At 43.7% G+C, this 203,994-nt stretch overlaps 2 protein-coding genes, 1 long non-coding RNA gene and 1 pseudogene across 15 annotated transcripts; 2 read left to right on the top strand and 2 right to left on the bottom strand.

The window, feature by feature from the left end:
* The first annotated feature begins 5,129 nt into the window (after positions 1-5,129).
* Positions 5,130-7,639, top strand: LOC149127754 (uncharacterized). Of its 3 annotated transcripts, none has more exons than XR_016229592.1 (3): positions 5,130-5,267; positions 6,169-6,483; positions 7,207-7,639. It is a non-coding gene; the product is annotated as an uncharacterized LOC149127754 (long non-coding RNA). The 3 variants fall into 3 exon arrangements; XR_016229590.1 differs by having other exon boundaries at positions 7,149-7,639; XR_016229591.1 differs by lacking the exon at positions 5,130-5,267 and adding an exon at positions 5,285-5,390 and having other exon boundaries at positions 7,149-7,639.
* A 17,710-nt stretch (positions 7,640-25,349) lies between these two features.
* NUGGC (nuclear GTPase, germinal center associated) lies at positions 25,350-76,218 on the bottom strand. Of its 4 annotated transcripts, none has more exons than XM_051831786.3 (19): positions 76,062-76,218; positions 69,623-69,711; positions 66,478-66,579; positions 65,769-65,877; positions 64,821-65,043; positions 64,376-64,609; positions 60,655-60,864; positions 55,571-55,746; positions 53,882-53,900; positions 53,616-53,705; positions 50,211-50,316; positions 48,867-49,000; positions 44,243-44,407; positions 36,946-37,103; positions 34,910-35,048; positions 34,068-34,176; positions 33,160-33,296; positions 30,044-30,134; positions 25,487-25,845 (listed from the first exon to the last, which is right to left on the bottom strand). In XM_051831786.3, the coding sequence occupies exons 2-19, from the start codon at positions 69,663-69,665 to the stop codon at positions 25,706-25,708; spliced, it is 2,385 nt and encodes a 794-aa protein (XP_051687746.2). In that variant the 5' UTR covers positions 69,666-69,711; positions 76,062-76,218; the 3' UTR covers positions 25,487-25,705. The 4 variants fall into 4 exon arrangements, with proteins under 4 accessions (XP_089181582.1, XP_051687746.2, XP_051687743.2 ...); XM_051831783.3 differs by having other exon boundaries at positions 66,478-66,582; positions 76,062-76,217; XM_089325455.1 differs by lacking the exons at positions 25,487-25,845; positions 30,044-30,134; positions 33,160-33,296; ... (2 more) ...; positions 36,946-37,103; positions 48,867-49,000 and having other exon boundaries at positions 44,312-44,407; positions 66,478-66,582; positions 76,062-76,217.
* A 4,469-nt stretch (positions 76,219-80,687) lies between these two features.
* ELP3 (elongator acetyltransferase complex subunit 3) lies at positions 80,688-200,117 on the top strand. 7 transcript variants are annotated; one of them, XM_017337875.4, is made up of 16 exons: positions 80,688-81,245; positions 82,629-82,728; positions 87,267-87,405; positions 93,207-93,277; positions 94,351-94,414; positions 99,915-99,983; positions 102,091-102,245; positions 116,396-116,557; positions 119,089-119,215; positions 128,966-129,159; positions 151,225-151,315; positions 154,677-154,742; positions 157,217-157,444; positions 158,690-158,771; positions 179,845-179,920; positions 198,902-200,117. In XM_017337875.4, the coding sequence occupies exons 1-16, from the start codon at positions 81,227-81,229 to the stop codon at positions 199,212-199,214; spliced, it is 1,956 nt and encodes a 651-aa protein (XP_017193364.3). In that variant the 5' UTR covers positions 80,688-81,226; the 3' UTR covers positions 199,215-200,117. The 7 variants fall into 7 exon arrangements, with proteins under 7 accessions (XP_017193364.3, XP_089181574.1, XP_002709495.1 ...); XM_089325446.1 differs by lacking the exon at positions 80,688-81,245 and adding an exon at positions 81,272-81,514; XM_089325448.1 differs by lacking the exon at positions 87,267-87,405.
* On the bottom strand, positions 129,166-134,319 carry LOC149127753 (large ribosomal subunit protein uL13 pseudogene; annotated as a pseudogene). The gene has a single exon (XR_016228896.1). The product of XR_016228896.1 is annotated as a large ribosomal subunit protein uL13 pseudogene (transcript).
* Positions 200,118-203,994: the final 3,877 nt, after the last annotated feature.

Below are 203,994 nucleotides of genomic sequence, written 5' to 3'. Positions count from 1 at the left end.
CTCAACACGACTCAGCAACAAAAACCAGTGCTGATAAAGGAGTAACTGTGCACAGAGGCCAGGGAATACAGCCCCAGGGGAGCCACGCTGGCTCCCTCTGGGGGGGCTGCAATCCAGCATAGGAGGTGGACTCAAAGAACTGAAATCTGAGCGTGGTCAATTATGGTTTTTTTAAAGATTTTATTTATTTGAAAGTCAAAGTTACAGAGAGAGGTAGAGAGAGAGTGATCTTCCATTTGCTGGTTCATTCCCCAAATGGCCTCAATGGCTAGAGCTGAGCTGGTCCGAAGCCAGGAGCCAGGAGCTTCTTCCAGGTCTCCCACATGGGTGCAGGGGCCCAAGGACTTGGGTCATCCTCTACTGCTTTCCCAGGCCACAGCAGAGAGCTGGATAGGAAGTGGAACAGCTGGGACTAGAACCAGCACCCATATGGGATGCTGGCGCTTCAGGCCAGGGCTTTAACCCGCTGTGCCACAGTGCCGGCCCCTCAATTATGTTTTAAAAGGAGATCCGGGGCCTGGCCTAGCAGTTAAGATTCCCACTCAGGGGCTTGCATCCCTTCTCAGAGTGCCTGGGTTTGATCCCATTCCTGTTCCGATTCCAGCTTTCTGCTACTGCACACCTCGGGAGAGAGAGGGTGATGGTTCAAGCAGTGGGGTCCCTACTAGCCCTGTGGGAGACATGGGGTGAATTCCCATGTCCCAGCTTCAGCCTGGCCCAGCCCCAGGCACTGCAGGCATCTGGGGAGTGAACCAGCCGATGAGCTCCCCTTCACATTATGTCTGATTGTGTGTACCTGTGCGTGTGTCTCTCTCACTCTCGCTCTTGCTCTCTCCTCATCTCAAATAAATAAATAGTCATAACTGTATAAAAAGAAAGGAAGACCTAACCAAATGTTAAGGGAACTGTTCAATTCAGACTGGGTGGTGAGGGGGGAAGCCCCAGAGCCCGCCACGGAGGCCTAGCCAGTGCACACGGATGGCCCTGGAGGCCGCACTCTGAACACTAGGCCCATAAGTATGCTCCCACTTGTTGGTTGAGGGCTTTGGGGTCAGACTCCGTGCATGAGAAGGGCTTGCCAAGGCTCAGCTTTCCCCACGGTGCAGCTGCCAACCCGCAGCTGAGTCAGAAATGACTTAGTCACTTTCAACCACTGCCCCTGCTCAGTGGCCCAGGACACAGCCCCAGCACGAAGCTTCATTTACAGAGAGAAAAAATATCCAGCAATTATATAATGTGGGGAGCAATCCGGACTAGACTAAGTTACTGGAATTAAGACTTATTCTATGCATCTGCTCTCCTACAATATGGCGCTGGGAGAGGAGGAAACAGCTTCTACCCAGCTGCCTCCAGTTCAACCAATAAACTGTAGGACTTGCTCCTGATTGGAGAGCAGCGTACTCGGCGTGTGGGCAGCCGAGTTGGGATTGGCGGAGGAGGACTATAAAGGAGGAGAGAGACGGCATGCACCGGGAACATCTAAGAGGAACATCTGAAGGAACACCTGAGCAGCCCCCGAGAGAGCCGGCCGGCGGTGTGCCGCTCCCCCGCGGAAGTGGGGAAAAGTGGCAGGGGGAACCGCCCTTCCACAGAGGTGGAAGGGACGGTAGCCAACCCGGGAAGAACCAGCAGCAAACCCGGGGAGGGCCGAGCAGACAGAAAGAACAGCGCAGGGTCCTGTGTCGTTCCTCCACGAAGACGGGGAGCGACATATAATTATAATAATAATAACAAGAGGGAAAGAAGGATTGTGCCAGGTAGTCCTAAGGGCTTTCCATAAATGGTCACTGACCCCATAAAGTCATCCTCAGTCCCAGTCCCAGATGATGGGTACCACCATCTGTGATACTGAAGTCTCTGATACCAAAGGGCAGAGTATTTGCATAAAACCCACGCACATCTCCCTGTGCTTTAAATCATGTCTCAACTACTAACAAGACCCAACACAGTGCAAATGCTATATAAATAGTTGCCATCCTCTACTGTTTAGGAATAATGGCAAGAAAGAAAAGTACAGTGGCAAGCGTTTTGGGCCTTGCCACATGGTACCCACTCTGTGGGTGGTGGGATCCTCAGACCCTGAACCCGTGGATAGACAAGGCTGACCTGGGAGGCCGGGACTGCTACCAGGCCCACATCACAAATGCAGATTAAATAATTCATCCAAGGTCACACAGCCTATAAGCGGCAGAGCTGCAAATCAAACCTGGGCTGCTGGCCTCAGAGCCTGTGCCCTTGACCACTGCTTTATAGTAGCTGTCATGAGAAAGAACGTTCCTGTCACCAACCAATTCATCAACATCCCTGGGAATGTGAACAGTCATAGGGGCCAGCATTGTGGCGTGGCGGGGTAAGCCACTGCCTGCAGCGCTGGTATCCCATATGGGCACCCGTTCATGACCAGGCTGCACCACTTCCAATCCAGCTCCCTGCCAGTGGCCTGGGAAAGCAGCAGGAGATGGCCCAAGTAGATGGGTCCCTCCCCCCATGTGGGAGACCTAGATGAAGCTCCTGGCTCCTGACTTGCCTGACCCAGCTGTTGCAGCCATGTGGGGAGTGAACCAGCACATGGAAGATCTCTCTCTCTCTCTCTCTCTCTCCCTCTTTCCCTCCCTCCCCTTTTTTTCCTTTTTTTTTTTTTTTTTTTTTGAGACACAAAACTTAATAGAAATTTTGTTTGAAGTTCTTACATTCGTAGTGTGAGCCGAGCTGGAACCCACTGCCCCCACCCAGCAAGTGGCCCGGTCCTGGGGGACAAGGGGGCGGGAGCCCACTTCCTCCTCAGTGCAGGCTGAAGGGGGTGGCCGGAGGCGTCCCCCTCTTTCTCCTGCCATCTCCCCCCACCCCCACCCCTCCCCGGGAGGCTCCAGCCTGGGGGGGCTTCATCTCCACACCGTTCCCCCTTCCTGGGGGTTACAGAGGGTAGCCTAACACATCTGAGGGAAACAGCAGGGAGCCCAGGGAGGAAGATGCTGATTGAGAGAGACGGGGAGGGGGCTTTACGGGGGAGAATCAAAGATCAAACGCCAGTAAAAAAAAATGGGGGGGAGGGGGGACAAAACCAAAATAACCCACCCTGAATCTGAACCTGCCTGGGAGAAGTGGGGGAGAAAGTTTGAGTCTCTGCCTTTCAAATAAAATAATCTTCAAAAAAACAAAAGTCAGGTGCTCAAAATTTGATGTTGAGAGATCTTCCTTGCAGAGATGTGTGTAGGAGCAAGAAACCGGGTGTGCCCGTGCCATGGTTTGGATGTCTCCCCAGCACAACAGTGTTGGCAGCTGGGGCCTGTGGGAGTGGGTCCTCTGCCCTCCCCCTCGCACCCCGTGAGGACGAGCAAGAGCCCCTCTCCAGACGCCAAGGCGTTGATCTTGGACTTCCCAGCCTGCAAAACTGTGGCTGAGCCAGGCCTTCCCAGTGGATAACTGAGGCACAGACATGGAGGGCATTGGGTTTTCTGCACGAGACCCACAAATGGGCCTAGAACCATTCAACCTAAAAACCGCAAGGCCTGAAGCGCTGGCATCCCATTTGGGCGCTGGTTCAAGGCCCACTGCTCCACTTCCGATCCAGCTCTCTGCTGTGGCCTGGGAAGCAGTGGAGGATGGCCCAAGTCCTTGGGCCCCTGCTCCCACGTGGGAGACCTGGAAGAAGCTCCTGGCTCCTGGCTTCAGATCGGTGCAGCTGCGACCGTTGCTGCCATTTGGGGACTAAACCAGCGGATGGAAGACCTCTCTCTCTGCCTCTCCTCTGTGTAACTCTGACTTTCAAATAAATAAATAAATCTTTAAAGAAAAAAAAAACGCAAGAGGAACAAAGTTTATCAATTTAAGCCCAACTGCTCCAGGCAAGGGGACTTTTTTTTCTGCTCTTTTTTTTTTTCTGGTTTATTTCACTCCTCATCAGGTTAAGATTTGGTCATCTTGTTGCACGTAGCAGTAGTTTGTTCTTTGTTGTTTTTATTTTTGTTTGCTGAGCAGTATTCTATGTATGCTTATTAGTTCATCTTTCACCACAGTTACAGGATACCCGAGGCAGGCTAACTTCACAAGCACAACAGGTTTAGGTAGCTCATGTTTTTGGAAGTTCAAAGGCATGGCGCTGGCGGGGCGCGGCTCAGCTTGGTGGGCTCCCCTTGGCTGCGTGACCCCATGGCTGACGGCGGCAATAGCAGAATACCTGTCGGGGGAGAAGCTCACGTCTCAAAACAGGAAGCCAGAGAGGGACTCCAGGTCAGGCCCACTCCTAGAACGACTCCCTCCTGCAAGAGCTGAGGGTTGGGGGCCGGCGGCATCCGCTATCAGAGCACCGGCTCACAGCTGTGACACTGCCAATCCAGCCCCTGCTAAGGTGCCTGGGAAGGCAGCAGGTGGCGGCTCATGTACTTCCACCCCGGCTACTCACTCGGAGAGACCCGGATGGAGTTCTGGGCTTCTGGCTTCCACCAGCCCGGCCATTGTGACCATTTGTGGAGTGAACCAGCAGATGAAAGATCTCTTTCTCTCTCTCTTTCTGCCTCTCCTGCCCATCCTCCCCCCTTTCAAATACGTAAATAAATCTTCAAGAAAAACAAAAAGAAAAAAACATTCCTGAAAGAGCTTCCTTAATCCCTTCCCTGGGCAGCTCCTCAATGACCTAAGGACCGCCCCCTCCCCAGCCCTTAAAGGCGCCACTGCCTTTTAACATGACCAACCTTGGGCCCAAGGCCCCAGCACGAGCCCCTGGGAGACCCAAGCAAATCCTATCCAACCCACAGCAAAATGGCTCGGCCACAGCTCATTTCTGCATTTTCCTGTTGATGGGCATTTGTGTTTCCAGCATTTGTCTGTTCTGAATAAAGCTACCCAAACAGGCAAGAGCATATTTGCCAGTGAAGTGCAGGAGCCACCCGCAAGGCAGGTTTTCTGCTGGGTGAGTCCCTCATGCGGCTCCCAGATGGCCCCCTCTTGCCACCTAACATCAGAATGGCCCCCGACATGGGTGGCTGCCACCCAAACGCAGAAGGCGCTCCCCTCACCCCCAAAGGTATCAGGCAGGAAAATGCAGCTGCTTTGTGGAGGGCTGAACGGGCTTCTACAGTAGCTGCACCTGTGAAAATCACGCTACTGCTCTCCGCATAGTTAACGCAGAGGGGTCGAGGTTCCGGACAGCAGGTTCTGCCATCCTGTGGGATCCAGAAGCAGAACGGGCGCCTCAGAACAGAACAAGTTTGCAAGTGCTTCCCACCTGCTCTGAAGTGCCTCGTTGATGGGCTCAACAGCTCTCACAGGTGAGAGGCGCAGGGCTGTTACCATGGTCTTCAGTCTCCTCCAGGAGAAACCGAGCAAAGCCTGGCTCCCTCGGCTGGTCTTGTGCTCAGCAACAGACACCGCCCGGGAACTTTCCAAAGCAGGTGCAGTCGCTTATGCTCTGCCTCCAGCAGTGGGCAAATGTTGGGCTTGTCCCACCGCCTCGCCAACATTAGCAATGTGGATCTTTGCCATTTTAGCCGCTCTGCTGGACAGGCTGAGTGAGGCATTATGCTGTGGTTTTCAATTTTTTTTTTTAAGATTTATTTATTTTACTTGAAAGTCAGAGTTAGAAGGAGAGGCACAGAGAGAGAGAGAGAAAGGTCTTCCATCTGCTGGTTCACTCCCCAAATGGCAGCAAGGGTTGGAGTTGTACCGATGCGAAGCCAGGAGCAGGAGCTTCCTCCAGGTCTCCCACGTGGGTACAGGGCCCAAGGGCTTGGGCCATCCTCCACTGCTTTCCCAGGCCGCAGCAGAGAGCTGGATTGGCAGTGGAGCAGCTGGGATTGGAACTGGTGCCCATATGGGATGCCGGCACTGCAGGTGGCATCTTCACTCAATACGCCACAGCACTGTCCCCTGTTGCGGTTTTAATTTGCATTTCCCTGGTGACAAATGAACTTGAGCACCTTTAAATATGTCCATTAGGCCCAACTGCTGACTTGAGGTACCCCTGCCTGATGGCCTCTGGTGGCCTGTTCTGCCTGCCTGAAACAGCTCCCCATGATATGTGCAGAACAAACTCCTTTACACCCTCCAATTTTTTTTAATCAAATGTCACCTCAATTCAGCTCACCCTTGTCATCCTATTTTAGATGAATACCTATCCCCCCTTCTCATCCTGCTTACCTTGCTCAACTTACCCTTTTTTTCACTGCCCAGATCAATGTAGCACCACTTGCCTGGGCGGGGCCACATTCATGAACATGTTGTCTGCGAGCTGCCATGACAGCGGCTCCGTGAGGCAGCTCCCGCACACATCCCTGATGCCAGACCACTGCCTGGTACGCAGTGAGCACCCAGAAAACATCTGCCAGTGGAAAGGCCTGCGGAGTCACAGGATCAAAGAGCTCAGCGTGGAAACCAACTGGCCACGCCGGCGTTGCAGGTGGAAGCCAGAGCCCAGAGGACGGCGCACCCAGAGTGGAAGTAGTGGGGGAGGGCCTGGATTTTATTCTCAGCACCGGGGAGGCCAAGGTATCATTCTTCCTGTGTGTCTCCTCTCCTCCCGGGGTGCACAGAGATCCTGCACTGCATAGTTTATATATATATATATGTGTGTGTGTGTGTGTGTGTGTGTGTGTATGTTTTATATATATCCTGCTATATATTATATTATATATATATATACCGCATAGTTTTATATATATATATCCCGCACAGGTGTCAGGGGCCCAAGCACTTGGGCCATCTTCCGCTGCTTTCCCAGGCCCTTAGCAGGGAGCTGGATGAGAAGTGGAGCAGCTGGGATGTGAACATTTGCCTGTATGGTGTGTTTGTGTCACAGGCGGTGGCTTACCCCGCTACCCCACAATGCCATCCCTCATGCTGTACTCGTGTGTCTAGCACAGGGATAGGCCCAGAGCGAGCGCTAAATCAATGCTCGCTAGTTGGTTGCCAGGCTGGTGGACCTTGGGTGTCCTAGGTGCAGCCTGGATTCCAAGCCAGGAAGCCCCGTCTTGCTCTCCAGCTCCACCCTTCCCAGCTTTGTGAATGACAGCAAGAACCAAAACCCCTTCAAATCTGTGTTTCCAGGTCCATAAAACCAAAGCCTTCCCAGCTCAAGGCTGATCAGGACAGGAGAAGCGCTTGGAAAACGCTAAAGCACTTCCCATGTATCAGCCATTGTTATTCATTTCCAGAGTTGACAGCCCTGACAACCAGGACACTAATCGCTATGTGGGTCTCTCCCGTGTCCAGCTGCTGACAGCTGGTGCTGAGTCCAAGACAGTGGAAGTTCCCTGCTCATCATCCATCGTGGAATCCGCCCAACCATCTGCTTCGCCTCCATGTGCTCGCCTCATTTTAATTCCTTTCCCAGAAGGTGTGGGGATGATGGATTCCACGAGACAGCCCAAGCTTTCGGCATTGGCCCAGGGTTATAGGTATTGAAATAGAGGGGCTCCTCCCTGTCACAGGCACAGCCCAGAGCCCCTCGAGTTGTCAGGTTCTGTGACCCAGGGTACCCTCCAAGGGGATCTTTCTTGGAAGTGAGATGATGTAAATGTTGTATGGGAATTAGATGATGAAATAATTTTAATGTGCGCAATTTGTAATTGGTGACCAAATATGCTCATCCAAGTGACTCATAAGAAACTCCTCAAAACAGCGTGAGACCTTGGGCCAGAATTCTTAAGAGAATTAGTGGATTAAATATAAACCCATACCAATATTAGAAACATGTATTTTCTTACATACAAGATATGAGATAGCAGGCTCCCCAGGGACACATAAGAGAAGAAAAATCTCGTGTTTTAGGTGACTTTGACAGGATGTAAATCAGCAAGAGTTGAGGAAACAACGGTTTTAAAACCCAGGTTGCCATTATAGAAGCATAATCAGCAGAAAAATGGAAGTCAATGAGCCTCTGAACTCAACACTAATAGAAAATAATAATAATGAATGCGACAATAATCCTACTTAGTATGGTACATTCAGCTCTGTGTGTCTATGAATGAAAGATTTTGTTACAACTCAGGGGTACTCATCAGGGAGACTAGGGTGGTGATGAACCCAGAAATCAGCAGGAAACCCAATGTTTTGCCTGGAAAAGTAATGACTCAAAGGTGTGTGATTTGGGCTTTCTGCTATATAATGAGCTGACTGGGGAGCAGTATTGGGTCTACCAAAGCTCTCCTAGGGCGAGGGACAGAATTCCACCCACTCACAGGAACTCTAGTTAACCACGGAGCTCCCTGGATCCAGGAGTCTGGGCTGCTGGCTGCAAAGCCCCCAGCACTGCCGCTGTGGGCTCAGCGCCTGGGTCACTGCACCAGACCCAAGTGTCACAGAGGGACCTCCTGCGTCAGGTGACTGGCTGCACGCGCCCAGCGACCTTCCATAGCTTGCCCAAGTCCAAGGGGCCTGCACACGAAACTTTCTTTCTAACAAAGCCCTTACAAGTGATATCACTCCTTGGTTTGTTTTGGTTGGGGAGAGATGGAACATTCCATACATGCTTTGAATAATAAGAACTAAAAACAAGAAATATCAAATTCACTAAACATAATAAGCAAGATATTTCATCTGTATATCGTCCCAGAAACAGAGAAAAAAAGACAAAATAGGAAGAGCAACTGAGGAGATCATGATGGAGACAAACATCAGGAAAATCAGGCAACCAAGCAGAAAAGAGGACGAGGAGGTGGAGGAAGAGTGAGGATGCAGACGCAAAGTGCTAGCATTGCTTTCTTTCTGTTCCTTCTTAACACATGACACACAGCATGGCTAGTCCAAAAGGAAGCTTTTCTTTTTCTAATTGAAATGTTATATATTTTTTAAAAGATTTATTTTATTTATTTGAAAGACAGAGTTGCAGAGAGAGGTAGAGACAGAGAGAGAGGTCTTCCATCCGATGGTTCACTCCCTAGATGGCCATGACGGCCAGAACTGCGCTGATCCAAAGCCAGGAGCCAGGAGTTTCTTCCAGGTCTCTCACGTGGGTGCAGGGGCCCAAGGACTTGGGCCATCTTCCACGGCTATCCCAAGCCATAGCAGAGAGCTGGATTGGAAGAGGAGCAGCTGAGACTAGAACCTGCGCCCATATGGGATGCTTGCGCTTCAGGCCAGGGCTTTAACCCTGCTGTGCCACAGTGCCAGCCCCAAAATGTTACATTTTTAATTATTTTTCTTTTTAAAAGTATTCTTTTATTTATTTATTTTAATAAACCCATCTGCAGTTCACTCTCCAAACACTGGGCAAGGGCTGGAGCCAGGAGCTGGGATCTAATTCCAGGTTTCCCACCTGCTGGCAAGAACCCAACCACACGGACTGCACGGGATTTAGTCTTTCTTCTGCTTTCAGTCTGGCTTCCTGCTAATGTGGGTAGCAGGCAGCAGATGATGGCCCAAGTACTTGGGTTCCTGCCACCAGGGAGGCCTGGATGGAGTTCCTGGGTCCTGGCATGGGCCTGGTCCAGCCCCAGTTGTTGTTGTAGGCATTTGTGGAGTAAACCAAAAGATAAAAGATATCTCTCTCTCTTTCTCTCTCTGTATGTGTGTGTGCTTCTCTTTCTGTCACTCTGCCTTTCAAATAAAAAAAAATTTGTTGCTTTTTCACTTTAGTCATTCTCTTTAATTAGGTTTGTGCCTTAACAAAAATCTTTCGCTATTGTTTTAGCGGGAGCGGAAAGAGGATATAGCTGTGCATGCAGGCTTCCCACTGAATCAAAAAACCCACATATTTCTTTCATTTAAAAATACATTGCACATATAATTTTACACTAATTTATTGGTATGACTATATCATCCATGATTCTTATTTTCCTTTTTAAAACTATCATTGTGCATATGGCTGTGACTACACTGGTCATAGTTACAACTTCACTAAGCTGGTCACTATCCTCTGGACACTCCACACTTCCTCACAATCACCTGTTAACATGGACTACCAGGGGGCTAGCATTGTGGCTTAGCAGGTTAAACTGCCACAACAGCTGGAGCTGAGCTGATCCGGAGCCAGGAGCCAGGAGCTTCTTCTGGACCTCCCACGTGGGTGCAGGAGCCCAAGCACTTGGGCCATCTGCTGCTACTTTCCCAGGCACATTAGAAGGGAGATGGATCGGAAGTGAAGCATCCAGGACTTGAACCAGCACCCTTTGGGATACTGGTGCTGCAGGTGGCACCTTTACCTGCTTCGCCACAGTGCCAACCCCTCTGAGTAGGATGCTTCATAATTATCCCCAGTTGTAGTTCATCTTGTTAGCTTCAATTCATGACTCCAACCTATTGAGGTCTTTCGCATTCTAATTCTGCTTTGATAGCATTAGCTACTCTGTGTCATTTACAAATCTAATCAGCCTGCTTTCTGCTCCAACAAAACTATTGACAGCAGGCTGAAAAGCTCAGGAGTGAGCTCCAGTGACTGCCCTAGCTCTCTCCCCATGATGATGCTTATCTCAGGGCAACTATGCCGGGCTGTTCTTAATCCAACCCGTGTCTACTTGGTATTCAGCTCATATTTTACCAGCATGACCACAAAAATGGCATGAGTCTTTTTTTGCTTCTTTATGGCTATGGAAACTGTCTTAAAATATAAACTATCAAATTTGAAGTAAGGTAAGACCAAAAGGTCAGGAGACAACAGCCACTGAAAATAGTTTGTTCCTCACAGTTCCCAAGATGAGGCGGGGAAGGGACCACGCTGCAGGGCCCCACATAGGGCAGCAACAGAGTTGGTCAGGAAGCAAAGAGGGGGTGGGGGGAATTATTCACAAGAGCTTGAACGAACAGGGGAGGGAGATTGAGTGGGTTTGGGATTGGCTGGTGAGCCGTTTCAGTAGGCTCTGGGGAGAGGGTTGTGCCCGTTTGGCGCCTGGCTCTGGGGTGATAGGCGGGTGAATGGTAGCCCGGTGTAGGAGAGCTCTATAAAGGAAGTGGCTGGGAGTATGCACTCCAGCTTTTGTTGATTAGCATTTGCAAAGCGTTCTTAGCTTCAGAGATAGTTGCTTCCTAGCATTTGCTAGGTCATCCCCAGGAGGGGCCATCCCTCCGGGGTCAGCCAGGCGCCAGATGTCAGAGCATCAGAATGCATACACTGCTAATACACAGACAGGGCCTGCTTAGCCTAGCGTCGCGGGCACTTCCTGTCTCGGTGTCCGTCACCCTGTCAGTCTGGTCTGATCTCTCTCTCACCCCAAAGGAGCAAAGACGCGAGTGTCGGGAGAGCCTGGCCACTGTTGCCATGGACTCTGCTCGGAGCTCTTGGGGCTCTGCTGAGGAGGCAGCAGAGGTTCTGGGTGCCGGGGGTGGCCAGCACTGAGATGTGGCTTGCCTGCATCGCTCACTGTGTTCCCTGGAAAGCATGTGCGTGCGTGCGTGCGTGCGTCCTGCTTGTGAAAGAGCCATCCCCAGGAAATAGCGTCCCCAACTCCCAACTTCCTATTGCAATGTGTTACTCATGGTAAGAATTAAGTCTTCACTGTCTGTTTCCCAAAACCCACCGAAAGAGACCCAAAAGGACTGTCGCAGGGGTGAGTGAGCACTCCATGCTGAAGGCCACATTTCCCCACCTCTGCAGTGGGTGCCTGTGGCTCCCTCCCTGGCATGCCCTAGCCCCCTGCCACTCGCCTGCCAACATGAACCAGGAGTCAGCACCACATCTACCAGGACTGGGCACACCCGTGAGTCTCGTTGTCTCCCTCTGGAAACTTCCAGTCCCTTGAACAAGGGCAACTGTGGAGTGTCCAGACTAAAAGCAGACAACCAGACCTGAGCTGGCGGCAGGGGCTGAGCCAGGACATCTGCTCCTACCCGACATCAACCCTAGGGGTCTCCACGTCCTCACGTGTCACCAGGAGAAGCCAGCACTGCAGCAGGTGCCACGCCCCCCCCCCGGGGGGGGGGGGGTTGGCTCTCCTGCTGGTCACAGTCATTGGATCGCTGAAAACAAAAGGTCCTTCCTGCCTCATCCCCCTCCACATGTCCTGGGTCAGACAGACTCATAGGCAGGCACCTGTGGTCCCTTCCAACTCCAGGGTCCTCTGACGGTGAATTGTGGACGGAAAGATCCCTCCTTTAGAAACCACCCCTCCTGGGAGCAAGGCCTGTTTTCCTGCTGTCATCTGGGAGGGGAGAGCTCCCTGGCCCCACCTCCTCTGGTTGGGCACACGCAGCGCCCACCCCACTGCATGAGTGCTCTTCAGGCTGGAGCTAGAACTGCAGGAGGCCCAGGCACGTTGCTGGGGGCCAAAGCCCAAGCACCAGGTGCTGGCGTGCCAAGCCCACACTGCTGGCCTCTCAGCCCCACACTCCCCCGTGCTCATCCAAGCATGTGGTCTCACATCACTAGGATGGCGTGGCCCAGACAAAGAGGCTGTGCGGTGGCTCGCAAGCCTCCCCTCCCCAGCACCAGGCCCTCCATACGCCCAATCCTTTCTGACGGAGAGGGGAGGGCACTTCCTGGGGCCTCAGGGGACACATCCTAGTGAGATGTTGGAGGAACACCAAATCCTTCAAATACACAGCCGTTTCTGTAAGAATTGCCACTTTATCCTACATGGAAAAAAACTTCTGCGGGCACTCAAGAGTGAAAGGAATGAACAGGCAGAAGTGTTTGCCTGGTGACCCCAAGGCTACTCCACTGCACAAACCCAGGGGATGTCACCTGCACGGTATTTGCTGAGATTGTCCCCACCCCCAGGGCTGCACAGCACTGCTACCTGATCTATCCACCCAGCCCCTCTCCTGCAGACACAAGCTCTACGCCTTCAACAAACCTCAAGCCAGAGTCAGTGACATCGGTTCCCTCTCTCAGGAGTTGGGGGGTGGGGTGGCTGAATGGGTAACCAGTGCAGGCATCGGGGTAGAAGCAGCACCTGGACCTGGCGCTCCTGGCTTCCTCTCCCCCTTTGCTATCCCAAGTATGGACCACACCTGTGAGCCTGTCGGAAATGTGGCATCCCCAGCTCCGACCTCAGACCCGCCCCCTACCCCGCCCCTTCCACGATTCCTATTAAAGTTGCAGGCACTCATCCTCACCACACCAGAGAACTAACAGAGATCTCTGAATGGCTCTTGTCTCCAAAATCCTCACACTCTCAAAAGAAAATGTCTTAAGATGTAGCCTGGGGAGAGGGACTATAATGCGATTGCTTTCAGCAACTGCTTACCTGGAGAAAGTACCTGTGCAGGTGAATGGCTTGGCTGGGATGCCCAGGGGCACTGTTGGTGAGCGCCCGGGGAAGTGTGACTTTCTCACATCCTGTCTCATTCACTCCCTTGGGCAGAGACTTTGGAAGAGTGAGAGGCCTTGAACTTGAACCCTCCAGAGCCTTGGCCTGGGTTCAGCTTCTTGTCTCCCAGAGCATCCCTCTGAAGAGACAGGCTGCAGCTCCCGGGGCCCTAGCTCCCTGCCCCCTCTGTAGCTCCCTCCAGTCTCTGTATCTCCCTTTAGGCTTGCTGTTGGCGGACAGACGTCACCCCTCGCACCTGCTGGAGTGCAGGTTCTCCGGAGGAGAGACTGCAGTTTCCACCCCCAGCACCCCCAACCAGACCTCGGGGATGTGTTCCTGGAGAATGAGTGAAGAGTGGTGGCAGCCGCCCTCCCAGGGCCTTGTCCACATCTGCCCTTGGTTCTGGGAAGACTGGGTTGTTGTCGGGCTTCAGCTGGGTCCCCGCAAACTCCGTCTGTTGAACGTGGAACCCCCTATCCCTTGGGGTGTGAGCGGATTTGGAGTCGGAATGGTTGAAGATGTAACGAAGGCTAATCAGGCTGCTGGTGTGGGACTGGTGTCCCTGAAAGATGAAGACCTGGGGAGGAGAAGGCACCTGCAGGACAAGGGGAGGGGCCTTGGGAGAAAGCGACCCTGCTGACCCATTGTCTCGTAACCTCCAAACTTGCGAAGAAAGAGACTCCTGTTGGTTAAGCCATGCGGTCTCTAGTACTTTGTTAAGGAGAGTAGCTGGCCAGGACGCCTGTGCACGTGCACCACAAACCAGATTCTGACTCAGCAGCAGATCGCCCTGGGAGGCACCTGTTACTTCCGTTTCTGTGGAGAACAGCAATTTCTAGGGTCCAGATGGAAAGGCCTCTCTTTACCCTCTTCATTAACACTAATACAGGGGGTCGGCGCTGTGGCGCAGCAGGTTAACGCCCTGGCCTGAAGCGCCGGCATCTCATGTGGGCGCCAGTTTGAGACCCAGCTGCTCCACTTCCCATCCAGCTCTCTGGTATGACCTGGGATAGCAGTGGAGGATAGACCAAGTCCCTGGGCCCTTGCACCCGCATGGGTGACCTGGAAGAAGCTCTTGGCTTCTGGCTTCAGAGCGGCGCAGCTCCAGCCATTGCGGCCCATTGGGGAGTGAACCAGCGGATGGAAGACCTCTCTTTCTCTCCTCTCTCTGTGTAACTCTTACTTTCAAATAAACAAACAAATCTTAAAAAAAAAAAAAAAAAAAAAAAAAACACAGTGTATGGGATAGAGTGTGACACGGCGATACCTGGATTAAACGTGTGCTTCTTCAGCTTTGACTTTGTTACCACCGGAAGGAAGTAGAGGTTTGTGGACAACACGGAAACAGCTTTCTCCCCTTTCGAAAAGAAGCTGCAGTGGATCCGGGAGGCTTCGGCTGGAGGTCTTTAAGAACATGTTTTACAAGGAGTGTATGTGCTCCTTTTTCCAGGCATAATTAGATTTCCTCTGCAGCTGGAGAACCTACAGTGCAGGGCCTGGTTCGGTCTGTTGTGTGTCAGCCCACTGCCAATATGGCTAAAACCCTGTGCCCAGGGGAACAGTACTTTGGACACACACAAGGCAGTTAAAGTGCATGCAATCTCTTACATGCATGCCTGCGGTCCAACTAGGTGGGGAAGGTTTTTATCCCCAAGTTCCTGACTCTCTCTCATCGCTTTGTGTGCCTTTCCTTAGTTTTCCTTGCCCGATAATGATCTATGTCTTGGTCCCCTTTTCTGTTGCTTATAGCACAGTACCACAGAGTTAGCAAGAGGAGAGGTTCATTTTGGCTCACTGTGGTGTTCCAGCATCGAAGGGCTGCCCTTGGGGACCGCCTTCTTGCTGGCAGAGTGCTGAGGCGGGGCAGGCATCACACGGGGACAGACAGGGAGCGTGCACGTGCGTCTCCTCTGGCCTCTCCCCCTCCTCCTCTGAAGACACCAGCACTCAATCACCCGGGCCCCATGGAAGCCCTTCTCTAATTCGAATCACTTCCCAGAGGTTCCAGCCCAAAGCTGCACAGTCATGTTAGTTTCCAGCCTCCAAATGACCTCCAGGAGAGACTAAAAGCTAAGGTGAGTTTTCAGAGGGTGCAACCCCATCACACCTCAGCAGTCTGTGGGAGTCAAAGAAGAGGCCCAAGTCCATGCTGCAGGCCACTGCTCCTGCATGGATGCAGCTGTGGGCAGGCGTGCTCCTGGCCTCCCTTAGCCATCTCGCTTAGAGACCAAGTGTGATTCTGACACCATGGGGGCACCTCTAGTTTCTTTGCAGCCCTGAGATGCTAAGTGCCCCTAAATGGGGCAGACTCGGATACTCGGGGACGTGAGCCTTGTGCTCATAGTGGGGGAAGGACTTGCAGCCCTAACCCTGACACTGAGAGCAGCAGCAACCTCTGAACGCAGATCAGAGGGTCTGCCCATCCAGCCCTGGGGACGGCCCGCACTCAGCACCCTTCTCTCCTGTGCTGCACCTCACCTGCCCCCGGGTCCCTCACAATCAGCGGGCATTCCCCAGGAGCCATGAACCACACCAGAGAAAGGCTACCTAAGGCCTTCCCTCTCCAGCCCCTACTGGAAACAGCTCTGGGATTAAACGTGGAGGACAGGTTTTGAGCCAGCAGAACACGTGTGCTGGATTAAAGAAGCCTGAAAGGGGCAGTCTTTCTGGACATTTCTATGTCGTCAGCATCTTCCTTCCTCCTGCCTTTCTGTTCTCTCTGCGCTTGCTCCCATGCCTCTCCCTAAGGCACTGTCTTCTCGTGAGGACTGAAAGGCGGCCACCAGGGACGGAGATGCTCGCATTGCACTGTTCTCAGAGACTGTTAGAAACCTAAGTGCCCATTCTAGACGTAGGCATGCGTCCTGCTGATTACAGGAGCGCTACCACGTGTTTTACAATGTTCAATTACAGGGTCTCCACAGCATAGGTCTCATGGGGTTCTAGAACACTGGTTTGCCTTCCCATAAAGGATTGATTAAAATAATTTTCACATCCCAGCTCTGCTCTCAATTCCAGCTTCCTGTTGAAGGCATTTGAGGGATGAACCAGGAGCTGGAAGATCGATCTCTCTCTCAAATAAATTGTTCTAAATTAAAATCATGATTAAAAACAAAAAGCATTTGATGCTTGAGTCGATCTCTCCACCGCTGTGTGGTGAGATACCTGCCTGGACATTGTCTGGGCTCCAAACAGCTTCCCAGATGAGTCAAAGGTGCAGCCAAGGTTAGGAGGGACGCCCTCATGTGCATGGTTAGGTACAACTATGGTATATGGCATACACGAATGGTGTATGGTGTGGTTTAAATCGATTCCATTGTCAAACAATAACAAGTCCACTGCCCTGATAAGCTGTAAAGAAATGAGTGGCTCAATAGAAGCCTTCATCGCCATCAAGTGTGACTTTGGGATGTTGGCAATGCCTAATCTGGGCTGGAGTAGGACTATTCAGCTCACCGGGAACCCTTTCTAGGCCACTTGGCTGTGCAAGAGTTTCAGCAGTTCTACCAGGTTTTCATGAACTTCTTTGTTCTACCCCAGGTTTTGATTTGAGAGAGAGAGGGAGAGGGCAGGGGAGTGGGAGGGGGAGAGAGAGAGAAGCAAACACCCTGGGCTCTGTCCCCAGCCGCTGCTTCCCCCCTGCCAGCTAACTGCAGCCTCTGCTTGTTCTCTAGCTCGAGGCAGAGTCCACCACCTCCTCGCAGCGATGCCATAAAGAAAACCATGGGGACATGACTGGTCTCCTTTCCAACAAAAACAGCCCCCACGTCTCTGCCAGGGGAAAACTAAATGGAAGAACTGTTATAGAGATTTTAAAATAGAGATTGAACATGGCTTTTATCACAGAGCATATCTGGACCACAGTCTTACCCAGATTTCATGGATCATTATCCACTTTCTCTTTGTCCCTAATCAGATTAAACTGTGCGGCTGGGGGTGGGGGTGTATTGGGTTATGGCCTGCGATTTCAACAGAAGAAAATAAGCAGACACAAATCCATACTATCCTGGGAAAATCAATTGAGATGGGAAGAAATGCAAAAGAAACAAAAGAACCAAAGGTCAGTTGGTACTATTTGTGCACAATGCTTTCAGCGCAAACGAAATGAAGGCTCCCTTACAGTTGTCTGCTTGGCATAGCACTGCTGATGTTATTGTATTTCAATAATGTAACACCACCACCTCACTTATCTGGCTTGCTCCACAAACAGCACATTCCTGGTGTCACTTAGCTTGGAAAAGTTCTTTTATTATTACAACTTGGATGGTGTGCATTTTAAAATGATCATTTTCTTATGTTCTTAGGCAGAGCATATTGGTTATAACTTAACATTGTGAATGAATCAGAGTCGCTATTTACAACTATTGTCACTGTGATAAGACAGAAGCAGCATCTCCCAAGGGAGAGACCCAGGAGTCAGAGAGGAGATGTATGAAGCTGGCTCCACCCAGTCCAGATGGGTAACACAGAGCCTGCTCTGGTTCCACTGGGGGCTTTTGTGAGCTCAACCTGGAAGAGGGTGGAAGAGAGGCTCCCTAGCACAACATGTGAAACACAAGTCCAAGAGGAAGCTCTGCTTACACGGGACAAGATGGTGCCATGTTCTGAATAATACTGATTTCATAGACTAATAATAACATTTGCTTTGGAGAGAGGCACTTGCTTACAGAGCATTTGTGAGGCTGCCATTCTTGCGATGATAAGGCTGAGGTTGTAGAGTTAGGAGCCATCCCTCCTCCCCGCCAGAGTTGGCAAACCCACAGAGGAGGGTTGCCGCCAACATCTAACCAAAGTTGGAGCTCTTGAGTTTTCCACTGAGAGGTGGGAAAGGGCAGGGCTCCCAAAAGAGCGAGCATGGGGCTCCTGGGCACAATACTTGAACAGAAACTCTTAGGAGGAGAAAGGGTGTGAGATGAGGAGAGAAGAAGTGTATGAAGGCCTCAACTGGCAGAGGGCTTGAAGAGAGCCACCCACCCTTGTGTAGTCCTGCCAGGCTAGAAAGCTGGAGACGCTCCAGACAGGGAGGTATTTGCCACGGCTAAAGTGGAGTCAAGAGACAACTGCCTCCTTGCCCTTTTTCTACGCACATTGTTACAATATATTTGACAGGGCAGCCATTTGGCCTGGCGGTTACAACAACCATGTCCCATATCAAATGCCTGGGTTCAAGTCCCAGCTCCACTCCTGACTCTAGTTTCCTGCTAATGCACACCCTGCTATGCAGCTGGTCATGGCTCCAATGGTTGTGTGCCTTCCATCCATATGAGAACCTGGATTTCATTCTGCATTCCTGACTTCAGCCTGGCCCAGGCCCAAGCCCAGCTGTTGTGGACGTTTGGGTAGTAAACCAGCAGATGGAAACTCGCTCATTCTCAAATAAAAAATAATAAGTTTTAAACATTTAAAAGTGCTAATAAAAACTCTTCGGCAGGGCCATCCCTGGACTCTGGCAGCCATGGCCAGGTGATATTTCAGCCCTAAAGGCCTCCTTTCTGCCCTACACACCAAGTCTGTAGGCACAGAGAGGAAGGGGAGGGGAGGGAGGGCAGGGGAGGGAAGGGAAGGGGAGGGGAAGGGAAGATCTTTCGTCTGTTGATTCATTTCCCAAATGGCTGCAATGGCCAGGGCTGGGCCTGGTCGAAGTCAGGAGCCTGGAACTCCATCTGGGTCTCTCACATGGGGGCACGGGCCCAGGTATTCAGGGCACCTTCTGCTGCTTTCCCAGGTGCATCAGCAGTGAGCTGGATCCGAAGTCTAGCAGCCGGGACTTGAATCGGCACATATATGAGATGCCGGCACATCAGGCAGCAGCTTAACCCACTGTGCCACAGTGCTGGTCCCTGGGTCTGTTTCCATTGATTTTCCTCATTGTTATAGAACACATTTTCCTGCTTCTTTGCATATCTGGCGATTTTTTTGTCTCAATGCCATACACTGCTAATTTTCCATTGTGGAGTCCTGGAACTTTTTATTCCTTTACGTGTTTTCAGGTTTCCTTCCGGGATGCAGTAGGATCCTTCTGAGGCTTGCTTGTACACTTTGTTAAGTGGGTGCACGACAGTCTCTTGTCTGGGACTATTTGGGCCCCACAACTAAGGCAACACCCTCCTGAGGCATCTACTCGATGTGCCGGCTATGGGAAGGTCTTTCCGCTCTGGATGCGCCTCAGCAGAACTGAGCTTTAGGGACTCTTCTGCGTGCACCTTCCCCGGGGGTCCTTCCCCGTCCCTGGTAGTTCGCTCCCACGCACAACTAAGCAAGCTGAGTTCAGCTTAAAGCTCCGGGGCTCTCTGTTCAGCTTTCTCCTCCACCGTACTTTTCCTGTGAGTTCTGATCACGTTGGATTCTCCCGGACTCTGGACTCCCTTCCTGCACGCAGGGAGAAAGGACATCCAGCTCTTCGTGGGTTCTCACGTGCTGTGCTATGGTCCGAAAACTCCATCCAGGGAGTTACGTGCGGCAACTGTAGGGTTCATCTTGCTAATCTCCCTTCTTCCCGGGATCACTGCCCTGAACTGACTGTCCTTCCAGGCCTGCAAACAGTTGTTTCGTAAATTTTGCTCTGTTTTTGAAGCACTTAAGGCTAAACGATGTAGCCCTGTTTCTCTATCATGCCTGAAAGGAGACACCCTCTATACCCCTCACTGGAAATATGAAACGTGAGCCATGGAGACTGCAACAGAACTCTGTGTGTTTAGAAGCTTGAAGTGAAAAGGGCTACTTAGACCTACTTACATGACTGACTCCTTTAAGTCCTTTTTTTTTTTTTTAATCTTGCTTAGGCAAAAGATACCACAACAAAAAAGGAAGATTTAACATCCTAGGATTTCAAAGAAACAATCTTATTTTTTTAATCATCTAACTTATCTCCTTCCTATTATGTCTGAGGAAATGAATTCTTGGAGACAGTAAGGATTAGTCAGTGGTCATATCAGGATCAGGCAGAGTTGGGATCAGAATCCAAGTGTTCTACCTGATAAGCCACTACCCCACATTATTTCTGCTCTAGTCTCCTGTTCTGTTCTATTCTAAGTGCAGTATGTCAGGACTTTGTGAGCATTATTTTAAACTTCCTGACAACCTAATAGCATCAGGGTAGGTAGTGTGAGCGTCATTATTTTACAGACAAATAACCTGACATTCAGGGAGTTTAAATGATTTGTCTAGAGCAGCAGTTCTCAAAGTGTGGTCCCTAAATCATTCTAGAAGTTCTTCTGGGTGATATTTCTGATGTTAAGTTAGTGTGTGCCTTTTTTACAGTGCTGATATTTTCACTAAAGGTGCAAAAGCAAAGGTGGGTAAAACCACCTGCACCTTCGCAGCAACACTTACACAAGGCTCACAACTATGGGATTGTTCACCATCATGCATTTGCAACTTAAAAATAAAAATCCAATTTTGGCCGGCGCCACGGCTCACTAGGCTAATCCTCCACCTAGCGGCACCGGCACACCGGGTTCTAGTCCCAGTCGGGGTGCCGGATTCTGTCCCGGTTGCCCCTCTTCCAAGCCAGCTCGCTGCTGTGGCCCGGGAAGGCAGTGGAGGATGGCCCAGGTCCTTGGGCCCTGCACCCCATGGGAGACCAGGAGAAGCACCTGGCTCCTGCCTTCGGATCAGCGCAGTGCACCGGCGGCAGCACGCCAGCAGTGGCGGCCATTGGAGGGTGAACCAATGACAAAAAGGAAGACCTTTCTCTCTGTCTCTCTCTCTCTCACTATCCACTCTGCCTGTCAAAAAAAAAAAAAAAATCCAATTTCACTCAAAATGGCCTTAATGAAACCGTATAACTTATTAATTCTATTCATTACTGGCCCACATTTAGATGCCATTTTATTATTCTGTGTGATAAAATGGGAAGTACATTTAAAGCACTTCTGCTACCTCAAGGAAAAGTGCTCTGTGATTGAGCTGTGAGCTGAACTTGGCACATTTTTCACAGGACATCGTTTTTACTTGAAATTACAAGCTACGACTAAGCATATGTGGTTACATGGTGAATAGTTTCTGAAAAAAAGGACCCTGTCAGGGGCAGGTGTTTGAAATCGAGGTTAAGATGGCAGTTAAATCCCGGCCTCCCAGATCAGCGGCCTGGGTTCGAGTCTTGCTGTGTTCCTGATTCCAGCTCCCTGCTGCACAATGCAGACCCTGAGAGGCAACAGGTAATGGATCCAGTCGTCTGGCCGCTCTCCCTCCCCCTCCCCCTCCCTTTTCCTCTCCTTCTCCCTCTCTCTGTGTGTCTCTGTTTCTGAGCCTAGCACCTCAGGGGGAAGAAAAAAAAACTAACAGTAATTATTGCTAATAATGTCTCTTCAGGAAAAATCTGGAATTTTGTAAAACCTGTTTCCTCTACTATGAATGTTTCCCAATACTTGAAGGCTTTCTTGATCAGACTGATAGAGATAGTAACAAATATAATTTTGTGGTATCACACAATGAAACCAACATTTGGGATATCAACTTCACTAAGTGATCAAATGCTTCCCAAATGTCCAGTGTCTCATGCCTCAAAATCATGCATTTGTACAAAATCCATTCAAAGTACAAGAGAAACCATGGACTTTAATAAAATAGGATAGGAAAAGAACATTACCAGTATGGATGCAGATTCTCACTAAACTTTAAGAAGCTACTGGAGCAGAAACACAGCCTAGTGGTTAAGATGCCTGCATCCCACAACAGAGTGCCCGGCTGTGATGCTCAGCTCTGGCCCTCACTCCAGCTTCTTGAAAATGCAGACCCTGGAGGCAATGGTGATGGTCCAAGTAACTGGGTTCCTGCCAAAAATGTGGGCGGCCTGCATTGGGTTCTTGGCTCCTGGCTTTTGCTTGGCCCATCCCCAGCTATTGTATGCATTTGGGGAGTGTGCCAGCAGATGGGAGCACTCTGTCTCTCTCATATATGTATTTCTATGTCTCTATCAAATTTTTAAAAATTGTAGTATAAAATGTATCAGTATGTAGTAGAAAAGAAAAATATCCAGGAATTATCTGAAAAAGCTATGAAAATACTTCTCTGTATTCCAACTATATATCTGTGTGACACTGATTTTTTTCATTTACATCATCCAATAAAGACTGCCTGCAGAAACAGATAGGATATTCTGTCAATCTGGGGAATGAACCAGCGGATGGAAGACCTCTCTCTTTCTCTGCCTCTCCTTCTCTCTGTGTGTAACTCTGACTTTCAAATAAATAAATAAATCTTTAACAACAACAACAAAAAAGAGTTATACAGAGGGGGAGAGAGAGAGAGAGAGAGAGAGAAATAGAGATTTTCCATCTGCTGGTTCAGTCCTCAAATGACCACTTTCTTTTTTTTTTTTTTTTTTTTTTTGCACAGGCAGAGTGGACAGTGAGAGAGAGACAGAGAGAGAAAGGTCTTCCTTTTGCCGTTGGTTCACCCTCCAATGGCCGCCGCTGCAGCCGGCGCACCGCGCTGATCCGATGGCAGGAGCCAGGATCCAGGTGCTTTTCCTGGTCTCCCATGGGGTGCAGGGCCCAAGCACCTGGGCCATCCTCCACTGCACTCCCGGGCCACAGCAGAGGGCTGGCCTGGAAGAGGGGCAACCGGGACAGAATCCAGCGCCCCGACCGGGACTAGAACCCGGTGTGCCGGCGCCGCTAGGCGGAGGATTAGCCTAGTGAGCCGCGGCGCCGGCCCACATTTTGAGATTTGATTACTGTTTCTAGCCCCTGTCTATACTCCCAAGAATATCCTATCTTAAGACATAGAATAAAGAGATTTGCCAAAGTATGAAACAATGTCATTTTTCTCACTACATTTTTTTTGCAAAATAATTCTTTTTATAAAAAATGTTATGGTTAACATAGTGGTTATTACTTCTAAAATAATTGGTAAATAATTATTTAAATTTTTTGTTTTAATTTTGAATACAATGAATATCAATAGCTATAACACAGCTAAACAAAATTTTTTCAGGGTCCTCAATAATTTTTTAAACTTTTATTTAATAAATATAAATTTCAAAAGTACAACTTTTGGATTATAGTGGTTTTCCCCCTATAACCTTCCTCCCACCCACAACCATCCCATCTCCCACTCTCTCTCCCATCCCATTCACATCAAAATTCATTTTCAATTATCTTTATATACAGAAGATCAACTTGGTATATACTAAGTAAAGATTTCAACAGTTTCACCCACACAGATACACAAAGTATAAAGTACTATTTGAGTACTAGTTTTACCATTAATTCGCATAGTTCTACACATTAAGGACAGAGATCCTACATGGGGAGCAAGAGTACAGTGACTCCCGTTGTTGATTTAACAATTGAAGCTCTTGTTTATGGCGTCAGTAATCACCCGAGGCTCTTGTCATGAGCTGCCAAGGCTATGGAAGCCTCTTGAGTTCACAAACTCCGACCTTATTTAACAAGGCCGTAATCAAAGTGGAAGTTCTCTCCTCCCTTCAGAGAAAGGTACCTCATTTTTTGATGGCCCGTTTTTTTCCGCTGGGATCTCACTCACAGAGATCTTTCATTTAGGTTATTTTATTTTATTTTATTTTATTGCCACAATGTCTTGGCTTTCCATACCTGAGAAACTTTCATGGGCTTTTTAGCTGGATCTGAATGCCTTAAGGGCTGTTCTGAGGTCCTCAATAATTTTTAAGAGTGTTGAGTATGGGGCCAGCACTGTGGCATAGTGGGTTAAAGCTGCTGCCTGTGGTGCTGGCATCCCATACAGGCGCCAGTTCAAGTCCTGGCTGCTCCACTTTCAATCCAGCTTCCTGCTAATGCACCTGGGAAAGCAGCTGAAGATGGCTCAAGTGCTTGGGTACTTAGACTCATGTGAGAGACCTGGAAGTAGCTCCTGGCTTCCAGCTTTGGCCTGGCCCAACCCCAGCCATTGTGGTCATTTGGGGAGTGAACCAGCAGATGGAAGATCTCTATTTCTCTCTCTCTCCCCCTCTCTATAACTCTTCTTGTTGTTGTTGTTAAAGATTTATTTATTTATTTGACAGAGTTACACACAGAGAGAAGGAGAAGCAGAGAAAGAGAGAGAGAGAGAGAGAGAGATATTTTCCATCTGCTGGTTCATTCCCCAGATTGCCACATGGCCAGAGCTGCACCAGTCTGAAGCCAGGAGCCAGGAGCAGGGCCCTAAGGACTTGGGCCATCTTCCACTGCTTTCCCAGGCCATTGCAGAGAGCTGGATTGGAAGTGGAGCAGCCAGGACTCAAACCAGAGCACACATGGGATACCAGCACTGCAGGCAGCAGCTTTACCCACTACACCACAGCACCGACCCCTCTGACTTTCAAATACATAAATAAATATTTTTTTAAAAAAGGTGTTGAGTACAAAAAATGTATTGTATATGAATGAAATTGACATTTTGAGATTTGATTACTGTTTCTAGCCCCTGTCTATACTCCCAAGGAACAGCGGTTTTTCTACTATTTGTTGAATTTTTAATTTTTTAAAAATATTTTTATCTTTACTTATTTCAAAATAAAAGGCAGAATTAGAGAGAGAGGAGTAGAGACAGAGAAAGGAAAAGAGAGAGAGAGAGAGAGAGAGAGAGAGAGAGAGGTCTTCTATTGGCTGCTCCACTCCCCAAATGGCCACAACGGCCAGAGCTGGACCAATCCAAAGCCAGGAGCCAGGAATTTCATCTGGGTCTCCTACATGGGTGCAGGGGCCCAAACACTTGGGCCATCCTCTGCTGCTTTCCCAGGCACATTAGCAAGGGACTGGATCAGAAGAGGAGCAGCCGGGTCTCAAACCATCACCCATATGGGCTGCTGGTGTCACAGGCGGAGGATTAACAAGCTATGCCACAGCGCCAGCCAGGCGTTCTTTATTTGGTGGAGAGTTAAGCTTGTGATTATAAAGTAAATAGAAAGTATGTCATCTCAAAACTTAAAAGAAAAATAAGAAAGGGAGGAGGAGGGAGGGAGAGAGAGAAGTATCACTATGCTCTTAAAACAGTATATATCAAATACATGAAATATTTTTCCTTTATATAAATTTTAAAAATTTTCCTTGCAGAAAAAAAGACTGTAAAAGCACGGATGTTAGCTAATGCCCCTGAGAAGTAGTGAGGTGGGGTCCCATGTCCGCGTGGCTTTCTGTTTGTGTGGCACAACCTTGCCCCCTTCCCCAAAGCATTGTTTCTGTACAAATACAGCTGGGTCTCTTTGAATTTTTTTGCACTTTTTCGTTCTCATGTTCATGTGTTGTGGCATTTATAAATAGTTTTCTTTGGGAAAGCACAAGGTGCTTGCCCCTGAAGCTTTACATTTCCATTAAGGAGTCTCGATGTCTGTTTGTTTTTTTGTTTTTTTTTTTTTTTGTTTGTTTTTTGGTTTTTTTTTTTTTTTTTTTTTTTTTTTTGCTATAAAATTATTACACCAGAAGTAACAATGTGTTGAGTTTTACCTCACACAGAAGCTCAACTTGCTGGGAAATGCTCTTGATTCCACATCAACAAAGTAATTCTGATTCCTGGGCTCCAGGTTTCCTTTCTATCCCTTGGTCACCGGGCTCCAGGAATGTAAGTTACGCTTTGTGGGGGCTGGCTTTGCAGGGGGACAGCTGCAGGAGGAAACTCTGCATGCCCCTCCTCAGCACCGCGTTCTCGGCCGCCTCCCTCAGGCTCCTGTGCAGCTTTTCCATCTCCTTGTATTCACTCTTGACATCTGCGGGAAGCAGAGAGCATGCACCGCGAGTTAGTCCAATCTCAGCGTGGGCGTCATCCTCAAAAAAGCACAAACCTGTCCGTTAAAAGCAAACACCTGGAAACGGGCATGTAGTGCAGGGGTTAAAGATTGATTTATTCAGGGGATGGCACTGTGGCATAGAGGGTAAAGCCACCGCCTGCAGTGCTGGCATTCCCTATGGGTGCCGGTTTGAGTCCTGGCTGCTCCACTTCTGATCCAGCTCTCTGCTATGGCCTGGGAAAGCAGTAGAAGATGGCCCAGACACTTGGGTCCCTGAACCTACTTGGGAGGCCCAGAAGCTCCTGGCTCCTGGCTTTGAATCAGCCTAGCTCTGACCATTGCGGCCATCTGGGGAATGAACCAGCCGATGGAAGACCTCTCTCCCTCTCTCGCTCTCTCTCTCTCTCTGCCTCTGGCTCTCTCTAACTCTGCCTTTCAAATAAATAAATAATCTTTAAAAAGAGATTTATTTATTCGTTTGAAAGAGTTACACACACACACACACACACACACAAAACAGAGGCAGAGACAGAGACAGAGATAGAGATCTTCCATCAACTAGTTCACTCCCCGAGTGGCTACAATGGCCAGTGCTGAGCCAGACAGAAGCCAGGAACCAGGAGCTTCATCCAAGTCTCCCATGGGGATGGAGGGGCCCCAGTACTTGGGCCATCTTCTGCTATGCAGTGGTGAAGGCGTCCCTTGGGTGCCTGCATCCCATATTGGAGTGCCTGGGTTCAAGTCCCAGCTCCACATTTGCTTCCAGCTTCCTGGTAAGGCACATCTGGTAAGGCAGCTTGTAATGACTCAAGTCTTTGGGTCCCTGTCACCCATGTGAAAGCCAAGATTGAGTTCCAGGCTCCTGGCTTCAGCCTGGTCCAGCATTTGGGGAGTGAACTTCCATCTACTGAGATGGAAGAACACTGATTTATCTATCTATTTATTTACTTCTCTCTCTGTCTCTCTCTCTGTCTCTCTCTCTCTCCTCCCCCTTTCAAACAAAAGGAAAACAAATCAAATAAAAGTTAACTTAAAAAAAAAATCCCTGGGAAATCTCTGGGTCTTTCCGAAGGCCTCCTAGGAGCTCCATAAAGGGGAAACAAAGCACATCACATAACCACTGTACCGCCCAGGTCCTCTGCAGGCAGCTCACCATGCACCCAGTCCTTCCTCCCCAGCCTCTACTCAAATGCACCTGCTCCCTTTTGCCAACTCAGGTTTCCAACCCATGACCTGCAGTGAATTTTGCATGGTATTTGGTCTCGTGTTCTTCCAGATGTTTCTGTGAGAGTGTTTTGGATGCTATTTAAACTGAAATTGGTGGACCCCAATAAAGTAGGTAGCTCTCCCTACTGTGGGTGGGCCTTACTCCATCAGCTGAAGGCTTGAATAGAACAAAAGGCTGAGCCCCCGCACCTGGCAGGGAGAGGCCCTCCAGCAGGCCACCTTTGGACTAAAACTGCAACTCTTCCTGGGGTCTCCAGCCTGCTGGGTGTTTTCTGCTGGATTTCAGGCTCACCAAGCCTCCGTCAATCTCTTCTTCTGACCAAAACAGTCCTCTTAGGAGGGACATTTTAGAAGGATCTTGGGGCTGGACTTGGAATGGCTCCTGCATGCCTTCCCAGTCCTACTTGGGCCTCAAACAGGCTTGGGATAGGGCTCATGGCCGAGCTGTGGTTAGAACCCTGTCTGTTTTTTTTTCTTTGTTTTTAAGATTTATTTGACTTATTTGAAAGAGTTACAGAGAGAGGTAAAGAGAGAGAGAGAGAGAGAGAGAGAGAGAGTCTTCCATCCCTGGTTCACTCCCCAAATAGCTGCAATGGCTAGAGGTAAGGTGCTGGGATGCCAGCACTGTAGACCTGCACCATAGTGCCAGCCCCTACTTGAAAGGCAAAATTACATTGAGAGAAACAAAAAGAGAGGGGGAGACAGAGATCTTCCATTTGCTCATTCACTCCCCACTGGTCCCCAATGGCTGGGGCTGGGCTATATCAAATCCAAGAGCCCAGAACTTTGTCTGGGTCTCCCATGTGAATCCCAGAGGTTCAAGTACTTGGGCCATTTTCTGTTGCCTTCCTAGGCATATTGGCAGGGAGCTAGATTGGAAGTGGAGCTGCCAGAACTCAAACCAACACTCTGATATGGAATGCAGGCGTCCGTGACAGCTTACCCTGCGAGGCCACAGCGCTGGCCTCAGCCTTTCTGTCTAGCTCCGTATCTGAAAGGTCTCCCTCCTCCTCACTGCATTTTGAACCCCGCCTGTCTTTCAAGGCTACCCTCTAAGATCTGGCTTCCAGGAGGTTTCCCCAGTATCCCAGCCCCACTTAACCACTACTTTTTATTCTGTTGGAATACTGTTGCCATTGATGTCCAAATGGGACCCCTCCCTCAGGCCTTTGCTTGAGTGTTACATTCCCAATGAGCTCTTTTGTGGCCATCCTGTCCCATACCCCAGCATCCCTATTCCCCTTGCCAGATTTCAGATTCCCACCACATATTTTACTTATTTAGTGGCTTATTGTGTGTGTCTTCCCAGGGTGCTGGGAGCTCCAGGAAGGTACGGATTTTGTCTGCATCAGTCACTGCTATATCCTCCGCACCTAAAACACCACTGGGCCCTGCAGAAGGAACTGGACTCACGCTCCAGCCGGGCATTCACGTTCACACCAACCAGCCAAGACCCCGAGAGCAACCTGGCCCAGTACCTGTACATGATCTATGTCGGATTTCTGATAGTGAAGAAAAGGAAGCAGACTACAATCATGGCAGGGGGATCTACATCAAACTTAGGGGAACTTTTTTATGTCTGCAAGGCAGGGGTAGTAGGAAGATCTTTGGCAAGCAGGACTTCTTTAAAGATGCCATAACTGGATGACTATAATCCTAAAACTGGTGCCTGTGAAGGTTTCGGCAGAAGGTCATAAGCAAGCCCAATAAATTAGAGCATGAGGGTGTGTATCTCCTTCTCTGGAGACCATTAAGAGCAGGCCCGAGTCCATCCAACCGGGGGCTAATGATCTGCAAGGAGATAGGGATGTGCAGAGCAGACATGTAGAAGCAGCCATCCCAACTTTATTTTGGCACCCTTGAATGCTTGAGAGCCTCAGATCTATTTTTCTTTTTTTTTTTTTCCTACTGGGCAACTGTGCACATGGTTCAAAATTTAAAAGGCACAAAATAAACAGAGTGCAGAGTAAGTCTCCCACTCTCCCTTGTCCGCCACCCCTCTTTGGAGGCAACCAGAGTTACCAGTGTCTTGTGTTCCCCACAGAGATTTTGATGCATAGACAAACATATCCACGTGGATTTCCATTTCTTCCTCTCGCAAACAGTAACGGATCACACATATTTTTTCACTCTGCTTTGTTTTTCACTTTCATAATATATTTCAGAGATCGTTTCATGCTGCTTTATACAAAGCTGCTTTGTTCTTTTTAAATAAAAGTTGCACAGTCCTCTACAAGCGGTTTATCTCATTGACTTTAACCAGTGAATTACTGGTAGCTATTTAAGTTGTCCTGACTATGCCACTTTGAGCAACCTTATCCAAATGCCCACATAGGAAGATGTCAATAGGGCAAATTCCTAGAAGTAGCATTGTTGAGTCAAAGGGTAAGTGCCTTTTTAATTTTGCTAGAAACTTCCCCGCTACTTTTCACACCAGTTTATTACACCCTCCAGTTTAGACCAGGGGGCCTGGTGGAGTTCCTGGTGTGAAGGAGAGGTGGTTGCCTGTAGCTGGTGTTTCATTCCCAGGTTCTCTGGGGGGACTAAGAGAAAACTTTTTCCACCACCAGAAAAATGAAGTTTTCTATACGGAACTATCAAATCGAAAGAAGGCTTTAGGGCGACAGCCAGGTGCAGTTGTGGATTTGAATTTGCCACTTGCCAGCAATGGGACCTTCGGTAGATTACCTAATCTGAGTTTGTCTCTGCATCTGCGGGAACATCTGTCTCTGAGAAGCTGAGAATTCGACATCACATTGGGCACAGCCTCAGTGTAATGCCTGCTTTTACACGGCGCTCAACAAAGGGTGGGTAGCCATGCCACCAACACCATGCACATTCCCAGTCCTAGAAACCCCTCCCACCTCAGCTTCTCCAAACACAATCAGGGAAGAGCAGCACTAGGCGTGCCTGCACAACCATCCCATACACAGAAGTTTTACAGGCTTACCTGCCAGCTCCTTGTAGAGCCCGTGTCCCTGAGATGAAGCAAGGGTGAGCACGGTGGCGACGCTGCCCTTCACCTTCTCCATGATCCCATTCTACACAATGAGGACATGCTACGTGTTAGATCAGTGCCACCCAAGAAGAAGGGGATATCACAAAACAGGCCCTGCCCAATGCCCCTGCTGGAGAGGATACAGACACAGGTTGCCAAAGGCAAAGTCAAGTCCAAGGGTGAGGGGTGTTGGAGCCCATCAGACAGCCCTGGAATCACCACAGTAGCACTCCTGTGGGTTCCACTTCTCCTTTCCTCCCCGTCAAGGTGTGGGGGAATTGCTCCTCTGGTGCAGACCAGACGACTTGAGCCAGTGAGGATGCGTGGCAGCCTGGGGACGACGACAGCAACCACAGAGAAGCTGGTCATCATCCCACTGCCCTCTCCTACATTTACGCCCAGCATAAATGCTAACTAGAAGCTCTGGGGAACACGCCTTCCTTGACAAATCCAGTTCTTTCCAATTGCCTGGGAATACTTTGCTTCTCTTGGGCCCTTCATCAGCCACAGCATTTTCTTCCCTCTGCTTTCTTTCGCCTACCTTTGGGAAACACCAGATTCCTTCCTCTAGCCTGGCCTCTAGGGTCTACTTTTCGACCTGGATTTTCAGACTCCAACTCTTATGCTGTTTCTTCAACACGACAGACCAAGAGCTCTAACCTTGAGCTCCAGCATAGGCCCCTAAGGCCTCAGCTCCCTTGTCTTGAAGACCAGGGGATGGGAGAGCCACAGCTCGTAAAATCAGAAGCAGTCATTCCATTGCCTTGGGAAAACAAATCAGCAAGCTACATAACTGATTAATTACAGACTGGTGAGTATATGCTACAAAGTATTATTCTTCAGCTTATAAGAACATTGTGATGAGATAATTTTTTAAAAAGCAGTAAATCATCAAACATTAAATATATATAAAACCCAATTCTATTCATCACATAGAACTAAAATATTTTAGACAATTAGAAGTTAACTGCTATTCTTCAAAAAAATAAAAAAGATCAAGGAATGGTTACACTTTATGGTCTTGCCCAGTTTTAATTGCCTACATTTCTGTGATTTATGAACTATCTGCACATGGGTAATACGCTAATCATTCTTCTAGTGGAACTATTCCCTTGGTAACTCAAGATGCAACTTCTGTACACTCATGGGGACGGGCGCTGCAGAGTCTGGCGACTTTCCTGCATGTGTCTGTAGACTGTGATGAGCTGTTACACGACTGAAAGTGCAATGGTAAGACTGACTTCTCATCCTACTCCAAGGACAGTGACAGTCACACATCCCTTAGCATCAGGGACACATGCTGAGAATGTATGCTTGGCGATTTCATCATGAGGCAAGCAACCACGAGCAAGCTACACAAATGAAGGTGGTGCCTGCATCACCAGGGGATAAGAATTTTTCAACTTCATTATGATCCTATGGGGTCACTATCATACCTGGTGTCCATCACTGATCAAACGTTATGTGGGACATGCCTGTACATCCACTATGTTACACAGAAAGGCATTTTTCAAGACCACAGTGGTGCAGAGAGGGGAAGAGAGTGGACAGAGGCAGCTGGAGATGGTTCTGGAAGGCTTGTCCAGGGCACTATGGGACAGCCACTAACTTCCCCCTCAGGTGGTTGGGAGAGAGGCTCCACTAAGCCTGACCCAGCCAGAAGAACTGGGGCTCAGCCTTAGATCTATGCTAGGTTTGTAACTGACCTAGAGTCGTGCACTGGCATTTATTTATTGATAATTTATATAGATATTTCTCTCTTTTTAAAAAAATCTGCCTTAAGAGTAGGCTTTTGTTGGAGGCACTAGAACCAAGTGACCTGGTCGCAGATCCTTACTGCGTGGCCTGGTGATACCTGTCTCTACCTGAGTTTTCTTCCTCAGAAACTGCGTCAAGCACAGCCATGCCTCATTTCATTGTACTTCACTTTACTGCTCCCCAGACACTGTGCTTTTTACGAACTGAAGGCTTGTGGCAAGCCTGTACTGAGCAAGCCTGTTGCTATCAGTTTTCAAACAGCTCAGATGACTGTTAGCGTTTTTTAGCAATCAAGTGTTTTTTAATTAAGGTACATACATTGTTTTATACAAAATGCTATTGTATACTCAAGAAACTATAGTATCATGCAAACATAACTTTTATATGCATTGGGAAATAAAAAATTCCATGCGAGTTGCTTTTCTGTGATACTTGCTGTACTACAGTGTTCTGGAACCAAATCCACCATATCCCAGAGGTACTCCTGCACCTCCCCTGTGGGGAGCAACCGAGACTAGACTAAATTACTGGAACTGCTAAGACTAATTCTATGCATCTGATCTCCCACCATATGGCCCTGAGAGACAGCAAACAACTTCTACACAGCTGCCTCACCAATTCGACCAACAAGCTGCAGGAGCTGATCCTGCCCCTGATTGGAGGAGAGCAGCGTGCTCGGCGTGTGGGCAGCAGAGTTGGGATTGGTGGAAGAGGACTATAAAGGAGGAGAGACACACCATGCACCAGGAACATCTGAACACCCCCTGAGAGAGCCTGCCGGCAGTGTGCCGCTCTGCGGAAGCAGGGAAAGCGGCGGGGGTGCCACCCCTCCGCGGAGGCGGGGGTGGGGGGTGGGGGGACCGGCAGTTAACCCGGGATGGCGTCGTTCCTCAGCGAGTGAAAGACATGCAGCAAACTCGGGAAGGGCTGGGCAAAAAAGAACAATGCAGGGTCCGGTGTCGTTCCTCTGCGAGTGGGGGAGCGACACTCCCCCTCAGACCTGCTGGGGATTAAATGAGCCAACGCACATCAAGAGCTTCTAGTGATGACTTATTAAAGAGGAAGGACACAGGAGAAAGCTGGGGGACTGCATTTGTGTTGTCTCGGCCCCAGGCGGGAGCCAAGGCCAGCACGCAGTGGCAAGGAAGACAGAATGCCAAGTTCCATGGTTTTCTCTCCTGGCACCATGGGCTTGGCCTGTTTCCACTTTGGGTCCAAATGCCTACTACTTCCTCCACCTTCTGCAGCAGCTCCCTTTGCCCCCCCGGGCCCTCCCTGGGGCTGAGAGTCAGAAGGTGGGTACAGGATACCTTCAGTTGCTGGAATTGGTGCTGCATTCTTTCTTGAGCCCTTTCAAACATGCCCTCAGCCACCTGCCGGTCCACACCCCTTCTGATGACATCCTTCATTCTCTCGCACGCTTTTTTGCCGGTGATGTGAGCTGCCTCTGGCAAAAATAATAGACACAGTCACCCTACAGCAAGGACTGGCTCAGAAATCCTTGGCATTAGAGAGAAAAGCATGCAGGTGAGCAAACAAACAAAATCTATATGCATACACACGTATGCACACATATGTACACACACTTATATAAAATTATTTAATACACTCGACACTCAGATAATAGCGCTCACTCAGAAAATTAATTACCCCGTTCAGTGAATTAAGCAGAAGCTTACAAGATCACACAATCTCCCCCCTCCCCCAGTAACGGGGCCACCAAAACAAGAAGGAGCCTGACACTGAGTTCATTGGCAACTTAAAGCGAGAATGGGAACTGGATGCTGGAGCTTGTAGTTTAACCAGCTGAGAAGCAGTGTGGAGAGGAGAGGCAGGCATGCAAACAAAGGGTGGGCAGAAAGAATTGGAAAACACAGATACAAAGGGTTCCCTAATGACCTCTCCCCACACCCTAGCAATTACAGTCATGTGCCACATAAGGATATACAGGCCAATGATGGATGATAATGGTGACCTCATAAAATGGTGCCACCCAGCAACATCATGGCCATCCTGGCCTGTGTGAGTGCACTCCATGATGTGTGCGCCACAACCCAGAGAGCAGAACACGGCCACATCGTTAAGTGAACCATGACTGTACTTGGTTTCAACTTGCAGTCTAAGAGTGTTCCGAGGGCTTGGGGTGCAGCAGAAGTGGATGCTGACGGTGCTGGCAGAAAGACCCCGGAGGCGTGGAAATGCTACCCCTGGGCCCCACCTTCATAACAGGGCTTCAGGTCGTTCTGAACAGAGGTGGTGAGAGACTCATAGAGCTTCCTTTTCCTTCTGAAGATGTGGCCCTCCAGGCCGCCCAGCATGGCACTGATCTGAGAAGCCGTGTGAACAGAAGGCCGTCAGTGACAATCTTCCAACAGAAGCAGTCACGCATCCCCGTGTGTGGTCACCATGTCCCCTGCCTTATATCATGGTTGGCTACTAATACGTCATCAAAACACCCAGGCCGTGAGCTTCTCACGGGCATCTTAAGCAATTGTATACCCCAAGAGCTTCCGCGGGACCTGGCATCTCCCCACTGCCCAACAAATATGTGCTGAGTTGAACTCGGGCGTAGGGGAGGGTGTGGAATGAGCCACGTCAGGGGCCAGGAGCAGGCATGAACTATTTCTCTAGTCTTGCCTTGTGCTTCGGGCTGGCCCTGGAAGACAGAGACTCACAGATAAGAACCTGAAAGCAACCTGCTTCTCTAAGCTTCATGGCTCACCAGACTACTTCACACAATTGGCAAAGTGACAGCAAGATTGGTGAGAAGGTGTCGAGCGATGCACGTTCTCCTACATCTAAGGAGACTTTGAAGACTTGCTGGGGACTGAGATGACTGCGGCTGCTGCCTCACAGAGCTGGCCTGGGGGTCCTCCGTCCCCTGGCAGTCTGCACCCGCGTCCTGTGATGGAGCGTTTTCCACCGCACCTCCTATGGGGAACATGCAGACCCCGGACGCTCCGGGGGCACAAGCAGGGAGGGACAGGCAGCCTCCAAACCTGCCTGGGAAGGAAGCCACTACCCAACCCCACTGCCTTCCTTCCTTTAAAAGAAACCGACCTCCTGGATCAGGAAACTGTTTTTGCAGCGATCATATTTCCAGCCGTTTCTTATGCTGATTTCCATCATTTTCTGCTGCAGGGAGCACTTAAAAGCATCGATGTGAGGCAGCAGAGCCGAGCCGCTGGGCGTCCCAGCTCTACGGAAGAAAGCAACGCAAAAGGTTGAGAGATAATGGTGGCTACTACAGGGCTAAAATGGACATAAAACTAGCCAGTGTCTTTGCATTCATTTATAAGAGAAGGAGAATAACATCTTAGAGTCATCAAATTCCTATAATACACCACGCATTTGCTGTGCCAGGCCCTGGACATAAAAGCTTAGGAAGTCAGTGTGTTGATGATGCCCTTTTTACAGATGGAAAACTTGAGGTCGGAGAAGATTGCTGATGTGGTCAAGGTCGTGCAGCCAGTATGTGAGAAAGCCAGGCTTTGAAGAAAGTTTTAACCTCAGAATCCATAGTCTTTCCACTGCCAAAGTGTTTCTACTTGAAAGGGTAGGACTTGAACTAGACCCGAGAAGACGAGAAAGGGTTGGGGATGTGAAGGATGGAGGGATTATTCCCCATGCAGTGACACTGTGAATGAAGTTGCAGAAGACCCCAGGAGCAAGCAGCAGCAGGCTATAGAGCCAAGATTTAAAGGCCATGGATTTTAAGCCCTAGCACAGTACTCATGGGTGGGGTTACCCTGAGAAAGTCACACAGCTCTCAGTCTCCATTTGTTCATCTGTAAAAAGACAGGTGCCACTTGGTAGGGCTATTGGGACCACTTGATGAGATCATGCAAGCAAATGCCTATCCCAGAACCCGAGACATCTCGGTTGCTTTTTACTCCCTGCCACCTTGGCTACTGCCACAGGCTGAAACCAGGCAACAGTGCAGGAAATGTTGGAAGGCAAGTTGGAGGCAGGTGGAATGTTATGTACACCATTCTAGGAAACTTGGAGTTTATTTTACAGACTCATAAACAGAGGTGGGTGAATAGAGATGGAATGGCATGATCTAAGAAGCACTTAAACAAAGGGGGTGGTGAGTTAGCATTTGGCCAAGCTGTTAGGTCACTGCTTAGGATGCCTGCATCCCATATCCGAGTGCCTAGGTTTGCACCCTCACCCTGCTCCTGATTCCACCTTCCTGCTAATGTCCACCCCGGGGCAGCAGTGATGGCTCAAGTACCTGGGCCCCTGCCACCCATCTGAGAGACTCAGATGGAATTCTAGATTCCTGGCTTCACCTTGGCCAGCCCTGGCTGTTGTCAGTATTTGGGGAGTGAACCAGTAGATAGAAGAAAGACCGCTCTCTGTCTCCCTCTCCCTCTCAAAGAAATTTTAAAATAAAAATAAATTAATTAAATTAGGGGAAGCAAAGGGGGCCGCTGAGGGTACTTAATAAAGGCAATAAAGGTGGGAGAATGGCTGCAGCAGAAACGAAGGAGCAGGGGAGGAGGAGGGAGACCGGGACCAAGCAGATGCGTGTGGGGACAGGGAGATTTGGTTTCTGTTGATGGAGGGAAGAACTGAAGGTCAGGGAAGGAGGGAGGGAAGGGGTACCAAGACGGGTGCCTGCTTCTCCATGCCCCGCCCCCCACCATAGCCCAATGCCGTGGTTGTGAGGATGCTGTATGTCAGAAACAGTCCTAGGGCCATTTTTGCTTTCTGCATTCAGGGGAAAGTTCTAAAGGCCATGGCCATGTTTGCTTAATCCCACACTCTCCAATCAAAATACCCTGTCCTGGGCACAGATCTCTAAGAAAATTTATCCTCTGCTGTGTATAGGAGACATTTGAAAAATAACGGGAATCATAATATCAGTCTGAAAGTAACATCTCAATGTGTACTCCAGGTCACCACGGGAAATTTTTAAGGAAACCAAACCAAAAAAAGGCTTTTGTGTTTTGCCAGGGTCTCGGCCTCCCCGCTCAGGTTACAGCTACTCTTTACACTTCCAGATCCAAAGCATAAATTCTTACAGCGGAGACTCTGGCTCAGCGCACCAGATGTGCATTTACAAAGCATCGAGATGCAAGACCCTTTACCTGAAAATGCCTCCAAACACAGGGTCGATCTGGTCATAGAGAGGCTGCGTGATGGCTTCGTTCAGGTCAATCCTTGGCAGGGTCCGCGAGGCATAGATGCCATTCTTCAAGCAAACGGCTTTCAGAGTCTGGTGAAAACCTTGGTTTCCTTTACTCCTCTAGATAAGCAAACAGTAAATTAGCAGAGTTAGCAGGCATTAACTAGAAGGTCATAGGATCAGAATTACATTGTCTTTGGCCAAAGGCCACTACCAAGAATCACAGGAAAGAGAAGAGACAAAATGATCTTTAAATACATGAGTAAGCCGGAGAGGGAAGCCTGGAGTCATGCCTATAGGCAGGCTGGGTGCCCTTTGCCCTGGGTTTCCAGAGTACCCCGGGCCCACGCAGATCACAACCCTTCTCATACCATTTTGTATTTGTTCATGGGTCAGCTGCTGACACAAGACCACCAGCTCATTGAGATCAGGTACAACAGCACTTCCATTTTTATGCTCTCAACATCTGGCAGACTTATGTAATCCATCATAGATATTTGCTAAATGAGAAGTTACGAAATGAATGAATGAGTAGTATCTGCTATAGCCCTACAATATGTAAATGTCTTAAGTTCTCTAAGGATAGTTCAAATTTCACATTTTTGCTATTATTTTAAGATTTATTTTATTTATGTGAAATGCAGAGTTATAGAGACAGAGGGTGAGAGAGAATGAGAGCAAGAGAGAGAGAGAGAGATCTTCCAACTGCTGGTTCACTCCCCAAATGGTTGCAACAGCCAGGGCTGGGCCAGGCCAAAGCCAGGAACTTCATCCAGGTCTCCCATGCGGTTAACAGGGGCCCAAGCACTTGGGTCATCCTCTGCAGTTTTCCCAGGTGCATTAGTAGGGAGCTGGATCGGAAGTGGAGCAGCTAGGACCCAAACCAGCACCCATATGAGATGCCTAATCTGCTACGCCACAATACTGGTCCCTTTTTTGCTAAAAATTGAATGGAATGCATTTTGGTTTTTATATCTTGGTGATAGTTTTTCCTAGGGACATAAATTCAAAATCAGAGGAAAACATAAAGGGAGAGGTATAAGAGACAATCAACTTTAGCTAAGTGGTTATCTTAGTGAAGAGAATAAAATTACATTGACACTGGCCAGCGCCACGGCTCAATAGGCTAATCCTCCACCTAGTGGCGCCGGCACCCCGGGTTCTAGTCCCGGTCAGGGCGCCGGATTCTGTCCCAGTTGCCCCTCTTCCAGGCCAGCTCTCTGCTATGGCCCGGGAGTGCAGTGGAGGATGGCCCAAGTGCTTGGGCCCTGCACCCCATGGGAGACCAGGAGAAGCACCTGGCTCCTGCCTTCGGATCAGCGCGGTGCGCCAGCCGGCCGCAGCGTGCCGGCCACGGCGGCCATTGGAGGGTGAACCAACGGCAAAAGGAAGACCTTTCTCTCTGTCTCTCTCTCTCACTGTCCACTCTGCCTGTCAAATATATATATATATATATATATATATATATATATATATAGACACTGACCAGAATTTCAGTAGCAGATTTCATGATCTATAGCCAATGGCATGTTCTAAGGGAATATGTTTTAATTTAATGCCTATATATCATGATATAATGGGCATAATACTAAATGAATATATTCTGCCTTTTTCACTTAATATTACACCATGAGAGTATCCCCAAATCACTCTAAATACATTCTAAAAATCATTTTAAACATAATACAACATCACTTGGATTCTGAATAATTCATCTTTCTATTCTTTTGGTTTTTTTTTAAAGATTTATTTATTTATTTATTTGAAAGGCAGAGTTAGAAAGAAAGGGAGAGACACAAGAGAGATCTTGCATCCACTGGTTTACTCTCCCAAATGGCTGCAACAGCAGGGGCTAGGCCAGGCCAAAGTCAGGAGCCAGGAACTTCATCCAGGTCTCTCCTGTAGGTGGCAGGGGCCCAAGTACTTGGGTCATCTTCAACTGCCTTCCCAGGCACTTTAGCAGGGAGCTGGAGCTGAAGTGGAGCAGCTTGGAGTTGACCCAATGCTCATACAGGATGCTGGAATTACAGGTGGTAATTTAACCTACTACACCACAATGCCAGCTTCTTTTTTTTTATATACATTTTACTATGTTACATAATGTTGTGATTCAATGTTTGATCCAATTTCTGATCACAAAGGAATCTTGTGGGGGCTGATGCTGTGGCATAGCAGGTCAAGCTGCCACTTGGGACAGTGATATACCATGTGAGTCCTGGTTCAAGCCCTGATTGCTCTGCTTCAGATCCAGCTCCCTGTTAATGTACCTGGCAAAGCAATGGAAGATAGCCCAAGTATTTGTGCTCTTGGCACCCATGTGGGGAGACCAAGATGGAGTTTCTGGCCTGGTCTTCAGCTTGGCTCAGACCTGGTTATTTTGGCCAGTTGGGAAGTGAATCAGCAGATGGAAGATCAATCTCCATGTATGTATGTATGTATGTACCTGTCTATCTCTGTCTGCTTCTTTGTTGTTTTTTTTAAGTAAAGAAACAAAACTTAAAAAAAAACTAAAGGAGCATTACTTTGTGGATAGGAACGCCTTGCACATTTGTAGTTACGGGGAAGCAAGTCATTACAGGGTGAATGAAGTCTTGAAGATGGTTCACATGGGACTGGCAATGTGGTACAGTGTGTTAAGCCTATGCCTGCGGTGCTGGCATCCTGTATGGGTGCCAGTTCGTATGCCAGCTGTTCCACTTCCAATCCAGCTCTCTGCTATGGCCTGGAAAGGCAGCAGAAGATGGCCCAAGTGCCCAGGGTACTGCACCCACATGAGAGGCCTGGAAGAAGCTCCTGGCTTCTGGCTTCAGTCTGGTCCAGCCCTAGCCATTGCAGCCATGTGGAGAGTGAACCACCAGATAAAAAAACATACTCTCTCTTCCTCTCTCTGTCTCTCTGTAAGTCTGCCTTTTAAATAAATAAATAAATAAATCTTTAAAAAAAGATAGCTTCTGTGGTTCCTTCTGTTCCCTAGCAGCCTGGCTCAGAGGAGTGGTTTGTGTTTTCATCCTTTCATACCACTCATTCACCTTTTGTGACCTGGGTTCTCCAGCGTCATAGAGAAATAGTTCTCTCCAGAGTCACTTAGTTGTCCATTGCTATGAAACAGATTTCCCCAATCATACAAGTAGAGAGGCTTAAAGCAAGCAGTGATTCTCTTTCTCTAATTCCTCTCTCTCTCTCTCTGTGTGTGTATGTGTGTGTGTGTGTGTGTGTGTGTGTGTGTGTATGCCTTTCTCTCCTCTTCATCCCCTCCCTAGTCCCTCTGTGATCAGGACTTGGGGATGGTGTGGCCAGGCACTCTGGCTCAGGGCTTCTGACCAGGTTCAGCTGGGCATGGCTGAGTTACAGTCATCTGAATGCGGCTAGAGGATTTGCTTCCAAAAACACAGCTGGCAAGTTGATACTGGCTACTGGCCCCAGGATGGGGGAGTGGGGTGGAGTAGGGGGCAGGCCTTTGCTCCTCTCCATATGGGCTTCTCCACACAGTTTCTATTTTTTTAAAAGGTTTGTTTATTTATTTAAGAAGTAGAGTTACAGCAGAGAGAGGGAGTGACAGAGAGAGAGAGAGATCCTCTATCTGCTGGTTCACTCCCCAAATTGCCCCAACAGCCAGAGCTGGACCGATCCAAAACCAGGAGCCAGGAGCTTCTTCCAGGTACCCCACATGGGTGCAGGGGCCCAAGGACTTAGGCCATCTTCTACTGATTTCCCAGGCCAACAGCAGAGTTGGGTTGAAAGAGGAATAGCCGGGACATGAACCGGTACCCGTATGGGATGCCCGTGCCACAGGCAGAGGCTTAGCCCACTATGACACAGCACCGGCCTCCACAGTGTCTTGATTCCCACACACACAAGCTGACCTCCCCCTGAGTTAGTGGTCCAAGTGCCACCACGGAGGCCTCAGGGGCCCTTGATGCCACAGATGCCACATCTTTCACCCCTGCAGCCTTCTCCTGGTCACAGAGCTCAGCCCGAGCCCGTGAGGGAGGGAACTCCACCAGGAGAGAACACCGTGGGTGAGGATGCTCAAGGACCACCTGGGAGGCTGCTGACCACAGTCACCCATGAACACTCTCAGCGGTCGGACCCAGTGGCCTTTCCCTCATCATAATTTCTTCTCACACTCTCAGGATCACCCGATTATTTCCTCATTAACAAACTTTCCTGGCTTGGTTTTCTTACTGAGAAATAAAAAAAATTCAAGTGACAGTTGGAAAAGTTCATGCATGAGCTCCCAGATGTGTTTTACCCTTCCTTACTCAGAACGCTTAGCCTTCCCCTCCACTCCTCAGCACATGGAAGCACCTCTGATCTTCCGAGGATGGGCTCCAGGATCACCCTCTCTAGAGGATTGTCCCCCAACATTCCCTGGCATTCCTTTGTGTCATCCATTTTCCCTCCTGCTAGTAGTTTCAGCTGTCCCCCACCTACCCCTGTTCTACAGGGAATCAACTCGATCCCAGACACTGGGATGGGGTATGTAACACAGACCTAAGCTATTCGGCAGGGATGGTTTAGAAATAGGCAAGTGACCCAGTCGGAGCCAACAAAACAGAAGAATGTCTATGAAGAAGTGTTTTCACTCTTACGGGAAAGAGTCAAGGATGACCCTCCCTCTCCCCCCATTCCAGACCAGTGGTTCTCGGCTTGGAGCGATTCTCTGTCTGCGGAAGAGTGGAGGAGACCATCAGGATCTAGACAGTAAAAGTCAGGGAATATTGAAAATCCTACATCTCACAGCACAGCCCCTCACGACAAAGAAAGATCCAGTCCAAAATGTCAGTAATGCTGAGCTTGACAAATGTTGCTCCAGAGCTTATGGTGTACAGATGTGAATCCCACAACAGCACTGGCCCTTTTGCCATCACGGCAACAAGGCCCACACATGGAGAAGAACAAGGGACAGCAGAGGAGCAGAGCCCAGGCCCCCAGCTTCGGTTTCCCTCACCCCGGCCCCCTCTTCCTCTGGTTCTTCGGTCATATGGGCTGACACGCTTCCTTATGGTTTTGGCTGACTTGAGTTAGAGACTTTGACTTGCAGCCAAAAGATTCCAACTTGCCACCACCCCACCAGAGCAGCCTCGCTCCTCTGCACAGTTGGAGAACTTCATGGCTCTCCGGTGGTCTCCGACAACATCCTACCTTTTATTACAGTTCTCTGCGTGGTTCTGCAACTCCTCTGTGCAGAGACTCTATTTGGATCATCTCTCAGTTCCCCAGCCTAAGAGTAGTAACAGTTGACTTATTGAACACTCTCTTTCCACTGACAGCTCCACTCACACCCACGAGAGCGGCCTTACACGCATTACTTTAACAACTCTATACCAGCGTACGATGGTCCTCACTTTGCAGAGGAGGGAAGGGAGGCACAGAGAGGTTAGATGACTTGTCCACAGTCACAGAACAGGCAGATGGGGACCCGTGTGGGTCCACACCACCTCTTAGCACCCATGCCTTCTATTCAGGAGTCCTTGTTACATGGAGGAATGCACCAAAATTTACTTCCCTGGGGACGTACAAATGTCAACCAGACAACTTGAGGGCAATTACAAGTAGCTGTGATAGTGTGCAGAGCACAGTGTAGGAGACACAGCAGACAAGTCTAGGAGTTGGATGTTTCAGGTTCTAAGGTAAAAGATAGGTCCAAGTTAGAGGTGGAGTCCATGTGTCACTGTGTAAAAGTTATGCCACCTCTCTAAGGCTCTCTAAGGCTGACATTTTTCCCATAAAATAAGAGTGCTTTCCACAAAGAATTATTGTGAGTATTGGCTAAGACACTATAAAATATCTGGTACTCGCGTAAGTATGTCACACGTGTTTGTTGAACACAGGCATGCAAGCCTGCAAACTACACACATGGATATTCAGCCATCTGCCCCACCATGTGGGATCACCGTAGCTCCCATTCATCTGTGCCCCAGCATCAACAGCCTGCCCCAGTGGTCCCAGCATCATACTGGCTTATTCACACTTTCAGCTTCCAGTTCTCCACGCTTTATACCAGAGGTATCTCCCACTTCCCTGTCACCCTAACTGCCACATGCATATCTGTGAATCTAGATACTTTTACAACAAACACAACAATAACATCTAGAAGAGGCTGCGTACTTAAAAAAAAAAAACATGGGTTGGAAATGCCTACAGAAATCTAAGAATTCGTTTACACCTAACCTTGTCACACATTTTCCTCTGCTGCGTCCAGCTTTGCAACTCATATTAAAAACAGCCACATAAAAAAACAACCACAACAGCACACTATCTGCATGGCATTCCCAGCACTAGGGCCTGAGCCTCGGCACACACGCAGTTTGTCTATCATCCCTTACTCATACTGGGCACTATGGACTGAATTGTCCCCACCCCCACCCCCACCCCACCAAAAGCCCTACCTTCCACTGTGATTGAATTTGAGCAGGTTTTTACGGAGGTAATTAAGGTTAAATAAGGACATAGAGTGGGGTCCTAATCCAACAATACTGATGTCCCTATGGGTGAAGCGAGATACCAGGAGTATACTTGCTCAGAGCAAAGACCATGAGGGCAGAGTAAGAAGTTGGCCACCTGCAAGTCAAGCAGGGCAGTCTCAGAATGAAGTAGTTGCTGACACCTCGATCTTGGACTTGGACTTCCAACCTCCAGAACAATGAGAAAATAACTTCAGTTGTGTAAGCCACACGGTCTCTGGCGTTTTGTTGTGGCAATCCAAGCAAATGAATACAACGGGCTGCTCTTCCTATCCCTTGATCTTTGATAAATACTGCTTTGCATTTATAATTTCATCCCTCAGAACCTCCACTCAACTCATTAAGAAATTGCGTGCCAAGTGTGTGGTTACAAGATGTTTTCTTATTCTGCAGTCCACTCAATACTGCCGAGAATGTCACAAGATAGGGAGGGCAAGCACTGAGCATCCTCGTTTTACAGAAGGGATCGTCAGGAGTGTTTGAGGAGAGTCTAGGGCCTTCCATGGGTTGGGACTCTCCTCCAGGGCTCTGCAAGTGGATGTCTGGCAGAGCTGGCTCTCAAAGCCAAGGCCCTCCGATCCTAAATTCCAACTCCGCGTCAGCTGAACTACCTACTTTCCTTGGTCCCTGCAACACACAGGTGAACAGTACCCTACCTGTGCTTTTCTACATGAACTCTTCCTTCTTTCCTACTCTCTATTTCTTGTAAGAGCAATGGAGAATGAAAAGGGAGCTTGTGGATCAAGTGGATCTCGAGGGATAGCACAAGGGTTCTCCGGAGAGGTCACTCACCACGAGGAAGGCCCCCAGGATGTGCCGGCACGAAGCCCTGGCTATCCTGACGCCTTCTCGCAGAGGCTGCTCCATGTGGGCAAAGCACTGCTCGATGGCCTTCTCCAGCAACTCCATCTTCTCTTCCACAAATCTCCGCAGGCCACTCATGTGCAAGTGTTCATTCTAGGGACAGAATGAGGACACGGGGAGCGTGAGGTCACCCCCCCCCCCGCTTCTTTTGTCACCAGTAGAAGGTTGAGCTTGAGCTTAACACCCAGAGTTGACTCCCCCTTACTGTCCCCATAAGGAAGGCATCCCTCAGTGCCCAGACCCCTTGAGGCTTCGTGGGACTGGCCAACAGAACACATATCTGTCATCTGCAACTTATTTCCGGTGTAAAATCCATAAAGCTGTTTGGGGGAAGTAACCATCCACATAAAAATGCAGTCGTTACTAAAACAGATTTTTCTAATAACAGCCAATGTGACAAATATTTAATGAGCTTCAATTTTGCAGAAAGCAATTTTGGAGAATGGTGTTTCTCAAATGTTAATGCACATACAAATCACCGGGAGACCTTGTTAAAACCTGAGAGCTTGGGATTCTGCATCTCTGTCCAGCCCCCAGGTGATGCCCCCAGGGCCTCTTGGGCCCTGAACAACACTTTAAACAGCAAGGCTCACGAACACAAAAATAAAGCAGTGGTCACTTTTTCCAAGAAAAATACAGTCATGCTTCACATAACAATGTTTCCATCAATGACAGATCGCATACGTGACAGTTTTCCCATAAGATTGTAATACAGCCTAAGTGTTTAGTAGGCTATACCATCTGGGCTTATGTAAGCACACTCTATGATGTTCACACAACAACTAAATGGGCTGCAGCACATTTCTCAGAACGCATCCCTGGCATTTGTGATGCATGATTGTATTCAAGTAATACATGAGAGTGGCCATCAGGACACACTTGACCTCTAGGTTGGAAACTTGGAACTAACTCCTAGTGTTATTCTGTGTGGGAACGTTGGCAGCCTCCACAGCGCCTGCAGCAGATGGAGACCATACTTCCTCGCCTGCCACTTGCGGCCCTTCATGGCCAAGACTCACCGACCTCTCTAGCACCCCTGTCTCTGTTTGACACACCCTGCTAGATAACTGCTCCTGAACTCGCCACCATTTCCTAAATGTGATGTCCCATCTGTGACCTCTGTGCCTTCGCACATGCTGTTCCCTCCCACCTTCTCACCCTTCAAGACAAAGCTCAAAACTCACTTCCCATATGACGTTTTCCCTGACTCCCTGGGCACAGTTCGGGCTCTCTGCTGGGCTCCTATCCCACTTTGTGCACTTCTGTGTTACTGCATTCCTCCTGCTATGTGATGGCTCTCTCACTCCGTATGTTTCCTCTCCTGGCCCAGGAGCGTGCTAAAGGGACAGACTGTTACTCATGTTTGTTTATGCCAGGATGTGGCCCAATGGAGTGAATGAGTGGCACAGAGAAACTGCTAGATGATACAGGTTTATAACTTCCCATCCAAACTGAGAGAACTAGGTCTTCAAACAATGTGTGACCTCACACAGGTGGCTTAACTTCTCCGGTTCTCAACTGCACCACCTTTCAAAGCAAGTAAATTGTGCTGGCCAATCTCAAAAACAACCTCAAACCCTAAAGCACCACGGCTCTTAGAGTTGATGGGTTTTTGAGTTTGGGGAGACTCCTTAACTTCACAGGCCATGCGGGGCATTTTCCTAGTTTTCATCACTGAGTGTTTTCCCCCAGAGTGCTCTTGAGATTCTTTTGAATGCATGGTGACATGGAGGGTGGGCAAAATGAAATTAGAAAAAGAAGTCATGGCAAGAAAACCTACAGGCGAGATTCTCACAATGCCCCACTCCCATGAACCCTGGCTGAAGAAACACAAGAATAAGAAGAAAGGGAAGAACCAGGAACAAAAGCCCAATACAGAAGGGAGAAGCTGAAGCACAGTATGAATAAATGCAGGACACACTCGACATGGAGCTGTCATAATCCACTTCCTATTGATTCTTGAAAATAACAAGAGCTCATTCAAAACCACTAACTTCTCCAATTGGGAACTGTGGGCTTCAGTTACAGTCTTTAAAAAATGATCAATCACATGCAGCGTTCGGTTTGATTTTTCAGAATTCCAAGGGACTGATGACAAAACGCTTGCCTTCCAATTTTTCATCAAAGAACTAAGACCAATAGCTCAGGCCAAAGGATTTTGGGGAAAGCTGTGGGCAGCCCCTTTAGAAGGCAATCTCAGAAATGTCAACCAACACTCCCACACACCCCCTCCCCTGTCTTCTAAGGCCCAGTCTGGCTAAAAATGAAAGTGAGCCCTTACTCAGGTTGCCTCTGTGCTGGGAAAGAAGTGCACATGGGGCAGGCACTTCCGACCTCCATTGCATAATGCCTGGTCCTTGTGTTTGTAAAATAAACCAACCACACAGAGCATCGCATCTGATTGGTTTTCCATCAGCACTTCCAAAAGCAATCTCGCACTGGGCAGAGAGGCAAACTTCGCCCTGAAGAACTTTTTCAGGAAGTTAAAAGGTCAAACCTTTCCCCAGCTATTTCAGAGGTAAGAGCTGATTTAGAAAACTCTGATTCCAGGGGTTTTGTTTGTTTTCAGCACATATAACTAGATCAAAGCAGCGTATTAGAAATAGGATGAAAAAGAGTGAATTTTTTTCTATGTGTCACTTTTATACATAGGTATTTGGCCCAAACCGTAAAGTTTTCCCAGGTGGCATTTCTTGCTTTGACATGGAAGTCCAGTCTGCAGCGGCTGTCTCTCCTTGCTGTCACCCAGGCTCACCCCTCATTCTAGAAACAGTCCCTTGAACTCTCACGGAGGCTACTGCTGACATTTCTCTAGCCTTTCCTGTTATGGCATAGTTAGAAATCAGGTAATTTGCATAAATCTGATGAGTGATGACGAGTGAGGAAACAATCAGAATGCACCAAGTGAGAAAAGCTCAGGGTATTTATCCAGAGCTTGCTTGAATTGGGCAGAAAGTCAAAAGGCAAGCAGAAGAGTGGCAAAGCTTTAGAGGGCAGAAAAGGGGAGGCTTCAAGTGGGCCCTGATTGGAAACTGTTGGCACGGGGCGCTGAAGGCAGGTGAACTGTAAGCAGGGTATCCCATATGACTGGCTAGGGGAACATATTTGGCTCTCTCTGGCTAGTTGGAAGCATAGACAAGAGTTAGGGAAGTTAGTAATTGTTATAGAATTGTTGGAAGCAGACAAGAGTTACGGAAGTTATTGATTGTTACAGAATTATTCTTAAGCTTCCTGGAGTGTTGCTAGGCACAGCAATCCAGTCTCCAACAAGAGTTGGCATATTGGGCTGTTGATCACAGATAAGGGCTTGGTTTCCTGGGTTGCTTGCTGGGCTGTGGACATAATTCTATTTGTATATAGGGTCTGATCACATCTGTTTGTATCTTTTGTGTCTTAAAAATAAAACTGAGCGGGAGGCAATTGGCGGCAGCTTCAGATTTTCCTTCTAAGCCCCCAGACCTCTGATCTAGCAGTTTACATTTCTTATATAAAGGTTAAAAAGTCATCCTCAAAGAGATATTTGTTCATTGCTCTGAGAAAAGTGATTTTTCACTGTGATCTAAACAGTGTAAAGATCTAAGCTCCCAGTTCCCTTCTTCCATGATTTTACTATGCTGCTGCTCTGAGTTTGAGATTCTGACAGCACCAGGTCATCAAGGAAATCTAGAGACAGATAAAATTTTTTTGTAGGTGTCAAAATCCCTCTTCAAGGTAAGCAAGAATTGTCTGAGTTCTATTAAAAAGGAAACCCAATCACTCCTTTAGACACATTCAATGTTGTTTGAGTCTCAGCAGAGAGGGAAGTGGTTATTATATATTTTCCTTACAGATCATCCATCCAGGTAAAATAGTATTCCTTTCTCTTGAACCCAAATGTTATGACTTTAACCTTTTTAATACCTTTTTGGTCCTCTTGGACTGTCTCAGCTTTGTACTGTTCTTTGATATAAAAAGAAAAAAAATCTCAGAAGTCAATTTTTTAACTTCATATAAGAAAATATTCTGTCCAGGAGGAAGGGAGAGAACCCACGTCCAGGGTCCCCCAGTGAGGCACAGGGAGAGAACCCACATCCAGGGTCCCCCAGCGGGGCACAGGGAGAGAACCCACATCCAGGGCCCCCAGCAGTGCACAGGGAGAGAACCCACATCCAGGGCCCCCAGCAGTGCACAGGGAGAGAACCCACATCCAGGGTCCCCCAGCAGGGCACAGGGAGAGAACCCACATCCAGGGTCCCCCAGCGAGGCACAGGGAGAGAACCCACATCCAGGGCCCCCAGCAGGGCACAGGGAGAGAACACACATCCAGGGCCCCCAGCAGTGCACAGGGAGAGAACCCACATCCAGGGTCCCCCAGCGAGGCACAGGGAGAGAACCCACATCCAGGGTCCCCCAGCAGGGCACAGGGAGAGAACCCACATCCAGGGTCCCCCAGCGAGGCACAGGGAGAGAACCCACATCCAGGGTCCCCCAGTGGGGCACAGGGAGAGAACCCACATCCAGGGTCCCCCAGTGGGGCACAGGGAGAGAACCCACATCCAGGAGTCCTCCCTACCAGCAGGCGTTCTGTGGAGCTGAGGCTGTCTATGAGGAGCAACAGGCCAAAGGCTTCAGTAACGTACTTGGTCACCAGCCTCCTCTTCTTGTCCAGGAGCCTTTTCCGGATGTATTCTCTTAACTTGGGGATTTCTGGAATTCACAGGCCGCACGGACAATGTTAAGAGGCCAGGAGTTCATAGTCAACAGAATTCATAAAAGTTGAATGATCAATGAACAGTGCAGTCGAGGTCCCACGAGGGCCGGTTGCCCCCTAAACCAACCTCTCTAGAAGAATTATTTTTCATGCCTGGATCAGCAATAATGACCAGCAGATCAACAATGCTGAGTATGAATTTTATTTAGTTGTATAAAACAAACTACATAGCAAAGGCCAGCATGGTTTTTAAAAATGGACACTTTGTTTTGGACCCAGGGTGCTCCCATTCCTACAGTCTTAGCTCCTTGGTCTTGCTGGATTTCTCTGTCTGTATTAAATACATGTTAACATCAGTCTAGTCCATGTTTGCTGTAGAAAGGAACAAGCACCTCCTACATGCGGGAGTCTAGATCAGAAACGTGCCCTCATCCTAACCCATTGTCAGTCAGAGGATAACAGATGCCATCCTACTTTCCCCTCATTCCTGTGCACGACAATTTTTCTACAGCGTTCTCTTCATGTGCCATGCTGCATTTGTCTTTTATACCCTTGTTCGAGCTACTCCCTCATTTTCTTCAAATGTATCAGGCCTTCTGCTCCTTAACTTTCAGTGGAATAAGTATGTGTCTAGTAAAACGCATGCATCTCTTGGTTATTTTAAATTCAGAATAAAGACTGGCTCTGATCCTTCCTGCTCACCTAGCTTTCACAGAGCCCTCAAGTCCACCCACCTCTAAATGTTCTGACCTCTTGGACTCTCAGTCAGCACCATTTAACTAACCTTTCTTTTTGCTTTAATTTTTGCACTTGGCATTACCACAGGCTAAGTTCTCTGAAGAAAGGGACCATGCCTTCTACTTTATCACTCTTACACACAAGCCATACAATAGACTCTCAGAAAATATTTCTGATAATAGCTGCTGGATGCATGAGGAATCTCAAGCCAAATATCAAGAAAAAAACAATTTGGAGCCCTTGATCTTTACCAACCCATGCTAAGATCTGGAGGGGTACAATTGTGGTTTCAGGTAGCACAGCAATGCAGAGAGAGAAGTAGGTATAAAACCTGGGTAAGATTTGGGGAACAGTGAAATCGTGGCCCCACAATTTGTATGCCACAAGAAAGTTCTAGAGCCTGGAATTCAGACAGCCAAGGTCAATGTTGAGAGCTTTAGTGATCAGGATTAAAAATGTACAAATTACCAGTTTCTTCCTCGGTGAGGAAAGCCCCTTGCCAGTACTCCTGCGCGCTGACCGTGTACACCAGATCTGAGGCTTGAAGAACCCTGGAGTCTGCTGGCAGTTTTCTCTGAAGTGAGAAAGGCATGCAGGGATCAGAATAACTCAGTCACAGCAGAAGAGGCCATGCACAGGGGCCAGTGCTGTTGAGCAGCAGGTTCACACCAGCATCGAGCGTCAGTCCGAGTCCTGGCTGCTCTGCTTCTCATCCCCTGCTAATGCCTGTGGGAGGCGGCAGAAGATGGCCCAAGTGCCCGTGGGAGACCCGGATGCAGTTCCAGGCGCCTGGCTTTGGCCGGGCCCAACCCACAGCCATTGAAGCCATTCTGGGACTGAACCAGTGGATGGAAGGTCTCTTTCTTTCTCTCTGTATCTCTACCATTCGAGTCAATAAATTTATAGAAGTGACACACAGGCCTCAGAGGAACCTCTGGCAAATTTCAGCTCACTTACTTTCAGCTCTGCCAGAACCCGGTGAGGATCAGACAACGTTCCAAGTGTCAGGTCCTGCCATCTGTTCACTCTGAACAGGGTGAGGGAGCCGCTGCCAGAAGCTGTCCTCTTGGGAGTTAAAACACTCACTCATTCCAGAAGGACGTGGATAAAGAAAATCGTTCAAGCATGTATTTAAATGCTCAGAGGAAAGAATTCCCGGATCCCTTGTGGAAAAAGAAGCGCTTCTGTGGCAAAGGCTGTGGTCTATGGAACCAACTTGGAGCAGCTCCCTAGAGCTCCCAACTCTGGCTTCAGGAAAGTCACCATGTGGGTAGCTTGAAATCGGTGATGGTGGTAGGATTTATACCACAGGACTTGGCAAAGGGTACAAATCAGAGCTGGAGAGGTGTGATTGCTCCTTTGTCTTTTAAGACAGAAGAGCTGGTTGTTAAATATTTACAAACCCAACCACAACACTGGGGTAAGGTCCTATGGAGGTAACTTTCTTAACTATGTGGTTAATGAGTACTCAGACCTGTTTCAATGTAAAGAAACATTTCAGCAAATGGTAGTTTCAAAGCTCAAGGAGTTAGGGATTATGTGAGGAAACCTTTTATTATGATTAGCAAAAGATCATCAGTGAGAGGTCACACAAGAATTATACATAAATATTGTTCTATAATCTTTCCTTGTTCTCACTAAAAGGAAAGAAAAATCAGAGTGTGCATGTGTGAGCATGGCTAGTTGGGGGAAGTGGATGGATCTCTTCCCAGGACAATGATGGGAAAGAGTGGACTGCGGAGAGGCCGGCCGTCCGCTGGGACTGGGGAGAAGCTGTATCTGGCAAGTCGCAAGCACATGTTGATCAGACTGCAATAGAGACGCCTGTGTAGGCTGCCAGGAGCCCCAAACACTAGAGTCGGGATGAAGTTGTCCATTCCAGCCCAGGACTCCCAAGTCTACCTATAGCCAGCCTTTTGGCTGTAGTTCCTACCCACAAAGCCAAGTAAACACAGGACATCTGCCAAGCCCTCAAACCCAATACGCTCCGCTCCTGCATTTCCATCTTCACCTCCCAAAGGCCCTGCTCGGCTCTTAAACTCTATTTTTCTGAATGTCATAACCACTCCCTGAGTGGTCCCAAGCCAGAAATCTAGCAGTCATCTCAAGTCACCAAAAGCTGAGGACTTGAACTCTCTAAGGCGGCTTGAACACATCCCCTCTTATCTATTCTCATCATGCACAGTTCTACCTCTTGGAAAAATCTAGCCGGTCTCTGTACATTGCCTTCACTCTCCCCTTTTCCCACCAACCATGCACCATTCCGCTAGGAGAACAATCTTTGCAAAATGCACAGTGCTTCTACACTGAGAGCTACACTCTCAGGGGTCTGTAATTATTCTTATAATATTTTTTCCAAATTTTCATTTTTATAATTTAGAAAAATATAGACTTACGGCTATATGAACAACTACCTTATAATCTTCTGTCTCCTATGTGCCAGGATTAAAATTAGATCTGCTCCAAATAAAGTCACGTGCCACCAGTGAAAGTTTCACAATGATTCAAACTGAAACAAAGTGGTTGGAGAATGAGGGCCTCACCTGGCCATTGGAGCTGAGTGTGGTTTGAAGACCTCAGAAGGGCTTGGGCCACAGCAGTAACTTGGGACTTCAGTAACCTTGTAAGCTGCTGCTTTGTTGCTACCCAGACCCTATCTCATGCAAGTCAACTGGCTGTTTATTAGCAAGAAACCCAGTTGTGAATTGTGGACTGAAGCAGCATATGTCTCCAGTTCCAGAAAAAAACATGATTAGGTCCTCATAAAATGCATATTTCTTTAATGCCAACAGAACAATTCAAGAGAACAGACCAGCTTTACTGGGTTATTGCCTCATTAAAACCAGCATTCAAGAACTGCTGGGTGGAAGACTTCAGCTTCAGTATGAAGCTTGATTACCCCATGTTAGAAATAAAAATTTGATTTGTTCGATTCTATGTTGTACAACAGACAATTTCCACATCAACATTACTGAAGTCAAAATGCAGAAAGTTATTGAATATACAACTGGACAAAGGCCAAACATTTCTACTATTTATACCAGGACTGAAGATTTAGTGTCAACAAACCCATATCATCTCTCATAGTATACTTACCCTCATATATCACTCATACTGTTTTGCTTAAATTTTGTTTTAAAATTGGTTTCAGCTTCATGGCTGTATAAGACTATTTTAGTAAGGACTTCATTAACTATTTTAGCTACAAAATAGTAAAAATATAATGGAAGAAAACACCAAAATTGCCACAGAGTGATCACTCAAGCTTGGAAAAGGTACCTCAGGCCTTATCCCCAGTTTGCCCAGCATTCAAAACTACCTGTGTTTGGTTGGTCAGGCATAGAAGCTTATCTCCATCCTGGTATTGCCTCTGCCTCTCATGCCCCCTGCCTTATTTCTTCCCCTAATAAAAGGCTATTGGCTCTTTAAAATGAATTGAAGCATACCTCACACCATATCATGATCTCTGCTTTACCTGGACATATGAGGGGCTTGAAAAAGTTGACAGAAAGTGCATGTTACGGAAAAAAAAAAAAAAAAAACTGCACGGATTTCAATCTTCTTTTGCAACACAATAGACTTATCTTTTCATTCCATTTCCCACAAACTTTCAAGTATTCTGCATTTCTCAGGAAAGCACATGCTCTTTCAATCCTTCAGATAATCGCAGATGCCATTCTACTATGCCCTCATTTTAAGTGGAGGATTAGAGAGATCATGAATGCTGCCTAAATTCACAAAGTCATTAAACAGTAGACTGAGGTAGTCCAAATTAGCCACCTGCTACTACTACACAAGACCGAATATGCATTTGTTTCTCAAAGTCTGGCAGCGTAGAAGCAGAAAAGTACATAGTGAAATTTATTAACTCACTTTCAGTTTTTCTTTGAGAATTCGATTCCTTTGTAGTTTTATCATTTCATTTCTTTCTAGAACAGCCTCTCGCTGACTTGGAATAGTTTGCTAGATTATGAAAAGAAATAACAGCATGTAAAGAATCTGGGTGTATCAACTGGGATGAATTAGATGCACATTTTGGGCAGATTTTCATTTGGCCCATACATTCGAATACACATGCTTTAGGATTATATATTATTGATCATAAAAGTATCATTTAAAAATTACTATTCCATACTTACATTTCCCATCTTTCTTTCCCTGAAATGAAATTAGAAAAATGTCACAATTACTGAACTTCTGTCATGTGTCACAGCAGTCTTTTCAACTTCCCCGTAAGCAGCATACCCTGCCAAGCCTCTGTGCCTTGGCATAAGTTCTTTCTTTGGCTCAATGCTTTCTTTTCTGATCCATCTCCAATGTCCATTCAAAAAAGTGTTTACTTATTTCAAACACAGAGTGAAAGGGTGGAGAGATACAGAGAGAGACAGACAGACAGAGAGACACATCAAGAGATCCTCTATCCACTACTACACTCCTCCACATGGCTTCAATGGCTGGGGCTGAGCCAGGCCAAAGCCAGGAGCTTGGAACTCGACCTAGGTCTCCCATGTGAGCGCAGGGGCCCAAATTCTTGAGCCATTATCCACTGCTTTCCCAGGTACATTAGTAGGATTGGAAAAGGAGCAATTGGGACTTGAACTAGCATACCAATGTGGGATGCCAGGGTTGTAAGCAGTGGCTTAACTTGCAGCAGTATGCCAGCCCCTTCAAAAAAATTGGCTTTAATTCTCCATGTTAAGCCAGTGTTTTCTCATCTGTGCAACTGGGACTTTTCTCCCTGCTCCAGGTAAAATGTGTTGGGGAAACAGAGAAAACTTCTGGGGGTCCTGGTGGGAGAAATTCCAACCTAGACCAGGAGAGCAAGAGAATGCCTGGGGACGACAGTGGGACTTACATCCCAACAGATATAGGGAAAACACTGGAGGGAACAGGTAAAGAAAAGCTTCTATTAGCACAGAGGCATTGACAGACAAGGTTACATGCCATCAGTGCATGCCCTCTGCACTCAGTACAGCCCATTTGATACCCATGGATTCTTCATCAGGACTAATAACACCCTTTTTTCTCTTAAATGTGTCCCAATATTGAAAATAAAATACAGCCTTCTGGGGCTGTCGCTGTGGTGTAGCAGGTAAAGCAGCCACCTGAAATGCTGGCATCCCATATGGGCGCCATATGAGTCCCAGCTGCTCCACTTCCAATCCAGCTCTCTGCTATGGCCTGGGAAAGCAGTAGAAGATGGCCCAAGTGCTTGGGCCCCTTCACTCATGGGAGACCCAGAAAAAGCTCCTGGCTCCTGGCTTTGGAACGGCCCAGCTCCAGGTGTGGTGGCCATTTGGAGAGTGACCCAGTGGGTGGAAGACTCTTTCTCTCTGCCTCTCTGTAACTCTGCCTTGCACATCAGTAAGCTCTATGTGCTTCCACTGGGTTTTCATAGGTCAGAATGTGACTCTTAAAGAGAATGTTTTTACTTTTGGCCAAAGTTCAAAACCTTTGAGGATGTCTTCAAAAGAATTTAAAATCTCAGGAGTAGACAAATCTGAAGTAGAACCTGGTACTTCAAAAGCTGTGCCATTATAGCTAGTGCCACAGAATGTGACTCCCAGGTGTGGCGGCCACAGGGACCATCACACATCATAATCCAACAGGTGCGGTCTACATCTTGTGTGCGTGCTCCCCTGGAAGGAGGGCCACATAATTCAGAGTCCACAAGACAACTCTCTCAAGTGTCTTCGTGTCCCAGGAATCACCAGACCTCTCTTTCATCCCCACCCAATGCAGCAGATGCAAACTCTATCATTTCTGAAGTCAGGACCCTGGAAGAAGGCTTCCAGCTGGCCTGCATCCCTGCCAGCCCAGAACCATACCTCAGATATTCTGGCAGGTGGAGTTTGTCAGTCTTGGTGATCACCAGGGCAACGTCTGTACAGAAGCCCCGCTGGCAGGCTCTGATGCTCTCATTCAGAAGGTCTTCGTGGGCTCTGCCCCCAGAAACTCTTTCTATGTCGCTGATCACCCAGATCACGGAGCATTTATCGATGGTCTACAAGACATGCCCACGAGGGGTATAAGAATGTGAGTGACGTCTGGGTTCCAGAGGCCATGATTTCCTAGTGGATCAGTACACCCTGCCTCTCTCTCCTGTCCCATGGCTCACTGCCTCGCACCATGCTCTCTCTGCACCAGTCAGCCTGAGCTACTTGGAATTTCATAAGCATGCCTTGCTCTTTTAACTCTCCAGGTCTTGGCACTTGCCACAGCCTTTGCTTAGCCTGTTTGCCCCTCGAGACTCTGCTGAGGATGATTCTCTGATGGGCTGGTTGCCCCCTCCTCTGCATCTCATAACACCTGGACTTACTGCCCATCGCAACTCTCAGAGTTACTGGCTATGGTTGGCCCTCTACTCCCCTGATGGGAAGGGGCTGTCTGTACCTTTCACCTGGAACCCACATTACCCCAACACAGTGTGTAGCCCACAGGAGGGGCTTCCTAGGTGTCTGTGGCCTTTTTGAAGGACAGAATTGGCAAAAGCTATCCCCCAGTCTCACATGCATCCCTGGCTTCTTTTACCTCAGTTGTCTTCTAGGGAAAATGACTGCTCTTCCAGAACTAGCTGTAGCCAGGCACCTACTCCAAAGCTATCTCCTTGTGACATCATTTGGATATTTGTATGCCATGATCAGCACACTGCCATGAAGTGGTGGCAGGAAGCCAGGCATCTATGGATTCAAGTTACAAAAGGCCAATGAACGTAAAATTACTATTTATTTATGGCACAAGTATTGCTTTGTTGAATATGAGTTCCATGGAACAAGTAATCGTGTGTTGCCCTGTGGCATGCTCTTACTGGTTCATTTCACTTGTCTTATCTCCATAATGCAAAGCTGTTCCAACTCAGGGATTGAGTTCCCTGATGGTTCCGCAGAACAGTGCTTTGCACATAGAGGACAGGCACGTTTGCGATTTGATAATTCAGTCACTACTTTGCTTCATTTCACTGAGTTTAATTAACTGCACTCAGGAAGATATTTGCTAATATTAAAATGTCGTTACAGCCCGTTTGCCCAAGACAGCCTCCCCACTCCCACAACAAAGAATTATCTGACCCCAAATGTGAAAGAGCTGAGAGAACTTGACCTAGAGCAGCAGGTTACAAATGTGTTTTTGGCAGTGGAGCCTTTTTCAAGTGAGCTCTTAGGAAGAATTCCAAGCTGTAAACTTGCTTTTTGTAAAAATAGAACTGCCCTGGTTGAACTGGGAGTGAAGGATTTGCACTGCTCAGGACAAGCACCCTCTTTTCACAAAACTTTTGGCTCTGCACATCATTGCTTTAGAAGCACCACTTTCTTGGGTTAAAGACAAACCCCTTGGATTTTGTGAGAAGCAAACGAGCCAGGAGGGGTAAAGGAACTGGCAAAGGGTCGCACAGCTGTGGTTCCTAACTCTCCTCTATGTGTGGATGGACTTACATTTACCTGGGAGAATAAACATGGCCACTGCCCTCCCACTTCCCAAGTTATATTCAACTGAGGGATAGACTGGGCTCTATGATGGCAACAGTGGGCAGCTGCTGTCCATCCAGCCACAGAAGGTTCTAATGATCCCAGGTGGGGATCCCAGGGCCAGAATAGCTTCTTCCACCTTTGTATTTCCCACGGTCCTGACCAACTACAGGTGCTTAACAAATGACTATCAGTCAACAGGAACAAAGGACATCGATCACAAACGCTCTGGTAGTTAAATTTCAGGCCCCACCCAAAGGCCCTGATGCCTAGGATTTGGTAGTTACAGTCATGGAGGACACAAAGAAGCATATCTACGAAGCAAGAAGGACTTGACTGGATGGAACGGCATCATGCCCCCACTCTCCCATGATGAGAAAGGGCCTCCTAGGAAGGCTTGGGTGACACATCTAAAGGTCTGTGGTTTCTAACTGATAGACCTGGAGATGTCTGAATTCCTAAGAGTTTGAGCTAAGGGAAGGCAAAGCTGGCAGGCGGAGATTTGTTGAGAAGGCCACTGTGCTCAGCTCTCTCTGGGAAAAGGGCAGCCTTCAGCAAGGTCTTGTAAGAGAATACCACAAAACCACAGGCATGCAGGGGAGTCGAGGCCAAGCAGAACATCTCCACACTCCAGTCTGACCTCCTCCTAGGCTGTGCTTTGAGCCAGTATGCTGGCTTTGATAAGCTGCCCAATGTATCTGAACCAGCTACAACCATGCTCCATCTAGTAGGAGGGCCTGTTTGCCTTCTTGAGCTGCTGATGGTTCAGTCTGGTCTGGAGCTAGCTGAGGTGCACGGCTCCACTCCAAGGTCTGAAACCCTGGGGAAACTAAGACTCACCTGGTCAGGCCTGAGGTCAACCATGAGGAAGGATGCTAGGCTTGCCTTTGTCTTAAGGGCAGTAGATAAAAGGGATATCCAGAGGGTCAGAGTGGTAGATAGAGCCTTGGTGGAGAAATTAGGAAATCTGCTCTCCATTTCAAATCCTGCTGCTCACTAGTTGTGTGGTCTTGAGCAATCACTCCTCTCTGAGTCTCCATTTCTTCATCTATAAAATATGGAAGTCATCCTGTTCTAAATGGTGGTAGGAAACCACGGTCACAGAGCTCCCCTTGCCCATAGGCACTCAGAATGCTTTGGCAGCTGCTGGGCTGCTCATCAGACTCATGATAGTGGCCATCCCTCCCCATCCTCTTCCAGCTCAGGTACTGTGCTCCTGGGTCCCCATCTGTGCCCCAGAGCCCCTTCTACCTCCACATTTTTTCCTCTGTCACTTGCCCTAGTCCTTATTGTCCTTCAGGTTTCCCCCAGAAAAATAAATCAAAAGCCCATCGCCAAGTTTTCCAGACTTCTGTTGCTCCCCTCCTTTATACACCCAAAGCCCCTCCCTCCAGGTACTCAGGAAGAGGCGCTTTTCCCAGCATGCAGCTTCCACAGCCCTCTAGTCTTTGGTTACATGGCTCTCTGGCCTAGAATGGTGCTCAGTGGCTCCACACCCAATCCCTTCTTTGCTTGTTGGAAGTGGAGCTTCCTCCCTGAGGCCCCAGCTCCCTCCAGATGGGAAGCCAATCATTTTGTGCTCTCCTTGTCAAGTGGCATGATTTGTTCATCAGTGTGGACTAGGAGACTCCCCAAGGACAAGGACTTTGGCCATCCAGAGCCCATTATAAAATTGAGTGGGGGCTCTAGGGTTGGTTGTTGAAGGAATGGATATCTTGTTGGAGATAATTTCTACTTCCAGGTGCTCATAGCATTTTGTATCTCTTCTACATCACTTTCTGTTATTTATTTAGCCATCTGTACATTTCAATTCTCCAATTAGACTCTAAGCCCCTTGTAGAAGACATTACTTCTCATTCAACATTGTTCTATTTTTCCACATGAGAGTTGTAAAAGTTGTTTGTGCAAAATAAACAAGACAGACATGTATATAGTAGAGTGATGGTAAATTCAGAAACTGGTGTGCATAGTTGGTGTGTGTCCTTCCAGGAGACAAAGACTTCTTTTGGCTGTGTATTCACAAACATTATACACACACTCACACTCATACACACACACATACAGTTGGCTCTCCTCATTGTCAGGTTCAGTGTTCATGGACCCAACCTTTTTAAAATAACTGTTCTCTACTGAACATATGGATACACAGTCATTATTCCCCAAACAATGTAGTATAACAAGTGTTTACACACTTTTAAGTAGTATAATAATGTAGAGAAGATTTAAAGTATGTGGGTGGGTGCGTGTGGGTTATATGCAAATACTATGCCATTTTATATAAGTTACTTGAGATCCTGTAGATTCTGGCATCCTGTGTGTATCCTGAAACCAACCCCCATGGATACTGAGGGATGACTATACATTCTTCTTAACATAAAAATCATACTCTGCAACTTTTCATTCATTTCCCATTGCATTGTGTTTTATCATGTAGGCTAAAGTAGTAAAAGTTAGGAGAAGACAACTCCCAGTGTTACTGAGAAAAGTAACCAGCACAAAGCAAATGGTCAGCGAATGTCACTATTATTAGCTATAAGCTTTTCATCCTCAGTGCTTAGTACATCGTATATGTTTGATAAAGGAAAAATCAGTGAACAAAGAGATTACATTCTTAAAAACTCCAACCTCTAATTACAGGTAAGAGCAAACTCCCCTAATGCTTAACACTGTGATGGCACACACATCCAGGAGGCACCTAGTCATTCCATTCACTGGGACTGAACCCCTAGCCAAGGCTTTGGCTGAAGGGATGGACCTTCATCCAAACCACCACCTTCAGCCACCATTAGTTGCACTAGGATAGACACCTAATCCCTAGACCTAAGTCATTAGCTTGTCATGAATCCATTAAATTTTGCCTCTTGGGAATTTGAGTTAAAATATAAAGATCATTTATGAATCCATTTAGAGACAAGGCTAGGCATTCATTTTTGACAATATTTATCTTAATGGCCAAGTCAAGAAAGTTGAGAGGGAAGCAGGATTTGACGCACAAGGAGAAGCAGAGTCACAGGAAATGAGGTAGCAAATGAGAGAACAGGAGATCCAATCCTAACAGGTGGTCCTAAGGTCTGGTTGCATCTTACAAGCTCCTTTGATGTCCTGTTAGTAAACCCCTCTTAAGTTGGGATTATTTTATGTTTCCATTCCTGCTAGCTAATGGCCCCCTATAACGCTTAATTACTTACTTAATTACTCACCTTGCTCCTTGACCACACTACAACTGGCCTTTCTCTTATATCATATACTCTTGTTCCAGCTACAAAGACTACCCTGTGATTCCTCCTTCCTTGGTGCCTCTGGCCAGCCATTTCCTGCCATTGCCCTTAGGCTTAGAACATACAAAATAGAAGAATTCAATGCTAACAAACTCATAAAATTCCTTAAGCTGAAAGCATACAACATTCTTCGTTGATTTGGAAAGGGTGAAGCCTATGAAAGAGAACCACCTTTTTCCATATCTCGTCCCTCTTGCTGTTGAAGTCGCCTGTGCCTGGAATATCCACCAATACGACACCTTCTGGAATCAGCTCAGATTTAGGAAGAGTCACTTCCACATGTTTGATCAAGGGCCAGATTTGTGTCTCAGGTAGTTCTCCATCCCAGCCTCTCCGCTGAGTCCGAATGAAAGGGTCCAATTTGACAGACAGCTCTCCCGCCTGAGGAAGAAGGATGGTGTCACATATACTAGCCATTCCCCTAGCTCTCTTACCTGGGCCGGCTGGGATTCAAGTTCATCAAAGGCATGTGGAGTGCGGGTAACAAGAGCACTGGACAATGGGAAAGGAGACCTAGGATTCAGTCTAGAAGGGCCCATCTTTGAGAGTCAGGAAGGACTTGGAAACCAAGAAATTCAAGCTTTGTAACTTATGGATGAAGAAACCAAAGTCAGATAAGTTACATCACTGAATAATAAAACTTATTTCATTGATGCCACAAATTCTAAAATTAATGTAACTTATATGCAATTTTATAAACTTTGGAAAGAGAAGATTCTTCCCACATGGCTAATATAAACATTTTAATTATTAAGAAACCTAGCAATGACTATAAAAAAATCAATAGTGGTATTGTGATGCTATTTTTCTAAATCAAAAACTGATCTGAAAATTTAACTCTTAAAAGGTTTTTAGGGGCTGCACTGTGGCTTCTGCCTGTGGCACCAGCATCTCATCTGGGCACCGGTTCATGTCCCAGTTGCTTCTCTTCTGATCCAGCTCTCTGCGATGGCCTGGGAAAGTAGTAGAGGATGGCCCCAACTCCTTGGGCCCCTGAACCTGTGTGGGAGACTCAGAAGAAGCTCCTGGCCCCTGCCTTCGAATCCGCACAGCTTTGGCAGTTGCAACCATTTGGGGAATGAACCAGCGGATGGAAGATCTCTGTCTCTATCTCTAACTCTGTCTCTCAGATAAATAAGTGTCCTAAAAAAAAAAGAAAGAAAGAAAAGAAAGGTTTTTAAAATTTATCTTCTGTGGGCCCGCGCCACGGCTCAATAGGCTAATCCTCCGCCTTGTGGTGCCGGCACACCGGGTTCTAGTTCCGGTCGGGGTGCCGGATTCTGTCCCGGTTGCCCCTCTTCCAGGCCAGCTCTCTGCTATGGCCCGGGAGTGCAGTGGAGGATGGCCCAAGTGCTTGGGCCCTGCACCCCATGGGAGACCAGGAGAAGCACCTGGCTCCTGGCTTCGGATCAGCGCGGTGTGCCGGCCGTGGCGGCCAGGCCATTAGAGGGTGAACCAACAGCAAAAAGAAGACCTTTCTCTCTGTCTTTCTCTCTCTCTCACTGTCCATTCTGCCTGTCAAAAAAAATTTATCTTCTGTGTACAAAAAAGAAACCTGATGTATAGCTGGACCAAAATATTTTAATGAGAGTGGATAAGACATGGAATAGAGCTTGGCCTATGTTCCTGCTTAAATGCATCCTGGGACAACACGTTTATGACAGCAACCATAGCAGTGAATCTCAACTGGGGTACTTCAGGAGACAGAAAATGTGGAATGTATAGTGGTCATTGTTAATAAATATATATAGACTGACCCTGAAAGAAAGAGAAGGTTACAAATTCAGAATTTAGATTAAATCAGTGGATTTGTTGCAGTCTGAGTATGGAGTAACAGATTTCTTTAGTCCTAATCAAGGGACAAATTACGAAAAAGAAAATAGTAACATACATTTAAGATATTTTCATTTAAAACTTGAGCAGATATGTTAAAGGGGAAGAACACGAAAAGGAATAGGCTCGAAGAGCCCCTTTCATTAAGAGGACTCACCCAGTAAATTATGGTTCAGGGCCACGCATTATGGATGAAAGCTAAGATTCCTCATCTCAGCCCAGAATTCCTGATGGAAACCTGAATTAGTAACTTCAACCATTTAAATGGTAATTCTGTTCCCCTTGTTTCAATGGGTAAATTTGTAATGCTGGGAAGGAGTATTTAATACTGAAGTGGGGAAGAAATAAACATTATATCGATACCTTTGGGTAAGTTATATGTATTCAACCCAGATTTGTAATCAATGTGTTTCTCTTTATATGGTCAGTCTATATTTTAGATAAAAGAATATAATCATCTTAATAGTGTTACTCATTTAAATATAAGAAAAGATACTGTGTGTGTGTGTGTGTGTGTGTGTGTGTGTGTTTTAGGTATACAAGAGATGGCTAAGTGTTTTGAAAAGGTTTCATTCATTTATTTCTAAACGTGGCTGGTCAAGTATTTAAAACAATTTGAGAGGAATGGGGCAGCATTTGCTCTAGCAGTTGGGACACCATATCCATGATTGGAGTGCCTGGTTCAAGTATCAGCTCTGCTTCCTACTCCATCCTCCTGCTCATGCACATCCTGGGAAGAAGCAGGTGATAGACCAAGTAGTCCCAGGCACCTACGTGGGAGGTCTGGATTGACTTCCTGGCTCTAGGCCTTGGCTTGATCCGGTATTGGCCTTTGTGGGCATTCTGGGGTGAACCAATGGCTGGAAGTTCTCTCTCTCTCTCTCTCTCTCCCCTTGCACCTCTTTCTTCTTTCTCTATCTCCCTCTCCATCCCTTCTTCTGTATCTAAGACTAATAAACAATATTTTAATAAACAATATTTTGAGAGACTATATTAAACTTTACTGTAAAATTTCTGAGAAAATTTGATTAATTATGTAAGTAACATTCAATAACTAAGGATGATTTGTCTTACAATCAGGAGATAACTGATCATTACATTCTGAGACAGGTGTTCTTATTTTGTTCTTCTTTTATACAAAAATAGCCCTATTTATAAAAAGAATAGCAACATTTTAAAGACGACTTTTACTACACAAGGAAAGCTAGGTTTAATTTTAAATGTACTTCAGTAAATTGAATGTTGGCGCCATAAATAATTTGTTTTAATTTATAAATTAAATCTTAATAAAATGAATAATGATTATAAAGGCAAAAATACTGCTCTACCAGTTGTCTATCCAATATACATCCTCATTTCTGTCTATGCCAGCAGAATCTTGATTTTTTTGTGTGTCTGCTTCTTTGGGGAAGCAGTGGAATGAGATAGGTCTAAGCAAATAATGACAAGTCTTTTTCTTTCTCTAGACTTCCTTTCAGCTACAAAGGGCCATGAACAATGAAGAAATGTGTCATTAGTGTTTCTGGGAAAGCTTTTACTTCCTGATTTAAGAGGCTATGTGGTTGGTTCTACCTTTTATCTACTTTTTCTTTTCATGAGGCTAGCTGTGATGTCTAGTAATTCAGCAGAAATGTTATTATTATGAGTATGATAGAAGGTCAAGGGAATCCAAAAGGTGTTAATCTTGCATTGCTGAGCCACTAAACCAATATAAGACCCCAAATGTCTCCAGACATCTTATATGAGAAAATGAATAAACTCCTATTTATTTGAGTCATTATAAGACTTTTAAAAATCATTTGCAGCCAAAGCATTGCAAATTACTCTTCAAGTAACTGCTAATGGTCTTTTCTGTGCACAAAAATCCTCCCATTAAGACACCAAGATTCTTATTTGACAACCATAAATGGTGAGAGATAATTTGAGTCATGGGAATTCTGATTTGGGTGTCAACTTATTTCTCCCAGAAACACTATACTTTGAGCAACTGCCCTAAACACACTGAATTGTTATGCTTTAGACCCACCATGAAATAAAGAAAAAACAATGTTGAAACTACCTCTTCTGCCTTGAGGGTGATGATTCTGGAGGTGGGAATCTTCGCTTTGGGCTTTGCCCTCAGTAACTCCTTGTAACTCTTATTTTCTGCCCCCATTCCATACACCACTTGTAGCTTACACATGGCTTCCTCCATGGCTTCATCATCCTTGTCCCATGCATCTGCCTCTTCTCCACTCAGGTCCTCTGTCCTGTGCAGGAGTTTAGTCAAGTTTTTAAGCTCCTCCTTCCACTCCTGCCAAGACAGAGTAGGGACAAGCCTTCATGACACAGACACAGAAAACAATGACACTGCGCCCTGTGGAAGACGGTGTGACAGTACATTCATCTTATCCAGCAAGTCCATCTTATCCAAGTTTTGTCAATGAGGAAACAGGCCAAATAAGCAGTGATTGAAAAGCAGGGGGGGGGGGGGGGGGAGGGGCGGGGAAGGAGTAAGCACTTACCTGGTCAGAAAGAAGGTGGATTTTAGCCTCATACTGCTCACAGTAGCCTGAGCTCACTTGCACAATACACGAAGTACATGTACTCTCTCCAGACACTGGTAGAAACATGGCTTGCTGGATGATGGCATTGATTAGGGAGCTCTTCCCAGCCCCTGTGCTCCCAAATAATCCAACGTAGATTGGGTCCAGTGAAGGCTTTTCAATCAAGGCAAGAAGCCTATTTCTGGATCAATGTTTAAATGCACATGATCATGATCAAAGTGTACTGGGAAGAACATTGGGACAGAATGCAAAGGAACTGAGATCTGTCCTTTGGCAAGGAACTACATCCTTCTGAGTCTCTGATGTCTGCAAAAACTATTTGGTAAAATAGCTCTATGCAATTCCTGTAATGTCTATATAGCTGTGAGGCATCTTTATTTATGTTCTACAGAAACTGCATATTCCTGATCCTAGAAATAACATTTGTGTAGGGGTAACATAGTGTTAGGAGCAACCCACAGTTTTCCTGAGAAGGAGACATAGGCTCAAGTCGTCAAGTCAGCTCAGCATAAATCATTGGGTCTTGGGCTTAAAGTCATGTGACCTGGGTGGGATTTGGGGCCCTTTCACTTAGCAACAATGCGACTTTGCTCAATGCCTTAGCCTCTCTGAGCCTCAATTTCAGTAAAATGGGGAGTATGATAATGGCTTCTACTTGACAGGGGTATTGGGAGGATTAAATGAAGTTTGATTTACATGTAAAGTAGTCGGCCAGTGACAATAGTGACGGTCAGTGAATGGCAACGATCAGTAATAAGAATTATTATTATGGGCCAAGCTGCAGAAATGTTTAGCCTTTGCTTGGTTTCTGATTGATAACTCCCCCTTGTTTTTGGGAAACATACCCATGAGCACTGAAGGTGTTACACTAAAGCAAGGTTTAAAGGTAGTGGGTTTCAGACTCACATGAGATACTTGACTCCACTAGGAATGCTGTCATCCAAGAAGACAGACTGAATAAGTTTCTGATAAGTGTTGCTCAAAACCCGTCTGGTCCTGGACTCCAATCTTTCATCTGGAATCAACAGGGACACATTACCTTAACATACCTGGCAGGGACCAAGTACCAGATCTCCAAAGAAGGAGACTGTAGAATATTGTAGAGCAGGGAGAAAAGAAATGAAATGAAAAGCCAGCTATACAAGATAATAAGTTTTCTGACACTAGAGATAGTAGTTCATTGGAGATAACAACCATGGATTCTATAAAGCTCCATATAGCCAGTCTGCTCTGAAACTCCAGATGTCATCGTAGGCTTCGCCATGGCTGTTAGCCTTTTATGATTGCTTTTTTCCTGAGGGCACACAAAAAGCCAAATGCAAGCACACCAAATAAACACCCCTGAAAGGAACCAACTGTGCATTTTCACAGTCTTTGCTCTAACTGGGAAGCAGTTATTTCGATAAGAGCCCTCCCACCCAGACACCTGGAGACAAATGAAGAGCTGCAGTGAAGAGCTGCAGGTCCTTTGAGATCTCTCTTTCTGGAACAGGTTCGTTTGAAGATGTGTCATCCAGCTCCCAGATGTAGCCTTCTCTTCCTTTGAGCCTTTTACACAGCTGGAAGAACCCAGAACCACATTAAGCCAAGCCACACCACAGCTCATGACACTCACACTCCTTAAAGGCACTTTGCTCCAGCGAGGGAAACGCTCGGAACCGCCGGTCTCGATCCAGTCGCCGCCTTTTTTTCATTGGCTCTCTAATTAAGTCATCATCTACTAGAGATAAAGAAAAGTTTTATGAAACTACAGGTCCAGGGGCACGGTATCTTCGCCTCACTTCTATCAGTGTCCAGACCCCAAGGTTCTAAGAGGACCTCTGCCAGCTTCGCCTGCCAGGTAGCTCACTGGGAAAAGATCATTGCTGAGTCATTCCACCTTGGTGCCTACTTCTCAGAGTCATGGGACTTTTTGCATTTAGCTCCAAAATGTAGAGTTCTACAGATCTCTGCAGGTTCCTTAGAAGTTCCTCTCTGCAGTCCCTTAGAAGTTAAAGTGGTAGACATTTTGAGCCAAATGTCAAGAGCTAGGAAATCAACCAACTGTGCAGAGAAAAGGCCTAGATAGGACTAAGTCTAGGATGAAGAAAGGTTTCTGGGAGTTCTTTTCAGACTGGGTAAGAAATTGATGAAAAGCAGAATGCAGAGCAGGAATTTGGTGAAATGGTGAAGACTCCATTTGGGATGCCCTCATTCCATACCAGAGTGCCAGAGTCCTGGCTCTGTTCCAATTCCAGCCACCTGCTAATGTGTACCCTAGGAGGCAGCAGGTGATAACTCAAGTATTTGGGTACCTGTCCCCGACAGGGGAGACCCTAGATTGAGTTCCTGGCTCCTGGCTTCAGCCTGGTCCAGACCCAGCAACTATTTTTTCAAAGAGCAGAACGTGGAAGAAAGAAGGGGGCCATATGTCCAGTGCAAACGACTTCTCCTTGAACCTCAGTTCCTTCATCTGTAAAATGAGAGAACTGACGACACCACTATAAGAATTTGAGATGGGAGATGTGTTTTATAAGATGATCTCCCTTGGAGATTAAATTTGGGGAAGATTTTTACCTTTCCACAAGGAAAGATGTTAGCAGCAGCTTCCTTAGAAATGCAAGAATAGAAATCAGAAGCAGATTTGTGTAGTTCTGCAGAGATTCACTCACATAGTCTCCTTTGATTATAAAGTGGGCTATGTGGGACCCAAAAACCCAAGGAAGGGGTTTAACCCAAATGTTATGTTCTAGATGGGTTTAAGCAAACACCTCTTGGTAATGTTCACCAGGTGAGAAAGGGGTGACAGGCAGGTGCTTGGGATGGAGGTGGTTGGGAAGGGTCCCAGCCCAGTGAGTGGCCCTGGGGCTAGCTTGTGCCTTAGGAAATGGCTGAGAGGTGAACTGGAAGAGTGGATTCCCAAGAGTCCTATCACTCTAAGTTCACAGACATGAGGAGGTCCTCATCCCTGAAGAATGGCAGAGAAGGAGCTTCCCTTGGGGACCCAGGATGACTGTCTGAGCAGAAGGCCCCGCCTCTGCCACTGGGCTCCAGATGTGGGTCTCCCAGACAGCTCAGGCAGCCTCCCTGCTCCGCTCAGCATTGCATGTGCCAGCACAAATCCTGCTGCCTTCCCGAGCCAGCTCACACCTCATAGGATATTTTAGCACAGAGCCATGCTGTTTTCTGAGGTCTGAATCTTTGCCACCTCATGCTCAGGCAGCGACAGGGAGTTGAAAGAATTTGTACTTCACACCCTCCTCTCTTAGACATGCTAACTTATGACTGAGTGCAACTGGAAGAATTCACCCTGGCTCAGCTGAAAGACTGCATTAAACTAAATACCAAGTGGTTGCTGGGCCGGGGAAGAAAAGAGTATGCTACTCAGGCATCTCAGCCAGCTACAGGCTGAAGAACACTTCAGTCTGGGATCCAAAAGGCATCGCAGAATTCCAGGATGTTTCCACAACCTGTCTGTGGAAAGAACATAAAAGGATGTGGACTCTGCGACTCATGAACTCTTGTGTAAATAGTGTTTGCATGGTCTGTTAGCCATGTTATGAAACAAAGGACAGTCCATATCTCAGGGGCCCCTTAATTCAACCTTCTAAGGACTGCTAACTAATCTGATAAAAGATTAGAAAGATTGAAACTTACTTCTCAACCAAAGCAAAAGCTAAAAAGTCCAATTTTAAAAAAAATAACAGAGTTTTAAACTCTTCTTTCATTATCTAAAATGAAAAACCACATGGAAAGGAGACAGTATTCCCCTCTGGATTTCAGTCATGAACGGCAGTATTTTTACATTAAGCAGTAATTGGAATGAAGTGGCCTGAACCTGGATCAAAGCTCTTATTCTTATCTTTCATTGCTGGGTTCCGCCTTGTCCTTTCCAGCATTCTATGCTGAATCTAGCAAAGAGCAGTAGGGGTGGATGGAGGCAGTCCCCCCAAATGCTCAGGCTACTACTGCTTTTGCTTCATGCGGCCACTAGGTGTCACTTTTGAAAACTGATCTGGACAAAGATGCAAGTTCACGGTTCACTCAAACCTTCCGCAGATCCCTTGCATCTTCCAAGAGAAGTACCCCACGTCTCAGGGCTAACTGCAGCCAAGGGGAGCCCCAAGGTTCGTTCTCCCAGTTTTCGTGGCCAGCCGTGCTTCAGAGGCTGCTCACTACCCACCGAGCAGGAAACACAGCCTCCTTCTCCCTAAGGGGTTCATCTCCTGGGAGTGAGCACACTCTCTCCTCAGTTCTCAAAACACAAGTCATGATACATTCCTGCTTTCTGCATGAGGGGGTTACTTTCTTGACATCATCCTTGGGAAAGTTCCCTGATTAGCTCCAGGGGCCCCATGATAGCTTCTGAGGGAGAGCGGCCACCTGCCCTGACTCCAGTGGGCTTCACCATTTAAGGACAGGCTCTACCATGCACACCTTTCCTCTGCAAGGAAAGCCACCTGACACCGTGCTAGGGCCTTGCCTTGTCCCCCTGAAACAGGCTATCTCTAGAATGTCCAAGGTGATTTTCCAGATCAGTCTCTTTTTTTTAAGAAAATAAAAGCCCACAAGTTTAATAGCTGGTCAGACAATTCCCTTTGTTATGAATAGCTATTATAGTTATTGTAGGCATTCACTATTGAAACTTATGAGAAAGTAGTTTCTGAATAAAGAGTAAGGAATAACAGCTACAGTTAAATATGGTCTCACCCACTTGGCTTTGGTCAGATAACAGCACTAAGTTCCTATTTATTCACTAGGGGATGCTCCAGGGATGTTACCTGGGTGTGGCTCCTGATCCACCAAATCCCCAATTTCTGCCATCTCTTCTTAGGCGAACTCTTCCTCCTGTCCACTTAGGAGAACTGGCCTGAAAATACAAAATACAAAGAGGGGTTGGGGTAGAAGAAATTGAAGATGCAAAAACAAAATCTAAGAATGTGTAAATCTGCTTGTGCATTGGTTATGATCATTTTAACTTTTCTTGGACTCTCTCCAGGTGCCACGTATACTACTTGTTGGCTTAAACAGGACAACAATCAATGTGTGACTATTGGTTCTCTGGAGCACTTGTGTCTGCAAAAGTTTAAACTTTGCTATCTGACATATTGAAGACGGCTCACGCTGGAGTGAGAATAAACCTCTGGTGACCCAAGCCGTGAGGGTGAATTCACGTAGCTTTGCTTCTTGGAGTGACATCTGTGCTCTAGTCAGGTTAAGTCTCAGGGCGTTATGCAAGTGCTAGTTAGTGCCAATGAATCTCAGCAAAAATCTGGGAGGTGGCTGGAACCTTTGATCTTCGTAGGGTTACAGCTGTGATCACAGGCTCAGCTCAGGTCCTGTTATGTCAATAACAGGTGTAGTGGGGGCTCTCCCGGCCCATGGAGACGAGCATGGACTGAGCCCTCGACGTGCTCTGGAGTCAAGTGAGTGTGCGTGGGATAAGGATGACACTGGGCTATTGGGATGGATCTAGAAGTTCAGCATGTACCCTAAGTGGTTGGATGGCTCCTGGGTAAAGATTTGGCATGAGATCCTGAAAGCTACACATTTCAGAACAAACTGTTTCTGTCTGAATCTAACTGAATCTAGAAAGCCCCGCAGATTAATTCTCAGTCACCCTGGGCTGGTAACACCGGGTAAGGGACAAGTATCCAAGAAATGTTTGCTTCTTGGCGGAGATCCTAATGTAGGTGCTTGGCGTCTAGCTAACAGATGGGGCAGGACCCAGCACTAAGGTCCCTGGTCAGAACTTTCCTTGCCAGTGTCTCTGCATACCAGCCTGTCCTCTCTAACCCCTAAAACCTGCCCCAGGTTCCAGAGGGGGAGACAGATTTGAGCTTTGCCTCGTGTTTCCTTTCCAGTTGACTGTGTGATAATGTCTTTCTTTTCTCAGAAGCTAGCGCCATATTCTCAGCTTCCATTCACCCCAGGCCACAAGCCTTTGCAGGTGTCAGAGTTACACTGGGGGCTTGGGAGTGGCGAGATGTGAAACCAGTTCCCTGGACCTGCCAGACCACCTCATCCCCATTTCCACTAGAAGGACACCCCTGCTAGGGCCTAAAACACCCCTGAAACATGGAGCATCTGAGGAGGGAGAGAAAAAGAGGCACAGCCAAAAGTAGTGTCAGAGCCAGCCTGGGTCCAGCCCCCCAGAAAATGGGCCATGGTGGGTAGGGAGACCTGGAGACCCACGGATGCACCTAACAGAGGGCACTGTGTGAAGTGTTTGGGAACATGTTATCCTGGAGCTATTTTGTCTTCATCCACAGAAGAGAATCTGGGGGAGACATGGGTAGCACTCAAAGTGCTTCCTCTCCATAGCTAATGTTTCTGTTGGGATCACTCAGCTGTGAATTTCATAAGCAGAATCACCAGCCCCTTCTGAAATATGCAAAACCCCCTGATCTGTCCACTCCCATGAGATCCATAGGTATTAGCGAGACTGCTTCATTTACACATTACCCACAAGTGAAAGCCACAACAAGTCAGCCAAGAGACAGTTCTTAGTTGGGCTTGTAGACACTAACCACTGTGCCTGGCTAAGAAGTGCTGCGAACCCCAGTGACATGCAAGATCTCAGCTCTCTACTTCTCAGCGCCTTCTCTTGTGGCCCTCCCTCAAGCCATCCCATACTCCTTATTGTTCCACAAACCAGAGTATCCACTGCACTTCCATGATCATTAGCCTTTAGTGGGTGCCTTTCCCCTGTTCTTCCAAGTTGTATTTTTTTTTCCTTCAGGATCCTGTTTTAGCGTTTTCTCTGTGAAATGGTGCTGGATTCCCAGTCATTCCTCTCTTTTGTCCCCACTGTGCCACTCACCCTTCTGTTGACTGTGCTTTGTTTTATCCCTTCCTCCTTATTGAAACATGAGCTCTTCCAGGTCAAGGGACTGCATTTTTTCAACATTACATTTCTACTAAGAAGAGCAATGACTGACAATAAATATTTGCTGAATGGATCTCCCTAGCCATTATTTGTACAAAAAATGTACAGAAAGATGTATACAAAAGCCAAATTCATTTCATTATATGATTAGAGCCCCAGCTTAAAGGATAAAGCAAAGAGTAGGAACAGACAGACAAGCATGGCATTGGAACAGCATTAATAATGAGGATTTCTCCAGAAGCCTGGGAACCACCTTCCTTATAGAAACGAAGACACAGGCAAAGGCAGAAGCAGGGGAAGGAATTGCACAGTGGTCTTCAAACCTATGGCCTTGGAGCTACATACAGAAGAGAGGTGGTATGTATCTTCTCTGGTTCCAAGACGGTAGAACCATATCCACTAGATGGCAGGTATAAGAAAGTGTTTGGGATTACCAGTCTTGAGTAGTCAGAATCATACCAATGGGATGAGCTCCATTAGAAAGTAATGAATTTCCTGCCACTGGAGGTAGCTGAGCCCACCTCAGCCACCTAATGGTGGCATGGGACTAGCTAGATGATTTAGAGGGCTTCTTCAAATCCCAAGATTCCATGTTTTTATTGTGAAATGCTCACTGGAAATGCTGATAGTGGAACTTCTGTTTGAGATTACTTAATTTCATGAGAAACACAATCAGTCCCTAGTTGGAAATTAGTTGAAAATGCAAAGGCACATCAAAACCTAAGTGAATTAGGACAAGAAAGTGAGTTGATGAGCTATTCCATGGGTAAGTACACAGGAATGTCTGTCAACAACTGTCATCAACACAGTCCTTCCTCAAATGACGCCACGATCCACTTGTCCCAAAGGGATGGAGCAATTGGTGGCATATGCTGTAAAAGTCTGGTTTCCAGCCAGTGCCACAGCTCAATAGGCTAATCCTCCGCCTGCGGCGCTGGCACACCGGGTTCTAGTCCCGGTCGGGGTGCCAGATTCTGTCCCGGTTGCTCCTCTTCCAGTTCAGCTCTCTGCTGTGGCCTGGGAGTGCAGTGGAGGATGGCCCAGGTCCTTGGGACCTGCACCCCATGGGAGATCAGGAGAAGCACCTGGCTCCTGGCTTCAGATCAGTGCGGTGCACCGGCCGCAGCGGCCATTGGAGGGTGAACCAATGGTAAAGGAAGACCTTTCTCTCTGTCTCTCTCTCACTGTCCACTCTGCCTGTCAAAAAAAAAATTAAAAAGTCTGGTTTCTGTGGAGAAGCAGTTGAAAATAGTTCAAAGCTGCTCAGTCAGGCCAGGTTCTGTGTGAGTGGTTTCTTTCACTTGTAAACATATTCCAACTCTGTGGTTAGCAGTTTTGCTTGTGATACTTATTTACATTCATGTGCCCTGGGCTTAAGAATAGCATCTTTTAAACAAGACTCTGCACATTTAGCTAAACACAGGAAGGCTGCACAGAACTGGTTTCCTGTTAAATGACTGTGACTTTTAACAGTTATTCTTGCTCCTCTCACTCTCTCTTTCTTCTGTTTGTGTTTACTTACTGTCTTTTTTTCTTGTAGAAAAATAACAGAGGCAAACACAAATTCATCAGCATATGGTAGAATTAAATAAAGAATATTGGAACTCTTATTAATTTGGACACTGAGATTCAGAGAAGGGAAGAAAATTGTCCAAGGTCACATTAGTAAGGGAATGGCTATGAGGACTTGAACCCAGGTCTCCTGGCTCCAAGTTCATTGCTCTTTGCATTACACTAAGAAGCATCAATGGGCACGATTTAAACAAATGTAGGAAAGTGGCAGGAGTAGTGCCCACAAAGGAGGGTTATCTCAAGTACCCACCAAAGGCGTTTTTGGAGAGTGAAAGCTGTTGAATAGGAGGGAGAGCAACAACTTGATAAAAGTGCACATAGGGATTCAAGCTAAAGCTACTGCCTATAAACCCTAAAATGCCCCCAGAAGTAAAATGCACCAGAGAGAGAGCATTAGAGGAGTCCATTGCCACCATAACTGTTCTACGTCTACTGCAGAAGTGAGTGTGTTTATTGTGAATTAGAAAGGTCCTGATCCTTCCCCTACTTCTCTCATCAGAATCTCATCTCACCCTACCTTGCTTCACTTCATTGACCCCTCTTGAGAGGATTTTTGGTTCTTTCATTCCCACCTCTGCCCCCAAAACATCACTACTAGATAAAAATTTAAGTGCTTAAATGAACACATTTCTTTAAGGGACATTTTAACATCGATTTAGTCCCATTTGCAAAACAAATCCTTGGTGCACAGTAAGCAGTGAGCAAATATTTGTTGGATGAAGTGTACCTTTTGAATCTATCTTAGATGGTAAGCTTAATAATGATAGTGATTGTATTTATTTTACTCATTCATTCAACAAATTTCTGTTGAGCATTTATGTGAGTTAGGCACTGTTCTAGACTCTGGGAATTTAAAAGAGAACAAAAGGGCAAGGTGCCTGCACACAGGACTTGCCTTCCAAACTGTAAATGGTAAGGACGAAATTAATCAGGATTTGGAGTCAGGATGCCTGAGTTTTTGTATCCTGCTCCTACATATCCATGTGACACTGGACAAATCACTTGATGTCTTTGAGCCCCAGTTTCCGAAATATAGAGTAGGAACACCTCTATATAGATTAAATGTGATAATTCTTATGAAATTGCTTTATAAGCACTTAAGTATCTGTACAAATATTGGTTTTGAATATTGTGAAGCTAAGCAAACTAGAAATCAGTGCCAGGATTCATGTGGACCAGGTCTATTTTGTTTGGGGGCAACAGATGCCACCTTAGCTGATGGACCGACTTCTATTCTTGAGCGAGGGTCTGTCACACTGAGGATGCTATACCATCCTCCTTGATGGATTTGATCAAGGGTCATCCTCCCATGAGGAGGTAGGACGAAGTATGGGATAGGGATGAAGAGATTCTCATAAAATGATGGAATGTTGATGACATTTAGGATCTATTTCCCTTCTTTTTAAGTTTTAGGTTCAGGTTCAAGTACCTTTGGCACTGGCAACATTTCCTCCCATCTTAATGGACATTGTACTGTTCTTGCAAACAATGTATTTCCCAAAGGAACAATTTAAACACAACAGCTTAGAAACCAAAGGTAAAACAAGGGTCTTCAAGTCCTCAAAGGAAAAGAGATCCATTTTCCACATTAACACATCAGCAAATGTGCATGACACTGTAGCCTCAGGAGGCAGTTGCAATAGAAAGGGCTTTGGTAGGATCTGTTTTTTTTTTTTTTTTTCCATCCTTATCCCCAGGTGAACAGGTAAATAAAATAAGCAGAAATTTTCATAACGTACTTTATCAGATTCTAACGAAATGAATTTGAATCTTCTCGTATTGCTCTCCCAAGCTTGTCAAAGCTAATGAGGCATAAGACAACATTTCCCCTCTTATCAGGAAGTAGTGCTGCTGCCAACAATGCCTGCAATCGTTCTTTTGGGAGCAATGATAAATGACTTGCCTAAGATCACACTTAGGCAAAATTCAAACTAAAAGCAGATTCTCTCCAGTTATAGTTCATTGGCTTTTGCCTTAAGATCCACTTCTACAAAAAACAAAACAAAACAAAACAAAAAACTACTTTAAGACAATCAGGCAAGAGGGAATAGTTAGAATACAGATGAATTCCAAATGATTCAGGCAGATTATCCATCCACCTTCCAGGAGAGGAGCATGACTCCCAGCTCCTTAGTTGTGAGCTTGGCACACAGACTTCCTTCCAAAGTGTCCAGTATGGAAATCAGGGGGCAAAGAGTAACCTGACAAACACTGCCTCAGCCAACAAATCCTGCAGACAGTGTGTGCCCTTGACATGACGTGAGGAACGCTGCATGAGCTCTGTGATCTTCCTCCCCAAACCCCTAACTCCAGTGTAATCATAAGAAAACTTCAGACACATGCTTGCAGAGACGAATCCTACAAAACACCTGTCCCATACTCTGCAAAATTATCAAACTCATCAAAAACCAGGAAAGTCTGAGAAGCTGTGACAGCCAAGAGGAGCCGAAGGAGACGTAACTAAAGACAATGTCATGTCCTGGAGGGGGCCCGAGAATGGAAAAGAATGTTAGAAATAAACTACAAATCTGAATGAAGTGTAGACTTTGGTTAAGAATAATATACCAATACTGGCTCATTAATTGTAAAATATTTGATACTCAGATCATAGGGGAAATTGGACATCAAATATATTGATGTACTCTGAACTAGACTCTTCATTTTTTCTGTAAATATAAACCTGCTCTAAAACATGTAGTTTATAACAAACAACAACAACCGCAGGTTACAGTATAAATAACATAAGAGAAACAACTTACCAGGTGTCACTAGATAGGCAAAAGAAACGTTTTAGGCTTCAGTTCCAGGAGTCCACAAAGGAGATGGCTTCTCTGTCTTGGCACAGATGTTTGGAACCAGCTGGGTCTACAGCCCTTCTGGACACAGTGGTAAAGCCACACGTACACAGTGGAACTGAAACTAACTTGCCAACAGGGCCTATTTGCACAATCTCTTCCCTCAGACATCAATGCCTGTCACGTGCGCTTAGTTCTCCCTCTACTGGTGATTTCTGTGCCTCAGCAGTTAACTGTACTCAAGTTCTTAAGCAGAAGTGCTACTAAATTATTTAATAACTAACATTATTTTTGAGCAATTTTAAAACTTCCTGGGTTCTTTATGATAGCCCTTGGCACCTGCTATGGAACACCTGAATACTAGGACTGTTAGACTTTTGATCATTCTATCAGGCTGAATTTTCATTGAACTGTTTGAAAACATGGAAGCAATTGAAAGAGAAATTTCATAGAGCCCCACCATCACACCAAACACCTATCACACTCTCTGCCTTGCAGTCTGTTAATAGATCAACTAGCCACATGCCCATCAAAGGCTAATCATTGGGGGCAGGTGCTTGGGGAAGCTGTTGGGACACTGCTTGGAATGTCCTCATCCTAGATCAGCCTGTCTAGGATTGAGTTTCAGCTCCAAAACCAATCCCAGGTTCTTGTTGATGTGCATGCTAGGAGAGAAATGATGGCTCAAGTTGTGGGGTCTCTGCCACTCATATGGGAGACCTGAATTGAAGTTCTGGGCTCTGCCTTTAGCCTGGTTCAGGCCTGGCTATTGCAGGCATTTGGGGAGTGGACAAGTAGATAGATGCTCTCCCTGCCTGTCTGTCTCTTTATAGGTCTCTGCTTTTTCAAATAAAATAAAAATAAATTAAAACATTTGTGTTTTTTTTTTAAAGCTAATCCCTTCTCTTGTGCATCAGATTCTACTCCCTCTCTCCAACTGAATAAGCAGACCACTTCCTCCCCTTAGTTCATCAAACTTTGATTCACCACTGGATTATTCCTATCATCACACAAACTTGTCGTTCACTTCCATTTTATTAAGAAGGGAGAGAGAAAAAGAGAGAGGTCTCGAGAGAAAAGAGGAAGAGAGAGGGAGAGGGTACTAGCTCCTATCCACTGATTCTCTCCTCAAATATCAACAATGGGCAGGACTAGCTGGGGGCCAAAGCTGGGAGCTGGAAACTCAGTCCAGGTCTCCCATGTGGGTGTCAGGAACCCAATTTCCTGAGCTAGCATTGCTGCCTCCACAGTCTGCATTGTCAGGAAGAGACCATCGGGAGCTGGAGCCAGGCAGTGAACCCAGGGACTCTGGGCATCCTAACTGGTGTCTTTTTTGTTTTGTTTTGTTTTGTTTGACAGGCAGAGCGGACAGTGAGAGAGACAGAGAGAAAGGTCTTCCTTTTGCCGTTGGCTCACCCTCCAATGGCCGCTGCGGCCGGCACACTGCGCTGATCCAAAGCCAGGAGCCAGGTGCTTCTCCTGGGCTCCCATGGGGTGCAGGACCCAAGCACTTGGGCCATCCTCCACTGCACTCCCGGGCAACAGCAGAGAGCTGGCCTGGATGAGGGGCAACCGGGAAAGAATCCAGCGCCCCGACTGGGACTAGAACCCAGTGTGCCAGTGCCACAGGTGGAAGACTAGCCCACTGAGCCACGGCGCCGGCCTGGTGTCTTAACCATCATAACAAATGCCAATCCCCCTGAACTTCTTTAGGAAAAAACTCCTCAAGAGGGTTGTCTAAATTCATTGGATCAAAATTGTTCCCTTCTCACTACTATCATAAGTAGACTCTAGTCAAGCCTTCGCCCTTAGCATTCTACCAGAACTGCTCTTGCCAAAGTCCCCCAGGATCCTGGTCACTTCAACTCTCATCTTGCTTGGCCATCAGATTTGACTCAGCTTAGCATTCCTTTCTCCTTGACACACATTCTCTCAGGCTCCAGGTAATCACACGCTCTCCCTGGAGGCCATCTCCCTGGAGGCACCTCCTCCCTCTCCTTTGCTGCTTGTTTATTCCTCCTCCCCAACTTGTTAGTAGAATTCTCCAAGGTTCAGTCCTTGGTCTTGTCTCTTTCCGCACTCCTCCTGTCTCATAGCTTTAACTTTTCCCGTATGCCTATAACTCTTGACTGTTATTTCCAGTCTTATCTGCTTCATAGCTTTTGCTTACCAGGCACCCCAAATTCAGATACAAAACAGACCACCCTGGAATCCCCTCAAAACCCCATTCCACCTACAGTCTTCTGCACTTTAGCTCCTGGCAACTATATCATTCCATTCCCTTGGTTATGGGGAAACTTTTTTCTACCAAGGGCTATTTGGATATTTAGAATACCATTTGCAGGCCATACAAAATCATCAACTTAAAAATTAACCTGCTGTAGATTTATCGAATTTCGAGTCCTGCCTGCTATTGCCTTGGCAGGACCAAATGAATTCATGGGCCTTTATAAGGCCCAGGGGCTTGATGTCCCCCGCCCTTGGTGTGGTGTTATCTTTAACATTGATATCTGCCTTTATCCTATATCCTACATCTCTTCTGGTGGAAAATATTGTTAAAATCTTCTAAACATATTCAGAATCTGAACACTTTTCACCACAGACACAGCTTACTACCATGATTTGAGTTACAACAACCTCTGGCCTTGTTCAGTGGTTCCCAAACTTTGCTGCACATGGGAAGCACTCAAGAATCTTCTAAACAGACCAACGTCTGGCTCCCGCCCCTGACATTTTGATTTAATAGGATGAGATATGACTTGGGCACAAGGACAGTTTGCCACTCTCCAGATGATTCTAACGTGCATTGAAGTCTGGGAGTCACTGGCAAAGTGATCCCCACTACCTATTCTCAACACAGCAAATGGACATACTGTTAAGGTAAAATCAGGTCATTGAATTTCTCTGCTAAAAACACCAGTGGCTCTCCATCTCACTGAAGATTAAAAGCCAAAGGCTTTTTGAGGGCCTGTAAGATGTTCATGTGAGCTTCACTACCCTCCTCTCCCACCCAACGGCTTCCGTGACCTCTACTGCACTTTGCCTCACTCACTACTCCACTGATGCTCACCTCTTTCCTTGACTAGGGTAGGCATCGTCTCATCCTGGGACCTTTGCACTAACTGTTCCATCAGCCTGGAACTCTCTTCCCCCAGATACATGCATATCAAGTATTAGCTCAAATATCACATTCTCAAAAGGGTCTATCCTAACCCCTGTTTAAAATGAAAAATTGTGCGACCTCTGTCTGTTTCTCTGAGATAAAAGAGCAAAAAGGGAGATGATGGTGGAGCGTGGAAAGAGCAGACTTGGAGTAAAAATAAAGTTCTGTTCTTGTTCAATTTGAGATGTCTATTACACACTCATGTCTAATAACAGATCAAATAGAGAAGCTGGCATTGGACTATAAGCCTGGGAGCAGAGAGATGGTGTCTAAAGCAATGATACTCTGAAAATTGCCTTGAAGAGATAGAGCTGAGTGATCCCTATGGAATACCACTATTCAGAGGTGAATCAGTCCAACAAATACATGACTTAATAAAAGTGACTGAGAAAAAAACAAAACAAAAGAAAAACCAAGAGATTGGAGGATGCTACCATAAAGGATTTTTGAGGAAGGTAACAGTCATTGGTAGTAGCACAATAATAAGCTATAATAATAAGATATAATAAGATAATAAGAACAAGATGGCAAGATGGGAGTCACAAAGCTTTAGTAAGACAGTTTCGTTGTCCGAGTGGGGTCAAAGATGAAGTTACTTGAATTCCAGTGGGGAGGAAGTGGAGACAGCACAGATTTCTGTTTTTAACGAGAGGGTTCTTAATCTCTAGCTGATAGACAAAGGGGTTCATGGATGAGTTTCAGGAAAAGTTACCATAAATCCTGCCTCCAAACTACAAAATTTGTGTACGTATGTGTCAGACTAAATAACAAAAACCAGAGAGGGATTCTCCAAAGAATGATGATAGAGCATTGCAAATGGAACTCATATGCCACAGTAAGTTATAGGTGGACTCAACGATGGTGAGCGTAGAAAATGCTTTTAAGGGCAAAATGGGGAGTACATCAAATATTGTGAAAAATAATCTACAGCCGCAAAGATTCATAACCAGAATGGCATGAGTTGGTTAAGCAGACAGATGCTGGGCCAGAGTCCTTGAAGCGTTTTGTATCGAATTATTGGCAATCTCTGCGTAATACTGCAGTTCTGGCAGTCTTTTGCTATCATTTCTATCAGAAATGCGTAAGAACCTTCTTTCATAACCTCGCTTTGTTTTTGTCAAAATCATACTGCTTTCACGTTTGTTTTTCTGGAAAGACATGAGTAACTTTCACGACGATTAACAATGGCAAGTGTCATTCATCTGAGACTGAAGTGACCCGGCGCCACGCCTAAACGGCAGATTGCCACCGATTCCTGCCAGGCTCTACGATTGATTTCCACCATCACTACAGGGTTCACGCTCCCGCAGCTTCCCCGGATGTGACGCACCTGAGCCCCTATACCCCATTAGAGACCACCCACCAAACTCAGGATTCCTGGCACAGCCACTTTTGCCCCATCTATGTACCCTGAAGTCAAGCTTTTTTTTTTTTTTTTTTTTTTTGACAGGCAGAGTGGACAGTGAGAGAGACAGAGAGAAAGGTCTTCCTTTGGTTCACCCTCCAATGGCCGCCGCGGCCGGCGCACCGCACTGATCCGATGGCAGGAGCCAGGTACTTATCCTGGTCTCCCATGGGGTGCAGGGCCCAAGCACTTGGGCCATCCTCCACTGCACTCCCGGGCCACAGCAGAGAGCTGGCCTGGAAGAGGGGCAACTGGAACCCGGTGTGCCGGCACCGCAAGGCGGAGGATTAGTCTAGTGAGCCGAGGCGCCGGCGTCAAGCTTTCTAATCCCCAAGCAGATCTCCGATTTACACGCTACCACCCCTTGCCCTAAACTGCCCAGCAAGCAGTCCCCAGAGACGTGAGGCGGGACTTTGCGCTCGCCGGCCTCTGCAGAGAGCTTTACGACCAGTGGCCGTCTTTTTTACGACAGGCCAAGGGTGCTTTGCGGCTGTCAACTTTCCCCGTGGTTTGAGTTCGTAGCGACTCGTGTCGGGTGGCACTTGCGACGGCGGCGGAGAAATGAAGCAAAAGCGGAAAGGTACGGAAAGGGAGGGTGGAGGGAGAAGGGGGGTGGTCGGCCAGCGGCTGACGCTGCGACGGTTAGGTGCTGAACCCAGTTTTTCTGGCAGGAGTCTGCTGCCCGATATAGTCGCCCCGCCCCCTGTGGTCAGTGTGCCTGTTGATTGCAGCCCCCTGTTCGCTCGTTTCGCCGATTGTGATTTTTAAGCCAACCTGCCCTTACTCTCTATATTGTTAACAGTCGCTTGGTGCCTTTTGCATAAATGTTAGGGAACGCTTTGTTCCAAGGTAAGTCATCTAAAGAGTTGATTTAGCGCGCTCTAGGACTCTTTAATTAAATATTTGTTTAGAAATTTAATCTATTTGTATCAGGCAAATCTCCTTTTACTCTCCAAATAAGTTCTTATGCAGAACCGCAGTAAGTAAACAGATAAAATCAGAGCAGCTGGGGGTGGAAAGGAGCCATCGACCCCCTCTCCCTCCTGCCACCACCACCAGCAGGCTGGCCTGTGTGACATGGCCTCTGAATACCTTTGTAGAACTCTGAAGTGCTGGGTTACATGATTTTGGAAGTACTTGTCCTTTTATTATAAATGGACTTTTCTCTCAAACTGTTTTATGAGTATTATTTTTGCCTCACTAGAGGCAGCGTGGTACAGTGAAGAAAGCCTGGAAGTTTCAGTGAAAGGACCTGGAGTTGAGTCTTAATTATGCCATTTACAGTGATGTTTTAACTTGCCTTAACCTCGTTACTTACCTCTGTGAAGTGGGACAGCAGTATATCTGCCTTATAGTATTATTGTAAGGTTTCTATCTTTGTTTTGTTTTGTTTTTTAAGATTTATTTATTTATTTATTTGAAAGGCAGAGTTAGAGAAAGAGAGAGAGAAGGATCTTCTATCCACTGTTTCACTCCCCAAATGGCCAACAGCTGGGACTGGCCCAGACGGACACCAGGAGCCAGGAGCTTCTTCCAAGTCTCCCATGTGGGTGCCGGGGCCTGAGTACTTGGGCCATCTTCTACTGCTTTCCCAGGTGCATGAGCAGAGAGCCAGATTGGAGGTGGAGCAGTCAGGACTCAAACTGTTGCCCACCTGGGAGGCCAACATCGCAGGCAGCAACTTTACCTGCTGCACCGCAACGCTGGCCTTGTATCTGTCTGTCATATTCTCACAGTATATGTGCTTCTTCTGGGACCCTTTGCCATGTATCGGGAAAGCCAGGAATGTTTTAAGTTGAAATACAAAGGAGATCAAATTGTAAACATAGAGGTGTGTCTTAGGAACTTCCGTTACTCATTTGGTATATTAGGAGTGATTTTGGAAAGAAAACTGCTGCTAAAGATTTTCAAAGCTTTATGGAATAATATGATTTTGAACTGCTGTTGAATATTATTTTTCCAGGAGATCTCAGCCCTGCTGAGCTGATGATGCTGACTATAGGAGATGTTATTAAACAACTGATTGAAGCCCATGAGCAGGGGAAAGACATTGATCTGAATAAGTAAGTGGATCTGTTAAAAGAAGACGGTCTTGTAAATCCTGTTTATGAAGTTATCTAATACTACTTGTTTTCTAGCTCATGTTTTCTGGTAGAGAATTGTAACTTTCTGTTTTGCCCTATTATTTCTCTATCGCAAAATTGTTTCATTGCCTCATAGAACTAACAGCTTCTACCTTTTATTGGACACTCACTATATTTCAGGCACTGGTATGAGTGCATTGTATGTATTAGCTCAGTTAATCCTCTCATGCTATATGAAGTTGGTAATGCTGTCACTGCCATTGGGTAGATAGATGGGTAATCTGAGCCATAGAGAGGTAAACTAATTTGTCCAGGGGTAAATAACTAGCAGTTGGCAGAGCTGGGGTCTGAAGTTAGGTCGTGTGTCTTGGGAGTCCTTGTTAACATCACCTCATCCTCTTCGCTTCCCTACTGTCTTAGCAGAAGTGACAGCTGAGTGCCAAGACAACCTAATCCAGCCCTTTCTTACCCAAGAGCCTCTTTGATGTGTTCTTCCACTTCTCTACATAATCACTTTCAGCTTCCACTTCACTGCACCGTTTTCATCCCTCATCTAGTTTGTTTTTTTTTGTTTGTTTGTTTACAGGCAGAGTGGACAGTGAGAGAGAGAGAGAGAGAGAGAGAAAGGTCTTCCTTTGCTGTTGGTTCACCCTCCAATGGCCTGTGCGCTACGGCCGGCGCACCGCGCTGATCCGAAGGCAGGAGCCAGGTGCTTATTCTGGTCTCCTATGGGGTGCAGGGCCCAAGCACTTGGGCCATCCTCCACTGCACTCCCGGGCCATAGCAGAGAGCTGGCCTGGAAGAGGGGCAACCGGGACAGAATCCGGCGCCCCGACCGGGACTAGAACCCAGTGTGCTGGCGCCGCTAGGCGGAGGATTAGCCTAGTGAGTCGTGGCGCCGGCTCATCCCTCATCTAGTTTTTAAAACTCTTTCCTGCAGAGGCCTGTCCTAATGAAAAGCTCTCATCACCACATGTGTGACATTTCCGACTCCGTTCTGTATGCCTTGAGGTGCTGCTGTCTTTTACCCTCTCCTGGAAGCATCACACTTCGTGAACATTTGCTAAAGAAGTAATTAATTATTATTGTTTTTGACTATTGAGACATTATATTTACTCATTTTCCTGCCATGTTTTTAGCAGTTTTTCTTTGTTTTTATTAGTTGCACCCTTAATTATGTAAATCTTTAATGTCTAGTGAGCATTCCTCCTTGCGTGCTTTTACTACTCTAATTTAGCCCATTTAAAGCGAAAGCTGCCCACTTCCTAATACTAATCCCTCCTCAGATGTCCCCAGTCTGTTACATGAGGCTTCTCAGGCTGCCTTTACGCTTCTCTTCCAACTTGTTTTCTTTTAAAGATTTATTTATTTACTTGAAAGAGTTACACAGAGAGAGAAAGAGAGGCAAAGAAAGAGAAAGGTCTTCCATCCGCTGGTTCACTCCCCAGATGGCCACAATGGCCGGAGCTGTGCCGTTCTAGAGCCAGCAGCCTCCTCTGGGTGTCCCACATGGGTGCAGGGGCCCAAGGACTTGGGCCATCTTCTACTGCTTTCCCAGGCCATAGCAGAGTGCAGGATCAGAGTGGAGCAGCTGGGACATGAACTGGCTCCCATATGGGATGCTGGCACTGCAGGCGTGGCTCCACCTGCCATGCCACAGTGCTGGCCTCTCTTCTTCCAACTTTCTAAGCTTCTCTGCCTTCCCAACTTTCTATCAAGTTGGTCTACCCATGTTTCTTTTTGAAAGAGTTACACAGAGAGACAAGGAGAGGCAGAGAGAGAGAAAGGTCTTCCAGATTTGTTTGTTTATTTGAAAGTCAGGGTTACACAGAGAGAGAAAGAGAGGTCTTCCATCCACTGATTCACTCCCCAGATGACTGCCATGGCCAAAGCTGGGCCGATCTGAAGCCAGGAGTCAGGAACTTCCTCCAGGTCTCCCACACAGGTGCAGGGACCCAAGGACTTGGGCCATCTTCGACTGCTTTTCCAGGCCACAGCAGAGAGCTGGATTGGAAGTGGAGCAGCCAGGTCTTGACTCGGTGCCCATATTACCCGTGTTTCTATAAACGTGTGCATTCCTGGTTCTGCATCTTCCTGTGCGCCAGCCTCTTCTCTCAGCATCATCTGTGGCTTCACTGCCTGTCTGAGGCCTGTTCTTTCTTGTGTGCCTGTTTTCCGTGAATGTCTTCCCAGCACACACCAAATTCCTCTCTGAACTCTGAAAGCACTCTGCTTTGTTTGTGTGTATTTTTATCACACATGGCTGTATCACATTTTTATGCCTTTCTGCAAACACAGTAAACGAAGACTTTGCCTTGTGCCTTGTGACATAGCATATACTTGGGTAGTCACTTGTACTTGTTAGGTACTCAGGTAGCATTTGTTGAATGTGATGTAAGCACCCCAAAGGTTTTTGTAGATGGATTTAAGTTAGTAAACAGAATGACTATTAGGATTTGACCAGCGGGCACAAAGAAAAGGAAAACTGGAAAAATTGTAGAGAAATGCAAAGGATTTAGTAGTCAGGATAAAGGTTACTTTTTGAGAGTTAGAGATTGGATTATGCCCCAGAAGGGGCACAAAGTGATTGGTTTATAATTGCTAAAATAGGAGTGTTTTATTTAAATTTTATTAAAATTTTGTATTTAGAAGAGCTTTTTAAAACTTTGGGAAATATAAACTTTATTTCCTGTTTGGTTCTGCATAAACATTCCTTCTTTGTAAGACTGGTTTCTCCTCAGTGGACATTTGGCAGTGTCTAGAGACATTTTTGGCTGTTAGAACGAGAAGAATGATGTCAGTAGGTAGAGGCTGAGGGTGCTGCTAACTATCCTAAAGTGCACGCGACAACCCCCAACAACACAAGTTAGCTGCTCCCAAATGTCAGTACTGCTGAGGTTGAGAACAAGTACAGTCAGGATAGTCCTGGAGCACTGATTTTTTTTTTTTTAATTAATTGATATTTTTTTTAAGATTTTTTTTTTTTGACATGGTTACAGAGAAAGGTAGAAACAGAGGGAGAGGGAGGGAAGGAGGAAAAAGAGGTCTTCCATGCACTGGTTTACTCCCCAAATGGCTGCAGTGGCTGGAACTGCACTGATCCGAAGCCAGGAGCTTCTTCTGGGTCTCCCATGTGGGTGTAAGGGTCCAAGGACTTGGGCCATCTTCTACTGCTTTCCAGGCCATAGCAGAGAGCTGGATCAGAAGTGGAGTAGCCAGGACTCAATCTGGCATCCATATGGGATGCTGACACTGCAGGAGGCAGCTTTAACCCGCTGCGCCACAGTGTTGGCCTCAAGTAATTGATTTTTATTTGAAAGCCCACGAGAGAGATTTTCCAACTACTGGTCCCCCAAAATGGCAAGGCTGAAGTCAGGAGCTTGGAACCCAATCTAGGTCTCATATGCATGTGGCAGGGACCCAGCTACTTGAGTTATCATCTGCTGCTTCCCAAGGTGTGCATTAGTAGGAGGCAGGGATTGGAAGTGTGGAGGGGCACTCAAATACAGGCACTCTGTTTAGAATGTGGGAGCCCCCCGTGGCATCTTTTCTTTTTTTCTTTTTTCTTTCCTTTCCCTTTCCTTTCTTTTCCTTTTCGATTTATTTATTTGAAAGAATTACAGAGAGAGGTAGAGCCAGAAAGAGAGAGAGAGGTCTTCCATCTGCTGGTTCACTCCCTAAATGACTGCAGTGGCCAGACCTGAGCTGATCCGAAGCCAGGAACCAGGAGCTTCTTCTGGGTCTCCCACACAGGTACAGGGGCCCAGGGACTTGGGCCATCTTCTACTGCTTTCCCAGGCCATAGCAGAGAGCTGGATCGGAAGTGGAGCAGCTGGGTCTCGAACCGGCACCCATATGGGATGCCAGCACTGCAGGCCGAGGCTTTAATTCGCTGTGCCACAGCACCGGCCCCCCGCCCCCCCCCCTTTTTTGTTTATTTACTTATTTGAAAGAGAGAGGAGAGGCAGAAAGAGAGGTCTTCTATCCACTGGTTCACTCCCCAACTGGCCTCAATGGTTAGAACTGCACCAATCCAAAGCCAGGAGCCATTAGTTTGCTCTGGGTCTTCCACTTCGGTGCAGGGACCCAAGCACTTCCACTGCTTTCCTAGGCCATAGCAGAGAGCTAGATTGGAAGTGGAGCAGCCGGGACTTGAACCAGCGCCCATGTGGGATGCCAGCACTACAGGTGGCAGCTTTACTCGTTATACCACAGCTCTGCCCCCCCCCCCCAGTGGCATCTTAACAGCTGCACCAAATACCTGCCCCCTAAGAGCACTATTTTGAACCAGACCCCCTCCTTGGTAGTCCTCTGCTTTCCTATCTGGTGCTTGAAGGTGAGAAGTTTTCTGTTCATGAATTTTCTTTTATTTCTCTGATATTTTCAGGTATTAAAGCCACTATTGCCACCTGGTAAAGGGATAGGGGAGTCACAGGGTCAGTATTATTTATAGTTCCTTTTGGGAGCTTGTGCCAGACATGTTGTGATCTTGATAATGCTAGCTGCTTTCCTTGCAGGGTGAAAACCAAGACAGCTGCCAAATACGGCCTTTCAGCACAGCCCCGCCTGGTAGACATCATTGCTGCAGTCCCTCCTCAGTACCGAAAAATCTTAGTCCCCAAATTGAAGGCAAAACCCATCAGGACTGCCAGTGGGGTGAGTGACTCAACTCATGGAATAATAACACACTGTGTATCTGTTGTGCCGGAAATCCCTGCCCGTGTGTAACACCCAGGAAGTGAGGTGGAAGTGGCGGATTCAGACTCGTAAAGTCCATCTGTGACAACACAGCACTGGAGTGGAGACGTGGACAAAGCCAGGAGGGCAGCATGGAAAATGGTGTGCTTAAAGAAGTGGGTGGTGTTGGGAAGTCTTTAAAAGTGCAGGTTGAAGGTTGGTGACTGTCACTAGATGGTGAATGTCGGTAGCCACGCTAAGCTGATAGCTCTCAATATGAGCGATAAAAAGGCATGTAGTAATACAAGTTAGTTGTATTTGCAGCAGTTGTGAAATGAATGACGCAATAGGAGCACTATGGGAGTCCAGAGGACAGAGATGACCCTGCAGATGAAGGGGTCATGCAACACACAGTAGAAAGCATGGTGCTTGCTTGGCCTACAAGTTGTGTGTACAGTCTTGAATAGTCACGGGAGTCAGGGCACAGAGAACTAAGGTGCAGAGTTAGAGAAGATGCAGAAGGTGTGGTGTGTGAAGAGTGGGTACCTCAGTCTGACACATTGGTAGTTCATTTGGAGAGCAGCAGGACATGAGGTTGAAGAGTGAATTTGGGAGAAGCTTGTAAAAGAACATAAAAGTTGAGACTATGTGGTCCTGTGTCGCTCCCCCTCTTCGTGGAGGAACGACACAGGACCCTGCGCTGTTCTTTCGTCTGCTCGGCCCTCCCCGGGTTTGCTGCTGGTTCTTCCCGGGTTGGCTACTGTCCCTTCCACCTCCGTGGAAGGGCAGTTCCCCCTGGCCACATTCCCCACTTCCGCAGGGGAGCGGCACACCGCCGGCCGGATCTCTGGGGGGCTGCACAGGTGTTCCCCTTAGATGTTCCCCTTAGATGTTCCTCGTGCATGCCGTCTCTCTCCTCCTTTATAGTCCTCCTCCGCCAATCCCAACTCGGCTGCCCACACGCCGAGCACGCTGCTCTCCTCCAATCAGGAGCAAGTCCTACAGTTTATTGGTTGAACTGGAGGCAGCTGTGTAGAAGCCTCTTTCTTCTCTCCCAGCGCCATATTGTGGGAGAGCAGATGCATAGAATAAGTCTTAATTCCAGTAACAATATAGTCCGAGTTGCTCCCCACAGTGGGAGAGCAGATGCATAGAATAAGTCTTAATTCCAGTAACTTAGTCTAGTCCGAATTGCTCCCCACAGTCCTGGACCTGCTGTCTTTGTAAATCTCATCGTGTGATGCTTTTGTGTGTTGCCATAAGTTGATTCCCCACTCTGACCTTTTCCCAGCCTTCAGACTCAAGTTGCCTGTTATACATCTGTCCCTCTACTTCCTTCGAATCTCAAGTGCAGTGTAACCAAAACTGACCTCAAATTTGCTCATTCATCTTTCCCATCCATCTTAGTGCAGGGTGCCACCATCCACTCAGTTTTCAGAAACTGTGAAGTATATTGTCTTTCTCTCACCAGTGGTAGGAATGTTTTCCTTCTATTGTTTCTGGTTTAGACTATTTCAGTCATTTCCTACCTGGTTTATTTTTCTTAACTAAACCAAATCTGTCTTCAATAATGGCACCAGCGTGTTCTGTCAAAAATATCAAACATGCAGATGATTCTCACCTCCAATCTGGTACTTTTTTCGCCTCCATGCTTTTATTCTTGCTGTTCAGGAAAAGTGAGCAGAAAATGCACAGCTATATACCTCTCCCTCATTCCTCCAGTTTTCCCATTATTAAAATCTGGCATTGCTTTGGTACATTTGTTATAACTTATAAACCAATTGCTACTTTATTATTAACTGATGTTGTAGTTTGTATTGGGGTTCATTCTTGTCGTATAGTTTCTATGGGTTTTGCCAAGTGGGTAATGTCATATAGCAGTCTTTATCCTGTCATACTAATTTCACTGTCCTAAACCTGTTATTCTCTCTTCTCCCATTGCTCTAAACCTAACTTGTAACCACTGATGTATTTAGTCTCTATAGTTTTGCCTTTTCCAGAATGCAATGTATTTGGAATCATAAGGTATGTAACCTTTTTAGATTGGCTTCTTTCACTGAACAACATGCATTTAAGGTTCCTCCATGCCGTCTCATGTCTCGATAGCTCATTGCTATTTTTTTTCCCCTGAGATGTATTATTTGTTTATCCATTCGTTGAAAGACTATCTTGGTTGTTTACAATATTTGGTAGTTACAAACAGCTTTTACCTATATTCACGTGAAGATTTTTGCATACACCTGTATAGACATTCAGTTCGCTTGGGTAAATATTCAAAGAGCACATTTAGTGGAGCTTATAATAAGACTGTGTTTAGCTTTGTAAGAAACTGCTGTGCCACTTGGTATTCCCACCAGCAGTGAATGAGAGTGCTTGCTTCACATGCTTGCCAGCATTCTGTGTGTTGTCCGTGTTTTAGATTTCAGCAATTTCAATGGTTATACAGTGGTATGTCCTTGTTTTAATTTGCAATTCCCTAATGACATGCAGTATTGGTATTTTTTATATACTTATTTTGGTATCCATATTCATATCTTCTTTGGTGTTCAGACCTTCTGCCCTATTCTAAATAGGATGTTTATTTTCTTATTAGGTGTTAAGGGTTCTTTGTATATTGTAGATATAACTCTTTTATCAGATACGTATTTTCTGGTTATTTTCTCCCAGTATTTGGCTTGTCTTTTCTTTCTCTTAACAATGTCTTTCCCAAAGCACAACTTGAAGTTTTAATGAAATCCAGCTTACCAAGTTTTTCTTGCATGGGTAATGCATTTGTATTATATCTAGAAACTCATTATAAAGTCCAAGATCATGTATTTTCTCCTAAGTTATCTTCTGAAAGTTTTATATTTTTCATTTCACAGTTAGGAGTGTGATCTATTTTGAGATTATATTTGAGTTTTTGTCTGCTTGTTTTGTTTGGAACACCATGATTATTATTTTTACTGTCACTGTAGATAACAACCGTAATAGCTACCGTGTGTGACCACCCATTATACACCAGCTAGTATACTGGACACTTCGGATATGTTTTCTGATTTTTACAAAATAGGAAAATATGCAGTAAGGGAGAGAGGAAAGATTCTAACTCGGGTCTCCCTTGTTGACTCCGGCGTCATCGCCTTTAAAATACAGTGTTCCTAGGAAGTTTTGTAGATGCGAAAGAGTGAAGAAACCGTGGGAGCAGATCCCCTTTCTCTTCCCAGGCCAGTTGCTTTTGCTGCTTTTATATATTAAAATTCTAAGTCAAATGTGCCTTGAAAGGAGAGCTCTATTGCTTAAAAAGAACTACACGTTGCTGCCCTGTCCCTCTTCCCCTGCTTTCATATCTGAGTTCACTTCTCTCAAGCCTGGGTGGTAGCTCCTTGGAAGGCTTGCCCGACTCTCCTGGCCAGGGCTGTGGATTTCCTTGGGGATAGTCCTAATATTTTCTGTAAATTTCTTGCCATTTCGTTTTGGGAAAAAAAAAAATCATGTCTTTCTCCTCTGCTAGGCAGTATGATTTCAGAGCCCAGTGGCAGGCCATTATCATTGTGTAGACTCTTGGCCCTCCAAGTTCTGAGTGGCACAGAACCTGGCCTGTATGGTAGACATTCACCAAAAGATTGTTGGATTGAATTGACCTCATCAGTGGTGTGTGTAGTTGTGTTTCATTTTAAATAAAAGCATTTGTTTCAAAACCCAAGTTTTAAATTTATATTTTGAAAGTGAGATTTGCAAAACTATTATTTTGGAGTCTCTATAAATTATTGCTTATGATATAAACTCAATTTTAATAATTTTATTATATAATCACAAATTTACAGAAAATTTTAAAGTACAATATGAAGAAGTTTTGAACTAATTGAGAATAAATTACAAAACAGGATGCCTTTAAATGTGTTAGTATATTTCCTACAAAAGAGCCTTTTCTTCCATCACTACAATATAGCCGTCACAACCAGAACAGTGATATGTTACTGTCATCTTATCCTTAGACTTTACTCGAGTTTCACCAGCTCTTTCAATAGTGTCCATCAGGGCCTAGTTCAGAATCACATGTTGCTTTTAGTTGTGTCTCTGGCTTGGTCTTTCCTTGACTTCATCTTCTTGACACTTGAAGATTTTGGGCTGGATCTTTTCTACCATGTACCAAATGTTTCCTCATGTTGGGATTCAGATATTCATCCTTAGCAAGGGCATTACAAAAGTGATACCGTGGGCCAGCGCCGCGGCTCACTAGGCTAATCCTCCGCCTGCAGCGCCCGCACACCGGGTTCTAGTCCTGGTCGGGGCGCCAGATTCTGTCCCGGTTGCTCCTCTTCCAGTCCAGCTCTCTGCTGAGGCCCAGGAAGGCAGTGGAGGATGGCCCAAGTGCTTGGGCCCTGCACCCGCATGGGAGACCAGGAAGGAAGCACCTGGCTCCTGGCTTTGGATTGGTGCAGTGCACTGGCCATAGCGGCCATTTGCGGGGTGAACCAACAGAAGGAAGACCTTTCTCTCTGTCTCTCTCTCTCATTGTCTAACTCTGCCTGTCCAAAAAAAAAAAAAAAAAAGTGATACCGGTTACCTCTGTACAAACATACACACACTTACATCCATAATGCATACCCATCTGTGTTTCTATGTGGGAAACTCTGAGTTCACAGTACCTTCACTTTCTTCAGCCTACAGAGTCCCTCCTAGTTCCTTCTGTATTTGTAAATTCCTTCTCTGCCAGTAAGAAACCCAGCTTGCCCAACTGCCTCAGATAACACCAATCTTTTATCTCTTTCACCACCTACTTTCTGAAGCAGATAATTTTTCTCACCCAATTGTAGCTTGCAAATTCCTCTGAGAATGTTTGAACTCAGGCTCTGAAACAATATAGCCCCTGCTCTAAATACTGGGGTATCATATGTCTATGAAGAGCTAGAATGGCAACGGTTAGGTTTATATATATGATTTTTTAGAATTATAGAGTAATTTTTTTCTGAAAGGTTATTTTAATAGAATAAAACAGAATAACTGTGTCTTTAAAAGCTAACTTCTCTAAGGTACCTTTCTCTAAATGGAGGAGAGAACTTTCACTTTGATTATGGCCTTGACTAAATAACTTCAGAGTTTGTGAACTCAGGAGGCTTCCATAGCCTTCGCAGCTCATGACAAGAACCTCGGGTGATCACTGACATCATAAATAAAGAGTTGTCAATTGTTAACAACAGGAGTCACTGTGCACTTGCTCCCTATATGGGACCTCTGTCCTTAATGAGTTGTACTATGAGAGTTAACGGTAAAACTAGTCTTCAAACAGTATTTTATACTTTGTGTGCCTGTGTGGGTGCAAACTGTTGAAATCTTTGCTTAGTGTAGAGTTGATCTTCTGTATATAAAGATAATTGAAAATGAATCTTAATGGAGAATGGAATGGGAGAGGGAGTAGGAGGTAGGATGGTTTGGGGGAGGGAGGGTGGGTATGGGGAGAAGAACTGCTATAATCCAAAAGTTGTACTTATGTAATTTATATTTATTAAATAAAAGCTTTCTATAAAAAGAAGCTAATTTCTCATTTTGCAGTTAATTTACTATAAAAATATAAACTCATGTGGACAATTCCTGTGTATATTTTAAAGATGGTTGATATTAAAATATGCTCACTCTTGTACCTAGCTTAAGAAATGCAGCATTACCAATGCCTTTTAAACCCCTTTTGTATCATTCTATTTGTATTTCTCTCCCTTCTTCTTATGGATAACCGCAATCCAGAATTTTGTGTTAATTTTTTTTGCAATAAGATTTTTATTCATCTTTCTTTTTAATAGATTGCTGTTGTGGCTGTGATGTGTAAACCCCACCGATGCCCACATATCAGTTTTACAGGAAATATATGTGTGTGAGTATGACAACTTTAGTAAGTTGTGTGTGTATATTTTAATTGAACCTAGTAATAGTAACTCCTCTAGATCCATTGATTAGTACAGGCTGGTAGTATTTAAAATTTTGATTTAATAGTTTTATGATTTAGTTCTCTGAAACAAGTAACCACTGATAGTATATGTCAGTATTTTAAAAATTGAACACATATAGAAAAAAAGATTGATTTATTTGAAAGGCAGAGCTATAGAAAAACAGGGAGAGAGAGAGAGAGAGAGAGAGAGAGATATTCCATCTGCTGATTGACTCCCCAAATGACTGCAACAGCCAGGGCTGGGCCAGGCTGAAGCCAAGAACTTCATCTGGGGCTCCTGCATGGGTATGGGGGACCAAGCACTTGCCATCTTCCATTGCTTTTCCTATGCCATTAGCAGGGAGCTGGCTCAGAAGTAGATCAGCTGGGTCACAAACCAGTGCCCATATAGGATGCCAGTGTTGCAGGTAGTAACTTTCCCTGCTGTGCCGCAAGAACAGCTGACATATAAAGATTTTAATTTTTGCATAAGCAATGAAAAATGCATAGATAACTTGATATATGAAGCATGGAAACATGAGTTGCCAAAATTCCAAATGTCAAAAATTTACCATGAATTCAGATCAGAAAAGAACAAAAAATTATCCTTATAAGTAGCTGTTAGATTTTTAAAATTTAGATATTTAGAAGAATTACCAGAAGAGTATGCATGGCCTTAGGTAGGAAAATTGAGCAAGGGAAAGAGTTTGCTGAGTATGGTTACCAAGAGAGCACTGGGAGTGTGGCTCCAAACTTAGAAAAGCTTAGGTCCTGCTCTTTGCTCTTACCAGCTTGAACTTCCAAAATAACAGTGACTGCGGTTTTTGGAAAATGAATACAATTGTGTTTCTTTAGTATTTATCTCATTTACTTTTCTGTAGAAATAGTATTACTTACAGATAGAATTTGAAAGTGAAGCTTCTTTGATATCAGGGTTTAATGGAGACTGCGGATACTTGAACTAGATTGTTGAACTAGGTTTTGTATCTGACCTCCTTGTTCTTTTGCTGTATTTGCAGATATTGCCCTGGTGGACCTGATTCAGATTTTGAGTATTCAACCCAGTCTTACACTGGATATGAGGTAAAGTAATTTGAGATTGTCCTGATGAGCTGTGACATCATATTTACTCATCGTGTGGTTTCACAAGTACTGGCTTTCTTAACATTTAAACATTATTTTTCTTGATTATAATTTGTTTATTCAGTGGGTGTGTACTCACTGTCTACTGGTACCAATCATTGGAGAAATACTTAGGCAAACATTTACTATTTCAGTATCCCAAACACTTTTCTAAGTGCTTTACAATTTTAAACCTTACAGCAATGTTTTGAAGATGAACACTGTTGTTATCCTAGCTTACAGCTGACGAAAGCGAAGCATAAAAGGCTTAGACAACAACAGGCACAAAAAAAAACCCACATCGCTAGAAAGCAATAGACCCAGTGTTGTTATTTTTTTTTAATATTTTATATTTTATTGAGATAACATATTTTAAATTTACGTTATAGTCAAAGGTGTATTGGCTCCATTAAATAAAGAGTTCAATATATGAAAAGTAAACAGATCATAGTCCAATAGGAAAATAGGCAAGGGATATATATGGTAATCAAAGGAAAAGATTTTTAACTTCACTAATATAGTAAATTTTTAAATAGTCACAAAATCATTAAAACTGTAATAGCATATAGTTCCTCTCATTTTGTTTGACAACATTTAAAACAGAGTTTGACAAAACAGTATGTTTGCAACAAAACTGATGTGAACTCAGGCATTTCTTCATTTCTTTCTTTCTTTGAAATTTTAGCTCACACATCTAAGGGAGAATATGTGGCATTTGTCTTTCTGTGTCTGGCTTATTTCACTTAACACGATGTTCTACAGTTCCATTTTGTTGCAAATGATAGAATTTCATTCTTTTTTATCTATTTATCTGATGATAGACACCTTGGTTCATTCCATTTTTGGCTTTTATGAACAGTATGCTATAAACATGGAGGAGCAGGTATCTCTTGGATACAGTGAGTTCCTGTTCTTTGGGTAAAAACCCAGTGGTAGGATTGCTGTGTCATATAGGAAGTCTATTTCTAGTGGGTTTTTGTTTGATTGGTTGGTTGTTGTGTTTTTTTTTTTTTTTTTTTTCCAGATTTATTTATTTGAAAGAGAGGGAGACACAGAGATGAGATCCTCTATCTGCTGGTTCACTCCCCAGATGGCCGCAACTGCCATGCTGGGCTAGGCGGAAGCCAATAGCCAGGAGCTTCTTCCAGGTCTCCCACATGGGTGGCAGGGGCCCAAATGCTTGGGCCAACTTCTGCTGCTTTTCCCAGGCCATTAGCAGGGAGCTGAATCAGAAGTAGGGCAGCCAGGACCTGAACCTGTACCCATATTGGACAGTGGGGCACCAGCATTGCAGGGACGCCAGCATCGCAGGCTGTGGCTTTCCCCACTACTCCACAATGCTGGCCTATATTTCTAGTTTTTAAGGAATCTCCATACTATTTTTCACAGTGGTTGCTCTAATTTACATTTCTACCAACAGTGTAAGAGTTCCTGTTTTTTACATCCTTACTTGCTTGTTACATCCTTGTTGCTCTCTGTCTTTTGGAATTAGCCATTCTTATGGGGTGAGGGAATATCTCACGGTGGTTTTGATTTGCATTTCCCTGATGGCTAGTGATAGGGAGCATTTTTTCATATATTTGATGGTCATTTGTAGTCCTTCTTTTGAAACTATTCAGGTCCTTTGTCCATTTCTTAACTAGATAGGTTAGTTTTTGTTGAGTTTTTTGAGTGGCTGATATATTCTGGATGTTAATCATTCGTCAGATATAGACCCAGGTTTTGAACTCTGTGCTCCTCATCACTGCATCGTTCTGCCCTTTTAGCAGTGAGAAGACTGACAAGATTGCTTGTCTTAGTAGCACTTATATTCTGATATTGAAGATGGACCATGAAGAAGCAAACAAAAAATAGGAGATACTAATAGATATTAAGCAACTAAGTAAAATGGTGATAATCTAACTCCATTTTTTTTAAACTTTATCTAATAAATATAAATTTCCAAAGTACAGCTTTTGGATTACAGTGGCTTTTCCCCCCCATAACTTCCCTCCCACCCACAACCCTCCTGTCTCCCGCTCCCTCTCCCATCCCATTTATATCAAGGTTCATTTTCAATTATCTTTATATACAGGAGATCAACTTAGTATATATTAAGTAAAGATTTGAATAGTTCGTACCTACACAGAAACACAAAGTGTAAAGTACTGTTTGAGTACTAGTTATACCATTAATTCACATAGTACAACACATTAAGGACAGAGATCCTACACGGGGAGTAAGTGCACAGTGACTCCTGTTGTTGATCTAACAATTGACGCTCTTGTTGATGGCGTCAGTAATCACCCTAGGCTCTTGTCATGAGTTGCCAAGGCTATGGAAGCCTTTTGAGTTTGCCAGCTCCAGTCTTATTTAGACAAGGTCATAGTCAAAGTGGAAGTTCTCTCCTCCCTTCACAGAAAGGTACCTCCTTTTTTGATGGCCCGTTCTTTCTGCTGGGATCTTGGGATCTCACTCAAAGAGATCTTTCATTTAGGTTTGTTTTTTTTTTTTTTTTTTTTTGCCAGAGTGTCTTGGCTTTCCATGTCTGAAATACTCTCATGGGCTTTTTAGCCGGATCCGAATGCCTTAAGGGCTGACTCTGAGGCCAGAGTGCTGTTTAGGACATCTGCCATTCTATGAGTCTGCTGTGTATCCTACTTCCCATGTCGGATTATTCTCTTCTTTTTAATTCTGTCAGTTAGTATTAGCAAACACTAGTCTTGTTTATGTGATCCCTTTGACTCATAATCCCATCATTATGATCAATTATGAACTGAAACTGATCACTTTGACTAGTGAGAAGGCATTGGTACATGCAACCTTCATGGGATTAAATTGGAATCCCCTGGCACGGTTCTAACTCTACCATTTGGGGTAAGTCCGATTGAGTGTGTGCCAATCTGTACCTCTCCTCCCTCTCTTATTCCCACTCTTATATTTAACAAGGATCACTTTTCAGTTAAATGTAAACACTTAAGAATAATTATGTGTTAATTAAAGAGTTCAACCAATAGTATTAAGTAGAAAGAAAAAATACTAAAAGGGATAAAGTATTAAGTTGTTCCTTGACAGTCAGGACAAGGGCTGATCAAGTCATTGTTTCTCATAGTGTCCATTTCGCTTCTACTGGTTTTCTTTTTGGTGCTCAGTTAGTTGTCACCAATCAGGGAGAATATACGATATTTGTCCCTTTGGGACTGGCTTATTTCATTCAGCGTGATGTTTTCCAGATTCCTCCATTTTCTTGCAGATGACCGGATTTCATTGTTTTTGACTACTGTATAGTATTCTATAGAGTACATGTCCCATAATTTCTTTATTCAGTCTACTGTTGATGGGCATTTAGGTTGATTCCAGGTCTTAGCTATTGTGAATTGAGCTGCAATAAACTTTAAGGTGCAGACAGCTCTTTTATTTGCCAATTTAATTTCCTTTGGGTAAATTCCAAGGAGTGGGATGGCTGGGTTATATGGTAGGGTTATATTCAGGTTTCTGAGCAATCTCCAAACTGACTTCCTTAGTGGCTTAACCAGTTTGCATTCCCACCAACAGTGGGTTAGTGTCCCTTTTTCCCCACATCCTTGCCAGCATCTGTTGTTGGTAGATTTCTGTATGTGAGCCATTCTAACCGGGGTGAGGTGAAACCTCATTGTGGTTTTGATGTGCATTTCCCTGATTGCTGGTGATCCTGACTCTAGTGGTTGAGAAGGAATTCTCTGAGGAAGAGATGTGTAAGTTGCATCCTGAATGATAAAATATCGGGAAAGAGCACTTGAGTGTATCAGTGTGATTTTGTTACATTAAAGTACCTGAGAAGAGCAACAGAAGACAGAGTTTAGAGGCTGGTGGTCCAAGATTGGGCAGCCCTATTGGTTTAGACAATTAGTGAGGCTAGAGGGTGGCAGAGGGATGATTGCCTGGCAAGCGAGGAAGCAGAGAGAGACACAGGAAGCATACTCAGCTTAAACAAGCAGCCATCCCTTCCTCCAGAACTGCCTCCCCAGGGCAAACCCTTGATGACCTAAAGACCTCCTACTAGCCCAACTCCCAGATGTCACATTTAGATCAGGTCTCCACCCTTGATCTGTCCTTCACATAGAATTTGGGATTTGAACAGCTGCATTCTTTCAGGGAGCCAAATTCTTTTCAGTCCACAACACCTGGCAGAGAGAGTAGCTAGAGCAAAGGACCTGAGGTGTTCTGGAGCATGGTGACAAAGGGGAAACAGGAGGTTGGAGAGACAGGTGAAGTAGTGGTTTGTAAGCCAGAGTGAGGAATCGGCATTTTATTGTAGGCACCATGAATAGCTGTTGGGGCTCAAAACAGGGGAGTGGTACAATGTGACTTAAGTTTTTAGAAGGTCATTTTGGTAGCTATGGAAGAAAGGATTAGGGTGGGACAAGAGTGCAAGCAGGCGACCAGTGAGCAGCCTTTAAAGGGGTCGTCTCTTCAGAAGAGATGAGGAGTCAGCAAATCAAGTGGTTTTTCTTCTCCTTACATCTTTTTCCTGTTTTCATGGTTAAATTTTTAAAAATACGGAAGGAATATTCTGTGGAAGGAGGTTCCTCTTATTCCTATACCATAGCCACTCTTTCCTGTCCTCCCTCAATAGATGATCAGTTTTACCTGTTTCCTCTACAGTCTTCAAATGTTTTTTTTTTTTCTTTTTTTTTGACAGGCAGAGTTAGAGAGAGAGACAGAAAGGTTTTCCTTCCGTTGGTTCACCCCCCAAATGACCACTATGGCTGGCACACTGCGCCTATCCTAAGCCAGGAACCAGGTGCTTCCTCCTGGTCTTCCATGCGGGTGCAGGGCCCAAGCACTTGGGCCATCCTCCACTGCCTTCCTGGGCCACAGCAGAGAGCTGGACTGGAAGAGGGGCAACTGGGACAGAATCCGGCGCCCCGACCGGGACTAGAACCCAGGGTGCTGGAGCTGCAGGCGGAAGATTAACCTGTTGAGCCGCTGCGCCAGCCCAAATGTATTTTATGGGTATGCAAGCACACACATATTCTTCATCCTACTTTTTTACATTTAAGGTTACGTATCAAAACACTCTTTTATACATTAGTATTTTCATTTAGCAACCTATCTTAGGGAACAGTTTATTTCAATGGATTGTTTCATGGTTGTAGAGCATTCCATTGTATGACAACAGCATCAGACCTGTTGATACGTCATTACAAACTGTGTTGTATTTGAGAAGCTCTGTGTCTAGCTGGTGACCCTAGGATTCCACAAACATTTACAGAAAAGACACATCTGATTCACCAAGATCCCTTGCTGTGGAGATACTTATGACCAGAGGTGGAGACTAGCCAGATGCTTTTTGAACCTTGTCAAGACTAAAGGGAAGATAGGACTGTGCAGGCAGGTTTTTTAGTGTTCAGAAGTACAGAGTTTTATTTTTACTAAAACCCTTTTGGAACAATTTTTTCAGTCTGACTTGGGAATAACAATATTTTTCTTTCTTTTGTAGCCAACCTCCATGCGAGCTATCCGTGCTAGATATGACCCTTATCTCCAGACAAGACACCGAATAGAGCAGGTAAATTCTTGAAAAAACATTATTGCAAATCAGATTTTCATCTTGAGAACTTGTTGCTTGGTTTGAATTAAACCTGAAATAAGAACTAAAATAGCTTTCCCTTTGTAAGTTTTTGATATTCATCAGAAAAGGAGACTATTTTGCAGACTATTTAACAAAGTCAGAAAGGCTATGTTCTTTAGAGAATGTATATTATTTTTATAAGAGTTTTATATTCCCTGCATTTTTTTCAATTTGTAGAAAGTCATTATATATGAAGTGCATGGAATAAAAATGTGCGAACATTCTGAGACAATAGGTGGATGAGTTGAATTTTGGATTCTAATAGCCAGATCAAGGATTTAACTGGTTTGCTTGAGTAAGGGTAGGGAATTAATTATAAAGGGGTTCAAGGAACTTTTGGGGGTTATAGAGTTATTCTGTGTTATGATTGTGGTGATGGCTCAAGTACATGGATCCCTGCCACCCATATGGGAGTCACAAACTGAGTTATAGGCTCCTGTCTTTGACCTAACCCAGCCTCAGCTCTTGCTTGCATTTGGGGAGTGACTTAGCAGATGGAAGATCTCTATCTCTGTCTCTCTGTCTCTCAAATAAAAATGAAAATAAATCGAAAAATTTTAAGACTCTGATTCTATTAAAAAGGAAGCAAAAATCACATACTATGTAAATGACCTTGCATTGTTCAAGAAATATGAACATTAATACAAATTTCATAGTTTACAAGTTTAGTTTGAACTTGCCCAAATTTAAAAATGTAAGCATACCCGTAGTTGTTGCAATTATAATAGGGCAAATAGGAAATCTAAAATAAAAAGTAACGTGTACCCTACAGTGAGTGGCTTCTGAGTTTATTTAACTGTTTTTTAGTGAATGCCGTCCAACTGTAATTTTCACTTTTCTGTGGTCCAAGTGTGCATGAAGCAAACTGGATTGTCTGTAGTAAGAGAAGACCTCAGAAAGCATGCAGAGTTTGGAAAAGCATGTTCTAAACTAACCTTTGCTTTAATTTCTGTTTAACCGTGGTATTTAACTGGTTTAATATTTAAAACTATGTTTCAATAAAGTGTGAAATGTTGATGTTTACCAAAAAGGGTGTTGAAAGATACAGGGTGATGATTCTTTTCTTAGCTGTAAATGCTCCAGAATCACCTGAGTAATTTTGCCAAAATATGTACAAAGTCTTCACCTGAGCAAGTTCTGATTATGTCTGGTTTAGGGCCCTGTCAAGATATTTTGAAAAAGCTCCAAGGTGATTTTGATGTGTGTATCCTTTGTCAGCAACCATAGATACAGAAATAAGAGTGGTCTTTTTGTGTTGATATGTATGTGCACATATACATATATGTATTTTATATGAATTATTATTTTCCATTTGCAGAAATAAATATAAATAGGGGCCATTTGTCCATAGCAAGTGAGACATCTTTATATAATACACTAATTCCAGTACATGATTTGGTACTTTCCCTGTTTCCTCAGGAATAAGATATGACAAAAATTTAAATGCCTTTTTTAAAGAATTCATCCTTGGCTTTCTGTAGTTGATGAGAGATTTGTACCAGTCCATCACCTAATAGAGGAGGTATAACATTTCATTTTTATCAGCCGGACTTTCACTTTGTTCTCTTCCAAGAAGCAGGCTTGAGATGCCGCCTGCACTTTCTTGATTTGTCTTTCTAATCTAGTGTTCTTTTTTCCCCCTTTGCATCAAGTCCTGATTATGTTGCACAATCTTAGATGCAGACAAGTATATCTTTCTTGTCCCCAGGACTTACCACAGAGTTTAGCGTAAAGCTGTGACCAGTATTATATTGAGTATTGTATTATTTTAGTTTATCTTTACTGCTTTCTTTTGTAATCTTTGTGTTTTAAGTCAAGCTTCTTGTTTATTATTTTAAATTCTCACTCACCTTATTTAAACTGTTAATATTTTTCCTTCCGACTTGAATATTTTTATACATAAAATTAGCTAAATATGTTTGATTGCTTCTCGTTTTTGAATTACACTAATGAAAACACTGCAAAGTAAAACTAGAAATTTACAGTGCCTTCTTAGGTACCTGCTTGTATCTTTCTAATGCTGACGAATTTGTATGTCTTTCAGTTGAAACAACTTGGGCACAGTGTGGATAAAGTGGAGTTTATTGTGATGGGTGGAACATTTATGGCCCTCCCAGAAGAATACAGAGATTATTTTATTCGAAATTTACATGATGCCTTATCAGGACATACCTCCAACAATATTTACGAGGCAGTCAAGTAAGAAATCCTTTTTTTTATTTTTTATTTTAATGTTAATTGTTTTTTAACAGATTCAGTATGATTTGTAGATATAAGTCTAAGAACATAATGATATTCTCCTTGTTGTATCATATTCTTCAAAGTGGTTGTCAGTTTGTCCTCCTGGCAGCCACCTATGGGAATTCCTTCTGTCATATATCTACATTCTTATTTCCTGTATTCTGTCCTGTTTTGTGGGAAGGATTCTTTTCATTGAAGTATTTTTTTTAAAAAGTGAGTGGCCCATTTGACATAGTAGAGAGATTCACAAAATATGATCTGTGATGAGCTTTTCAGTGTTGCGCTGGTTGAACCTGCAGGAGTGGTTTTGATTGGACCAGTTGAATTTTTTGCACACCCAAGAAGAGTTCTCATTCTCTGAAATATTTACCTGCTATAAAAGCAACGAAACAAGTGTTACTATTTAAAAGCTTAATTTGTTATGTTATAATTACTAATAACTATTACGTAATTTCTGTTTATGAGTGGCATCTTAGTCTATTTTATGCTCCTGTAACAAAATTCCTGAAACTGGTTAATTTATAATGAATGTAAGTTGATTGGCTCACAGTTCTGAGGTGCCAGGATCTGGTAAGGACATTTTTACACCATCACTGGGAGACTCACTTGTCCTTTATACATGTGAATCCCACCTTTGGAATTATAGAGACCTCATGGCCCACTCACCTCTCAGTTCTCCCCTCTTAACACTGTTAAAATGGCAGTTAAATCTCAACATGCGGTTTGGAGGGACCAAATATTCAAACCGTAACACAATCATTGCCTCATTCTGAATTTTAGTTGATAAAAGAGAATTTTTCATTCTTTGATACCTCATTTTTTGAATTTTAGCAGGAAGAATATTAAGATTTCATGTATAGTCTAATGACTAAAGAGGGAAAAGTCTTATAATAGTATTTGTTTTTAGACATTTCAGGGACAGCTGGATAGTTACTTCTATACTGTTTCTCTTAGTTTCCAAATGTTTCTTGAGGGCCCACTAGGTACTTTCCCTGTTTGAGGCATTGGAAACAGCATGGTGAACAACATAGCTATTGTCCTTGCTCTCATGGTGCTTACATTCTGATAGTTGAACAGATTATGTAGACTAAGTGCTGTGATGGAAATGGGGTGCTGTGGTAGAGAATAAGCAGGGTTCCTATTATTGATAGAAAGCCAAGACCTCAAGTAGAAGGAGGAGCAGTTAGGCTAAGAGCAGAAAGGATAAGATAAAGGCGCTGAAATGATAAAATCTTTGGCATCTTAGGGACAGAGAGGAGGCCAGCATGGCTACAGCCCAGTGAACAAGGGGGAGAACATCTTGAAATGAGGTTGAAGTGTTAGATAATGGCCAGATTTTATATGCTGTTGAGAAATTGAAATTTTATTTGTCACGCAGTACAAAATAGATGAATGGTTTTAAGCAGAGGAGTGACATGTTCTAGTAAATTGGTGAGATTTTTCTGGTCATCGTCTATTATGTGGATTAAAGGTGTACAGGAGAGAAAGGGGGAAGCCAGGTGGGAGACCATCTGACTATATCCACCCTGGCTTGCCTGAGGGTGGCAGTGTGATGGAAAAGAGATTTTGTTGAGGGTAATGACAGAGGAACGAATTGAGCATGACACCCAAGTTTCGGCTTGGATATTGCTGTCATAAACTGAGGGATGGGGAGAAAAGGAGGTTTGTGGGAGAAAATGGGTATGTTAAGTTTGAAATGCCTATGATAGATACAAGTAGAGATGCCAGGTAGACTATAAAGAGGAGTTTGGGCTAGCAATACAAATTGGGGATTAGAATCTCATAGATGATATTTATAACCATGTAAATGGATGAGATCATCCATGGAGGAGTTTTAGATCTTCAAGGAATTCTAAGTGAAAAAGCAGTTTTTATAGCAATTCTTACAGAATAATGCCAGCATTTATGTGTGTGTGTGTGTGTGTGTGTGTGTGTGTATCATTAGAGCTTGAAAATAATGTAGGAAATACAGTTTTTTTGTTTTGCTTAATCCCTCTCTCCAACCATTATCAGGCTTTTCTTTGGCTTCCATTTACATCATAGGAGGGGGAAGATGTATAACTGATTATAGGGTTGTTGAAATCATGCCCCATGTTAGTTTTTTCTGTGGTCATAAGCAGGATCAGAATTTGAATGCACCTAGGGTGTTTTTCATTACCCTGCTGTTAAAGCAATTCTTGGCACATAGTAGGCAGAACTACATGTGCGAATGAATTTTGAGTGAGTGATCAAAGTGTTACTGACAGCTAAAGGCCTAGGTGGCACTACCTCTTGCAGTTGGAGATGAGGCATCTTTGTGTCTGTGCCCTCCTACTTTCCCTGTCCCTATAACTTGCTTTTCTATAATTTGAGTTTGTAAAAATGAAAAGAATAGAGGTGACTTTTCACAAATAAACATTTAGATAGCTCAAGGAGGCTGTGTAAAGGATTCAGCAACCGGCAGAGAATGAATGTGGAGAGTAATTTGCTTTTATTTGATTGCCCTTAGGGAATGTGACAGGTGAATTCTGTGTTCGTGAATCCAGACTTTGAGCAGTGTGATCACTTCCTCCCTCAGGAGCTTTAATAGCAGGATGAGATAGTGACTATATTTTTACTGTTTACTCAAGACTTTGATCATTCGTGAATATGAGTCATGCTTTGTAAAACGCAGCAGTCTTCAAAGTTTAGGGAAAATGATGGAAGTCAACTTGTTCCTCTTCATAATACTGAAAAATCAAATCGTAGCTTACACAGAATATGATTTGAGGAGAAAACTCTAATTAGTTCAAAACCCCAAGACATCAGAAAGATAGCAGTACCTCAGAAGGTTACTGGAAATTCAACTCTGAAAATTCTCTATCAGGATTATCTATGGAGGCCTTTAGACTCTTCTACCCCAGCTTATATGCTTACATACTCCGTTCTCAGTGCAACTCTTCCCATGTTGAAGATCATGCATATTAAGTAGAATTGAATTATGAATATCTTGGACTTACACCTCTTTCCCATAAAAGTTTGCCACAAAGCTTGTCATCGTACAGTATGGGTTTCCTGCATTATATGAAGCAGGCCAACCAATACCAGCATTATGAATTTTTAGGAGGCATGCAGCTTATTTGACATTTTTATCACTTGAAAAGAGAAATTTTGCTTTGTTCTTCATGTGAAGTTCCACCTTTATTTTTTTAGAAATGTCCCAGTGCCTGGTGGAGTCTGAGTGTAAGTTGTCTGCTGTGTAGATGGAGATGGGGCTTTGTGTTAAAACTAGCTGACTTCAGATCGAATTATGATATGTTTCTAGAAAAAGCCCTTTGGAGAAGAAAGGCTCTTTCAGTAATGGACTAGGGAAACTCAGTTGTTTTGTTTCTGTTCTTGAATTTACCTCAAGAGGGCAACAAACACTCTACTTTTAGATAAAAATTCATACATGATTTGTATCTTCATTGCAATACACTCATGAATGGCTTTTGGGAGGTAATAGAAGTATGATCTGGGAGCTATAAAACCATCCATAAATGTCTCTCTGGATCCTGTCAACCCACACTTGACATGTTTTGCTCTGTTTTCCTGGTTTCTATATTGTTATGAGATAATCTGAAAAAATTCTAATTGTGGCATCTTGTTTGCTTTGTTGAAGTAAATTTTTACTACAAACTCCCTGTAATAAAGTTGATATTTGTAGGGAAGTGTTGTATTATTTGAAGATAGAGTAGTCTGTTTATACTAGAGAACTAAAGACAGCAAATTATTTTCAAATGTTAGCACCATTGTGAAATAAAGAGTAGCCTGGGGAAAACATGCTTTTGATATTGTGTATTCTCTTAAAAACTTTTGGACTTTACCTGTTATATATCCCTGCAGAGCCCACTTCTCTCAGATGTAAAGTGATAAACTTGGTTTATTTTACTGCTAGTTGAATTAGTTGTTTTTGCTTAATAACTACATAGATGTGGCACTGACTTCTATTAGTTTAGGTTTTTTTTTTTTTTAAGATTAGTTTTAAATTAGGTTAAAAGCATATTTTGACAGATGAGTCAACAGTGTTTCTGGTTAAAGTCAAGTTTTATTACTGGCTGAGGTGTCTCTGCTTTCTTTTCTTATGTTTGACCTGATTAAAAGTGCTGTTTCTTGAGCCGGCACCGTGGTTCACTAGGCTAATCCTCCGCCTTGCAGCGCCGGCACACCGGATTCTAGTCTCGGTTGGGGCGCCGGATTCTGTCCTGGTTGCCCCTCTTCCAGGCCAGCTCTCTGCTGTGGCCAGGGAGTGCAGTGGAGGATGGCCCAAGTCCTTGGGCCCTGCACCCGCATGGGAGACCAGGAGGAAGCACCTGGCTCCTGGCTTCGGATCAGCGTGATGTGCTGGCTGCAGCACACCGGCCGCGGCGGCCATTGGAGGGTGAACCAACGGCAAAAGGAAGACCTTTCTCTCTGTCTCTCTCTCTCACTGTCCACTCTGCCTGTCAAAAAAAAAAAAAAAAAAAAAAATGCTGCTTCTTAACAAATTAGGGGCTGTAGTTTAAGAAAAAGCCCCAACAAAGTGAGCCTCGTTATTATTTATGGCAACTTGGTCACAATCAGTTTTATCCTTGTGGATGGAAAATTGGAAAGCTGAATGAACAGAGTTAAGGACAAAGCAGGTGTGGTTCTGTGAAGGCTCATTAAATCAAGCAAAGAGATAATCACTCATTACTATCAGCTAGACTGAGACGTGTCAGTAGTCTCTAGAGAGCAACAATTACTGGTGGCTGTCTCCTATAAAAATCACAGCTCTGCAGATGAAAAGGACCGGCAGTGAGATCTGAGTCACCCATTCACCAGAAGGCAAATGTTGCCAAATAACTCAGAACAACCTTTTAAAGTAGTTTTATTCCTTTTTAATCAGCTTTGCCCAGAAGCAGTTTTACATTCAATCTTTAATGCTCCTTGGCTGTTTTCACAAGATGCAATTTGAAAGGGTAGTTACCCATCAAGAAATGGGTGAGTCATACTTCCCCCTGTGGAATTGTTAATTCATTTCCGTTTCTTCCTCTTTTTTTCCGCAAATCAATGACTTTAAATCCTCCAGCTATGTCCTTATATGTCTTAGAAAAGCTAGATGATGCTGGGTACTGGGCCCAGAAGACAGTTCCATAGACTTGGAGAGCAATGAAGGAAGCAAAGGCCTGAAGCCTGTGGCCTGGCTGCCCTGGGCCTGCGTTTCTGGGCCCTGGCTCTGACACTCCCTACCCCTCACTTTCTGTTGACCACTCTGTTTCCAGCCTTTGTCACCCAGATTTCCATTAATGGGGACCAGGATCCTTCACACTGCCTGGCCAACCTAGGATACATGTTGGTCATCTTCAAATAAATGATGTTAGTTGTTTCTCTTGTGACATTTTATTTGAGACAAGCAAATGCTAAAAGAATTCCCCATTGAGCACCCACATACTTATCATTAGAGTCTAGAATATTTGCTTCATCACATTCCTATCAGTTCATCATCTCTCTCTCCCTCCCTTTTTGATACATTTGAAAGTTGCGTGCTTCAGTATACTCTCTAGATAATTGATCACTCGTCTCATTAATGTTCACTATTTATGGTTTTTTCTTTGCAATAAATTGATGCAAAAGGAAATGCACAAATCTTATGTATACTAGGAGGAGTTTTGTCAAATGCATGTAGCTGTGTAACAAAACCCTGTTTAGCCGGCGCCGTGGCTCAATAGGCTAATCCTCCACCTTGCGGCGCCGGCACACCGGGTTCTAGTCCCGGTTGGGGCGCCGGATTCTGTCCCGGTTGCCCCTCTTCCAGGCCAGCTCTCTGCTGTGGTCAGGGAGTGCAGTGGAGGATGGCCCAGGTGCTTGGGCCCTGCACCCCATGGGAGACCAGGAAAAGCACCTGGCTCCTGGCTCCTGCCAGGATCAGCGCGGTGCGCCGGCTGCAGCGGCGGCCATTGGAGGGTGAACCAACGGCAAAGGAAGACCTTTCTCTCTCTGTCTCTCTCTCTCACTGTCCACTCTGCCTGTCAAAAAAAAAAAAAAAAAAACCCTGTTTAGACACCGAACACTGGGGACGGTGCTGTGGCGTAGTGGGTAAAGCTGCCACCTCCAGTGCCGGCTTCCCATATGGGTGCCAGTTCGAGTCCTGGCTGCTCCTCTCCGATCCAGCTCTCTGCTATGGCCTGGGAAGGCAGTAGAGGATGGCCAAGTCCTTAGGCCCCTGCACCCACATAGGAGTCCCGGAAGAAGCTTCTTGCTTCCGGCTTCAGATCAGCTCCGCTCCGGCCATTGCAGCTATCTGAGGAATGAACCAGCAGATGAAAGAGCTCTCTGTCTCTCTGTCTCTCTGCCTCTCCTTCTCTCTCTGTGTAACTCTTGACTTTCAAATAAATAGATAAATCTTTTTTTTTTTTTAAATACCAAACATTGCTGGCACCCAGAAATTTGCCTTATTCCCCTTCCCAGTAAATCCTTAACTTGCATCTCTTAGGTACAGTCATTCTTCTGTTTGTTTATTTTTTTCTCCCACCATGGTCTAGTTCTGCCTATTCTAGAACTTCATATAAATGACAACACATAGCATATACTCGTGTGTGTAAGTCATGTTTCACTGAGTGCTGCTTCTTTGAGGTTCATCAGTGTTGTTGGGTGTTTTGGTAGCTGTTGGGTGCTGAATGATGCTGATAGTATTATGTTGTTTACATAGACCACAGTTAGTTCATGCTTATTGATGGGCACAGCTGTTTGTGGCCATTATGAATAAAACTTCAATGAACATTCTCGGACAAGTGTTTTTGTGGAGATGTATAAGCACTGCTGGCTGTGTTTTTTCCTTTTGGATCTGTGTGCTTTCCTCTCCCTTGTTCTATTGCTATGGCTATGACATTCAGTACAGCATCAAGTAGAAGTGGTGAGTAGGCCTTTGTGTCTTATTCCACATTTATAGGAAATATTTACCATTTCAATATTAAGTGCAGTGTTGCTTGTGGGTGTTTTGTAGATACGTTTATTAGATGCAAGAAGTTTCTTGAGAAGTTTTATCATTAACTCATTTGCCTAATGCTTTCTCAGTGCCCATTTAAATGATCACGTGGTTCTCCTGTATTGTGACAAAATGAGCTATTCTGAGTGATTTTTATATGTTAAATAATCCTGCATTTCTAGAAGGAACCTGTTTGGTCCTAATGTGTTGTCCTTGTTATATTTTACTATATTCACCCTGCTAATATTTCATAGGGAGTTTTTTATGTCTGTTTATAATTGATGGTGGTCTGTAATTTCTTTTTTTGTAACTTCTTGATCAGATTTTGGTATTAGTGTTATGCTGGGCTCACAAAATAAGTAAAGAAGTGCATTTCTCCTGTGTTCTGAAAGAGTTCATGTAAGATAAATGTTACTACTTTATGTTTGTTAGAACTCGCCAGTGAAACAGTCCAGGGCTAGAATTTTCTTTTGGGAGAGGGTTTTAGATAATTAATTCAATTGTTTTATTAGATACAAAGCTTTTTTTTTTATCTTTATCCCTTTTGTAGGAATTTTTCAAGGAATTTGTCTATTTCATTCAAATTGTCAAACTTTTAGGTAATAAGTTGTTCATAATATTCCTTTACGCTGTTAGGGTTTTTTTTTTTTTTAATATTTATATATTTACTTGAAAGTCAGAATTAGAGAAGTTTTTCTTGGGCTGGTTCACTCCCCAGATGGCACCAATGGCTGGAGCTGGGCCAATCCAAAGCCAGGAGCCAGGAGCTTCGGTGTCTCCCACGTGGTTGCAGAGGCCCAAGCACTTAGGTCATCCTCCCCTGCTCTCCCAGGCACATTAGTAGGGAGCTGGATTGGAAGTGGACCAGCCAGAACTTGAACCTGTGCCCATATGAGATACCAGCGCCACAGACAGTAGCTTCACCTACTACACCTCAGTGCTGACCCCTATGCTGTTAATTTCTAAAGAATCTAAGTGATTACCCCTTCTTTCTTAAAACAATGAATAGAAAGAGGCAACATGTTAAAATCTATGAGGGGGCCAGTGCCGTGGCTCACTTGATTAATTCTCCGCCTTTGGTGCCGGCATCCCATATGGGCGCCGAGTTCTAGTCCCGGTTGCTCCTCTTCAACTCTAGCTCTCTGCTGTGGCCCAGGAGGGCAGTGTAGGATGGCCTGAGTGCTTGGGCCCCTGTACCCGCATGGGAGACTGGGAGGAAGCACCTGGCTCCTGGCTTCAGATCAGCACAGCGCCAGCCGTAGTGGCCATTTGGGGAGTGAACCAACAGAAGGAAGACCTTTCTGTCTCTCTCTCACTGTCTATAACTCTACCTGTCAAATAAAAAAAAAAATCTGTGAGACATAGAGAAATAAGAGAAGTATTAAGAGAAGTTTATAGCAATAAATACATATATCAAAAGAAAATAGAGTTCTCAGATACACCTTGAGGACTTAGAAAAGCAGAGAACAAACCAAATCCAAAATTTACAGAAGGAAAGAAATAACAAAGATCAAAACAGAAATAAATGAAATCAATACTAAAAAGAAAAATGCAGAAGGTCAGTTTCCTTCTAATTCCTTCAGTGATCCATTGTTATTTAAGAGCGTGTTGTTCCATTTCAGTGTATTTGTACAGTTTCCATTATTCTTGTTGTTGATTTCTAGTTTAATACTGTATCTATGAAAGATGATATGATTTCAATTTTTAAAATTTATTGACTTCTGGCAGTTTGACTGTAATATGTCTTGGAGAAGGTTGCTTGGAGAGAATCACTAGCTGGTTTCCGGAAGACAGTTAAGAGACATTAAAATCAGTGTGTTGTCCTTCCACTGGTGTCTGCCTGGCTGGGGCCCTTGTGCAAAGAGATAGTACTTTTGTAGGTCACTTTCTTCTTTCCAAAAATAGGGATGTGATTCCCAAGGAATCATCTATACCCTTTTATATTTCTGCGGCCTCTAGCTTTTTGTTCTCTAGTGGTTCTTGTTGTCTGCTGTATGTCATGTCCCTAAAGCTAGATTGTTAAGTGATTCTGGGACATCCACTATTTTATTTTTACTTTCTACAGAATACCTGGCCTATCCCTAGAAATCTGCTAGGGTTGGCTGTTTGCCAGAGGAAAGATAACCAATAGAATCATCCAGAGGCTGCTGGGAGTGGTGAGAGACCTGCTATATTCCCAGTTATTCTAATTCGTTTGTTCATTCTTCAGATTTGAACTTTTTTAATTGGAGAGTTTTTAATGCTGAAGCCCTTAAACAATTAACCTAAATGTTCTCAAGCTTACTGTCCTCCAGGATCTTCCTGTCTAGATGGGCAGACATATCTATAAATAACAAGGCCAGTTATTCATGGTATGGGCAAGGTGCTTTGGAAGCGAGAGCAGACTTCTAACCGAGGGGCTCAGGGATGATGTCACTGAAGGGGAAATGTCTGTGACCTGTCTTTTGAAGGCTTTGGGTTTTGTTTGCTTTTAAATTCCCAGATTCTTTTTTTGTTTGTTTGTTTTTTAAAAGATTTATTTATTTTTTACTTGAAAGTCACAGTTACACACAGAGAGAAGGAGAGTCAGAGAGAGGGAGAGTGAGAGGTCCTCCATCTGCTGGTTCACTCCCCAGATGGCCTCAACAGCTGGAGCTGCACCAATCCAGAGCCAGGAGCCTCCTCCAGGTCTCCCATGCGGGTGCAGGGGCCCAAGGACTTGGCCATCTTCTACTGCTTTACAGGCCACTGCAGAGAGCTGAATTGGAAGTGGAGAAGCTGGGTCTTGAACCAGTGCCCATATGGAATGCTGGCACTTCAGGTGGCAGTTTCACCCGCTACGCCATAGTGCCAGCCCCAATTCCCAGATTTTTGTCCCATTTCTCCCCACTGCTGCTTCTCACCCCTAATTGCACAAAATTCTGTCAATATAAGTTATTGGCTTAGTTTATGCTTGCCAAAGAATATTTGTATCATTTACAGTTGGCCTCTCCTTATAGCATGTAGAAAAGCATAGTATATAGCATAGCCCCACATTGGTTGGCTGTATAGGTTTAATGAAGATGACTATATAACCTCACAAATAGAGCAGTGGAGTTGGAATCCACAGTCCACATGTAAGTCCTGGCTTTGTCCCTTAGAAGTTGATACAGTTGCTGTATACAGAAATGCCTGTGGCCCCTAGAAGCTGTGGGAGTTGAAGAAGAAAGTAAGGGAGGACCATCCTATTGGGAAGCTGTGGAAATGCTGTGGGTCCTCAGATGTCACCTTAGATTAGTTGAAAGCCTGTGTGCACGTATTTGCATATTAAAGCATAGTCATATTGATATCTTTACATTCTGATCAATGAAGAAGCACATTTAGTGAGCTGTAGGATTACATATATACATTAACAAAATTTAATAAAAACATACAGCGAACTTATGGGAAAACAACATTATACTCTGTTCTTTAGGAAACATTCCATTGTTTTTGTTCAAAGTTGATAAGAATTTTTTCTTAATTACTTTTTAGATGAAGATACAAATCTGGCAAAAATATAAAATATTGACTTTTAAAATTTGACTTTTCCTCCATTGCTGCTTCCTGTAGAAAGTAATGACTTTTTCCCCCAGAGAAGATACATTTTTGAAATGGAGTTAAATTCTTATTAGAGAATAAGGTTTGCTTCCATGTCCTATACTATATTCTGATTACCTTTGAAAAGACCCATCGTCCTTGTAGCGGCTTTCTCTGTCTTATCCTGGGTTGAGCCTCTGATGATCTGTGTGACAGAAAGATCAGCTAGGAAATTTTTTCTTTTTCCTCTAGACAAGTTCCCATTTGTGAAATTGCCTTTTCTGTTTTTTTCCCAGTGATGGAAATTTCCATTGTGCCACCAGGCTTCCCTACTTAGTGGCATCACATTTAAGAAATACTTGGGTTTTTAAAACATATGAGTTAATAGGAGTGTTATGATGCAGTTTTAGAATGCCTGGTTCTAGTATGTTCTCATTTACATTTTATGATCTACTCACTGAGAGCATTCTACCTTGCTTCGTTATCAGTCTTCATATTGATGGTTTGCTTTGGCTGTAATATGAGTATTTATTTCTTATTTTTAATATATGAGTGTTTATTTGTTTTTTATTTATTTGAGAGGCAGAGAGAAGGCAAGCACGTGTGAGCAAGCACTTCCATCCAATGGTTCATTCCTCAAATGCCCACAATGGCCAGGGTTGGCCAGGCCAAATCCAGAACGTGTAAACTCAATCCACATTTCCCATGTGAAGCCCAAGTTCCCAACTTCTTGGGTCATCTGCTGCCTCCCAGAGTGCACTTTTGCAGGAAGATGATTCAGGAGTGGAGTTGGGACTTGATTTTAGGTACTCTGATATGGGATGTGACTGTCCCAACCAGCATCTTAAGTGCTAGGCCAAATTCCCACCCCTGAGTATTTATTTTAAAGATAAAATAGAATAAAATGCCTGGCCAGTGTTGTGGCACAGTAGGTTAAGCTGCCACCTGCGATGCTGATATCCCATATGAGCACTGGTTCAAGTCCTGACTGTTCCATTTCCAACCCAGCTCCCAGCTAATACCCTGGGAAGGCAGCAGAAGATGGCCCTAGTGCTTGGGTCCCTGCCACCCAAGAGGGAGACTAGTATGGAGTTCTAGTCTCCTGGTTTCAGCTTGACCCAGCCGTATCCATTGTGGCCATTTGGAAAGTGAGCCAACAAATGGAATCTCTGTCTCTCCCTCTCTGTCCATAACTCTGCCTTTCAAATAAATAAATAAATCTTTAAAAAAAAAAAACAACACTCTTTTCCCTCAAACCTGCAGTTGCTGTGGGAAGAAGGTGAGTTATATATCTTATGGGACTGTGAACATCTGTTACTAATGCCTTGTGCCTAACTATCTGAGAGGCGTGAAGCTTTCTGATTCTGTTGTTTCAGAGAAGAGAAATGAGTTAGTAGCATCCTATCTGGCAAGATAGGAGCTCTTTCTCTCTCTCTCTCTCTCTCTCTCTCTTTTTTTTTTTTTTTTTCCCGGTCTTATAACTCATTTGTTAGTAAATTTGAACTGGTTGTTTACCTTTTAGTCTGATTGCATCTGCTTGCTAATCCTACATAAAGCCCCATAGAAGACAGAAATAAATAGTACAAAAGAGTTTCAGTGTCTAAAATGAAAGGCTTTGGAACTAATGCTCCTCTAGTTCTGTGAGTCTTAGCTTTGTTAATTATTACTAACGTTAAATATGTCAGTTCTTAGTGACATTTAATAATGAAGCAATGAACCTAATGGAGTAGTTACAAAATTACGGGATTTTTATGATTTTTTTTCCTTTTCAAGAAAGAACTACAAACACCTTTGGAAAGAAGAAAATTAGATGGCAAAAAAGATTTCCCTCACCTTTCTCACAGAAAGTAGAAAACTGGGGAAGTGTGTGCTGAAGAGCATGATGGGGCTCTCAGAATCTAGAAGTGTTGAAAAGGGGAGACCTGTTGTCCCATGCTGAGCGGTCCAATCAATGTAGGAAATGAAATACAGAGCTAGGATTTTAGTCAGGTGGGCCCAGCTTTAAATCTGGAGTTGGATTTTTATTATTCTGTACCCCTAGACAAGTTGTTTACTCCATTTGAACCCCAGTGTATTGTTCCGTCAGAGGAAGATGGGAAGACACACTGCATGGAGCTGCTGGGAAGGGTCCATATCGATAGAGTGTAACGCACAGGGCTCGGCCAGCAGTGGCCCCTGTCCATTTGAATTCCCTGCCCCCTCTCTCACTAGCCCCCTAAGCATTTGAATTTTACTTCTGTGGACCTTTGGCCAACAATAAGGTCATTAACTCAGATAGCTTGGATCTAAAGTGGTACTTTTACTGCCTTAGTATCTGGTTTTAGTGAGAGACAAAAATGTTTCTTAATTTTGTAAATTACTGCCAAAAGGAATAGCTTGGCAGAAAGACTTTGGTGATGTAGAAGACATTTCATCTGAATTATTCCTATGCTCGTTACACCTAGCCTCCCCTTTTGCTTTTTCCTTTTATTTAAAATGACTCTATGGAGTAGCAAATAAATAACACAGATGGTTTTCACTTATGTGAAAAATGGTTGCTAGGAATTGAAAAATTGGTCTTCACAGTTGAAATTACCGTTTTTAGGGTGATTATGGTTGCAGCATATTGCAGAAGAAGAATAATGATAATAACATTACAGTGTGCTAGTTCACTCACATCAGTCCTATGAGGTGTAGGGACTGTTATTTCTCTCATTTTGCAAATAAAGACTGTCTAGTACAGAGAGGTGAATAGCATGGCAGTTTACATAGAACAAGGATTTGGTTTCTTTTTTTTAATTCCTTAATAGCTCTGTTGCCTTTTTTAAAAAAATATTTATTTATTTATTTATTTAAAAGGCAGAGATAGAAGGTGAGGGTGGAGGGAGAGAGAGAGAGAGGTTTATCTTCCATCTGCTGGTTCACTCCCCAGCTGGCTTCAACGGCGGGGACTGGGCCAGGCTGAATCCAGGAGCCAACAGCTTCTTTTGGGTCTCCCACATGGGTACAGAGGCACAAGCACTTGGGCCATCTTCTGCTTTCCCAGGCTCATTAGCAGGGAGCTGGGTTGGAAGTGGAGCAGCCAGAACTCGAACAAGTGCCCATATGGGATGCCCGCAGTGCAGGCTGAGGCTTCTATACCACAGAGCAAGGATTTGAACTTAGGCAGTCTGGCTCCAGCGTCCACCCTCTTAAACACTATTTCATACCAGGAGGATTAAGACAAAGCAGTCTGGGGCCAGCGCTGTGGCGCAGCAGGTTAATGCCCTGGCCTGAAGCGCCGGCCTCCCATATGGGTGCTGGTTCAAGTCCCGGCTGCTCCACTTCTGATCCAGCTCTCTGCTGTGGCCTGAGAGGGCAGTGGGAGATGGCCCAAGTGCTTGGGCCCCTGCACTCGCATGGGAGACCCGGAAGAAGTTCCTGGCTCCTGGCTTTGGATCAGCACAGCTCCGGCCATTTGCAGCCAATTGGGGAGTGAACCATCGGATAAGACCTCTCCCTCTCTCTCTGCCTCTTCTCTCTCTGTGTAACTCTGACTTTCAAATAAATCTTTAAAAAAAAAAAAAAAAAAAACACAAAACAGACCTTTGAGTGGGAATAAATACCCTAAAACTGTGGCAGGTTTGTTATTTTTAGATTTGTTCTGCAGGTATTCTGAGAGAAGCCTCACAAAGTGTATTGGAATTACTATTGAGACCAGACCAGATTATTGCATGAAGCGACACTTAAGTGACATGTTGACCTATGGCTGCACGAGGCTGGAGATTGGGGTACAGAGTGTCTATGAAGATGTGGCTAGAGACACCAACAGGTAAGACAGCAGCAAATGATCTTGCTCGTGCCTGCCTGTATCCCCGCCAATTTTCTCTGCACTTGTACTCATCCTTTCTTCCTTCTTACCAGTCTTAGAGAAATGGGCGTTTATAAGTATTTCTCCTTTTCAGAGTCCTTTTATCCATGCTCCTAATTCATCCCCTCTTTCCTTCCTTTCCAGTCTTTCTTTATGAGCTCTTTTCCAGCGGCCTATAGACATGCTCCTGTCTCTCCCTGTTCTCATTTTATAAGGCCTCCTCCAGAGCAAGCAAGAGACAGGACCCCAAGTCAGTAGTGTAAGGCAAGAGAAAGGCCAAGGAGAATGGAACAAAGAAAAGAGTCTGAATAAGAAGGAAGACAGGATGAAGTTTAAGAGGTTAATTTTTTGTGGAGCAGGCTTTACTTGGCAGGGACCTGTGAGAATTTGGTGAGACAGTGGAAATGAACTTTGAAAAATGTGTCAGTGTAAAGAAGGAGGAAATAAGGGTTAGTGGAGCCATATGAAGTTCTGTTTCCTCTATAAATATTAAGTTAAATCAGGAACTTTATAGTTTATTTCTGAGTTAGTGGGGAACTAGGACCAAAGGAGTTCATTAGACAACAGAGATCACTGACTTAGAATGGTCAAGGCAGGTTTCATGAGGAAGTTATGCATTGAAAATCCCATTTTCATAGGATTTGGGTCGATAAAATTGAGGGTTGTGCTAGAAGGAAGTAAGGATATTGACACTGGTAAACGTCTTAGAAACAACCAGGAAGAATGCCAGGCTCGAAAAGGTGGAATTTTTCCTGTAGGTAATAGAGATGTGTTGAGAGTTTTTAGCTCTCAGAAGAATTTAATGGATATCATGCTTGAGAAAGAGTAACTTGAATAGAATGCACTTGCACTTATGTAGGGAAAGACTTAAAGCCAGAAAACTGGTTCTAGCACTGTAGTAATCTAGGCCTATGCTGGAGAGGAACCTGTGGAATGGACAGGGTTTCTTGAAGGTCAGGGAAGCTGTGTGCAGAAAATGAATCGCAGCTAAAAGTTAGAGTAAGAGTAGGAGTTAGTAAAGTGCAAAACAGGAATATAGCTTCAGATAGGAAAATAAGAGCAAACCTCTACATCGGAGCACACAGCACATTTCTGAGCTCAAAGTGGTTGAGTTCGGTTAGAGTGATAAGAGTTGAGGCTGGAAAGCAAGCAGAGGAGCCAGTTTACAAGGCGTCTCGGAGGTCTGCTCAGAGCGACTGGGCTTTGAGGACTGTAGCAAGCCACTGGCCATCTGAGAGCTGAGTTGTGATGGGAGCATGTGCATTTTAGAAAGATCACTTTAGTTCCAGTATGGGGTTTGGATTAGAGAAGAGCAAGCTGAAAGGCAGGCCAGTTAAAAGGCTGTTACAGTGATTTAAGCAAGAAAGACTGACGTCCTGGACAGGAAATGATTGGTAGTTTTTTTGTGACTGGTTGGAAATGAAGATAGGAAATAATGCGAAGTCAGGAAAGCTTGGAAGAAAGATGAGTTTCATTTTGGACATACTAAACTTTAGATATTTATGGAACAAATGAGAAAGATTTGCCTTAACACAGGGCCAACAAATAGAGTACCTTACATTGATCAAAATTCTCTATACTTGCACAATTCAATACAACAGTGCAATTGAAAAACTTAGTTTTTTCATTTTAAGTAAAGGAAATATAAATTTGAATAACCTGATGTGCCTACTGGCTACCATATGTGTAGTACAACTTTGAAGTATTAGGTATTTGGGTATAGAATTCAGGAACAAGGCCTAGCCTCGTCATTAGAAATTTGGAAGTTACTAGCAAAAAGAGATTAGATAGAGATTGAAACTAGGAAAATGGATAGGGACATCCACAGAGAGTTTGATGGAATCTGTAGCTTCTAGTGTCTTTCTGTGGTGAAAGGGATTAACACTAGGATTCAGTCTTTAGGAGACTTGTTCCCTACTTGGATATGGCAATAGAAAGGCCAAGTTAAGATGATTTATTCATGTGGCCTTAAGTGATTCTGCTTTCTCACAAAATAATTTTCTCTTTCCATTTTTTAAATGACTCTCCAAATCTAATAGTGAAATCTGTTTTGAATCATAGACTTCATTTTTCCTTTCTTCCTGCAGATAATTTCACAAGATCTTTGAGGGAAAGAGCATAGCAAACTGCAGTTTCTGAATGGTTTTCAGCTCATTGTTCTTGTTTCTGACAGATATTTACATTAGTAAGCTTATTTTTACTGATGATGCTATACCAAATAATTTTAGTATATATTAACGCTTACTACCCTAGTCATTTACTTTCAAGACTTTGAGAAACTACATAAGGGGATTTCTGAGAAATACCTCAGAAGTAAAACGATTTTCTCCCAGGCCTCCTCAGAAGGCAGTGAAGAGAAGAATGACTTCTGGAGTTCTTTTCTCCCGCAGGCTTGACTCACGATTGTGGAACTTCTGTTATGTGTGTCTGAGACTGTTTTCCCTTTGCAACCCATTTATTTGTGTAACAGATAGTCACTTTTCTTTCTTCAGGGGGCACACTGTGAAGGCAGTATGTGAGTCATTTCACCTGGCCAAGGATTCTGGTTTCAAAGTTGTGGCTCATATGATGCCCGATCTGCCAAATGTGGGACTAGAAAGAGACATTGAACAGTTTACAGTAAGTGCTAACTTAAACCAGGCTAATTTAAACTGCATTTGCATGTTTCCTATAACTTCTCTGCTCTTGTTTTTTGTTTTACTATTGACCTTTTTAAAAAAAATCATTGCTAAAGCAATACATCTATTTAGAAATGCAGTAGAATAAGGGAAGTCATGCACAGCTCCGGCATCAGACAAAACTAACATCTTAATATATTCTTTCCAAGATTTTTTTATGCTTAGTGTTTTGGGGGGTTTTAATAGCAACGTTTTAACTCAACATTTTTTTTTTTTAGGATTTATTTATTTATTTGAGAGGCATAGTTATAGACAGGGAGCGAGAGACAGTGAGGTCTTCCATCTACTAGTTCACCCTTCAAACGGCCACAATAGCTGAAGCTGGGCTGACCCGAAGCCAGAATCCAAGAGCTTTTTCTGGGTCTTCCATGAGGGTGCAGGGGCCATCTTCCACTGCTTTCCCAGACCATTAGCAGGGAACTGGATCCTAAGTGGAGCAGGGGGGACTCAAACCAGCGGCCATATGGGATGCCAGTGCCACAGGTGGAGGCTTAACCTGTTACCCCTTCACTTAACATTCTAAGCAGCATCTATCCATGTTGTGTAGCCTGATCTCTCTTACCATGTTTTTTTTGTTTTGTTTTGTTTTGTTGTTTTGTTTTGTTTTTCTTGGGACAGGCAGAGTTAGACAGAGAGACAGAGACAGAGGTCTTCCTTTTCTGTTAGTTCACCCCACAAATGGCCACTGCGGCCAGCGAGCTGTGCTGATCCGAAGCCAGGAGCCAGGTGCTTCCTCCCGGTCTCCCATGCGGGTGGAGGGCCCAAGCACTTGGGCCATCCTCCACTGCCTTCCCGGGTCACAGCAGAGTGCTGGACTGGAAGAGGAGCGAGCAACCGGGACAGAATCCGGCGCCCCAATCAGGACTAGAACTGGGGTGCTGGCGCCGGCCCTCTCTTAACATATTTAAATGTTTCAATTAATACGTCAGACATTGTTAACCACTTTCAAAGTTTAGGATATTACCAATTTTGGATTTGCCAAATAGCTCTGCAGGTAAATAACTTATTTATGTTTATAAATTTTATAGTATTTAGGTTTGTTTACAATAAATGCAGTGGAGTAGAATTATCAGGTAAAGGCATAAACTTTTTAAGAACATCACTGTGTTAACCAAGTGCTTTTCAGAGGGTTGTTAACAATTTATATTCATTTCAGCAGTGTTATCCTTCTCAAATAATTCTTTTCTGATTTTGTATTTTCTATATACATTTATATATACTGTGTATATGTGTATTTTAATTTTTGCTAATTTGGCAGATAAAAGTGTCATTTTAACATGCATCTTGGAATTGTAGTAACATACTTTTCAAATTTGTATTTAGTTATATTTCTTTTATCTTCTAGAAACTGTGTGTTTTTGTTCTAATCAGTTGCTCTATGGCGATGTTAATCCTTTTGATACTAAATTTACATGAACTTTTATGTAAGGCCTTTTAGACTCAATGTTTATTATGTTTGTTGCAAATATTTTCCCCAACCTATTTTAACCTTTTACTTTTTCTTCTTGAGATACTTCTAAGCTTAGAAATCTGTTTCTGTTTTCTTCTAGCCTTTCTCTTTCAATGCCTAATTGGAATTCTAGATTTGTTTTTGCTTTGTGTACTCTACCACAGTTTCTTGATCCATATTAGATTTTTCTAGGGAAATGAGAGTGGTCAGGTCGTCTGTTTTTCTTCAGATTCTCAGGAAGGGGATGTGTGCTTCTTTTTCTTCTTTTGGAGACAAGAGTATTTATCAAATTATTTCCTCTGTTTAGAAAAATGGAGTTCAGTATGCCTAATTTGTGTGAAATTAGTAATTTTCTCCTTACTTTTAGAAAGTTTATTTTTATTATTATTTAAGCTTTAATAAACTGCAGTTGAAGGCCTGTTTACAAGCAAGCATTAATTCACAGATGTCCATATTAGTAACTGCCCGTACTGGTTGTGTGGTAGATTTTGAGTCTGGTATCTTCCCCTGACTAAACAGCCAGATACTCAGACACCGAGCCTCAGAGTCACCAGAAACACACTTTGCTTTGCCGCAGCTCCTCAGTGGACCAGAAAGGAGGATAACCAGGTTTCAAAATTTTAAGTGCTCTTGAAAAATGTGATATTTTAGTACCATAGCAAGTAATAGCAGCTCAGTCTCACTATTCATTTTTCCTTCTTTAAAATTAGGGATAGTTCATTAATTGCAGAGACAACCCTTCATGTAAACAAGTAGATGTTTATCTACTTGTTTGTAATCATTTCAAAAGAACCCACAGAGCAAACTGTATTTCTTGCTAGCTGCATCCCCAAAAAGGACTGACAAAATGAAGCTAACATGAAAATCTGAATTCTTTCTTGAAAAAAAAAATTAGCTGCAAGTTAATTTATAACTTGCCTGCAAATCAATAAGAAAAAGGCAAAGCCAAGTAGGAAAATGGGGAAAAACTTGAATAGGCATTTTACAAAACAGGTATTTGTTAGCCGATAAATCTGTCCACATCTCAGGGTACTTAGTTTTTGTAGAGATAAAATTTTAAGACTTCAATGCATTGCTATTATAAATGCACTAAAATGGGTAAGAATGGCAAAATTTAAAAAGGTAATGTCAAGTTCTGGTAAGAATATGGAGTATCTGGAACTCTCATTTACTGCTGGCAGGAAGATAAATTGGTCCATCCATGCTGGAAAACTGTATGGCGGTATCTGTTAAAGCTGAGCATATATATATCCTATGACCCAGCAATTCTAGTCACAATGTACTGCGCAGCCTAAGTACATACATATATTTACCAAAAGACATGTTCACATTGCTGTTGATAATATCAAAACGGAAATAACCCAAGTGCCTAATTACAGTAGAACACACAAATAGGGGCTGGTGTTGTGGCTCAGGCAGCCTGTAGCCCTAGCATCCCGTATGAGTGGTGGTTCCAGTCCCAGCTGTTTCACTTCTGATCAAGTTCCCTGCTAATGTGCCTGAGAAAGCAGAAGATGGCCCAAGTCCTTAGGCCCTTGTACCCACATAGGAGACCTGGAAGAAGCTCCTGGCTTCAGCCTGGCCTGGCCCTGGTCAGTGTAGCCAGTTGGGGAGTGAAGCAGTAGATGAAAGATCTCTCTGTCCCTCCTCTCTCTCTAACTCTGCCTCTCAAATAAATAAATAAATCTTTAAAATACAAAAAAGAAAAAAGAACTCATATAGTGTACTGTAATCATGTGGTAAAGTGCTATAAATCAAGAATGAACTAAATACAACTTAATGCAACAACATGACTGATTCTATTCAATGTAATACTGAGCACAGGAAGCCAGATCCAACCGACTACCTAATATTCAATTCTATTAATATGAAGTTCAAAAAACTTTGGAAGGAATTATGACTAGAGACGGGTATACTTCTGAGTTTCTGAAAATGTTCTTTTTCTTGATTTCAATGGGTTCTGGTTACATGTGTTTTTTTTTAAAAAAAAAACTGTCAGGATACACAATTATGATTCGTTGCTTTTCAGTATCTAAGATATTTCATTAAAATGTTTGCATAAAAATTTCAAAACCATAGTTTTTGTTAAAGTCTCATTTAGGCCTACTGTAAATTCACAACCTTTCTTGGCTTAGTAGGTAATAGTTTTATACTTTAAAGACTTCTTTTTCTCCTGCTTTATTTTGTTATCACATCTGCCCAGAATTCCTTAATAATAACTACAGATATATTTCCCTTAATGTGTTCTCTTGCATAGGAGGGGTTGTGAAGTCATGATTCTGTTTGTATAATTGCGAAAGTCCACAAAAATTTTACTCTGCAGAGAGAACAGGATTGCCTGCCTGGCATGGACCCATAAAGTCACAACCGAGCCCACTAAGATCTTATAGCCATGTTAGCTATAAATGGCTTAGAACTCACGCTTTGTTATATAGGTCAGTTCTTTGTCACTAAGTGTGTAATCCTGTTCATTTACATATGTTTCTTATAAAGTCACATTCTTAGACGGTGGTAAATGCAGAGCTTGTAGCTATGTATGACAAATAGTATTACTTAAATTATCCATAAACACAAATATATTTTTAAAAAGAAGTTTAATTATAGAGCTGAAAGCTTATCCTTGTTACAACAAGGAGATTAATGGAGATTAATATCTTAAAAAATTTATCCTGCAGGCATTAACTTCACCATTTCTACCTATCCTCAGATAGGACTTAGTTGCTCAAAATAGCTTTCAGCTGTTTGAATATTTTATTCTTCTAAAACTTAGACTGTTCCTGGATATCTGATCTCAGATTACTGAAAATACTTGATGAATGTCTATTTCCCTCAAGGAAAAATGTGTCTCTAGTAATCTCCCATCAGTAATTACAAATCTTTCAGTCTGTTAATGTTTGTTCTGCCCTTTTGACCTTTTGAAATTCTTTTTTTCCATTGAACTGCTTTCCCCAAAAACCAGTGAGATTGAAGTTGAGGTTTGGTGGGGGGTGAGTAGAGGTGTTTGTTTCATTTTTAACATAAAGGCTCTTTACTTAAAGTGATGTCATGGAGTACAGGTAAGTGCAGAATTATATAAGAAAAGAACACCAAGTGTAGCCTCATCAGACCAGGGAACCAGGTGTGATGAGGGTGAGATAGTAGTCAGAAGTGAATCTCAAGTAGAGCCCACTCTCAATCAAGTACCCTTTCCATGATACTTTTGTCAGGCAGAGGGAACTGTGTTTTGGTGTGAGTGATTGTGCATGACCTAAATGATATGGAAATCCAGAGAACTCTTAGCAGAAAATGGTCAAGTTGGATTTTTTTTTTTTAAGATTTATTTATTTGAAAGGCAGAATTACAGAGAGAGGAGGAGAGACAGAGAGCAAGTGATCTTCTGCCTGCTGGTTTACTCCCCAAATGTCTGCAACAGCCAGGGCTGGGCCATACTGAAGTCAGAAGCCAGGAGCTTCATTCGGGTCTTCCATGTGGGTGCAAGGGCCAAGTACTTAGGCCATCTTCCTCTGCTTTCCCAGGTACATTAGCAGGGAACTGGTTGGGAAGTGGAGCAGTACTTGAACCAGCACCTGTATGGGATGCTGGCGCTGCAGCTGGTGGCTTAACCCACTATGCCACAGTGCCGGCCTCTCAAGTTGAATCTTAGAGATTTACACAGACAAAAGTTCACTTTTTATAGTTTCAAAACTTTACATCAGAGTAATATATTCATAAGTATATTTATATAATATTATAAAGTATATGATTTATATAATATGATTATAAAAGTCAAAATATACTATAAGTACTGTAACAGAAATCAGTATGCTTTAGATGGCGCTTCTCTGCTCTCCTGGCTTGGATCCTTTCTTTTCTGGACCTTAGGTTATCCTCTTTATTCATTACTCCATTTTGTTGAAACATATTTTCTGGCAGCTTCCTATAAACAGATTCATGGGGTAGGTATTTGGTGTAGCGCCTAAGCCACTGCTTGTGATACCTGCATCCTGTGTTGGAGTGCCTGGATGACTCCCTTCCTAATTCCAGCTTCCTGCTAATGTGCATCCCTGCGAGGCAGCAGGTGATGGTTCAAGTGTTTGGGGCCCTGAATCGAGGCTTGCCCAGCCCTAGCTGATTTATGCATTTGGATGTATGGAAGATAATTGTCTCTCTGTCTCTGCCTCACATACTCTGTTGCTCTAGCTCTTAAAAAAAAAAAAAAATGTTCATTTTTAAAAAGACTCATCATGGGAAGTAAGTTCTTTACATGTTTAAAAGTGTTTATTCTACCTTACACTAGGCTAAAATTATTTTCCCTTGGGTTTCTCCCATTTATTTATTTTTGACATTACGCTATTGTCTTATAGTTTTTAGCACTGCTCTTAAATAACCCAATAGTGTTCTGATTCCTAATTACATATTTGTTAATTCTACGTGTATATATAACCTTGGTTTTTTTTTTAACCCCCTCTGGTATTTTGGAAAGTTCTCTTTATCCCGTAGGTTGTAAAATCTCAGTGTTGTATCTTAGTAAGAAATTTTTAGTTAATTGTGCTAGACATTGAAGTACCCTATCACCTGGGAAGTTTTCTTTCACTATTTAATTTCTCTTCCCATATTCTGTGTTCCTTCTGTTAAGCAAACATTGGATCTCCTAGACTGATGATCTAACACTCCTTTCTGTTTTCTATTGCTTTAGCATTTCTAGTCTGCTTTCTTTTGCTTAACTTTATCTTTCAATCTTTGTATTAAATATTTTTGTTTCTGTTGTGGTTTTAATTTGCAACATTTTTTCCTTTTATTCTAGTTCAGTTTTCTACAACATCCTGTTCTTGTTTTATGAATGCAGTATCTTTTTCTTGTCTTTCTGAAGGAATTAATTATAGGTTGTTTTTTGTTTTCCTTTCCCTCTAGAGTGCCTCTATTTCCTTCAGGTGCCTTTTCTCTTGTTACTTTGGTCTGCCTGTCACATTCTAGGCTTTCTCCAAGTTCCAGGTGATGCTTAGCCAAATGATGATGCTGTACGAGTTGGGGACTGGAAGGCCAGATGGCCTGTGGTAGCTGGTTGCTGCTATGTTTCCCTGAAGGATGCGCATGTCAGGCACTCCTCTCCTTTCTCAGGGTGTTTCTAAATAACAGTATTGAACTCTTTTATACTAATTGAAGATGAACTCTCCAGCAGCCTGCTTGAGGGTGGGTGGCAGGAGTAAATTACAGGAAATTGACTTCTGGCCCCAAGGGGGCAGGCCAGTCCACCAGTCAGCTTGCTTGCTTTCGATTCTCATCCAGCCCTTCCTTTGTGCCTGGAATCTTTGAAGTCCAGAAACTCTGCAGTTTCTCTAGGGATAAAACTTCTCATCTGCCTGTACAGGGGAGGTACAAAAAAATAAGAGATAAATCTCCGAGTACAGACTGATGCAGTTACCTAGTGTTTATTTCCATCTCTTTTCCATCCTGCCAATACTTCTGTTAGCCTTTCTGGGACTCTCTGGTATGACTGAGCTGGGCTTTCACTAAAATCTCCTTTTTGCGATACTTTGCAGTTTTCTTCACTTGCAAAGTCACCTACCAGTCTTCTAACCATTTTCTTCCAAGAATTTGTTGGAAGACTTGTCCCCCTTGTCTGTTATTCTCTGTGTTCTTCTAGGTTTCAACTTCTTAAAGTTTTTTTTTTCCTGTTATTTTAGTGTAGTTTTGGAGGGAAACATATTTTAATTCTCCATGTTTAGCCAAAGTCCAGCGAAATCCAAGCTATCTTTATTCTGACAAAAGGCGAATATAAGCCCATATGTCTCCTAAACTTAAACAAATACCGGAAGTACTTTTGTGAAATCTTGCATTCAAATGTGACTTCTGATGAGGTGGAAATGACTCACGTAATACTCTCTGTGGATGGCTACAAAATATTTATATCAAATACCTGATTAATCTTTAAAATGTTTATGTTACAGAAAAAAAACAATTATAGAGGAATATCTCTTAAGATCAAATGATGTGTAAAGAATATAGCATTTAAGAATGTCAGAAATCAATGAGAGAGATCGAAAAGTCTATAATTACATTTCTTTGAAAAGCAAGTTAAACAATGGAAAGTTTTGTAAGAATAATGTAGCAGGAGGTATTCCTTTTTACATTGTGTAAGGTATGGTACTATTGGCTGGGTAGATACTAATGACACAGTAGGAGAGGGAACTGTGTGAATCTTCCTTCATTCCTTCAATACATACCGTGAAAAATCAGGATTAGAGCCAATTATCAGCGCAAAGTCATGCAAAGAAGAGTGCCTGGTGTCTCCTTGCTGCATCTCAGAAAAAATAAGGCAGCCAGCTGGGATGAGACAATACAAGAAGTAACTGTGCCAAAAGTCGATGCGTTGGAGGTATTGCTGAGTGTCCAGATAACAAATGAACAGTGTGTAGCCCAGGTTAGGGATGGTGCCAGTTGGTCTGAGGACACAGTACTCACATCCAGGTATCAGTAAACCTTCTCTGTAAGGGGCCATGTAGTGGACATTTTAGGTCTTGAAAGGCAAATGATCTCTGTCACAACTTTTTGTTTGTTTCTGTCACTATTTTTTTGTCAAGATTTGTTTACTTTCTTATTTGAAGGGCAGAGTTACAGAGAGAGAGAGAGAGAGAGAGATCTTCTCTCTGCTGGTTCACTGCACAGATGGCTGCAACAGCCAGGGCTGGCCCAAGCCAAAGCCAGGAGCCTGGCACTCCATCTGGGTCTCCCACATGGGTAGCAGGGGCCCAGACACTTGGGCCATCTTCTGTTGCTTTCCCAGGAATATTAGCGGAAAGCTGGGTTGGAAGTGGAGCAGTGGGGACTCAAAGCCGCACTCAAGTGAGATGCCTGCATTGCAGGCAGTGGCTTAACCTGCTGTACCACAGCACTGACCCCTGTCACAACTTCTGGAAAAAGTTCAATCAATTAAATGTATTGTGTTATTAAAGGAGAATGTTGTATGGAGGTCAAGGCAAATATCTTGTGTGATGTTACTAAGGAAGAAATATGAGGACACTTCAAAAAGTTTGTAGAAAAGTGAATTTAAAAGATAAGTATTTTTTTGGGGGGGGGGGGCACTGTGGCACAGTGGGTTAATGCTCTGGCCTGAAGCGCCTACATCCCATATGGGCACCGGTTCTAGTCCCGGCTCCTCCACTTCCCATCCAGCTCTCTGCTATGGCCTGGGAAAGCAGTAGAGGATGGCCCAAGTCCTTGGGCCCCTGCACCCACGTGCGAGACCCAGAAGAAGCTCCTGGCTCCTGGCTTCGGGTCAGTGCAGCTCCAGCCATTGTGGCCAACTGAGGAGTGAACCAGCGGATCGAGGACCTCTCTCTCTCTCTTTCTCTGCCTCTCCTCTCTCTGTGTAACTCTGACTTTCAAATAAATAAAACTTTTTAAAAAAAAAAAAAAAGGTAAAGATTTTGTGTGTGTGTGTGTGTGTGTAAAATAATAATCATTTTCTATGAACTTTTCAAGACCCCTGGTACAGAGTTCAGTGAAATGTTTTTTAAGTGGAACAACTAGTATTTGAAAGTCAGGGAGGCGTCTCTGAAGAAGTAGCTTTCCAGGGCTGGCGCCGTGGTGCACTAGGTTAATCCTCCGCCTGCAGCACTGGCATCCCATTTGGGCGCCAGTTCTAGTCCTGGCTGCTCCTCTTCCAGTCCAGCTCTCTGCTATGACGTGGGAAAGCAGTAGAGGATGGCCCAAGTGCTTGGGTCCCTGCAGCTGCATGGGAGACCAGGAAGAGGCTCCTGGCTCCTGGCTTTGGACGGCTCAGTTCCAGCCGTTGTGGCCATTAGAGGAGTGAACCAGAGGAAGGAAGACCTTTTTCTCTGTCTCTCTCTCTCACTATCTGTAACTCTGCCTGTCAAATAAATAAATAAAATCTTTAAAAAAAAAAAAAAAAAAGTGGCATTCTAACTGAGAGCTGCAGATTGAGTAGGTAAAGAAAGTTTCCAGGCAGAGGAATTTGCCTTTGCCGAGGGAGACAGGCAGGGTGGTAAGTAGTGACGTGAGAAGACATGGCAACAGCAGACAAGGCCTGGACTACAGAGGGCCTTGTAGGCCAGCACACACTTGTTTTGCTCCAGTGAGGCTACAAAATCAGTTTCTGTTCTGTCAGCATACCTTCCCTTGCAGAAAGAAAAGGCAGCTCGGGCTGGTGGCATTGTGAGCAAAGCTGGCTCAGGATTGAGGCTTCACCATGGGTTACCTGTATAATGAGTGGAGAAGTGATTTTCTGTTCTCTGTTCACAGGAGTTTTTTGAGAACCCTGCTTTTCGCCCTGATGGCTTGAAACTCTACCCTACGCTGGTGATTCGCGGAACTGGGCTTTATGAGCTTTGGCAATCAGGAAGATACAAGAGTTACTCTCCTAGTGACCTGATAGAGTTGGTGGCTCGGATCTTAGCCCTGGTGCCTCCGTGGACTAGAGTGTACCGAGTACAGAGGTAGTGTGTTGTCATGTATTCCAGAAATAATTGCTCGCTAGTCTTAGCTGTTTACAATTTCTAAAGGGAAAAGAAGAAATGATTTCATATGGAGGGTGTCTAATTTTTTGTTAAATTTTGTTAATTTTGTTAAAAATGAGATATCTGGAATGCTATCTGTAAATACGGAGGGAGAGAAATGAAAGAACAGCATGTCTAAACCACGTCACTGGTATTCATGCTTATTTACCTGTCCTGTTGCTCATCAGCCTGGAGATGGAGTCATGATGGAACATGGCGGTCCTTGCTTCTGAAGTGCTTTTGATCTCTCAGGATTTCCTCTTCCAGGTCCACTTCAGGCTGGATACAGGAATGGGTGTGAGAGGAGCAGGTGTAGCCATGTGACTTATCCTTTTATTAGGTCCTCCAAAAGAAAAGCAAAGAATGGAAGCAATCATTCTTTGCAGATATTAACATAAATATGGAGAAAGTATGCCATTTTCCTGAAAGCTTAAAAAAATTATCTGAACTGTTTCTTCCTAGAAAAGAGAAAGTAAGATCTCATTGGCAATCATGGGCCTATTTATTTATTAACTAGAAACAGAACACTCAGGAAAAATTTTAGGATCCACAAAGTTACCTGTATCCTTCCAATCTTTTTTTTTTTAATTTTAAGATTTATTTATTTATTTGAAGGTCAGAGTTACACAGAGAGGGGAGAGGCAGAGAGAGAGAGAGAGGTCCTCCGTACGATGTTTCACTCCCCAATTGGCCACAATGGCCAGAGCTGTGCCAATCCAAAGCCAGGAGCCAGGAGCTTCTTCTGGGTCCCCCACATGGGTGCAAGGGCCCAAGGACTTGGGCCATCTTCCACTGCTTTCTCAGGCCACAGCAGAGAGCTGGATTGGAAGTGGAGTAGCTGGGTCTTGAACTGGTACCCATATGGGATGCCCGGGAGTGCAGTAGAGGATGGCCAAGTCCTTGGGCCCCTGCACCCGCATGGGAGACCCAGAGGAGGCTCCTGGCTCCTGGCTTCTGATGGGTGCGGCTCCGGCCGTTGCAGTCAACTGGGGAGTGTACCAGTGGACGGAAGACCTTTCTCTTTCTCCCTCCCTCCCTCCCTCTCTCTCTCTCTCTATAACTCTAACTCTAACTCTGACTTTCAAATAAATAAATAAATCTTAAAAAAAAAAAAAAAACTTAGTCAATCCAATATTCCAATATTTGATGTGGGTATCTCATTCTTAACCACAGTCTTACACACTGTGCCAAATACCTGCCCACATACCTGTAACTTCTAGTATCAGAATATAAGGAAATGTTGAAAGACAGGTGCAGGAACCATCTTGAAGAGCTTCCATTGCCCAAATCTGGGACAATTTGTGTATCAGAATACATATTGATTTTAACAAATTATAACCAAGAATAAAATAAGAATCCATGAGTCCATTCTGATACATACACACACACACACACACACACACATATGATTGATAAACTACAAGTATGATTCAGGAACATATTTAGAGTCAATCCTAATTGTCAGATTCCATATTTGCCCACTCACTTTAGTTTATTTGTGACTCAGAATCAACACTTGTGGCACTTTTGCAGTCATTCTCAGACGTGGAAAATGTGTCACCTGACATACGTGTTCCTAGCTTATGTCAGACATGGTGGTGCTCTGCCTTCTTGTTGCAGTCTTTATTGGGCTTAGACCTGGAGTCCACGTGTCCTGAGGACATCTGTGATTTTGTTAATTTTCTTCTTTACCTTCTTTTCCTCAAGTTTCCATAACTTCATGGGCTGCTTTTTCTTCCAATAATGGATCTTGGCCTTCTCCTTCCTCTTCTCTTGTCACTGCCTGGTACATCCAGCCAACTTCATGAGCCAGGTGCCCCAAGTAGGCAGACTTTCTCATAGGCTTCAGATGTACAACCTTGAGGACTGCAGGAACCGCCATCTGCTTTTCTTGTCATTGAACACCTTGAGGCAGTCCAGGGCAGCCTGGCCCCACTTATAGGGCAGTATGCCTCATGCAGTTTGCTAGAATATGCGGCTGAGGGCCTAAAAGTGGTAGGGGCCGTGAGAGGGGTTGGTGTTCATCCACTTGGGAACGGAGGCCAGGTACTTCAGCCACAGTGGCCACCAGGTGGCCTAAGAGATAGCCTCAGCCATCCAGCACCAGGACCTGCTCCTCCGCCATCTTCCACAGCAGCCAGAGTTATTTAATTTGCACTGTAAAAAAAAAAAGGGGTGAGTCCTTTTTGCAGTTTGCTTATTGCAGTGTTTAAAAAATATGCAGTTTGTTGGAGGTTCACTTTAAGATGTCCCCTAACACACTGCTGAATGTGCTCTCTGCACTGTGCTGTGCCTTGTGAAGAAAATGCATGTGTTGGATGGGCTTTGTTAAGGCACCAGTTGTAGAGCCATTGGCCACAAAGTTCAGTGCTAATGAATCAGTGATACACACTAAGAAAGGTGTCTATACATAAACATATAGGAAACAAAGTTCTGTATTGATCATTCAGTTGACAAAAATATTACCACCAGAGGCTCTCAGAAATCTAACACTGCATTTCCTCTAGGGCGGTGACTCATCATTTACGAAATCAGTGTCCATGCTGACTTTGTAGAACATGACCACCCACTAACTGCTTACTGCATTCCAGTGTAGCTAGAATTGATCATGCACGGTTTCAGAAAATCTCCCCGAAATATACAGATTACCAAGTGGGAAAGAGTAATGTGGCCAGGAAAAGCCTGGCAGCTGAAAGGGAAGGTTATCAATAACAGTGTAGATCACAGTGCATTCCACCAGCACAGCAGCGCTTCTGTGTCATTCAGCCAAAACTCCATGATCTGAATCTCATCATGATGAGCAGGAGCTGCTAGACAAACCCAAACTGAGGAACACCTAAAATATCACTGGCCCATAATCTTCCAAGTATCAGGATCAAGGGAGGAGAGAATTCCATTAGGTCTGAACCAGCTCCTTTTTCTGATAAAACTGAATATGGTGTAAGATTACAATGATAATAAAGTATCCATGTTAATTTTCCAATTTCAATGGTTGTATTGTGTTTATGTAAGATAATATCTTTATATGAAATCCTCAAAAGTGTTCTGAGAGTGTTGAGACATCTTGTTAATGACTTAACTTTGAAACAGTTCAGGAAGGTAGTTATTTGTACCACACTTGGAACTTTCTGTGATTTTGAGATTGTTTAAAAAATTTTAAAATAATGGAGTAGAAAACAAAGGTGCAATAAATAGCATTAACAGAGGCAAAGGGAAAAATAATTTGCATCTAACTGACATAGGCAACCAGAGAACAGTGAGGATGCTTCTACCAGCAGCAGAGCGTGGCAGCAGATATCACAGAATATAGATACCAGTTTCCTATCCAGAGATACCATGGTCCCTTGCCGCAGTAAGAAGCATGGATCACAGAGGCCATCAGAAGCAGAATGTGCACTCTCCCCCTTTGTTTTCAGCTGGAGATTTCTTACTGCCGTAACCATTGAGTCAAAAGCAGCAGAGACATTGCTATAACATTAAAAGCTTAATTTTATAGACTTATAAAATACCACTATGGGTCATTATCCTAGCCTACCACCAACTGAGAAAATAAGGACTTGAAGAAAACAAGTGCAGCAAATCTAATCTCTAAAGTGTTTGTGAGGGAGGAGTAGTACACATGGATGTAGGCTTGAGACTTTTAAAGTGATAACTTCACTTCACAATTGTGTGGGTGAGTTGAAACTTAGTGGGAAGCTATAAAGCAAGAGGTTGTGGTGAAATCTCTTGTAAAATGGGGAATTAGTAATATCCTTGGTGAGTCTGAGCACAGTGAATTGTTTGAAGGTAGTGATGACTCAGTTGCTAACAAAGTGAATGCCACTGGTAAAGAGAGTCATCTGGATTATTCTAGCCATGATTCCACATTTTCATGCTTTAGGACTGGTGATTTACTTAATTTTGAATGTGATCATTGCTAAACTTTTTAATATAAAGACTAAAATCTGTGTAGTACTTTCTACTCTGTTTTTATTGTTTGATGTTTTTAATATAATCATTTGTTATGTAAGTTTTCATTAGCATTCATTCTTTTCACTATAGCTAGCTTACTGTGAACTAATGTTCAATAAAGCATGTTTTTGATGAGCATGGGGAAAATTTCTTCAAATATGTTACTTTGTTTTGCATTGGATATTTCTGAAGAATTACTGTGGCTTACCTGCCTAAGAATTCATTCATATTTATTATATTTTACTTTTTATTCATTTTATTTACATATGTTCTGTTTTTTTTTATTTTTAAAATTTGTTTTCGTTTTATTTGAAAGGCAGAGAGGCAGGCAGATAGATCATCCATCAACTGGTTCATTCCTCTAATGCCCATAATAGTCATGGCTAGGCCAAGTCAAAGCCCGAAGCCTGGCACTAAGATCAGGTCTCCCACGTGGGTAGCAGGGACTCAAGTGCTTGAGCTGTTATCTACTGCCTTTCAAAGTACGCTTTGGCAGGAAACTGAATTGGAATCAGAGGAGCCAGGACTTGAACCAGGCACTCCTATAGGGGATACAAGCGTTTCAAGCAGAGTCTGTCCTACTGCATCGAACACCTGCTCCCATGTTTTTTTCTGTATACAGTCAGTCCTCTGTATTCATAGGTTTTGCATCTGTGGACTTAACCAGCTACAGAGTGAAAAAAAGATTTTTCAAGAGGAAAAAAGATGTTGTCATGCTGAACATGGATAGATTTTTTTCCTTGTCATTATTCTCTAAAAATATTGTAGAACTATTTACATAGCATTTAAATTATATTAGGCATTTTAAGTAACACAGAAATAAAGCGTATGGGAGGATGTGTGGAGGTTTTATGCAAATAGTAAGGCATTTTATGGAAGGACTTGAGTATACACAATTTTACTATCCCCAAGGATTCAGGGTCCTGGAACCAATCCCCTACAGCTACCAAAGGACTACTCTAGTACATTTTAAAATGATCCAAATTTCTTTAATGTTGCAACTTTTATTCTCAACAGTCTCTGAATTCTAAACTAAGCTTGTACTGTGCTGAGGTAGTCTATTCATATGAGATTTCATTTACTAGTCAATGTAATGTGTCTTTTGTGTCTGCTCTGTACCACCATTCTGTGATTCCAATGTGTTTCTTTTTTAATCTTGTGATTTTATATTTTTTTCAACAGAATTTGTAGAATATTGCTAATTCTCCAGAATGTGTGTTTTCTTCCTTGTTTCTAGCCAGTGTTTTATTAACATGGGCAAAAACTCTGCCAAGCTATTTTAAAGCCACTTTGAATATATGTATTTAAACAGGCCTCCATTATTTTTTCCAAAAACTTCCCTTTAAAATTGGGAGTCATCTTTATATCAGTACATTCCATACAGTGGCAGATGTGCCATTTGCATTTTTATATTCCAGTTCTTATTAAAGATGTACTTTTTGAAGATTTTTATTTAATGAATACAAATTTCATATGTACAGCTTTTAGGAATATAGTGTTTCTTCCCCCTATTCCCATTCCTACTCCCATCCTGCCTCCTACTCTCTCTCCCATTCCATTCTTCATTAAGATTCATTTTAATTGACTTTATATACAGAAGACCAACTCTAAACTAAGCAGAGATTTCAACTGTTTGGCACCAACACAGACACACAAAGTATAAAGTACAGTTTGAAGACACGTTTTACTGTTAATTCTCACAATACACCTCATTAAGGACAGAGGTCCAACATGGGGACTAATGCACAGTGACACCTGTTGTTGATTTAACAATTAACACTCTTATTTTTGACCACCCTAGGCTCTTGACATGAACTGCCAAGGTTTTGGAAGCCTTTTGAGTCCACAAACTCCGTCGGTATTTAGACAGGGTCATAAGCAAAGTGGAAGTTATCTCCTCCCTTCAGAGAAAAGTACATCCTTCTTTGATGGCCCCTTCTTTCCACTGGGGTCTAACTCACAGAGATCTTTCATGCAGAACAGTTTTTGCCACTATGTCTTGGCTTTCCATGCCTGAAATGTTCTCATGGGATTTTCAGCCTGATCCGAATGCTTAGGGGCTAATTCTGAGGTCAGAATGCTGTTTAGGGTGTTTGTCATTCTATGAGTCTGCTGTGTGGACTGCTTCCCATGTTGGAACCTTCTCTCCTTTGTAATTCTATCTATTGTTATTACTAGACACTTGGTCTTATTTATGTGATCCCTTTGACTTTTGGTCCTATCTATATAATCTATTCCACACTTAAAGTGATCATATTATCACATAAGATGGGATTAGTACCACGCAGTTAAATGGGCTTTGGAGTCCCATGACAAGTTTTTAGCTTCACCCTTAGGAGTAAGTCTGTAGGAATGTGTGCTGATCTATACAGCTCCTTCGTCTCTCATTCCCACTCTTACCTTTAACTGGGATGTATTTTCAATTGACTTAATACACCTATGATTAATTCTCTGTTAAGTAAAGAGTTCAACCAATGGTATTAAGTCAAAAAAAAAAAAGAGAAAAATGAAATAACAAACTGTTCCTTGACAGTCATGTCAAGGGCTGTTCAAATAATTGCTTTTTGTGTCAGTTTCACTTCTAGAGGTTACCTTTTAGGTACTCTGTTAGTTATCACAAATCAGGGAGAACATACGGTATTTGTCCCTTTAGAACTGGCTTATTTCACTAAATGTGATGTTTTCCGGATTCATCCATTAAGTTGCGAATGACTGGGATTTCATTTTTTAATTGCTGTGTAATATCCATAGAGTACATAGACCATACTTTCTTTATCCAGTCTTCTGTTGATAGGCATTTAGGTTGAGTCCATGTCTTAGCTATTATGGACTGAGCTACAATAAACATGGACGTGCAGATGACTCTTTTATTTGCTGATTTCATTTCTTTGGGTAAATTCTGAGGAGTGAAATGGCTGGATCATATGGTAGACTAGATTCAGATTTCTGAGGTATTCCCAAACTGTCTTCCATAGTGGCTTTACCAGTTTGCATTCCCACCAACAGTGGATTAGGATACCCTTTTCTCTACATCCTCACCAGCATTTGTTGTTTGTTGATTTCTGTATGAAAGCCTTTCTAACTAGGGTGAGGTGAAACCTCACTGTGGTTTTATTTGCATTTCTCTGATGGCTAGTGATCCTGAGCATTTTTCATGTGTCTGTAGGCCATTCGGATTTCATTTTTTGAGAAATGTCTGTTTAACTTCTGTGCCCACTTCTTCACTGGGTTTTCTTTGCTGTTGTTGAGTTTTTTTGATCATTTTGTATATTCTGTTTATTAGTCCTTTATCAGTTGCATGGTTTGCAAATAATTTCTCCCATTCTGTTGGTTGCCTCTTTTCTTTCCTGTTTCTTTTGCTGTACAGAAGCTTCTCAATCTGTTGTAATCCCACCTGTTAATCTTGGTTTTTATTGCCTTTGCCTCTGGGGTCTTTTCCAGGAACTCTTTGCCTATGTGATGTCTCACAAGGTTTCCCCAGTGCTCTCTAGTAATTTGATGGTATTGGGTCATAGATTTAGGTCTTTAATCCATTTTGAATGGATTTTTGTGTAAGGTATAAGATAGGGATCCTGCTTCATATCTCTGCATGTAGAAATCTAGTTTTCCCAGCACCATTTGTTGAAGAGACTGTCCTTAGCTCCTTGGTCGAATATAAGTTGGTTATAGATGAGATGTTTGAATTGATTTCTGGCATTTCTATTCTGTTCCATTAGTATATCAGTTTTTGTACCAGCACCAGGCTGTTTTGATTATAACTGCCTTGTAGAATGTCTTGAAGTCTGGTATTGTGATGCCTCTGGCTTTATTTTTGTTGTATAAGATTGCTTTAGCTATCCAAGGTCTCCTGTGTTTCCAAATGAATTTCAGCATCATTTTTTTCTAGAGCTGAGAAGAATGCCATTGGTATTTTGATTGGTATTTCATTGAAGCTGTAAATTATTTTCAGAAGAATGGACATTTTGATGATATTGATTCTTCTGATCCATGAACATGGAAGTTTTTTCCATTTTTTTTTATGTCCTCTTCTATTTCTTTCTTTAAAGTTTTGTAATTCTCATCAGAGAGATCTTTAATCTCCTTGGTTAAAATTATTGCTAGGTATTTAATTTTTTTTTGTAGCTATTGTGAATGGATTGACCTTAGAAGTTCTTTCTCAGCCATGGCATTGTCTGTGTATACAAAGGCTGCAGTTTTTTGTGTGTTGTATCCTTCTATTTTACCAAATTATTCTATGAGTTGCAGTAGTCTCCTAGTAAAGTCTTTTGGTCCTCCTATATATATAATCATATCATCTGCAAATAAGAATAGTTTGATTTCATCCTTACTGATCTGAATCCCTTTGATTTCTTTCTCTTGCCTGATGGCTCTGGCTAAAACTTCTAGGCTATCCAGAATAGCAGTGGAGAGAGTGGGCATCTTTGTCTGGTTCCAGTTCTCAGTGGGAATGCTTCTAGCTTTTCCCCATTCAATAGGATGCTGGCTGTGGGTTTGTCATAAATTGCTTTGATTATATTGAGGACTGTTCCTTCTAGACCCAATTTGCTTAGAGTTTTCATCATGAAAGGGTGTTGTGTTTTATCAAATGCTTTCTTGGCACCTATTGAGATAATCATATGCTTTTTGTTCTTCAATTTGTGAAAGTGATGTATCACATTGATTTGCAAATATTGATCCATCCCTGCATACCAGGGATAAATCCCATGTGATCCGGGTGAATGATCTTCCTGATGTGTTGTTGAATTCGATTGGCCAGAATTTTATTGAGGATTTTTACATCTATGTTCATTAGGGACATTGGTCTGTATCTTTCTCTGTGGTATCTTTTCTGGATTTAGGGATTAAGATGATGCTGGCTTCATAGTAGGAATTTGGAAGGATTCCCTCCCTTTCAGTTGTTTTGAATAGCTTGAGAAGAATTGGAGTTAGTTGTTCTTTAAATGGTAGAATTCAGCAGTGAAGCCATCTGGTTCTAAGCTTTTCTTTGTTGGGAGGGCCTTTATTACTGACTCAATTTCTGTCTAGGTTATGGGTCTGTTTAGGTTTTCTTTGTCTTCATGGCTCAATTTAGGTAGGTTATATGTCTCCAGGAATCTGTCCATTTCTTCTAAATTTCCCAGTTTGTTAGCATACAGCTCTTTGTAGTAATTTCTGATGATTCTTTTTATTTCTGTGTTGTCTGTTGTTACATTTCCTTTTTCATCTCTAATTTTATTGATTTGGGTCTTCTCTCTCCTATTTTTGGTTAGTTGGGCCAGTGGTGTGCCAATTTTGTTTATTTTTTCAAAAAAACAGCTTTTGTTTTGCTGATCTTTTGTATATTTTTTGTTTCAAATTTGTTGATTTCTTCTCTAATTTTAATTATTTCTTTCCTTTTACTGGTTTTGGGTTTAGTTTGCTATTTTTTTCTAGATCCTTGAGGTGCATAGATAGTTCATTTATTTGGTGCCTTTCCAGTTTCTTGATGGTAGGCACCAGTTGCTGTAAACTTTCCTCTTAACACTGCTTTTTCTGTATCTTACAAATCTTGGTATGTTGTATTGTCATCTTCGTTTCCAGAAATTTTTTGATTTCTCTTTTGATTTCTTCTATAATCCACTCTTCATTCAGTAACATATTGTTCATTTTCCATGTGTTTGCATATGATGTAGGGTTCTTGAGTTGTTGATTTCCAGCTTCATTGCATTGTGGTCTGAAAATATGCATGACTTTGATTTTTTTGAATTTACTGAGACTTGCTTTATGGCCTAGCATGTGGTCAATCCTAAAGAAAGTTCCATGTACCGGAGAGAAATATGTATACTTGTTGGCTGGCTGTAGGGTGGAAGGTTCTGTAAATAAGTGCTAGGTGTATTTGATCCATGGTGTCAATTAACTCTGTTATTTCCTTACTCTTTTTCTGTTTTGTTGATCTGTCCATTGCCGAGAGAGGGGTATTGAAGTCCCCCATTATAATTGTATTTGGATCTATATCTCCCTTTAAATCCTTTAACATCTCTTTTAAATAGCCAGGTGCCCTGTGGTTAGGTAGATATACATTTATAATGGTCACATCCTCCTGTTGAATTGATCCTTTGATCATTTTATAGTGTGTCATTCTTTGTCTGTTTTAGTGGTTTTTGTGTAAAAGTCTATTTTGTCTAGTATTACGATGGGCACACCAGCTCTTCTTTTGTTTCTGTTATCATGGATTATCTTTTTCCATTCTTTCGCTTTCAGTCTGCGAGCATCTTTGTTGGTAAGATGTGTTTCTTGTAGGCAGCAAATAGATGGATTTTCTTTTTTAATCCATTCAGCATTCTGTGTCTTTTAACTGGGGAGTTGAGACCATTTACATTCAGTGTTACTGTTGTTAAGTACAGACTTCACCTTGCCATGTTTCTGTAAATAGTTCTGTTTATGTACTTTGGATTTCATTTGTTTTGCTGGGTAATTATCTACTTTTCCATGATGTTCCTGTTTCTGTGTTACTGTGTGTAACACGAGCTTGAGTATGTTTCCTAGGGCTGAGTGAGTACTTAAAAATGCTTTCAATCTCTGTTTTCTGTGGAAGATCTTTATTTCTCCTTCATTCATAAATGAGAGTTTTGCATGGTACAGTAATCTGGGTTGACAGTTTTTTTCTTTTAGTACTTAGAGTATGTCTCAGCATTCTCTCCTTGCCTGTAGGGTTTGTGACGAGAAGTCTCAGATGAGTTTAATCAGGTTTCCTCTGAATGTAATTTGGCATTTCTCTTGTGTACATTTTAGGATCTTTTCTTTATATGTTACTGAGGAGAGTTTTGCCACCATGTGTCCAGGTGAAATCTTTTCTGGTTGTGTCTATTGGGAGATCTGTGTACTTCCTGAACTTGGATGTCTCTTTCTTTCTCCAGAAGGGGAAAGTTCTCTGCTATTATTTCATTAAGAAAGCCTTCTAATCCTTTCTGTTTCAATGCCTTTTTGAATTCCTAGGATTCAGATGTTGGATTTTGGCAGATCTCCAACTGTGTTTTTCAATTTCCTGATTTCTTCTTGTGTTTGGTCTGTTTTTTCCAGAAATTTGTCTTCTAGTTCTGACATTCATTCTTCTGTTTCATTTACTCTATTATTAAGACTACCCACTGTATTTTTTTTATCTGCTCTATTGAATTCTTCATATCCAGTATTTCATACTGACTTCTCTTCAGTATCTTAATTTCTTGGGAACATTTTTCATTTAGGTTGTGAATTTGATTGCATCTAAGTGACGATTAATTTTCTGAATTCCATTTCTGGCATATCCTCAATCTCTTCTTCTACTTCTGTTATTGAAGAGGTAATATAGTGTTCCATTCTGGGGCTAATGCTGTCTTCCTTAGTCTTATTAAAATTTTCCCCCTTTCTTCATCATTTCCATTTCCTTTTATCTTTAATATATGTCTTGGTGCTTGTGATGAGGTTTCCCTCTGCTATGAGCCGCTATGTGTTTGTGCATTACCAGTGGAAACACGAAGCCCCACCTCTGTAAGTCCTGCTCTCTTCTGGATGGTGATGGGGGCAGATAGGAGAGCTCTGGTGCACTAAGCCCCACCTACTTGGGCCGGGCTCTGGTGTGTGAAAGGAGCTAAGAATTTCAATGTTTAGAACTTCTCCCTGTTTTACAGCTTGTGTGGTGGGAGAGGGGAAATTACTCTGAAATGTTGTGATCCTTGTTCCCGGGTTGGGAGTTGTGGTGAAGTGGCCCCCACCATTGATGGGTAGCAAATGCAGTAGCACCGTGTTTACATTCGGAGATGTAAACAGACAATATGGCTTATGGCTTCTCCCAGCCAGCTGCAGTCCAGTTGAGGAGAAGGGGAGACATGGATAGGCAGGGATGTGTCTGAGTTTTCCGTGTATTCCCCTATTCTTCCCTCTTGGAATTTCAAACAGTTTGCCCTGCTTTCCCTTCTGCTGCTAATGGCAGCTCCATGGACTTGTGATCTTGCATCTCACCTGGTCTGCCCGGGAAGGGTGTGGCGTCAGTCACCCTGTTCAGCTTCCCTACTGTACCTCTGCTGTGTCTCTGTGACTATTTACTCCCTCTGTGTGGTCCTGCTCAGTCTCTGCTGGACTCCCAGGCTTCTCCACTAGAAACTCCCGCAGCTCTGTCACCAGACCATATCCTCTTTCCTTATTAACTATCTATTTTCCTCTGCAACTCAGAATGTCTTGTTGCTATACCACCATAAAGATGTATGTTAAGTGAAATAAGCCAGGTGTACAGAAAGAAAAGTACAATGATCCTGCTCATTTGTGCGTTCTAAAAAAGCTGATCTTCTAGCAGTACAGAGTAGAATGGTGGTTGCCAGAGGGTAGGGAGAGATTGGTCAATGGCTACCAAATGTCAGGAAGAGTAAGTTCTGGGGTTACATGGTTGGGTGACTGTGGTTAACAGTATGTAGTATATATTTTAAAGTAGCTAGTAGAGAGGATTTTTTGAGACATACACACACAGAGCTGCCATCCACTGGTTCATTCCCTAAATGCCGACAAAGGCAAGGATTGGGTCAAAATAAAGCCAAGAGCCAGAAATTCAGTCTAGGTCTCCCCACGTGGGTGGCAGGAACTCAGTTACTTGAGTCATCACTGCTGCCTCACAGAGTCTGCATCAGCAGGCAGCTGGAGTCAGGAGCAGGAGCCAAGTATAGACCCCAGGCGCTCTGATACAGGATTCAGGTGTTTTAGTCAGAGTCTCAACTGCTAGGCTAAATGCCAACCCTGGAGAGAGATTTTGAATGTTCTTATCACAAAGAAATGATATGCTACAATCATTGCACAATCATTTCACAGTTGAAACATCACACTGTACCCCATAAATATAGGTAATAATTATTTGTCAACTAAAAAATTCAACATAAGGAAGATGAAGAATAATTTTAATGGTTATAATTTAAATGGCAACAAAATAGTGTATTCTTTTAGTTATATCAATTTGCATTTCACTAGTTATTAGTGTTAACTTTTTTGCTTGTAACTATTGTTTGTGTTCCTTCTGACATCAGTAGTCTATTTAGGCCGAATTTGCCAGTCATGGAATTTGGATCAGAAAAATAGTCCTTTTTTTTGAAATAGTTCAGAAAACATTTGTAAATGTTATGTCATTTTTATATTATTTTGAATCCTCTCCTCTCACCTGGGTAAATTAGCATACTAAAAACCAAAATGTTAGGTCTATGTTCATATAGTTCACTTAGCACTTAACTATCAGATAGCTGTGTTCTAGTGAAACAGCTTCATATGTCTGTTTTAAAACCTTATATTCCATTTTAAGATGTTTTAAAATGTATATCCATATGTAGCTGGAGTTTTATATGTCTAAGCTTTCTGAAAGAAACTTGGATTTTAATGCTAAGGAAAGTGTTTATGGGTAACTTAAACATATACAAATGTGTGTAAGAAAAAGCTGAGTATTTACACAAAGTTAAGCATCTGAGAAAGCTGATTTAGGAAAAGAGAAAGAGTGGGGGTTTTACTCAGCACTGTTTCTTCTAGTGTTAGTCTTAAAGCTTTAGAGCAATCCTGAGAATGTGGAAAACTGCTATTAGTCCAAAAATGCAGTGAAGCAGCCTTGTTCTATGTTAGAAATAATCCACTGTCTTCCCAGAAGGAAACCCTTGGCAAAGGAGAAAAGCCTTCTTCTCGGGGTGTTTCTCTGCTCATTATTTTTTTGTTTGCTTGTTTTATAACATAGTAAGGAAAATCATATGTGTCATATTTCTTTTTTTTTTTTTAATCTATTTTATTTATTTGAAAGGCGGAGTTAGAAGGAGAGAGAGCGAGAGATCTTCCATCTGCTGGTTCACTCCCCAAATGGCCACAAAAGCCAGGCCAGAAGTTTTATCCAGGTTTACTACATGGTGCAGGGACCCAAGCATTTGAGCCATCTTCTGCTTTGCTCAGGCACATTAGCAGGGAGCTGGATTGGAAGTGGAGCAGGCTGGGACTCAAACCGGCACCTATAGATGATGCTGGCATCACGAGTGGCAACTTAATCCATTAGGCTACAACACTAGCCCTGATATGTGTCATGTTTCTCTCATCAGAAAATCTACCCTTTTCTATGTAGGTTAACCTAGTGGTAGCTTCTACTGATTACTGGCAATGTACAAGCATATTTCAAAGAGTTCATTGAAAATGGCATTAAAAGACACTTTTTTTGATACAAAAAATTTTGAAATCTACACATATGAGGGATCTTCACAAAGTTCATTGAAATGTATATTTTGAAAAAGCTGCATGGATTTCAGAAAATTTTTAGACCAAAATAAAACTTTCCTTTAATTCCATTTTTCACACTGTTTCTGAAATACCTATCTACCTGATGGTCACTAGTGAAGCTGAATTTAGAGGGTATGTGTGGAGAAGATTTTAGATGGCTATCAGAAGAGAGTGACCTAGGAGAGGAAGATAATCTGAATAAGAAAAGAATGTGTCATACTGTCTTTTAAACTATATTTGACCAGTAGGTTGCGTGATATTTATAATTCCTTTTTCCACCCTGCCTTCCCCTTTTGTAACTATTTTATACTTTTTAGTTTTATGACTCTGGAACCATTTTTATGAAGCTGAGTCTTAATAGAAGATCCTGTATTCAGTCCCTGAAGGGTTCAGTCAGTGACTAAATGTAAAACTGTGTCCAGACGCATGATGGAACCACATTAAACTGCTGCTGCCCTCGGGCTATTTGACAGCTGTCTGCCTTGATGTGATATTTAAATCACTGTGAAATATCAGAGTAGGAATACCAATTTGCAACCAAAACATGCTTCTGAAGCGTGAGAAACTTCAGACAAAAAAAAGCTATAGACATCACTTTGAAAGGTTTTTGATGAGCAAATTGCAAATATCAGCACCTCTAAGCTTGAAATATTACCTGTTAAAATAGAAAATTGAATATTGTATATAATCTCTCTTCAAAGAAAGTGAAACTAGATTGATTCAAATTGAGAATCCTAAAAATAACTTGAACTGCTACCTAAATGGACACAGCAAGTTAATGTGGTGAGGAGTCTCACATAAGTTGTGAAGTTCTAGAGTACTTTAATGTCTATTTGTGTATTCCAGATTGTTCCATACAGTACTTTGCAGGTGGAAGATGCTCATAAATAGAATTACCTCCTCCCATTTTCAGTGACTAAGACTTTATCACTGAAAGTAACGGTTGCCTTTTCTGTTCCTTGATGAGGAAAACTTCCATCTGGTATCTCCAGGCGTTTCACTGCCAGAGACCATTAAAGCCATGTTGCTTTTTGTTGTGACAGGCATAAATTTAAAGACATTTATGAACTGTCAGCATCATTGTAAATCTGTCTGTTACCAGGTCCTTACTGACTTGTGCTCTCTGCTAATCAGGCCCATGTGACCTGTGCTGTCTCACTGGGCCATGTTCTTAATGCTCTGTTGTTAGCATCTTGGAATTATTAATAGCTTTTTTTAAACAAGGGAATTCATTTATTCATTTTGCTCTGAGCCCCACAAATTAGATAGTAGTCTGCTGGTAATTCTGTCTTTTTATTGTATAGTTCTGTTTAGGTAGATATTTTAAGGGAAGAACTAAGGAAATAAAAACAGGAATCCATGAGGTTATACTATGATATAAATAAATAGGAAAGAAGAGACAGATTTTCCTTAAAATATAAGATCAACTAGTAAATATAGAAGTGACAAATAAATAACCACTATTTGGCAACTATAATGCTATATGGTAAAAACCTTTCTTAAAGGGGCTACTTTCTGGTGTAGTGGGTAAAGCTGCCTCCTGCCGTCCTGGCATCCCATATGGGCACTGGGTAGATTCCCAGCTGCTCCACTTCTGATCTGGCTCCCTGCTAATGTGCCTGGGAAAACAGTGGGTAATAGCCCAAGTGCTTGGGCCCCTGTACCCATACGGGAGACCCAGAGAAAGCTCCTGGCTTCTGGTGTTGGTCTGGCCCAGCTTTGGCCATTTTGGCCATTTGGGGGGTGAACCAGCAGGTGAAAGATTTCTCTCTGTCTCTCCCTCTCCTCTCTCTAATTCTGCATTTCAAATAAATAAATAAAAAGCCTTTCTTAGAGAGTTTACTTCTATTAAAATTGTTTTTTAAAGATTTACTTATTTTGAAAGCCAGAATTAGAGAGAGGGTAAACAGAGGGAGAGATATTCCATTTGCTGGTTCACTCCCCAGATCACTGCAATGGCCAGCGCTGTGGCAGGCTGAAGCCAGGAGCCAGGAGCTTCATCCTAGTCTCCCACATGGGTGGCTGAGGCCCAAACACCTGAGTGATCTTCCATTGTTTTTCCTAAACCATTAACAGGGAGTTGGATTGGAAGTGGAGCATCCAGGACTCAAATCGATGCTCATATGGGAGGCCAGCAGGCAGTACAGGTGATGTCTTTACCTGCTACATCACAATACTGACCCCCTCTATTAATATTTTTATATCTTTTAAAGGAACCAGTTTGTTATTAAAAACATTTTGTAGAGTCCAACTTCCCTGCCCATTTGCCCTTGCCCTTGCCCTTACCCTTGCCTGTGATAAGATGGAGAAGAAAGGATGAAGAGTGCAGAGATGGCAGCTGGACTTGCAGGGAGATTAGTTATATTGAGCAAATAAGTTACTAGACTTAGCAAATCAGTAAATGTCCTAAAAATAATGACAACCAGTTTTCTCATTGTCTGAAGGGATTTACAAGCTTTGAAATGTGGAATGTTGAACAGAACACCAAGGTCTCATGTTAGTATAGGAATTATCATTGTGAACTTGAGATTTTTAAATTCATGTGTAGAAATAGTTTAAATGTGTGTATATATAAATATACATTTATGTACATACATATGTATATTTCTTAGTTAAATATACTGTGAGGGTCTGGAGGCAGTGACATCTCAGTAGGAGTGAGCACAGTGAGAGCCCAGATCATATACCAAACTTGACAATGGCATCCCCAGTGGCGGAGCAGGTCAACATAGCATGACTTCCTGTGTGATGCACTGGGAAGAGCATAGCATTATTTATGTATACTGCTACTAGGAATTCATGGCCTAAATCTGGTCACAAGGAAGCACTGAACACATCCAATTTCAGAGTCATCTACTGAATGAAAGTCAGGTACTGTTCTTGAAGACTGCCAAGGAGGTTACACACAAAGACTGAGAGACTGTGACACACTGAGAGACTAGTAATACATGACAACTAAAACACAGATATCGTTAGGACATCTGGGGGATTTTGCATAGGGTCTGTTGAGCTGTTTTTGTATTGCCAGAAGTTTTCAACTGCTATGTAAGCACTAACAAGTGTTGTTGCTAGATCTTCTGGGAGGAGTGTGTTTAGTTTTTTTGTTTAAAGATTTATTTATTTATTTGAAAGGAAGAGTTGCAGAGAGAGAGAGGGAGAGACAGATCTTCCATCTGCTGGTTCACTCCCCAAAGGGCCACAATGGCCAGGGCAGGGCTAGGCTGAAGCCAGGAGCCAGGAGCCTCCTCCAGGCCTCCTTCCCAGGCACATTGCAGAGAGCTGGATTGGATGTGGAGCAACCAAGACTCAAACTGGTGCCCATATTGGATACTGGTGCTGTAAGCCCTGGTTTAACCCACTGTGCCACAGTGCTGGCCCCAGAGTATGTTTAGTATTTTAAGAAACCTCCAAACTGCATTCCAAAGTGGCTGTACCATTTTGCATTCCTGCTAGCAAATGAGAGTTCCTATTGTTCCGTATTCTTGTCTGCATTGAGTGTTGTCATCATTCCACATTTTGGCCATTCTCGTAGATCTAGTGGTATGTCATTGTTTCATTTATTCTGTGGACATATAGTGTGGAACATCTTTTTATATATTTATTTGCCATCTATATATCTTTTTTGATATGTTATCTGATTAGACTTGGCCCATTTTTTAATCAGGTTATATTTTAAATCAGTTTTCTTATTGTTGAGTTTTAATTTTCTTTAAGGTTTATTTATTTATTTGAAAGGCAGAATGACAGAGAGAGAGGGAGAGACAGAGATTTCCATCTACTGGTTCACTTCCCAAATGATCACAATGACTGGGGCTGGCCCAAGCCGGGAACCAGGAACTCCATCCTGGTTTCCCATGTAGGTGCCAGGGGCCCAAACACTTGCACCATCCTCTGCTGCCTTGCCAGATGCATTAACAGGGAGCTGGATTGAAGCAGAGCAGATGAAACTTGAACCAACACTCTCATATGGGATGTCAGCATCATAAGTGGCAGCCAAGTTTTAGGAATCTTTGATATTATGGATAACAGGCCTTTCTTAGATGTGTCTTTTACATTTTATTTTCTCCCAGTCTATGGCTTATCTTCCTATTATCTTGATGGTAATGATCTAGAGCAAAAGTTTTTACTTTTAATAAAGTCCAGCTGCTCGGTTTTCTCTTTCATAAATCATGCACATATCTTTGGTGTTGTATTTTTAAAAAGTCATTACCATACCAGAGTCATTGAGGTTTTATTGTAGTTTAGAAACTGTCTTATAGATTTGGGTTTTACAGTCAGGTCTGTGATCCACATTGGGATAATTTCTACAAAGGGGTAAAATCTGTGTCTAGATCAAGGTTTTTTGTTTTTGTTTTTGTATGTGAATGTCCAGTTATTACAGAAATGTGTCTTCCAGCATTGTATGGCTTTCACTTCTTCTTCAGAGTTCAGTTGACTGTATTTATGGGGTCTGTTTCTGGGCTCTGTGTTCTGTTCCATTGATGACTTTTGTCCTTTCACCAATACCATGCTGTCTTGAATATGTAGATTTATTGTAAGTGTTGAAATCAGATGGTGTTAGTCCTCCAGCTTTGTTCTTGTCCTTTTATATTCTAATTCCTATTCTGGGTCTTGCTTCTCCATTTAAACTCTAGAATAATTTGATACCCAAGAAAGATTAAATTGTATTGAATCTACAGATCAAGTTGGGAAGAACTGACATCTTGACAATATTTAGTTTTCCTAACTGTGAACATGGAATATATCCATTTATTTAGTTCTTTCATTCACCAGAATTTTTAGTTTTCTTCATCTTGATTTTGTCCATATTAGATTTATACTAAAGTATTTCCTTTTTAGAGGGTGCTAATGTAAATGATACATGGCTGAAGAGCCCGTGAGAGTATTTTAGGCAAGGACCTAAATGAAAAAATGAAAGATCTCTGCGAGTGAGATTCCAGTAGAAAGAACGGGCCATCAAAGAAGGAGGTACCTTTCTCTGAAGGGAGGAGAGAACTTCCACTTTGACTATGGCCTTGTCGAAATAAGATCAAAGTCGGCAAGCTCAGGGGACTTCCATGGCCTTGGCAACTCATGACTTGAGCCTGGGGAGATTGCTGATGCCTTAAACAAGAGTGTCAATTTGTTAAGTCAACAACAGGAGTCACTGTGCACTTACTCCCCATGTAGGATCTCTGTCCTTAATGTGTAGTTCGACATGAATTAATGCTATTACTAGTGCTCAAACAGTATTTTGCACTTTGTGTTCTGTGTGGGGGCAAACTGATGAAATCTTTACTTAATATATACTAAATTGATCTTCTGTATATAAAGATAATTGAAAATGAATCTTGATGTGAATGGAATGAGAGAGGGATCGGGAGATGGGAGGGTTGCGGGTGGGAGGGAAGTTATGGGGGGGGGGCATCCATTGTAATCCATAAACTGTACTTTGGAAATTTATACCTACTAAATAAAAGTTTAAAAAAAAAAAACTTAAGGAATATGCCATCAAACGGCCTAGCCAGGCCCTTCCTAAGGCATTTCTTCAGGTCAATTCGAAGTCCTGTTAGCCCCAACTCTGTCTAGACCCATTTTTAATCAGTTAGTGGTTTATGCCTTTGCTATATATCAAATTAATGAATTCCCATTTAATACCCAACTAAATTTGCCCCATCATGTTTCAAAGAATGCTGTGTAGAAGTTTGAGCAGCTTTTTGAATTTTTGTGTGCCAGTGAAAAGAGAAAGTGTAAAACTGAAAACATGAATGAGTAGAAAATCAGTGTCTTCATGGGCAGGGAAGTTTCCTGTGGACGTGGAGAGGAGCCCTGCTCCCCAGCATGCCGCTGTGGGGCTGTCTACCATGTGCTCCTGCGTGCAGGAGGACTGTGACGTGCCTGAGAGAAAGTCCATGTGTCAGGTAGGCTTCTGGGAAGCACAGGTTACAGCGCTGTGGCTATGAGTTCCATGTTGAAGAATTAAATATATGTTAGATAGGTGTCTTTAAACAGAAGCATGCATAAAATAAGGTTATGTGTTGATCAATTAAAGAAAATGTTTTAGGGGCTCACGGGGGCTAATATGTAACCCTATATATTCCCCTGCAGCAATGCTTCAATATGTATTTTTTTTTAAAGATTTTTATTTATTTATTTGACAGGTAGAGTTTGAGATAGAGAGGTCTTCCATCCGTTGGTTCACTCCCCAAATGGCTGCAGTGGCCAGAGCTGGGCCTCTTCCAGGTCTCCCATGCGGGTGCAGGGGCCCAAGCACTTGGGCCATCTTCTGCTTTCTCAGGCCATAGCAGAGAGCTGGATTGAAAGAGGAGCAGCTGGGACATGAACCGGTGTCCATATGGGTTGCCAGCACTGCAGGCAGAGGATTAACCCACTGCGCAACAGTGCTGGCCCCTTCAGTACTTATTAACTCAGTATTCACAGCAACATTATTGAAAACAACTTATCATGAGTAACAAGAATTGAATGTTCAGGATAAATAGAATATTCAGAAGACTTTACCTCTGGTCTATATAATATGAAGCAGTAAAGTATTTTTTAAATATAGTTATGTATTCCTTGCTAAAATAAACCTTACTGTTTAATATCCCTCATTCAGTTTTATCTGATTACTAACTTTATAGTTCTAAAGATAGAAATATATTTTACTAAGTATCATAAATAAATCATATATGAATATACTCACTAGTATTTGTCTTAAAGAATCCTGACTTTCTTAAATGTATAATGTCTGTGGCAACTCTGCTGGCTTTCAGAATCTAATAGACTTATTATGAACAGCTCTGGATGTGAATTGACTTGAGTGAGGAATATCTTACTAGACTCAAATGGATGAATTAGCTAATTGCATTTATCATGTGAAGGGATATGTGAAAAGAGAAGGAGGAGACTCAACTTGATTCAGAAGCAAAATGAGAAGAAAAGATAATTGGCATATTCTACACATTTTTCTTCCAATCACCAAGTATTAGAGAAAACAAATTGGAGACTTGTCTTTGAACAAGAAGCAGATGTGCTAATCATATTCTTCATATTTTTTTAACCTGCTGTATCTTTAGATGCTGATTTTTGTCTAGAGCAAGGTGTTGGGGCTACTAAAATGGAATTTATAACTTCAACTTTTGTTTAAAATCTCTTTGATGCCTGGCACATTTCACTGTATTAATGCCAGGAAATAAATGTTTTCTCCTCTCTTCTTTAAATAAGCGGTTGTTCTTTTGATGCAGGGTCACTTCTAATTTTGATTTTTGGGAAATGAGAGGAAAAATGTATTCTTTGAGACCAGTTGTTGGCTACGCCAGGCTTTGGAGCTTCCTCATTGCCTTTACTCAGCAACTATATGGGAAAATGTTTGTAAACTGTAAAGCAATGCATTAATAGTAATTGTTCTTCCTCCTTGTTAAACAAATTTAATTTTTTTAAAAAAAGCATTATTTAGTACAAATGTCCCTTCCACCCAAAATCCCTACTAATGGTTATTTGGCCTTTGGGTACTTATTTTGCACGTTATAATCTTACAAAGTGATTTCCATCAGGTGTCTCAAAAGAACTCCAAGAAGTTGATGAGCATCATAGTCTCATAGATGGGAAAACTGAAGCACAGAGAAGCTCTGAACTTTGCTTCCTGGCTAGAATATTCAGCCTCTGCTTTCTTGGTGTGCTTCATGGGTTGTTTTTCCTTTTCTTTTCTTTTCTTTTCTTTTTTTTTTTTTTTTTGTTTTTTTTTTTTGTTTGTTTGTTTTTGTTTTTGTTTTGTTTTCCTTTTGTAAATATCCCTGCCTTACTGTTGTCCAGAATGATTTGTATTTTGCAACATCTCATGTTTTTCCCCTGCAGAGATATTCCGATGCCCTTAGTCAGCTCAGGAGTAGAGCATGGCAATTTGAGAGAGCTGGCATTTGCAAGAATGAAAGACCTTGGAATACAGGTAAGAGTGAATAGGCCTGTCAGGATGAAAGTGAACTGAAACACAGAAGCCTTTGGTACTGCCACACTTACAGACTGATCTCACAAGTCAAGTTAAAAAGCTTTCATCTGTTGAGGGCGTTCTCTGTAATGTGTTGAAGATGAAGCTAGTGGTAGCAAGGCTGCATCCTACCCTTTTCTCTCTTGCTGCTTTCAACCAAAGGGTAGAGGTCTTTCGATTTGTATTTTAAAGGCAGAGAGACAGGGAAGGAGAGGAGAGATTTCCCATCCACTGGTTCATTTCCCAAGTGCCTGTGACAGCCAGGGCAAAACCAGAAGCTAGGAATTCAATCCAGGTCTCCCGCATAAGTGGCAAGGACTCAACTACATGAACAATCACCTGCTGCCTCCCAGGGTGTTTGTTAGCAGGAAGCTAGAATGGAGAGCAGGGTCTGGCACTCCAGTGTGAGACCCAAGGGTCCCAGTGACTGCTTAATCAAGGCATCAAACACCCACTTTGTCCTTTGAATTTAATGATTGTTGTTTCTCCCTACTCAGATTGCCAACTATGTGTTTAACCCTCTTTTTTCAAAATATTTTTTTCTTTTGAAGTATTGGATATTCAATTCTTGATTAGCAGGTTATAAAAGAATAAGAGGTGGTTTCTCAAAGGAAATTACCAATCATTTGAAGAGACAAGGACTATATACATGAAATAATTCCCAAATGCTGTTGTCCCACATATACCAGTCTCATTTGCCCCATCCCACATCATGTCTATTCAATTCATGTATTTGTTTCACAAATGTTTACTGAACAACTTCTCTCTCCTGGCCCTGGAATAGGAAGAGCCAAGGAATCTGAAATTTAATGGTCTCTGTATGTGATTCTTAAGTCATAAGTAAGGTTTGAAACTTAGTGCCCTAGAAACTTCTTAAAACTGTTAAGGGGGTAAGACAGCAATGGTGGGTAGGGCACAGCACTGATTCCTGGCTCTGCATTCAGAGATTTGGAGTCAGCAGGTTGGGATGTGGCCACAGCATCTGTTTGTATCCAGCACAGTGTGCATGGTTCCCATGCACAGTTTAGACATGGACCAGACATTGAAAGACATTGTTGTAAAGACTACATATTGTGTTTGTGGTATAACCTAAGATGTTTTCTCACTCAAATTTATCATGGAGGCCGGTGCCGCGGCTCACTAGGCTAATCCTCCACCTTGCGGCATCGGTACCCCGGGTTCTAATCCCGGTCGGGGCGACGGATTCTGTCCCGGTTGCCCCTCTTCCAGGCCAGCTCTCTGCTGTGGCCAGGGAGTGCAGTGGAGGATGGCCCAAGTGCTTGGGCCCTGCACCCCATGGGAGACCAGGATAAGTTCCTGGCTCCTGCCTTCGGATCTGCGTGGTGCGCCGGCCCCAGCGTGCCGGCCGCGGCGGCCATTGAAGGGTGAACCAACGGCAAAGGAAGACCTTTCTCTCTGTCTCTCTCTCTCAGTGTCCACTCTGCCTGTCAAAAAAAAAAAATGTATCATGGAGAAAATTGCTTAGAAGATTGTTTGTCCAAAGGATGGTTTGTAAACATTACTGGTTTATTCTTCCCCCACCCCCTATTAAAAAAAAGTGATGAAAAGTTTAAGTTCTAGAAAAACAGCAAATACATTCCCAGTAATACACAGCAGCATCAAACTAGATTTTGTGCCCCTGCTGCCTCACAGCCTCTAGCAGTCCTTGTTCTCCACCCCTCCTACTGCTGAGAACACCTTTGCCGAGGTGGCTGCACCCTTTGTAAACATTGGTAGTCCATCTTAAAGGAAAATAAGATTAAGTCTGAGGGCTGGAGTTCAGTCACAGCCAGAGACATCTAGTTCCCACGATCAGTATCTTTACCAAAAGGCAAGCACACCAGTTTCTGCCTTTATTATGAGAGCATATACCTGTAATGTACTCACGTGCAAGCTACTACTATTCAGATCTACTGTAGGTAATTACAACATTTACATTCAATATAATAGTAGTTAAAGATTTATGATCTTTGCTCTGCAATTTTTGTTTGCTGTAGTTCATGGAATCTACATCTGCAAGTTATTATCTCAGGCTGGTTCCCAGAATGTGGAAATAACCTTAGTTTTTATAGAGCTGAACAATGATGGAATCTTTTTTTTTTTTTATAGAATTCTATACATATATAACAGTCCTATATAAATATACTATTAGAATAGTTGTTTTGACATCATCAGATTTCCTAAGATGACATTTTTCACTGGTGGAAAATCTTAGAATCCTGAAAATAATGTTTATGGTTTTTTTTTAATATTTATTTATTTGAAAGTCAGAGTTACACAGAGAGAGAAGAGGCAGAGAGAGGGGTCTTCCATCACTGGTTCAGTTCCCAATTGGCCACAGTAGCTGGAGCTGCACTGATCCAAAGCCAGGAGCTTCTTCCAAGTCTCCCATGCAGGGGCAGGGGCCCAAGGACTAGGGCCATCTTCTACTGCTGTCCCAGGCCATAGCAGAGAGTGGGACCAGAAGTGGAGCAGCCGGGACTCTAACCAGCGCCCATATGGGATGCCGGCACTGCAGGCAGCAGCTTTACCTGCTATGCCACAGTGCCAGCCCATTTATGGGTTTTGTTCTACAGGGTAAAATATACCATAGAACATATAGTTAAATAATAATTTTGTTCTTATAACTGTCAGTCTAGATAGAAAGTACACCGCTTGTGGAGTACGAATGAGAGAGGCATCATAGTACTAGGCTGTGCAGATAGGCATTGCATTGGCATTCTGTGCCACCTGCTTTAAAAGCCACGTGTGACCGTGGCTCAGATTGCATACTACAAGACTCCAGGTTCCTTCCCGCCTACCTTCCTTTTTTCCATTCTTTTTTCCCTTGCTTCCTTCCTGCCATTCCTTCTTCCACAGACCACTCTTTGCCAAAAACAGCCATCTTCAACATGCATCTTCTTAATATTTCTGAAATGATACAGATACGGTGATACTCAAAATGTTAGCTACCATAAAATGGTGCAGGTTTTACAGTTTTAGGACTTTGCCTTTCATTCTTCCATGTAGATAGTTTTGGATTGTACTCTCAGATAATTACAGCTCCAAGGAAAACTGTTTTCTAATTTTGTGACTTATATCCTTATATATTGGTCTCTTTTGAATTCTACATTTCTTTTAAAAGTAATATTATACTACTTCATACACTTCTCCCACCCTCAGACTTATTAAAGATGAATTTATTTTTAAAGTCAGTTATTTTATATCATTGTGAATTATGTCCATTCTTAATTTTGAGCCTAGAATTTGATGGAGTTAAAGAAAAATTTAATTAGTTACCAGTTTTTTGTTTGATTCTTCCCTTCCCCCTTCTTTTTGGTAGTGTCGAGATGTGAGAACCAGAGAGGTTGGAATCCAAGAAATTCATCACAAAGTACGGCCATATCAGGTGAGTTTCTCTGTATTATAGAGTTGGGTTCTGGTAGGGTCTTTGCCAAGCCTGGACCCCCACCTTCTTACCAATAGGACTGAGCCCTAGAAGTGAATGTCTAACTCAGAGTAATTGAGGATTAGGTACAGATTTAAAGTCATGACAGCCAAATACAACGGTGACTGAATGCTAGAAGAGCCAGGTTAGTAAAACCAAGTCTGAACATCTTTCCAGATCAGCAGTGTCCAACAGAACTCTGCAGTGTTAGAAGTGTTCCATCATCCGAGCTGTCCGTCTTAAGTAGGCATTAGCCATGCGCTGCTGTTGAGAAATTGAGCAATTGAAATGTGGTGGATAGAAATGAGGAACTGTCATCTTCTGGCTACTTTAGTATGATTCAATTTTAATTAATTCAAATATAAATAGTCATATTCAACTAGTGGCTGCTCGCAAGAACATGGTATAATCTGCCTATCTCTGTGTATATCTGTAAAACTATTGCCTGTTGGTGATAATCAGATGAATAGATTGGTCTTTACCAACCAGGGGTCCTCAGATTTTAGGCAGAATGTCCTAAAGTGTTTATCATAAATTATGAATTAACTATTTTATAATGTCCAGCTGTGTGTCAGATTTCCTGTGGGGTTTTAATGCTGTGGAGCCCCATTCGAACAGCAGGAATAGATCATCTCTGTGTTAGTATTTCTTTTCTTGACATAAATTGTTCAATTGACATTTTTCACACATAGGATCTTTTGAAGGAACAAGTAGACCCAACACACTTTATCATTTTGCCAGATTCTTACATATTTTCATTAGTTATTTAGCAAACATGCCAAGTTAGGATGAAATATAACTGTTGGTCTGAGTTGTTCACCACGTTGTAAGTATACTGTGCCCATTTATAGGATGTATTTGGGAGTAACCTGTAAAAAATATGCAGGTTTCTCTGTATAAACTTAAATTTACTTGTATGTATGCAAAGTACAAGGGCCATTTGTAAAATGAATTGAAGAGTCAAGTCTGTACATTGCTACCACAAAAGCTTTCCCTGGGGCCGGCGCTGTGGTGCAGTGGGTTAACACCCTGGCCTGAAGCACCGGCATCCCATATGGACGCTGGTTCAAGACCCAGCTGCTCCACTTCCAAGCCAGCTCTCTGCTTTGGCCTGGGAAAGCAGTACAAGATGGCCCAAGTCCTTGGGCTCCTGCACCCTCGTGGGAGACCCAGAAGAAGCTCCTGGCTCCTAGCTTTGGATCAGTGCAGCTCCAGCCATTGCAGTCAACTGGGGAGTGAACCAGCGGATAGAAGACCTCTCTTTCTCTCTCTGCCTCTCCTCTCTGTGTAACTCTTTCAAATAAATAAATAAATCTTTATTAAAAAAAAAAAAAGCTTTCCCTAAAAAACCTATTCTCCAGTGATTGAATTTTCTTTTCACTTTTTAAAAAAAAAATATTTATTTATTTGAAAGGTGGAGAGAGAGAGGCAGAGAGAGAAAGAAGTCTTCCATCCCCTGGTTCACTCCCCAAATGGCTACAATAGCCAGGGCTGGACCAGACCAAAGCAGGAGCCTCATCCTGGTCTCCCATGTGGGTGCAGGGTCCCAAGCACTTGAGCCATTTTCCACTGCTTTCCCAGGTGCAATAGCAGGGAGCTGGATTGGAAATGGAGCAGCTGGGACTCAAACCGATACCCATATGGGACGCTGGCTCTGCAGGCAGTGGCTTAATCTGCTACACCATAGCACCAGCCTGTCTTCACATTTGTATCTCATAATTAAGCATACTAATATAAGAGCCCTATAGGATGCCATACTTTCTTAAAATCCCATGAAAGAGTAAATGACCGGATTCACAAATTAATTTTCTAAAAGATTTTACTGGAGGAAATAAGGACTAGGCAATGAAACCACTGGGGCCAGTGCTGTGGCACAGGATGTTACACTGCTACCTGCAGCCCCTGCATCTATTACGGGTGCCAGTTTAAGTCCTGGCTGCTCCGTTTCCCATCCAGTTCCCTACGGAAGATGACTCAAGTGCTTGGGCCCCTGCACCCACCTAGGAGACCCGGATGAAGCCCCTGGTCCAGCCTTGGCCATTTGGGTGGTGAACCAGCAAATGAAAGTGCTCGCTCTTCTCTCTCTCTCTCTCTCTCACTCTCAGAGATTGTTCATCAAGAATCAAAGATTTAAATACGTGGAAGCATTTACAGAGCTGGATATCTGTAAGAACCTCAGGGTTAATGAAGTTCAAATATTTGTAGAATTGTAATGTTGTTTTCCTTTTATAATAGTTCATGAACAAGACATGTACTTTTATTTAATCTTGGTGCGATTTGAGAGTAGACAAGTAAAATGAAACATAATCAGTGGATCATTCTTTATCCCTAACTGTGACTTTTAACCTAAATAAATATATACAATTATAAAAATGAACTTGGTTCTATAATTTTGAAAACCACTTTTTTTTCCCCCATGGCTTTTTGTTAAACAGGTTGAATTGGTGAGGAGAGATTATGTGGCAAACGGTGGCTGGGAAACATTCTTATCATACGAAGACCCAGATCAAGACATTTTGATTGGCCTGCTACGATTACGAAAATGTTCGGAGGAAACCTTCCGTTTTGAATTGGGTGGCGGTGTTTCCATAGTCCGAGAGCTGCACGTGTATGGGAGTGTAGTCCCTGTGAGCAGCCGGGATCCAACGAAATTTCAGCATCAGGTATCCCACGTTCCATTTCTGTTTGACTTATAATTAAGAAGTTACCCAGGCCAGCGCTGCGGCTCACTAGGCTAATCCTCTGCCTTGTAGCGCCGGCACCGGGTTCTAGTCCCGGTCGGGGCGCCAGATTCTGTCCCGGTTGCCCCCTTCCAGGCCAGTTCTCTACTGTGGCCTGGGAGTGCAGTGGAGGATGGCCCAAGTGCTTGGGCCCTTTACCCCATGGGAGACCAGGATAAGTACCTGGCTCCTGCCATCGGATCAGCACAGTGCGCCGGCCGCAGCGGCCATTGGAGGGTGAACCAACGGCAAAGGAAGACTTTTCTCTCTGTCTCTCTCTCTCTCTCTCACTGTCCACTCTGCCTGTCAAAAAAAAAAAAAAAAAAAAGTTGTTACCCAAAGGAGGAAAAGAGAAAAAGAATAGGATGCAGAGGGGCTGAGGGAGACAGAGGAGCAGGAAAGGGGAAAGGGAGCCTAGACCCAAGGGAACCGTGTTTCAGTTGCTCAGAGATGTTTTCTCTCCAGATTGTACCCTTTGTGGAGTGTTAGGGGAGCAGGAGAACAAACTGAGATTCAGTCAAGTGGAACATACCAGAATGAGCCATGTGAATTTACTGTGCTTGAAAGTCAAAGATCATCTAGCAGTTTCATATGGATGGACCAACTTAGGGACTCAAATGAGATGGTGCTGTGAAAGCACTTAGAAAACATTAAAGCACTTAATATAAGTTGTATTATATGTAGTGAAACTCTGCCTTAACCCCCAAAGACCTAAAATTAATAGCTCACTTTTTAAAATTTCAGGAAAATGTTTTAAAACCTCTAATGGTAGAGATAGGGTGAGCCTCAGAATTGATGACTTAGGAATCTTACCTGGTTTCAAAACCCTTTTAGAGGGAGGAGAGTGACTCTAATGAAAGACTGATTGCTCCAGAATTCCATCACCTGGACTTTGCCTAGAACTTACCTAAAAAGAGACAAAAGCTGAGAGAGACTCACCTCTTGCTGTGATGAGATTACATCATCCACAAAATACCTTTTGGTGGAAGGGTATACCTTTTTTACTAGTCTGCTACTGTGGTGTGCTTTTGTTATAACTGAATGGTTTCTTTTTCCTTGCTCCTCTAAATGGGTTTTTGTCTCAGCAGATTTTAACAACTGCTAAGTTACAGTCTTCTTGTTTTCTTAGCCCCTTAATGGACTTCCGTCTGTTCTTGATTCCCCTACTCTCTCCGTGTCTCCTTACAGGGATTTGGCATGCTGCTGATGGAGGAAGCAGAAAGAATAGCTCGAGAGGAACATGGATCTGGGAAAATAGCTGTCATATCAGGTAACGAGGGGAGGCTGAAGTTCATAATTAATTCGCATTTTGAACTTGGTACCACAGTGAAAACGACCTTGCTGCTCTCTTGCCCCTACCTAGGAATATGATGTTGAAAATTGGGCCAGACTGACTGGTGAGGGGCTGTGTTCAAACACAAAGAAAATTCATGAGAGCATTTGGTGAACAGGAGCTTTCAGAGATGTACTCCGTCCCTGAGAGTGGCAGGACCAATCATCCGTATCCTGTCTTCTCACTGCCTGTCACATTGGCCTTCATGGCCACGTCTGTGCTTTGTGCCCAGTAGTTGCTCTGGGGAAGTGGAGCTTGATGTAGGGATCCAAGGGAAAGGTAAACCAATGTAGAGGTTATCACTGTTGTTCAAAAGCATTAGTGTTGTTTAAAGGCAGACGTCTTGTTCCTTAAATGTTGTTCCCAGTGAATTTGTTCTTGGAGAAGAGCTTTCCTTTGTTTGGGAGGGGAGCAGAGGGAAAGGTTTTCCTCAACCCTTTTTAGGATCCCTGGCTGGGTCCAACAATGAAGTCGGGCAAAGATAGATTAACAAGCGGAAAAGCATACAGATTTATTGGGTGCAAATTTTACAGAACATGGGAGCCTTTTTAAGGAAATGAAGACCCAAAGAAATGAATTGAACCTGTGTTTTATTCTGTGTTTGAAGTATGGAAAGTTGTGGAAAAACTAGAATAGGATAAAGGAGTATGAGCTGAGGGTAATAGCTGGGGAGAAACGTAAAGGTTCTGTTCATCCAGATTCCTCTTGCCTGTGTCGTCTTTAGAGACAAAGACGCTCCTTTTGTCCCGGTGTAGGGAGGGCGGCTTTCACCTGAGCGTCTCCTGACCTGTTTCAGAGAACGGGTAGGGAAGAATCCTTCCTGCTGTTTCTCAGATTGCTTTAGCTGAAAATATTTTCTGTGCCAACGCACCATATTTCGGGGAAGTGAGTTTGGTTCCTTACCCCTTTCTTTATAAGGAATAATAAGCTTCCCATTCCTGTCTAGGACCTCAGATAACTGGGGAAGTAGCCAAGAGAAAGAAATTGTGGTGTGAATAGAACAAGAAATGTTGTATACCTATTTCATTCCTACTTTTTAGTACTAGGTCTCTACAGAAATTGCTCTTCCTAGTAGGAAGCTACATAGCATGGTAAAAGACAAGATCAAAATTTAGTTTATTTTCCTTCTAGCATTTGCTTGTTTTGCCATTAGACTGCCACATTCCTAAAGCTGAGAAAATACTCTTTTCTGACAAGTAGTAAGTAGAAATGAAGTTTAAAAAAAATAAGGTGTTGCCAATCAATAAATCAGTTTCCATACCCAGGTTTTAATTATTAAAGTTAGGAAAATATAATGATCTGGGCTTTCTTAATCATTAAGTGCTATTTTGGGTTTTGACATTATCCAGACAGATTGATAGAGCATTTTTTAACATGTCTAGCTTAATATATTTTTTCTGTTATCTTTAGTTTTACAAAGAAGAGTTAACCAAATGAGGCTTGGTACTGACATCTGTAATAAAATATTTGCCTCTCAGCTGTTTAACTTAATGGCTGGCCAGAAGTAGCAGGAAAAGGCCACAGTGACTTGTAACTGCTCATGGTATCACCCAGCACTTCTGTGGTCCCTTGTGCAAGAGTGTTTTCAGTAAAGTACTTGTGAAACTTTAATTTGCTCACAGATCACCTGGAACTCTTGTTAAAATTCAGTCTAGCTCATTAAGACCTGTTGGGGCCTGGGTGCCTACAAGTCTAACAGATTCCCAGGTGATACATATCACTGATTCAGACCACAAGATTTTCATATGCTCTTCCAAATATCTCTTTTCTTCCCAATTATTAAAGTAATGACTTTCTGGCCTTGGCAGTGCTGTACTCCCAAAGTCCAGTCCACAATCACATGATTTGCTGGTGTCTATGGAAACCTAATGAATTTTAAAATTGGAGAGCATCCATAGTCCATCATTGCTTGACATTGTTTCATTTGCCTTCATGATATCTCTCTCTTTTTAGAACTGTTACATGCAGAGAGGGTTCTTAACTTGCCTGAGGTCATACCCAATTGCTCATAAGAGCCTCACTTTCTGCTTTTTATGAGCAGGGTGTCTTTCTAAATGGAAATCAGCATCTGTCCTCTTTCCAGCTTTTTATCATAATCTAAATAATAGCTCAATTTTAGATCATCTGCATGTAGAATTTCTAAAAATAACTAGAGACTTTTACAAAGTAACATATAAGAACCTTTCTGCTTGTCAGCGGGTACAGTAGGCCTACTAGACTTTTATAAAGTTTTGGCCAGTGGTTTCCTTAGGAACAGTCCTAGCATGCCCTGCTGGAACTAGAGTGAATTCTTGAGGAGGAAGCACGCGGCAAGTTCTATGTCCTGTTACTCTGGCCTGGGAGTACCACCGTTCTTCTCCAAAGGGGAGCAGCTGAGGGTCTTGACTTGCTGTTTGACCTAAGCTCTGTTACTCTTCAAATGACAAAACTAAGAACGTTTTCTCTATGAATGCTGTCTGTTACTTCTCCAAGTTAGTAATATGTTGCTCTGTATTTTAAGTTTCTGAATCTGACACTTGAGGTGTCCACTGTCCAGCACTTCAAGGAGAGCAGTTGTGAAGAATTTATAACATGTTTTTTAACATTTTTTTCTTCCATGTTTGCTCGCTCTGACTTTTTTTTTTAACTGAGTACAGTGCTTGTATGTGTATGCACATGTGCTTCTGCTTTGATTGTTTTTTTTGTAAAAAGTCAAACACTTATTCCCTCTGTAATTTGATCCTTAGAATAAGACTCCCTTCATGATAATAGTGGTGTTTGTGGGCTGTCACTAACAGTACTTCATTTGATGTGGTATATAAGAGGAGACTCTGATATGGATGCCGGCAGGTGCCAGGATTCCATTCCCACCCTCCTTGTGATCTAGGATGGTTTTATTTGATCTCCATGGATCTGTAGTACCTTATTAAAAAACAGCTGGGTTAGGTTATCTTTTACAGCACTGTCTAGAATTCTGCCCCTAGAATCTTACCTTCTTTACTTCTCAACATGACCAGTTGTGTTTTACTGGTTACATTTTAAGCAGATTCTTTTCTAATAACATAGTAAAAGACTTCAATTTCATCAGTAATTGATTTCAATCTCATTGTAGGTTGGATGTTTGATGAAAATAATGATGATAAATTTTCTCATTGGTAGTTAATCCTATTCATGATTTGTAGAAGCATATGAATTTTGGTCACAACTGCTGATACCTTATGACCCAAACGTCTCCAGTTCCTTTTCTGACCTTCTACTCAATTCATAATTCCATCCTTGTTCTGGGTCTCTGGGTTTTTGTATGAGTCATACACAGGGCTGTATGACAGTGCTGGCCTAGATGTTTTGTCCTGGCATAACTAGTAGTTTGAGTAAGGGAGAGACAGAGCCATTTATCATCTTGGATACACTGACTATAAGTGTAATGGATTTTTGTAGAACTTTTTTCAAAAATTACATCCTGATTCATTATATTTCCTTTCACCTGTCTAGCAGTTTTTCTGTTACTTAGATTTACAATCTTAGATTCGGCCTCTAGATAATATTATTAGCTACATAATAAATCTGATTTAAATCTCTGGTAAAAAGATTCTTCATTCTTTTTCCCTATTGAAAAAATAGGGTTTTTTTTTTAAATATTTATTTATTTATTTGAAAGTCAGAGTTACACAGAGAGAGGAGAGGCAGAGGCAGAGAGAGCGAGAGAGAGAGAGAGGTCTTCAACGCGATGGTTCACTACCCGGTCGGCCACACGGTTGGAGCTGTGCTGATCCAGGAGCCTCCTCCAGGTCTCCCACATGGGTGCAGGGACCCAAGGACTTGGGCCATCTTCTATTGCTTTCCCAGGCCATAGCAGAGAGCTGGATTGGAAGTGGAGCAGCCAGGTCTTGAACCAGCGCCCATATGGAATGCCGGCACTTCAGGCCAGGGCATTAACCTGCTGCACCACAGCATCAGCCCCAAAAAATAGTTTTTTAAAAGCTGTGTCACCTCAGTGCATTTATTTATTTATTTATTTATTTTTGACAGGCAGAGGGGACAGTGAGAGAGAGAGAGAGACACACAGAGAGAGGTCTTCCATTTCTGTTGGTTCACACCCCAGTGGCCGCTGTGGCTGGAACACCACGCTGATCCAAAGCCAAGAGCCAGGTGCTTCTCCTGGTCTCCCATGCGGGTGCAGGGCCCAAGCACCTGGGCCTTCCTCCACTGCCTTCCCAGGCCACAGCAGAGAGCTGGCCTGGAAGAGGGGCTACCGGGACAGAATCCGGCGCCCCAACCGGGACTAGAACCTGGTGTGCCAGCACCGCAAGGCAGAGGATTAGCCTATTGAACTGCAGCACTGGCTCCTCAGTGCATTTTAAAGTAATATACAATATATTTTACAGCTGATTATCTTTTTTTAAAGGTTTATTTATTTATTTGAAAGGTAGAATTACAGAGAGGCAGAGCGAGAGAGAGAAAGAATATCTTCCACCCACTGGTTCACTCACTAAATGGCCACCACAGCCAGAGCTGGACCAGTCCGGAGCCAGGAGCTTCCTCCATGTCTCCCATGTGGGTGCAGGGGCCGAAGAACTTGGGCCCTCTTCTACTGCTTTCCCAGGCCATAGCAGAGAGCTGGATCAGAAGAGGAGCAGCCAAGATCGAACCGGCACCCATACGGGATGCTGGCACTGCAGGCAGCAACTTTACCTACCACAGTGCTGTCCATTAAGATAATTTTTCTCCCTACTTAGACAACACATTTTTCTCAGCTTGCCATTAATTATTTCAGAGTAAGAAAATGCTTCTTTTTACACATAAAAATATTGGTAAATCAGTGTTATAAGAACAGCCAGTCTATAAAATAATGTGTGGGCAGGAAATAGTAGTTCATTGCTGCTGAATGTCTAAGCAATTAATTAGTCCTGTTAACACCAAGTGTTTTAGTATCTTTTACCAACCTACTCTTGTGTCTTCTGTAATCACTAAAAGGTTGTATTTACTTAAAAACAGTGATGCTCACCTACTTGGATAATCTGTCTTTCCTTTAAAAATGTTAGCATAAATAGTTTCTCTCTTCCCTCTCTTAGGGTGTAAAATGCAAGGAGTTATACTAGAAGCTAGCCAGAACATGTGAAATGCCATCACTAATAATCACCATGGAAACAAAATCTCTGATGTCACACTGCCTGTACCATTTCCAAAAGGGCAAATATAACTTTTGATAGCCACTATTTAAAAAGCCATTTAATACCCCCAACAGAATGATTTCTCTCTCAGCCATTTTGGTTAGGTATCAGATTTAATCATGTTTCTGTTTCAGTTTCCTAAGCTAATTGCTATGCAGTAAGACGAACAGCTATTCCCCAAGCTCCCCCTACTACCTTCGTCATAAGCAGTATTCTATTTGTGTTCTTTCAAGTAGAAAATTAATATGGCCATTGGCCAAGAATTGTCCAAGGTTGATAGATCACACAATGATGGTGAGAAATGAGGAAAATGTCTGAATGGTTGATGACAGCAACCATTGAAGTCAGAGGCTGACAGCCATTTTGTTTAAATCTGTAAAAGGCCAAAGAAGGGAGGGAAGAAGTATTTAAATATAGGATAATTAAACGAGTCACGCTGGAGCTGAGATCATTGTTAATCATGATGCTCAGTTATATGACCCTAAAACTGTAGCTTCAGTCCCCAGTGGTCAAAAATTCACTGTGTCTGTGCCTTATATAATCCAGTGTGGCTTCCTAGGACTGAAGTCAATGGTCTTATACCCCCAAAACCATTAATTAATAAAAATCACATGTGGGCAGAAAATAACAGTTGTTTTGTTTCCTTGAACTAGAGATGGTGGCGATTTACTTCCTAAACCCCAGAAACTCTGCCTGTATTCCAGACTACTACACATCTCCCTTGGGTTCGGGTAAAGGTTATTTTATTCCTTGCATTGTAATCTAGTTGAGAAGAAGGGTATATTTATAACTAGGTCTGTCTGATTATGGACTCACAGTTGTTACCAAAATGCCTACAAAAGCTTTTCATTATGGCATACCTGTTTGCTAATGGACACAGGAAGCATGCCAAACGCAAACAAGCTTGTGCCACACTTAAGTGGGTTAATATGGGACCTCGCAAAAAGGACAGGGAAAGATTGTTTGCTCTTTAATACTTTCAGCCCTTTACATAATTTATATATTTTTTTTAACTTTTATTTAATGAATATAAATTTCCAAAGTACGATTTATGGGTTACAATGGCTTCACCCCATACCGTCCCTCCCACCCACAGCCCTCCCCTTTCCCACTCCCTCTCCCCTTCCATTCACATCAAGATTCATTTTCGATTATCTTAATATACAGAAGATCAGCTTAGTATACATTAAGTAAGGATTTCAACAGTTTGCTCCCACACAGAAACATAAAGTGAGGAATAATAGATGATTTTTTTTAAATGATGATGAAATCAGATCAGACCTATTGTCATGTTTAATCCCAGTGAGAGTCAAGTTGGGAGTTGATAATTTTTTTTTTTTTTTTTACAGAGGATCAGTTTAGTATGCATTAAGTAAAGATTTCAACAGTTTGCACCCCCATAGAAACACAAAGTGAAATATATTGTTTGAGTACTCGTTATAGCATTAAATCTCAATGCACAGCACATTAAGGACAGAGATCCTACATGAGGAGTAAGTGCACAGTGACTCCTGTTGTTGACTTTACCAATTGACACTCCTGTCTATGGCATCAGTAATCTCCCTATGCTCCAGTCATGAGTTCCCAAGGCTATAGAAGCCCTCTGAGTTCTCCGATTCTTATCTTGTTTAGACAAGGTCATAGTCAAAGTGGAGGTTCTCTCCTCCCTTCAGAGAAAGGTACCTCCTTCTTTGAAGACCTGTTCTTTCCACTGAGATCTCACTCACAGAGATCTTTTGCCAGAGTGCCTTGGCTTTCCATGCCTGAAATACTCTCATGGGCTTTTCAGCCAGATCCGAATGCCTTTAGGGCTGACTCTGAGGCCAGAGTGCTATTTAGGACATCTGCCATTCTATGAGTCTGCTGGGTATCTCACTTCCCATGTTGGATCACTCTCCCCTTTATTTATTCTATCGGTTAGTGTTAGCAGGTACTAGACTTGTTTATGTGCTCCCTTTGACTCTTAGTCCTTTCATTATGATCAATTGTGAACTGAAATTGATCACTTGGAATTGTGAGATGGCATTGGTACATGCCACCTTGATGGGATTAAATTGGAGTCCCCTGGTATGTTTCTAACTCTACCATTTGGGGCAAGTCAGCTTGAGCATGTCCCAAATTATATATCTCTTCCTTCTCTTATTCCTACTCTTATGTTTAACAGGGATCACATTTCAGTTAAATTTCAACACTTAAGAATAACTGTGTGATAATTACAGAATTAAACCAGTCATATTAAGTAGAACAGACAAAAAAACTACTAAGAGGGATAATGTATTAAGTTGTTCATTAACAGTCAGGGCTATGCTGATCAAGTCACCGTTTCCCATAGTGTCCATTCCACTTCAACAGGTTTCCTTTTTGGTGTTCAGTCAGTTGTCACTGATCAGGGAGAACATATGGTATTTGTCCCTTTGGGACTGGCTTATTTCACTCAGCATGATGTGTTCCAGATTCCTCCATTTTGTTGCAAATGACTGGATTTCGTTGTTTCTTACTGCGGTATAGTATTCTAAAGAGTACATATCCCATAATTTCTTTATCCAGTCTACCGTTAATGGGCATTTAGGTTGGTTCCAGGTCTTAGCTATTGTGAATTGAGCTGCAATAAACATTAGGGTGCAGACCGCTTTTTTGTTTGCCAATTTAAATTCCTTTGGGTAAATTCCAAGGAGTGGGATGGCTGGGTCGAATGGTAGGGTTATCTTCAGGTTTCTGAGGGATCTCCGGACTGACTTCCATAGTGGCTTGACCAGTTTGCATTCCCACCAACAGTGGGTTAGTGTCCCTTTTTCCCCACATCCTCGCCAGCATCTGTTGTTGGTAGATTTCTGAATGTGAGCCATTCTAACCGGGATGAGGTGGAACCTCATTGTGGTTTTGATTTGCATTTCCCTGATTGCTAATGACCTTGAACATTTTTTCATGTGCCTGTTAGCCATTTGGATTTCCTCTTTTGAAAAATGTCTATTGAGGTCCTTGGCCCATCTCTTAATTGGGTTGTTGGTTTTGTTTTTGTGGAGTTTCTTGATCTCTTTGTAGATTCTGGTTATTAACCCTTTATCTGTTGCATAGTTTGCAAATATTTTTTCCCATTCTGTTGGTTGTCTCTTCACTCTCTTGACTGTTTCTTTTGCAGTACAGAAACTTCTCAATTTGATGCAATCCCAATAGTTGATTTTGGCTTTGACTGCCTGTGCCTCCCGGGTCTTTTCCAGAAATTCTTTGCCTGCACTGATCTGAAGCCAGCAACCAGGAGCTTTCTCCAGGTCTCCCATGCAGGTGCAGAGGCCCAAGGACTTGGGCCACCTTCTACTGCTTTCCCAGGCCATAGCAGAGAGCTGGATTGTAAGTGGAGCAGCCGGGACTCGAACCAGCGCCATTATGGGATGCTGGCACTGCAGATGGCAACTTTACCTGCTACACCACAGCACTGGCCCCAAAGCTTTTCTATTTTAGATCTACTAGAAGCAGGGATTTGGCAGATTCTTTCCCCATTATTTGGCAAGTATTACTTAAAGTAATGATGAAAAACATTGGTGCTGACTTCTTAGCAGCAGCCAAGACACTGGATTTTTAGAGCCTTTTTGTTTGGGGATTTCTCACTCAAAGAGGGCACACTGTTAAGAGGTGGCTGGATTGAGGTTCTTGTCTCTGACACAAGAAGCGATTTGAGGAAAAGAGGTAGGTAAAAGTCACCAGAGGAACGAGATTTATTTTCATGCCAGGCGAAAAGTACACACTCAAGGAAGAGTGGCATATTCAGTGAAGTTCAGCTCCATCTTTTTATATAACCTGGAGGCATAGGAGCTTGTGTCTGGGATGGGGGTTAATGAAAAAGTCAAAAAGAGTGGAGTTTGGTGTGAGGCTTGAGTACTGCCCATTTCCTTGTCCTTTTTGGGAAATCTTAGTAGAGTCATGGCATCAGACACATGATGGGACTGGGAGTATCAGCCATGATAATTGTATTATAATAACCATCTGGTTAGCTAAAGCTCATCACGGGGACAAAGCGGGCTGCCATGTTGGTTATTTTTGAACAGCATCAGTTCTAAGTAGAGATTTTGCAGTTTTCCACTATTTAGGAGGGGAGAGTTGAGTGAGGCTTTAGGGAGGGCCTGGCAACCTCAGATCCTCCTTGCTAGTTCTTTATATCATCTTTTCCCCTCCTCAGATTTTTCAGCCCTTAATCTTTATGGAAGATCAAGGGAGAAAGGTCCATCTTCTGTTACCTCTTCATGTTGTACCAGAGCCTCACCTTTGCCTAGCCAGGGAACAAAAATTCCTTGCCAACTGATCTAAAAGTTCCATTGGAGGAAGTAGAAGTTCAGTACCAGTTGTTGGTAATTTCTGGAATCCATACACAACTATCATTTTTACATGGAACTGTTAAATTCTGGAAGAGACAAATTTAACAATTAGGATGGGGGCTGGCACTGTGGTGTAGTAGGTTAAGCCTCTGCCTGTGGTGCCAGCATCCCATATGGGCACTGGTTTGTGTCCCAGCTGCTCCACTTCCCATCCAGCTCCCTGCTAATGGCCCAGTAAAGCAGTGGAAGATGGCCCAAGTGCTCTGGCCGCTGCAGCCATGTAGGAAACCTGGAAGAAGTTCTTCGCTCCTGGATTCGGATCAGCCCTGCCCCAGCCATTTTAGCCATTTGGGAGTGAACCAGTGGGTGGAAGACCTCTCTCTCTGTCTGTAACTCTGCCTTTCAAATAATTAAATACATCTTTAGGAGGGGAAAAAAAAAGACAATTAGTATCAGTATACATGGGCCAAAAAAGAGCAAGAGTAAGAACCATGTCAGAGAAGGGAGAGCACTTTTTGTGGCTTTCCAAGTGGTGGAAGCTGTGGGACTTCCTTTACCAAAATCGTGGAGCACCTTGGTTTAATCATAAATCCTTTTGTTATCTTTTTTCATAATCCTACCATTGTTAGTCTAAGTGTAGCAGGTTTTATTAATCACTGCAGTTCTCAACCCTCTTCTGCCAGAAAGTAATCTAGGCTAGTCAGTTGTCTGTGAGTACTTTGGGGAATCTAAAGAATCTTGTAGTTGCTCTAGGGCTTGGCCAGCAGCCTGGGCTGTTGTCCAATGGAGCACACAGATTTCTCAAAGCAACGTCATGGTATATAATGAGATTTTCTCCTTTCTGTTGTGATAGAAAAGTGTACCAGGGGGTTTTCCTGCTGGTGACAGTTTTCCAACAAAGATCGGAGAAAAGGTAGGAGAAACATGTAAGCAATGGAACAGCTTTAATGTTTCTGTCTTTATGGAGAAGTTCACAGTGAAAACAAAAATTTTACTTACCTTTTAGCATTTTGAAGATAAGCATGTTCTCAGTTGGCCCACAAGGGTAGACAGAATTATCCTCTGGGTGTGTCTGTGAAAGACTCAAGGGATAGAGTTGTTTTTTTGTGCTTTTTTGTTTGTTTTTTGACAGGCAGAGTGGACAGTGAGAGAGAGACAGAGAGAAAGGTCTTCCTTTGCCGTTGGTTCACCCTCCAATGGCCACCATGGCCGGCGCGCTGCAGCCGGCACATCACGCTGATCCGAAGCCAGGAGCCAGGTGCTTCCTCCTGGTCTCCCATGCGGAGGCCCAAGGACTTGGGCCATCCTCCACTGCACTCCCTGGCCACAGCAGAGAGCTGGCCTGAAAGAGGGGCAACCAGGACAGAATCCGGCGCCCCAACCGGGACTAGAACCCGTTGTGCCGGCGCCGCAAGGCAGAGGATTAGCCTAGTGAGCCATGGCGCCGGCCAAGGGATAGAGGTTTTGTTTTGTTTTGGGGGGGGGGGGGATAGAGTTTTAATTCTTCACATATTTACCCAGCTAGAAATTCCTTGTAGTTTAACTGCAGTAGGAGGGCTAAGTAGCACCTGGTAGAGCCCTTTGCATTTAGACTGTAATTGATCAGAGAGGGGAATCTGTCTCCCAAGATTTTAACAAAACTAAATCTCCTGGTGAGATTGGTTGTTCACAATTTTTGGACTGCAGTGCTGGGAGAATCTTGTTGCTGTATTCTGTTATAGTCAGCCTTCGGCACCTGACCTAAATTGATAGTATGTTCTATATGATCTTGGGTATCTGAATCAAAGAGGCTTTTGGAGGTGAGAAAGGCTCTGCCATAGATATTTCAAAACGGCTAAGCTGTAAAGTAGCCTTGAGTCCATATTCATCAGGCAGATGCTTGAACCAGGATTGTGAAATCTCTTGGCATATCTTGGCCACAGTCCTTTTAAGATAATGATTGGCCCATTCAGCCTTGCCTGAGGATTGGGCTTCCAAAAGGCATAGAGGAGGGAGGAGATTCTCAAGTGGTGGCAATCTGCTCATTACTTTAGAGACAAAGGAGGGGACGTTGTCATTCTGGAGGGACTTGGAGGTTATTTCTTTTAGTAGAACTCTGGATAATTCCTGTGACTTTTTTTGTTTGGCTCCCAAAGGCTTCTCTCCATCCAGTGACAATATCAAGACTAATATTTGTAAACATTTTTTTGGTACATTGTTAGTGAAGTCTGTCTGACAGTCTTCACCAGGATAGGTTCCTGTCCTTTGTATGGGAGTGATTAGGGGAGGTGGTTTAATGTGCTGCCAAGGTTATTTTATAGACAGAGGGGACAGGTTAAGGGTAACTTTATTTATAACAGAATGTAGTCCTTTTCCTCCGAAGACACAAGAGAGTATTTGAATTATGGCTTCTCTTCCCAGTTTGAACTTAAAGATGCTGGCCTAAAGTCAATTTGATGGTTTCCTCTACCAAACAGTGGTATCAGCAACTGCCCTCAACCACCAGACCATTCTACAGACACTGAGCCCAGCTGTTTAGAAAAGTAGGCCACTGGTCACAGAAGTGGGCCCAGTTTTTGAGAGAATACATCAAGGACTAGCTCTTGCCTTTCAGCTATGGAGTAAATTACTTGAATCAATTAGTAATCCCAGCACAGAGGCCATTGTCACAAGACCCTGAATCTTTTGAAAAATCTCATGTTGTTTTCCTGTTCATTAAGTGAGTCAGTATCAGGACCCTGTAAGGTTTCTCATAGGGGTTTGGCTAACAACCCAAATCCTGGAATCCAGATCTTTCAGAAGCCTGCCATCCCCAGGAATATTCTCAACTGTTTCCTTGTGGTGGTCCTACATGTCAACCTTTAGTTCAAGTGGTAGGACACAGTTTCCTGGGATCAGAATGTATCTCAGGTAGGCTACTATTGTTTAGAGATCTTGGCTTTGACTGGGGGAGCTTTTATATCTTCCTTCCCCTAAAAAATCTAAGGACTGAATGGTGTTTTCATGTGAGTCCTCCATAGAGGGACTGCAGATGAGTATATCATCTATATATTCTAAAATGGCTCTTTAATTTGAGCTAAGTTCCTTGGCAAGGGCATTGCCAAACAAATGAGGGTTATCTCTGAAGTCTCAAGGAAGGACTGTCCAGGGAAACCGTTGAGTCACATTTAAGGATGTATCAAAGCCAGTCACGGCTCTATGAGAGCCCTGTCCATAGATCGGATTGGATCTGGTGTCCCAAAAACTTGACCACATCCTTTGATGTCCCAGACATACCTGGAAGCCCCTTTGTTTACCAATTCAGATTTGGCATTCCCAAATCTCAGATATAATCCATGCACCTGAGCCTCCTGAAGCCTCTTCACTTTTCCCAGGCATCCGTGGCCCCCAGGACTTTTCATGTGAGGGAAGGATGTTTGGACCTGCTCACAGGGGATCTTAGGTCTCATTTTCAACATTTTAGCAAAGTAGTAGCAAGCTTAGCACTGCAGGTCCAGCCTTTAGTGAACTGATATGACTGTAAAAAGAATCCTGAAAGTTATCAGTTGAAGGGAGGCTAGAGGTTTCTTCTTTTGAAGAATACAGAGAAACTCTCAAATGGAGAATTCCTTGGAGCCCTCATCAGTCATATCCCAGGACCATCTAGCGCTCATTCTGGGCATTGCTAGATATGGGCAGTGACCATACTGTAACAAATGACAAAGAGAACCACAAAGTAAAGTGGTGGTGTCAGGGTCATTTTGATGTTAAAACCAGGAGTGTAGGGGTGGCTGTGTGCCAGAGAGTTTTCCGAGACAGCAAGATTATCTGTGGTCAGAGGATGACAGGATTTTTGTGTCACATGAAGGCAGAGGCTTACCCATGGGAACAAAACACCTCACTGGTAAGAATGATCAAATACACCATGAAGCACTGTTCCTGAAGGAGCAAAAAGGCTAAGAGTTTAGAAGGCATAAGAGAGATTAGGCAATGTAGAAAGTCCGTAGTCAGATGGTGATAGAAACGGTGGACCCGCTAGGCACTGCATGTCTTGGGAGCAAGTTCCAACCAGTCCTAAAACTGCTTCACAAGGACTCCAAGTTGTCCAGTGTGCACAGTGTCAGCCACAGTGTTCCTCCCCTAATAGTCCCTGGAGGGGCCAGACATGGTTGGGTTAAGAGGAGTTAGTCCATAAAGGGTCAGAGCAGGGTGAAGAAGGGGAGGATAGCAGAATGAAACCAAGACTCTCAAGCACAAGAGAGTCGAGAGTCCAGAGAAAGACCACCAGGCGATGTCTGGGAGGGCTTTCAACTGCTGCTGCTTCCTGGATAGCTTGCACTAATGTCATGCTGGGTTCACGTTCTTGTCTCCAACACAAGATGGATTTTGAGGACAAGTCATAGGCAAAGGTGAGTAAAGGAACAAGATTTATTTTCATGTAAAGAAAAAGCTCACCTTTAAGAAGCAGGGCAGGCATACTCGAAGAGAGAGGTGTACCCAACAAGGTTTGAGTCCCTTTATGTGACCTGGAGGTGTGCAGGAGGGAGATCTAAAGGTGAATATTCATAAGGGGGCGGGGGTTGGGGCGAGACTTGAGCACCACTCATTTCCTTGCCCTTTTGTTTTTAAATCTTGGAAATATTGTGGTATCAAGTGCATGATGAGATTAGGAGTGTCAACCATGGTAATTTTATTATAATGACCTCAGAATTAGCTAAAGGTCATCATGGTGATGAAACTGTCAGCCATGTTGGGTGTTTCTGGCATGTGGCAGTTTCACTGCATAGAAAGAAGGGGAGGACTGGCAACCTCAGCTTCGCCTTGCTAGATACCTCCTTATCTACACGAATACACAGGGAATTTCTGACTTAGTCATTCTGGCTTAAGCTATTGTCTCTGACCAACAGCTCACATCTCTAAGAGAGTAATTAATGGAATTAGAACTTTAGATTGTGCCCTGCACTGATGTACGCCATCCTCTGCCTCCCTAAGCAACTAGTTATGAAGTTTATCCACCATTTATAATAAATCACTGTGTTTAGAACTTCCAACCCAAAAGCCCCAAATCTATAGTCTATGTGGTCTCTGACCTTTTACTACAAATCCTATGAATTAGTGGCTGTTTGGGTTACTAATTGTTGTAACACATCACCACGTGTTGTAGTGGCTTAAAACAATAACCACTTTATTTATTAAGAACTCTGCATCAGAAATTCATCAGAGAACAGAGGGGCTGCTTCATCTGTGTTCATGATGTTGAAGGCCTCTAGTTGGATGACTTAAGTGGCTGGCAGCTAGCGATTGAAGATGGTTTATCTGAAGTCCTAGTCCTTTAAACAGCTGGGGCTGTCAGCATGAGCACCTTGGTTCTTTTCTATGTCCTCCACTTGACTTGGGCATCTCATAGCACAGTGGTTAGGTTCTAAGAGCAAAGAAGTGAAATCCTAGGCTTAGGGATCTGTAGTATAGTTATCTATTATGTAATAAATTACCCAAAATCTTTCAGTTTTAGTATATGTGCTGCTGAAGTGAGCACTGCCCCAAATCTTAGAAGCTGAACCAAGCTTTTAATATACCATAGTTTCTTTAGGTCGGGAATCCAAGAGTGACTTAGCTGGATTCCTCTCTCTCAAAGTCTTTCAGAAAGCCAGGGTGTCAGGGCTGTAATTTCTCTAGGTTCAGTTGGAACTGCAGACAATGCCTTTACCGCTATGCCACAGCGCCGGCCCTTGGGGTCGTTTGAGAGACTGCATACTGCAATGTGACTTCTGCCCCATTCTGCTGGTTAGTCATTAGGCCAAGCCATATTTAAGGGGAGAGGAAACAAATTCCATCTCAGAAGATTTGCTGGCTACTATCTTTGGAAGCTGTCAAGTACAGTGGTAGAGTATGTTTTCTTTGTGATTAATAGGCATAGTCCTTTGTACAAGAAACTTGGACTCTGTAGGGCAAACCTGTATTCTAGTGTTCCTGTCCCAATCCCAATGTAAGATTTTCATATAGCCAGTCATGGCAACATATTTTCACCTCACCCTATTCTAAGCAAAGTTTTGCTGCTACAAAAACAAATACCTTCATCTCACCCTTTGTGTGCCATCTCTCTACCAGAAGAACATTCTTCTATTTCCCCTTGTAAAACTATTTCATATCTGATGCTTTAGTTGTATGATACTGGCCATTTACATCTTCCTTCTACATTATGAAATATAGAAGACCGTCTTTGGGCTCAGGGTACATGGTTTTCCTTTGGGTGTTCCTTGCCCTGATCAACATGCTTTCCCTCCCACCAACACTTGAAGACACTTAATGTACTGTAGTCGATTTTTTTTTTATTTGGAAAGTTGGTGAATTGTGCTTGGCATAAAATTTGCCATTTTAATCATATTTACCACTATTTTCAAAACTTTCAGCATCTCAAACTGTGAATCCATTAAGCAGTAACTCTCAGTTCCCCCAACATACTTTCTATCTCTGTGAAGTAGAATATTTGTCCTTGTGTTTGGCCTATTTTATTTAGTATAATGTCTTCAAGATTTGTCCATGCTTTAGCTTGCATCCAAATTTGATTTAACTGCAGAATGACATTCTGCTAATATGTCTGCACTACATTTTGTTTATCTTCCATCCAGTGAACAACAGGATGGTTTCTACCTTTTGCCCACTATGAATAATGTTGCTGTGAACATTGCTATACAAATACCTGAGTCCGTTTCCCATTATTGGACATACACAGAGTACATCAAAAAGTTTATGGAAAAGTGAGTCAAAATATTTACTTTGGTACAAAAACTTTTGAAATCCATGCATAGTTTTTCATAATATGCACGTTCTATTAACTTTTTGTTATTGCCCTTCATACAACCAAAAGTAGAATTGATGGGTCAAATGGTAATTCTGTTTAACTTTTTGAGGAACTACTAAACTGCTTTCCACAAATAGGGCACAAGGTTTCCTAGTTCTCCACATCTTCACCAACACCTATTATTTTCCTTTTTAAAAAATAATATCCATCCTAGTAGGTGTGGAATTGTATTTTATTGAGTTTTCACTTTTGTTTCCTTACTGATTAATGATATTGAACATCTTTTTATGTGCTTGTCTCGTGTTTTTTCTTTAGAGAAATGTCTATTCAAATTCAAATCATTTATTAATTGAATTGTTTTGATTCATAGTTCTTCATATTTCTGGGTATTAGATTTTTATAAGATGTGGTTTAGAGAATTTTTTCCCATTCTTTGTGTTACTGTTTTACTTCCTTAATCATTTCCTTGCATGTGCAAAAAATTTTTTTATAAAGTTCTGTTTCTGCTTTTCTTTTGTTACTTGTGCTTTTGTTGTCATGTTTAAGAAATCATAGTATCCTTTTATAATCCTTTTTATTTTTGTGATGCCAGTAGTAATAACCCCTCTTTCATTTCTGTTTTAGTGATTTGAATCTTCTCTTTGTTTACCAATCCAGGTTAAAGATTTGCCAGTTTTCTTGTTCTTTTCAAAAAATGAACTTTTGTTTTTGGAGATTTTTTCTTTTGTTTTTCTATTCTTCAATCTCTATCGTTTCCTTCTTTCTGCCAGCTTCGTTATAGTTTGCTCTTCTTTTGCTAGATTCCTAAGGTATAGAGTAGGTTATTGATCTGAGATCTTTTTTATTGTAAGCATTTACAGCTATAAATTTCACTCTTGAGCACTGCTTTTACTGCATCCTGTAAGTTTTGGAATGTTGTATTTTCTTTTTGTTCTCAAGATATTTTCTACTTTTCCTCATTATTTCCTCTTTGGTCCATTAGTTCCCAGTGTGTTGTTTAATTCCTACATATTTATGAATTTCTCAGTTTTTCACCTGTTGATTTCTAGTTTCATTCCATTGTGATTGGAAAACATACTTTTAGGCTTTTAAATCTGTTTTATGGCCTGACATAATGATCTATCCTGAAGAATGTTCTTTGTGCAGGTCTGAAAAATGTGTATTCCGCTATTGGTGGTGGCATAAACTATATATGCCTGAAGTTTCCACTCCTATTTTTTTTTTTTTTTTGAAGGGAAAGGGTTTATTGGAGGAAGGGGCAAAGAAGGAAAGAGAGGAGAGAGAGATTGAGGGAGAGATAGAGGGAGAGAGAGATCAGGAGACGGAGAGAAAGAGAGCCATGTGTAAGTAGGAGCAGCGAATCCCATTAGGATGGGAGTGGAGCTGACACCAGTGGTTGGGCCATGTGGTCACCTGGCTTCCAGCAGTGGCGGCGGGGGCTAGAGCCTAGGTTGGTGTCAGGGTGTAGGTCGCGACATAGATGAGACTGCGCTATTTTACTAACATTCCCCCCTTTTGTTTTTTATAAAGCAAGAGTTATATGGGATTACATTAGCCCAAAAAGTCCAGGAGGGGTATAGGGACGATGATCTGTCTTTAGAGCTACTTCCTGCTGAAATGGGATGATGTTTCAAGCTGCTGTCTCCTGGGTGGGGAGCCGAGTATATCCCTGTAGCAGCATTTGGTTGACTGCCTGGTTGCTGAAGGCCTTGGTTTGTTCCATTATCAACTCCTGTAAACACTTAAGCAGACACAGTAGTATAAAAGACAGGGTGAGAATAGCAACCGATGATCCTAAGAGTGGCATTAACCAGGTAATGAGAGGATTTCATAGAGGAGAGGAAATGAGGGGTGGGGTCTCTGGACCCTTGTGAAGACTCATTGATGGGTGTGGTTTAAAGCTGATCCCAGCCAAGACCTGGAGAAAAGCCACTCATCTTTTGCGGGTAGAGGGTTTTGTCTGTAGAGAAATTCTAAACAATCATACAACATTAAGTGGGGGAGAGTATAACTGTTTTCCCCTCAATCCTGTCAACTTTTGCTTCTTATATTTTGGGGCACTGTGGTTAAATGCATGTATGTTTGCAATTATATAAATCTTGCTGTTTGGATTGAATGTTATCAATGTTCTTTGTCTCTTGTAACATTTTTGTATTAAAATCTGTTCTGTCTGATACTAAGATGGCCTCTTTGGCTCTCTTTGTTACTATTTTCTTACTCATTACCTTGGGGATTACAATTAACATTTAAATTTGTAATAATAGCAACTTTGTTTTAATAGTATATTTTAGTAGTATTGCTTCTTTTTTTTTTTTTTTTTTTTTTTTTTTTTTTTTTTTTTTTTGACAGGCAGAGTGGACAGTGAGAGAGAGAGACAGAGAGAAAGGTCTTCCTTTGCCGTTGGTTCACCCTCCAATGGCCACCGCAGCCTGCGCGCTGCGGCCGGCGCACCGCGCTGATCCGATGGCAGGAGCCAGGAGCCAGGTGCTTTTCCTGGTCTCCCATGGGGTGCAGGGCCCAAGCACTTGGGCCATCCTCCACTGCACTCCCTGGCCACAGCAGAGGGCTGGCCTGGAAGAGGGGCAACCGGGACAGAATCCGGCGCCCCAACCAGGACTAGAACCCGGTGTGCCGGCGCCGCTAGGCGGAGGATTAGCCTAGTGAGCCGCGGCGCCGGCCAGTAGTATTGCTTCTATACATCGCTGTTCCTCCCCCTTTATATTGTCATTGTCACAGTTTACATGTTTATAAATCTATATGACTGGACACAGAGGTACAATTACTTTCTGAATTCGCCTTTTAAATTATAAAGAGGAGTCATAAACCAAAAGTACAAATACTGGCTTTTTCATAAGTAATTACCTTTTCCAGTGTTCCTTATTTCTTCCTGTGCTTTCAAGTTACTGTCTAGCGTCATTTCAACTGAAGGACTCCCTTCAGCATTTTAGTAAATGTGCTGCTGAAGCGAGCACTCCATCAGCATTTCTTGCAGAACAGTCTAGTGGAAACAAATGCCCTTGGCTTTGGAAATGTCTTAATTTCTCCTTTTTTCTTATAGTTTTGCCATATATGGAATTTTTGGTTGATGGGTTTTTCTTTCAGCATTTTAAATTTATCATCCACTGCCCTCTGACCTTCATGATTCGTATTATCGGCTGTTAGTCTTATTGAATACTCCTTGCATATGAAGAATTGCTTCTCTCTTGCTGTTTTCCAAGATTCTGCCTTTGGCTTTTGACAGTTTGGTGATAACGTGTCCTATTGTGGATCTCCGAGTTGGTTCTACTTGGAATTTTCTGGGCTTCTCACTATGTGTAGGCTCATGTCTTTCATCAAGTTTGGAGGAATTTTCAGCCACTTCTTTAAGTACTTTTTCTACCCTTTGTGTCCCTCATCTCCCTCTGAGACTCCAGTGATGTGTAGTACATTGGTGTGTAAGATACTATTCCACAGATCCTTCAGGTACTGTTCATTGTTCTATATTCTTGGCTGTTTCTCCTGCTCAGAATTAATTCAGTTGCATTAGCTTCAAATTCACTGATTTTGTCCTCTGCCTGCTCCTATATCTCATTGAACCCCACTAGTAAATTTTCTGTTTGTATTGCCATTATGTCTCTGCTCCAGAATTTCTACTCCTTTTTATCATTTCTCTTTATTGACTTTGACTTTATTCATGCAATGTTCCCTGATATCCTTTAGTTCTTTGTTCATAATTTCCTTTAGTTCCTTAACCATATTTAATACAGTTGATTTGTGTCGTTGACTAATAATTCCAATGTCTGGGCTTCCTTTCTCCCTGTGAATAAGTCATCTTTCCTTTTTTGTTTTAATGCTTTGTAGGTTTTTGTTGAGCTAGACATCTGAGAATTATAATGTGGTAACTCTATAAATCAGATTCTTCCCCTCCTCAGGGGCACTGCAGTCATCCATTTGTGTAGCTATTTTTGCAAAGTCTGTATTCCTTTCTGTGTGTGGTCACTGAAATTTCTGTGACCTGAGAGGGTTTTCCATGAGTCTCTGGCTCCCAGTCCCTCCCCCAAGAAAAGGCTGTCTGTCTCTTCAGATCTTCTAATAAACCCTACCAGGGAAGCCAGCACAGCCAGAGGGGGCCAGAACAAATGCAGCCGTCTGCACTGATTATCCAGGAACCTCAAACAGAACAAAGGGCAGGTCCAGACTTTGAGTGGACTAGGTCCTTGCTGCGCACCTTCATTCCAGGTAACTTCTCTAGGAACGCAGAGCCCTCCCTGTAGCTGGAGGGGTTGGTGGATGGTGCGTGCTGCCTTCCTCTCTCTTCATCAAGCACTCCCCTAGTGGCTGTAGTATCTTAGAGGTTCCAGCATCCCAAAATAGCTGATTCTGGTTGTTTCAGTGGAAGGCCTGATCTCTGGAACTCTTTGCTTCACCATTTTCCCTCTCAAAGAGACTGAAAATAGAAGGGATCCCTCTTCCTCCTCTCAGGTTATAAAATAACACAGTCTTTAACTTCTGCAGAGACACGCTGTGTCCACTTGATTGTGGACAAGAGCAAAGCAGTGAGAAAATGTGACACAGCAAGCATTCCACACTGGTGGGAACAGACCCACTGCATTTTTGAGTCAAATGATTGTGCTCTCTCCTGTGTTAGCTAATGGTCCAGCTTTCATGTTAAGAAGAAACTTGCTAAGAGCAATGAAAATAACTACCAGCATCACCCATCTATAAGTAACGATGGTAGTTTCTGTGTGCTTGCTTTTTGTTTACCTACTTCTATTATTTTTCCATTCTTGATTTCTAATTATCCTGTCTAGCCCTTCAAAAATCTACAGAGGAATCTAGAGTCTGCGCCCCAGCAGCCTATTCTGAGGGATTCTTTGTATTTCTAAGGTAATGGGGAATAATGTAATATAATGTATTAATTACTGACAATAATAAGCTGCTTTGAAGAGCTAAGACTACATGGACTAACAATTTTGTGAGTTTTTTAACATAGAAAAAAATCAAAGATTTAGGGTCATTGAGTTAGTTGGTTCATTTTTAAACGTTAAGAATCAAAACCTTTCCAACTTAGCCCTATTAGTGTGAATTACTAAAGTGTGAAGTAAAGTGTGAAATAATGTTTATATCGGTGAGATATGAAAAAATCTCATTTCAGTAGCAAATGAAATGAAAGTAATGATTATATTTACTTGTACTAATGCTGCTGGGCAAATATCAAGCCCTCAATACATAGGTGGTTAATTGAACCCAGAAGTAATTAAAACAGTTTTGTTTCTATTTCACTTTTTAAATGGTCATGAATCATTATCTCAATTTTCGTGTCTTATCAAAAACCAGGTTTAGGTTTCAAAAGGTAGACTTAATATATTTTCTCTCTCCAGGTTTGGCTGTGAGAGTGTGATATAGGCTCTGTTTTAATTCAGTCCAGTAGCACATTGGTAGTCATAAAAGGACAGCCTTGTGGCCTAACAAAGGAAGTGTCAAAGAACAGGAGTGTATCACCAGATACCTGATTCATTATCCTGATTCAGACATGAAAATATCTAAATTATTAGGCCAAAGTTTTCTTTTCCTTGAATAATTCAAGTACATAAAACTGCAGTTTCCAGTCTTCTGGTACATATTCAGTAAATACTTGATCAATTAAGTGGCCTACATTAATAATTCCACGTTCTTTCATTGTCATTGGAATCATAACCCAAGTTATTGTTTGCAGTTTTCTCATCAGTCTGAAAAACTGATTTGTTTCCCCATTTAAACAAGAATCAACATAGTTGAAACTACTTAATCTTGCCCCCCTTTCATTTTTAAAGGTTTTCTCTGAAGTATAACACATAGACAAGAAGTCCACAAAATTTAAACTGTGAATTGTTTAACCAATGCCTATGTGTCTTAGTACATTAAATACCTAAGACTGAGCATGAACAATTGAAATTTATTTCTTAAATTCCTGGATGCTGCAAGGTCCTACAGGTGGCAACAGATTCAAGTACTGGTGAGGGCCCTTCCTCAGGGACAGCACCTTCCATTTGTCCTCACGTGGCTGAAGGTTCCTCAAGCTCTTTCCAAGACCACTGATCCCATTCATGAAGGCTCCACCCCATGACCTATTCACCTCCCAAAGACCCCGCCTCTTAAGACTGGGTATTGAATTTCAGCGTGGATGTGGTTATGCACACATGCACACACTGTAGCACTATGTAACCCCACACTAAAAACAAACAGCGTCCAAGAACCGCTCCTGTTGACCATTCCCAATAGTAATCCTTTGCCCTTCTTGCCTTCTTCTTTCCTCCTAATATCCTTTTTTCTCATTTTCTTCTTGTATTTATATTTTTATTTTATTTTATTTTATTTTATTTTATTTTATTTTATTTTTTTGACAGGCAGAGTGGACAGTGAGACCGAGAGAAAGGTCTTCCTTTACCGTTGGTTCACCCTCCAATGGCCGCCACGGCCGACGCGCTATGGCCGGAGCACCGCGCTGATCCGAAGGCAGGAGCCAGGTGCTTCTCCTGGTCTCCCATGGGGTGCAGGGCCCAAGCGCTTGGGCCATCCTCCACTGCCTTCCCAGGCCACAGCAGAGAGCTGGCCTGGAAGAGGGGTAACCAGAACAGAATCCGGCGTCCCGACCGGGACTAGAACCCGGTGTGCCGGTGCCGCAGGTGGAGGATTAGCCTAGTGAGCCGTGGCGCCGGCTCTTGTCCAGCATATTTATGCTGTATTTGCTACCCACCCATTATGTGCATCGGTGCTTGTGTTCAAGTAACCCTTATTTTACTCAATAGTGGCCCCATACTATGAGAGTAGCGATGCTGGCAATTCAGATGTGACAAAGAGAAGCTGTAAAGTACTTCCTTTAAGTGAAAAAATGAAAAGTGGAAAGTTCTCAACTTAGTAGTCTCAGTTTATGGCCTTTTTATTTTTTTTAATAAGATCTATAATAACAGCAGATCTTATATCTTTGAAATTGTGAACAAAAAAAGAAACTGGTGCTAGCTTTGCTGTCATACTTCAAACTATAAAAGTTATTGCCACAGAGCCGGCGCCGTGGCTCAATAGGCTAATCCTCCACCTTGCGGCGCCGGCACACCGGGTTCTAGTCCCGGTTGGGGCGCCGGATTCTGTCCCGGTTGCCCCTCTTCCAGGCCAGCTCTCTGCTATGGCCAGGGAGTGCAGTGGAGGATGGCCCAGGTGCTTGGGCCCTGCACCCCATGGGAGACCAGGAAAAGCACCTGGCTCCTGGCTCCTGCCAGGATCAGCGCGGTGCGCTGGCTGCAGCGGCGGCCATTGGAGGGTGAACCAACGGCAAAGGAAGACCTTTCTCTCTCTGTCTCTCTCTCTCTCACTGTCCACTCTGCCTGTCAAAAAAAAAAAAAAAAAAAAAAAAAAAAAAAGTTATTGCCATAGTACATGGTAAGTGGTTAGTTAAGATGCAAAAGGCATTATACATATGTATGATTGGGAAAAAAATATATAGTGTATTTAGTATTCAGTACTAGCCATGGTTTCAAGCACCCACTAGAGATCCTGGAATTTACCTCTTGTAGATAAGGGGAGACTGCTCTTCTCCTGGCTTCTCTGCCCTTCCTGTAGGTTTTCCATCATTGTTCCACCTATGTTGCTTTTCCCCAAAAAGCTCTAGAGTGTAGTTCTTGTCATTTTACAAATAGTAAGCATGACTTTTCAGTTTGTTACTTCTTGTCAGTAGGTCTCACATTTGTAAACCAAATCTGTTTACAAAGCTTTGGTGTTTTGTGTGTGTGTGTGTGATTATTTTTGTTTTATCAGACCCTGTTCTATTTCTTACTAAGCTCTGTCATTGAAATGGAAATAAAGTCACCATGTTTCAGTTCCATCTAGCGATTTATCAGACAAAAGACATTAAAAAGGTGGAAGGAAGTTCTGTCCTGTGAAGACAGGGATGTGCTTTACCTCTGGCAGACTTGCTGTCTGAAGCCCTAGGGGAAGTCGGGATGGCACAGCCCACAACCTGGGCCCCAGGGCGTGCCAGTAGGACTGCTCTGAGCCACGAGGCAGATAGACTGGGTCTGAATTGCAGTTCTGCTTCCTAGTTGTGTAATTCTAATCTTGTTCGATTTTAAGTGTGTTGGTGGATATAAAGTGGCTTACAACACCCGGCACATAGCTAACTGCTCTAAAAAAGCTGTCTTCCTCCCCAGCTTCATGCGTTACCGACACTCCACTATCGTGCTGAGGTGCTGCTTTTGGTTTTGGGGGTGGTTTTTTTTTAGAGAGTTAGTCAGAATCACCACCTCTAACATTTTGGTTCATTTCCTGCTCTTGATTTATCTTCTTTTTTAAAGGAAGAGTTTATTTATTTCCAATGTTCTAGGGCTTTATTATGGTGTTGAATTTATCCCCTTAGGGAAAAAAATGCTGTAGTAACTTAGAAGAATAGAGTTGTTTTTCAACCAATTCACATACCACTTTCACTGGTTGACTCCATTCCTGAGATTTTCTAACATGGAACCAAAATTAAATTTAAGAAAGCATTCAGTTTGTTTCACTTTTAGCTTTGGTTAGTCTTTTTTTTTTTTTCCTTTTTTTTTTTTTTTCTTTTTTTTTTTGACAGGCAGAGTGGACAGTGAGAGAGAGAGACAGAGAGAAAGGTCTTCCTTTTGCCGTTGGTTCACCCTCCAATGGCCGCCGCGGCCGGCGCGCTGCGGCCGGCGCACCGCGCTGATCCGATGGCAGGAGCCAGGAGCCAGGTGCTTTTCCTGGTCTCCCATGGGGTGCAGGGCCCAAGCACCTGGGCCATCCTCCACTGCACTCCCTGGCCACAGCAGAGAGCTGGCTTGGAAGAGGGGCAACCGGGACAGAATCCGGCGCCCCAACCGGGACTAGAACCCGGTGTGCCGGCGCCGCTAGGCGGAGGATTAGCCTAGTGAGCCGCGGCGCCGGCCTGGTTAGTCTTTTTAAAAGGTTTTATGATCCCTTTCTCCCCCTGTCTCTCACCACCCTTTTTATTAGAGAACATTGAGCAACCAATAATTAACCTGCTCCTGTAGCCAGTGGTCAGGGTAGTTGGTATGTGCATTTTATTTTTATTTGTTTTTTAAGATTTATTTGAAATTCAGAGTTACAGAGAGGGAGAGACAGAAATCTTCCATCTGCTGGTTCCCTCCCCAGATGGCCACAATGGCCAGTGCTGGGTCAGGCTGAAGCCAGGAACCAGGAGCTTCTTCCTGGTATCCCACATGGGTGGCAGGGGCCCAAACATTTGGGCCATCTTCTGCTTTTCCCAGGCCATTAGCAGGGAGCTGGATCAGAAGTGGAGCAGCCGGACACGAGCTTGTGCCCACATGGGATGCCGAAGTTGCAGGTGGCAGCTTTACCTGCTATGCCACAACATAGCCTCAGTATGTACATTTGATGTGATTTCCTTTCTTTCCCTGATACTTAGAAAATTCCTGTCTTAAGCTGAATACTGCGTATGTTTCAACAAGAGGGAAAGGTAGGCTGAAAGCAGAGGAGTTGATTTCTGTTGTGTGGAGCTTGAGAACATTTGGTTCAGGAAAGGATCCGAGAGAGAGATTGTAGCTTCTGTTTGCCTCCAGGTTGGAGATTCCTTGGGAGGCCAGCAGCTCTTGGAGCCTACCTCTGAGCAAAGCCAAAGATCTCATCCCATCCGGGGCAAGCACTGTCCTCTGTCTGCGGTCTGATGCCTATCCCTGGGTTGGTGTTCAATTTATTTTTTCTTTTTTTTTTTTTTCTTTTTTTTTTCTTTTTTAAGATTTCCATCCACTCTCATTCACTTCCCAGATGGCCAAGTGTTTGGGACCCTGCCACTGATGTGGGAAACCAGGATGAAGCACCTGGCTTCAGCCTGGCCCTGCCCTGGCCATTGCAGCCATCTAGGGAGTGAAAGAGTGGATGGAAACCTTAAAAGTCATTAGCAGGGAGCTGGATCAGAAGTGGGGCAGCCGGGACACAGATTGGCGCCCATGTGGGATGAGAGCATTACAGGCAGCTGTTTTACCTGCTACACCTCAGCATTGACCCGTGTTCAATTTAAAGTGCACACTTGAAGCCTTTTTAATGAGTTTACACACACACACACACACACACACACCCTTTTTGAGGAGAAGAAAATAAATTGTAAGTCCTGGGGTTAAGAGGTAGGGGCTAGGGAAGTAATCACCCAGGCTGCTCACTATAGCCAAGTCGCAGAATATCTCTGTGGGCATTTTTTATAGTATTATTTTTTCACCTTGTCTCATATCACCATCATCATGATAGCTGATAAAGTGGTAAAGATAAAAATATTCATCCTACCTACAGAATAGGAAGAAGACCCTTGTGGTATAGGTAAGGTCTGATTATAAATTAGATAACTTGGGGGTCAAACAAAGCAAACGGTTGAACCGCCACCACTCCTCCCTGACTGATTGCTGTGCTGACAACCCTTGGCTTTGTAGTCAGGCACCCTAAGGACTGCTACATAGAACAGTGGAGCCTCCTGCTCACGCCCAGCCAGGGATTTGGCAGCGTTCCACGAAGGTGACAGGGTGGAGAACGTGGTTGCTGGTGCAGCTGCGTGTGCCTCTGCTCAGGGCTGGGAAGTGACCGAGGCAGCCTGTGCACGTCAGGCCGGGAGGTTGGCTGACGTCAGCTCTGAAGGGTAATTGCTTTTTCTTGGCTGGCTAACAAAAGGAAAGTTACTGTGATGGAGGACTTTCTAGGAGCCCTGCTACACATGACGAGGAGAAGGGAACAGAGTAAGGCCTTTCCCTAGCTCAGCTGATGGGATGTTCCCTTTGACTCTAAGTGCCAACCTGGTCTGTGGAGTATAGGAACAGGAAATGTTGTTTTCAAGAAACAAGAGGCACAAAGAAATACAGATGGGGAATATTTTTGTTTAGGAATCCAGACTGGCTAGAGGGTAACCTTCCTCCCCAGAGTACTTAAAGTTTCCCAGAGGGTGCAGAGGTAGCCATACGTCTCAGGGCTGCAGCCTGTTATTGAAAATAAGTATGGGAGCCTGACAGACAATACAACACATTGGTTTCTTTCCACAAAGCCTAAAGCAAGGCCTGAGACCTCTCCCTGAAGTGGTCATAGTTCCTCCAGCCCACCTCTGGCAAAGGAGCCCGTGGGGCCCATCATCGCTGAGAACAGCTTAGCTGTCACCCTGTAAAGCAGTCCTCCCGCCTGCCATGCTCAGGACCTCAGGGCACCCTTGATCACTTAACTTCCTTGTTACCCAAGGCTGTCTAATCCTGGTTAGGATGTAAACCGCTCACCTCGGAAGCTTTGGGGGGTGGGGGTGGAGGGACTGATGTAGGTTGGTGGCTTGCTTTTCGAAGTTAAGCACTTTGGGGCCAGTGTTGTGGAACAGTGGATTAGGCCACCACCTGCAATGCTGGCATCCCATATGGGTGCCGGTTCAAGTCCCAGCTGCTCTACTTCTGGTCCAGCTCCCTGCTGGTGCACCTGGGAGGGCAGCAGAGGATGGCCCAGGTATGTGGGCCCTTGTACCCACGTGGGAAACCCAGAGGAAGCTCCTGGCTTCAGCCTGGCTCAGCCCTGGTCATTGTGGCCATTTGGGGAGTGAACTGATGGATGGAAGCTCTCTTTCCCTCTCTCTAGCTCTGCCTTTCAAATAAATAAAATGAATCTTTAAAAAAAAAAAAGATGAATAGTCAGTCTAAGAGCTTTACTATCTTTTTTTTTTTTTTTTAATTTTTTTGACAGAGTGGACAGTGAGAGAGAGAGACAGAGAGAAAGGTCTTCCTTTGCCATTGGGTCACCCTCCAATGGCCACCGTGGCCGGCGCGCTGCAGCTGGCGCATCGCGCTGATCCGATGGCAGGAGCCAGGTACTTATCCTGGTCTCCCATGGAGTGCAGGGCCCAAGCACCTGGGCCATCCTCCACTGCACTCCCTGGCCACAGCAGAGGGCTGGCCTGGAAGAGGGGCAACCGGGACAGAATCCGGCGCCCCGACCGGGACTAGAACCCGTTATGCCGGCGCCGCAAGGCGGAGGATTAGCCTAGTGAGCCGCAGCACCGACCGAGCTTTACTATCTTAAAATTATACCATCACCTTTGCTTGAGCTGGTGTATGAAAGATAAAAGTTAAACATGTCTCCAGGGACTGAGCTGAACAGAACCAGAAGGAAACCTAGGTATGTTTTGTGATGCCTCATGAGTAGAAAGCTACAAGCCTTAGCGCTAGTCTGGTGGGTGGATTGGTCATTGTAGAAGCTGGGTGATGGGCATATGGAGATTCAGTATACTAACAGTATACCAACATTTCCCCTTTTGTATGCTTGAGATGCTCCAGAATAAAATTTTTTAAGTCCATGGAAAATGGCCTCTGCTTTGACAAATTTAGATAGAAATAAAAAAGTCATATTTCTGAAAGATTTGGGGCAAGATTTTATTAGAGGTTTAAAGCATAAAATCAGAAATTTGTCTATAACTTTTAGCAAACAAGGAAGGAAATGTGTAACTAGGTTAATAAGTCCTGCCCTTTCCTTTTTACATTGAATTATTCCCACTATCTGGCACCTAACAGAGCCTTTTTTTTTTTTTCTAAATACATCTTCCAGGAGCATATTTCTATGTACACAACATAAAAGTAACCAGAGTGTAATAGCTCTGCAAACATTTATTGCAGCTTGATTATAGGCTAGACACTGTAATGAGTCCTGATGATGGAAGCCATTGACTTTAAAGAGCTGACTTTCTAAGAGGTGAGACAGACAAGTAAGTAAAATGAAGCATACTGTGATTACTAACCCAATAGAACTGGAAAGGACAGCAGCCAAGCCAGCACGGTGCCTGAGTGAGGTTCTGCCTGGTGTTACTAATCCTGGGCCATAAAGTAGTAAGGTCAGTTATGGAGCTAAAGCTAAAGAGACTGGGAGTGAAGGACGACCTTGCATGTCATTCCAAGGAAGTTGAGCTTTATTGTGGATCATGTCATTGCCATTTCAGAGCAGAAGAGTGATGTGGTCAGAAGTATCACTTTGATTTTTTTAATGGTGACTTGACTATGTGTTTTACTTTTCCTATCATCAAGCTTATATTTCAGTTCACATATATTCAGATATAGGGAACAGAAAACTCAAAATGGCTTAAATCCAACCTAGATGAACCCTGAAGACACTGAAGTGAGTGAAAAACAGTCACAAAAGGAAAAATACTGCATAATTGCAGTTATATGAGGTACCTAGAGCAGTCAGACTCTTAGAGACAGAAGGTAGAGTGGTGGTTGCCAGGGGCGCAAACATCAGGGAATGGAGAATTATCATTTAATGGATACAGACTTTCAGTGCTGCAAGATACAACGTTCTGGAAATAGTTGTTGATGTTTGCACAACTGTGTGAATGTACTTAAAGCCACTGAACTATACACTGAAAACTCATCAAGATCATGGAGGCAGGGATTCGGTGTAGCTGCTTGGGACACCCACATATTGGAATGCCTGGGTTCAGATGCCAGCTTCACTTGCAATTCCAGCTTCCTGCTAATGCTTATTCAGGGAGGCAGCAGGTTACAACCTGCATTGCTGGGTCCTCACCACCCACATAGGAGTTCCAGATTGAGTTCCTGGCTCCTGGACTTGACCTGGGACAGCGCCAGCTATTGCAGGCATCTAAGAGTGAGCCAGCAGATGGGAGATTCTCTCTCTCTGCCTTTCAAATAAAACAATGAAAAGGTAACTGTTTTAAAAATGATTAAGATGGTAAAATGTTATCCATGTTTCATTACAATTTTAAAAAAAAATTTGTTCAACCAAATGGAAAATGTATTATTTCACGACAAATCTGCAAGGAGAGCAGCTTTGGAATTAATTTCGTGGTTCAGCAGTATCAAAAAGGAACCAGGTTATCTCTGTCTTATCCATGCATTCATGCCGTACCCTTGTAAGACAACTGCACCGCTCAGAAATTACATTCTAAAAGGATACCCAAGAGGGACCAGCGTTGTGGTGTAACAGGTAAAGAATGGGCACCAGTCAGTGTCCCAGCTGCTCCACTTCCAATCCAGCTCCCTAGTAATGGCCTAGGATGGCCCAAGGGTTTAGGTCCCTACCATCCATGTGGGAGACCTAGAAGAAGCTCCTGGTTCCTGGCTTTGGCCTGGCCCCCTGCTGGCTGTTGAGGCCATCTGGGGAGTAACCAGCGAATGGAAGCTCCCTCTCTCTGTAATCCTGACTTTCAAAATAAATAAATAAATCTTTTTTAAAAAATGAGACTGTTGTTTCATATCTCTAAGCAAGAAAGATATCTAAACACGGATTTAAATGGAGATGTTGAGTAGTAACACCCATTTTGTGTATTACATGACCAACACTCAGCTCCTGATTTCCCCCTTAAACTTATTCCTACACAGTCTTCCCAGCAAGCAAATGGCAGCTCTTCTCTCTCTAGCTCTTCTTTTACTCAGCCAAAACCTTTAGCTTCACTTTGGGTCCCTCTCTTTTGTCACAGTACCCATCAACAAATTCTGTGGGAGAATGGGGATGGGAAACGGGAGGATGGTGGTTAAGACACTCTACCAGTCATCTTCCCCACAGAGATACTAATTTGAACAGCTGTTCACACACCAGACTACTTTCACAAGAGCTAAGGAAGCCAGGTGAGAGACCACAATACCTAGTTTTAGTATAATGAGAAGACATACAGGAGACAAGAAGGAGAGTTAGCCGTATCACCCCCTCTCCTCCCCAAGCAGTTCATTGTGGAGAAAGACTGCTGTCTTCCTGCTTGTGGGAGGAAGAGAGAATTGACCGTAGTCTTAAACCTAATACTAGACCTGCCACAATGAAACCTAATGCCAGACTGGGCCCCAAGGCTCCTCTCCCAGGCCAGGATCCACAGATTGAGCCTTTGGATCCTGCTCAGCCAGGCAGCCAATGGACTGCCTCTACCACCAGCACCACTCCCAACCTCTGGCATACATCAGAGCAAGACTCTAGATGCTGGAGAATAAGGTCAGAACGTGAGCTAAGGACTTGGCCTTGAAGCTCAGGGCCAGGTAGAGACCTGTGTCCTAGTAGGATGGACTGTGTATTGGCCTGTATCATCCCCAGCCTCATGTAGCAGATCACTGGACAAGTCCTAACTGTCCCTGGGCCTGGGCCTGTGGATAGAGCCCTTGGACCTGCCCCACTGATGGAGACCTATGGTCCCAGTTGCTTGGACTTCTGTCCCAGCCAACACCACCTGAGATTGGTTGCACTGGCCTCAGACCACAAGTCTACCTCAGCAGCAAGCAGCCCATAGCAGCATGGGCCTTGGTCCTACCCTCATGTTGATCTTGTCAGGCTGTGAACACCTGAAGTGATCTAGCATTGTGGTGTTGATGTCCACAGGATTGTACGTTCTGTTCTTCCTCCAACCCAGGGAAGTATAACATGGAGAGAGTAAATGAGTACTTGAAGGGAGAATAGGGAAGTGGGTGCCAAGACAGGACATAGAAACCTAGAGCTGGCACCACAGAGATCTGCACATTCCTACCAGATTTTAGGCAAGCACTGCTGTGATGCCAGTCACCACAGGGACCCAGGCAACTTCTCAGACTCCAGGCTGGCACTCCCACAGCCCCAGCTACTATATACTGAGGACCAGTGCCCCCTTGACCCCAGATCACTGTCAAGACCCACACACTTGATATGACTAAAACAAATATTCATGCCCCACTGTTGTTACCATCGTTTACAATGCAAGAAGACATAGGAAAACTATACTACAGCATCCAACTGGAACTAAAGCCAAAGCAGCTTACCAAACCAACATCCAAAGCCACACCTTTAGGAGAAAGCCTTTTACCTCTAAAGCCAACCTTGAAAAGTGATAGACACCAGACGTGCCAGCTATGCAGATGTCAACAGAGGAACACGGGAAATACGAAAACACAAGGCAATATGATGCCTGCAAAGGAACACAATAGTGCTTTAGTAATAAACTCATATTGACAAAATACTTGAAAAGGAACTCAAAAGAATGAATATAAGGGTTCTCAAGGAAACACAAGAGTATACAGATAGATGCTTCTTTTGAAATTTTGGAATAAAAGAAAAAAGAGCCTCTGAGATACCATTAAACAAATATTCAAATTTTAGGGATCTCTGAAGAAGAGAATAAAGGCAGAAAAGAAATCCTATTCAAAAAAATTAATAGCTGAGTACTTCTCCAATCTTGAGAAAGATACATACATCCAACTACAAAAGGCCTATAGTACCTCAAATAGATGTGGTTAGAAAAGAGCCTCAGAGCTACAGAGTATATTCAAATTCTCAAGAGTACAGCACAGAAAGAATTCTAAATTTTCTAGGAGCAAAGCTCTAACTCACTTTAAGAGTGTCCTCATTAGAGTAATGGATTTTTCAACAGAAACTTTCCATGCTAGGAGGGTAATGGATTAATACATTAAAAGTTCTGAAGGAAAAAAAGCAATAAATAATTTTCAAAACAAGGAGTTCATCACAACTAAACTGGCCCAACAAAAGACACTTAAGGGAGCCTTATATACAGAAGCAAAAGAAAGGTAAATATCATCATGAAAACATGTGAAAGTATAAGACCCAATAGAAAAAGGCAGCTATTCATGATAAACAAAGGATTTTTAAAATTTTATTAGACATGGCACATCATCCACTGGTTCATTCCACGGATGGCCACAGTAGCCATGATTGGGCCAGGCCAAAGCCTGGAACTAGTAACTCAATTCAAGTATCCCACATAGGCAGTAGGGACCCAAGTACCTAAGCCATTACATGGTATCTCCCAGGGTGTGCATCAGAAGGAAGTTGGAATCATCAGTGGAACTAGGACTCAAATCTAAACACTCCATACAGGATGCAGGTATCCCAAGTGGCATCTTTTAACCAACAGGCCAAACACCCAATGCCAGGGTAAATTGTTTTAAATGACTAAATCATTACTTATCAATAACAACCTTAAATGTAAATGGACTACATTTTCCCAATTAAAAGATGTAGACTGGCAAGAGGATTTTTTTTTTTTTTTTGACAGGCAGAGTGGACAGTGAGAGAGACAGAGAGAAAGGTCTTCCTTTGCCGTTGGTTCACCCTCCAATGGCCGCCGCGGCTGGCGCGCTGCGGCCGGCGCACCGCACTGATCCGATGGCAGGAGCCAGGAGCCAGGTGCTTTTCCTGGTCTCCCATGGGGTGCAGGGCCCAAGCACCTGGGCCATCCTCCACTGCACTCCCTGGCCACAGCAGAGGGCTGGCCTGGAAGAGGGGCAACCGGGACAGAATCCGGCGCCCCGACCGGGACTAGAACCCGGTGTGCCAGCGCCGCTAGGCGGAGGATTAGCCTATTGAGCCGCGGCGCCGGCCAAGAGGATTTTTTTAAAAATGATGTGCTGCCTACAAGAAGTTTACTTCACTAGTTAGACACACAGACTGAACATGAAAGAATAGAAAAAGATATTTTACAGAAACAAAAGGTAGGAAGAGTCACCATATTATCAGACAAAATAGGTGTTAAGATAAAAACCAGAAAAAGAGAAAGAAGACCACTATATAAAGATGAAGGGACTGATTCAGCAAGAAAATAGGACATTATAAATATATGCACCTTTTCAGGAAAATCAGGTTTTATAAGACAAATAATATTAGATCTAAAAGAGACATAAGCTACAGTACAATAAAGTAAGGAACTTCAATGCCTCACTTTTATCAATGGACAGATTATCCAGACAAAATAACAAATTTCTAGAGTTAACTAGATACCAAATGGACTTAACTGACAATTACAGAATGTTCTATTCAACAGCTGCAGAATATGTATTGTTCACTAGCTCACAGGACATTCTCTAGGACAGACCATATATTTGGCCCAAACAGATTTCAATAGTTCAGAAATCAATATCTATTTTCAGACCACATTAAAATAAAACTAGAAATCAACACTTAAACTGTAGGTATTGTACAAGTACATGAAGTCTGAACGGCATGCTTCTGAATGAATAGTGGGACATTGAGGAAATCAAAATGAAATTTTAAAATTCCTTGAAACAAAAATGGAAGGATAATAAACCAACATTTATGAGGTACTGCGAAAGCAGTATTAACATAGAGTGGATATTTGGTACAGCAGTTAAGATGCCACTTAGGATACCCGCATCTCATGTTGGAGTGCCTTGTTTCAAATCCTGGCTCTGCTTCCAATTCTAGCTTCCTGTTAATGCTCCCCCTGGGAGGCAGCAAGTGATGGTTCAAGTACTTGGGTCCCTACCACCCATATGGGAGACTCAGATTGAGTTCCAGGCTCCTGTCTTTGGCCTGATCCAGCCCTGAATGTTATAGGCATTTCAGGAGTGAACCAGTAGATTGAAGAATTTTCTGTTGCTCTGCCTTTCAAATAAATAAATAAGCCTTTTTAAAAGTAGGTATCAAATAACCTAAAGGTACATCTCAAAGACCTAAGAAAGAGCAAAGCAAACCTAAAGGTATTAGAGGAAAAGAACTAATAAAACTCAGATCAGAGATAGATGGGATATACCAAAAAGCAAAAAAAAAAAAAAAAAATACAAAAGATCAGTTAAGTAAAAGGTTGGTTTTTTGAAGACCAAAATTGACAAAACTTTAGCTAAACTAGCCAAGAAGTAAGAGAAGACTCAAAGATGAAAAGATAGATATTACAACTGATGCCACACAAATACAAAGGATCATTAGGAAGTATTGTGAATGAGTGTATGCTAACGAATTAGAAAATCTAGAGGAAATGGATAAAGTTCTAGACACATAACTTACTAAAATTGGGCCCTAAAGACACAAACATACCAATAACAGGTAATAACATTTAATCAGTTATGAAAAGTCTCCCAACAATGCAAAGCCAAATGCCTCACTGCTGAATTCTACCAAAATTTTGAGAAAAAAATAACCAAATCTTTGCAAACTGTCCCACAGAACCAAAAAGGAACAAGCCTTTCCAAACTTCCCATTTTACAAGGCCAGCCTTTCCTTGATTCTAAAACCAGAGGATGACACAATTTAAAAAAAAAAAAAAAAAACTCTACGCCCAGTATCCCTGATGAAGGTAGAGGCAGAGATTCCAGCAAAATGCTAGCAGATTGACTCTTGCAAAACATCTTTCAGCATGATCATGTGGGATTCATCCAACGGATGAAGGGATCAGTCAATGTAAGCAAATCAATAAGTGTAACGCATTAACAGAATGAAGGATAAGAGTCATATGATCACAGAGAAAAAGCATTCAACAAAATTAAATAGGCATTTACACTGAGCAAATTAAGTATAGAAGAAACATACCTCAACATATGTAAGGCTGTGTATGAAAAGCCTATAGCCGTCATCAAGTTGAATGTGGAAGAGCTGAAAGCATTTTCTGTAAAATCTGAAACTGAGACAAGTATACTCACTGTCACTGTACTTATCCAATCTAGTGCTGGAAGTTTTAGCCAGAGCAGTAAGGCAAGAGAAAGAAAGAAAAGGCATACAAATATGCAAGGAGGAAGTCAAATTATCCCTGTTTGCAGATAATAACTATTCTATATAAAGAGAAAAACCTAGATCCCACCAAGAGACTAATAGACTAGATAAATGCATTCAGTAAAGTTGCAGAATACAAAATAAACATGGCAAAATAGCAGCATTTTTATACACCAATAATGAGCTTGTTGAGAGATAACTACATTTACAACAGCTGCAAAAAAAAAAAAATAGCAGCAGTGGATGATGCTCAGGTATTTGCACTCTTGCCACTTATGTGGGAGACCTGAATGGAGTTCCTGGCCCTTGGCTTCAGCCTGGCCCGGACGCAGCCATTGCAGCCATTGCAGCCATTTGGGGAGTGAACCAGCAGATGGAAGACCTCTGTGTCTCCCCTCTTTATTCTCTGCCTTTTGATAGATAATTAAGTAAATCTTTTTTTTTAATTAAATAAATGTCCACATGGATGTGAAAGCCTTCTAAAGTGAAAATTTTGAAGAAAAAAATACGAATCAAAGATATTGAATGGACACCAAAAAACGGGAAAACCTTCCCTGTTGCACCTTTTTTTCACTGAATCTCAATTCTTTGGACAAATGGTTTCTCAAATTGCATCAAAACATCTACTAAAGAACAAAATTCTGTAAGTGTAGAGCTTGATTAAGTCTTACATGTGTCTATTCCCACATGTCAATGCATAATCAATATGTAATGTTTTAGCACCCTAGAAGGTTCTCTTGTACCCCCCCCCAGTTCATATCATCTTTCAGATATAACCAGTATCCTTATTTCTTCTGTCACTATAAAATTAGTTTTGCGTATGTCTGAACTTTTATAAATGGAATCTTTTATGTCTGGTTTCTTTCACACAAATTAGGTCTGTGATGATTCATCCAATAATGTTGCAAACAGCTATGTAATTCCTTTTTTCATTGCTATCATATTATGTGAATATACCACAGTTTATCTATTTTAATGACAGATGCTGTGGATAGTTCCTGTTGGGGAATATTTTGAATAACGATTTGTTGTTGGGCATAAGCACTCACTCCACAGAATGTACTTAGAGGTCTAGAACTTCAGGAGACCCTACAATGGATTGTTGTCCCTCTCTGAGGGTTTTGAGATGTCTTCCTGCATTTAGTGAGTCTGAGCTATTGCTTGAACTTGTTATTCTTAATATTTATGTCTTTCCCTTGTTCCACCACTAAGCCACAGCATTGAATAAGAGTGATTATAGCACCAAAAAAAAAAAAAAAAAAGGTATAATTGTGCTAGATGGAATGTGAGTGATCTTGGGTTCAAAGGGAAGTAGTATGGATATAGGATGCAGTTCTGTTACCTCTGTGGTGTCAGCTTCAGTTCCATTTTCTTAATACTTAATTTTCTAGTGGACAGGAATCAAAACAAATCTTCTCTCTAAATAGTGAATTGTTTGGGTTAAAGGGTTAGGATAGACTTGAGAAAGCTAACAAGTATTTGATTTCCTGCCAAGAGTTTTTGCCTTTCATTTAATACATTTAGTAAGTGAATAATACTGTGGTGAACCGGATAAATAGAACTTAATGGGCAAGCATTTAACCTAGGAATTAAGACTCCCATGTCCCACCTCCAAGTACTTGAGTTCAATTCCCGGCTCCCGCTCCTGATTCCAGCTTCCTGCAAAAGCCCTAGAAAGGCAGTGGTGAGACTTGGATTGAGTTCCTGGCTCGGGGCATCTGCCCCAGCCTGGGGCCTGTTGCAGGTTCTTGGAAAGAACTAACAAGATGAGAGTGTTCTCTCTTCTTCCTCCCCACCCTCGACCCTCTCAAATTAAAGTTACAGAAAAGAACTTAGACTGAAGGGAGACAGACCACTCAACAATTAGAACCCATCTTGGGGAAAACACCAAACGCTCTGCAACCATAGAGTGGTACCTCGACCGGAACCGGGAGTGTCAAGGATACTGTCCGCAAGAAGGAACTCATCCGATCCCCAGGAATCAACACGGCTGACTAAGAGGGCTGCATTGGGGGAGTGCTCCAAGCAGAGAACAGTACTGGCAAGGGTGGAAGCTGGAAAGAAACACACACACACACACACACACACACACACACACACACTGAGGAATCTTAGAAACATTAAGAGTCCACCAAAGCTGGAGCATCAAGTGTATGGGAGAGGAGCAAGAGAGAGAGCTAGAAACAAACAGGTACCAGATCATGAAATGCTTAGAAACTGAACAGCAGCTACCAGCCAGCATTTCTGAGGAGTGAGCCTCTGCCAGGCTCTGGGTTAGTCACATTTCATGGACTCTCCTGACTACTATTTCACATCTGTAAGGCCCGGGTGCATCGTTACGGATAAGAAAGTGAAGGCCACAGGAACCGCCCAGGCTCTTACTGCCTGTAAAATGGCAGATTGAAGTCTGAGACTCATGTCTCGTGGTCAGAAGGCCCATTCCTTTAAGCACTGTGCAAACTGTTTATCCTGTAAGTTCTGCTGCTTGTATGTGGTCATGTCTTGTTTTACAGGGGTCATTTAGGGTAGTTATTTCTCAAACTTCAGTAATCTACAAATCCCTCTTAAAGTAAAATGAATTTTACGGATCTTTAGTAGTGACTGAAATCACTTCATGTTCCTTAACTGTTGATATAATGAAGAATACATATTTGGTCTCTGTCTCCATTTCCTGACACAGAGTTTCCCAAGACCTTATAATTTTCTGAACGACAGGGGTGCTAGAAGCATCCTTTGTTCTAATATTTCATCTTTGAACATAGTTCCTGACACAGAGATCCTAAAACCCCTGAGATTTCCGGAACGTGAAGAGCATCTTTTGTTCTAAGGAAGCAATTCTTGCTGGGCCCCTGGAGTGGGGGTGCTTACCAGGAGGTCCAGGACAGGATTGGAAGCCTGGAGCCTTCAGCCCCACCCCCTCACCCTCCAGGGAGGGGCGAGGGCTGGAGATTGCACTAATGATTGGTCACACCTGTGTGATGAAACCTCCATGAAAATCCCTAAAAGAACTTTCTGGGTTGGTGAATGCCAGCTCCCCTGCTTGGGACCCTTCCCGACCTTGCCTCTCACCTGGCTGTTCATTAGCAGACTTCTTCATATCCTTTAATAAACTGGTGAATGTTTTCCTGAGTTCTGTGAGCTGCTGTAGCAAATTGTTAAACTTAAGGAGAGGGTTGTGGAAACCCCCAGTTTGTAGCCAGCTTGAACAGAAGCGTAGGTGGCGCTTGGTGTCTGAAGTTGGCAGTCTGAGGAAAACTGGGCTCTTGTCTTGTGGGGTCTGCAGTCACTGAGTAGCTAGTGTCAGAATTAAGTTAAATTGTGTGTGGGACACCTGGTTGGTGCCCACAGAGAATGGGGAGTTGCCTGGCATGGGAAAACTACACTTCGTCTTCACAGACCACTTGTTTCCATGAGCCACGCTATTCCAGAAAACCCACTTTTTTCCTATGAACCATTCTATCCCAATTTCTGACACCAATGTTTGGTCCCTCGTACCTTTGCTACCGGGGCTGTGTGGAGAGCCCATTTCCTTCCCACACTCTTCTGTGTCAAACTTCCAGGAAACCATGGCACTGCTGGGCTTTGAAAACAGGCCTCTCATCTCATTAAATCCGCTAGTGGGATTGGAGGTGCACATCGACTGTGGCCTGAGAGAGAGAGAGAGAGAATGTGTGTGTGTCATGTACTTACACCAGCCAGCAAAGACAGACTCTGACCTCTCTCAGTAGCCATTTTTGTATTTTCATGCAGCTTCAAGTCCAAGTAATAGAAGTGTACCAGTAGTAGCCTGAGACTCTCTGGAATAGAGTGGGGAGAGGCAAGAGGCTGAGGGAAGCAGTGGCTAACTTTGATGGTCACTGAGGTGCTGCGGGGACCATCTTCTGCATTTTGTTTTTGAGGTTTGATTTTTTCTTCTTGCAAACAGGGATATTAACATAATATGGGATGCATGACTGACCATAGAATGAGAAAAGAAGGGTATATTACTATGTAGGTGGTAGAACTCAGAGAAGACAATATTTATAGCTATCTGTATACCAAATAATGTGACAGCCACACAATTTTTTACCCTGTCTATATGTTAACTTCCACATACGTGAGGAAACTTGGTATTTGTCTTTCTGGGTGTGGCTTATTTCTCTCAGCATAATGATATCCAGTCCCATCCATCTTGTTGTAAAAGCCAGAATTTCATCCGTTTTTATGGCTGAGTAATACACCATACACACACACGTTTTCTTTATCCAGTCATCAGTTGACAGACAGACCTGGGCTGACATCATTTCCCCTGGATATATATTCCCAGGAGTGGGATAGCTGGGTGATACGATAGCTCTGAGTTTTTTGAGGGATCTCCATACTGTTTTCTGTACGTATTAATTTGCACTCCTTACTTTGGTTTTTCTGCAGGGGTTGGCACCAGGAATTATTATCGGAAGATTGGCTACAGATTACAAGGCCCATACATGGTGAAGATGCTGAAATAATGGCCACGCCCGTCCACCTTTGTGCAGTGTCCCCCCTGGCAGGAGACACAGAACCAAGGTTTCGTGGATACGCAGCAGAGAGGCCGAGCAGAGCAGACAGACCTCCCCTGTCCCCTGGCGCGGAGCCTTACCCTGGTCCTGCAGCCGCAAGGACTGGAAGTGGCCTTCAAGGGCAGGGCCACACAGCTGCTGCCTGGGCCCGTGTGTGCAGGAGGCCCCCTCAGTTTTTGGTGTAAATCATTTCTCCAGGTTCTGACTCCTGCATGAGGCCTACAGGTGACCTCTTCTGGCTCACGGTGACCAAAGCAAATTAATCCATGTCCTTTGGACATCATAACTTGTAAAATAAACTTGTGATTGTCATTTGAGGAACAAACTTAGAAGTAGGTTATTTCTATACTCCAGGGACTAAAAGCCAGGTTGGAACACATGACCTCTGTCAGACATCCATCTTGGGCCTTTAACTACATACGCCTTCATGCCCAAGTTGGGAAAAGGAACTTCTGTTTTCATGGAAATCGTCTCGGTTACCGTGCTGACGTGCAGCGACAGTGCGCTGCGGGTGAGCTGGCAGGTCCCCAGCCGCCTGCCTTACCCATTCAGCAGTCTGCCATCCAAAGCGGGCCATGACAAAGAGCCTTTTTTCCCCCATTTGTTACTGTCTGCACTTCCCACATTCTTGACACCTGGGGCACAGTGTGGGCAGCTCCCAGTGTTTGGCTTTCCTGTTCCCCGGTGCCAGCAGGGAGGGTCTGACATGCACACCCAGAGGCCAGGGGCCTGAGTCAGTGCTTGCTGTTATAGTCAGGCTGTTCCCTGCATTGTGATGCTTTAAGGTGGATTTTGGTTTCTGTTACATAAAGAAAGATAGGAGTTCAGTTCATACATGAAAACAGGAACATAGAAAACAAGCCCAGCTCTAAAAATAGCAAAAAGACCATTTTGTTTTCTTTCCGGAAGTTTGTCGTGTCTCTCTTAAACACTCATGGAATCTGTTACGGAGAATGGGCTAGAGAAGTCAGTTCCTAAGTTAAGAGCATGGCTTAACCCTCGGGCCTGCCTCTGTGCCGTTTCCAAAGCTTCGTTTAATGCAACGGATTCTTCCAAATGCGTGTGAAAATAAAAAGGCCTTAACAGACTGAGAAGTGTCACGTGGGGTTCTTTTCTCTCTCGCCCTGTGAACGCAGTGATCCACGCCATGCACGGCCCGGCTGCATCGGCCCGCCCAAGATGCTGTTCACTTCCTCCTGGGCGCCGGCTGCCATCTCCCTACACTGCTGCAGGCCGCGTGGCGGCGCCTGCTTCTGGGCGTGCTGCGGAACCACTGCTGCTTTCCAGGAGCGTGGCCTGGGGAGTTCTCAGCCATGCTTTTTTTCCCTATAAAACTATTGAACTAATAAAGTGAACACCATGCTGGCCGTGCCACATGTCACTGCAGCTGGACAGGGCGCCTGAGAGGCCAGCAGGCAGGGCTGCAGTTCACCTGGGCCTGCAGCACAGCCCTGAGGGACTCAAGGAACTCTGGGCTGCTCTTACAGACTCAGCCAGGTCAAAATGCATGGTGGGCGAGAAGGCCTTTGCGCACACGTGACGTTTACTTCAAGGGATGACAAATCTAGAGGCAGATTTTGAAGCAGCTGCCTAGGAGTCTTCCCCTTCCTAGAGGATATCCGGCATCTTGTGGTCCTTGGCAGGAGTCCCGTGGCTGCGCAGAGCTGCAGAAGCCTGAGTTCCTGCGCCCGTTCTGCCACTAGCAGCTCCTGCCTCGCAAGACTCGGCAGGGCTTGTCCTGGCCTGCGCGGTGTGCGGTGCCCCCGCTGCCTGGCAGCATGGGCCCTCCCAGGTCCTGTGCGCCTCCGCCCACAGGCTGCCCGAGGAGAAGGATCAGTCGGGTATGATCCTGCATCTTCACGAAACCAGCAAAGCTACAGCTGCTTTGTCATCTGTACGGAACACCTCAAGCCCATCAGCTTTGCTCCCAGTTCAACTTTTGCTCTCTCACCTGAGGGTTAAAAAAAAAAAAAAAGAAAGATGAACCATATCAAAAGACGTAGATTGAAATCTATTTGGATAGAAAATGAGATTTTAAAAACCCATTATCCCCAAGTAAAGGAACCTGGTGAAGCTCATGGTGTCTCAGAAAGGAGTGGACCCCTTTTCCATTTTCCATCCTTACTGACCCAGACAAGTACTGAAAATATACCTTGCAAACCAGAGTCAGTCCCTATGAAAACATCTTTCAGATTACAAATTCTCATGCTCAAAGTTGTCTGGGCTTTTTTTTTTTTTTTTTTTTTTAAGATTATTACCTAATTTAAAACACAAGAATTCACATACCCACAAGTTCATGACAAGAGCTCAAGATCTGGGTTCTGAACACCTGGGCCCTTCATTAACTGCAGCGACATGAAATAAATATCACTCCCTGACAGGGCAAGTGTGAGGACCGATCGCGGTCGTATTTGGGAGAGATTGCACAGTTAGGGGTCGGCACTGTGGCACAGCGGGTTAAAGCCCTGGTCTGCAACACCAGCATCCCATATGGGTGCCGGATCTAGTCCCAGCTGCTCCACTTCCCATCCAGCTCTCTGCTATGGCCTGGGAAAGCAGTAGAAGGTGGCCCAAGTCCTTGGGCCCCTGCACCTGTGTGGAAAAAACCTGGCTCCTGGCTTTGGATCAGCACAGCTCTGGCTGTTGGCGGTCATTTAGGAAGTGAGCCAGTGGATGGAAGACCTCTCTCTCTAGTCTGCCTTTCTCTGTAACTCTTTCAATAAATAAATCTTTAAAAAAAAAACACACAGTTGTCACTTCCCTAGTGACGCGACTTCAGAGACAAGGACCATAGGCAGGGAAGCTGCAGGTTGCCTCGTCTGGAAGATGGAGGTAACAGTGCCCCCTCCTCGCAGTGGCTGTGAAGGGTAAATGGCTCCTGCACGTGTTGTTCTTAGAACAGAGCCCAGGTAACCACACACAAAATGTAGAAGTACTACTACTGCTACTAGTACCCAACAAGCACAGCATCCGGCCCGTGTCTTCCACAAGGGAGTTTCTTGTTCACAATGGAATCTCCAATTGTTTGCTAGCATCTCTAAATTGTCCTAAAAGCCGAAGTCAGAAGAACAGTACCTGGTGCCTTGACACACTATCTCCCTCATCTGCTCATTGATCTTTGTTTCATTAAGTCTAGGGTCACAGATTGTCAAATCCGTGCCTTAAGGATCAAAACACTAGCTGGGCCGTGACAGCAAAAATGCACGTGAAAGCAACCCTGTCATCCTGGGGCCAATCTATGCACGGCTGAGCCCTGCTGTGGGAGCTGGGAGCTGTGTCCACCTAGGGAATCCATCGGAGGGAGTTTGGCTGACTTTTATATAAGGTAAGGGTGGGCAGCAGGGGCACACGCTTTTTTTCTTAAGATTTATTTATTTGAAAATCAGGGTGAGGATAACTTCCATCCACTGGTTCACTCCCCAGATGGCCACAACAGCCAGGGCTGGGCCAGGCTGAAGCCAGGAGCTTCTGGGTCTCCCACATGGGTGGCAGGGGCCCAAGCCCTTGGACCATCCTCCGCTGCTTTCCCAGGCCATTAGCAGGGAGCTGGATCAGAAGTGAAGCAGCCGGGACTTGAACTGGCAAGGGGGAAACATTCCTACATATCAGTTGTGTACACCATCGAGACATTGTGTGTTTCATTCTTTGAAAGTAGCTTCAAAAACTCAAGTTTACAGACTTTTAAAGAATTAGATGTTAGCAGACATCAAATCTGTGTCTAAAAAGCATGCTGGGGCCAGTGCTGTGCTACAGTGGGTTAAGCTACGGCCTGCAATGCCGGCATCCAAAATGACTTCAGGTTTGAGTCCTGGCTGCTCCACTTCCAGTCCAGCTCCCTGCTGATGCACCTGGAAAACCAGCGGATGATGGTGCAAGTACTTGGACCCCTGCAGCCACGTGGGAGACCCGGGCAGAGTTCCAGCCTCTCCTGGCTTCAGCCTGGCCCAGCCCTGGCCACTGTGGCCATTTAAGGAGTCAATCAGTGGATGGATGGTTTCTCTGTCTCTGAAATTCTGCATTTCAAATAAATAAAACATCTTAAAAAAAAAAAAAAAACAAGCTTGCTGGCTACCTGCTCCATCGCCGTGACCAAGACGTGCAGCTGTGTCTCCTGCCCTTCACTCCCCCAGCCGGGAGAGCCCTTCTGGCCGGCTGGAGAGCCTCCTCCTCCGGGGAGGAACGGTACAGGGCCAGGCCCGCGCTCGGCTGTCACACCTCTGCACGTTCTCCAGCCTGGGAACTCCTCAGTGCGTCCTCAGGGTTCCTGAGTCTCTGCCACTTAACAGTCAGGGACCTGGGCCGACGGCTTCCTCTCCAACGCCGTGTTGCCAGTGGCAATGCAGTCCCTGAAGTGTGGTTCTGTAGGATGACTCATGCCCCCGGAGCAGCCCAGCACCCCCCGGCTGGGTCTCAGCCTCTGCAGTCCCGACCACAGCCCCCGGTCACTGACTCAGCCTCCCCCTCCCCGCCCCTGCTCTGCCCACAGTTCCTTTCGGAGGGGGAAGGGGTTTTTTCACAAACAGGTATGGAGCAACAAGGCTGTGCCTTCATTTTTTACTTCATCCTCACAGCAGCCTCTGGAAGAACCCTCCCCGTCTTCACAAAGTCAAAGTAGATAATTTCATCAAGAGAGAACACAAAGTACAGAAAGAGTCTGTTCTTTATTTAAATGAAAATAACTCAGGTTCTAAAAATTATGCACACTCCTTATGACAAATGAAACTAAGACAGACAAGCACAAAAGAACCTGTAATCCCATCCTCAGAGACAACCGTGGTTACCGCTGTGATGAGCATCCTTCCAGCCGTCGCTCCGGGCACGCATGCGTGTGCACGCACACGCACACACACACACCGCCAGCATACGTAAAATAGATGAGCCATGCGTGTTGCTCTGGAGCCTGTGTTACTGAGCAGAATGAGAGGTGGCCGTCCTTCCCTGTCAGTAATGCCTGCTTCATCCTTA

The sequence above is a fragment of the Oryctolagus cuniculus genome, chromosome 2 (assembly GCF_051225735.1).
Source record: "Oryctolagus cuniculus isolate XC-2025 breed Fujian yellow rabbit chromosome 2, ASM5122573v1, whole genome shotgun sequence".
NCBI lineage: Eukaryota > Metazoa > Chordata > Mammalia > Lagomorpha > Leporidae > Oryctolagus > Oryctolagus cuniculus.
The sequence above is the reverse complement of the archived record's forward strand: the minus strand, read 5'-3'. Positions and strand labels throughout refer to the sequence as shown.

What these genes read in the sequence shown, in the direction of transcription:
- NUGGC (XM_051831783.3), bottom strand. Translation starts at nt 69,665, where the DNA reads ATGGCAGAAATTGGGGATTTGGTGGATCAGGAGCCACACCCAG. An exon ending in GCAAAGTGCCTTTAAGGAGT is followed by an intron (nt 65,878 to 66,477) that starts GTGAGTGTCATG and finishes TGTTGATTCCAG; the next exon opens with ATGAAAGATTGGAGTCCAGG. An exon ending in CCTCACCGAGGAAGAAACTG is followed by an intron (nt 49,001 to 50,210) that starts GTAATTTGTACA and finishes TGTGAATTCCAG; the next exon opens with AAATCCCCAAGTTAAGAGAA.
- ELP3 (XM_089325446.1), top strand. Translation starts at nt 81,490, where the DNA reads ATGTTAGGGAACGCTTTGTTCCAAG. An exon ending in GTGGCTAGAGACACCAACAG is followed by an intron (nt 116,558 to 119,088) that starts GTAAGACAGCAG and finishes TTCTTTCTTCAG; the next exon opens with GGGGCACACTGTGAAGGCAG. An exon ending in CAACGAAATTTCAGCATCAG is followed by an intron (nt 157,445 to 158,689) that starts GTATCCCACGTT and finishes GTCTCCTTACAG; the next exon opens with GGATTTGGCATGCTGCTGAT.